Source organism: Phalacrocorax aristotelis, chromosome 4 (assembly GCF_949628215.1).
Source record: "Phalacrocorax aristotelis chromosome 4, bGulAri2.1, whole genome shotgun sequence".
Taxonomy (NCBI): Eukaryota; Metazoa; Chordata; class Aves; order Suliformes; family Phalacrocoracidae; genus Phalacrocorax; species Phalacrocorax aristotelis.
In genome coordinates this window covers 74,954,154-75,201,129 of record NC_134279.1, presented here as the reverse complement: position 1 = coordinate 75,201,129, position 246,976 = coordinate 74,954,154, and the positions used below count along the sequence as shown (strand labels likewise).

At 41.7% G+C, this 246,976-nt stretch overlaps 5 protein-coding genes and 1 non-coding gene across 11 annotated transcripts; 4 read left to right on the top strand and 2 right to left on the bottom strand.

Moving 5' to 3' along the window:
- Positions 1-14,335: 14,335 nt before the first annotated feature.
- Positions 14,336-95,635, top strand: NSD2 (nuclear receptor binding SET domain protein 2). Of its 2 annotated transcripts, XM_075092058.1 has the most exons (23): positions 14,336-14,515; positions 30,166-30,791; positions 48,210-48,375; positions 53,208-53,374; positions 53,742-54,233; positions 59,035-59,179; positions 60,192-60,269; positions 61,747-61,865; positions 64,997-65,078; positions 66,099-66,223; positions 79,196-79,327; positions 80,386-80,509; positions 81,525-81,725; positions 82,387-82,566; positions 83,610-83,766; positions 84,521-84,726; positions 85,187-85,290; positions 85,547-85,816; positions 85,912-86,028; positions 87,965-88,106; positions 88,937-89,043; positions 90,906-91,110; positions 92,021-95,635. In XM_075092058.1, exons 2-23 carry the CDS (start codon positions 30,195-30,197, stop codon positions 92,287-92,289), a joined length of 4,185 nt encoding a protein of 1,394 aa, XP_074948159.1. In that variant the 5' UTR covers positions 14,336-14,515; positions 30,166-30,194; the 3' UTR covers positions 92,290-95,635. The 2 variants fall into 2 exon arrangements, with proteins under 2 accessions (XP_074948159.1, XP_074948160.1); XM_075092059.1 differs by lacking the exons at positions 64,997-65,078; positions 66,099-66,223.
- Positions 87,694-87,824, top strand: LOC142056998 (small Cajal body-specific RNA 23). The gene has a single exon (XR_012660510.1).
- Positions 95,636-98,247: 2,612 nt separating the features above from the next.
- On the bottom strand, positions 98,248-113,432 carry LOC142056722 (uncharacterized). The gene is made up of 9 exons (XM_075092057.1): positions 113,306-113,432; positions 108,968-109,459; positions 107,520-107,655; positions 105,160-105,248; positions 103,308-103,371; positions 102,204-102,292; positions 101,284-101,396; positions 100,670-100,826; positions 98,248-98,539 (listed from the first exon to the last, which is right to left on the bottom strand). The coding sequence occupies exons 1-9, from the start codon at positions 113,358-113,360 to the stop codon at positions 98,388-98,390; spliced, it is 1,347 nt and encodes a 448-aa protein (XP_074948158.1). The 5' UTR covers positions 113,361-113,432; the 3' UTR covers positions 98,248-98,387.
- Positions 113,433-120,370: 6,938 nt separating this feature from the next.
- On the bottom strand, positions 120,371-146,544 carry NELFA (negative elongation factor complex member A). Its single transcript, XM_075092056.1, has 12 exons — positions 146,475-146,544; positions 145,468-145,732; positions 137,881-138,052; positions 136,551-136,712; positions 135,529-135,618; positions 133,535-133,665; positions 133,280-133,349; positions 132,332-132,420; positions 129,907-130,018; positions 127,375-127,631; positions 126,210-126,309; positions 120,371-124,633 (listed from the first exon to the last, which is right to left on the bottom strand). The coding sequence occupies exons 2-12, from the start codon at positions 145,717-145,719 to the stop codon at positions 124,449-124,451; spliced, it is 1,620 nt and encodes a 539-aa protein (XP_074948157.1). The 5' UTR covers positions 145,720-145,732; positions 146,475-146,544; the 3' UTR covers positions 120,371-124,448.
- A 7,159-nt stretch (positions 146,545-153,703) lies between these two features.
- LOC142056719 (NELL2-interacting cell ontogeny regulator 1-like) lies at positions 153,704-182,152 on the top strand. Of its 5 annotated transcripts, none has more exons than XM_075092051.1 (7): positions 153,704-153,807; positions 159,373-159,431; positions 172,100-172,226; positions 172,440-172,490; positions 174,669-174,811; positions 176,626-176,714; positions 181,626-182,152. In XM_075092051.1, exons 5-7 carry the CDS (start codon positions 174,688-174,690, stop codon positions 181,695-181,697), a joined length of 285 nt encoding a protein of 94 aa, XP_074948152.1. In that variant the 5' UTR covers positions 153,704-153,807; positions 159,373-159,431; positions 172,100-172,226; positions 172,440-172,490; positions 174,669-174,687; the 3' UTR covers positions 181,698-182,152. The 5 variants fall into 5 exon arrangements, with proteins under 5 accessions (XP_074948152.1, XP_074948154.1, XP_074948155.1 ...); XM_075092053.1 differs by lacking the exon at positions 153,704-153,807 and adding an exon at positions 154,303-154,365; XM_075092052.1 differs by lacking the exon at positions 153,704-153,807 and adding an exon at positions 154,364-154,380.
- Positions 182,153-194,749: 12,597 nt separating this feature from the next.
- Positions 194,750-208,339, top strand: NICOL1 (NELL2 interacting cell ontogeny regulator 1). Its single transcript, XM_075092049.1, has 4 exons — positions 194,750-195,010; positions 195,188-195,345; positions 202,079-202,167; positions 206,033-208,339. Exons 1-4 carry the CDS (start codon positions 194,763-194,765, stop codon positions 206,096-206,098), a joined length of 561 nt encoding a protein of 186 aa, XP_074948150.1. The 5' UTR covers positions 194,750-194,762; the 3' UTR covers positions 206,099-208,339.
- Positions 208,340-246,976: the final 38,637 nt, after the last annotated feature.

The window sequence follows — 246,976 nt, the reverse complement described above, 5'->3', positions numbered from 1 at the left end:
TACGGAAACTAGAAAAACTGCACTGGGCTAAACCAAAGGCCTGTGAGTCTCTTTATCCGATCTCTGGTCATAGTCAGAAACAAGCGCTTAGGGAAAGAGTATGAGAAATAGGGCAAGCATAGACTGCTGCTGCCATTAGTCGTCTCTGCCTGCAGCAGTGGCTGTTGTATTTCATCGCTGCTGATAAAGAAAATACAGAAGGTAGTCTAGTGGTCTGAGCACAGAGCTGGGAGCTATGAATCTGCGTGTTTCACTCTTGCCTCTGTCACCAAGGTTACTTGTATATTGCTGTGTCCCGGCTCATGTGCATGTGTGCTTGTAGCAAACCTGTCTTCAAGCCTCTGCAGTGCAGAGGCACACACGAGCCACGCTTATGTACCCACGCTCGCATTCACGCTGTAGTTGGCCAGGTCTGGTATTACGGTTTGGAGAGATTTGTTCCTCCCTAATGAGCTGCTTAACATCTGTGATTGTTTCCTGAAAAGCTGCATAAAATCCCAGTGCACTTCTTATTGTGCCCCTTTATCTCTCCCCCATTCCTTCTGGCTTCTCTGATTTTCACATGGCTATCATCACCCATCTTTGTGGTCCTTGTGCTTTCTCTTAAGCTTGTCATCCCTCAGTTCTTACATGCCAGAACAGCAGGCTCACTGCAGTGTAAAAACTCTGCAAATGTTTTCCCTGACTACATAGCCCAAATCAAGGTCAATCTATCAGGTAGCATGGAGAAGCTGACTCTTTCAAATGTCCTAGCCAGAGCTGCTGATAAAAAAGGTGATGCTCTTAGATTTCCAGTACAACCAGAAAGATAATGTTTAAGTCACCTCCTTAAAAATTCCTGTTAAAAATTTTGTTTAAAAACTCTGCTCCACCTTCCTTCAGGACTACCCTGGAGTTCCTAGCACCATGAGATCATTCTTGAATGGACTCTCAGAAAATGAATCCATCAGCTGCAGGCCCACTTCTGGTGAGCTCACAACTTCACCGTCGCTCCTGAAACTCTGCCACCTCCTCCTCAACTGTCTCCTCCAGTGCAACCATTTTTCCCACTCCATTGGTCTACTATCCTTCCAGAAACACGACGTGGAGGACTGCAAGCTCCACACTGAGGGCACTGCTCAGAACATCACGATGCAGGCAGGTAGATGGGGAGTTGCCAGAATTCCTGTTTCCATCTTTAACCATGCAATGGAGAGCTTTTACCAGTTTGATGTATTACTTGCCCTCCACAGCCATTGGGCATGTCCTCATTCCTGCAAGCTGATTCAAGCTGGCTGGATCAAAGGGCAGATTTGAGGTATTTCTCCCCAGATCCTTACACCTCAGGAGCAGAACCCTGGAGAGCTCCTCCTCCTCCTCCTCCTCCTCCTCCTCCTCCTCCTCCTCCTCCTCCTCCCTACAGCCTTCAGCTGCACCTCTGTGCAGGGCCAGGGTGCACAGAAACTGGAGTAAGCCACATGCAAATCAGGGTTGAGTGGTAACAAATATGTCTAACCCAGGGGGAAGCTGGTGGGAAGAGCAGAGTCAGTGAAAGGGAAGTAAGCGAACAAATAGGCTGGAATATACAGGCTCGGGAATATTGGCATGTCAGTGGAGAGCTGTGTATAGTGATTACACATGCTTTAGCTATTTCCCCAGGGCTAAGTGAGTAGGAGTGTGTTCAAAGAGTAATATTTGCTTTATACTGTCCTGCGAGCACAGGTTCAATATATGCATTAGGAAGTATTTATAGCTTGTATGTGTGAACGATCAAGGAATTTAGACAACAACCTGAATAATCAGCAGCATACACCAAATCCCATCAGACTGATCCCAATCCCCATTTCCTTACTTCTCAGTGTTACAATTTCACAAGCAATTAAAATGGCTACTTAGCTACATTACGTTATTATGAGCAACATCACTTGTCAAGTATTTTAAGTATGAAAAGTGCTGTTAATTGTTAGGCATTACTACCCAGGTAAAAATTACACCCCCATGTTAAGAATGAACAACAATATACCATTAACTTGTTTACTATGATGGCTTTGGAAAGAGTGAAATGTTTTTATTTTACATTTCTTCTGTAAGACCTTTGTTATTACTTTGTTCATTAAAATTCTTTCTGTAATAAGGATTATTCAATGATTTTGCAAACCAACCTCATCCCTAGAATGTTATAATCTGACAATTTCAAGGCTTTTCAATGCAGACCCTCACATGTATGTCATACATCGCATTGCAGATTTCATCCAACAGCAGAAAATGTACTCTGAATGCAATATCATCTTATCAGTATTCTAGCACCATAAGCTTTCTCACTGCAAGCAGCGTACCGTTCATTACAACTAAACTGAAATGGAATAACTGAAGGATTGATTTATATGACCTTCACTCAGGAATGTTCTAATTCTGACAATCTCTCTGACTGAAATCCTAAACACTGTATAATTTTGATTTATTAGCCTTAAAAGAAGGAGCTTAGATCTATAGAGCAACAGAATACCTAGTATGAAAAAGAGTGGTGCAACAGCTCAGAAAAACTGCAAGAAAATGCAGATTGATCACGTGACTTTATTCCAAACATTGTCTCAGCCAGCAAATCCAAGAACGGGGCTGAAAGCAAGTGGAAAAACATTATGCGGATGTTTTCACAAATCCACTCCATCACTCAGAAATCTCTCTTAATTATATACATTTTGATAGCAAAGATAAGGCATGTTAATAAGTTAAAGCATGAACTAATCTGTTTAGGAGAAGTTGCAGGAAATGTTTATTAAACCAGCTAATTTATGGCAAAACAGGGCCAGAGCTTGATTCCCAATACACTACACAAAAGGTTGCTTTACCAGGCAGCTCTCTTCCTCCTGCACCAGCTGTGTAACCTATGCTATGCTATTCTGTCCTAACATCCACTTGTCACGGGGGCCTGGGGAAGGCTTATCTATGCTGCGAGGGTATCTTGGACCTGTGTCGGACTGCTAGCAGGTGAAAGCTAGAGCAGCGCTACAGTGTGCCGCTTAAAAATAATAGCTGATGTCCTTAAAGCAAAGTAGCTGGGTCTAAATCAAGTAGAATCTTTTGAACTGAATTGAAAGGTGAATCAAGTTGGTTGTGTTACTACTTGGATTTTTTTGGTGAGGTAGAGAGAGCAATTAGAAGAAAGGACAGATACAAACTACTGACAACAAACTGGTTGATAATTGTACATTAAAAGCGCAATGAACACAGTTTTAGTACCTTCCAGAATTGAAATCAACAGGTCATTTAATTTTAAGTGGACTAAGAAACAGGAATCTGGCCCCCACGTGCACCTTTTTTCTGTTCTTAGTGTTGGGTGAAATGAATGGTTGCCTCCTTCCCTCCCACACACTCAGATCACAGTTCCCACTTAGCCACTTCCCAGTCCTGTTTTGGACAAGTTTTTATCTTATCACCTTTCCCTTGCAAATCCTTCTCTAGAGCACTTAACATCCTCTTTCACAAAATCCACCTCCTACAAGTGGTACCTAATCAATCTTACTTTATCCTAGCTGGAAAATGGCAGGTTTTATTTTAGAAAAAGTTCTTTTTATTCAGTGTGTTTTGTGGCTGTTATGAATACTTTATTTAATTCTAGCAGATGGTAGTCTCCTCTACGCAGGAACGTTTGTCTGCTTTACTGTATTGCACAATGCTAGTCTAAGCACATTATTCTCACCTATGAGTGGGCCTGTTCCTTATTACTCCCAAAGATCAAACATTGCACAATTCCTCCAGTATTTTTCAGTTACAGACAGTCTGAGCCACAGCTACTGCAGCCACTGTAAAAGCACCACAGCCTCAGACAGATTATTCCTTCCTTCCTGAATATGTTAGAGTAGATATACCAGGAACTAAATTTGTGATTAGGGATGGCAGGAAGTGCCTGATTCTTTTTATATATTTGTAAAAAGGAAAAAGAAAAGGGAAAAAAAAAGTACAAACTTGGGTGGAATCAAATTTAGGACATTTACTCCCTCAGCTATATGGACAGTTTTCAAGAGTAATAAAATAATTTATATCAAAAACTGTTTTCTACTAGAATGACATAAAGGCCTGTAAGCAGTGGACAAAAGAGAAAAAAACCAGTGCATATTATTTTTATAATCAATTAGCAGCATATTCGAACACGGTGCATATCACCATACATGAATACAATACAGACAATATTTGATTCTTTGGACTTTAAAACTCAATGTAAAGCCCAGCTCTGCAAACCAATCCTGGCACGCTTGATTTTCAGCATAAGCTATTTATTGAATTCTCAAATGAATGTATTTATCGGTAGGAAAATCAAAACAGCAGAGGAAGTAATATAGTCTTAGATTTCCCAATGGTGAATTCATTAGTGGAGCCAATTCTGGACTCAGCCTGGCATCTTATCCACCAGACAACACTCGCTTTCCAACGTAATGACAGATGATCATAAAAGCTTAACAGTGTTTTGCTGTGCTGGTAAAGCAGTTAGGGATGGGAGTGAAAAGCAGCATGCTATCTTCTTCTCCAACCAATGGGAAACCATTAAGTATGAGAGATTAAGAACTAGGCTTTATTAGGATGATTATCATTACCCTCAACAACAACTATAAAAAGCTCTAAGTCAAATGGTTGTGACTCACTTGTTGAAGGGTACTAGCATCTGTGGAGGAAATTCTGGGTATGGGCTGTCACCGGTGGCTAATCCCCCTGGAACAGGTGCACAGCAGTTTGCCAGTCCCACATCATAGCAGGGCTGGGAGCCAGGGGATCCAGCTCACAGAAGAGATGCCCATTTGGAAAAGAGGTAGAACAAAACAAGAAAGGGCACTGCCTGTTTTGGCATCTCTCCTGAGCGGCTTTCACTGGTAAAGTTTTGGTGCCTAGCACAATTTGGAAGCCTTTCTCCCCTCTGTGCACGTCAGTGGTAATACCCTACCTGTCCTTCCCCAATATCAAGTTCTCCTGGGCCGCAGCAGCAGCCCTTGGGTGGAGTACTTCTGCAGCCAGCGTGTTTGTAATTGTAAATTCAACAGATTCTCTATAAACTGGTGACTGTTAATATTTTTTAAAAATCACTAGAATGCATAAGTAGCAGATCAGTCTAACCTACGGTCAAAGAACATTTACTGAGCCCTTTCAGGACAGAAGGCAGAAATACTGCAAAACTGACTTTCAAATGAATGGAGATGGAAGACAGACTCAAAACCTCAACTCTGACGTATGCTGAGGCCAGGGTCATTTGATCTCCAGTAGCACTTAGGTGTCTGAGTACGTCAGCTGAAGCAGAAGGAAACCTTTCTCAGAAGTTATTGCTATTGTTCAGCAAGTGCAAACTGGTGGCTTCTGAATAAGAGAAAAACATTTTCTTACATTATGAGTAATATAAATAAAATGAAGTCTTTTCACTGTTTCAGGTACACCTATTAAAAATTACATGTTCTAGAGCTAGAGAGGACCCTGTCATCACACCTGCATTAGACAGACCGGAAGATTTCTTGAAGGGATTTATTTTTTTTAATCTGAAATACAACATACCTTTCAACACAGTATTTCTGCCTGATTAAAATAATTCCATTGATGGAAAGTCTATCAGTCATAGTTTGATTATGATTACAATTTATTGTAAACTTATTGTATTCATTATTAACCTGAGCTATAAAAATATTAATACTAGTAATTATTAAACTTGAGAACAATGCAAAAAAAAAAAAAGGAAAGAAAAAAAGAGCGAAATGAAGCTGATTAAATGTCTGGCTCCCATTGATTGCCAATAGCTGCTAGTGTTAAATTAAGAGGTTATTTTATTGCCTCTGCAGCCAAGCTCAGCCATACTCCATTCAATAACCAACAATTTAGGTCTTTGAGTTAATAATAATTACAATAAAAGTATTCCCCACTTTCTGGCATGCTGTGTTTATTTTAGGATATTAACACAGCAATCCAAATACAACACGTAAGACTCCCTCAGGGCTTTCTGTCTCGCATCCCAGACCTTCTGTTTCTTTATAAGCTTTAACAGCCACAGTTATAAGAGATATAAATAGTCCGAAGCAAAAGAGAATCTCTCTTCCCTGACAGAATCTTTATTTACAAGCTGCACAAACCTAAGCAGGTCAAATAGTCCCTTGCTGGCAGGTTAATAAGGCCCACCTGCCAAATAAACCCACCAGTGAACTCCATGGAGCCTACATAAATCCAGAAAGCTTGGACAAGAGAAGGTTTTCTCCCTGGGAATCCTACTGAGACGGGATGCGTGTAGTTCAAAAGGGGTACATCTTTCAAACTCCAGAGCACTTGTCTACCTGGCACATATTCATAAGCATGCAAAAAGCTTGCAAAAACCATGGTTCTTACCTTCAGAAGACACCATTATTTAATGTTTGTAATTTAATATTGCTTACAGGACACCTCCATGCCAGGGGCTCCTGTAATGGTGCCATACAAACATGTAAGGCTTTTAAATCTCTGCCCTTTAGAGTTTTTGAAAGGCAAGTATAGTTGGGTCATAAAACAGATCTTTAAATTTAAGACTTAACATACAATTAATTTGCCTATGATGCCATGAAAGAGAAATGGAAGGATAACTGATTATTTAAGCTGACCTAGAAATTCATTCTCACAAGCCACAGTGCATTTTAAAATTAATATTGACCACTATCAAAGTGGAATTCTGTTCTGAGACTTGAGCTGTTCAAACACTGCTCTTGGGTAAATGTTTCCCACTGAATCAATGACTTCTTTATGTTCTTACCTGAATCAGCTAGACCCAGCAACTGTCCCAGCACGGGCATATCCATAGACCTTTCAAGAGGTCTAGTCACCATGTTTATATTGCATTGTAAAAAGCATCTCCAAAGTGTCCTTCAGACTTCTATTTGCTGTTTGTACAGTCAGCAAACTGGTAAATTCTGAGAGCGTGCCTCCTAATTTATTATACTTTTGGGATGGCATCAGGCCGATGAAGGCAACCCACCGTGCGTGCAGCTGTGGATTGTAGCAGGGCAGCAGAAGCTCCCTAGCCCAAGACTCTGAAGCAGGGACTTGTGATCCATTCATGAAGGGAGTTAGTTTACCTTTGCATGCCAGGCTGAGAACTGCAGCAGTGCCCCAGCTGATTCACAAACAGGTGATACGTCTCAGTCTCAGAGGTGGTAACAGCGATCAGGGAGGGAGATACGTGGCTGCAGAGGCAGTGTGTGTGTGCATGGAGGGTGGGGATCACAGTCCACTTTTAACTAACCAGCAGAAGTCTCATGATGTCTTTAACGTGTTGTGAGGGACATGTCTACAGCAGGCCTACAGGCTGTCTGCTGCCTGCCTGTACAAATCCTTGGGGACAGGACACAGGCAAATCGGGGAACACATTAAAAGACGTGCAGCTATTCCTTCCTGCAGGCCTAAGAGTGGGCTAGACCAGACTCCCCACAGGAGGAGGGATTACAGCTGTATTAAAACATATAGGATTGGGACTGCAAATAGACAACTCATGTACATGACGCTAAGTACATATATTTGCTGGAGTGACTCCAAATATAAGTTGAATGTAACAGTTTTACAAGTGTACACGTAGAATATGCATTTAAGATGGTATGCTGTGGCAAAGCATTGAGTTGAACTTTGAAGGCCTCTATGTCAGATCACCGGAGGGAATGCTGGGTTTTGGGATTCTGGTATTTTAGGTGAGCTGCATGCCTGGACTAGTGTACTTCTAGTCAGATGCAAAAGTACCTCTTATAGCCCCTATAAAGGACTTCTGAGGTGAGACAGAAGTTGGAGCTTTGAATTACAGGTTAGACTCCTGAATTCTGTGTGCCATTTAAGTGCCTATCTCCTCCTTTGGAGAAGTGCAGACAGTTTATTCCTGCCTTGAAGAACCAGCTCAAACCCAGAAGATGCATGTAACATCAGCCCTTCTGCAAATACCACATGCCCAGTTGCTGTAGCAATTGCAAAAGGAAGAATGTCCAACACATGGTGGCTTGTGCCCATGGGAATGATGCTATTATTAGCGCAATGGTACTGCAGCCATGCCCAGCTTCAGGGTGAGACAACGTAGAGTGGGTGAATCTTCACGTAAGCTGCCTCCTACACGCTGGCCAAGCCCAGCACCTCTCCTCTGCTGAGTACATTCTTCATTTGAATCACAGTTTAGTTCGGCTGCTGTAAGTGCAACTGAGACAGTCCAGTGTTTTTCTACAGTACGTAAACTGGATGCAGATTTGGTGCTGGAGCCAGAACTGCCACAGTGCAATCACTCTGGCATATAGGGTCGAGCTGCTGACAGTGAACCGCATCGTAACTCCTGCAGGCAGCTCAGCAGCCACCTTTCACTCCCTGCTAGGGCTTGTTCACCAAGCAAGGGTGTCTCATAAAATGCCTGCACTGATTTGCAAAGTGTAAGCTCTGGCTCATTAACAATAACTGAAGCGAACAAATATAGCTTAGAGGGGCGAGCATATCAAGCTCAAGAAGAGTGTAAGAACACGGTAAAATGTGCAAGAAACACATCCTACTCCTTTCGGTTTTCACAGCAAAAACAGCACAGGTGATAATTTAGCAGTTAGGCCTGCATTTGCAAACCTCCTCATCCTATACCTCAAATCCAGTTGTTTCAGCCCTCATTTGTCAAGTACATTTGCACTTACTCAACACCGATATAAAACAAGTGCTAGGCATCTTATATAAAGTCTCCAAACAATCTCAAAATTAGTGGATCTTTCTGAAAACGTGAAAACGTCTGTCAATGAGCATTTTTCTCAAGGCATACGCACTGAGTAAATGGAATATGATCACAGCTACAGTTTCTCACTACAGGAAATTGCCAGCTACCAACATAATTAGAAACAGTTCATATGATCAAATTAATCATTCAAAAAAGAGCAATTACTGTTAACAGAATAATGGCATGCCTTAAAAAAGAATGAAATTAACCTTTAGGACCGACATAGTTACCCTCACCACTCTGTACTGAGGCAGCAAAGATTAATATATGTGCAAAATAAAACACTGCATTAGCGTCTGCTGAAAACAGAAGTAGCATTATCTATCTGGCCTATTCAACCCTTAACAAACTTTATTCTTTGGCACTGGCATAGAGTGGAAATGTCAATAGTCACTTCTCTGCCAAATGAAAAAAAAACCCCAAATCTTCAAGACTTGCATTGCTGTATAACTTACCACATTGTGTTTATCGCTGAAGAGTAATTACATGAAGATTAAGCATAAGTCAGTAATTTGAAATGCAGCAGAACTAACATTCAAACCTACGTCTCCTCAAAAGCTAAGAGTTCTAGAGTTAAGCTTCAGTCTTAACAAGCTAAGATCTAGAAATGCATACCAAACATATTGCAAAAAAACTGGAGTTTTGCTCTGTAGTGCTAAACATTAATTCTGATTATGAAGGTACTTCAGTATTTATACTTCTAAATGAGATTAAATTCATGTTTATAAACACAATAACATACTATGCTATCAATAGCGAGAAGAGTTAATGTAGTTTGAATCCTCAAGTTGTGTGTTTCTACATAGATGAGATTTACTTTATTCTGAATGTCAGCAATGTTTAAATTAAGTCATACTGATGTTGAAGATGATTAGAGACATATAACTTCTATAGATAAATTTATTAGTGCACTGAAGTTACTTATACCAGGCTGGAGCATGTTAGCTGCTTAGAGCTGGTATACAGCTGCTTTTTATCATCCCAAGACTGGAAAACAGCAGGGACATGCTCCTCGGTTTTCCTTTTTCCTGGCCTCTGCCTTCCCCAGAAGATGTATCCCACTCCCTCATGACTTCAACTTTCCTTTTCCTTTTGCGCCCTAAGTGACATTCCCATTCCTTCTGCTCAGCACAAATGATGCAAACCGAAGTAGGTATTTGCAAGAAAAGTGACATTTACTCCATTTTTTTCCTAACTGAAAATGTATCTGGTAAACAGACTGGTGTATAACTCAGTATGAAGAAGATTCACATTTAACTGTATATTTTCATCAAGGTTATCATTTCTATCTAAGCAGATTTTTTTTCCCCAAAGAATCAACTTTCAATTAAAAAATACTATTACTCCATTTTTGAGATTCACAAAACATATGAAAAGTCTGAAAAGCATGTACCTTCTCATTTTCAAGTTAATTTAAACGTAAAAGCAACTGCAATACACAATGCTGAATTTTTTAAATAACCATTTTCAATGAACTTTCATTCAAAGTAATTAGCAAATGTATGTGTAAGTTCTCAAGAACGCATTTAGTACTATAATTTTAGGATGACTATGCCTCATTTAATATAAAATATTTTTAAATGCCGCTTTAAGTTTTCTACATCATTCTTTCTTAATTCTACATCAGCAGCTTGCTGTCTCCATATTGAACAGCATGCAGTATGTTGCGTGGCCAAAAACATAAATGCATACATGCCGATACAGATTTTTCGTAACAGTCATGATGACACATGGACTGACATGCTGAAGGATCAGTGGCTCTAACTATACCTAATGTAGCTAAGGATAGGTTCAGACAGGGTTCAGGCAGTTTGGAGAACAATGACTACTCGCTGTTAATCCGAGGGAATAACATGGAGTGCTGGCCAAAGTCAGTGCTTAGGTGAAGGGCTGCCAGCTACAGTGCGGGAGAGAGAGAAAGGGTGGTGGGAGGGAAGATACCTCTGCATCAGTGCTACCACAAAACAACAATGGGCAGCATTAACTTCTCCAGTGTATTCACGTTTTTAAGTAGAACTACGATGTCTTCGGTGTTAGCCCCAATAGGTGGGAAAGGCTGTGAAACAAGAAAAACCTACATTTGTAGATTCAGTATGGCCTAGTACAGTCTTTACCTCATGAAACACCTGCAGTGCAATAAACACTGTGGATACGCTGTGCTGCTGTACTAACTCACCTGGGAATATCTGATTTACTCATCAACTGCACTCATGTAACTTCAGTTTAACTCTAGTCCTAGTTATGTTTACTTTGCATTCAGGAAAATATTTACCAAACAGATCACTATATAAAATCCTGAAACAAAAAGAAAAAGGGATACAAGAAAGGAATGCAGAAAGCAATCAATGCTTAGGATCTGTACAGGAGGGAAATGTAAACATGAAGCTCCTGCCACAAAGATCTACAATGAGATTAAATGTGCTCCCTAACTGCACCCTCATTATGAGTGGCCTTTGCCAGGAGCAAGGCAAAGTTTTAGCACAGGGACCACTAATCTCCATGATTTCTAATAGCAAGAAGTACCCCAAAATGTGCCCCATCCCCTTGTTAACAGGGCTGACCAAACTCTCAGGGGAGGGTTCTGCGCTGTTGCATGGAGTAGTGCCACACACAGAGAATTTGTTTCTAACAAATGTGTTAGCTCTGCCTAACACAGTGAAACTACAGCAACTGCAATGGAGGCCTTAGCTTTTCTGGCACTTTCTGTCCCTGTGCTCGCAACAACAACAACATAATAAGCTTCGTTCAGCTTCAGAATTTCAGCATATCCTAACATATGCCTAAGGTCAGGGCGCTGACTACCATTATTGCTGAGTAAACGATCTTGAGAAAGTGTTTAAATTGTGAATTATCTTTCAGTCTGGTAACTAATTGATAATCTGTAAAATATTTAAATATTTCTAGAACAATGAACAAGCACTACAGTTAAACTCCTTTATTGAGTTGAACAGAGGGATATTGATCTTGATACTATGTCTTAACACAATATTTCCTTAAAAGTTGAAAATAAGGAGCAATAAAATTTTAGATAGCAAATGAAACAGGAGTCATTAATAAATGAATACTATTATCTGCTCTAGTCACACATCTTTTGGTTTCAGTGACCTGGCTGGCTATCCAAGAAACATAAAACTGTTAAAAAACTATTTGCTAATTCAAAGTCACAAGAAACTGTAATGAAAGAGAATAAAGTGTCTAAGAGGTTCAGTCTGGAAATTTGCAACTACTAGAAACAGATTAGAGGACATTTACTTCAACTCTTTCGTTACACTTAAGTGTAACGCAGCATGCCTGTTATTTGACAGCACAAGCTCATTCTTCACTGCACATGCATTTACACCATCAGAAATTAAAACTTTAATTCACTTTTCAGAAGTGTAATATAACTATATCCACTTTCAAAGAATCAGCCTCTTTGTGTAGTGCAATAGCAAAATGGAGAAATTCTTATTATCACAGTATGACCTCATGAAAGCAGACAATCGGTTTTGAAATTAAAAAACCCTGCATGCGCAGTTTGTTTAAAAGGGTCATGACATTGGAGAAGTTTGTACCAGTGTCCATGTACAGTATAAACTGGTGCTATTCCAGTTAAAGGTGTTAACTCCCACCATAAGCTTTCCTGGAAATTTGCATGGTGGCTCTATGAGGAAGTGATTACATGGTTGCAAATCTTAATAGCATAGACATGGCCAGTGATCTGTAGGAGTTGAAAGGGCTAAGGAAGATCTGTTGTCACCTTGACCGTGATAACAAAATCCTTCCACTTAAATCTGAAACAACTGACATAGAAGGCAGACGTGAGAATCTTATGCATTAGTAATAAGTACAGAATAAAAATCTGTTTTGCTTTTAAGTCATACATAGAGGTGGATTTATATCATTGATATAACCTCGTTTCTTACACAAGTGGGGCTTTTTGGGGTTGTTTTTTTTTGGGGGGACGACACACAGACAGATGACACACAACATGACAGCAAGCACCCCTGCAAACATGTCACACTTTGTACTTTTAATATGCTAGCATTATTATTCAACTATAGAAAAAAAGCACCCCTGTATATGCCCTTACGCAGCAAATTAGGATTCACATATTTGAACTTTATTTATTTGTATTGATAATGGTGCCACTGTTTTTAAGTAGAAGGCATCTTTTTCTTTTCTGTAAACACATATAACTGAAAGCTGGAAGGTAAAATTGTCATGACTCAATTAAAATTTACTATTTTAAAATATGTGATGGCACTTCATCTTTAACACTAAATACTGATATTAGGAACCTAAATCTTGTTTGTCTAACAGCTTTAAGATAGTATATTTTTTTACAGGAAGGCTGTAAAACAAGTTAAGGTGCCTTTTTCGCTACAGACTTCCTTTAGCCACCTTGAGATTACAGTTTTAATCAGCCGATGATTAAGTTTTTCATTACTAAGTAATTAACACTACGTTTGCACTGTTCAGCTGTTAACTGCCATGCTAAGAAAGATGCACCCACCATTAAACACAGGCACAAAAACATCAACAAAGTTTAACATATAAATTAAGGGTTATGTAAAAAAAAATCTGAGCCTTTCTGTAACAGATGCCGTAATTTCACCATTATCCAGAAAGTATGACGTTGGTGCGTTCCCCTCCTCCATTACTGTTTACCTTTCACAAGAGCTGCGTTAGGCCCTTAGCTACCAGGTTAACAGAGCATCAAGGAACTGTATTCTTGGCCTTGTACAGAAAACACATGTTCCTAGTGCTCCGTATATCCTTTATCAAACCATCGAAAGCTTGAAAAAGCTGGCCATTACCTGCTTTACATTATCTAGTGCAACAGCTCATGGGAATATTTGTTCCTATTGTAACATGACAGATATGTAATGATTTGGCCTAAAAAAATAGCTGTGCTTTCAATTGGCAAATTGCAAGCACATGTACTTATTTTGATGCAAGCTTTAAAAAAAAAATAAACCAGGCCATACTCCCAGAAGAGACAGCCTGTGTAATTCGCAGCCGTGCGCACTTGGGTTCTTAAAACTATCCGACAGCCTCAAAATCGTGTGCAGTTGTACGGAAAGTCAAAACATTTGGCTTAAATCAGAGTTTTCAGAGGGCACACGCGTACCGTCGCCGAGGTCAGCGGGTGAGGAGGACACGTTCACCAGGCGGTGCGGCCCATGGCCGTGCCCAAGGGGAAGATAAATAATGATAGAAAAAAATAATTTTAAAAAGGGGTGTTTTCCACCGACCTCGGCGGGCCCTCGACGCGCTGTCGCCCACCTGGGGACGCCGCCGCGGTGAGGCTGGCCCTCCCCCCCATCCCCGAGCGGGCCGGGCCCCACACAGCTCCCGCCTTCGGCCCCACCTCGCCCCATGGCCTTCCCTCCCCTGGCACCCGTCCCGCTCTCCTCTTTCTCCCCGCCGGCAGCGGCCGCCCCGTCAGGGAAGGCAGGCGGTCGGGCGGTCGGGCGGCCCCGTCAGGGCGGGCGGGCGGGCGGCTCCGCTCCCGCCGCGGCTGGCGCTGCTCACAGCCGCCGCCGCCGGGCCGCTGGGCCGCGCGTGCGGGCGGCTCCGTGCGGGGGGATTTGAAACAGCCGCTCCAGGGGCAGCGCAGCGGCGGCGGCCAATCAGCGGCCGGGATTTTTCGCGCTGGTTCTGGCCGGAGGAGGGGGCGGGGCCGCCGCGCAGGATCGCCGGAGCCGCCGCCGCCGTTGCCGCCGCCGCTGCTGTTGCCGTGTCGCCTGCAGCTCCCGCCGCTCCCCGGCACCGAGCTACCGCTGCCGCCTCCGCCCGGCTCCCGGGGGAGAAGGATGCGCTAGGGCACAGGTCAGTAGGCCGGGAATGCGGCTGGCTGTGTCCCCCCCCGCCTCCCCGGGGAAGGGAGGAGGCACCCGGGGCACGTTCCCGCAGGCCCTGGGCGGGAGGCGGGAGCGGCGGCGGCGAGGTTTCCTCCCTCCCCCGCGGGGATGCTGCCGCCCGGCCCCGCGCCCCGCCGCGGCCACCGGGAGTTCCCTCCCGGGCGGGGGCCGCGGGCCGTGCCGGGCAAAGCGCTGTGGGGGCCGGGGGTCCCGTCGCGGGGCATCCACTCCCCCCCCCGACTCTCCCTGCTCCGGCCCTTCCCCCGGGGACTCCCCCTCCGCCGGGGCTCCGCTCCCCTCAAACTTACCGCCGGCGCCCCGCCGCCTCCATCGCCCGCCCCTGCCCAGGCAGCCCGCAGGTCCCGTTTCCCCCTTCCCCGGAGGAGGGTTTTTTTGTTCGCTCCCTCCCTCCCTCCCTCCCCGCCGCTACCTGGCTCTCTCTGAGGGGCCACGGGTCCCCCCGCCCGCCCCTCGCCCCCTCGGGGGCTGCCGCAGGATTTCTGCCGCTGCCTGGGCCTGACTCTTGGGTGGTGGAGGAGCGGAAAGGAGCGATGCCGAGCCGGAGTCCCGGCTGTTGCAGCTTCATCCTTTACCCCCCCGCCCTCCTCCTCCTCCTTCTCCTCGGCGCTGCGGGAGGTCGGGGGACAGCATAAAGGGGAACGGGAGAGGTGCCCACCCGTCCCACCTCCCTCCCCCGGGGACGGGGATCAATCAGTGCAGATCAGAAAGAAAACCGGGGGGGGGGCGGGGGGAGGGAACAGAGAACCGATGGGAAGGAAAAAAAAAAGCCTCCCCCAGGGTTTAAACCGCCTCCTTATGGGGTGGGTTGGCTGCATATGTACCCCCCGTGGCGGTGAGGGTGTGGAGAGGTGGAGGCTGCTCCTGCCCCTTCCCTCCGGGTAGGACAGGGATTGTACGGCATGTAACTCTGGAAATGTATGGAGGGGGAAGCCATGTTTGATTTATTCCTCCACTAAACACTGGTGTGATGATCCTTCTACTTACACCCTTCTGCAGTCCATCCTGGACCTGTATGGGAGGAGAGCCTTGTTAGGAAAACGGAAAGAAAACATTCCCGCGAAGGCGTACGGGCTCGTTGGCTCAATCTTCATTAAGTATAAGAGGATAGGGCTCTTGTAACTTGAATTGATATTTGTGTGGTAAAAGAGCCTGGGGAACTTGTATTCCCAAGGCCATAGTTACAGCTCATCCGCTGTGGCTTTACCACTCTGGGGGTGGAGAAGGGAATTTGCCACACTTCTTGAACATATTTATACTTGATTTTTGGTTTTGTGTTTTGTTTTTTTTTTTTTTAAATATGTCGGCTGAACGGAGGAGTAAATACTAGTAGAAGTACAGAGACAGTAAACACCGTATTTAAACAGATTTCAGAGAAAATGGGCCTCTTGCTAGCAGGCATTAAACAGGAAAGAGGCTGGTATCAGTCATTGCCCATGTATTTTGTGTGCGTGAATAGTTTCCGTATTGGCATTTGCATTAAAATTGGTTTATAATGATTCTTAAATTTAGGAGCTAGTGCTGCCCACGCTGAGTAAGCTAAACGAGGTCTGATTAAAAAAAAAAAAAAAAAAAAAAAAAGATATGTTTGGTGTTTAGCCTTTTCAGACATCTGAGGAAGGTAACTGTAAACACTGTAGGGTGGCAATGAAGTTTGTAATAGATTTTGCAAAGAGTCCTTGCTGGTGGTTTATCCAGGAATATATGCGTACTAAAATTCCTTAAACATGGAATGTGTGGCTTCAGCTGCAAGAATAAATTGGTTCTTCACTGAAACGTTCGTATGTTAGTAGAACCTGTGTAAATTTATCGCTGAAGCTATTATTTGCTTGTTTTGTTGTGGGAATTTTGCTCAGGAAATGCAGCATATCAGCCTTAATAAACTCCTCAATTTCACAGTGTGGTATTATTTGACTGTTGGATGTAATCATTGAACAAAACCACTGTTTTGCAGGACTACTCAGGGCTCAGTACTTAAACTATATGCAATTTTTGGTTGTTTCAGTAAGCATCTATATCCCATATATTAAAGCATGCTGAGATTTTCATCTAGTATGCAGCCATCAGAAAATATGACCTTTTTTTCTGGTATTTGAATATAAGAGCTCTGAATATTACTGGAAACTATATGGCTAGTTCTTGTCACGGTTATAGGTGTATCCACCCTCATACATACTCAGGAAAATTCAGGTATTAAAAGTACAGTAAAACCTACTCATTTATCAAATATCATTTGAAAATGTCAGAAGAAACTAGGTCATTATACTTTAAGGGTATAGATCTAAAGTAGTTTATAAAATGGAAATGAAATGTAAAATATATATCCTTTTAGTTCAATGTGAATCCAAGAAATGGCTAGTAAGAATAAAACAAAATGTTTTAATCTCTGTAGTGCTGCATGCTTTTTCTGAAGCCAGTGGTTGTTTTGCAGATGAGACTATTTCATTTAAATTATTGCCTGCATGCAGTAGGCTGGATGTTATGACAAAAACAACCCCACTTTGTTTTAGACTGGAAGCAAAAATGATTATTGAGGGCTTGCTTTCTAATATTTCGGCAGTGAAATTGATGCATACAGGTATGCATACATATATATGTATATGTGTGTGTATATATATTTTTATATATCTGAGTTTGTGTCCAAAACATTGCACTAACAAAATGGCAAAGGAATGGAAAGAATGGATTGTTTTTCAGTGTTCTATTGTTTGTGGCCCATTCAACTCTCACTTTTGCACGGAGCCTGCTTTTTGTTCCACCGGTGTCAGTGTGTTTCCCAAGCGAGGTTTTATTTCTACAGACTGATAAATGCGTGTCTTTCCTTGTGTTCGATCAAAGCCTATTGACTGCATTGGGACTCTATGCGTATATAAAGGTTCATCTGCCTTGGTCGGATTACTGGATCAAGGATGTAGTTTATGATGAAGAAAAGATAAAAGCACAATTCTTCCAGCATTTCAGTCACCTCTGGTTACTCCTGCTTACATAACTAGGAGACATCTCTTAGGTTGTAAGCATAGAAGACAGTTGAGTGCGTGAAAATCGCGAGTATTTTCTGTGTAGAACAAGGTAAAGCACCTAGCCTTTTCTAGGAAAAAAATTTCACCTCTCCTCGAGAGCACTGTGCTGCACAATGGGAAGCATCCACTAAGTGGTATTGCTGAGAACAACAGATACCCTAACATTCAGTAATCAAATCTCTGAAGAAATGCTTGGTGGGACTAATAATAATGCAGTAGATGATGATGGCCGCATATTTTAATACTGTGTTTGTGGCTACGCTATTTGACCTCTTTCACTACTTTTCTGCAAAGGGAGTTGAGTAAAAGGATAGATCTGGTATAATTCTCGAACCTAGCCTTTGGATGAAGGAAGAATGGAGATACTGAAATGGATCGAAGTAGATAAGTAAGTCCATGTTTTTAGGAAGCATTGCTTTCCAGTTACATCCTAACTTTGAGAAATGTCTTCACCGATGATGTGCTGGCACTTTGGTGGTGAAAACGAGAAGGCAGAGATGGAATATGGCACTAGGATAAGTGGTCAGGTGGTAAAGTGGAAAGAGAAAATAATTTCCCATCAGAGCTTGGCATTGGAGTCCAAATTTCCTTTGGTGCATAATTAAGGAGGATTTGGGAGAAAGGGGGTGGGTGAGGACAGTCTTGTTGACGTGCCAGTAATCACCCTGCAGTTTGTAAATTCGTGTAGCCAGTTGAACCAGGTCAGCTATTTTATAAAATTAACGGTAACTTGGAAGGTTTTCATTCTGAGAACATTTTTGAAGGAAAAGAGAGAAACTACCTAAATTTACTCTTCACTGCCCCTTCAAATTAGTTTCTCTATGACCTGCAGTCATTGGAGGGTAATAAGGCAGCTGTAGAAATGTATTTACTTTTTTCCTACAGTTTACGCTGACTATTTTTAATGTTTTTATCAAGTTGATGGTGTCCAGTATAGTTATTTTGTATTTTCTAGCATCAGCTGAAAGGGAAGTTTTTGGAACGTGTTATAAGGGAAACTTTGACCATAGTCTATTCTGCCCACCTTCTGGTGAATAGCAAGCTACAGAAATATCTAAGATTTGTGGAGAATAGATCATATATACTAATACCTTACTAATACCTTTTGTACAATGATGATAGGTAAATGCATACTCCATCATGCATTATTTTGCTTGCAAGCAACTCTAAACTTTAACACCAGATAATCTGTTGACTCTCTGCTACATTTGAAAAGCTGTTCTCATCCAAGGTTTATAATAGATTACACCATAAACTGAATTTTTTAAAACACATTTTGTGTGCGATAAATACCTGTTAATCATGGTTGAACCGAAAGCAAGGTTTCTACTATCCTTCTGGCTAATGCTAAGAATTAATACTATTACATGGAAATTGTTCTAATGGTACAATGGGGTGATGAGCTACGTGTGTGAAGTAGACGTTTGAGAATGTTTTTGAACATTTCATAGCAATCAAATTAAATTGACTAAGTATGGAAAAGTGATGTGCTAACCTGTCCATACTTCAGAGTATTCTTACATTGGGCAAAATTCCTTTCCCCTGGGGCACCATTGATGGAGCGTCTCATATTTGACAAAATTTGAAATGAATAAAATATATAAGTGACTTAAAGGGTGTGTTAAATTGCAGGGGCTACTCAACAGGTGATGGCTCAATTTCGAGCTTTGTCCCCATCCTTTTAACTTTTCCTGTTTTTATCTTAGTGCAAGGTAGCAATTTGATCTTGTTTTGAACTTAAGTATTCAGCTCCCCAGCACAAATCAGAGCTATTTTATATTCATCCGTATTTGGGGTAAAGATACATAATGTGCCAAACGACTAGAAAACCATAGCACGATGTGCTGCTGAAGTAGGCTTTCACAGAAGTATTAACGTTTTTCTTCTGCTGTCTGTGAAGGATACTGTCAGTCTTCTGTGTGGCTCTTTGGAGAAGCATGGGGTGGTCTTGTTCTGTTGGCTGACAGAGACGGCCATTTAACTGTCCTTGTGAAACCTCTTCTGGCCTGTGCCTCATATCAAAATACTAAAATACTGACATCTCACATCTGTGCTGAAACAGACATAACAAATTAGAAAATTTGTGTTAAAGTAGTAGTGGTAGTAATATTAAAAGTAACAACAGCATATTTGGCCATGAGGGCTAACATCAGAATTCTACTTTTTCTTTGCCATGGTCAAAAGCATAATAGAGAGTGAATGTTGTCCTGTTCTCTGAGTTCTGCCTTACTAAATAAGAGGTACACCAAGGAGCAGAAAATTAAATATTTTGTGAGAAAAATATTTTTGAGAAAGAAGGCTGAGCTTACGGAAGATTTTGTTAGAAATGTGATCTAAACACCATTTGATAAAATTCTCGAAGCTACTGGTAAAAACAGTTATAGAAGGAGATGCAGGAATGCAGCCTCCTGTCATAATGTTTAGGACCCATTTAATTTATTTATTCATTACAGTAAGTTGAAGTGTAAATCTTCTTGCTGTGGCATGGGGTAATCTGTGGAGCTGAGGTTCCCAAGATTGTGTATCAGATAGATCAATTGTGGAACTTGCCAGCCTTGGTGGGATGCCATCAGAGCAAAGAACCTGACTGCACCGGCGCTCAGAAACATCTAAATGGGGGAGTTATCTCTGTAGTAAAGAATGCCCAGATTCTAGTCTGATAATAAAGCCAGAGGGATTTAATCCAAAGTATGAACCTTGGAGAGCAGTGTAGGATGAAAGACATGAATATGGATCACTTTGCTATATGGTGTAGTTGCCAAGATCTTTCAATCAGATACTTCAGAATGAAATTAATGTTGTGATTTTTTTCTATGGATGCAAAATGCTGACCATCAGAAGCTGTTTTATAGTAGCACTCTTGAACAATCCGGAAACAAATGCTGTGATTAAATGTGGAACATGACTGAAATTCAGCAATAGTGCAAAAAACAAGTAGTAGGCTTAGAATGTGTACTAGAAAGTGCATGTACCGTATCTATTCATTAGGTGAATGCTTGGCTCAAAAGCAGTAGTGATAGGTGAATCTTCAGAAACTCTACAAGTAAGGACAGCAACTATAGCTGCTTAGCACAACTTATTTCTACAGTCAAAACTTTTTAAATTTTCCCATAAGAGGTAGGTACAACAGAATTTGTCTAAAGAACTAAATTTGATCGGTACTCCACAGAACTAATGTTATGCTCAGAGAAAGGACAGCAAAAATGACAAGAGATACCCATTGCAAACCTCTCACTGCAAAATTTTGGAAAGTGGACAAGAACGATTTGGTTTGTTTGGACAGGAAAGTGTTTTATCTTTCTGTCTCCAAGTTAAATGGGTAAGCTACACTATACTGCAGAAACGTAAAACTTGCCTCATATTCCAGACCTTTTACCTGTAACTGTCATTCTGATCTCTGTTCTGGAGAGATTCTTGAGGCAGATGTAGTGAAAGCAATAGAAAGGGAATTAAGAGCACTGTAAGTAGTAGTAATGCATTTTGGCAAGAGCATGTTAAAGTCCCAGCACAGGGAGACACTTCAAATAATATGCAAACCAGAAAGGCCACTGATTAGCAAGTATTTGGATTTGTTTGGAGAATCAAGTGTTCCAAGTCTCTTGCGACCTCGGGCCTTGTTTGAGTGTTCCTGGCATACATCTGCCACTTGTGTGTGTGGTTTTTTTGCTTTGACGTAATACATTGATAGAATAATTAACATAATTGCTTGTATATAGTTGCAGTCTATGCGTATAGTAGACCAGAATTAGTGAAGGGTGGCCAGGATTACATTATAGGCATAGTTACATTGATCTGATCTGGATATATACAGTTCTTGATGAAAGGTGCAAGTCTATAAGTAAAATTCCATAGTGCCATTGAGTCAGTATTAACTGCCTCTGAACTTTACCTGCCAGTTCTTTACCTAATGGTATGGCATGTGAAGTTGAACGTACTGGATGAAAGAAATCATATATATTTTCACGTTACCTGTCCACATCAGGGAGGTGCATTATCAGTACATGTGATGCTGTTTTTATAAACCATAGAAAACATGGCCAAATATTGTTCTGTGACAAAGATAAGGATACATGTAGCTAGGCTTTCGTACTATTGACAAGACCTCATATATCACCAGTGTCACAACCCTGCTTTTTAGAATTATTCCAATGCACCAAGCGTGCTTCTGGCATCTAAATCCACCCACTTGGGTAAACAGGTTTTAATGCTGTGATAGACAAAGATAGCAGAGTTTTAAGGGTCTAGGCAAAATGATTGTATCCTCTGTATTAAAATGAGTTGATATCTGGTCTGATCTGGGCAACATTATTTCTGTAGTGGATAACGTTTTGTTAATACTATTATTTGATTCGTTACTTATATTGATAAATTATTTTGTGGTGTCATCCCAGATTTGATCTTCCCTTCTCAGAATTTTGCACAATCAGAAATTCTCGGGATGCTTGCAGTGAAGCTTCAGGCAGCTGCAATGCTGTCATGCCTGCATATGGGAATAAGGGCAGAATCACTGGCCACAGTGAAGAGGAAACAGATTATAGCATGTTAATCTACTGCAGTGAGTATTATGTAGAACCAGAGGATCCAGGTCCTGAAGATATGGCGCAGGAGCAGAGGTAGGATGCTGCAAAGAAAAAGCAGTGGGATTAAAGAATGGGTGGGAAATTAACATAGGCTTGGACCAGGTAAAAGAGCAGTGTAAATAGGGAAGGAACTGTGCACCTCAGCGCTGAGCTATTTGAGATTGCATTCGGTTCTTCATTCCCAAGCTAAGCAGAAGCCAGATGCACAGCTCAGGCCCACCTGAGAGACAGAGACATAATTTCATTGGTGAGTAAAAACCTAGACTGAATGAGTATTTTGGCTGTATTGAATTGTCGAGTCCTGTTTTGCTAGACGGGTTGTTTCCTTCATCTGAACCATTTGGAACTGTCCAGGAGACAGAAAAGTCTCAAGTTTGCATTTGAAAACATAACTTTTTTTTTCTTTCTATTTTACTTTTAGCCGTTTGTTAACCAACTATTGAGGGCTACCTTTTAGTGTTTACTAAATACTGATGGTAAATCCAGTAGTTCCTAGCATTTTAGGCACCAGTGTTCCTTTCTGTTTATCTGCAGAGGAGAAGCAATTATTTTCTGTTTGATCTGTGGTCCCACCACAGTAGTATCTATGTTCTTTCTTCAGACAGAAAGACAGTGTTTTACAAGAATTTGCATTTACTCAAACCTATCTCCTTCCGTCACCACCCACCTTCAGCAGCAGGAGTGGAACTGACAAAATTAAATTTCTGCAGCAGTGGAAAAAGAATATTTCTTCTGATTTTGGAAAAAAAAAAAACAAAAAACAAACAAATTAATGGGGAGGAGTCCTGTTACAGAATCTTCTAGCCTTATCCTCAGCAGCAAGGGTTGGTTGCAAAAGCTTTTCCTGAGGAGGAACAAAAAGTGAAGTCCATCAGTTTTGTAAGCTTGCTTTCTGCAGCAGCAAGTAACATTTAAAGTGAAGAAATTCTTTCCCTGCCATTCTACAGTTCTTAACTGTACAAGCTGGTATTGCCTATTGCTGTCATGAGAAGGCAATTAATACTTGTTTTGGTTGATGAAAAAAGACTGTAACAATTAAGTTCTGAAATTTTATCCATTAGGAAAAAAAAACAAACCCAAAACAAATTAGAAAATATCAATACTAATTTTTTTTAAATATTTGGTAGCAAATAAGAGTGAGTGCAGCTGTAAGTACACTAACCTTTTTCACAAAGTTTTCAAAATATGCTTGATCTTTTTGTGCAAATTTATCTTACATCCCTATGTAAACATTATTATGTACTACAAGTGTAAGGAAATTTTCATGTTCTCATTTAAAAATACTTTGTAGGTCAGCCTTGCCACCTGACTGGTAAACTGAAATCATTGTATATTTACTACAAGACTAATGATCAGATTAACTCTAATAATCAGGTTAACTAATGATCAGACTAATAATCAGGTGCTTTTAAACTTAAAATTGGCTCCTTTGGACTAAAATTTCTCTTCTTTTTGTATTTCCTTTCCTAAGCCTTTACTAAGACTAGTGGTAAATTCTTAGAAAGTTTTGGTATAATTATTTCAGTTCTCTATCAGCTGCTACAGCAATGGTTTTCTTCATGAGGGATAATGCTTTTGAATTTGGTGGATAGAGCTGGTTTGTAACAATTTTTAGCAAACCCACAATGCAGTTTTAAGTTATGTATTTTCTTCTAAGAGTAAATTCTGTTTAGATCCTGTGGTGATTTTTCATTATTTTAATATAGTGGAGAACAGTCACAATGTACTGCATGACTGCAAATAAGTCTCTACTCCTATTTGATATTTTAGGTTTTTTATACAAGATAATGTGAATAAGCATACTCAGGTTTTCAAATCACAAAATGGTGGGGGTTGGAAGGGACTTCTGGAGATCATCTTGTCCAACCCCTCTGCTTGAGCAGGCACACCCAGAGCAGGGGGCACAGGACCATGTCCAGGTGGGTTTTGAGTATTTCTAGAGAAGGAGACTCCACAACCTCCCTGGGTAGCCTGTTCCACTGCTCTGTTACCCTTAAAATAAATACATTTTTCCTCATGTTCAGGTGGAAATTCCTGATTTCCAACTTGTGCCCATTGCCCCTTGTCCTGTCATTGGGCACCACTGAAAAGAGTTTAGCCCCATCCCCTTGGCACCCACCCTTCAGATATTTATAAGCATTGATAAGATTCCCCCTCAGTCTTTTCTTTTCCAGGCTGAACAAACCCAGGCCTCTCAGCCTTTCCTTGTAAGGGAGATGCTCCAGTCCCCTGATCATCTTTGTAGCTCTCCTTTGGACTCTCTCCAGCAGTTCCCTGTCTTTCTTGAACTGGGGAGCCCAGAACTGGATGCAGAGCTCCAGATGTGGCCTCACTAGGGCAGAGTAGAGGGGGAGGATAACCTCTCTCGATCTGCTGGCTGCACTCCTTTTAATGCAGCCCAGAATATTGTTGGCCTTCTTGGCCACAGGGGCCCATTGCTGGCTCAGGGTCAGCTTGCTGCCCACCAGCACTCCCAGGTCCTTCTCAACAGAGTTGCTTTCCAGTAGTTCAGCCCCCAAACTGTACTGGTGCATGGGGTTGCTCCTCCCCAGGGGCAGGACCTTGCACTTGCTCTTGTTGAATTTCATGAGGTTCCCCTTGGCCCAGCTCTCCAGCCTGTCCAGGTCTCGCTGGATGGCAGCACAGCCTTCTGGTGTATGAGCCACTCCTCCCAGCTTGGTATCATCAGCGAACTTGCTGAGGGTGCCCTCTGTCCCATCGTCCAGGTCATTGATTAATATATTGAACAGGACCAGACCAGGCACAGACCCCTGGGGAACACCACCAGTTACAGGCCCCCATCCAGACTCTGCCCTGTTGATCACGACCCTCTGATCTCTGCTGTTCAGCCAGTTCTCAATCCAATTCAGTGTTCTCTCATCTAACCCACACTTCCTAAGGATAGGGTTAGATGAGGGGTGTTCTGGGAGGCAGTGTCAAAAGTCTTGCTGAAGTAGAGGTAAACATCATCCACTGCTCTCCCTTCATTGACCCAGCCTGTCACAGCATCACAGAAGGCTATCAGTTTGGTCAAGCATGATCTCCCCTTGGTGAATCCATGCTGACTACTTCTGATAGCCTTTTCCTCTGCATGCCTGGAGATGGCCTCCAGGATGAACTGTTCCATGATCTTTCTGGGGATGGAGGTGAGCCTGACTGGCCTATAGTTTCCCGGGTCATCCTCCTTGCCCTTTTTGAAGACTGGAGTGACATTGGCTACCCATTAGCAAGAATGTGTTGTAACTTTGCTAATCTCTTTAAGTATTTTGTCTCATTCTGATCTGAAAATAGGAATAACCTTTGGTCTTAAAATTGGTGAGAGAATGGAGAAGACTATCAGAAAGCTATCTTTAGAGAAAAAAGCAGCAGCTACCTGTTAGCTTTTTCAGTGCCAGCTGAAAGCCTGATTTGTAGGTAATAAAAATAGCTTTTGTGGATAAAGTTCTCTTACTGTGAATTTGTATTTAGGTGTGTCATCTTCCCCTCTTCCCTCCGCCCCGAGTAATTCACCTGAGAAACGGCTTTAAGAAAACCCTTAGACAAAACAAAATGGTATTTAATAGTGACACTTGTTGATTACTTACTCTTTTCACTCCCCTTGGCAGAATTGGACGGAATGGACTACTCCATTATTTCTGACACACAAGAAACACATCTCTGAAATTACAGCAGATGTGGAAGAAATGAATAATAAAGATCCCATAAATGATAGTGGTCTGGATGGTGAAGGAGGAATCTGACATGCAGACTAACTGTATTTGGCTCACGACTCCTGTCAGATGATGGACCTTCAAGTAATTAATAACATTTAAAATGTCAGCAAAATAATTTGCCTTATGTAGAATCTGGTGTTTTAGTATGAAAATGTGTACAAAGCCATTGCAAGGATTGCCCAGTTGTCATTGTCCAATTAAAATGTCTAGAGACCTTTCTCTGATAAGTCAAATCTTCTTTCATTTTCTGAAAGTTATTTGTTCACAAGCCAAAATATCATGTTTATTCAGCAGACTGCTTGGTTGTCATGTTTTTCCCTCTTTGTTAGTGAAAATGGTATTTGTTGGGTCACCAGACAGTCAATATGGGACGATACTAGCTTAAGCTCATTAGCTGCTTCTAGTATGTGGTGCTTTTGACCCTTTCCTTTCCCTACCCTCCCCCCAGGTTCCTTTTCTATAGGTACAGAGTCATCTAGAAAAAGATAAGGATAAGGGATTGCTTTTGCCTGTAGGTGACATGGTGGTCTGGCATGAGTGCACTTAATTTAAGTACCAAATCTAATCATATGCTCAGCTGCTTCAGGACCTTACTCTTGCAACTCTGATCAACCAGATCTTGTCTGTGAACTATCTCTCTTCGTTCTTTCACGTCCTGTCTTCTAGATCGCCTTGCAATAATTCTAAGCTCACAGTATTGCTTGGTTATCCGTTGTTGATCATTTTCTTTCATCACCCATTTTCTTCTTTTCTGCTCTATTGTTCTCTTCCCACAAAAGAGCCTAGTCCTTTTTCTTGCTTATGGTATAGTGCCACCATGAATTTTAGATAGCAAAGGTTGTGCAAGGCTGGTTACCTTACAAGGGGGACTGAGATGTGTATCAGCAGTTTCCCTCCATTGGTGTTCTCAACGAGATGGTGTCTGACCTGCAAGTTGTCCTCTACAAGTCTCATCTCCCCAGTGGGACTGTATCTGCTCACATCTATTATCTTTGCCCATTATTCTGTCTCTTACTTTGAGCCTCTTCTCATTTGGCGCCGTTAAGTCTTTTTACAAGGTCTATTTTCCATATACTATAGCTGTATCTACTGGTTCTGATAATCTTACTGTCTCAAAATACTGCATTTGTCGTTTTATTAGCTATTGCCCTGTATAGTTTGCTTCCTTTTACCAGTTATACTCCTGGATCATTGTCTCTCTAGGCATCAGTGATTTCAGGGGTGTTTTTCAGTGCTTTCAGCTGATTTTAGTGACCTGTGTTAGACTCATTAACTGGACCTTCATTCACTGAAGTTCTAAAATATGCATGCTGTGTATCTTCAGACATGTTAAGCAAATCAAGGTAACCCCTAAAAGTTTAGGGTCGTTCACTGCATGGTCTTACTGGCCTTCATATTTTTGTGATATGGAATTACTACCCTGAGGTTTATTAGCTAAGAGAGTAACTTGATTTCTTTAAGCTATGACTTTTCACTTAGTTGTTTAGTGGTCATTGTCCAGACAAGGCCCTGAGCAGCTTGATCTGTGCTGGCCCTGATTTAAGCAGGGGACTGGAATAGATGATTTCAGGAAGTCCCTTCCAGCCTAAGTTATTCCGTGACTCTGTGATGATTTTTAATCTCAAGAGTTTTGAAAATCTTAAGCTATCACTTTTTTAATGCACCCTGTGTTTTGAGATTGAATACACCAGTAATGTAGTCTAATTCGATTATTTGTCACTTTTTTTTGAGTTGTTCTGGTCTGCCTCAAGCTTGATGGCTTTCTAGCTTAAATAAGCAATGAGTGTAAGAGTTATTATTAAGCAGGACAAAAAACCACTAGTAGAATTATGGATTAAAACAAACAAGTTACAAAATGCGGATGTCTCAATCCAGAAATCTGGACCCTGGTAAGCAGCTAATGGAGACATTTTAAAGAATGTTTTTCAATTTAACCGTGTAGCTGATGGACAGGACAAAGTCACACAAGGCATTTTTGGTGATGGTCTTCTTGTGAGAAGCTGTGATTAGCAGCAGTCTGTCAGGCAGGGAAGTGGGGAGCTGCAGTGTTTGCTGCTCTGGCTGGTTCAGGCAACCACTGGATGGCGTCTGCAGCCGCAGAAAAGCTGCTCACTTGTAGACTTATTTTTTTAGATAGAGGGGAATTTTCATGCCCAAATCAAATCTGTTTTGCATTCTGTTTTACTCTGTTAAGAATCTGTGGGAAGGAAGTACAGATTTTGCAACAATTCAGTGTTTTGGGTTTTTTTTAAGGAATTCTGCTGTCATCTCCGTAACCATCAGCATCACATGTTCCGTAATGGGTTTGCCCTTTGCAAAAGATTTATAGAATTTGTCATCAGTTGTTTCTTAAAATAAATATGATTTCAGTTAAATCTGCTGAATCACAGCTTGAAACATTGTCGTATTACTAATTAGGTTGAGAGTTGGTCTCATGTCCGTGTTTTCAGAGAAGATCTTGTGAAAGTACATGAGTTCTCTTTCGATTTAGTGAGTTCTTTGTTCTGTTGTGGTGGAGTTTTGAGTTTCCTTTTACCTCTGACTCCTCTTCAGAAGCATTAATACAGTGGCTGGTTTGCACTAATTTTATCAGAAATTTTATTGGTAATTCGGACTTCATCTGGCTAAATAAAGATTAGAACCTTTCCTGTTGCGGATTCACTTGACGTTCAGGTATATGTCTTATTTTGTTTAATGCCAGCTTTTCAGGCTGCTGTTTGTCCCTGGAGAATGGTTTTCATCTTGCAAATGAATCTGTATAGCATGTATGGAGAGACAGCCTTTTATCTTGTTAGGTTCCTTAGAGCAGCATGTTAGGGAGATGGGAGCATTTGCTAAGGAGTGATGGAGTTATGATTTTTAGGTTGTGTGTGTGTGTGTTTGTTTTTTTCCTCCTGGATCTTTGTGCATGAAAAGGTTTCATGTTGGCCAATTGCTTTGAGTTCAGGCTTGACACCCTGAAGAAGCTTTGCCAGGCTGGGCTAATGCTCAGTTATGAGCACTTGTATGTTGCTCCTCCTCCTGATGTAGAGGTAGCAAATATGCAAGTTTCAGGAATATGCCAGTTGTAAGTATTATAACTGTACACTAATAAACAAGGTGGTGAGATTCAGAAGATATTTCTTCCATAGCAGCTGACAATTCAATAGTTATTCATCACAGTTTTTACTGCATTTTTTTGGAAGCATGTGAGACTAGATTTGATGAATTTTTGATTCTATGTGACAGTTCTTGGAGTTACTTATATATGAAATTGGTTACGTTGAGCATGGGTATGAAAATTATTGTGCTGAGTGTTCGTAATATTTTATGATGGTGTATTTCTCTATATCATGTATACACTGGACCTGGTAATATGAAGAGTCTATGCATATGAATTTAAAAAATGAAAACTATCATCTTGCCTGGTCTAGGAGCACAAAGGAGTCATTCTACCAGATTCATTTGTTTGCTACAATAGTGTAATGTTGAAATGGGCATGGTTAGCTTTTAGAACCCTTGGAAAACCTGTCTAGGACAGATGATAGTGCAGTTTTAGCTTGTTGGATGTTTTCAATCTTCTGTATAAAAAATGGACATTAGATGATGTTGCTATTAAAAAGCTGAAACTCCAGCAGTTGCTTTGACCATTTAAATTTTGCACAGTGAGGCCACTGGCCTGAAGGATCAGCTGTTTCCCAGTGGGCTGGTGTTCATGATACAAAATATGCTCACTTTTTATTCGTTCTCATAGCCAGAATGCTTTGGGATATGTCTGAAGACTGAGCTGTGTTGTCTCCTCAGGAGGTGTGCTTTGATGGAAGAGAATCTTGTGATGCTGCTGTCCATGGTGTAGGTGCTACAGTGACACAGCCTGTGGGGTTTTTTTATGCTGGCGCAACCTCTTAGAAATAAACTCAATTGTTTTACGTTGCTATTAGTGATACTATCTTAGGTCTAACTCTTACTTGTTTTAAACAGTGCAATAGCTTTGAGTAATTAGTGTGGTTAAGACTCATGCTGCAGATTGTTAACAGATTGTTCAAATGCAAGCTGTGATTTTGCTCTCTGCTTTTGTTTTAATAAAACTGATTCATCAATCTATTTTTCTTGGACTTTTTTGTAATGCATATTAACAGGTATTGAAGTATTTTGGTTATGAAGATTGTAACCAACACTTTTTTTAGTAAAACTTGAATGAAGTACATTGAGTGTTGTATCAGTGCAGACATATCTATCTGAATACTTGTTAGCTTTTGGTATTTATGTATTATTAAAAATATTCTCTGTCTTTTTGTCTTAATATAGCAGTGTAAGACTGGAAACATCTGGGCTGAATGGACTTTAGCATCAAAAGAAGTTCTCAACTGTTAACTCGAAAAATTAATTACATCAAAATGAAGCAGGTACCAGAGATCCTTGGAAATACCAATGGGAAGACTCAGAATTGCGAAGTGAATCGTGAGTGTTCTGTCTACTTGGGCAAAGCACAACTTTCTGCCACTCTACAAGAAGGCGTCATGCAAAAATATAATGGCCATGAGGCTCTTCCATTTATTCCAGCTGATAAATTGAAAGATCTAACCTCTCGTGTGTTTAATGGTGAGTCTGGGGCCCAAGATGCCAAGCTGCGCTTTGAATCCCAGGAAATAAAGGGAGTTGGAACACCACCCAACACTACTCCTATCAAGAATGGCTCTCCAGAAATTAAGCTGAAAATCACTAAAACCTACATGAATGGAAAGCCTCTTTTTGAATCTTCCATTTGTGGAGACAATGGTGCTGATGTGTCTCAGTCAGAGGAAAACGAACAAAAGCCAGCAAACAAGGAGAGGAGAAACAGAAAAAGAAGCATAAAATATGACTCCTTACTTGAGCAGGGTCTTGTTGAAGCAGCATTAGTATCAAAGACTTCAAGCCCCACTGAAAAGAAGGTAGTACTTTTTTTTTGGCTTTCTTTATGTTAATTATAGTGAGATTTCATTTGTTCATATGCTAATCTTCATTTCGGGTATTTCAGTAGGTGCTTCCCACAAACAGGTTGCTTTCTATGATACTTTCTGTTTGTATCACGAAGGACAGGTGCACTCTACTTCTAGCCTAGGCAAGAAACACGGAGCAGGAGTACCCCATAAATTCTGTTTCCATAAAAGTGAAATAAGTCTCTAGAGCAAATCAGGGCATACGGTAGCATGGGGTGTATAAAACAGAAGCTTCATCCAGATGTGCAGCCAAGACCTAGCCAGGACGTGCACCTGGGCAAGGGAGCTGGGGAGGCCTATAAATTTAGAGATGGACTTTAACTGTTGGAACATGAGGTATTCTGGCTTCCTAATAACCAGGTTTTTCAGAAAAAAAACCCACCCTATTTCTATATTCCTGGTTCTGAATTAAAGGAAATTGTACTCAGCTGTCAGGTGGCTGATAAGGTAGGCTTTTTACCTTCAGATTTTGGCACTTGTAATGTAGTCCCTACCCTTATTTGTCATCTGAAAAGAGCTGGTTTTGCTTGCTCTATAACCAAGTTAATTATATTGATTGAAAAGGTCTAGATACTTGTATTAAATGTCATTAACTTTTGTGATCAAGCTCATCTGGTTTTTGCTTCTTTTAAACACGGGCAGAAATAGAAATTTCACTTCTTAAAATTTGTTTTACCAAGCTGAAAATAAAAATGCTGCTGGGAGCCCTTTTGCCCCTTTATTTAGTTTTTGTTGCTAGACTCCATTTAAAGGAATGTGGTTTGCAACCATTTTATCTCGGAGGAAGAAACTTACATAGCAGGGATACTTCTGTGTACATTAAGTTTCTATATATTAAGTTCTGTAACGCTGGTAAATGTTAATGAATGCTTTGGCTAGCGAACAGGTCCTGTTTTTACACACCTTAAACACAAAATGTATGTTACAGCTTTCTGTCAATTGCAGGTTTACTAGTTAATGTTGATTCTTTCTCCCAAGGTCACACGTGCAGAGAAGCAGCACACACATAGCTGCTGTATTACTGATTTTAGTTACCCTTATTTTTCATTAAAACTATTTAATGAGTGAGTTTACAGAACTGTAAACATTCTTCTAAGTATCAGAAATATTTATCATTTATTTATGATTTGAATATATAATTCCTTCTAGAATGATCAATACTGATGTTTTCAGAAATTTTGTGAAAGAGTTTGTTTAATTTTGTCAGGGATAATGTTTTAACACTAATTGGTTCAGACTTTTCTGAATCACTACTCAGAGGTAAAAAGATGGGTACAGTTGGAGTAATTCTTTGTCCTATTCATTGTTAATGAGGATAAATTGACTAAAAGGTCGTATATTTATTAGCATCAACAACTCTAGCATATTTGTGTGCCTTTATTTATTATTTTTTTTTAAGAAAGAGGAGGCAACCTTTAATATGCCCATCCACACAGTTTATTCTGAAGCCTTTCACATTGGTTGTTGATTAAGGGTGGCCTTTGATTTTTTCCTGGTGAGCAGCTCGTTAAGATTAAAAAGAAGGGTTTGTCTGGCTTCTCTGAGTTGTCCTGTGGCCAGAAATGGTCAGGAGAAAACCATGTCAACACTGTGTCCCAGGGTGCTTGAGACTTGATGGCTGGAGAGTGATGGGGTTATTTGTTCCTGTGCCAAATCAGAGAGCTACCAAACTACCAAAACTGGACAACTACCTGATTGATCTCGGACTTTGCAATATTATAACCTGGTTCTTTTCAGAGCACTTGAAACAGAAGGTCATGCTTTTGCCTTTTTTTCTTGCATAGTGCACTTTAAAGCACAAAGGGCAAAAGTAAAAGCATTTGAAGGTCACAAGATGTTGTTTTGTGATGTAACTCCCTTGATTGTAAAAAGCCTCGGGCTTTTCTTTCTCTGACAGGGAGAGTTTGCAACTGTGCAGGTTTAAAATAAAGGGAAAAAACCCATAATATAGGGAACATGCCAAAGGAGTTTTTTCAAATATTTGTCCACTTATAGACTAGTGATAGACATGTTCTATGTCATCATAACTCTGCAATATCTTAATATCAGTGTTCTTTGGTTTCAGGCCCCTGCTCTAGCTGTTATTTCATTGCGGACATCCAAAGCCTTAATGTTACTGCATCATACTGTGGTTTTTGTGGCTGCGAAGTGGAAGTTAGAGAAATACCCTTGGAGTAAAAGCTGATTAATTTTGCACTTGGATACCTGTTTATTGCAGGTTACAAGTGAATGCAGAACCTGTTTGTCTGGTTTTGTTTCTTGGCTGGTTTCTGTCTCAATTTGTCCAAGCTCTTACTCTTTTGATTTAGCAAAAATCACTGGTTCAAATACTGCCTTTTGTGTAAGGTAATTATATCTCTGTTTGATGGACATAGCAGATTACTATCTTGCTGAGGTGAGAGGCATATCATTTAACAAATGTTCCAGTGCTCTGTTGTTGGGTGTTCTTGTTGCTTGGGCATTTTTTGTTAACATAAGGGAAGGCTGCTTAAAACTTCATCTGCAAGTCAGTTTTCAATTGGGAACAACGTGATCTGCCCAGCTCTGACGTGAGTCAGATTCCTGTTGATAACCACCACCTTTTCCAGGCCTCTGGGAATCAGCTGTGCTGCTTTCACTGTCCCAAGGTAAAGGAGAGGAAGTGCCTCTTTCCTTCCTCCCCTCCTGCCTTTTACCCTTCTTCCCCCACCCCTAATATCTCTCCACCTGAGGAGTTTACTTTAAAATCCAGGCCTCTTCTGATATCGCCTGCCTTAGCAACTATTAGGCCAAGACACTACACTGATAGTGGTCTGACACCGCTTCCAAACGTGTTATTGGTGGTAGGTATCACATGTTAGATGTTTGAATTGATGCCAAACCCATGGACTCCGGTAGTTGCCCGCTTGATAGTGCTGCTCATGAGTAGCAGTATGCTTCAGTACTAGATTTTTGCAGTGGCTGTTTTTTGAGCCATTGTTTTTGTCAGTTTTTGCAATGCTACCAGTTAGGAATGAGGACTTTCCTAGATTTTTCTCACTCAATACTTTTGTTAGAAGTGAAACTATACTATTTGGAGGAGAATGGCAGAGGTTTATTTCATATACTAATATGAAGTAATCCAAGTCCGATCCTAGAGCGCTCCAGAGTTTCTGTGTGGGATATAGAGTACGTATATCTACAGCTCTCATGCTGGTGGTCCCAAAGTATGTCTGTGCTAACTCCAGGAACAGCTCAGTATGTGATACTGGCACATATGAGCTTGTTTTACATAAGACGGTTTGGGCCTGCAAGTGACAGTTTGCCCTTTTGGCATGGCTTCCTGGCATGGCTTCCTAGCAGGGGTGCAGTAGCTCAGAAAAGCAGCAATGAATGCTGTGTCCAGAACAAACCTGGAAGTCCACACCCTGCTAGACTTGCTGGTTTAGGGATTCCAGCAACATGTACATGATCCAAAAGCTGTACCTTCCACATAGCTTCCTATCCAGTGTTCTTGTAGCTCTCTTTTAGTATTATACCAGAAACTTGGCAGTTTGTTACTCTTTCTGCTTGGTACAGTTGATAATGACTTCGCAGCAGCTACACGGGGGCAATTTCAAGTTACTGTAGAATTTCCATTAGTCCTTGACATGTGTTTATGTTGCCATTTCATCTTCACAGAGGAAAAACTGTTCTGGCCAACTCCATTCCATTCTATATTTACATAATGTTATAGTGTCTTTCCCAGTGAATGGTAAAGATTCAGAAACCAAGTAAGGGTAGAATAGAAGCAGTCTGAGGATTACCTGCTGCTTTTTATGCTTCTGTGCTAACTAATTACAGGAAGATGAGGAGCACTGAAGGTGGTGATGTTGCTCTGATGCTTGCACCCAATCAGTGGAGATAAGCAGAAACCATCAAGTTCCTTCTGTAAGATTGGACAGCTGTGCTCATCCGATATTTGATTATCCTGTTATAGCTGTTACAGCCAGATCCTGAGGTGAACTTGTTTTGTTTTAATTTCAAAAAATAAAAAGAAAAAATAAAGTCAAATAGATGTGTCTTTTTCAGAAGGAGGCTTGCTTGATTATTTTTCATCATCAGTTATTAGGAACTCCTGGTGTAGTACGATTAGCGAACTTGTCATAAAATGTGCAGCTAAACTACCATGGGAGTCAGGATCTGTAGTTGTAGGGTAAAATGAACTCAGTTAAATTTTCTTTTTTAGTAGGCTGTTCTTGAGGTGTCAGATCCTGTCTTCAGGCGGATGGTAACACAGGCTGCCTGGCTGATGTTATCAAAATCCCAAAGGAGTAGGAGTAACAGTAAAAATCTCTTCCGGGTGATCACTTCAGGAGCAAGAGAAATAACTTATCCTTTTTGGAAGGGTTCCTGAGCTACTGTTTTGCGTTAACCCTTAGTAAAGGATTATGTTATTTATGCCTTGAAAACTTGTTTGTGCTAAGCACCCCGCAATGTGCAGCAGTAATTGTTACTTTGGAACTTTAAATTGTTTGTTCTTAATGCCTCATTGGAAAAGTATCTTAAAGAACTACTTGTAGGTTAAGAAGCACCAAAAAGCATACAGCGTCACGAGTATACTGGTTTGGGGGGAAATTAGAAGCTATGAGTATTCTCAGAGTGGCTACAAAATTAGTTACAGAAAGCTTAAGTATTTGTTCAAGGCTCTCCATACCAGTCTTCCTGTTCTTGTACGTGAAAGTGGCTGAATTAAGTACACTTTCTGCGTAAAACTGTCATCTCAATATATAATATGTAAATACTTTTGTTTCTCTCTTCATAAAGACGTTGGTGGAAGAATCTAAATCAAATATGAAATAATATCTTGAAGTGATGACAAAAATGCTGTATAAGAATAGCTCTACCAAGCTGGATAAAGGAGCCGTAAATGCAGCACCTCACCTCGGGTGACGTTCAGCAGAGGATACCTAATGGAGAGTATAGACATGGCAAATCATGGAGTGATGCTATCTTTAAATACCTTCGGCCTCCAGCAGTTTGTGACTCAGAGGTTTACAGAGCTCGTGGCTTTGTATTTAATAGCTGTAGATGGTTAAATTAGTGGAAGAAGACCTAAGGTTTTCCTGAGCCAGTGTGAAGTTTTTGCATCCATGACATTAAGTAATAGAGCAACAGAGGAGCTCTTTTTCCTTTTCAGTTTGCTACCTACTTGTTTCACTCGATTGTCTTGTATCACTAGAAGTAGGGTTCATGGACAAACCTCTCTATTTCTGATAGTTTTATAGATTTCTTACAAACCTGCTCAATTTTTAATTTCAGCTTGAAGAGGCCTAGTGCATTGTTCCACATGTAGGAGCCATTCCAGAATGTTACTTGCTGTTATCATCCTTTTTCTGAACTGGGATATCCTATGGGTTCTACTGTCTCTTTTTGAGAATGAGGGACCAGAACAGTACAGGACGTTCAAGATAGAGTTGCCTGTGGATTTATACAGTGGCACGTTAATGGTCTTCTATATTGTTCTCAATTTCATTATCTTTCATTATAAATAATACTTAGCATTTGACTGATTCTGAACACTGAGCTGGTTTTCTGTGAAAAAGAGCTGACCAGATGTAATCTGACTCAGATTGGAAGAATGTCAGCAACGGTTGCATTGTTTCATACTCATCTTTGGTTTGTGCATTCCAGGACTACTTCCATGTTGTTTTGGTCTTTTGGGCACTATGGTGGACATGACAGATCAAATAAAGTGGTGAGCAGGCCATCTCCTGGACGAGCTAACTTCCCTTTACGTCTCAACAGCAGATTGTGTGCCATAACACAGTTGAGAGGTTAATGACACTTTTTTTGGTTTAATTGGTTTTTCGAGTTGACCGGACTTACTCTCAGTCGTTGCACTGGTAGTGTCATGATTTAAACGAATACTGTCATCTCAGCATCTCCTCTTCACATTGTATTGACCATTACCAGTTGGTGTGGCAAAGGAATTTGCTTGTGTTCACTGCTTTTCTGTCCAAGATACGGTGAAGTCTTTCTGTTGCTCTGCTCACTGTTCTGCTTAGTCAAAGTAATGCATGTCTAACTTCTGTATTTAGCTGAAAGTTAGATCTGCAGGTCAGGGTTATGTTCCTTGGATGGATTTACAGGCAGATTTTTAGGAAACTTCAGTGATCTGTACCAGGTGTCATTTCTGGCCCCTAAAGCCCACCTTTTGTCAAAAATGAAGGATGCTTTATAGTAACCTTTGAGCAAAGTAGCAAAAGCAAAGTATTTTGATCTGTCTGGGAAGAGTGATATCAGCCTCCTTTACAAGTTTCTTTGTTCTGGAGTGGATTTCACATCGGGCATGCAAATTTTTGGACCTCCGAAAGAGACCTTTGTTCATAGACACCAATTTTATGTTTGTCCACTACCATGTTTCATTATCTTCCTGTTATAAATAAATAGGTCTAATGGAGCTAACATTTATATTTCTGCTTTTTGAAAATACTCAGAATACCTACAAGAGTTGTTCTCTTGTACATCATAAAATGGGCAGTAGCTAAAAGTGTCAGTTGTCAATAACAAGGAATTAATTCCCTTTTGAGAAAGACAGTTCAAAGAAATGCTTTGCTTTGGAAGCCCAGTGCAAGAGGGGAAAGTGGATCTTGCACAGACAGTTGTTAAACAAGCCATGCTGCACTTGTGTGAAGAAGGGAAGTGAAACTGTGGCCTCATAGCAGCAACTAATGCTAGAAAAGCTTGTTTCTTTGTTGTTTTGTTTAGTTTGGTAAATAAACATCAACTCGATTGTATGTTGAGGATGCATGTGGTTGAAGTAAAATAATTTGGGGTTTTAGTTCTTGTGGAATTGGTAGCACTTTGATCACGTGCTTCGTGATGTTTTACTGCAATGACTGCCCTGTTTTAATACTCATATGGGGTTGGAGCTTTTCTCGTTGGGGTTTCCCAGGTTTTCTCTACATCTTCATTGCTGAAAATAAGGAATGTTTCCGGAATCTGCTTTGGCATTGCCAAAGCAAGGTAATGTCTGTCCTTAGGTTTTTTGGGTTCTCCCCCTCCCCACTTGCCCCTAGGCTGATTAACCACTGACACTGTTTCTTGCATTTCATGTCTAGAAGAGGAGAGCCTCCTAGGTATATGTAACGACACAGCCTGGATGGAAACTGCTTGTGCCTGCTTTTAGGTTTGGGGATTCATTTTAAAGGTCTCATCTCAAAGGCAAAGCGGTACTTGGACTATATCAAGTTATTAGTTAACTAACAGAGCCACTTTATGCCAAATCAGCATTTGTTCTGTTTAAGCCTAGACAGCTTCTTTCAAAAGTGTTCTTGTTGCAAAAAAGCATAGAGATAAATATCTGCCTTCACCAGCAAACAAGGGTCTGTAAATCTAGTTGCCTGTTGGCAGTATTATCTGGGCTTGGGTTTCTCTGTTTTCTACCAGGAATATTAGGATTCATAGTATCTACCCATGCTACCTTGGATGTTTGTGAGCTACTAAGAGGAGGATATCTGTTAAGAAAGTGTTTTGGAAAAACTCTTTCCTACTGAACTCTATAGGGGCATAGGAGAGTGCTACGGGTAAGGCCCTAATACAGATTCTGACCTTGAAAGTATGTGAAACCATTGTTCATGGAGATAAAAAAATACATATGGATATGGCATTCTGAAAATCTGTAGGTACGCTGAGATGATATAGCTTTCATTCTGGTACCCTATGTGAAATTCATACGGAAATTATTCAGAAATAACTGTTTCCCATGCCAAACTTCCTCATGGCTCCAGTTATGCTATTCCAGACTTCTGTAGCATCTCATATCCACATTGTCTTATATACCCAGATACTGCATCAAAAGTTTAAACTTTTAAGGGTGGGTGAAGGTTAGAGAGGTTGGATGTAGGCAGAAATCTTTTTCTAATACTTGGTATAAAAGAAGGTTTTATTCATTCTGATCAAGCCTTATCTAATATAAATTTCTGAAACTTGGAACCTTTCAATAATAAGCCAGAAACTTACAATTTAAGAGGTCATCTAAATGTAAATGCGGAAGTTTAGTAAAGCTGCTCAAAGAAACTGCTCTCCAGATTTTTAAGAAAGATCGAGGATTGGGAAGTGTTCCAGAACTTCCATCTTACTGTGGATTTATCTGTGAATGATTGAATCTGTTTCTCTTCAACTCTTTTCTCTGAAAAAAAGGTTGTATCCTAGTTACCGAAATACCGCGTGAAGTTTATTTCTAAAATACTTACTTATACAGTGTTTGTATAAAGGAAGATTGCTGATTTGGATAGACAGATTTGTTTTTACATGTAAAGGCATCTTAAAAAAATTTCTCATCTGCTGGAGACTTGCTAGTGAGGGAACCAAAGCCAGAAAAAAAAATTGAAATGTAACCAGGAGTTTAACAGCTGATTTGAAATACAAATTTGAGCTTTGATCTTGTTTTAAAAATCGTAATCTACATTATGATCCCTGTCTAAACTGAAATGAATTTTTATTGTCTTCTGCTTGCTTTCCCTCTTGGAGGGGAGGGCCTTGCGTGGTGGTGATAATCAACATGCTTTTGCTTTCCACAACTGCTTTAGATGAGTTTGTGGAAAGAAATGGAGGAAACAGACCTATTGCAACGAAATCTACATTTGGTTTCAAAGAGCCTCAGCCAGCACAGAAGAGTTTTCAGGGGATCTGCAAGTAGAACAGTGGTTTTCATCAGCCTGTTCTTGTCCTTTCATTTTATAGCTTTACCATCTAAGCACTTTGAAGAAAAATAAATAAATCCTGGTTGTGGCAGCAAGATTCAGACTTAGAGTCTTCTGCAAATGGAATTCTTCACACTGCCAGATTTCTCCCCTTTTTAGTAATAGAATAAAAGAAGTTGTTAGTAATAGAAGATAACTTTAAGAAATACACTTGACATAATTGCTCCCAGAATTGAATTTGGAAGGTTTTAGTTAGATCTCTGGCTTGGTATACACCAATTAGAAATCTGAAAGACTAACAAACCAACCCCCAGTATGGTTTGTTCAATTTTTTTTGTTTTGATCCGGACTTTTCATGTCCTCTTCCCCCTCATTCTACCTCACTGCACAATATAATGCATGTTTTACGAGGGTGTGGTAGATTTAATTGTGCAGAGTTTGATGCAGTGGCCTTTTGCAGGCTGCAGTTTTTGGATGCTCTACTAAATTGTCCCTTTCTGTTTTACTGAAGATGGAACACAAAACTTTGCCAACTCATTGCCTCTTTCTTCATGTTGCCTCATCCTTCCCCATTTTGTAGTAATAATTCAACATTTTCTCTTAATCTTCTTGCAAGGCTCCAGTTTATTCTGTAGTCTTCTGCCTGAAATATTCTCTCTGTAGGCAGTGTTTTGCTGAATATGTAATTACACAGCATTCTTCCATTAGATAATACACAGAATAGGACAAGACAAAGTGGAAGAAGTTATTTTTATTCTTAATACATTCAGTTACTCATGGCTTACTATCGAAATATACTCCCCCACGTCCCAGAAGGTGGGAGCTATTTGGCTAAACATGGCTAAACAGGGCCTTTAATGACTTGTCCTTCTGGAATAAACAGATTTACTGTAATGTGTGAATTCTAATCGTAAAAAAAAACAGCAAACAAAAACCACAAAACACTAAGGCAGTTATGTTTGTGAGGATACTGTATTTTTATAGATGGAAACATTTAGAATGAGCACTGGCCATTTCTTAACAGGCTTAAGTTGTCACCTTTTTCATTTGAAGCAATAGTGTATATTGAGGGTTTTGCATAGATTTTAATCAGCTGTAGTTGTAATTTTTTGTTTTGAAGTGATTTGACTTTATGAGATTTTTGTCCTCAATCACAGAGTGAGAAGAAGCCATTTCTCTGTCCTGAATGACAGGGAGTCACTCATTGGGAAAGTAGTTGCATCTTTCCATTACTTTGACTGAAGACTGAACAGTGATTTGTCTTTTGTCAAATGAAATCCCTGAATTTTTCAGGAAATAAGCTTTTCTAAGAACATAATTGCAAGGGTGGTTTTTCAAGGAAGAAACATTTGGAATCATTGTCCTATTACATAGTTTGTTTGCTTATTTATAGCATCCTTAATCATTGAACTCAAGTGACAGAACAGCATTACAAAAATAAGCTTTTTTGTTTTGTTTGTCCCCTTTTCTCCAGACAAACCTACCACCTCTCCTGAACCTCTGAAAGCAATGAAGTTTGTTCTACAACCACTTCCATAGTTCACTATCTTTCCTGATAGAGAGGCAAGAGCAGACAACACATTTTTACCTGTTGGTTTTTTTTTTTTTTTTCCACAAGTCCATGATAGAAAATAGGAGTATTAGTGGATGAAGCACTGCACAAGTAGATAACAGGACCAGAATAATATGTGGGTTTTGGTCAGCAAGAAACGTTATCTTTTCCATAGTAAAGAAACATGTTTGACTGTCTAAGTTTGTGTGTTCTAACTTTGATTCAAAGTGCATTTCAATGGCATATATTCTGTTTAGCGACCTGGATTATTTTGTTTTAGTTTCTTTGTAATACTATTAGATTGTTTTTTATTCTGGAGTGCAAGCAGACCTCCAGCAGTCTGTGTTTGTAGCATGGCCTTCTATTATAGTGCAGTCCAGTGGAAGTTCTTTGATACAGGATGGGATTGAATTGAAAATGAAAACAGAATGGGAGATATCAGATACCCGCAAGTTGTTCAATATGTACTTCCCCATTGTGTTACACAAGAGGAAAGCATTTACTGTCTTCACTTGTTTTAACTACTCAAATCCAACAGGGAAGCATACCAGAGGTGGAGAAATGGAGGATTATCCGTCGAGACCTGCAAGGGCATAGCCAGAGTTTGCAGAGATGCAGTTAGAAAAGCAAAAGCCCAATTTGAATTGAAGCTGGCTGTGGACGTGAAAAATAACAAGAAAGGTTTCTTCAGACATGTCAACCACAAGCAGAAAAAGAAGGAAAACATAGGCCCACTGTTAAACGGAAAAGGAGAGTCAATCGCCAATGATGCTGAAAAGGCAGAGGTCCTCAACACCTTCTTCACCTCGGTCTTTACCAGCACTGCAGGGTCCCAGGCTTTGGGAACAAACTTGCCGATTGATCCAATCACTGACCCACCATCAGTGAAGGAAGAGTTAGTACGTGAATTACTACAGGAGCTTGACCCCCACAAATCAATGGGTCCTGACACCAACCACCCGAGGGTGTTGAGAGAGCTGGCTGACATCATCGCAAGGCCGCTCTCCATAATCTTTGAGAAGTCGTGGAGAACCGGGGGTGTCCCAGAGGACTGGAGGAAGGCAAATGTTACCCCTATCTACAAGAAGGGCTCGAGGGAGGATCCAGGTAACTATAGGCCCATCAGCCTTACTTCAATCCCTGGAAAAGTTATGGAATGAATCCTCCTGGGGGCCGTCACAAGTCAATTGAAGCACGTGATTGGGAAAAGCCAACATGGCTTCACTAAAGGCAGATCGTGCTTGACAAACCTGGTGGCCTTCTATGACAAAGTGACTTGCCTGGTTGATATGGGGCAGGCAGTGGCCATTGTTTACCTGGACTTCTCCAAGGCCTTTGATACGGTCCCCCACAGTCTCCTCCTGGAGAAATGAATGCGTTACAGCCTAGACAAGTGGTCTGTGCAGTGGGTGGGGAACTGTCTGACAGGTCACACCCAAAGGGTGGTGGTAAATAGCTCTTTCTCAAACTGGCAACCTGTCACTAGTGGAGTCCCCCAGGGATCAATATTGGGCCCAATGTTATTCAATATCTTTATAAGTGATCTGGATACCGGCATCAAGTATAGTCTGATGAAGTTTGCTGATGACACCAAGCTGAGTGGGGAAGTAGACACTCCAGAAGGGAGAGCTGCTCTGCAGGGAGATCTGGAAAGGCTGGAGGAGCGGGCCAGCAAGAACCTTATGAAGTTCAACAAGAAGTGTAATGACTTACACCTGGGAAAACGTAACCCAGGAGTGCAGCACAGACCGGGATCCACCTGACTGGAGAGCAGCTCTGTGGAAAGGGACCTGGGGGTCCAGGTGGACAGAAAGCTCAACATGAGCGAACACTGTGCTGCTGCGGCCAAGAAGGCCAACAGGGTGCTGGGTTGCATCAAAAAGGGCATCACCAGCAGAGATAAAGAAGTCATTATCCTGCTCTACTCAGTGCCTGTCAGGCCACACCTGGAGTACTCTGTGCAGTTCTGGTTCCCGCTCTGCAAAAAGGATGTGGACAGGCTGGAAGGGGTCCAGAGAAGGGCCACCAAGATGATCAGAGGACTGGGAAGCTGCCATATGAGGATAGGCTGAGAGAACTGGGTTTGTTCAGCCTTGAGAGAAGGAGGCTCAGAGGGGATCTCATCACCATCTACCAGTACTTAAGGGGTAGTTACAAAGAAGATGGAGGCTCCCTTTTTACACGGAGTCCCATGGAGAGGACATGGGGGGATGGACACAAGTTGCTCTTGGGGAGATTCTGACTGGACACCAGAGGAAAATTTTTCACAGTGAGGACAGTCACCCATTGGAATAATCTCCCCAGGGAAGTGGTTGACTCGGCCACGTCGGACGCATTTAAGAGTCGCCTGGACAGGGTGCTGGGCCATCTTGTCTAGACTGTGCTCTTCCTAGAAAGGTTGGACTAGATGATCCCTGAGGTCCCTTCCAACCTGGGATTCCGTGATCTGTTCTCTATGTTTTTTGTCCAGTATTAAATTCTAGTGGTGTGTTCTTCACCAATTCTCAACACTGTTCTTTGTCTAATCCCTTTTTGACAAGTCACCATTAGATGAAGGTTTTTTAATGATTTCTATAGCTTTCCAAGTTTGTATAGCGAAATAGTAGCTTATTGATGCATAAGGTAATTTGCAATAGTTTTGAGGTATTATAATTCCTTGCACATGTATGCACACATACATATATACACAAAATAGATAATGATAATATTAGGATCTCTACTGTACCACTGATTTCTTTAAAAGGGATAAAGTTATCTCAGTCTGACACCATGTATTAAGCCTTCTAGGCGTTTGTTTAAAAATATTACCCTTGTCCCTTGTTTATTAATAACAGGATCTACAAATCTAAAGCTCTCAGACAGTAAAGATGCTGCCCTTAAATGCATTTTTCTTTGGTCATTTTAAGATAGTGTTAAGCTTTGAAATTACCCATCACTCATGGCGTGTTCTTGTCTCGTCATATTCATTAGTCAGACCAGAACTAAATGGAAAGTGATTGGATTCCTTTGATCAGATGTAGGCAACGTTAATTAAACACCAAAGTTTTCTATGGCAAGCCACTTCTTTGGGCTGGTAGAATGCTGACAGCAGTGTCATAAATTCTTGTCAATCTGCCTGTCAGTCATTCCTTACAAAAGTGCTGAAAGAAATGACAAATAAATCTGTGACATGTTAAAGACGGAAGGCATGTTAAATTTTCTTTTCTTTTTTGGTCCTTCTCAGCCTAGTGCAGCTGCTGGCCCAGATGAGTTTTTAAGTACACTGGTACCCTTCAAGGCATAATTTCTCACAGGAAAACTGGTTGCAATAAGGGAATTACTCCATTCCACACTCCACACCTCCCTCAAAAAATAAACTTAAAATCTGTCTAGCTGCCTTTCAGAGTTTCATTAGGATACTAAATCAGAAAGTCAGGAATTTTGATGTCTGCCATACAGTGCAGGGCCTGTCAGATGGCCTGTGTTCAGTGTTAGGACTGGTCTATGTGGGTGTCATCGCCTGCTCACCCAGGCTTTGCCCGTTTATGTAATTTCTCTGCAGTCTAATGTTTGAAAGGGGAAAAAATTTCCCTGGAATTCCTTCCCAAAGTAGAAAAGAAATATGATCAAAAGATGTTTCCTCCTTCTGTTTAGCATAACTAGTTTAAAGTTTGGGGCTAAGGTTACTGAGGTGATAGTTGTGTGAGAGGCTGCAGAGCTTGCCTATAATTAAGGAAGGAGAGGGAGGTGAAATTCTGTGACTAAAAGTGTTTGTGATTACTTTTGTCAAAACTGCAGTAAAAGGTAATGGGACGGGGTTATACGCAGAGCAGTGCAGACTTACTTAGCAGTGGCAGCAAGCAAAGGCTGTTTTGCGCTCCTCGGCAATACAGAAAGCCCAGCAGGCTTTACTTTGTTGACATTTATGGGTAGGAGATCTAATAAGAAATGAGAACAATTTCAAGAAATAAAAAATCGCCAAAAAGATGCAAAGAGCCAAAAGTTGAGGAGAAGGTATTTTAAAATAGTTTGATTTTTGTGTGACCTTCCCTTGCTTTACAGTTGTGCTCTAAACCAGGAATCTCCCATCTTTGTTTAAGTATCATCACAGAAAGAATTCATCAGCTACTGCAGGAGGAGGTATTCCCCGTCTTTTGGTGCATTCACACAGACCACCAAAAGTGTGCTTCTGGTCCTGCCTCTCCATCTTCCACAGGTGCACAGTTAGATACCCTGTTCTGTCTGACTATGTATTGTTAGGAATCAAAATTTGCTTAAATAACAATTCCTGTTTTCTTCTGGAGGAAAAAACCCTGCAAGCCAAATTACTTTTTTCTATACCACTTTGTAACCTGAATGGTGACTTCCTGTTCTTAAAACTTGGAGAGAGTACAAGTATCTCATAAAAAAGCTCCAGCTCTTGTCATATGAGAACATAGATGCCATCAGGGGACTGGGTGGCAAATCTGTTTAGAGATGCTGTCTTCTTCCCATCCCATCAATAATTTAAAAAACCCAACCTGGAACTGAAGTAAACTCTATGCATGTGACTGGTTTCCAGTATCTAGCATTCTTCTGATGTTTTTAAACATTTAAATACTTAGGTATTTAATGCAACGCTGGCAGTTTGCAAAAATGTTTTTGAGAGAAGTATTGAAGAAACTGTTGATGTCCTACAGCTGCTTGTCTCAGAAGTACATGCCAGGAATTCCACCTCACTGTTTACTGTTGAGATACCTATTAAATAGATCAGAGTAATTCCCAGAATGAGAAAATCAAACCAAACCAGAATAATGGGGGAAAGTAAGATGGAAGTGAGTGAATTCATGGTGATATTTTCTATAGATTTTAAAATAACCTCATACGAGAGCTCTTAAAAAAATTATGTATATAGAATTCTGTGCTCTATTTTGCCATTCTTTTAAAGTATGTGCATTTCATCAATAAAAGAAAAACAAATGCAGCAAGCATTGTATAGATAAACCTTGCAGGTTTTATCAGAGCCTGGCATTTTCAAGGTTTTTTTTATCATGATCCAGTATAGTAAAAGAATTCTGGGCATATTTAAAATTCGTGAAGTGCTTGTAGATATATTGAAATGCGATATTCATCCCTGTACTGCCACTCCTTGTAGCTAATGCTACAAGGACTGCTAGAGCCTTTTCATTGTTCCAGCCAGCTCCCTCTCAAATTGTATTCATAAATCTTTGCAGCTTAGTTGAACTTTTTGAAAAATGCAGAGACTCATAAATTAAAAATGAGATTCAGAATCCTGAGTAACTTTTACATTTCTGAAAAGTTAACTCATTCAGAAATATTTTCATCCCATCTATTTAGTTTAAATGCTGAAGTCAGTTTGTGTGTGTTAGGGCTAACGTTTTTCCGGATCTGTTCTCGGCATATGCATCTCTTAATTTTTAGCTTTAAGCATAACTTTTCATGTTATGTTTAACTGCTAGAAGGAGCATTTGATTTTTCACATCTGCTTGGAATCTTTTAGGTCCATTGAGACTGCTGGACTTGAGGCAAGCTCAGTGGGAGGGGTTTTCTGCCGGTCTTACCAGAATCCTTAGAGAGCCAAAAGCCTTGAGACATGGGAACATGGCTGTAGCTGGAGACACATGAACCAAGTCTGAATTCATCAGAAAAGTTGAATCACTGGATGAGTAACTGTCCCTAACAATCAGATGACATAGTATTAGCATGTGTGTTTACCAGGCCTAGCTTTAAAAACTTTGAGGAAAGGAGTTTCTGAGTACATTAAACTTTAGGTGTTTTGATAATCAATGTACTGCTATGTTCAAGTTGCAAAAAAATCTCTGTGCTGTTGCAGCACATCAAAGATTTCTGTTGTTTGGGTTTAGAAAATAATGTGTAATTAGTTATGGTAGTATTCTCTGGATTTAAAAATCTGTGTAAGGTAACCTGATCTACTCTGATTCAATATAATGCTCCAAATGCTTGTTTCCGCATTCTAGATTCCCGGTTTCTTAGCAGCGTTCTTTCCTCTTGCCATTTTAAATTAATTAACGCAGACTTTTACTCCATCTCTAACATTAAATCCACTGAAATCTTGAAGCTCTGGTCTGCCTTCTGAATGTTGAGCTGGTACTACGCAAGACGAACAATATACTGTGTTGCACATAAGTTTAGTACTAGAAAAACAAAAAATCCAATTAAAAAGATGTGATTTTTTTTTTACAGATATCTGTAATGAGACGCTTTCTTACATTCAGAGTTAGTGCTTGCCTAGATAAAGGCGTTCATTATTTATATCAAATAGAACAGGTGAAGCCAAAAAGACAAAATATAATTCATGAAGTGGTTTTAGTTGGTGAATAAATGTCTGTGTGGCTGAACCTTGTTATGATGCAGTAAAAATGTGTGCCTACCATAGGGGAACACAGAACTCCCTTGTAGTAAAATCTATCCCTTGAAGTGGAAATAGTTCCGTAATTGTTTTTCAATAGCTAAAATGGCTTTAAATCACCAGCTGAGCACTCACAAACTCTCATTGTTAGAACTGGAACAGAAAAAAAAAAATCTTGCAAAAGGGTGTGAGGAAGGGTTCATGTCATGAATTCTCAGTATGTAAAAAGGCAGCTGAAAGATACAGAGTTTGGGGTTAACTGGTTATTTTTGTATTTTATATTCAGACATAAAGACAGTATTTCAGTCTGTTCTAGTTTGGGATTTTTAAGGTTTTTTTTTTAAATCTAAGAATACATTTGTGTGCATAGCACTTAACTTGATTAGGGAGGTTGGCTCTTCCGCTCTTCGTCTAGTGCTTAGTTAATGTGTTTGAAATTAAAGCCTTCCTGATGATCTCTCAGCAGTTATTCGAAAAGATGAAGGCAAACCACAGCTTACTTGCCAATATGTCTAACTAAAAACAAAAAGATAAATGGAACTTGGAATTTTTTTGCTGTGAGAGAACAAAAACTATGACTTAAAATTTGTATTACACTTGAAATACAATTATTTTTTGTTAGGGAACATGACAGCTTTTTACTCTGGTGAACTACTTATTTCCCTCTGTCCATTACCACTCTGTTTTTTACATATAATGAGAATGTTTAAACAGAATATGAACTGTAGTTTGTTGTTTATTATTGTGTGCTATCTAGTAATCCTAGCGCATATCTGAAGAAATATGGTGATAGGGTTTTTTTCTTTTTTTTTTTATCTTTTAAGGCTCCTGCTAAGAGAGATCCAGCTCAAAGTACCGTCAAAGAAGACAAAGTCCATCTGTTGAAGTATAATATAGGAGATCTAGTGTGGTCAAAAGTGTCTGGTTTTCCATGGTGGCCATGTATGGTTTCTGCTGATCCTGTTCTCCATTCCTACACTAAACTAAAAGGTATGTCAGCGATGCTACAAACATCCAGATTTCTTCAGGTGTACATTACCATTATTTTGAGAAAATCACGTTCTTCATTTTATCTATTCAGTTGTATCAATAACTGAATCAGCTCCTTGTTGTCAAGAGGAACGTTAAAATTATGTAAACATTCTTGAGCATGTAGCAGATGGAGCTTTCTTCCCCCCCCATGTGTGTTTTTAACTCTGAATATTCTCCAAAAGATACCAAAATTTGACCTATGAAACTGTGTGGAGTCTTATTGAAAAAATGATCTGATGGTACTTTCCATTGTTTTTATGGAGATGCCTGGAGAAGTTGTATGGGCTAAAACTTTTATTACAAGTTAATGGGAATTAAATACTCCCGATGATTGTGCTTTACCAAAAGCAATCCGTAATTCAGGCAGCTACATTTTCTGTGATTCATAGAATCAATACTGGTATCGACGACGTTACCTGATTCTGAATGCAGCAGCTGTCAAGTGTTAATGAAATTTTTTAATAGGAATCTGTCTGATTTCTTAGTCTCATTTGCAGCTTTGTTCTCCATTTTGATACCTGAAATTTTTGAGGCTTCTCTGTGCTGGTTGTGGAATAAAAAGTAATATCGGTTGGAAAGGACCTCTAAAAGTCATATGGTCTCCAGGTTAGAGCTCAGGGCCTTGTCCAGTCAAATATTTGATGTCTTCAAGGATGGAGACTTTACAGCCTTTCTGGGCCACTTCTTCCAGTGAATGGCAGCCATTATGGCAAGCAGACTTTCCCCTTTATCTAGTTGAAATTTCCTTTGTTTCAGCCTATGTCCATTGCCTTTTTTATTAGCACTGTGTGAATCAGATGGATTAGGCACATTTTACCCTTTGTGAGTCTGTGCTGGCTATTCCCAGACACCTTCTTGTCTTTCATGTGCTTGGACATGTCTTTTAGGAGAGCTTGCCTCATAATCTTGTAGGCATTGAGAGTAAGCTAGTCAGCCTAGCTTGTAGTTCCCCAGATTGCTGTGGTTTTTCTTGAAGATAGGTACAATGTTTGCCTTTTTCCAGTCATTGGGTATCTCCCCTGATGGTTGTGACCTTTCAAAAATTATAGAGATCACCACTGCAATCGCATTGGCCAATACCTTCAGCTCCTTTTGAGGCATCCCATAATCTCATAGATGTCCAATTTGATTAAGTGCTCCCTAGCTTTTTCTTAATAGGTTGTGGGTAGTGTCTCAGTCTTGCAGTCTTTATCACTAGGATAGGGGATCTGAAGGCTTGGGAGTGGATGTTACAGTTTAAAAAACAAACAAACCAACCCCTGAGACAGAGGAGGCACAGAGTACTGTACAGAGTACAGCCTTTTCTGTGTCCTTTGTCACTCAGTCTCCTGCCCCAGCGAGCATTCCTCAGCCTTTCTGTCGCTACTGTTGTATTTACAGAAAATCTCCTTGGTGCACATTGCATCCCTCACTAGTTTTAACTCCGGCTGAACACTGTAAACTATCTTTTTACTATGTTTATGGTAAACTGTACTGACAGTTTAGAAAACTTGAAAACAGAATCCAGAAAACTTGCAGATGAAGGAGAAAAGCAAGGAGTTAATAGGAATATCAAACCAAAGTAGGAGCACATAACTTTGTTTTGATATTTATGCTTCTAAATATGTTTGTATTTATTAGATCAAGCAGAAGTATCAGCTTCCATCATTACAAACAGAGTAGGGCATTTACTTATCACTAGCGATTTCGGTAACTTTGAACTATGTATTCCCAGGTCTGGGAAAGGAGCGTTTCTGTAGGGTTTTTTTTAATGGAGGTTTTGAGGGCTGCTTTGAGAACTTGAAAGATGGACTAGAATTACAACTAAAATTTGCATTGGAATTACAAATTTCCAATGTGGAGGGACTGTAAATGTGTAGGATTGGAAATCAGAAAAATGTTGACGCTTTGGAGGTGTGGTCTGAAAAAGAATTTCGTTTCAAACATTCATAAAATTGCTGCAATGGTTATTATAGACTCCTCAGGCAAATTTTTCTTGTAGCAGCCTTTCAGAGTTTTGATCAGGCAGTCCCTGTGATTTTAGTCTTTGGATTATTAGGTCTATTATGAGACAGAGCTGGATTTTGAGAGAAATAAAGCTGGCTGGCTGTTCCTAACAGAATTGCTCTGTTCCTTGAAAGGTTTATGCTTCATTATCAAGAATCATTACTGTAGCTTTTTATAGTAAACTATAGAAAATACATCTAGCAAAAAATGTCATGTCTGAATGCAATCTGTGGAGTACTAACAGAAAGAAGGGCCCGCATACTTTGATGTGTTAACTTCTGTCTCTTTGAAGTAATAAGGATGATGGTCATTTCTGATTCTGATATTTACTGTGGAGTTGGCTTGTGGCCTACCTTTTCCTTCAGGACGTTTGACTAGGTCTGGGCAGCCATCACAACTGATAAATGCACACTGATGTGCTATTTCCATCAGTATGTAATTCCAGTCTTGTATTATCTTCAACCTACCATTTACTATTGAGGCACTATCGGAAGTCTCCTGTTCCAAGCAGAAGAATTCTTTTATCTGGGAGTTGTAGAAGAACTGAACTAGGTCTCTGTATTTCTCATTTCTAGGTTTAGGATCAACGGTGTTTATAAACAATCTGAATATCTGGATACTAATACTTGATTTCATCATTCCAGCTGGTTAGGCTTGAGAAAAGTTTGTAACTTTCAACTTGCAGGATGTACGCTTTCATGTAAGAAGGCCCATACCGACTAAAGCTCCATCTCATTCAATGTCCTGTCTCTGACTGTGGTCAACCAAAGATGCTAGGGTACAGAAAAAAAGAAGTAATGATGGGTGGTCCCTGGAACACTCTCCCAGTCCTTCAATAACTAGTGGTGCCAAGATTCTGTGAGCCAAAAATTAGGTCTTTGTAAAGACAACCCTTAATGAATTTCAGTATTTTATGCAGGAGCATTGATATGAATTCAGCCCACAGAAGATTCACGAATAGGTTCCACTGATTCTAGCGGTAGGCCCTGTTATTTAGACTCCTTTATTAGGCAGTTACAGCTGTCCAGCGTTATATTGTAAAAGTGACAGAATGTCTCTGTCTGCCTGGAAGTGGGCTGTTGGCTGCTCAGAGGCAGATCTTTACAGGTAGATGTGAATGTAGTCCATGGCATCTCTCTGTCTGCAGCTAGGACATCCTGGTAAAATACAAAAATAATGCTTTATTTCATCATAGACAGATTAAGTCACGAGAGTTTAGTAGTCCCTGGTTAAGCAACATTTTCTGACGAGGACAAAACAATTACTGTGCAAGAGAATTGCTCCTGACTCTGCATTACCAGAACATGTGTTAGACTACTGGATTAGTTTTGTGATGTGTACAGTCCCAAGACCTTTCCCTTTGCCATTCCTTTAGATTCTCATATCTGATCTCAAATGAGTCGTTATTGTTCTTGCAGCAGTCATGTATGTTTTTTTTAATATATGTATATGTATGTATGTAATGGTTAACAAATATAAATATGTAATGGTTAATAAAACTTACATGCATGCCATTTATTAGGTTGATTTTGTATTACCATTCCAGATGCCACATCTTGAGACAAGATCAAGCCCCTTTAAAAATAACTACTGGCTGAGTAATTACAGAAAGAGAGTTCTTTCTAAGTGTAGAAACCCCAGAAATAATAGTGCATGAAGCAATCAACTAGATGTATTTGCCAGTTAAGGTAGAAGACATGCAGTGTATGAATAAACTAGCAAAATCCAGACCAGTTTGAGGACATCTGTAACAGAGAACTGTGACTGTTAGTTGCTCTTACTGGGTAGACATCCTTACCTGATTTCCTTGTCCTCCCAGATTACGTTAGACATACTAATGTGGTGACACCTTGAAGAACCATAGATACTGGGGTGGGGCGGGGGTGTTAACTGATTCTTTTTTTCCTAGCAGGATTGAATATACAAACACAGAAGTGTAGGTCATGACACTACAAAGGTTACAACCTTTTCTATGTTTAAATGAGACCCCAGTTTGAACACTTAAGACAACAAATCTGCAAGTTTTAATGAAGGAGGTGCTAGAGGATGTCTTAAGTCTCATTCTCTTACCTCTGCCTTTTAGAAGTTTGTTCTTAACTGTGAACTCCTAGGTGAATTTGGAAGGTGTTGTCTTCCCCCTTCACTATAGAATAGCTGAGATCTTTAGAAGAGGAAGGCTGTATGCCTATATCTTACTACAGTGAGACAGTATTTCTCTTTGCAGTCTTAGAAGAATTAATGTTTCTTGTCTAGATTTTAGAATTGTTCTCTTATCTTGCCACTCTCTCTTCTCTCCCTTCCACCACTCAAATCCTTTTCATTTCTTGCTTTGATTCCTTAAAAAGCTTGGTTAAGATGACATTGTGATTGCAAGTGTTAAAACTAGCTGAAGTCTGTGTTTCTGTTGAAGAATATTAAAAGATGAAGTTTAGGCCAATCAGAGAAGAAGCTGGGAGCATAGGCTATCTAAGCTTTGGAAACTTTTTCAGATGTTGCATTTTCAGAAACATCCAGGCCTACATGTAAGTTAATATACATGGAAAGCACTGAGAGATGATTGTAACCTTAAGTTAATTTAGCAAAGCATATTCTTTTTTTTGGAATTAAACTATTGGGCTTTTGTGTCAAACGTCATAGATTATAGCTCAGAGACTTTCAAGTCACTTAAGTGGGTTTTTGAAAGGTTACCCAGTTGTACTGTTCTTTTGTCATGGTAACTGTAGCAGCTTACAAAAGACTTGAAGTCTGAAAGTGTGGAGAACAACCTAAGTGGTACCTTAAATACATTCGTTTTTAATTTTCAGGACAGAAAAAGAGTTTTCGTCAATATCATGTTCAGTTTTTTGGAGATGCCCCAGAGCGAGCCTGGATATTTGAGAAGAGCCTTGTGCCCTTCAAAGAAAAAGACCAGTTTGAACAATTATGCCAGGAAAGTGCAAAACAAGCCCTCACTAAAGCAGAGAAAATAAAGGTAAGAGGCTACCTAGTCAGGCAAGATTTGCAGCTTTTTATGTTACTGTTACAGGTATGTACAGATATAAATAGATATTTTAGAAAGCTTTAAAGACAGCTTGTTTTACAGAGGCTTGTAGTCTTATTTCACTTACAGATGGAAAGAATGGGATGATTTACCACTGTTTGTTACTTATTAAAAATCAGGACTCTTCTGCTTTGTCATTGATTCATGTGTGGTATCAGTACCATCAAATACAATTCCTTTTAAATGTCTAAATTATAATTGAACATTACACTTAGTCTCTTGGAATGGTTTTGTGTTAATGTTGGCATTTTGAAATCAAAAGCGGGGAAATTTCTCATGCTGTCATCTTACCTTGCAGATGTTAAAGCCTGTTTCAGGGAAGCTGCGGCCACAGTGGGAGATGGGTGTTAAGCAAGCAAGTGAAGCAGTAGGCATGACAGTGGAAGAACGGAAGGCCAAGTACACCTTCATCTATGTTAGGGACAGACCTCATCTTAATCCTCGAGTGGCAAAGGAAGTTGGCATTGCTGTGGAACCGTTAGAGGAGATAGATGAGTCATCATACTCAAACGAAGAAACCACTCAAAATCTGAAATCGATGAAGGAGTCTGGCATTCCTAACAAGAGGAGGAGAAGGACATCAAAATTGTCTGCCACTGATGATATGCAAGAAAGCAGTCAGTCGGGGACTAAGAATACGACTCCTCAAAAGTCATCTGAACAGGCAGAATCCAAAAGAGGGATAGGCTCCCCTCTCAATAGAAAGAAAACTCCAGCATCTACTCCACGAAGCAGAAAGGGCGATGCAGTATCTCAGTTTTTGGTCTTTTGTCAGAAGCACAGAGATGAGGTTAGTCTCTTTTATCTGTTACTGTTGTTGATTGCCCCTTCTCATTTCTGTACTTAAAGGAAATTCTATATTTTAGTTGACAAAAACTAGTGTGTTGTTACTGAGGAATCCATAATGCTCTGGGCTTGACAAGGTATGCCTGCATCAAATCTTAGTCTAGGCAGGAACAGAGAAAGAAGGGAATGTAGATGAGCAGTATAAACAAGGTAGTGATAATGCAATTGTACTTTAAGTGTAAGTCGTGTTAGTATCTTCCTACATAACCTAATAGTCCTTTGTATTAGCCATATGTTTTTTTAACGCCTGTAAAATATAGTAGATATACATATATATGCTCAGGCAAATATAATGTATTTATGCTGTTCGTGGCAATCTGCTTTTAGTTAGCTTGTACATTCTTTCTGAAGATGTGGCTCAGTTTCTTCAGTGTGTTCTCTTGTCTTTGAATTCAAAAACTCCATTTACCTACCTAGAATCTCTTGCTGAGCTTCAAAAGCAGCTACTTACCAAAGCTTGTGAAAATCACTGTCAGTGTGCAATCTGCTGGGACAGAAATGACATCCTCTTGAGAGGATTACACTCCAAGACAATACAGAATAAATAAGTACCTTAACGTCAAGATTTCTCAAGAAGACTGTTAGAAGTATAAAAGCAGTACTGCTGTTCCAGCTCATTACTTTAAAATCATGACCATAATTTTCCTTCGTCACAACCCGCTGCTCCATTTGCAGTACAGTTCCATGCACTGAAAGAAGCATGAGTTCTCATATTTTCTTGTAGTTGTACTATTCCATAATACCCACAGAAGGACCAGAAAGTTAGTGGTGAGTTTGTCGCACTCCTTAGCTACTAAATGGTTGACTTCATTATAGGATATTTGTGTTGGAAAGCATTAATAGATACAAACATCATAAAGAAAAATTGACAAACAGGTTCTGTTGTATGGCAGTCAATTATTGTGGTTCTACTTTAGGATCTTTTTAGATCTTTGAAACTTAAGCTGATACTGAGAGTGAAAATGAGCACAGTGTTACGTACCTTTTAGTGGGTTTGGTTAAATTGAGAAAATATTGGCAGTTCATTTTGCTGGCTCCAGAAAGGAAAGGGGTTTGTAGCCAGATTATTGAATACATTTTTGACATATTCATTATGAAAAGCTGTATGGGTAAATCATCTGTCTCGTATTTGAGAGATTTGAGGTCTGTTTCCAGTTTTTCTATAAGTAATCTTGTGTCTGGTGTAGTAGCAAGGGGGAATTTCCTTGGCCTTCAGTGTAGGTAGCAAGAAGCCTTGTGTGATATTGAGGGATATGAAATTACTTCTCTGGAAGAAATGAGATTATTATGACTGTTTTTATGGACTCATAGCCAAACATATCTTACGACTCTTAGCGAAACGTATCTTACCACAGAGGAGACATGCCGAAACCCTGATGTTATATTTCTATTTTTTGTGCCAGTTATCAAGCTTTATTCCCTACTATGGTTATACTGTAATTCTCAAATTAAGAGACGGAAAATATGAAGACTATTACAATATTTGACATTGAGGAATTGCTTTGTCTTCAGCGTCATTTCGGAAAACTGAAAAACGTGCATAAACTTGAAAATCACACTGATGATAGTGGCTAATGTTGCACAGAATTTTAACTAGAAGGAAGTTTCAAAATATTACATATATTTAGAGAGAGAATATCCTACCTAGATGTTTCTGCCTAGAATACCTTTTAATAAGATCAGTCATGAAAACCCAAATCCACCTGATTGTATCGTCATTTCTAATAGGCGTAGAAGCACTTCTGCGTGTAGAACAGAACTAGGTTACAAAACCAGCAGATACCAGGTAACTACAGATAACAGTCCCTTTAACCTATCAGAGTAGTAGAGCCTGTCTTTCCTTTTTCTTGATTGGAAGTTAACAGGCAAAGTGGAGAAATACCATTTATTCATGCTTCCTGCACAGAACCTGACCTAAGTTACCTGAGTTTAGTTAACACTTCCAGCCTGTCATGTCGCAGTTTTGTGCCTTCAGTAGAAAACGTAGATTGTGTCCAAACCAGTATTTGGAGCTCCCCCTTCCGTTAGGCTTGTCTGGTTCAACTTACATGGTTTGCTTTCCATCCAAGAGTTTGTTTTGTTGCTGTTGTAGATGTTCTGATGCTTTAGGAGGAGTGATAATATTGGATAAAGAACAGACCTGTTTTTGAGCTACTATCTTGGTGGCATGTGAGAGTTAGGTGGATGGCTACTTTAGTATTTGCATGTAGAAACTTAGAAGAAAGGAAAACTATGGATCCAGAAGAGGCTTTCTGGCCCCCAGACTTTGGAAGGGATGGAAGTGAATGGAAAAGAATGGCTGAAGATTTTTATTTTTCTTTTGGGGACTCTAATAATCATGAGCTCTCTTAAAAGGAGAGCTGTTTCGGCTGTGTCTTGCTTGGAGTCTGGCTTTGTGTGGTAGTAGGGTTCATAAATCGGTTTGATTTTATTAATTATTTCTGTGTTACTTTTTCTGGGGTAGGAGGATGAGGAATAGTTGAAATTTTTAGAAATAAATTGATGGCTGCTGGAAGACTGGATGAACTGCTGGAAAATGTTTTTAATGATTTAAGAGGCATGCTTCCCTGAGGGAGGCATTGAAAGCTTGGACCACTTTCGTGGTTGTAGTGACGCATTAAGTGTTTTGTGCTGTTACCAAAGGAGTAAAAATACACTTTGTACTATTTGCATTCTTATGTGCTTCCTCTGTGAAATATAACCATAGTAATCATTAGAAGGGGGTGTCTGACTTGACATAAAGGTATCATTCAGTGAGAGGCAGACAGCTAACTGTTTATATCAATTCATTGATTTGGACTGTGAGACTCTTTTGAGGTAAATGAAGAAATAATTTCACTAGTAGGCTTTACAATTGAAGATTTCTGCATGCATTAAAAGTTGTTGAACATCAAGACAAATAAGAGTGAAGGTAATATGCTTTGCTTGGATGAGCTAGGGCGTGCCTGGTCTAATTACCGTGTTTTCCACACCTATAGTGATATTAATTCCCAGATTCAAGAAAAGATCTTCTATGTGTTCTGTAGCATAGCTAGAATAAGTACCTGGGAAAAGCGCACAATTTTCATGTACATCAAGATACCCAAAACATCATTTCCAGTATGTATGCTGGGACTGAGTATTACAGTATGAAGACTTTGGAGAAGACTGCTGGGCATTTTACTTCGAGGCCTTTGCAAAGATCCCTTAACCATTAGAACGATGAGTATCTTTTGCTTGTCATTTCACAGCACTTTTATTTGTGTTTTGGTGGGACTGGAGGTGATGTTAAACTGTATCTCATTTCTGCGATAAAAACTTATTTCTTAGGGAATTAAATAACTCTGTGCCCTACTTGAGTGCGACGAACTATACACTTAGTGGCAATGGTGCAAATTGATGCTCATTCCTTTTCCTAAAGAAGTGACATTTGTGGGAGGGGTATCTTGTGGGTCTGTCTACGTTCTCCCTTCTCAGTAACGTTTTTGACATTGTTGGATTTTAATCAAACTTTGAGTAGAAGCCTCTGAAAGTAGTTGTATCCTCCAAGCTTTATGCAAACAGATTATGCCAAATAAAAGCAAGAGAACTCTTAGCACTCTACTAGGGGAAAAATTACAGCATGAATTTCCCTACTAGACGCTGAATAATCCCAGTGAAAGGAAGGCACTACAGCTGTTCTGTCCCCTGAAGAAGCTTCAGTCACGCTTGTATCTTGTTTGATGACAGGAAATGCAATGTTAAGACACGAAGTTCTAGGAAATTATGTTTAATCATTTGCACTTCTCACAGAAAATTTGTATTTCTGTTCTGTTGAATGGTGTTTGAATGCTTGACTTCGTTGGCCTAGTTTTTATTTTGCTCTGGGATTTTTGGGGTATTGATTGCATCACTCCAGTAATAGGATTTTGGAGAATGCTGGGTAATGAGATGAGAGGGGTTCTTTTTAAAGCTACTGTTTCATTTCTGTAGATTGTACAATCTTGGAGCTTTCTGATTTACATGATTAATCAAATCTGGTTTTCCTTAAGGATAAGTGGGAATACTGAAGGAGTTTGGGAAGATTTTTTCCTTTGTTTTTAATACTGGACTTTCTGTTTGTGTTGAATAAACTTCTAGAAACTCTTAAATTCCATGTTGATGGCTGTTACCATCAACCATGCTCATATTATTAAGGAAAGATAGAAAGATTTGTGCTCAAAGGCACAGCTTTTTGAGTCCCTAATATTCATATACATAATATAAAATGATGAATTAATACAGGAAAATGTTGCATCAGATGCTAGCTTCTGTAAATCTCTCTGCTAAGATAGGTGTAACAAGTTCTATATTTAGTGAGTTCTCCTATTAATTAATGGATGTATTTGCAGGCAAGCATATAGTCCAGTATTGCTTGTCTGTCTTTTGTGGTATAGATTTAAACTTCATCAAGAAATGATACAAATTTTTTTTTTGAATGACCACAAGATTTACACTTCCTTTTTTGAACGTTAAAAGGCAAAATAGATGCTACCAAAATTATTTTTAATACTTCTCAATATGCTAATAGTTTGGGGTTTTTTGTTTTGTTTTGTGGGTTGTTTTTTTTTTGAGAGAAGTGGTTATTCAAAGAAAAACTGGGTACAGAAGGTTTTAATCTAGTTCTGTCTACAGCAGAAATGTTAGATGACTTGTTTGTATCCAGTTTTCCAAAGCAATAGAAGTATGTACATCATTCTTTTCAATGGTCACCTTTTTTTAATACAACCCTATTTCTGCATGTATAGGTGGTTGCCGAACATCCAGATGCTTCAAGTGAGGAGATTGAAGAATTGCTTGAATCGCAGTGGAACATGCTTAGTGAAAAACAGAAAGCTCGCTATAACACAAAGTTTGCCATAGTGACCTCTCCCAAATCTGAAGAAGACTCTGGTAAACGTAAAACTGTGCTAGTGTACTCTAACTAAATTTGATATACATAGTGGTGTTAAACTAAGCACATATTTGAGACCTGTAGGGAAAACAGCTTTCACTGTTTTCCAGTTTTAATTCTTGGTGTTTGTGCCAATAGCAAAGGAATGCCAATGGTTACAATAAACGCAACCCACGAAGTCTACATTTCTTGCTCCTTGTTCTGAAAAGTTGTTATATGTAAACCTTCTACTGTTTAGAGATTGCTGATTTCTCATTCTTCTTCTGCCCATAAGCAGCTGCCATTGCATCCACTGCCTGTTACGAGTGGATGGTGGGAAGGGAAGACGAAGTGTTGCTACTAGTAAAATTTGAGTTGCTTCTTTTATAATAGTTAGGAAATGGTTTTAAAATTTTAATCAGCGCTACACCTTTTCTTCATATATACCTGAAGTATATTACCTCATATCATCATCAACTCAGGAAGAAGTATTCCAAACTTTATTCTGAAACTTTCATCCGTTTGGCATTTTACTGTGCTACTCAAAGTTTTTAGGATATTGTACAAGATTGCAAATACTTTTTTTTTTCTCCTTTTATTTTTTGTTGATGTTGCCTAGCATTTGGTTTTGATAAACAGTCTCAATTATTTTGCAAAATATTTGAGGGGTTTTGGAGTCACTTATTTGAGAAAGAAGGAGGAAGATAGTTTGGCATTTGCATGAACTTCAAATTTAACTAGCTATCACTTTTTCAAATTTAAATAGCTTTACAGCACTGTAAGAAGACTTACTATGGAAGTATTAGAAGCTAACAGGTGCTGCTTTGGGCAATGACAAGAATGAGAGGGAGTGTTTGAAAGTTTGTGAGACTTGGAAAAACTTGTATAAAAATGGCAGTCAGTTTTGTTAACTCTGTGTGTGTGTGAAATAACATCATTTTGTGGAAAATTGAAAAGTTTTTAACTTTAAATTTTAAGTGTCAAATATTTGGATATCAGTTTAAAAAAAAAACACATTCTGTATCTCTCAAGGTTCATCATTGAAGAATATTGGAGAGGCCAAACGTAAAGTGTTTCAAGACTCACCTAAAAGGAGATCAAGATCCAGAAGTAATTGAAATTTGTGTTGTGTGCAAATAGTTCATCATTATAAGTAGCTATTGAGTGTATTTTTTTATGTAATCGCCCACGTATCATAATCTTTATTTTATCTCAGATGTTGTCTTCCTTGACGTTAGAATTTTAATGGATCCCAAATTAAATATCTAAACACTGTAGTGCTGAATTTTGTTCACCTTCCTCAGTGTCATATTGCAAGAAATGTAATTGAAATTGTACCTGTACCAGGTGTTTCTAGTACATATATTGTGTACATTTATAGTTATCTACAGATGAAAACGTGTCAGTTCAATCGTTCCCCTACTCAAATCCTCTTATTTTAAACTTGGAAGAATATTGTGGGATTTCTTTCGCTGGCTTTTTGTAAGTAGCAGGTTCTCCTGGAGCCATTTCAGTCTGCTTTGTGGATTCAGAGTCTGATAACAGAATATGTCCTAGATTGTTTAGATAAGAACATTAATTTTTAAATTGCCATATATTCAAGTTGCTCTATTTTTAATATTTACAGCTATTTGTTCCCACTGGAATTGAATGCTTGTAGCTGTAGGGCAATTTTCAGTTAACATATTTGTGCCCCTGGAGCTTGCAATCTTCATACTGATAATACTCTGTAGCTTCATAAACTAGAGAGTACTGGAGAGTGTAATAATGTTGTCATTTCATCCTGATGAGACAGACCACTTCCTAAACCTTCATCTATCTTTTTGAGGTAGAGCGGGTGTAAACAATAGCTGAACCTGTGGAAGGGGTATGTAGGTTAGTTACTGACCTTTTGTAGTTTAGCAGCTGCTTGAACTTTACAATGAACGATCATCTAAATACTTGAATAAGTCAGTTGGTTTAAAATGACCAATGTGATTCTGTTCTTAGGATTTTGGTTCACAAAGGAAGGAGATCTTACGGTCTCCTGTAAAATATAAGTAAGCTTGTTAGAGAGGGTCTGAAACTGCCATACCAGAAAGAGAGAATTAATATATATGGTTGGTGATATCTTGTCTTTTCCAGAGGCCCCTTAATAGATGTCGCCAGTCTCTTCATCTGTATCATTTGGAGAAGTTAAAGGAGGTTTAAGGAGGAGACTTAAAAAATGCATTTCAGTGATAAGACATTGTTACAAAGTGGCAGAAGAGTTAAAAGCCATATGGATCAATCATGTGCATTCTGATGATATGAAACAAATGGTGGGCAGTAATATTCAGATATTAAGCTAGTGCTTATTCAGGTAGATTTATCTTTCTAAAATAACTTGAGTATGAAGCAGTTGATTTGGGTGTGTTCTAGCGTTAGTCTTCAGCACCAGAAACCAGACCTTAAGCATTAAGAGGTCATCACACTGTGTAATGTTTAACCATGTTTTAAAATAATGACTGAAAGAAAAGTAACTTAAATAACTAGATCAGTTCAAAATAATTTGAAAGTGGGTTTTAGATTATTTTTCATGTAAGTTTCCCCCATCCCCCATCCCAAGGTAACTTACATGGAAATAAAAGAAACCAAAAAAAGAGGACAAAGGAACCTACAGAAGATTTTGAAGTTCAGGAAGCACCTAGGAAAAGACTCAGGATGGATAAACAGAATAATCGGAAGGTAATTATGTCGTTGGTTTGTTTGGGTTGATTTATAGCAGCACCAATCACATTGCTGTAGTTAAGTTTGTCAGCATTTCCGTTTTCAGGATTTAAAAAGTAATGTCGGTATATCAAACCAAACTGTTGTCAATATTCAGAGATACCTGTGAGGTTATTGCTGTGGGATTTTTTTTTTGTTTGGTTTTGAGGATGGAGGTATGACAAGCTGCACTTGCTACTGAAACTGTCGTGAAAATGTATGCTGAGAAAATCTGTTTCCCAAAGGAATGTGCAGAGGCATGACCTTTCCGTGTTGTCATGCTTTGTAGTTATTTTTCTTTCCTCCTGAATTGGAGTTCAGAGATGTATACAAGAACGTAAAAAAAAATAATATCTTCAGTCAATACTTAATTTAGACAAAGGTCGGGGGGAGAGAGGAAAGCAAGTAAAGCAAAACCGAAAAACTACTTTTCAAGAACTGGAAGCCTATAGAACCTTTTAGGGTGGCATGCTGACCCATTTCTTAAGTTAGGAAACTGCAGGAAATATTACAGTATATTTATTGCACAAATCACAGGCTCCTTTTCAGTTTAGCTTGCTTGTGAGAATAAGAATTTTCCTTACATAGGTCACTAAAAGTATGTATCTGGATACAGCCCAAATCTTGTTGAGACCTTAGCATAGGTTTGTGTAGTCGTGCATGTAGACCAGCGAACTTCATGGGTTTTACTTGTGTGGAAAGCTTAGCTCACAAGTGTTTTCAGATGTGTTATTACGGTATCATACTGTAGTGTGAATATCACAGACCTCATCTCAGGACCTTAGTGGTACAGTGATTAAAGGAAATAATCTAATATAAGGAAAGGTATTGGATTTATTTTTTAAATTAATTATGAAGGTCACATTAGTAGATGTCAGTTTGTTTGGCAGGCTGGTTATTTTAGTACCCCCGTTGATACTGTGAATATTCAGACAACTTGTTCAGAGTTCAGTATTAAAAAAATAAATAGAATTTCAGATAGCCAGGCTTAATGAGCTTATTGGCAAGGGACAAAGATAATTCTTACAGAAATGTTTTTACTTTTGCAGAAAGAAGGGACCAAACTGTTTTTTGCACTTCCTGCTCTAATGGATTAGTCATTGAATATTGATCTTCTATTCTAGGAGAAGGTTTTAGACCCTTTTTAGACTAGTCTAATTGTTTTGAATTCACTATAATACACTAAGTCATGGAATAATTACGTTTACTTATTGTAATTCCTGCTATGAAGTCCTTGTTTTGACTGTCCCTACAGTTAATTCTTTACAGTCCCACTCGCATCCATACACTACAATTAGCCTACATTATCACAAGTAGAATGAAAGGTGGTTGCAGTACAGTAAATGCAGAGAAGGTTCTGGTATCTTTGCTGTGATGCAGATGTGAATATTAACAGGAAAATAAATTAATAAATGAGACGAGTGATTCCCATTAGATATGCACCACTAATAACACTGACTTAGTAATGTGCATTTAGAAAGTGTTGTCTATCTGACCTGTTTATCAGAACTAGTTACAAGGAATCTGGTGTGTGTAACTATTGGGTAACTTGGAAACTCTAAATGCATACAGTAGTGTTTGTGCTTCTGTCCACAGAAGGGCCAGATATCATAGAATGGTTGCTTTGCGGTTTCTTTTATGAAGTATCTCGTAGTCTTTTTCCTGCCTTTACCAGCCCAGGATACTTCTAGCTGTATGTGCTGCTGCTTAGTAAAACATTTAGTGAATGACAGTGAAAATGTCTGTGTAATGATTCAAAAAACAAACACTAACCATACACCTTCCTTCTGCTATTCCCAGTTCACCTGCAGGCTTTTGTTACAAACATTTTGGATAGGAGGAGCTTTAATGACTTTTTTTCATGACATTTGACTTCTTGCATGACAGTTGTGCACTATCCTCTCCTTTTTGTCATTGTTATTTACGAAATCTGAATGTTTTCGCGCAAAGTAACAAAGTCATAAGTACACATATGGAAATTTTGAAAAATTAATTAATTCATTGGTGCTTTAATAATGTATATAAAATGCACATTAACAAAACGGGGGTTCTGTAAAGCATGCTTTATATTTAAGTGAACCATACTGTACATTCTCTTTCATTTTTACACAGAAGTGTAACAGTAACCTTACAAAACTGATACTGGGAGCCTCTGGTGGCATTAGTAGTAGGGCATCTTAGCCTACTTAGAAGTCTGTGAAAGGCACAGTGTAGTACATCTGTAGTACAGTAGCCGCTGATTTTTACAAAGGAAACAAGTTCTCTGGCCTTTGAGGTGTTCACCTGCACATCTTTTGTAAAATGAATGTCATATGAAGAATATGAAAAAGTATGTAAAACCTTCTGTTCGGTAGAATTATTTGTACTGATCAGGTGAGCATTTTTCAGGGTTAAGCATGCTTGGCAACAATTTTAGTGACTTATTACTTGAGTGAATTTGTAACATGGAAAAAGAAAAAAACCTAGTGGCATGTGTAAGGAACAGTGTCTAATTTTGACACAACTTTGTCAGAAACTTCCCCAGTTTTTGGCCTAAACTTTTAATGATAAATTCTCAGTCTGGAGCAAATTTATGTGTTGTTTATGCTCCCTTGAAAATAGTACTTTTATTTTGGAAATGCTGAAACAATCTTAACCATAGTAATTTAAAAAATGGCACTGCTATAAGTTGTGGAGTTGACAGCAAGCCTCTCTGAGGCTTAAAATTCTGCACAGGGTTTATTTTCAAATTTATATACTAATTCTGCAGTTTACCTTTAATAATTAAAGGTGTTAATTTGACCAGTTTAGATGAAGAATAGTAAGGATAATTAACATGTTTCGTGTTCATTTTAGGCTCCCCTTTTTGATATGCTGAGTTTGGGATGGATAAGTGGGATGCTGGAATACTGTGTTCTTTAATTTTTCTCATTTGTTTATGGGGTTGTACCCTGTGCTGTAAATGAGTCTTAAGAATCACTTAAATGGGGCTAGCTTAACTACATTACCAGTCAGATATTTGTAAAGGCACTTTCTTTTTAATAACATAAATCCAGAAGTAATTGCCAGTTTTGTCCAACCACTCATAAATTAGGAGTTTTTTTATTTTTTCATATTTTTTTTTGTGACAGAGGGAGACAAGCAATGACAAAACAGCAAAAACAAACTCTTCTAAGGTCACAGAAACCTCCTCTTCACAAAAGAACCAGTCAGGTAATGTGGTCAGAATAAGTTTTAATGTAACTTTTTCAAGTAAATAATTTTAAAATAAACAGGTTGACTGAGGCAGCCGGCTAAATTTTGCTGACGCAATAATCAGTTACAGCCACTATGCCACAGATGGGGGGGGGAGCGCGCCCTCTTTCTTCACTACCACCATTTTGCAGGATTATACTTGACTGAAATTGTGTATTGCTGATTTAGAGCAGCAGTTCACAAGTTCACCATTTGATGGCACCAAATTAAAGCTATTGCCCTGTGATCTTGGCGAGCAGTGATACAAATCCTACTGCTCCAATTTGTCATTGTGCATTAGCCCAATAAAACAAGTGCAGTGACCATCAACGTAATCAGTTACCGTGTGATTTTAGTCCTTTTAAATGGTGCTTGATGGGAAGCACTGTGGAGCGCGAGAGGGAGTTCTAAATAACCTTGGACCAAAATCCAAAAATCAGACTTGTTAATGATGCTCAAGTTTAAGGTAAGCTCTGTAAGAGCATGCCGCTTTAGGTATAACGATATGCCAAAGACAAGTAAGCTTCAGCAAGTTCTGCACAATGTAGAAGTGGTGACGTGCCACAGATAAATGTCTGGTACCTGGCTGCTGTATATAACCTTTCTCTTAACAAAGCGTTAGCGGTACTCAGATTGTGATGAGATCCCATAGGCCTTCTAATGTTCATCTGAGGAAATAACTGTCACCTCTGCTTTAAAGAGGTCATAAGTCACAAGATATTTTGATTTTTAATATAAATGAGCCGAAAAAAAGTTGGGAAAGCATTTCTTAGCCATTTGTAGTACATATTTGATTGATAGAAACCTCTTTATTTTTAAAATCAAGCCAAAGCACATGGTTTCAGAAACTTACGTCATGTTCTCTCAGCCCTGCGTAGGTGCCCAGAAGACCTACCTAAATCATTCCTTCCTTTATCTGAAGGAATATTTTAAATGGCTTCAGGGAGATAACGTTTTAAAGTTCCAAACTTCACTTTGTAAACCAAAATTATTTTACAGCAACGAAAAATCTGTCTGATGCATGTAAACCTCTGAAGAAGCGAAATCGGGCTTCAGCAGCAGAATCTTCAACTCTTGCTTTTAGCAAGAGTTCATCTCCTTCAGCTTCCTTAACTGAGAATGAGGTAAAAAAAAAGTGGTGTTTGCACACAGCCATTTAATTACAGAAATTTTCAGGTGTGAATCTTGTTTAAAAACAAAAATCAAAGGCGAATTCTCTAACGTTGGTGCTCTAGACAAGTTACAGTTTTGGCCTCTGTGAAACCTGTTAATGTGTGCATTGCAAATTCATTTATTGTAATACGAACGTCTGATTTGGGGACGTTGAGATATTGTGGTTTTTAATGTATTTACCAACAAAGTTTTAGAATTGTAACCTTCTATTAGAGGCAAAGTAAAATGCCAGTGTGTTCTGTATTTTCTTCTACAGACTTTATGTAAGTGTACTACATTAGTTACATTATGTAACTCAATATTGTCATGTTGCCATAGCTTTTATATTGAAGCAAGTTTCCTAATCCTCTGTTTGATCTAGAACTGGACAGTTTTCTGAGCAGAGCCCCTTTAAGCTCAAATTAGTTTTCAGGCTGTTTAAGTGCTATTTCTCTGTGATGCAAATAGCTTCATCCCCAGTAGAGTTAAACAGGCAGTGAAGGATGTATCTTTTTGATACTAATCATAGTCTTAGCTCTCCATATTTGGAACTGTAATTCTTCTCAATTGACATACGACAGATGAAATGTATGTACCAGCAGTGTAGTCATACAATCCATTAAACCATTCCCTGAGTCATCTACACTATTAAAACCAATCAGCCAAAGAGAGGCAGCATGAGGGTGAAGTATGCATGCTGTTTTGCAGGTGGATTCAGAAATGTAGTTGGTAGGATTTAGTAAAATATCCCTAGACAAACAGCTTCAAGCAGTTTGTATTTCAGAAGCTGTAGAGAAAATACTCGCCTGCTAACAAGGGAGTAGGGCTTCCAGCTATCCTAGAGACTTTTCCATCTCCCCTAAGAAACGCATGAGGTGCTTAGACACTATAATGAATGCAGTTATATCTAGACAGTGTTCAGTAAATGGTTTACCTTTGGGTGGGGAAAAAAGATTGCATGTTAATGGCTGTATCTTTTACTGTAACTGGGAAAATATTTTAACAAAAACCCCAACAAATTCTCCCTCCTGTACCCCAATAAAACAAGCAAAGGAAGTCCCAGAAGAAATCATGCCCATGGCAGCAGTCAAGTGAAGTAATACTTGTTCTCATTTTGTTCTCTCAATGGAGAGGCTCCTGTCTGTTGGTTTCCCAGCTTCTGCTGTTTTGGCTTTACTGCTGGGACTTGCTGTGTAATGGCTGTTTGTGTTTGGGACCATCTAGTCAGCCAGACCAGTTTAAGGAACATGCTGTCTTTTTGGCTCTAAATATGCATCTCCAAATATTGTAATCTGAGGAGAAAGATTCTTCTATTTCTAGATAGTGTGTTTATAAAATGAAATCTCCAGAAATCTTTCTTGACAAAAGGCTCATTTTTGTAGGATTTGGGGTTGTGACTTAACGGTTCACGTGTAAAAAAGGATATGGTTATGTAGGCTGAGATGGAAATTTTAAAACTTAGCTCTTAATCTACTCAGCTACTGCTAAGCAGCAAAAGATGTGAGAAAAATTAACATCACACATTGCTCACAAAACACAGATACACAAATTAGAAAGTGAATTCATTGTTTTCAAGGGTTTAAAAGGTTTTAAAATATCAAAACAATCCCAATCAACATAAAAGAAAATACACTCTGTCAAATAATGGAGACTTTGTGGGTCTGGGTGCAGGGGGGAGTAGATCAGTGGGCTGGATCCTTAGATGGTTTAAAGCTACACTGACCTGAACTTGTACCAGCTAAGGATTGGACCCAGTTTGTTTCCTATGATATTTGATATATTTTTGCCTTTAAATAAAACAGAGATGTCAGGCATGTGTTTCTGAACTTACTATTGGTCTGTTCTACAAAACAAGGAAAGATACAGATTTTGGATTGTGTGGGTGGCTTTAAAAACCTTTTTCCCTTTTGTATTGTTATTTAGCACTTGTCTAAATGGCTAAATATGCGTGTGCCCTGAGAGCGTTCATCCAGAGAGAAACCTTCTCCAGAGTGTTAAGGGAAAGAGTTTAGAAAATAAACACAATCATGCAATGATGAAAGCCTTGCTCAGCTAATTGAATAGGATGTAATTCTTCTCAACATTAAATATATTTACTGATGGACTTTTATATTTCTGTGTTCACTATAATACTTCTAAATGTTGGTGTAGATACTCTCGTAACAAAGGTCAAAAAAACCTCTGCATATTTCACAAGAACAAACACCTCCACAAGCACTACTAAGTGGGTTCTGGCCTTTTTTTTTTTTTTCTCCTTTATTTTCCCCCCATGCTGTTTGTGGACAGCTGGTTCCAGAATGGAGTTGTTATTTGTCAAGGACTGTTGCCAGCTGCACACCTTTTAAATGTCAGTTCATTGCAACTAGGTTTTAGGAAAGGTGTGTTCGATAGGAAGGGTGTGCTCAGTTTTTTCTTGCTTGAAAGAAGCATCTTATTTGACGCTCTCGAAAAAGATTTTGATGCTTTTTGTTGTTATTGCAGGTATTTTTGAATGGGATTTACTTGAAATATAAAATTAGTCAAGGCCAAATTTCAATTGATAAGTTACTTTGGGTATCTAATTTACGGGGGAGAGAGATGGGTGGGGGTGTGGACTTCTGCCTTAAGAACAAACAAATGTTTATAGACCTGACCTATCAGAGTTTTAAAGGTAGACTTTGTCAAAAAATCAGGCTTTGAATTTGTTTTAAAATGGATGGACAGAAGCAGTAAGGTGTTATACATGAATGAATAAATTTCATATCTGCATTTAACCTTGAAACAAAATACTTAATTTTACTTCTAGGCACTTGACATCAGTAGTCATTTCCTCCAGTACTTCATGTGAAATATGATTTTGTTTAAAATCTAATTCTTAATGAGCAACTGGTAGGGCCAGATGTGAGAAGGATACTCAACACTTCGGAGTCTGCAAAAGCTCAGAGTAGTTTTTTACTGCCTATGTAAGACTTGGTGTAATCATCCAAAACCTCATGATATTTGTGAGAAGAGATACAGGTGGTGTATTCTTGTTTCTTTTTTTACCTTGGCCCTCCACCCCCCAGTAATGTAGTAGGTGCCATTAGAGTGTAACCAGTATTTTTTTAATAAATAAAAAAGGCTTTACATTACCATTACTGCTGGATTATTGACACACTTCGTGTGTTTGCATGAAACATATCTGCTTTAGCTTTTCAATCAATTTTTGTGGATATTGGCATGCTTCATTAAATTGGATGGATTTGTTGACAGCAGATAAGTGTCATAATATCCTGCAGGGTCTAGATACTACTTCTGAACTTTGTCGAAGAAACTGTAATTTTTTTTAAGAGAGGATAAAATAAAGAACATGTAATACTCTAAATTCTTAGTTAGTCTGTCATTCATCTTATCCTCATGAAGTATGAGCTGACCAGCAGATGGCAGTTTTAAGAAGCCTGTGAAAGATTTTGAAGGTGTTGCTTTTATTGTAATTTCCTTGTATCTTCCCTAGAGGGAATTCTTTCTTCTTTCTGTAACATCCAGTGTCAAAACAAGCTCACTTGCTGATTACAGCTACAACTTCTTGCATTACCAAGGCCTGATAATGCAAGTTATAATAATGCAAGACTTAAATTTTGCTCTTTTTCTGCATATTAATCAGTATGTATTTTCTCATTTCGGATTTGAGGCAGATCTGTTTTATCTGCATTTTTGAATGGGTATTAGTGTGTGTACACAATGGGGAAAACGCGTACAATTCTTAAAAGGTAAGGTATTTGATTGAGAGTGCAGTCTTGAGACATGTACAACTTGCTACTAAAAGAGTACGTCAGCTCCGTTTATTGACCCTGGAGTCTAGTTGTCCTACAGTATACAACTAAAATATTCTAGGCATGCTTACTGAAGGTAAAAATAACTGTCTTTGACATCCTAAGAACAGGAAGGAGAAAGGAATTCATGTTATTTTAAAGAAACTGCTGCCCTAAAGAAAAAATAGTTGAAGCTAACCTTGCCGGTTGTTAAACAAAACCAGTGTGCTTCTAGCGTTTCATTCTAGCTTCCTTCAAAGATAATTTTCTCTTCAAAACAATACTTAAGGATAATTTAATATGTAGTATCACTTTAAACCTGACTTAGCAGGCACTTGTTTCCTGTGTTTGTTTCTGTATGCCTGTAGATTTATTTTTGTCCTGTTTCAAAGCACCAGTAAGCAGTCAGGGGTACATTTTTGTGGAACACTGCAAGTAATTGGACTTGTTTCTTGCTAAAGCCTCTAATAATTGCAATGACCTGCATCGCCCACCAGTTCATACAGTTTTGTTACGATGGTTCCACTTTCACATGGAAAAAAGTTCTAGGCTTGACTTTTGTTCTTTGGCAGCACGTTTTGTGTAGAAAATTAAGTTTCTTATGTAATTATTCTCATCTTGTGTATTACTTAGGCTTCATAGTGCAGAGAATCTGTTTACTGAATGTTTACATAATGTAGGTTTTTATTCCACATCCCGTACCATACCCCTATCATGAGTATCTGTAGGCAATTTTATTATGTTTTAAAATGTTCTCAGAGTTTTAATTAACTTTCCAGGCAAATTCAGAAATGCATAATATCCTTATCTGAAACGTCTAACTCCTGCTAATAATAAAAATGAAACTTGTCCCAGGCCGTCTTTTTTGCTATTACAGTACTGTGTACACTTGTGGCACCGCATACTTAAAGAATTTATCTAGTCTAGCAGTTTGGGCCAAAATATCATTCTTCATTCAGTTCAGGAATTCTTATACTGAAATAAAGGAAATGTTAACTGTAACTCAATTGGCTCTGTCAGTTTTTCTGTCTCCGTGTGGGTGCACGATAGATTGTCTTTTGAATACAGTCTGATCTGTTGTTTGTATGTTGCTTATTGACTTACTCTCATATAAGTTGTGCTTAGATGAAGAAAAAAAAAACCAAACCCAACCCTCTAGCCATTGAGATTTTGTTAATAAGAAAAAAAATGCAGTTGGTGTTTCTCTGTGGAAAGACTGAAGAGTTTGCTTATCAGAACATGCATACTCCAAGCTTTCTAGAGAAAGCTCTTAGCCAGACCAGACCACTTCCTCCTGGATGACTGTGGTGTAGCAATCACTGACTCTGAAGTCATGTCAGGAAGTCTGAGCTTGTAGCAGGGTCCTTAGTTTTAAGCAAGGTGGAACTTAATAGCCAACAGCCTTCAGAAGTCATGGAAACATGCTTCTCAAATGCTTATTAAAAGATGCAGTGTGTCTGCTAAAGATAGCAGATGACCTGAGAGAGGATGCCACTTAAGCCAGTGCGTGTCTTAAGACAACTCTGAAAGAGTGGCCGGTCATTCACTCCTTGTGGGCCCTTTCTTTTATGGATCCTGCTGATCCTGCTGTGGAGGTGACTTGCCTACCAAACAAAAAAAGCAGAAGGAAATCATTTTCTGCCATGCTTTGTTTTCATTTTATATACCCCTAGCTTTAAAATAAGTGTACATAGTGGATTCCATTTCCATTTGATGTTCTACAGCCAGGATTATAAAACAAGAGATGCTGGAGCAAAACAAGGGGAAATGGGAGGGTTAACTTTTTTGGCTCTGGGAAAATTTGCCCTTTAGTTGCTTTTATAACTGCTTAAGCACAACATGACAGAAGAACTCTGTTGTCTTGAATATGACAAAGACCAAAGCCAGTATTCTTAATGCTTAAGAAATGCGGTTAAGCAAGCATATGTGAGTAATATAAGAAGCGTTTTTGTAAGACTGAATGAGTTAATAAAGTGAACTTTCTGAGGAAGAAATTTTTTTAATGAAAACTGTACTTTGGTAGCTAGAAAAGTCTGAAAAGGTGTGCGACTGGTGCAGTAGTAACTGTTGGAGCCCATTCCACTCAAAATTTCCAAATTCATTTTGAACCTTCAAACACTGGGAAGGGAAAGCTTGTCTGTATTGAATCTAGGAGAGGAAACTAATGAAGCTGATAAGCACAGAACTGTGAATGTTGTTCACTTTGCAATTGCTCACACACAGTGAACAGTACTTGAAACTCGCTTCTGCTCCATGAGGCATGAGTTTTTGCCTTAACAAATACTGATGCTCTAGGATCTACTGATGCCTTAGGATGCACTTTAGCCAGGAGGTACCTCCAGGGAAGAAAAAAGACACCACCACCACTCCCTCCCCACCCCCAGGATAACATTGAGCCAGCAGAGATGCTTCTAGAGATCATCATCTAAAAATGAAAACTTAATCCTAAGCCTAAAACAGAAAGCACTTTTAATAGCCAGGTCAACAGCTGACTGAGGGCCAGCCTGGACAAGCGGAACAGTTGCATTTTATGTTCTTACTATGGTAATTTAAATTATTGGGCTGCAGATTGGATGAGTACAGCTGTTTATTTTCAGACCTAGACTTTCTGAACCTCTTTTTCCTTAGAATTACAGTGTAATTGTTTTGCTGGCACGGATATTTACTGTTTGATTTTGGAGCAGTCTGAAAGGAAGTAGAAAATTTTAAATGGAAAAAATTGTTTTCCTCAAGTGGGTGAGTAGATGGAGCAAATGTCCACATCAGTATTTCACTTCATCCTCATCTGTTTCTTTGAAACACAGCATCATTTGAATTTTTTAATTCCAGGCTATCCTTTCTTGTATCGGTATGACTGGATGCCAGCCGAGAATATGTCAGTACCTGTCTTTTTTGGTTGGTTTTCTGGTTGGGGTTTTTTTTTTTTTTTAATTAAGTGAAATTTCAACCCTCCAGATGCGGAACTAGCAATACCATTTGCAAAGTTCACCCACGTGATTCTAGAAATATGCAAGCTGAGTGTACATACTAGCCTGCATCCAACTCTTTTTTTTTTTTTCTTCTTTTTTTCCTTCTTTTTTTTCCTCTTCTTTTTTTTTCTTTAAAGCCAGAGGGAATGAAGAATTGGCTCGCATTTCTGCTGAGGTGTGTGGCTGAGACTGGAATCAGGTATCTGGTTGCAAAAAATGCTTAAAAAGTTGTTGTAGACTCAATCTCAACATTTAAACGTACTGAATGATGCGAGAAATGTTTCCCAGTGTTAATGCTTATCCTTTCACCCTTGAACGCTTAATTGACAGTGCAGTGAAGTGTGCAGTTAACTGAAACTCAGTGTTGCAGCTGAGGAAGGTCTTGCAGTAGGAAAAACATCTGAGAAGTGATTTTGTACACAATGTTTCTGTCAAATCATCTTCCTTCTCTCCCCCCTCCCCCCCCAATCTTTTTAGAGAGCTTCAGTCAAAAGGCAAAATTAAGAATATAAACAAAAACTCACAAAACGCACATGGCTGACTCAGTTTAATTCCTTTTAATACTCTAGTGTCGTAAGTCTTATTTTAAATGAACAGTTGCACTCATTTCCTTCTCTTTTCTCAGCCTGCCCGGGAGCCTCCATCAAAAACAAATTCTTATTTACTCAACGTAATAATGAGAAGGACACTCCATTATTCTGCAGACAGCCCTTGCATCTGTATGCGTGTTGTATATCCCACTTGCAGAAAACGGGGAGTAGTAGTTCAGGAAGCAGTACAAAAAAAGTCGATCTGATATTTAGCAATGAAACGATTACCCAGTATTCAGTGGCGGTTGCTGGTGTAATCTGGCTTTATGCATCGAATATTGCAGTATGCAAAGCATCTTCATTCAGTTAAGAATTAATGCTGAAGATTGCTTTTAGAAGCATTCTTATATAGTATTTCTGAAAATAGGTTGATGTTTGTCTGAAAGAATCCATTAAACGCTTCTTTAGGCTATTGTGAACAGGGAATTTTAGCATATAGATCAAAAGAAAATCAAAAACAATTTCAGGATATGAAGTCTTGATATGCTGATTCCTGTACCGTAGTGGGTCTGAGTAGTAGTCGTATAAGATGTGTGATCAAAATACCTTGCGATGAGTAGGCCCAATTCTTAAGCTAATGACACTACCACAATTTGTATCTTTTCATGGGTAAAAATATAATACTAAACTCAAAGAATTTACAGACATGCCAAAATTTTGTCCCACTTTGACTCAATAACAAGTATTTTTCCAATAACAAAGCTATAGAGAGCTTGGAAAAATGCAGTAATGTGTCCTTACATGTTCCCTTTGAATCTTACGCGTTTGTGTAGTGAGTAATAACTGATACACATGGGAAAGGAGGGATTGCCTTGGGAGCCTGACGGTAAATTTGCCGCTTCCGTGAGCAACCGTGTTCTGAACCTCATTGATCCCTGAAGTAAGTGCTCGCCCAGCCCAAATGAAGAGCAAAGCTCATTATTTGGTTTTTAGGCCAGTTTCTTCCCTTTCTCTCACTCGTGTATGCAGATGCGCAGTTTCCAGTAGAAAGAGCTGCATTTTATTTCTGAAATACCACCTGGTTGCTCAGTGTTCGGCCAGTGCGGTATGAAAGCCTCTGCAGGCAAGCACTCGCAAAATAATGTTGACGTTCAGTAATTGAAGGAAATGGGAAGGAAAGCCTGACTGATATGCAAAGTGTAAAGTTTGATGGTGCTTGCGATGAAACTAACTTCAGCAGAAGCAGCGTATCTTCTGTGTTGCAGCATCAGTAATTGCTAATGAAAAGTGGAGCTGATTACAGAGTTTGGGTAGGATTTCATTGCAGAAACTTGTCACTTGGTATAAATCTGAAGTGAACAGCCTTGCCTTTTTCCCCTAAATTTGCACTCTTAGAAGGAGTACTTTGCCTTTATGAGAAGTAAGAAATTATTCAAAATGTAAAGCAGAATAAAATAGCAAACAGGCAGTTGCTACAAATTTCTAGTTAACAGGTTTTGCCACTAATCTAAATGTTGATTACATTGAACCTTGGCCTGAATATCAGAAGAGTTAATTACATGCAATTTACTTTCCTAAGGAGATTATATTACAAAAGTAAGGACAAGACAAGCTCTGGCATGATCACAAGGGAACAATTTACGTCTGTAAATGAACAATTAAAGAAAAAAGCCCCAAAAAACCTGTGCTGATTTTTATTGAATGCTGTGATTTGGGCACTTGTATGTGAACTATTAGACCTTCCGTTTTGCAAAGTCGCGTTAACAAACCACAAAAGCGTTATGTTTAATTTTAGGGATGGCTGTGTTTCACATCAGCATGGACTGATTTCCAGCAATCATCTTGTAAATCATCTTTACTTAGTGACTGTTTCAATCTAACGGTATTTTTATTGTGAAACTCAGCTGTTAGTGCTGCTGAAGCTGGGGTACAAATATAGTTTTCCCAACCATCTCATGCTGTACCTATCATAAGGTTGTAAGTCCTCTCTGAGAAACAGTAGATGAAGGTTGTCTCAGCCTCTTTTACACAGGCCTGAAGGGACAGGCACACATTTTACTTCCCTGGTATTTCCATTGGCCTTTCTGGGATCACTTCAGGAGCTGAGGGGCTGAATTCTGGCTCTCTTCATAAAGAAAGCTTTCCCAAAAGATGGTTATAAAGAACAGGGGTTATTTGCAAAGGGAGGTGGCTGGTAGAGAGTGTTTCGCCTTCTGCAAGATATAAGTAAGATGAGATTAGGGTCAAACTCTGAATTATCCTGAAGAAATGCTTCCCTCTCTCACAACAGGGAATCTGCTAGCCTCCCCCTTTCTTAGCCCCCTAAAATTAGCCAATATGAAAACTCAGATGATGGCGGTGTGGATGCGAGCTGTGCGTGAGTTACCCGTAATGTGGCTGTTGGATGCGATGGCTGAACCTTTGGTCGTGGTAGCAGGGATCGAGAGATGCATTCTGCAGCAGCAGCCTGCATCAGGCAGTAGAAGTATATTGCTGAGCTTCTTATGAATGTATTGATTCTTAGCAGTTGCAACAGCTGTGAGCAGGTATCTAGGCTTGTCTGTGTAGTGCAAAACTGGTGGTTAACAGAGCATTTGATCTGTAACGTCTGTGAGGCTCCTGACGGCCGTGGAGGAGAGATCTCGAAAGATGCTCTCAGTCTGGTAGCCATACAGTTGATGAACTAAAGCTATTTTGTTCGTGCTATGTGTGTTGGTATTTGTGCTTGAAATCTGGCGTTAATCTATATGTAGGTGCAAAATGCCAAGTTTCATCTTGAATGGGGTGATAGAATTTGGGTTTTGTGGTTGCATTTGTGATGTAGAGTTTGATTCTTGCCAGCGCTGCTCCTTTTTGGCTCAGAAACCGTTTCATTTAAATGAGGGGTTGGTGCATTAATTCTGAGGCAGTATAATCTCAGTTCTGTAGGAAAATGGCTGTCAACCTATAGTTCACAAATGGCTGGCATTTTGTGACCTATATCTAGGGAGATTCTGAAAAACTGTCATCTAACAATAGGGTTACCTTTCCATATAGAGCTCTGCATCTGTCATCTGAACATTTTACAAGTACATAAACAAAGAAAAGCTAGGAAACCATTGCTTTGAAACAAATCTTATTCTCTTGTGACTAAATGTATTTGTCACTCTGGGTATGTTTTGTTTTGCTGCTCTGGCTTCAGAAGTAGGAGCTGGGGGAAGAGGAGTGCCTTCCTCAAGGGCAAGGCCATATAGCTTTTGCTGCTGGGAAGATTATCATCTTAACTCTTACAGTGTGCTGCACAAAATGGTTTTTCTCAGGGTTTTAGGTGTACGTTGTGGTGTGGGGAAAAGATGGGGAACAACTGTAACGTCAAGTTCACATAAGACTGTTTTTTTTGTTTACAACATAAAGAGGGGTTTTTTTAAGTAGAAAAGAAATGCAGATCTAAGACTTTACAGCTTATTTTTTTTCTTTTCTAAACATGACTGATTTTGGCTAGTTGAAACAGGAACATAATGAGGTACTAAAAATGTTAGAGCAGTGCATTGCTTCTAGTAATTAATGTTTCCGTGGGAATAGTTTAAACAGAAATAAGCATGTGTGTAAGTTTACTTAAACCACAAGGGAAAATGTTTTTTGTGTTTTTGCTGAACCCCCATGCTACCTTTATCTGCCCCTTTGCACCAAGAACTGGCTGCTCCTGGCTGTGCACTCAGGTTGCTTTTGCAGTTCACTGTTTCACAGCTCCTTGCGGGGGACAGAGATTTCCTGGTGCCTGAACAAAGCAGTGATTTTACACGCAGATTCTTTTAACCAATTCTAAAAGGATCGGGCAGAATCTCCACTCCAGTTGTAGAAATATTAATAGGTGAAGTGTAGGTACATTTCACTTTGATAGTATGCGTTTGCACGGAGGAAATGCATTTAAACCCTTGCAAGTAATCTGGAAGGAAAAAAACAACCATCAATCTGACCGGATTTGTAAAATATTTTTAAGACATGATCAGGAAAGCAAATGTTAAATGGAGGAATGCAAGTTAGCTGGCAGCAATGGTGCGAAGTAATTGCTCAAAACCAGTGTTCCTAAAGGGATTTTGTAAAGACTAATGCTAGGCCTGGTTTGGCTTTGCATTTTTCTCTCTAATTTCAAAATAAATCACTTCTAATAGATTTGCACATCACATGGAGATTGGCTGGCATGGGAGGTTGCACATAGCTGTCTCCATTACTAACTAAGCTGGGCCATTTTTAATAAAATGTGTTTTACTAGAGATAAATATGAGCTTATATGTCTGAAAACAGAAAGCAAATTCTTCATGTAACGCGGGGTGTCTGTATCCTGACAAACAGCTATTGGCGAAATGATCTCTCTGGTCCTGCGGCAATTTACAGTGACTTTCAGCGCTGCATGGAAAAGACGTAGGGAGATCCTTACACAGCGGAACATAAGCAGTGAAGAACAGCATGTTGGTTTGCTTTGGATATTGTACTTATGAGACTTGTAATGGTCTATTGCCTCCAGTTGTGTCTGATTTTTCAACAACCTTTTTAAAGTACAGATAAGGTTTAGTGAAAAGCCACCAAAATTCTCTTGATGCTGGAAAGAATTCCTTAGGGAGAAAATTAGAGGGCGTTCTGGCTTTCCAAGAAGGATTGAAACAGGCTTAATTGTAGCATACTTCCACAGGAGGAAAATGTCTGGCTCCAAAGGATTTCTAATATAGCTGAAAAAGCATTGTCAACTGTGAGTTGCAGTTAGACAACTCAAAAGGGGCATGAGGCAGTATTTTCTACAGTATGTGTGAAAAACCATTAGGACAAGCTCGAAGAGAAGTGACAGGATTCTTTTTCAATTGCAAGAGGTGATGCTCTCCTGGAGAATGTACTTAGCCGAACGCAACTCCCTGAGTACCGTGGGGGGGCAGCAAGATGAAATTCTGCACCTTCTGGTGTAACATGAGATGAGACAAATGACTCGATTGTCTGTTCCCTCCCTAAATTGTATTGAACTGAAAACTGCCCTGTATTTTAAGTATGTTACTTCGTTGTTGGGTTTTTTTAAAAGTAAATTATGAATATTTTTTAAACCCTCCATCTTTAATACATCTACAACTGTTATAATAGATTTATCCATCACAGGGTTATCTTCTGTAGTATTTTGAATTAATCGTTAGCTATAATGTTCCTTAAACGAATTCAGAGAGCCACTTTTTTCTTTCTTCCTCTCTTCTATATACAGCTCCCACTTTCTCAGAGAATATTTGGGTCAGAGACTTTCATATGCAGCTTGAAGTTTAACAAGTTTCTTTCTAAAATTAGCTGTCATTCATAAAACTCACAGTCAAACTTTAATCAAGGGATTTGAAGATACCCCTGTGTTACTGGCTAGGCACTGCTAACTCACTGTATTACAGAACTGAGTATAAATAAAATGCCGTATTACAAAGTTTTGGTGTTTTGTTTTGGCTGCTGTTGAGTTGGTGAGGGTGCTATATAGTCCTTTTGATGAGACCTCCACAAATGTATACTCTGCTTTTAATCAAGCTTTTTTTGAAGGTGGGGGAAGCAAAACCAAACAAGTGTGCCTAAATCTGCTAGTCCGAGCTGCAGTCTGTTTGCTTCCTTCAGTTGATATTCTGTACAAAATTGATGATACATGACTGCTTTCTCTAACTCGTGTGTTTAATCTTCAGATCTCCGATGGCCAAGGAGATGAGCGGTCAGAATCTCCCTATGAAAGTGCTGATGAAACTCAGACTGAAGTGTCTATATCATCCAAAAAATCTGAGCGAGGAGCAGGAACAAAAAAAGAATATGTGTGTCAGGTGAGAGATGCTAGCTGGGGCAGCGAGCCATGTTTTCTGAGGTTTCCTAGAAAAGGTCTTTTTAAATATGAAAATGACAGTATTAGCCCAGAAACAGGTTTATCCTGTGTGTCTGAGATGTCTGTTAGTGATGAGGGTGCCATGTCAGTAAATGGAATTCTTCGTTCCTAATTATTTTTTTCATGACCTCCAATAAGTGACTTGGCCTTTCTGCTTGAGTTTCCAGATCTGTAAGATAAGCATAATTTGTACCTCAGAATAAGTGCATGAGTGTTGCCAGGTAACTGGTTAAATGACTGAGGAGAGCTGCTTGCTTATCTGTTAATAAAGAGGAGGAAGTAAAACCCAGCGGGTTTTGTGCTTCTGCATGCAGCTGAGATGGCAGTGGTGTGTCGGTAGCAGCGTGCGTGTGGCATGCTAATTGAAAGCAAAAAGCTTTCTCAAACTATTCTAAAAGAGTTCTTAGATAGTGAAATGATAGCGCAATACAAATGGACAGATCAGATTTGTTTCCATGAGACTAGGCAAGCAGATGTATTTCTATTTCTTATACATAGCGATGATGAGGTTGTATCTATCGTCAAGTGTTGGCTAATTCCTTAAATTCTGCCAGCATTATCGTTCGGTTCATTTTTAGTTATGCATGTGTCATTGCTAACCACTCGGACGTAGAAGTATCATTGTGCCACCTAGATTAATTTCCTTTTGCCAAAGAAGAGGAAAATAAGGATGCTTTTTAACCCTGCTCAGTTGCATCAGTGTGCTCAGGGAGAATTTCTTAAAGCTTTTTTTCTTTTCCTTTTTTCTGTCAGGTTGTATTTACTCATGAACTGTGGTTCTGTGAGTGATATTTGTAGTGGGTTAATGACTCTATTATCTATTTCGACTGGAATCCAGGGCATGTGATGATACTTGTAAAATTATCTTTCACTTGTTAAATTTGATTTCAACAACGGGAAAAGAGATTTTGAGGAGCAATATATGAAAAGGAATAAAGAAAACAGTTTTTTCCACATATGAACTTTTCTTTAACATTCAATGCCTTTGTGTTGTAAAAGCTGTGTGAAAAAACAGGTGATCTCCTACTGTGTGAAGGACTTTGCTATCGAGCTTTTCATGTAAGCTGCCTTGGGCTCTCTGGAAGACCAGCAGGAAAATTCATTTGTAGTGAATGTACATCAGGCAAGTTTGTCCCTTTCTATTAATAAAAAAAAAAGTTGTAGTTTTCACATACGTTGTACTAGGAAATGATCCTGGACAGAGTAGGTATCTCTGGAGAAATCATATTTATCCTTTGGTGCCTGACAGGGTGGGAGTTCATGTAGTACCATTAAGTGTGCCATGTTTTAGAAAGCTCACACTGTGTTCAGTGAGAGCTCCTGCAACTTGGCTGATTTAGTCTGAATTCCGTTACCTTAATAAATGCAAAATATTTGCTCTTTGAGCACAATTACAGATTAAAGTCTGTCCCAAAGACTTAAGAAGTCCTAGGAAAAAAAAGCAAGTGAAACTTTTTAAGTCCTTTTTCAGTCCTTTGTATGTCTATATCAATCTTTTGCTTTTTTCTATTAAAAACTACCTTATTGCTATTAATTTCATTTGCTTTTAATCCTATAATAACCGCTTGGAAGTTCTTAATCTTAAAACTTTATGGAAAATATTTGCGTTCTTGCTCATAAGCTCGGTTCAGTACCTGTGGTGAACCTTGGTGGAACAAGGCTGCTTCAAAATCAAGCTTTTCCAAGCAGTCCAGAGAGAAGATTAGAGGATGCACGTCCTTGGTTTGTGGACCTACTTCAAATTTCACGAGATCACAGACAGCCCATTATCCTATTTCATTGCTTTAAAAAACGATAATAATAAATCCACAGTTGTCCTGGCATACTGAGGCTTATAAATAAGAACGTAAAAGCAGATCGGTGAGGCTTTGGGTGTTGTTATGTACACTTTATAACTGCAGCGGGTTTGCCTTGTAACTATTTTGTCTGTATCTGAACAGATTAATATTTAACACTAAAGGGTTAAAGTAAATAGGCTGCTGCATCAAATAATAGATTTTTATTTTAGTTTGTTTTAAAAAAAAAAACAGCATAAACAACCCCCCCGTGCATAACAAAAACGCACAACAGAGGCATTTTAAATACACAGGTTTGGATGAAAAATTAGTTACTTTGTTTTTATTACTTTTTGCCACTAGGTGTGCATACCTGTTTTGTATGTAAAGAGAGAAAGGCAGATGTGAAACGCTGTGTTGTATCCCACTGCGGAAAATTCTACCATGAAGCTTGTGTGAAAAAATTTCATCTTACTGTGTTTGAGAGCAGGGGGTTTCGATGTCCTCTCCACAGCTGCCTAAGCTGTCATGTTAGTAACCCCTCACATCCACGAATTTCAAAAGGTAGTTTCATTTTACGTTTTTATGACTGATGAATTAAGTCTATTTGTGGTATGCTAAGGTAAGAAATCTGTCTGTTTAATAGCTGCTAGCTGCAATTTTTCAGGCACGCATGTACTATTGATTGATTCGGATTTTTTCTAAATAATTGCATCATTTTTAGTCAACATTAGTATTTAACTTGTTTGTTTTTATTTTTTTAACTAACCTCCAATTACCTATAGTTAATGATGTTTTCTTCTCAAGAGAGAATGAAATCTAGAATGCATGTATGATGATGAGAGACAGGCTGAGCAGAGTGAGGGCAAGACCTGTGAATGTGCAAATACTGCAGCAAGGCTCGCCGAACGTGGAGACATTTGATTCTGTGCATATTTTTAGCTTTGGGCAACATCTGTAGACAAAATTGCATGACTGAGGAAAGCTTGTCTACCCTGGTGTGCATAAAGCCTTCACATTTAAATATTATAGTGCTTTAAAATCAGTTCTCTAAAAAACTTTTCTGATTCAGTATTGTTGCTAAATGCAAATACGCAGACTTTGAAAACATAATTGGTGTATTTTTTTGTGTATATAGGCTGCCTCAGGCAGTAATACCGGTTTTTAGCTCAAATAATAAATCAGTTTTGTTCACAAATAATACGGCAGTATTCTGCTTTGCTAGGAAAGATGATGCGTTGTGTTCGCTGTCCTGTTGCATACCATGCTGGAGACGTTTGCATTGCTGCGGGATGTGCAGTCATCGCTTCCAACAGCATTGTTTGTACGAATCATTTCACTGCCATGAAAGGAAAAAGTCATCATGCGCATGTCAATGTCAGCTGGTGCTTTGTGTGTTCAAAAGGTAAACTGATGTAAAACTTTTTTGTAAGTGCGGCATCAAAATGTTCTATTCTTCAGTTTAAATATAATTTTACTAATCTGTTTATAAAAAAAATATTAGAAATATGGTATATTAAGTCAGGCTCCGTTAGGTATTGAAATAACTTCAGGTTGGCTTCTGCTGTTCAAGTTTTTGAGTGTCCTTTTTTTTCAGATATAATTTATTAAAGAATTTGTTTACTTGGACTCTGTCCAGCAACCAGAAGCCTGATTTAATTCTTTGCCAGAGACATGTAATGAGAAGTATTTATCTGTTCTTTCCCCTGTGTTCAATGTACTGAAGCTTTTTGTGTTTCTTTATTGCTAATACGTAATATTAAAACGTAAATATTATAGGAGTTGCTTTAAGAGTAGCAGCAGACAGCGAACTGAATCAGTATTAGTTGTCACTAGAAGTGCCACTAATTAAGGGTGGTTTATTTTGTGTTATATAATAAATGTATTCCTTATTGAGAACCACAAAATGCACAGTGCTGATTAAACCATAGCCGTGAGTTTACCTGATTTGTTAACAAATTAACATGCAGCATAGCAGCTTGTTAAGCTGCAGCTAACTTTCCACTTGATAATTCATGGAACAAACTAACAGCCTCATTCCCTCTCCCCCCAGGAAAAACAACATAAAAGAAATCTGGTGGTGTTAAAATTTTGCATGCAGTGAAATATATTAATATATATTAAACTATGTTAAATATATTGTAGTCCTTGAAGTAAAACAACGTAATTATAATTGGCGGTGCATTATTCTGGCTTTTTTATCACTAGCTTGCTCGTTATTTTGTACGTATTACTAATCAGAGTCTGCCAGGCATTCAAATTAGCACGGACCTTTTGGGTTTTGTACACAACAAAGTTCCATGTATTTGTTGCAGGCCTGCATATTTTAACCGTTTATTTTCTAACTGAACCTACCACATGTGTATCGCACTGCTTTGAACCTGGGTGGAATGCAAAACTTACTTTTGTCTTGATGTTTTTCAACTTTTATTTTTTGTCTCTCTGAAGGGGGAAGCTTGTTGTGCTGCGAGTCATGTCCTGCGGCGTTTCACCCAGACTGTTTAAACATTGAAATGCCAGATGGGAGCTGGTACTGCAATGACTGCAGGGCAGGGAAGAAACTCCATTTCCAGGATATTATTTGGGTTAAACTGGGAAATTACAGGTCTGATGAACAGATTTATTTTGTTTCACAGTACCGGCATGTTTAATTAAGGATCGTACAATTGTTTGATTCTATAGGGCAGCCTTGCTGCACGCAGATTTCTCATTCCTCTGTGAACTAGGGACCCCATCTCCTTGCAAGCTTCAAGTTCAAAGATTTGAAGCTGCATTGTTGCTCTCTGCCAAGGCATTACCCATACAGGACTTCTTCTAGCCTTCTGACATCTGCTTCCAGTGTAGGAGCCTTCAAGCCCTTTTGTTTCAGAGATCTCTTCAAATAATGAAGCTGGTATAACTTGTAATTGGCTAAATTACTACCTTGCAGGCTGGGAGATAAGTCAGTCAGGTTGTCAGTGGTTTACACTTCATTGAGATTTGAGTGAGATAGAGGTGGGTGGGGTTTATTCTAGAAAGCATTAATAGCTATTACCAGCTGTCTCTTGATCTTTGACAATTACAGTGATTGCAGACCTTGTTAAAGATGATGTTTTTACTAACCAGATGCAAGGAGCTTTATGTGTACGCTTATCTTGCAGGCGGGCAAAAGTCCTGCGGATCTGACTGTCGGGCTTTCCTTTTCTAGTCCTGTCTTCTTGCGCTGCCTAGTGAGTGGGGGCAGGAAAGGATTTTAAATCCACTTCAATCTTGGAAATAATAATCAGTTACTGCTGGCTTAGGGTGATTTTGTTAAACTGTCCTTTGGAGAAAGAGCTTGACTAAAATGCTGTAATTTTTTATTTGTACCTCTGTGCTAGATGGTGGCCGGCAGAAGTTTGCCATCCGAAAAACGTTCCCCCAAATATCCAGAAAATGAAGCATGAAATCGGAGAATTTCCTGTGTTTTTCTTTGGTTCTAAGGATTACTATTGGACGCACCAAGCACGGGTGTTCCCTTATATGGAGGGAGACAGAGGGAGTAGGTACCAGGGAATCAAAGGAATTGGAAAAGTCTTCAAAAACGGTACATAACAAAAGTAAACAAATAATAATCTTGTGATATGCACGCTTTATTTTCTTCACACCTAGCCCCGGGACTGTTTTTGTACATTTGTTTTACAACATTGAATTTAAAAAAATCGTTTTGGTGTCCAGGGCGGCAGGCGTTATTAGTACTTTGAATGAAAGTAGTATGTTCGTGGCTTGTAAAAGACTAGCATCTAACTGGAATTATTTCTGATGATTTTTACTTTCTGGAAAGGAAATTATGAGTGTAACTGGGAGACAGAAAGAGCAGAATTGATATATCTGCTAAGAGTATTAACAGTCCAGAAGGATTGTTTGCAAGACAATTGAACGGTGGGACAAGAAGTAGAAGATGATTCTTTGTTTAACACACATGGGAATGAGCAATTCAACTTGGGTGTGCATGGGGGGAGTAATCCCTTTTCTAGCATTTCTGTTGACACAACAATCCTTTCTAGCTTTGCAAGAAGCTGAAGCTCGATTTCGAGAAATAAAGCTACAGCGAGAAGCCAAAGAAACCCAAGAAAGTGAACGTAAACCTCCACCCTACAAGCATATTAAGGTAAAGTTTGAGGAAATTGTACTGGATACTCAAAGGTCTAAGCCAGCCCTGGAGAGGAAGAGCTGAATGGTGAGATGGGAGGAATGGTTGTAACGATGTGCTGGTAATTGTGCTTTTAGAGTCATGAGATGATGAAATATTGCTTCCATTGGAACATCTAGTGTTGCAAAATCCAATTAGTAACCACTGTAATAACTCTTACAATAAACTGAAATGTTTTAAAGTGATGTTTGAACTATTTTAATGTATTATTCAGGTGAATAAACCTTGTGGTAAAGTGCAGATATATACTGCTGACATTTCTGAGATTCCCAAGTGCAACTGCAAACCCACAGATGAAAACCCCTGTGGCTTTGATTCCGAGTGCCTAAATCGGATGCTGATGTACGAATGCCATCCACAAGTTTGTCCAGCGGGAGAACGGTGCCAAAACCAGTGCTTTACAAAACGTCAATACCCTGAGACGAAGATCATCAAAACCGATGGGAAAGGGTGGGGTCTGGTCGCTAAGAGGGACATTAAAAAGGTATGAATCATTCTTGCCTGGCAAAGAATTGGTGGCTTGTGATGCTGTTTGTGGGTTTGGTATATACTTTACTAGTGATACTTGGTATGTTTCAGGGAGAATTTGTGAATGAGTATGTCGGTGAGCTGATTGATGAAGAGGAATGTATGGCAAGAATCAAATATGCACATGAAAATGACATTACCCACTTCTATATGCTTACTATTGATAAGGTAAAGTATTTTACATTTTCTTCTGTTATTTAATAGTAAAATTATTTTGATCTCTTTTCTGTTGATCACCTTAGCAGGGCACTCTGCTACCTGTGATGTACCACAGTTTCGTATATTCACAATGTTGTATCTTCTGTGCCTGCTTGCTCCATTCTATATATATAATGCACCTCAATAGTTTGAACTATGTAATGTAATAAAGTATATATTAAGGTCTATAAATTGTGCTTTTCTGCTTGAAATCAAGTACAGAAAAAGTATTTATCTGCCTAGTCTTAAAAGGAAGCATGAAGTTTCAGGAAATAGAATCACAGGATGGTTTGGGTTGGAAGGGGCCTTTAGGGGTCACCTAGTCCAACCCCCCTGCAGCGAGCAGGGACATCTTCAGCTAGATCAGGTTGCTCAGAGCCCTGTCCACCTGGCCTTGAAATGATAATGGTGTAGTAACCTGACCTTGAAACAGTAATAACACAGTTGAAAGAATTGGTTAGCAATCCTTTGACTAAAATTTCAGCAACAAAAACAAAACTCTGAGCTGAGAGTAGTGTAGAATGTAGTTGTGCGGCTGTGCCCTACATTGGGCATTTAACCTTTTTTGCAACTACCTGTCATTTTCTTTGTTTATAGCAAAACTAGGCTTGTGCTTTTGTAGAAACTTTTCGGAAAGTAGTCTCTGCATTAGTAGCCATCCAGTACTTCACAAATTGATTCTGCAGCAAATTCATCCAGCAGATTAATTAATGCAGCAATTTAATCCAGCATCTGTGGTTCCCTGTGCACAACTCTGAGTATTTTGTTCCTGAGAAGGGGAAGAAAGTGGAGAACCCAGGCAGGAGGGGGTATTCATTATATATATATATTATATTGCTTCAGTGCCCAAACAGCTACTTAGGAGAAAACCAAGAGCTGGCTGTCAGTCCTGCATATTTTTAAAGTCCTAATCACCTTTCTTTAGCTCGAGACGGTCCTGCTCTGAATTTCCACAGCTACTGTTTTCATTAGTCCTGTAACTGAGGAGTTGCTGCACAGGGGCTATCACCTAAGGAGCATGAAACCATGTTTCTCTGAACACTTCCGTTTCTCACCCCTCTGCTAAACTGGCACACAATGTCAGTGTGTTAAATACCTGAACTGAAGATGTATTTGACTCTTGCCATGAAAAATGCCCATGCCATTATGAGGCTGAGCTACTCATGCAGTTAGAGTGGCTGGATGTATGTGCACGTAGTCATGACAATCATACATTTGCATTATAAATATGAGTTTGAAGGAAACTGTAATAATTGTTCATAACTAAGCAAAGCTGTCTTAAGCAGCCCTGCAAAGAATCACAGTTTCAAAATTTTTCTGGCTATTTCAAGACTTTATTATTTTTTGTTAATGTGTGGTATGTTTGGTGGAGATAGAAACTAAAAGGCAATTGTGTGTAGGAGTGGGGTTTTTTTAGTTTACCAAGAGCTTGTTTTTATTTAAATTAGGCTGATTTGGGGAAAGAAAGCTGGTGAGAAACTGGTAATCTCTGCAAGTAATCATGCAGTGACTTGGTAAATACCATAAAGCACAGTACTTGTAAATGCGTCACAGCTTTGTGAATGCAATGTAAAAGGTAAATGGACTGAGTCTGAGGCTTTTTGGAGGGAGGGGAATCATAACATGGCCACCACAGTGCTCACAAGAACACATATCCTGCCACGTGGCTGAGATGAGTTCTGGGAAAATGTGAGCTAGAGCACGAGTATTGCTTTGGGAGTGTCACATTCCAGGCCACATGAGACACTACAGTTTTCAATACGACACGTACCATCGGTCTGCTTGTGTGCTTTTGGGCGGCAACACCATGTCTGTTGTGAATGCAACTACTGAAATAACTTATGGAATTTTTTTTTTTTGAGGGGGGGAGAAAAAACATTCATTCTGTTGCTGGTTTGATCTCCAGGACCGCATTATTGATGCTGGCCCCAAAGGAAACTATTCTCGTTTTATGAATCACAGCTGCCAACCAAATTGTGAAACTCTAAAATGGACAGTAAATGGAGACACTCGTGTCGGCCTGTTTGCTGTGTGCGATATTCCTGCAGGTATATCAGCTTATGTTGGTCTTGGTTTAATTCCCTAAGTTAAACCTTTTGCACAGTTATGAGTGGGATGGTCATGGTTTAACTGATTCAGTGCAAGTATTTTTGTAGAGAACTCGGCACGTGGAAGAGATACTTTGTGATCTGCCTTTCATTTACTGTTTCTTAATAGTGAGTCTCCTGGCTGCTTTTTGTTGCTTGCTTTTAAGGGAACACTGAAGAAGCCCCTGTCAGTATCTGTGCATTCACTTTTTGTTGTAGAGCATAGTTTTTGTTTTCAAGATCTCAAACAATATTTCTGTATCTTTTCTTCGATTGACAATAATAAACTTAAGGAGTGGGGCAAGAAGGATGTTTAAAAAAATATATGTTCTGGTTTGTGTACACACATGCACACAAACACATATCTAAATATATCTATAGCTATATCTAGCTGTCTAGATACATGGATATAGTAACGTGTGTGTATATAGACCAGACAGTTTTGTGAAGTCAAACAAATGTATTTTAAAATGTAATTGCATAAGACATCACAATTTAGGTTGAAAAAGACCTTTAAGATCATCAAGTCCAACCGTAAACCTAACACTGCCAAGTCCACCACTAAACCACGTCTCTAAGTGCCAGCATCTGTAATCATGCTGTACTGGCATCTAGTTAATCACTATCAGTGCTTATGAGCAGTAAAGAGAGGGAAGATCCTATGATAATAGATCAGCAAGCAAGTGCACAACCAGAAGACAGATAATGAAACCTTTGTTTGTTTGTAATAATTTTGATAGACTTCGTTACCTTGTCCTTCATAATGAAAGGGTATGTCTTATCTCACTCAGGGACGGAGCTGACTTTTAATTACAACCTTGACTGTCTCGGCAATGAAAAAACAGTCTGCAAATGTGGTGCCCCAAACTGCAGTGGATTTCTTGGGGACAGACCAAAGGCAAGTAATATGTCAAGAGAATTTGACAGTGTCTTTTGAAACCACTAGCCTTGTTTTTCTTTTGGGGTATGCATTGGGGGACCAGTTTTGTGTTACAATAAGGGTTTACAGAATCACAGAATGGTAGGGGTTGGAAGGGACCTCTGGAGATCATCTCATCCAACCCCCCTGCTTGAGCAGGGACACAGGAACGCATCCAGGTGGGGTTTGAATGTCTCCAGGGAAGGGACTCCACAGCCTCCCTGGGCAGCCCATGCCACTGCTCTGGCACCCTCAAAAGGAAGAAGCTTTTCCTCCTATTGAGGTGGAACTTCCTGTAAAGGAAGGGTTAACGCTGCTTAAACAGATACTAGCTGTCCTCTGAAGAAAAAGCTTACTGTTTCCCTTCCTGGGAAGATGGAAACTTTATTTTGCCAAACATAACCTTCATGCTGAAGAACACGTTTTATGCTGTAATAGTCAGCAGGTGATACTGCTTTTGGGAACACCCTAAAATATTTTCTCCCACTTTCTCCTATGAGAAATGAATTACTTTAGGTCCTGAATAAGAAATATTGCTAGCTACTGGTGCTAGCTTTTGAAATCAAAAGCATATAAAAGAAGAGGTTGCAGAGGGAATAACCTTCCCAGTCCTGTTCAAAGTATGAAGGGGAGGGGGAGGGTTGTAGGAGCTAAGAATTAGCCTAACTTTAGCCAGTGAGATTATTCTGACATTGCAGTTTATATTTCCCCCATCTAAACTTCAAAATGTTATTATTTTATTAAGATTCGTTAAAAATCTTTCAGTTGAACAGAAGAATAAAAACAGAGTTTTGAAATGTCAACATAAAGATGACATGATACCAAAATTATGTCAAGAAATGGCCTGTACAATTCATGTCAGGTTAATTTAAAACCTGTAAACCAGGAGAAGTTGATGGGGCTTCCTGAAAGGCTGGCATAGGAGTGCAAGGGAAGGCACAAGTACATTCCCAAGAAAAAAAATCTCACCTATGGACGTAGAAAGGCTGCACATTCCTGTGGTCCTTTACAGCACTCAGTATCAGGCACTTCGGAGGATGGACTTAAAACCTCCAGAATTCATATAGCTGCTTTTTGTTAAGGGAGAGGCTTAAGTGGGGTTTCTTATAAGCTAGTGATCAATTTATGCAGACAGCCATGACGAAATGAAATGTTACAGTTCAGTTTTGCAAGGCTGTCTGCATCGGTAGATAGACTGGGCTAATTTTAAAGAAAGTAGTTAATGATAGTAGTCGATGATTACTGGGTTGAGGGAAAAGGAACAATGGCAGGGATATTGAAAAACATCCAGAATGAATTTCATATGCTTTGGTGAAGGAGAGCTGAAGTGCACGCAGCAGGACTGTCAGATTGAAACAGGGATACAGCTTCGTATATTCTTTCTAGCATTACGGGCACAGTTACAGTTCCTGAAATTCTGCTGTCCGTTCCTCAAAGAAGGGAAGTGGAGGCTTTTTTTTAATAATTCTAGCATGGCTATACACAACTGGAAGAGAAAAATGGATATTGAAGTGATTAGTGGTGCAAGAACAAAATGGAGGTAAATTAGCTGCAAGTAGATTAGACTGGAAATGGAAAGACCTATTTTCAGTCATAAGTGGAGGAGGTTTCCAATAGAAAGGGGCTGTAGGGACAAGATGTGGTTTCAAGATGACTTTTTACACAGGTCAGCATGGCTTCTTTATCAACACAGATAGGCACTGTGAGGCTCTGGTCAGGTCTGTACCAAGTCACGTTTTTGCCTCTGCACAGTCTGCCAAGCCTGCCAACAGTTTAGCTAGGTTGTGTGATATTTTTCCTTTGCAAAACTGGCATTGACAGATTTGCATCTTATTCTTTAGAATTCTTCCACTAATGCCTCAGAAGAAAAAGGCAAAAAGACCAAAAAGAGAACACGGAGACGCAGAACGAAAAATGAAGGGAAGAAAGAATCTGAAGACGATTGTTTCCGTTGTGGTGATGGAGGCCAGCTGGTATTGTGCGACAGGAAATCCTGTACTAAAGCTTATCATCTCTCCTGTCTTGGTTTGGTGAAACGTCCTTTTGGTGAGTCAGCTTAAACTTACATAAGTAAGTAACTTGTGCAGGTACTTCATTTACTGCACTGAAACCTTGTGAAGAGTGTCTTCACGAAAACATTCTTTTCATATGGTAGGAACTTTTGTTGGTGCATGATGTAGGAGCTTTTCTTGAGTATGGAGACAAAACAATGGCCTTCCTCCTGCCTCTGGCAAAATGAGCCTTTTGTTTTACAGATGTAGGTAATGGAGTACATCACTTGCTAGGAGCACTGCGGCCCTGTCACAGGAAAGTTGATTATATCTAAGAAATGCGTAAAGCCAGTTGAGTTCAAGCCAAAAGAATAGCAGCAGCATCTGGAACAGGGCAAGTAGGAAAACCTTATGGGCAGCAGACATCAGGTTGCCTTTCCAGATACCAGAGGAGTTACCTGGTTCCACAGTCAGCAATGTCAGGTGGGATATGAAGAAGTGAATCAGGCAGAGCCTGTTATCCCGGAAGCAAGTAAAACAATGACTGGTAAAATATGCTGGGGCAAAAGAGCATCTGTAGGTAAAGCGCATCAGCTATCCCTGAACAAAACTTGCAGGAAACAGGTGAGCACTGTGACGGTAGGCAGCAGTTGACTGGATGTTTGGATACTCTACCAGCCTGCAAGTTTTATAAAATGCTCTTGAGTAAAGCCTGGATAATTTCTTCTAGCTGGAGTTCACTGCTGTATTTAAATGAAGGGATGCCAAGTCTGCTACTTACTGCTGTCAGCTGAGCTTTGGAAGTATGGCGTAGTATTTTGGGTTTTTGAGATTAGCCACGGTAGTTGCCACCTCATCTAGCTTTGTCAGGAAAGTCATGCGTGTTCAGCTGCTAAAACACAGAACGTTGAGAGACGATGGCACGTTTTACGTCCTGCTAATGCGCTCTTTGGTTTTGATCGCAGGAAAGTGGGAGTGTCCTTGGCACCACTGTGATGTTTGTGGCAAACCCTCTGTTTCTTTCTGCCACTTCTGCCCAAATTCCTTCTGCAAGGAACACCAAGATGGGACAGTACTAAATTCTACATTGAATGGACAGTTATGCTGCTCTGAACATGTTCTTGGGGTGGATTCTGTTGAAAATCAGAAGACTGAGAAACCCCGCAAAAAACTGAACAAGTTGAAGCCTAAGAGAAAGCAGAGGAACAGATGGATGAGAGCTGAATGCAAATAGTCATGGACTGCAGTTTCTACTGCCAACACTATCTTGTAGATAAGTTGTGAATATGACCAGGGAAGGACACAATTTTACATATATTCTGTAAAGGTTACATGGGGGGGATTTCTTTGTTTTGTTTTGTTTTGTTTTTATAAATCCACTGAGCCAACCACAGCAGTCTTCTGCTGCTTCTGCACTGATAACGAACTGCATAGTTCAGAAAATTTCAGGACAAACCAAACTTATTACTCAGCATTACAGTTACACTTGAATTGTTACGAATGTAAAAGGTTCCCTCCAAAATACTTTCAGATTGGAGGTAGGTTAAAATCAAACCAGGTAGGCGTAAACATAGGTTTTTTGAGATAGTATTTGTCAACCAACAGATGTTAAAAATAGTATATCCTTGAAAGAAGTTATTAGCTCTCAAGTCCTTTTAAGTAAGAAATGGCTTGGTCTGTGGTCCCTATGAGATTTGCTTGCCTTGTGTGTTTTTGAGCAAGTGCTTGAATGCCATTCATGATCCAGGTGCGTATCTCGCTACAACCACACCCATAACAATTTGTTTGTGCTCCTATAGCTCTCCAATGATTCTTAAACAAACGTGTTTTCAAATATCCTTCCACCAAGAAATATAGTGCGTGGTGAGAAAGGCACACCCTGTACCAGCGAGGGGAAATCTTACATTTTAAGAGATTTTTTTCTATACTGTTTTTTCCTGTATTTCATTCCAGTGAAACAGAAGTGACTTGATCTTGCAGAGCTGTACAAGTCTGGATTTAAAGGGATATTGTCTTGCAACCTAGGCCCGATACTCTGGGATATTTTATGTCTTAATAAAAATAACTCTTACAAAACCTATTATTTGAAAAAATTACTTGATTTTTTTTTTTCTTTCATGTCAAGTAGAATGCAGAGGCAAATGTTTCTTTGGAATGCTTGGAGTCCAAGCGTATTCTAACTTTGTGATAATGGAAAAAATGCCCGACAAGCAACAAGAAAACCCCCATGAATTAAACAGAAGGTGAAACTTGACTAAAGTGCAAAAACCTAAATTCAAACCACCTAATTAAAAGTGAAACAGATTTTTGAAGAAGCACGTAAGGAACAATTTTAATGTGAAATTTATCCTGACTCTGTTCCTTTTGATAAAGTTTGTATAAAACTGGCTACTTGACTTGGCAGACTGTTTGAAATCATTCTTTACTTTTTTAGGAGCTCTGCTCTCGACTATCTTATCGCCACTGTGTTGTGTCAGCAAAGCTGTTTTGAATTCTTTGCTCCCATTAGGTTCTCACACTTGCAGTGAGGTAAATATACAAGATTTAGTATTGATGGAAATAATGTTAGAACTAGGAAAAAATGGTAGAGAAAAACGTCTTTACCTGTTTTCTTCCCAGTGCATGTCATTGGTGTGTGATTAGGCAGTGTCCAAGTAAGTTTTGACTTGTGCCATTGTTATCTAGCCTATGTAAACACAATGTGCACCTTCATGTCCATTTAATAATTTGTGTATGTTCTAGCTTAGTTTGACTTTAATAGTGCAGAAATTCTGTGTAGCCCTTTTGAAAATGAAGCCTTGCTATATCATGAAACTGTATGGTTTTTTTTCCAAAGTATTTCTTCAGGATTTGACTGCAGATTTAGTTTTTTGAATTGTCAAAATCCCCCATTTCTTCCCAACACGTGAAAACTGTGGTTTTATTAGACGATATTAATTGAAAGACGTTTTAAATGTAGCATTGCCGTATCCTGAACTCCTTGGTTTCTATTTTGTGACCAAACTGCTTTGTTCTTTTAATCCATTTTTATAAACACTGTTGGAAGTTGTTTTTTTCCAGATAATTTTGAAAAAAACAGCACAGTTTAAAATAGGGGGAAGTGTTACATGTTTGCATTTATTAAAGTGGTATGCCAAGCCTTGCACTCAAGGAAAAAAATCAAGATTTCCTAATTGATTTTGAGGGAAACTTTCCCTCTGCTATAGATACATGTTATACCAGGACTGAAGCACAGGCCTGTGCCTAAAATGAAAACCAGAAAGTGGTATTATGTATGTTTCTCTAATAGTGATTTTCGAGGAGAGGAAAGTGAGATCAAGTAGTAAAGCAGAAAGATTTTTCTCCTTGCTTTTAAACAAAATGAAGGAATTTGATGTCATTGGAACGATTCTTTGAATACTATACCATGTAAGGAAGGCTTTATAAGAATACCTTTAAATAAGTTATTATAAAATTTTACCTTTACATTCCATTGCTTTTATAATTTGTTAATTTTTTTAGTTGTTTCATTGCTTTTTCCACGTCACGTGTAGGTGTAACAGCTCTGGCACCCTGGAACAGTTATGCCCCAGGTCCTAAGAGGCAGATACCCTCTTCCAGAAGCCACCATCTCAAATAGTTACTGATTGACACTGCTGCGGTAACACCATCCACTTGAAGATCAGTCGCAAAGCCTGCAACTCCCTGCCTGCCTCTCAGGTGGGCTCACGAGCACATTTAGTATGGCAGGATGCAGGACAGCCACCCATTTTGTATCTGTCTGTGCATAAATAAAGACTTTGGCGTTCAAAGCAATCCCTCTCGGTGCTCTTTTCATAGTGCTAAATTTATACAAACAGATCTTAGCAAGTGGCCGTTTGACTTTCTGCTTCCCTCTACCTCTTCTCAGCTCTTTCCTGCTCAACTCTTTGGGCCAGTGAAGGCTGGCATCACTGAGACTACAAGCTAGGAATTCATTCCTTCTGCCGAGACTGATCTTTAAAAGAAATGTGGATCGTGTTCTCCCTCAGTACGTACTGACCACGTAACCCTGTGGGGACAGCTAAGTCACTCAGGTGCCTGGCTGGTAGAGTTTTAGTTTCTGATTCAGGAAAGGTGGTTTTAGGTGTCTTTTAATGAAGGCTTCTGTACCTTACTCTGCAGCACTGGGAAAATAGGCTGAAGGTTCCTTAAAAAAAGACGACAAAAGAAAAGCTGTTTCACTATTTTCCTTCTCCCACTGTTCAAATACAAGGGAAAACAATCTTGAAAAATTAAGCTTTCTCATGATGCAACTCAATACTTGATAGCATTCAGAACTTAAAGATTTTCTGGTCTAAATTCACCTAAATAACATCTAAGTATGACATATTATGTGGCATTAAATTATGTACTTAGTGTCTTGCCCTTTGAAGTAGAATGAATGATGTCTTTCCTTTTCCAGCAAACTCTTCAAAGCTGGTACACGATAGCCAAATTCAGAATTTGTTGGTCTTTTATCACATGAACAAGCATGGAAACAATTTTCAGTTGAATATGTTAGATGTATTTGCATACAATCTAGGAAGAATAATCAAATTAAATGTCTGTTTTGTTCAATAGCTTTGTGTTCATGGTCAGTTTTTAGGGGGTTTCGTTTTTCTGGGGGTGGGGTTTTTGTTTGGTTTGGTATTTTTTTCATTTTAATTACTTGGAAAAGCAAAATGTCTTGAAAGCCCTATTAATGGGATTTTTCCACATTGTTGAGTCACATTATTCCATGTCTGACTGCTTGAGAAACTTCAGTGTTTTAGTAAATAGTAAAATTTATTCCTAGTTATTTAAGAAGCTGCTAATTTTTTTGTTTTGTAAAACAACTCTCTATGTTATTTTTGCACCAATTTTTTTTTTCCCCTCCAAAAAAAAAGGTGAAGTGTTACATAGTAGGCGAATGTGGTTTGGCAGCGAGGCAATGGATGTTGTTTGTTCTTTCATAGAGAAAACTTACATTCCAAGACTTCCTAAGAGACTCTGTGGAAGTAATGTTTTAACCTTGTATGGAGGGTTATAAAATTCGTGCTTTGGCTTGTTTTCACAGCATGGCTTATCACAAAAATACTGACTTCTTTTACAGCACACTTTTTCCTGTTGCAGCACTATTTTCTGTTGCTCATAATTTTACAGGCTTTAAAGACTGAGCTGGAGTCATGCAGTCCTTGGGTTCATGTAGCTGTCACTGGTGCTGTTGCTGCTTGGTCCGGTCTGAGTTTGACTGCATTTTGCTTTTTCAGCTGGGTTTTAGTTTGTGTCTGATTTGACTTTATAGGTGGAATCTCCACATCTGACAGCAGCTTTTTTTTTTTTAAGAGTTATTTCAGAAAATTGCTTTGATACTAATAGATTACTGTTCTGCCGAGGTCCTCTGGTGTTGTGCATCAGGGTCGTGTCCTTCTGCTGCTCGTGGGAAAAGCCACTATTTTTTTGCCAGTTGGGAAACTTAATGCCTGTCTACTAAATTGACAGTGTGAGAGATTGTTGGGGAGGACGTGGGGAGCTCTGCCCATGCCGTGCTGTGGAGTTTGGGCAGGGGTAGAGGTGCTATCCATGTTGCTGCTGGTTCATATTAGAATCACAGAATGGCTTGGGTTGGAAAGGACCTTTAAAGGTCATCTAGTTCCAACCCCCCTGCCATGGGCAGGGACACCTTCCACTGGACCAGGTTGCTCAAAGCCTCATCCAGCCTGGCCTTGGACACTTCCAGGGATGGGGCATCCACAGCACCTCTGGGCAGTCTGACCGCAAAGGATCAGGTACCTCATTTATTCATCTGACAGAGCTGAGAGGGATCAGAGAACTGATTTGCTTGGTTGGTTTGTTTATTTTTTTAAACACAGTAACGCCTGCCCTGGGGAGAGGAGAATGAGCAGCTGAGGGCAGTAACCACTTAAACCCCCACCAGCTGGGTTACTTCAGCTGACTCTGGGGCTGCGCGAGCTCAGCGAAGAGACAGACATGAGAAGTAACCCCTGCTGCCACCTCAGTGCACGTTCCTTTAAAAGCTCGGATCTTTTAATAGTAGACCCTATTTTCACTAGCGCTCACAGAGGTGGCGAAGCACAGCGCTGTGACAAAGGGGCACAGCTGGCTGGTCTGTCTGGGGTTACACAGCACACCGACTCTGCATGAGTTCTGCTGTAGGAGGCTGGAGGCAACAGGTGGGAAGGGGAAGAGAGCCCAGGTACTGATTTCACAGAGCAGCTGAAGCTGGCCCCATTACAGTCGAAGGGCACTTCTGAGTGCCTGGTATGCTGGCGAGACCTCAAATGGCCATGAGGAAAAGGTGCAAAGCTGAACACCACCATGAGAAAGAACGTAAGGAAAATATAGCAAACAACAGTTGTAAGAAGAGTTAACCAGCCACAGAAACACCTACCCTGTTTGAAATCATCCCTGTGGAATATGAAATCACGTCAGTTTTACTGGATGGTTGAACTCTGCTGGCTGCACAGGGGAAAGCTTGGCGTGCCACAGCTCAGTGCAGGGAACACAGGTACAAGTCACACGTGCTGCTGTCATGGGTGGGGAATGAATCAAGGGTCAGGGCTCGGGGAAAAATTGCACGGGTATTTAAGCAAAGCGTTTAGTGCAGGCACATCTCCGAGGTGTGCAAAAATGTGCTCCATGGCTGCAGCGTGCTGGTCGGTTTGGCTCTAAAGAATTGCAGCTTCATGGTGTGGCTTGGTGGAGAAAGAAAATTCCTGTGAGATTTGATGAAAGTTTTGCATTACTTGTGTAGCTCTAGTATGAAGCACCATGTTACAGCAGGAAGGGGGACATACTTGTCCAGGAATCAACCATTATTTTAGTTGCATGTGTTTTCCTGCAGCCGAGAGGAAGGGGAAAGCTTTGGGATCCCTTTACTTCAAGCAAGGCTAAGTCAAGGAATGGTAAAGTTTTCAGAATGGCAAAAAAAGTAATTGCATATTCTTAAAAGGAAGCATATTTGTGTTATGTCCTGCTCAGGTGGAAGTCATCATTGTATCCCAGGTCCCTCAATAACTGGAGCAGTCAATCCTCACTGAGTTTGTTCAGCTGACTGTTGAAATGGAGGGAGAGACATTTTTCCTGAGGAAAGGAGAAAAGTACTTGTGAATGAAGCCAGGAACTGAAGCGGGAGACTTTTCCCATCAGTCCGTTTCCGGCAGCTAGGTTGGTTAGCACAAGTAGCCACAACTCAAAAACTGAGTTTTATTTCTCTGCACTTACTTTAGCTATACAGAAATAGGTTGCTTACGGTTAAACATTTTCCCTGTGCACACTCCTCTGTATTGCCCCATGGAAAGAAGAGGGTGCTTGCTGAGAGTATGTCCTACACTACCAGCCGGCATAGACGGGCTCTGTGTGCTCGGTGCCCCCGTAGGTCGTGTGTCGTCTGGAGCCTCGGGGTAGCAGTAGAGACTTCAATGATTTCTTGCTATATTCTTGCTGCCTTTTCAGAATTATCACAAAGATGGTAAGGATTGCACCTGGAAAGCAAGGAATGGTAGTTATTTTCAGGCAGGAAAGTGAAGTGTCAGGTGGCGTTTGCTCTAGGGCTTCCCAACTCAGGAGTTCTCTTCTGGTAAATTAAGGTTTGGTTTTTTTTTCCTCCTATATATTCTGCACTAAAAAGGTTTGACTAGCTATAGTGATAAATACTCAACTTTGACATTTCTGCTTTATTCTGGAAGTTGTGGAGAATAACGGCAGGTTTTAATGAAAGAATTCAGTAACTTGCTTTCCTACTCCCATTTACTCTTGCTCTGCGGACCTGTTATTTTCCACGTGGCAACTTATCCATTGCTCATCCCACCGAAGGATCTTACTGAGAAATGAGTTTGTTCTGTGTGGCGCTTACACTGAAGCACAAGAAGTAACTGACCTAGATTAACTTTGAGTCTAGACGGAGATCAGGACTGTCAGGAAAAATTACTTTTAGGTCGGGCATAGACATGGAAATAATTGGCAAATACCAAGTACTGTGACATTCTGTTTGTTTGTTTCTGGCAGAAGCATAATCAGGGAAAACTGATCTTAACAGAAGAGCACAAATCTGTCACTGTGATGCAAGATGGCCAGACAAATACATCCAAATTTAGGTTGCGTGAGCAGCCAGTCTCATGGTAAACAATTGATCTGTTAGACCAGCCGTGAAATACCTGCGGGTTCCTGTGGGGGATGTTTCCTTTACCCCTCTTCTGAGCAAGCTCTTAGGCAGGACTTCACTGAGGAATGCCGTTCTGTGACCCTCAGACTTGTTTATCAGAAATGCTGGTTAATGGGCCGTTGTCCCTATGTGAACAGGCTTTTCATACACTTCATTTATCTACTTTTTCTAATTAATACTTGCTTCAGATGGCATCTGTTTTGGCAGCTTTTTGGACTACAGCCTGGCACAAGGGGATATGGGGCAGTGGAGGAGCTTTCACAAAGCTCCAAGCCATGGCTTGTGAGAACAACCCTCATCTGCTCCCACCAGGACACTTCAGCCCTCTGGAGAAGAGCAGTCAAGCAGGACTGCTAGAGCTATAGCTCCTCCAGAGCCTGCTGTCCCTTTTCTCCTCCTATACATCAGAGTCCTCTCCTCGGGTGCCAAGAGAGGAGTTTGATGAGAACTAGCCCTGCTTTGTGGTTGGAGAATGAGCTTTTGCTCTTGTTCATTGCAGGGACTAGCACATCTATTTTATCTGCCAACTGCCTTTTAACAACACTGAGCTAGACTGGAGAGTAGGTCTTCAGGAGGCACGTAACTATTGCTCCTAAAACACAGAAACCTATGGTACGAGGCTATAATTCCTTAATCTCTGATGATTTAGCCACCTCTGATTTAGAGATTAGTGGCATAAGTGGCACTTAGGCTGGGGTTTCTGTTCATCTGCCCGAGCACAGGAGATGAGTCCTTCCTCACAGCTTGCTCTTCTGCCCTTTTGTAATCCATAGCAGTAGCGGTTGCTCATTTGCATAACAACTTACCTCTGATCAAAGTTTGGGGGAGGTTTAATCAAAAGCTACAGAACCCTTATTTTTCCCTTTGCTAAAACTCCAAATCCATATTCATTGTTTTGGAATCAGTATTCATGGTGTAGCTTCCAGGTGGAAAAGCTCATCCACCCATTGGCTTGCCCTAATGAGTTAGGTACAGCAGGTGCCATGTGGAATGAGGGATGCGCCACATACTCAGTAGGTGCTGGTTGTCTTTTATTCTGTTGGTTGCAAGGTGCACTACAGCACCAGTACAAGCAACACTGCACCCGTCCTGCTGGATGCTGCGGCAAGAGTTACAGGGGAGGAATGCTTTTAGGAAACTGGACGTCTCGTGCCAAAAGGAAATTGTCCTTTTCCCTACTTTTGGGTAGCAAAGAAATTCCTGTTTCCCAAGGACAAGCAAACTCAACATTATGCTAGCCTTCCTTCAGAGCAAACACAGCATTATCCCTACTTACAAATTGGGAAAGGATTATTGTTTACATTGAAAACAGGCCAAAAGACCGTCATTAGAAATCGAGGTTTCCGGAAATCTAAGATACACCATCCAGAGACCACTGACATGACATGAAGGTACCCAGCTGCAGAGGGGTGTCTAGTTTTTCCAGAGGACAAAGAAGACCGACACATACCTGCTGAGAAGACGGCCAGGAAAATGACCATCAGGGGAGTCAGCTGGCAGGAGTCCCCTGCCTTGTAAAGAAAGACCTCCATGCAGTACGCCGGCTCAGCGCTGCCCGCAGGGCAGAAGGCATCGGGAGGGCACTTGACCGGGTTCACATCTGGGCTCTGCCCAAGAGAAGAAGTAACTCAGCACCAGCAAACAGGGAAGACTGCAGAAGGTAACTAGTGTGAAGGGAAGTGACACTTCAGCATTGAAAAGACAAGAAAAATAACCAAGAAATGAACCTGCCATCATTAAATTCAGCCCGTCTGCCTCGTGGTGTTACTCAGAGTATGGTGAAGAGCAGAAGGTGTCATTATATGGCATGTCCATACATCAAACCCCCTCATTAATGGATATACCATCCTCTGACTTTCCCCTGATGGCCCAGTGAGATGAAACAGCTCCAAGGGTGGCACAAAGCCAGACTCCTGGTGTCATAATTTTAACAAGCTCCCTCCATCAGGTTCTGTCTATTTTTAAGAAAAGGAAGTGGGCTCAGATAAAAATGCTGTTAACTGAAGTGTATTTAGCTTGCCACAGGACAGCTACAGGCTCTCACACCAGCTGATGGAGACTCACAGGGCAGTAGTGATTTTCTGGGCACAGGTCACAGCTCTCCTTGCCCTGCTGTAATTGGTATTCTCCTGTCCTGCAGAGCTTGCACTTGTTGTCACTGGGACCTTTGAACATACCTAAAATAGCAAATAAGCACAAAATTAAGATCTGGGACTAGACGCCAGGGCCTTTGCAATTGCATATGGATGATTCAGCTTTCAAAACCACAAGGAGAAAGATCATTAAATACTTCACATGCATTAACAAAAGCTGAGCCTGGCCTTTGGTCTTTGCTTGGTGGCAAAGAGGCAGGAAGGAGAACAGGGACAGGGGAGCTAAAGGCTATCCGGGGTTAGATCTTGGCACACAGAGTAAGTGTGAGTAGGCGTACAGTGGGAGATTGGTTTAGCAGTGAGCTCTAGCTTTAAAGCAGAGGAAAGGTTGGAGCTGGAGGTCAGCAGTGTTTCATCCTCTCTAATTCTGGATTCAAAAAATCTTTTCCAGCTGCTTGAAACTTGCTGGGCAAAGTTTAAAGCATGGCTCAGTTTCCTAAGCTTTATGGGCATGATGGGTTCTAGAAGTCTTTGGTCTCAAAGCAGTAAATGCTTTTCTGCATGTTTAAAACACATCTTGACTACAAGAAATCCCTGGTGCCGTCTCTGGAGAGGAGGCTCGCTATCGGTGGTTGTGGGGGCAGCTGGAGTTGCTCTGCCCTCCTACTGGCTCACCCGCTCCGGTTTGCTGTTAAGACAGCAATGCAAGGAGCAGAGTCATTTCCTCAGTTCCCCTTCGCCACTGCTGCTTCCCAGCCTCAGGCAACCCCCCGTCCCCAGTGTCCGCTGGGGCAAGGGAGACCAGTCTCAGGAAGAAATCATTCCTTGATGCTGAAGCTGTGTGCTCCCAGCTCGGCTCTCGCAGCCCCCACCCTCCGCTGCAGAAGTTACCTGGCAGGCAAGGCATGCACTCCTCCGACGCCTCCTGAAGAGCCTCTTGCCCACCAGGGCAAGGCAGACACGCCGTGCAGCTGGTGGTGCTGGGGGGGCGGAGAGGAGACAGACAACGCTGTAGGACAAACGCTTCCAAGACCAGACCAGACCACCAAGGCCAGCTCTCTCATGTATGCACAGGCTGAAGTCTCCAGGGTCTACCAGGAACTAAGCTTTTGCTATTTTGTGGGCATTCACAGTGTCCCTCTTCAGCGTGGTTTCTCCCATGTCTAATTAGGGCTGGGCACGTGATGGCATTTCTATCCTCTCTTTGATTTCTTACTGACATGAAACTTGTAGGAACTTGCTATCCCAGAAGTCACTATTCCTTAGGAAACTGGGCTGGAACTGGTCAAGGGCTACCAAAGGGAGTTGGGAGAGAGACTGGCGATACAGCCACGTAAGCCCTGGATCTGGTTGAACCAAATTTCAGCAGAGGTCTGCTGCGTAACATGGACAAGCAAGGTCAGAAGGAAGGTAAGTATTCAGATGCCAATTTGCCTGCTTTGAATATACGCTCTGCTACCTCCGTGCAGGCATCCCGACATGGCAGGGTGTGGACCCCATTGCAAGGTACCCCACCAGCACTAATCCCAGGCCCCCTCTCCCACCCCAAAGGTGACAGCACAGCCAGGGTAGTTTAGCTGCTGCCTTCTACACATCTCAGCTCAGGATTAAAAAAAAAAACCAAACAAACCAAAACAGCTCCTCTTAAACCTATAAAACCCAGAGTAACACTCGGCTTGATCCCTGTGCCAGCATCTGTTTATCAGTGGCGTGCAGTGCCCATGCAACGCAGCGACATTGGCAAGAGTGGATGGTAGAGGTGGGCTGCAAGCTGATGCTCTACCACCTCATCCCAGAGCACCTCCACACCCAGCCAGGGTCCTCCCCTCCGTCATACCATCCATCTCTCACCAGGGCTCAGCACCAACGTCCCTACAGCTGAAGCGGCAGGTGACTTGCCTTTGGCAACTACATTGGGCCTTCTAGCTCTGTGGCGAAAAGAAAACCACCCCTCCCTGTCTGCCTGACAGCCAGCATCACAAGTGGACTTCTTACTTGCAGAATGATCCAGGCAGGCAAGGCAGACAAAATGCTGCATTTTGCTTGGAGCTAAAATAGCCTGAAAGAGAGAAGAATAAGGATTCAGGATCTTTCCTCCACCGTCGCTGCCCCACATCATTGTATATTTGCTCATCTCCATTTCACAAGCAATGAAATGAACTCCCCACAACATATTTCAGGTGGCATTTCATGGGCTAATTCAGGACATTTGGTTTTCTATTTGTCAAAAGCCCTGAAAGAGCAATAGTTTCCTGACGACCTCTGCCGTGCTGAGGGAAGCGGGGCAGGGAGGCTCCGGCAGATTTCCCTGGTGTCAGTCACATCCAAAACCCCAACAAGGAGACAGAGAGAACTGTCAACCTTCCCAGCTTGACAGGTTGGAGTGGAATGAAGCTGAAATAGGTGATCCCAGTGCCAACTCCCAGGTTATGCAGCTGAAGCAGGTCTCCAGCCAGGGGAAACCCCTCCAGTCACCCCAACTCCTCCAGCAGTTCCCCCACCCAGGAAGGCTGGGGTGCATCTCCTCCCCGCAAAGGGAAAGCCGCAAGACTCGCCAATGAGGACGGCTCTGCGCAGTGCAGCAATCTGCTGTTTGTTCTCCTTCCCTGCACCACGAGGACCGTGAAAGGAAGGACACGCACAGGCCCTTCCCCAAAGCACAGCAAGGACTGAAACGCCCTGAAAGCCCACGCCATGGGCAGGGGGGCAGGCAGCACCCGGCTTGTGGGTCCCGCCATGCCAACGAGGACCTCCAAAGGCAGGAGAACAACGCTGGGGAGTTCAGGTGGTTTCGAGAAGGTGCCTGATGATGCACAACACTGGTCACTACCATGGCTCCACACAGGACAGAATTAAGGTGCCTGGGTCATGGAGGAGCTGGCGGTGGTGTGGGTAAGGTCTGCCTTACCGGCCGGTAAGACCAAACCGGCCCAGACTCGCAACACGCAGCATGTGCTGTGGCAAAGCAGGATGAAAACAATACAACCTCCCTCTCCCTGCGAGGAAAAAGGAACTTCTTAAATTTATAATCGCATGATTTAGGGGCCACCCCCACTGACTCCTCTGTGGTCTAACACAGTGTTCAAATTTGCTGAGTAAAGGCAGTGACATACCACAGCGCTGTCCCTAGTTAGACTTTTTTCCTCCCAAACTTAGCAAGCGATAGCCAAGATTTAGGTACCAGCCAAACCGTTTGGTGGGTGGATTTCAAAAGAACAGTTGTGCATGTATGAGGAGCACTTAATTTGTGTACAGAATAGCTGCTGCATTGCATGTGTTAATTAGGTTTTTGCATAAGTAAATGCTAGTCTGTTTTGAACATGTTGTTATACTGTCTGCGAACACATTGTACCAGGCTCACATTGCATTAGCCAGGTGCAGAGTAGCTTGCTGAAAACCCAGTTTTTAATGTCTGGGGAATAGGGAGAATATTAAACTTAAGATTCAGACTGCAGAAGATTGCCTAACTGCAAACAGAGATGCTTTAGACTCACTTTTGCCATTAAAAATAGGGGAATACTTTATTTTCCTGACATCCTCCTCCCCCTTGTGCTATAACTGAATTTCATAAACCTTCTTTCCTGACTTTCTGGAAAAGGCTGTCATTGCAGTGTTAGTATTAGCTTGCTGCAAACAGAAGCGTGATTCTGAGATCTGTTCTTTTAATTTTAATAAAAATGTCAATAAGAGAATGGGAGAGATCTGCTATTCTATTTTTAGCCTGAACAAAATAACCTGTTTACCCTTCGGTGCTTTTAAGTTACCTGGTAATTGCATCTGGCCATGGGAAAAAGCATCACATAGCCTGATGAAAATGCATTTGGGTTGAATACAAATCAAAGCCTACCTTTCTCACATGCTCTGCAGGCTGCAGCCCCAGACTCATTAGCGTAATGGCCGGGCAGGCAGGGAAGGCAGGCGGTGCTCCTTGTGAAGCTAGGAGAGACGGGAGCAGAGGTGAGTGCTATTTTAGGTCACCCGAGCCTCTATCCACTTTAAGAGGAGAAAGCAGAGCACAACTCTTTGTTTCACTAACAAGACTAGAAATAGTGTAATTATAATGAAGGAGTTCAGGCAGAAAAACAGCCATTTGGACTCACCTGAATGTTAAAGGTCCACTGAAAAAGAAAGTTTTCTGTATTATTAACATTAGAGATGCCCTGTGCCTGTGGGCTATATGGAAAGGGTTTCAGATTCGAATTCTAGGTCTTGAAAAATATGTTGTAGCCAGGCTTAAAAACCTTGGTTTAAAGTCAGGCTCTTAAATCCACATTTGGAAATTGAATTGAATTGGGAAGGTGCTGGTGTTCAGCATCCATCAGCAATTTTAAAAGGAGCGGCTCCGTTGTTGAAAGTCAGGTCACTTAAGAGTCAAAAAAAGAAGCTAAACCGCAGGCACTGATGTGTGAGAGTCCTGACCTTAAACAACAGGGATTGTGGGAAAGGGGATGTAATGTGTTAGAGCTCTGGGAGGAGGGGGAGGAAAAGAGGGAAAGGCAGAGAAAGAGGAAAGCTATTGCATTCATCGCCAACAGAGCCAAATCCTCAACTACAAGCATGTGGGTATAAGAATTTGTTAACACACTCAGGGATGCTTTGGAGGAAAACAAGGACACTCTCTTTAATTCCTTCAGAAACTCCAGGGCTGAGCAAGATTTGTGGAAAAATAATTAAAATCAATTGGAAACATAGCAAATGCTATGCAAGGCCTGCGCCAGCCAGAGCCGCTCAAAGCTCAGGGGAGCCTGGATTCCCCAAATACCACAAAAATGTTAAACAATCCCATCGGAGCCCTGAGGCCCGGGCAGCTGACATGGAGATGGCCATGCACACGCTGCACCCGCCGGACCCCCCCCCCTCCAGTTCCCCATGTCTCCCCTTCTTCTGGTCCCACCCCTCCAGCATGCATAAACCCAGCTCCTGTCTGCTGACCCTTTCTGGTCCCCGGCTCTGCATTGCCCTCTCCGACATCCCAGCAGGAGCATTTGTGCAGTGCCCTGGGGACTGTTTTTTAAAGCACTTGGGGGGGAAATAAGGTAAGTCAGGTCCTTGCAGCTCAAACAGCATGGATGGAGCACGGAGGAGCAAGCTGGGGGCTTCAAACTCAGGGGCTGCTGCAAACAAACTGCATGGTCAGGTCGCCCTTCCCCGCAGCCAGGGTTTGTTTCCTCTCCCCAGGGCTGACCTGAACGGAGCCACTCTGCAGGGGATGTGGTCCAGGGAAGCTCTTGCCACCCCTCCTGTCCTTGCAGCTGCCCAAGGGACAAAACCCACCAGCTGCTTGCAGAAGACAGATACACCAAGAGAAAAACCAGTGGGAAGTGGTGGGAGCGGCACTTGCGCGTGTCCCCACAGCTGGAGGACACTTGCACAGTTGTCCCTGAGATGAGGCAGCCTGGCGAAATTGCAAGGCTGGGCTTCTGGCTGGGATGGCTTGTTAGCTTTTCCACACTGTATCAGCTAAGGATGTTGCTTTAGTTGCCAGAGACTTAAATGTAATGAGATCCCTTAGAGGTGACAAAACAGAGACTGAGAAAGTAATCGGGCAAAGGACAGAGATGAAGTCAGTTGGCCAGAGGTATCCCAGGGGAAAGCCAAAGAGATGAACCTACACTTCACTCCCAAGTGTCCCCCCATCACAAAAAGATGTATTCTCTCCTAGTACATACAAAAGACCATGGAAAAAGAAAAGGGCAGCCTGTAGAGAGCTGGAGCTGGCTGCTGGGAAGCCCTCAGCACAAGGTCACCCACACCAGGGTTTCCTGGTGAGGAGAGTTTAGCAGTGCTGAAGAGGTGCACCCTTTCACACCTCCACCTGCCCCACGGGGAGCTCATTTGAAGCACAGCCCAAAGGCAGTCTGGGACTTTCTCCAAGGCTTGGACTGTTTGCAGGCTAGTTTAACAGCCACGTAGCTGTTTTGGCTTTGCTGTGAATGAGCTCCCTGACCCAGTTTGCCACAGAGCCCTGCAAGAAGGTGGGGAGCACACGGCCTCTCACTGCTGCCGCTGAGTGTTTTGCACCATGGGTGGATGCTGGGACAGCAACCTCTGATCTCTTTCTCTGGGGGATGCAAAACCCTGTGCTTCCCACTGAGATACCACCCTTGCAGCACTTTTCCCGTAACCCAAAGGAAGAGATTTTGCCAGCTGGGAAGTGTTCTGGGGGAGAGCATCCACCACCCCATGCCCAGGGGCTCAGTCACTCACTTGGCGTAGTGCCCCGGCGGGCAAGGCAAGCACGACAGTTGCCCACTTGCAGGCTGGTAGTGGCCCAGCGGGCAGGAGGTGCAGGCACTGGGGTCCGTGCACGAGGCCCCCGCACAGCACCAGCAGCTCAAGGTGCCTAAAATCGGAACAAAAAGGTCAGGATGAGGACTGGGAGACTGGACTTAAACTGCTTTGCTTGTCAGGACATGTCACTGCAATGAATGGAGGAGTGTTGCGATGCAACCCCTCCAACAAGACAGTCCTGGAGGTAGGAAACTGTCATATTAGTGCTAATGATGTTGCTGTGCATTGTTAGCAAGCTGAAGAACAGCCACAGGGTGATCTAAGGTCTCAAGTCTATCAACATGGATTTCTGGTAATCAAGGTGACTGCTTTTTTTCCTCTTTTAATCTGAGAGGCCAGGAGGGTTTTCCTGGTTTCCCCACCAACACACAAACTCCCCAAAAAACATACTCCTTTGGCTTTCTGATAATTTAGGCTTGTGGAAAGCAGATGCCCAGAGCAGAGAATCTGCCTTGAGCAGCAACAGCTTTTCTTTGAGCACAGGTACCATGGCATTCCCACCAGACACAAGCTCTAGCCCTCTCTGCTCCACAGAACAAATCCAAGCTATGCAGAGTTATTGTGTGGGACTTGCTGTAGCTGCACACATCAGACCTGCCATCGCACAGCTTGCAGGAGCCAGCCCTTGGTGCTGCAGCAACCAAGCTCGGGCAAGAGAAGATCCCGTGGATGAACATCCTGCACACAAGGGTGGTGGGAATCACCTCCTGTCCTCTGCAGATTTACCCTAAAACATCAGAGCTGCTCAATCCTCTCTAAAAGTGCCCTGCAGTGGAGGAAGTAAGCAAAAAGTACATGGCTTGTATTTTAGGGATTTTTTGGGGGGGTGAGGTGGTGGTGTGTAAAAAAACAAAACAAAAAAACCCAAAAACCAAAACCAAACAACCACATTACAACATAAATAACTTCTGAAAAACATAATACTATGCAATCCTGACCACAACAGAGGTTGGCTGGGCGGTTTCTTAAGCCCAAGTGAAAAGGCTGTTTCTTAGCAGAGATTGTCTTTCAAACATTCAAGAGGGAGAGCTGGAAGCTGTCCTTATATTTTGGCACTGCTACCTCAAAACAACATCCTCCTGCCAATAAATCAGGTTGCACAGTGTTACACTTTGCAGCCACAACCCTACTGCTTCTTCATCCGACTGAGGAAGCTTCGGGAAGACCAATGCACAGCACACTACCAGCAAAGGCCAAATTTTTAACTTCAGAAAGGTGCGATAAATTAACTCCCACTCCTGCTGCCTGTCCAAACCTCCAACATGAGAACGTGTGCTGTTCGCACCTCCCTTGAAAAGTCACTTTTCCACCTAACCTAGTCACTTCCACCTAACACAAGAGCCAGGGCGAGCGTGGGCTCTTACCTTTGTTGGGAAATGTCCCTGGGGAGCAGTGGGCACAGGCGGTTGCGTTCACTCTGCTGCAGTTTGAAGTCTTGGTGGTGGTGAGGAATGGAGCTGCTGATGGGACCCCAGGAGACGTGGTCACGCCTGGAGCGGACACTGGGCTGCTGGTAGATGCGACCATCAGTCCTGTAGATGCTTGAGACATGGCCATGCTGCCAGAGGTGAGGACGGTCACATCTGTGGTGGCAGGCAGAGTCTGAGCAGACGACGCTGCTGTGGATGTGGCAAGGTTTGCAGTAATTGATGCCACTTCAGTCGAGAGCACTGCAGAGGCCTCAGTAGTGGTTGCACTGGGAGGTGCTGGTGTTGATGCAATAGGGACCTGGGTGGTGGTTGCACTGGGAGGCAATGGTGTTGATGCAATAGGGACCTGGGTGGTGGTTGCACTGGGAGGCAATGGTGTTGATGCAATAGGGACCTGGGTGGTGGTTGTCTGGCCTAAAGCAATACCTAAGAAAAAAAACATAATTAGTGGCAGATTTATTGTTCTCCCTTTAATGGAGGCTTCCCATTAGGTCTTTGCCAGCTGCTTAACGTGTGTACCCTTGCTTGATGTCCAGAAACTCCCTTCTGCTATGGTCCACTACAGAGCAATACAGAAGCAAGGAGATGCATTGGCAGCACCTGAGCATCCCTGGCACACAAGAGACTTACCGAGGAAATAAATTAGAGGATACATGAGGCCACAACTCAGTAGATGCCACTGTCCAGGAGGTCTGACTCTCCTAGATAAAAGGGTGTGAGAATTGCCCGAAACACTTGATCTTGTTCACGGCAGCTTGAGACAGTTTACCCTGAGATCCCACAACAATCTGATTTAAGATGCTTGTCAAGTAGCCGGCTCTTTTATCTCATCTCTGTTAAAGGGATCCGCAAAGAAAAGTCATAGGTTTGGGATTTTTTTTTTTTAAAGCTGTTCTGGGGATACATCCAGTAACCAAAAAGGAACCCGTAGGCCAAGACTTGCTTTGATTCTGAAATCCCTTCGTCAGAGTGGGGACAGCTGTAATCTTCAGAGAAAAGGGTATTCCTGCAGTTCAAGTTGCTTTGCTGTGACACGTAGTGGACTAAAACGCTATCTGCTGGTGAAAGCCATCTCTCGGGAGATGTCTTCCAGTCTCTGAATGGAGGAGACACCCATAAAAGTAAACATGAAAAGCAGCAAGTTGCTTTTAATTTAGCAGTATGGTTCTAAGCAGACGAAGCAAAGCAAAAAAAAAACTAGGCAGCTCCTGCCACAGCAAATGTCACATCAGCTTGGGTCACAAACTCAGGGCAGGGATTTACTCTAAAATAACTGCAGCTTCTAAACACATCCAACTTCATACAGCGTCAGTATGCGACTGTGGCTGATAACATGGTGTTTGCCCTCTCACGACCAGCACACATCTGCTAAGCCACCACGGCAAGAGGGCCTGCTGAGATCGAGTGGCCACTGGCAGGGAAAATGAAAGGACTATTTTAAGAAATTGCTTTATGGGTTTCAAGAAGCCCAAAGAGTACAGCCGACACCTGACAGCGAGATGTGGACAAGGAATGACACGAGCAGGGTGAGAAGCTGGAGACTCAGAGGGGCCATGCCTTTGAGTGATGACAGCACAAGCACCAGGTGGTTGCAGACCCACGGGTCCCCACAGGCTTTTTCCCAAGCCACCTTCTCCCCCAGCCTTTGATTTCTCTCTCAGTTTGGGCTACACCACACGAGGCTGGGCACCACACGTACCAGTGCTTAGCACTGCCCTAGCATGAACAGAACAACAACAACTTGCAGACCAAGTTGACTAATAACTCTAGTCAAATTTTCACAGCAAGATCGGGACACTGAATAAAAGAGCCCTTACAAAGTTGTGATCATGTGGAGAGAGCTCACAGGGAATGCTCCCTCCTGTTGCATACTGCCTGCTTTGTACTCCGCTGAGTGCAGAAACCCCACCTTTCTGTAACTATTGAGTAAGGCAGCAGGCGAGCACCCGGCCCTCTGGGACACTGCCCACATTTTCTTGCTGTAGCCCCCAAAAGAGAAATGTTGAATTTAACGGTGATTGTTTTGTGGAATATTTGTTTACCCCAAGCCCAAATTCAAGTGACATGGAATCATAGAGTCATTAAGGTTGGAAAAGACCTCTAAGATCATCAAGTCCACCCAAACCATGTCCTGAAATGGGGGGACTGGACACACCAGCGTTGGTCCTAGGCAGGGAGAGCAGCTCTGCAGTACCCACAGAGAACACTGCTACTTTGGCCATGCCTCAACCCTCTCATCTGACTCACCTGCCTTAAGGGCTGAGGTCAGTCTGCTTCTCTTTCCTTGCATCTGGCAATGAGCTGAGTTAGAGCTGAGTTTTATTGAACTGACCTCAAAGTAAACGAGCAGTAAGTCAAGGGCACCGTCAAGTTCTCCTGGGAAAAGCTCTCAGGAGGACCACTGGGATCAAAGTCTGACCTCCCACAGAGCAGCCTGTCCCCAGCGTTTGCTCAGCTCTGCCAGCCAGAGACGCTGCAGGGGATTTAAATACCTTGGTCTGCACGCAGCTGGATGAATTTCATTGGGTTGGTTTGTTTGTTTTGTTTTTAAAAAACAGGGTTTTTTTTTTAGTTGAAGCTTTTTTTTTGTTGAAGCTTTTGTTTTTTAGTTTGTAAGCTGTCATTTGTTGGTTCATTCTGGTGTTAAATGGTGGTACTATTAAGATGGATTTTTTTAAAATGGAAAATATCTTTTCATAAGGTTACTAAAATAGTCATTAAAGAGTTGCTTGGAAAACCTGGGTAGCCATCAATAGCCTTTGGTAGCCAGTACTTCATAAATTCATTTAAACAACTTCTGGAGAAAAAAAGCAGGCAGGCTGGAAAAAAATGGTTTTGAGCATCTAGTAAAAGTGGGTGCTGTTTTGTTTTACCAGTTATAGTATCACAGGTGTGAGAAAACAATAAACAACCTTAGCTTCATCAGACCATTTTCTCTCCTGCATTTACACTCCCTACACCAGGGAGCAGTGATTTTGCTTTCTAGAGACTTTTTTTAGGGGCACTGTGAATGAACAACAGTATCTCCAGGAACACTTCAAGGGCAGCTCACTTTTTGTGATGCCTTGGCGCAATGTTTCACTCCAAGAGCCTTGAGGATGTGAGGGAAGGTTACTGAACTCTTAACTACAGGGCTAATCCTTCCTGACTTACAAGGCAGGCAGCCCTTTTGACTTGTGAGGCACGTGGACACTGGCCAGAACTCACAAAATGTAGAAATAGGGTGGACGCTCTCGTATTTTTCCTTCCCCTCCATCTTGCACAGTGGTACAGCCTGCCATCCTGAAAAACTAATCCTTCAAGCCAAGCAAAACACAACCAAGTCAACAGTTACAGATCTAGGTGAAGATAATCATCATCTCTGGTGAATTCAACGGGTGAATAACCGGCTCCTGAAATGGAGAGTTTCTCCAAATTGTTTAATTTCAGGAAAGTGCCAGGCTACAGCTCGTACCTTGTTACGTGCTCAGGCTGCCCTGGATGCGTGCAGCTAAGGTGAGGCTCAGCAGGTCGTTGCTCTGAGCAGTTTTACCCCTTGCCAAGGAACTCTGTAAAATGCAAATTGTTCCAACAGGGTGGATGGGTTCATACTCCAAAAAGAGAGGCAGCTGCAGGGCCCCTGGCAGCCTCTGACCCCCAGATGCAGGTGGAGCACAGTGAGAAGGGAGCAGGGCAGCACCTCACCCCAAGGAGCTTCCAGTTGCACATGGCCAGACTTGCCCTGGAAGGTACATGGTCTGAAGTGCAACAAGTTTTGCAGATCCCACACAGCAAAAATATTAACTATAAGAATGCAGATTTTTTGGGCTTTTGATAGGTAAGCAGTACAAAAGATTAAGAATAAGGAGAGGAGCAGATAGAGGCATGATTACAAAAATATTCAGGCATTTTTATATATGCTCTCTTACAATGAGCCAGTTACCAAAATACCCCAAGAAAGTCAACATACTGGGGCATCCTGTTCCTTGGGGTGTAAGATAAAGCCACAAAGAGGCCACTACAAATCCTCAATACACGCAGTAATAGGGTTCTTTTCCTCTTTTTTTTTTGTTTCTTGTAAAAGTAAGTTTTTATATTTACCATATTCAGCCTGCTTCCAACAGTGCCTATCTTTCAACACTTACTTCCTTTCCTGCCTTCCCCCCAACGCCTTGCCCAGCCCTTCTGCAGCACCCCAAGATGCTGAAGCCCAGCGCTTTCACAAGCCCGTTACGGCTCTACCCACCTCTGTGCTAAGCCAGCGAAGAGAAACACCACTTCAGGAGGACTTACCTGTTAAACACGCCGTGGTTAAGCTCCAAAGCAGAGGAGATGGCCAGGCAGTCATTTTTCCCCGAGAAGTAACACAGCTTGTCAAAAGGCAAGATCAGCAGCTGATCTCCTACACCCAGTTGTTTATCCTCCTCTGGTTTTGTGCCCAATATTGTCACCTGACTCTGATCATGCGGCTCAGTCAAGTCAACCTCCCCCCAACAAAGCGGGGTTTTATATTCAGAGACTGCAACAGGTCTTAAGACATTACTGGCTGTCTCAAAGCATAGTGCAAACTAAATACTGAACAGACGAGCAAATCTAAGCCTCTTCTCACAGCGCGCAGAAATACACGCAAGAGAAGCGTCCTAGAGGAAGCGATGGGCTAGTAGAGAGGAACGGGCAGAGCCACGCAGGGGCCCTGTGCCTGGCTGCTGGCCAGCCCCCCGTGACCTCGTCAAGTAAAAGGATTTCATTTTTTCAGACACCTGGGATTTCCTGCAAGAAAAAAAAAACCCAAGAAATAAAATAACCCCAGAAGAGTCCGCAGTTCAAAGCAGCTCCCATTTAACCAAGACCAAGCATGCTTTAACCGAAATTCACCCTCTTGTGAGCATAGAGCTTTTTTAACTCCCCCCTTGTTGCCCCCAAGGGGTCAAATTTTGGTGAATCAAGTTATTGTGATCAGAGCTAACTCACCCATCCTGTTGATGGTGATTTTGACGTGATGACATTAAATTTAGCAAGGCCACATCCACTTTTCCACGTGTTATCCAGCAGCTATCCTGCTTGCTGTTCCTGCCCTGAGGCCAGGTCCTCCTGCCTGTGCCCATGCTGCCCAAGGACACAGGTGAACCCCTGGCTTCCTTACCTTGCAGGCCTGCTTTGAAAGATCCCCCCCATTTTTCTCTGCCCCCATTGGTTAGCAGTCAGCATTGCTGAGCCTCCACTGTGAGAGGGTTTCCTTTTGGATACAGCTGAATGCCACATCTCACATACATCACCTCTTCCCCCAAATTCAGGGAACAGCTGGCTACTCATGTAGGATTGTGGATGCTCTGTATGCAGAGCCGGCCCCAGCTACACATTCAGCAAGCAGATCAGACACCACCCACGTCTTTTGTGCTTTAAGATCCTCTGTAGGGCTTGACATGGTGAGCCAACAGTTTGCATGCTCCAACCCAAACCCTCAAGCTTTCCTCAGTGGCCCAGGTAGGGTCAGCCTGGCATCACACGTAGCGCCCAGACAGCACCACACTGCACATGTGGTTGCTCCTCCACATTGTGCAGTTGCTCCCCCTCATTGCATGGTCACCGAGGTTGCACAAAGGAAGGTTTCTCATGCAATCCCTGTCTGTGCAACCCAGCTGTAGTTCCTGCATGAGCTGCACGGAGAGGCACAGCCCCTTCTACAGGAGATGCAAGCACCCACCAGTCCCTGCCCAAGGACCTTCTCTGGTACCCACCGCTCTGCCAGGGATACTCTCTTGTCCTCCTGTTGCCTCCAGCAACACTCTGTTGGTGCTAACAAGCCTGATGGTACCTGCAGGGAGACCGGGCAGCCTCCTCAGCTCTGGTATCACCAGTGTGGGTGGGTATAGGTCAGTCAGTGGCCAGCTGGCTTCCCACTGTCAAATAGAACCTCACCTTAACCTGGATTGCTTACTGCTAGCAAACAAAATATCAAAATAAAGGGCACAGCCCCTGGCCCAGCACTCAGCCCCTCGCAGAGACACTGCCCACTTGGATTCCCAAGCCACCCAGGCATTACAAACCTGAGGACCATGAATCCATTGGCTGCAAGTCACCTGGGTGTTAGATATAGGTCTAACACCTGAGTATTAGGTAGACTGGTCCTAGCATGGCTGGGAAGCTGCCTGGTGGAAAGGACCTGGGGGTGCTGGTTGACAGCCACCTGAACACAAGCCAGCAGTGTGCCCAGGTGGCCAAGGCGGCCAATGGCATCCTGGCTTGTATCAGGAATAGTGTGGCCAGCAGGAGCAGGGCAGGGATGGTGCCCCTGTACTCGGCACTGGTGAGGCCGCACCTCGAGTACTGTGTTCAGTTTTGCGCCCCTCACTACAAGGACATTGAGGTGCTGGAGCGTGTCCAGAGAAGGGCAACGAAGCTGGTGAAGGGTCTGGAAACCAAGTTTTATAAGGAGCAGCTGAGGGATCTGGGGTGGTTTAGCCTGCAGAAGAGGAGGCTGAGGGGAGACCTTATCACTCTCTACAACTACCTGAAAGGAGGCTGTAGCGAGGTGGGTGTTGGTCTCTTGTCCCAACTCACTAGTAATAGGAAAAGAGGAAACGGCCTCAAGCTGTGTCAGGGGAGGTTTAGATTGTTGTTACTGAAAGAGTGGCCAGGCATTGGAACAGGCTGCCCAGAGAGGTGGTGGAGTTGCCATCCCTGGAGGTGTTCAAAAAAAACATATAGACATGGCACTTCAGGACATGGTTTAAGAGACATGGTAGTGTTGGGTTGGGGGTTGGACTTGATGATCCTAGAGGTCTTTTCCAACCTTGCTGATTCTATGATACCCAAGTGACCTGTCTGTTTTCAGGAAGAGAACAAGAAACACTGAGCAGGTAGTCTCTCAAACACCAGCCCCCTTCACAATGTCGAGCATAAACTGCCACCGTGCCAGCTGTTGTTAACTGGGATGCAGCAGTAGGTGCTGTGGGGGTGAAAATCTCCAGGTGAGATCCCACCTACACTGAGGATGGTGAAAAGGAGAGGATGCATGAGCTGAGAGCAGATGGACAATCAACCTGAAAATGGTAACAGCCACTGGGTGGACCTCTGAGGTCAAAAAGTCCCTGTTACCTGCCAGCAGATGAGAGCAGGAATATCACTTTATTCTGGTATCCTTAAGCTCTTCCCGTAATTATCCACCACTCCACTGTCACTGCTGGCGTCCTAGGCTTACAGACACTTGTTCCAGCTCCAAATGACTGTCATGCTCCAAGCTAAGCAAGCTACCACAGAACTATCTTTTTTCCCCAAAATGCTGGGGGAAATGATGGTCCTTGGCGTACTGCACCCAGCGATTTGACAAGACTACAGTCCTTTGGCAGCATGTTCCTCACTGGCACCCTACTGCTGAGCTAGCACCTGGGGGGCTGGGCTGCAGCTAGGCTACACCTATTGCCCAGGGAAGGGCAAGATAAGAGCAAACTAGCTTCTGACTGGTGCTTGTCTTGGAGAACAACTTTTCTTCAAGCAGTGCAGCTTGCACGTCATACTGCAACATGGCTGCATATAGAGGTGGCACCCACCAGCAGCGACCACTTCCTTCTTCACAGATGAAAAAGTACTGAAGCGTTCTTGACACCCATGGGCTGGGTTGGGAAGCAATGAGAACCCCCCTTCAGATGCAAGGTTCTTCCAAGTCCCTGGTGTATAAATTGACTCTTAAAACACCACAGGAGCTCAGAGCTTAGGAACACAGGTCAACCACCAGTCAACAGCCTGCAAGTCAGCAACGTAAATTCAGTTTATTCTCTGAAGGCTCTTCAGTAGCTTTCCTGCAAAACCATCATAAGTGTATGTGGTGATGGGCCTCCCAATCAGGAGGACCTTTGCTACAGAACTATGACCACATTCCTCAACACTTCTAGGTGGATCCTGAGCTCAATGAGCAGGAGGGAGGCCACAAGGAGTTAACATCACTTCAGGTAATGACAGAAGTTCTGCCATAGTGTGCTGCTCATGAACCACACAAACCAGCTTTGTGCCCAAAAGGAGGGCCAAGGCACTTCTACACAGGTAAGAAAGAAAAAAGCCAGCCAAAGCCATCAGCGCTCCTAAAGGAACGCACACATTTCTGTGCTCTGAAGAGACATTAAAACCTGTACCCGACCAAATGGCCACATGATGGCACCACAGCTTCGGGGAGCAGGGACACATCACTGCTTCCCAGTCAAGGCTAAAACCTTAAGCAAAAAAAGTAGCGTTGCCCTTCTCAAACTGCACCAGCAGAAACCTCCATCATCAGTGCTGTGGAGATGGAATAATAAAACCCACAAAAGGGAGCTGAAAGAATTTAAGTAATAAAGAGTTATTACAGTCACTTTGAAACAAGTAACTCAAAATTCTTTTTAAAAATGCCTTTCTTCTGGGCTTGTATTTAGAACGAAAAATAATAATTAAAAAAAACAGAGGTAGCCAAAGAAAGGTGTGGCACTGCAGCAGAGATCTGACGGGTTATCCAACCAAAAGCATGATAGAATGTGAACTGAGTCCAGAGATTTTCTCCCAAGCAGTACTGAGGATTTAATTCTTAAGTCCCCAGTTAAAAAAGATGATCTAAAACCGTGAAGAACCCTAAAATGAACCAGTATGTCTTGAGTGTAATCAGTGATAAGGATGCAGGTCAAATCTATTTAGTGCTCCAGGCAACAAACCCGAACGATACGAATTGCTCAGCTGCCTTAGAGCAGCATACACAGAAGAAAAGCATGATTTAACAAAATAAAGGAAGAAGGGAGTAAGTGTGGTTATCTGAAACACAACCCTAGGATCACAGCTGAGACACTAGGAGCATCGCCAAGTCAGGAATGTCACTCATGAGCAACTGGAGCCTAACATTGCCTGTATTCTTGTAGGTCCTGTGGGGATTTAAACCCCTGAACATCCAAACTGAAGAGGTCAGGTTTTTGAGCAGCAACTCCCAAGGCATGCCTACAACCTGCTTCCTCCAGGAAAAAACAGCATGTATAAGAGGATAGGGCCTTCCTACAGTGCTCCAGCTCTACTGGATTCAAACCATGATCCAGAACAAAGAACTCTGTAGAAGGGGAGATGCATTTGTCAATACATAGCTCAAAAAATCTCAAAGTAAGGTGCCTTGCATTTTCCTTCAAGTCACTGCTCATAATACATGTTCATTCTGTGGGCAGCTTTCAGCCACCAAAAGAAGGAAAAAAAAAAAAGGCATGAGAACTGCTCTGGCAATGCTTCTTACATCGACAGCTCAGGTATGATGGATCACCTAGCATGTCTATGACTCCAACTATTATCTCTCCTGGCCTCAAACTTTAGGAATGCTGAAAGGGAGCTGGTTGTCTGAAAGAAAGTAAACCAAAGTACTTCACAGGCACTGTTACCATAGAGGACACAAAAAACCCAAAATCTGTTTATAACTCAGTGGGACAGCTTTTAATGGACATCACCAAGCTCTTCACAGAAAAGACTGAAGTGTTTTCCTGAAGAGCTATGTTCGACCCAAAAGAGGAGAAAGACATTTAAAATCCAGTGCAGGTAGTGTTGCTTCTGTGTCAGTGCCTGTAGGAGCTGGGGGCAGGAAGGAGGAAACAAGGGTGATCTTCCATTTAGGTACAACTTTGGTACTGCCTAGCCAACAGCTCTGCATCAATGCAGAGTACACCACAATTTTAGCACAAGCAAGATCAGTCATGAGAGCTTGTGTCTCCAACTCTCCTACATGAAGAAACAGACAATAATAATATCTATTCAAAGACAAGAGGAAAATGAAGGGAGACTATGGCCTCTAATGACATGAAATGATGGATCAGACACTAGAACTTACATGCTAGTGAAGGTTTGAATCAGCCAGAGGAATGGATTGTTTTCTGTTCATGAAATTTTTATCAGGAAAGAGTAAGTATGTTTTAATACCAAATACTACTCAGGAGCCATGTTTTGAGAGCCAGATGAAGGAATCTCCCCAGGTTCCTCAGGAGGTCTGGTACTATGCAAGTGTTTTAAACACAGCAGATTCTGAAAACAACATTACCTCATCTGCTTTAAAACAAACAATCACTTTTTTTTTTTTTGCTTCTTGCCTTATTTTTCCTTTCCTGCTCCCAGGAGAACCTGTACGTGCACACCTGCATGCTCTGGGGCAGGAAAAAGAGTGATGTCTGAGATGTTTTAGATTCTGTCTAAAGGTATTAGGAACACAGTACAGCATGTAACACTAGTTTGTCCAGGTCTTAAAGAAGTCAGTATTTGGTCAATCATCAGTCACAAGAGTTGGTATTAGAGCAGCATCCTACACATTAAAAAGCCTACGTACTTGTACCAGCTAAGCCTGTCCAAAATGTCGTGACACAGATATTGCTAAAAATAGGTGGGTCTGATTCTGCATAGGCCATTCTCAGGAGACAGGCAAACTGGCACATACCTACTCATGTAAAATGCGTCAGTGAGTCACTCATTTGGGCACCAGGGAATCTCTGACAGAGTAAGTGCCCTGCAAAATAACAAAGATGTGCATCTCAACCCGTTCTCAAAGCTTTGTCCCAAGTGTTCTACCAGAGCGGTTCACCTGGAACAGAATTCCCTTCCCAGCTATTTGGTAAGGTTGATCTGACACAAAAAAGAAAAATCTCAGACTATGTCTGGCACCGCACCAGCACAGGCAAGTTTAACAGAGCCATGCCACACAGCTGTACATAACTGGAGCGAGGCCAGCCACTCACATCCATATAACTCAACATTGTAAGATAAGCCTTCAAGGTTATCACAGGATAAACCAGACCATAGAAATGGTATTGCCGAGCACGAAAACAGTTTCTGGGGGAAAAAAAACAAACCAAAACACAAAACAAAACCCCCAAACCACAACACACCCACCTTCCGCAGCTCTCTAAAATTGAGAGAAGCCACTATTGCTGTAATTCAGCTACAGGAGGCACTGGAAACACCAAAACACGCCCCCCAGGGTTTATTCTACACTTTCATACCACATGGGCCGTCCACAGAACCTCTGCATGGCATAGCCTCCTTGTGCCATCAGGTCTAGGCTGCGGCTTGAGTGCTTCAGCATATGCACACCCTCACATTGTGGACGCACCTCACCCAAGGTGAATCAGATTTCAGCGAATTCGCCCAAAAAGCAAAAGCAGGTATTTTGGTAACACCTCCTACTTACAGATATCCTAACTAGCAAAACTATAGCATATGTCAACTTTGAAATGCATCCACAGAAGCAACGTGACATAACGTAAAAGGGATACACATTATCATGCAATTTGGCTGTTTGGTCTCAAGCTAGTGGTATTCATCACCAATTCAACTGTAAGTACAACATGCAACTTGATTATTAAGAGCATCAGTCCGTTTCCTTAGAAAATCTAAATTTTTATTATACATACTGTATTACACTGAAAATACGTACCCAAAGACAGAATATTTTGAATTTACAACTGTACAAAAAAAACCATAGAAAACATACGGGCTATGCTATAGATGTAACATTTTACAAAATGACAGTCCTTGTTAAAGGCACCAGATTCCCAGAGGGCTCTGGCTTAACATTTTTCGTCTTTTATTCCAGTCAGATCTTACAATGAAAATGTGATTCACTCAAACTGTATTATGTAAAAGTCTCAAGCTTCTTCCATCTAGCCAAGTGGTCTGCACTTTGACACAGCTTAGTGAGAGAAGTGACCAATTCCACAGAGGTGTGAAGCAATTACCAAAGGCTCCTCCCCATTGCATCAAGCATCCTATGGTACTGAACTCAAAGATTAAACAGCAAAGCTACCAGTGAAAAAAGTCAAGATAACACACAAAATACTGGCCCAACACTAGAGTGTTAACTGTATGAAGCCTGTATGGAGATAAGTACACAGCACTAGAGGAGGAAAAAATGTTCTGTCTAAAAGGAAGATGGACTCTATGATCAGAACTCTTGCTCAGCATCCTTCTTGGCCTCACCTTCTTCATTACGCTCATTTCACTCCTTCTGGTCCTCACAACACTCATGAAAGAAAATGGAGCCTAAAGAATCCCAGCACTTTGCTGTAGGGCAAGTTGTTAAAGAAGCTGGGGCATGCATGTATGTGTTCTTTCTCCCCTAAGAATAAGAAGTTCAGACAGGACAGGGAAGAAGCACAAGCTACTTTCATTGCTTCTTTCTCCAAGAAAGAAGTTCTCCGCACACTAAAATCAAATAAGCTAATTCATATCACACCTAGGCTTGCACAGACAGGTGCTTCTTTACAAGCAAGGGCAAGAGAAGCTGGGACATCCTGCCTTGCTGAGGTGCAGCAGTGCACTTTGGAAGTTTGGGCTTGCTATTTCTTAAGACTTCATGCTAGGATACAGAGAAAGAGGAAGGACACAAACAAAGCTTTAAGAAAACTATGACTCTGGTCAATTGTCAGTGCATCTGCAAGTCATTCTAGAGTCAAATGTTTTTGTTTAATCTTATGGCACACATTGAGCTTCACTGAGTGGAATCCTGCTAGCATCCAAGTGACTGAATATTCAAGACAAAAAATATTAAGTGCCAAAGCCAGATTTTGTTCTGTATGCAACAATTCCGTTATATTGGAATTTAAACGTTGATGTTGCCCTTTCTGAAAATAGGAATAATGCCAGACAATTCAGGCTACTGGTTCAATGATTTAATTCTCTGAACCAAAGGAGACCATGTAGTTTTACTTCTTACCCTATCATCTTAACATCGCAAAAACTTCCCTTTCTTTAGGCATTTAAAAACTTTATAGATTCACAGATTGAGTTAAAGTAATGCTCTGGTATTGAGGGTCATAAAGCCACTTGAAAAATAAATTACTTTTGCAGTGTTAAATTGTCTCATCTTAATGACTTAACAGAATTAAAAATATACTATGCCTCTATTTAAAATTTCAATTTATTGCATACGACTGACTTTAGACAAACAGGCCTGGAGACCAACTTTGTTATGCAGCAAATACAAATAGGTAGCAGCATGGTTAAGCTTCCTACACACTACCGCACTCAAATGACTCCACTGCATTCTAGAAGGGCTTCTTGAAGAGGAGAGGGACAGCTGTCTCCATCCCAAAAGCACAGGTCTGAACTGCAGACTTCTGCAGACGAAGGAAGTTTAGCGAGGGACCCCTGTTAATCTCAAGTAAGCCAAAGGGGCTATCTATCACACAGCTGCTCCTGATCACTACTGAATTGCAAAGAGCCTTGCATCAACAATTTACAATGACAGTACATGCCCCTCAAGTCAGCCAAATTTCTAAAAGTTTTTCTTAAAAACTGTATTTGGTACTTGCAGCTTATCTAGCAAGCAGGAACAGTTAAGACAGAAGTATCATACATGTTTACAGAAGACTGGTCATCACGAGAAAACTTTAAAAATCTGAATGCAGACAAGAAAAGGAATGTCACTTTTCTTTAAACCTTTCTTTTAAGAGATGAATACTTTCATATTCTGTTGTTAGCCCTTACTGTGTAAGATACTATAATCAAATAAGTTATAACCATGAAAATGCATTTCTACTGAACTCATTCTAAAAACTAAAACCCACTACTCATCCTCACTTGTCAGGCTGGTTTCTAGCTGTTTAAAGAAAAATCGCAATCAATCACTATCTACATTGCTTCTGAAATGGGGTAATTATGTGGAGGAGAGCCCCCAGTGTGAAAGTTACCTGCATAACTGTCACACTAATACATGCACAACACTCCGTAATGGTAGCAGGTACCATCAAATAACTTGCCCACCACAGGAGCTAGAACATTCTGTATATTTGCTAAAATAAAGTTAAGAAATCTATACTTTTGGTCACATCTTAAAACACTGTAGAATACAGATTTTCTTATTTATACTCGCCCTGTCCTGTTAGATAATTTGTTTGAAAAACTAGAAGTAAAATGGAATAAAAATTCCCCAGATTAAAAAAAAAAAAAGACTCTAATCAATCGTCTAAACACCTTTGTTAGTATGTAAGTGTATCTATAGGATTTGGTCTACTTTCCTTTCAGAAAAAAAAAAGCGCCTTATTTCCATCTTAAGAGTTCCACTTTGACATGAACCTCTGGTCAGCCCAAGGTACCTCCTCAGCACCAAACCACCATTTTGCTAGACATCTTTGTATTTCTTCCTTCTAAGCACCATTCCCAACCAAGCACAGCTCCACGTACAAGTACTGGCAGAAACCAGACATTTAATCCAAGTCTCCAAAGGATGAATCCTGAACTATGTATGTAAGCCCTCTCAAACGCTTTACTTGTACTATTAAAGCCAGATATACCAGTGGTGTGAACACAGTTATAAAGATAGAAATGTGCTTCTACTAGAAGGGGACAAGTATAAGGCACATTTATATGCCAGCATAATTGTGGCCACATTAGTGATTATACTGGTATGACTACACTGGTAAAACCAGAGCTACAGTCATTCAAAACTTTTTGGACCAGGGCTTGCAATCAAGGGCCTTATGACTGCCCAAATGAAACATAAATTAACACTGCCTCGAGACTACAAATCTTCCCAACCATCTATATTCAGATTTGTGTCACTCAACCATTTCTAGGGCCGTTTTTAAATTAAGCTGCAATTGGTCTTGAGATGTAATAATCACTTCCTCCCAGGTAAGTTATGGTGTTCAAAGGCCTTGCTATGCAAGGGCCATAGATCAGCTTCTACCCTAAGACTTACATGGCAAAGAGCTATCACTTCCAGGCAGTGACAAGCCACCACTACTTCTTTTTAATTAATTTTGATGGTTTTTTTTCTTCAGAAAACTACAATACTTGGTTTCTCATGCTGGGCACGGACATTGGCAACATAGCAAGTTAACAAAGCTGCTCAATCCCATCCTAGGACCCAAGCCTAAATAAGCTAAACATACAGTGGGTACCATCAGCCACTGGACATCTACGACCTGCAATATTTAGTTTTACTGCAGCTGAATTACAAACTAAATCAAGCACTGACTGGTAGTACTTTAAATGTCCATTCTTACAATAGAACCCAGGTAGCCAAGGAAGTTATTTTCACAATAAAGATCTGTGCCCTCATTAATGGTAAACCGTGAATGACCGTGCAGTAGTCGTCTTTTCTGGTACTCAGAAGTAAACTGCTCCCATATGTAATCTTTCAGTTGTGATCTCTTTTTCCAGCATCTTGAACCATAGGAAAGCAAAAACACCAAAAATTCCCCCTCCTAAGATCACCATTACCTCTTCCAAGATTAAAAAAAAAATACAAAAACCCACCAAACAAACAAACAAAACCGTGAATTTGACACCATTTTCTTCTGCGTTCACTGAGCCGTTAGGTTGGAGAGCCACAACTGTTACTCTGGAGGGTAATAAGAAATGTACACACGAATGCCATTTTGTACAGTTGACATACTCTATGAGCTGGTTGACTCTAAGCTTGATTTGGTCCAGTCTGCTGTTGCTGCATCTCTTAGGAGACATTAGTTATAGGTTTGTACTTCTTGAATCTGGTCCATTCACCAGTAGCATAGTTCATTTCAAAGACCGTATCAACCAACATAGTGGTGCTGCCAGTGCCATCTGCCTTTGGTAAATCTTCTGTATGCTCACTAAGTTTAATTTGGATGATATCACCTTGCTCTTGGCAAGGATTCTCTGTGAAAACAAGAATAGAAAAAGATTATACATTTTAGTACTCTATTAGAAAATATAAAGAACACTTGATGGAGATTGTAAACCTTATCCTAAAAAACCCAAAACCCAACAAACCAATCCCAAACTGAAAACGGAGCAACTAGTGTCACTAATACACATCGTCAGACTAAGATCTTCCTCCCTCTACACATCACAGACTGAGTTTTAAGGATAATAAAACTGGACCCCAAAAGATTAACACCGAGGCTAAAGTAACTGGAAGAACAGCAAGAGGGGGAGTAAAGCATGCTAATATAATTTCTGTCTGCCTCAAGAACCACAAGAGAAGCTTATATTTAAATGGGAGTTAGTAAACTCAAACTACCAGAATTACTTTATTTGGGTTATGTTTGGTAGTTAAAAGCCTCCAGAGTTTTCAGCTGTTTCAGAAGCCCAAAAAGCTTCACTGAAATAATTCGTCCAAGACTCAGTTCCATTCCAGTGCAAGTATTGAATGTTACATTTCAAGGTACTGGAACTGACACTCAGAAAGCTCAAGAATACCATAGCTGGCAGTTATTTACCCAACCTTCAGAAGGTGCTGACTTTATTACTGAAGGAATTAATATTGCTATATACTTATCTATATATGCACATGTGAATATATATAACACACATACTTCCAAAATAATATTTTACCTCACATTATAAAAACCCCATCCATACAGATATTAAAATACATCCTGCTACTGCAATTTGAAGTAGCACCTAGTACTAAGAGCACCATCATTAAAGCAAGACACACAAAGCTTTCTTAAAGCCCAGGGATCATCACAGTAACTCTACCCTGGTCATCTTCAATAATGTGTTGCACTAATCCAAATGCATGAGCTGCATTTAGGCTCCAGCACTGCAGGGATAAGAGCCCTCAAATACCAAATTAGAAACCAGACCTAGTGCAGATGGTAGAGTTCACTTAAGGACTCTTAAGCCCCTTCTCATCTTACATCTGATAATCTTCTGGGTAACACAGCCTTGGTGTATCAAGGCCAATATATGACAGGATCTAGCTATCAGGCAGCTTACCTCACTGTGATTCATAGCACCTGTGGTCACCTAAAGTCTCCAAGACAACAGTTGTTACATTTCTAAAGCTAAGGAATTAGCAAAGAGGCTCTGTACTACCCAGCTTGTACCTCGACTTGCCACAAAAAAAAAAGAGCTTACATTCATGGGTCTTCTAGTCAGACTACTAGGACCTAACCAGTCTGTTCACTATTCTAACTGGCTGCCTTGTTTCTCCTCAACCCTTAAGCCATGATATTACCCGTGTTCAGGTATGTATATATTGTGTTTAGCAGCTGCTCTGACAGACTGTTTTACTTACTGGAAATAGACCCTAAAGACCTGTTTCCACATAGAACTAAAGTAGTTAGAACTGTAATCTACAGAACTACATACAATCCAGAGTAAAGCACGGAGTCCCGTACATAAGGAGTAAAGCTAAGAGTGTTGCACACATATACACATTTAGAAATGCTAGACTGTATTTCAGATTGGGTGTTTGAAAGCAAGCTAAATTAGTCTCAATACATGCCTCTGGATCCTGCCATGAATCCAAGTATAAGAGCCTTTTCTGGCCTTGTAACTTTGTTTGCAGTCTTGAACATTTCCTGTGCCGCATACATTTGCTCCCTCTGCAACAGATACAACAAATATGAATTCCACTGCGAACAGGTACCATATTAATACCCACAGTCAAGAGTAAGGTGGAAGTTTATAGACCTACAAAAAGTAAACAATAAAGCACCTTAACCTCAAGGTTTTTCTTCTTTAATGCTTATACTCAGCACTTAGAACTGTGACAACTGAATTCTGAAACTGGAAAGAAAAAAACACTACCCCACCTTTAAATAGTTACAAAAACATGTGCTAAGAGACTTCATGTTTACATCAGTTTTGTGTTCTTTATGACATCAGGAGTAAAGGAGAAAAAACCCAATGCTTCCTCTATAGTCCAAACCCAGGTTTGCAATAATTTCAGAGGAGTTTTTTTTCCTTGAATAAATGAAGTAGAGGTACTGAGAAAAAGTCATCCCATTTCTTAAAGTTCAGATCTTTCAAAACCAGGCTTACAGATGTGCTTAGCAAAGTCTTCAAAGCAGTTGCACCTTGAGTAGTTACCTCCTTAACTTCAAGCACACACATAATATATACCAACATACCAGCAGTAAGAAGCTTCAGGACATGAGTAATTGCTGTTGAATTTAGTTTCCTCCCCACTCTCAGGCTTTAAAAGATGGGTAAATGGGGTGGTTGGGTAGTGAGGGGAACTAAGAAATTAAGGCTTTCACCTTAGAATAATCTATTGGTATCTTTTCTCCTATCACTGCAATGACAGGATCCTTTTTAGCAGCTTACATTATATGCAATTGGCTGGGCAACAGCTCTGCTGGAAATACACCTTTCTCCAGTTTCTTTGTAACAAGTAACATTATTTTACATGACAAATAGCAATAAATAAAGATCTCTTACTGAAATGTTAACACTTTTAGCTGTCCAGTGTTGTGATTAAGACAGTGATGCCAACAAAGCCAGAAAACATTTAATTGTCTTTGGTTATAAAAAAAAGCAGCCTTGACCACTGCATGATCCAAAGGCCAGGAACTGCCAACATGCTAATGAGATCCATAATAAAAAAAAATCTGCATTCCCCCACTTACATAGAAAGCAGCAGTCAAAAAGAACCTGGTTTTACTTACTGTAAGGGAGAGGCTTTTTTTCGGTGGTGGCTGTTGCTGAGTTTGGGGGGCCACTTGTGGTGCTTGTGCCGCAGGGGAAATGGCAGGAGGTGTGGTAGGTGTTAGGGGTGAGGTAGGTGTAGCTGCAGGTGGATTAGAGTTACTATTGTACATAGGTGTTCTTTGTTTGAATTGTGCAGGAAGAGTTGTGGTAGCATTTGGAGCTGCAGGCTCTTCAGTCTGTCTGTTAGTCTGCAAGGCCTCTCGTGCAGAGCCAGCTGCAAAAACCCATCAGGATAATTAAAAACATAATCCACAAACAGGGATTAGCATCACCAATGGCTGTTAAAACTAAAAATTCTGATTATTCCATTTTAGCACCACAATTCAATAGGTTATCTCATATCTATATGAATAATTGAAGAGCTAATGCCATTTCCACTCAATTATCTTTAGCAGTAGACAACTGAGCGACAAGCTGTCCAATATGGATTACACTATATTTAGCATCAAATTTTATGTTTAACAGATATCAGATTTATTAAATTGAAACTGCTTTTTAGCTTATACTACTGTAACAACTGTACTCTGGCCCTACCAGGATTATTGTTATACTCTTATGATGAAATACTCTTTTGGCTTCTATAGTTTCTACCTAATGTAGCAGCAGCTTCCAAAGGAAATGGTAATTAAGTCTCAGCCAGTAACAAATACTGAAAATATACAAATACTTAAACAGATGACAAAATTAAATGCAATCTTCACAAATCACTCATTGTTTAAACACTAACTGCTAGGAGGGTTGAAACCCCACAGCACTGACAAGTCCTAACTTATTTCCCAAAGTTGATCCATTCACCTGCACTTAAGGGAGTTACTGTTCCAAACCTGGCTGCAGGTAGAGGTTACATATATGATCAAATCACTGTGATTTCATAAATTACGGTCTGTCCAGCAAACAGTAATTAGCCTGTGCACACTCTAGCCAGTTACATTCTTCTGCAGCTCTTAGACACAGGCACAGCTGCGTAAGCACCTTTCACAAATCTCAAAAGGTTTAAGCTAACCTATTCACATTGTGTTCACAGTGGACTAAAAGGCAGATACAGACCAGAGCTGTGCTGATGCCTTTCAGGTCAGGTTTTAGAGAATGAGAGGTCTACCACTCTCCATCTAGGCACAGATACAGCATTGGTTTTAACAATAGGGCTATTATCCAGTAATACATGGAACAGGACAGTAAACACTTCAGAGGGCAAACTATTTGTAACAATCAGTACCCCTTAATTTTGTAAAAATCTCCTAAGTTTTATTACTGTTTCCTCTCATGTCAGAGTAACTGACTTGCATAAGGTAACGTTGTAATTTTGCAACCTCATAATCTGAGACCAAGTCTGTGGATCTTCTGTGTGCATCTTATATCAATGGAACTGGACGGGTTATATGCTTTGTCCATAAGAAAAGCTATATACCCCAGAAGGGGAAAAAAGAAAAGAGAACAAAGACAATAGAGAATTTCAAACTAGGCTTTTCCTGCTGTTGAATACAATGCCAAGGCTCTAGATAATGATACTAGCTGCTGACAACAGTGATGTGCTCTTGGCTTCATTCCTTCTGGAGATGCCAATTTTCTGCCAAAGATTTGCATGGACCTCCAGAGGGATTCTGAACTGTTTCAGGGCCAAATGAAGGAACCAGGTTTTGCATATACATTTTTCTATGACCAACATACCACAGCTCGCATACATAAAGGCAAACATTACAGTACCAAATCTCAACAAGCAAGAGCAAAAATGATGCATTAAACTGAAACGTTGGTTCTGTTAACTGCAAGGTCTAGTAATGCATCCCAGTCAAGCACATCTGTTAGTACAAACTGATACATTCCTTTAAGACTTCACATGCAGCACAGTAGAAAAAGTAAAACCAAGTGCATTAAAATAAAAGGTGTAGAAATAAAGGATTTGTACAAATGTTATTTATTACTATAGTAATTTTCTAGAACTGAAAATACAGCACTTTTCAAAATATGCAGAAGCTCAGCTATTATATATCAGACTGTTATAAAAAGGTAAAAGGAAAATGAATGGCTTGATCCCTGTCTATGTGAAAGCTAATATGTACTTGCCTCTAGAAACATATCTGACTCTTGAAAGCACCTGTTTTATAAGTGCATGTGTACGGATGTATGTATGGAGTACATTCTCTAGACTTAAGTGTATGGCTGGTGCCTTTAGGGTTTAAAAAAATGCTGGATTTTCTATTACAGAGTAAGAAAAAAAACACCCAAACAGTAAATTGCTTTGCTTACTTGACTTAAGTAGCAGTCATTTTAAGACTTAAAGAAACCAAGCATTTTCTTTATTTAGGTTAAATGACATGTCTGGTTACACAAAGCCCAAAGGCTGGGTTCCTACAGTGGATTTTTAGACTGCTAAGGTTAAGTTTCACTAGAGTTGAGGGACAGTACATTTGTAAATAAAAAAGAGCTAGACAGTAAAGCTGTATAGACTTGGCAGTATTGGGCCCCAAAAGCAAAACCACATCTTTTACCTGGCTGTGTTTCAGAGCTTGGGATATACGAGGAAGATGGCACCACACTGGGGGTAGCAGGTAAATAACTTGTAGAAGGTAGTGCTGGCTCATTGTTCAACGAGCCAAGTTTCTGTAAAATAGAAGAGTATCATAGCCATATTGCATATATTTATGTGCTGTTCCTTCATTTTCAATACAATTTCAACATTAGTTCTGCTACATTATTCGTTTTTAGAACTTAATTATGGAGTCCTCTGTAAGGGCAAGTTTGCCCTTTCAACCCTAACTCCCTATACAAACTTCAGACATTAGAATTACCCTAGGAGAGAAAAAGCAGCTTTTATTTCCCCTAATTCAGATCAAAGTTGCTTCTGAAGGCAGAGTCTGAGCCAGGAAAAAAAATAGTATTCCAGAGAATGTACTTCTGCAAAGAGTCAAGCTGCTGTTCCTTTGTCCCATTCCTCAGCTCGTAGTGTGGAGACTAAATGATGAAATTTGTGCAGATGGCACTCTGAAGAATTACACTACAGAAATAAGTGATCTTCTGCCTGAGCAAACATGCTCTTCACCATTAGCAAGCAGAAACCTGGGTTCATTCATGGGCAAAAGGCCTACTAAAATTTCACCCAGGAGAACGCAAAGACCTCTGGGACATAAGCAAACAGAAGGCAGCAGTGAAAGCACAAGTAAAACCCTCTTTCCACTGAAACAGTCAGTCAACACCAACCTGACGGATGTCATCTAGGATCAAGCCAAAGAGAATGACATATTTTGAACTTAACTATACATAATACTGCATACACAGCATGAAGACAACAATATGGTATCCCTATGAAGATTTTCACTGTAGTCCAATCCAGCTAAACATAATGGCTTGACAGAAGAAAGAAGTTTTAGGGGAATAAGTCTAGTACACAAATCATTTAAGGTAGCCTTACTAGACAAAAGTAAGGTAGATATTCTTTAAAACATGGAGCTTGCAAACAAAAATAAAAAAGAGAGATACTATTAGCATTCTGCATAAAGACAGGCAATAATCTTCACTCCTGACCTAGACCTACCAGTATCTGCCTATATGTTGGTTTTGGCATGTGGGCCATACCATGGGACCAATGTTGCATGTGCTCACCATTAGGCTCTAGAGGAAAAAATGCCTGGTTCACCAACTAAACCACATGCCTTTTAAACAGAGTGCTCTCCAAAGCCAAGCACTGCATGCCAACACATGGACTTGAGAGGTAGAGGTGATCATGACCACTTCAAATTTGGAACAAGATGACACTTAGAATCCGACATGGATTTCTAGTACCCCAAAAGGCTTGTAAACACTGGGTGCAGCCACCTCAAATTATCTATCAGTATCTAAAGAACCCAGTTGTCCAAATTAATTCCAGGCCAAGGTTTGCTGGAACAGAACAGACAGTTTCTAACTAGGAAGTGGGGGGAGGACCTAACATTCTTGTAAAACCTATGTGCTGACTGAGAAAACAAAGCTGCATCACAGTTTTTCCAATGCACTGTATCTGCAAGAATAGGAAAAAAACCACCTAACACACAACTTCCTCCACCTCCCACACTACAAATGAACTACCTCCAGCAACAGGTTAGCTTTCCCAGGAGATGCTAAACAACTTTTATATTAAGAAAAAAAAAGGTAAGAGAAGGAGCAGCCACCTCTGAACTTTATGGGTTTTAAGAAGCACATATTTATAAGCCATGGGTAATTTGGACAAAGACAGATTCCACTGTTATTTCTCCTCCCTTTCAGTAGTAATGGGACTCACTAAGCCCAGTTACATACAGGTTTGGAGACCTCAGAAAAAGCTGCCTTCTGGATTAAGCATCAGTTCTCAAAGATCACAAGCTAAAAATGGAGTAAAACTTCAGAAGGGTACTAGTGTGTAGGTTCTTTTCTCAAGCCAGAAGGCCGGTGAGTTGTAAAGACTTCTTTCTTACTTGGCTGCTTATATTCAGCTATCCCTCCTGGGCACAGGCCAATGACAAGCGCTCCTCACTGAGAGGCTTCTGTGGACACTATTCAACTAAGGTCACAAAGGATGCACAGGCAGAGAGTGAAACCTGTAGGAACGCCTGAAAATGATTCTACATCTCCAGGGACACAGAGCCCTCCTATCCCTTTCAACCTTGACAGAAGACTACGATCCTCAGTTACAGAAATGCCATATCCCATCACAAACTTAAAACAGCAACAAGAAAACCATCAAATATATTACCTTCATCCTGCTTTGAATTTACCTAGTTTGGTGAAAACATAACAGGATTTTGAAATAATTATGTAAAGATTTGTATATTATGAGGCATCTCTCAACAAGTTAGTAAAATACTACTTCAGTGTTTAAGTGTTTTAGAATAACACAAATCACTGTTTCCTAATATCTTTTTTTTTTTGCTTGTTTTAGTTTTTAGTTTTCTTTGTTTTTACCTGTGTAGACACGAGACCAGCAGCATAATCTGGGGTAGCATTTTCTACTACTGTTTCTTCTTTGGCTTGCTTTTCCACAACTTCTGTATCTATTGCATAAAAATAGAAGTCAGTTCAAGAAAGTCTCCTGAAATATTGAATTAGACATACTTTTTTAAACAAAGCTATAAAAATGCATTTCTCAAAGTCTGCTAAAACATGCTTAAAAAGGTATATTCAGAAAGGTTGGTAGATACAGTAATCGTCACATGCAATTTTATAATCAACCCAATTATGATCTGAACGACAATATATATCCATCAAGATACAGTAACTGCATAATTAGGCAGAACCGGCTAATCCTGTGATATTAGAAAACATCAAAACCCAAGCAAAGATTTAATTGCAATTATGATTTTGTTCCGAGATGGTACTCATTTTTTTTGGTGACAAATACAAAAAGGTTATTTTGGGGCAAGTATGCTGCCTACTGAATCTTCCTAATATGGTTAAGTAGAGCACTGCACTGTCACTTGACTTAAGAGCAGTGTATCAGATATTATTCACTTGTTAGGATCTCTCAGCCAGAATTTCGGAGGGTGCTATAAAATTTTTTCAACACTACTTTCAATTAATTTACTTGGCTACACAGCCAGTGGAAATAAGCCTTCCAGTACTGAAGCCACTCACACACCTATGTGCAGCCCAAAGTACAACCGATTAGTTCAATCCTTTCATGCAGCTGAGTCAAGTTATTACCTAGTCACATGGGAATATGATTAGAAGCATTGGAAAAAAGTAAAAAACCTCCCTTAAAGTGTTTTTGGTTTGGTTTTTTATTCTTTTTTCCCCGACCACTTTTTAAGGTTTAGCTGAAGATAAGTTTTAACAAATGAAGAATAAAATGGTATTGCAAATCTAGATCCTATCTGCAGGTATATTAATAGCCTTTGTTAATGCTATACCAACCTAATGTCTTTCTTCTTCTCTTTGCTTCACGGCCAGCACCTACCATATCCAGCTCAGAGATATCTAGAAGCTAAAAAGAAAGACCACAGATAACTTAATAACCATTGTTAAATTTAGGTAGTTGATCTCTAAATAGCATCCTTAATTTTTTCTTTAATATATTAATACTTGATTCAAAACAGCATCAGAAATTCACTTTAGATCAGGGAGGAGAATGGAGTGTGAAAGCAAGAGACTAAGAAAGAGTGCACCTACCTTTACTCCTCTTTCTTTGCGCAAAGGTGTTCTTGAAGGAGGAATAGGAGTTCTATTTCCAGAAGGACTAAATACACTAGGTGCTGAAGTACTCCTGAACGGAGCTTGTTTTGGTATTCCTTTGAGTGGTGCTTAGGGAAGAAGAAAAAAGGCAACAACTGTAATATACGTTTTTTTAGGTATGAAAAACAACAATAAGGAGTTCTTCGGCTTTTCCCCTTTTTAACACATACACATCCACCCTCCCCTTAAACTTCAAATGTTTATGATGTGGAATTTATAAGATTACACATCCCTCAAAGGTCAGATTAGGTTTTACCCTTCAAACAAGGAGTAAGAGCCCATCTCTAGGCTAATGCTTGCATCCCCCATTCTACATGAAGTAATCAAATAGGTGCACTGCTATCAAAATATACTTTTCCTACATACACTGATGCTTTCCTTACTTAAAACAAACTTCGAACACATAAAAAAAGGTATTGGGCATGAATGTTCTGATTCCAATTATTGCCAAAGTTGCTCTTTGAACTTTAAGATCTAGTTACTTGGTAAAACTGTATTTCATCAAAGATTCTTAGCCAAGCTTGTAAGCTTACATGAGCCTTAGCCCTGTAATCTACTGGAAAGGTAAATTGTTCCTTCACACAGGGGTCTGAAATCCTGGCACTGCTGTTTGCACAAGGAAAAGGATCAATTTGGGTCTATACTGCAAACAGAAAACCTGCTGTCTCAGTACTCAGTAGAAACTACTACACCTAGAAGAAGCCATTTTCCCCCAACTTTACACTGTTACCCTTCTACCCCACAGTTAATAAAAGAACTGAAGACAGCATTGTTTCATCAACTGCTAAAAACTAGGGACACATACATATTTGTTGGGTCTTTAAGCCTCCTGAAAAACTCATCACACCCTACAATTTGAAGATAAGCACATAATTTTAGTTTGAGGTTAGATACTTTGTATCCATCTGTATGTTGCACTGAAAACCTTTTCAGCATAGGACAATCCTTTCTGACCAATGCGAGTAGGTTTTAGCAGAATAAACCCCAGCTGGACCCGTAACTCATATTTCTAGAGACCACCTAGCTCTATAGGCCAAGTCTAAAAACTAGCTTGATTAGTTCAACAGCTAAAAAGAACACTGAGAAGAACTCATGTTCAGTTTCTACACTGTGACAATTTTTAGTTCAAATTACAACTACACTTTTTGCATTTCCTGCATTAACATATGGCCAAACTTTGGTGGTCAAAAACACATCTTAAATAGCATTGACGCAAAGTTCTTCATAGCTTCTAGCCACCACACCAAGAAATGACTGAAGCTTTATACCCCAGCATGATACTGGTGGTCAGAAAAGTTATACCTGTGCAGTGATTTTAAGTATGTAACTAATTTTGAACCCTCCTCTTGCTCCTAGTCAAAAGCTTATTTGAAAAGTTCAAGCAGTTCAGGAACTTCAGCAAGCACTTGAAATCTACTAATACAAAGGTGAAGAATGATTACACATCTTTGTCATGTCCATTAAATAGAAGCCACTGCACAGCCTTGGCTATGGAGAGCACACTGTCCCCTCTTTCTTCACACAGAATTATGTAGATATACAACAGTTTCAGTTTACTTCACAGCTTTTCAAAGAGCACAGCAGATTACTGTGATCCACTCCACTCCCTTTTGGAGCAACATGGCTTAGTCAGGAGTTATTCCTGGAGTGTTGCAAATTAAATTCCTACCAAAGCCTATAGGCATGATCTAGCTGGGTACATTTTAGAAGCACGGCAGATACGCTTGCCATTTAAGAAAAACCCCACACTCTTGTTCTTTCTGACATGCCTTGTCAGAAACATTAAAATATCAGGAGAGAGGGAGGCAGAAAGGGAGAAATACTTTGCTTCAAAAAGAATTAAGTTTTTATAAAACTACATGGTAATTTTATTCTTCATCAAGGTTATTTTTCAGATTTTCTTTCTGGGAAGCGATGAAAGTGAGCCATACTTGTTGTATCTATCTTTTTGACCAGCCCCCTGCCTTTAGCATGGAAAGGCACTCCTGCAGTCTTCTTGAGCTGTTGTGCAGTTTCTGTTGCTAAAAAGAAGAAGAGCTTTAGTTATTACAAAATCTGTGCTGAAAAAAATACAACATATTGCTTCTTATATAAAATGTTATTAACTAATACATACAAAAGATTGGAATAGCAACAAAAATTATATTTTAATTAAAACCCAGGTTATTTATGTGAGGTAAACACAGTATTTTCAGAAAATGCAAAATCAATATGACTATGCAACTGACAAGGTGGTCTAAACTAAAAGAAATTATCAGAGTAGACAATTTACTTGATAGAGATTGAAATAATTAAAGTTCTGTATAATATTATAAAAAGTTACAAGTCTCTTATTTAACCAGACCAACTACCCAAGTCACATGCAAGAAAGTAGCAAGCTGCTGCAACAGAACAGCAGGTACATTAAACTATTTTAAGATCACTTAGTTCAAGTGGATACCAATACATATATTTACACATATGTTGCCTTTTGTTCACAAAAACCTTCTGGCTTTCACACCCTATATAGCCATACTGAGCAAAAGAAAGTATTAATTAGCAGCTCTTGCTCCCTGTTGCAAAAACATATGGCAAAATAAAACTAGGCTCTCATTTCAGCTTTGTTTCAGGAGCTTTAACCAAAGCTGTCCCTCACAAGTCTTCAAAACTGACTGCTAAATACACCCATGAGAGAATGTATCTGTGCTTTAAAAAGCTACAGCTTTTTGTATGCCTTGAAATCTGAACAGCATTTAAGTCAAAATTAGCATTTTACTGTAATCATGGCCAGAATGACTTGCACCTGCTCTTCCCTACATATCAGTCTACCAAAGAAAAAAATACCAGCCAGCAAAGCTTGTAACAGAAAACTTTAATGTATATACCCATACTGGAGTGTAAGACTGAATATAAATTTTCCTTTCGTCATTTGATTTGTTACTCATTCTTATCAACTAGCTATAATACTACTTACATTTCTGCAAGAGTTCAGCTCTGAGTGTGGCACTTTTAGGTTTCCTTTTCAGCTGGAAGTGTTTCACTGGGGGAGTAAGTGGCCCAGCTAGTGTTGTCAAGGCATTTTTGTTTAAGTATTGGCATTCCAACGGCAACATAGCTGAAGTTTCACATTCACTTACTGCATAAAGAGTTAACACAGTACACATGGATATTAGCACCTCTTTGATAGCTAATGACAAAATATTTTACAACTAGATTGTACCGGTGTTTTTAAATTTTTGACTACTTGTTTAAACACCAAGAGTAATTTAGTTGTAATTATTACACAGCATATAACCAGTTATTAGGGTGTTTGTTTTTTACATTGGCTTGGTAAGAGCTTCCATGTTAATTATACCTAGTCAAATCTTAAATATGCTACCACTGTCAGAGTAAAAGATAAGTGATCAAATTCACAGATTCCTTAAATATTAAACATAAAAAGAAACTACTGAACTAAAGTCCAAACTGAAGTTGTAAACAGACAAACGATCATTTGCTTATAGTAAGAAAACAAAATGCTTCCACCTCGAAGCCATTTCATTATTGGTCTGCTGTGCTGCGATCCTAACCCCAAGACCATGTCTCTCCATTGATGCCTGAGGGCTTTTTCTAGGCAATGTGATAAATCAAACCCACAGAGTTTGGAGTAGCTTTACATCACCATTTACTACGTTGTTTGAAACAGCAACTGTGCAAGTGCCTGAGCCAATGTTTTCAGCTGCCAGGCAATCTGTAGCTAACTGGACATCAGCAGCATAACTCTTCCTGTGATCAGTCTCCCCCACAGCACCTATCATTTGCTGCCTAGAGGACTTCCAGCAGAGAGGCACCTCACCTGCCCAACACAATGCTTACACACACACAAGGCTGTCCACACAGCACTGTGGAAACAGAGCCTTACTGTCATCTTTGGTACTATAACGTGCAAGACAGCAATATATGAAAAACCTCAACTTACTAAGCTGAATTAAGTCAATTATTACCTATCAATACATACACCCTGTCTACAATACTAATGAATCCATATAAACTTGCATGTTGCCCTTTACAAACACTCGGTAATACCTGACATGCAAGTTCTGGCAATGTGTGAAAAGATAATTTAAGAAGTTAGCATTCCTCAAGTATCACAGTTCCCAGTCCAGTAACATGCCAGGTCATGAACCGTGGCAGTTAAGAGACAAAACATACTGCTTGTCCTGACACCAGTATTGTTAAAGTAGCAAGTTTGTCTGGGAAGCAACAGGTTGTTTCTGAAGAAAGGCATTGTATTTCTCTAATTTTCACCGACAGAAAAGGCTTACCTTTTTCTCTAAGCTCTCCTAAAATATCTTGAACATTGGGATTCTGTTCTTCAAGATCAAGGTTAAGGGAGCCAGTATCTGGAAAGGATTTTAAAATATCAGCTACCATTAAGACCCAGGGGTCTGAATCCAAGGTAGCGAGCTGGATAATTTCAGTCAGTGCCCCTTTCATCTACCAAAAAAAGAAAAAGAAAATCAGCCAATTGGAAACAGTTTTAAACAGGTTATAGCTGGATTTTATTTTAAAAAGACACTAGCATAAACATGCACAATGTTTTACTACTGGGGAAGGGAAGAGGGAGACTGCTTCACCACAGTTAATGTTTAACTCTAGAACTAAGTAAAGAATGAACCAAGGTAATTTTTTTTTTTTTTAAGATTTTTTCAGCCAACCTAACCCAGGTTTGTTTTGAGCTTTCCACAGCTCAAAGCTTTGTTTAAACACTGAACATTTTTACTACAAGCAACATGTCAGATCCTTACACTATTGTCTCCTTACATTCTACACTTATAATCCTAGTGTACACACACCTTATATTCAGCAATAAGAATAAGCAAGTAGGATACAATAAGTTATTTAGAACAGCTACCTAAATGAATATATGCCCCTTTCTGCGCTACAGAATATAGCAGACAGACCATTTCTACATCACATGAACATAAACCAAGTCCTCAAAATTTTACTTAAGCTTAGGCTAATGTGTTTGATCCTAATAAAAACTGTATTGTTTGACAAAAACTACATATTACAGAAGTAGACCTAGCCCTCTACTTTGCCACAAGTTACAAGATTTTCCATCTATCCAAAGTTTCTACAGTCAGAAAAAAGTTATTTTTAAGCACCTATCTTGAAAAAAGGAAAATAATGCATAATATTAATAAAAAAATTTCATTTACAGTATTTTTTCTAAATTACTGTTCAACACATCTGTTGGCACTATGAAATGAAATAAAATTCAAGATGACTGCATGCAGGGGTTTACACAGTGAATCTCTTACTTTATTCACAGGTAAGCCTAAGCCCCCAAATAAAGACTGAACACTTGCCTTTTTTTTTCCTAAGTAACCTTTCATATAAGCATTAAAGCATTAGCTTCACAGAACTAAGATGTTTGAGATGTACTGTACATCTATCAAGCCACAAAACATAACAGTAAAATTATATTCTATCTTTATGGTATTAACATTGACAAATTTACAAGTATAAGGAAATACTTAAATTTTGATTTTTCATAACCCATTGTAGCACATAGAGCTTAGTTACAATCTACATGTTTCTGAAGGCAGGGAAGCAAGCAAGAGATTCACCTTCACCTTTATGCTGTATTTCTTTCCCTTTCTTTAGAACCAGCCTTTTCTTATATAAAGAAGTTCAATAAAATAAGCTTACGCTACTCATGCTACTCTAAGAAATGTAAGTTAAATTTCTGCTCTCCATTTTTCCCCCCAGGCAGTTTTAAAGCTCAGAGGCAGACAAACATCGACATTTCTCAATTCCTTTCATCCACACAATGTTATTGCCCTCTCACATTAGAAAGGTTTACAAGTGCACTATAGGGGTAGTTCGTCCTTTACCCTCGCATGTTTTAGCACTCCTAGTAAAGTGCTTGTGAAGTGAACCAGATCAGTTCATCTCACTAAAAACTAGCATCTCTCTATAGCTTTAAGCTTGATCAGCCCCTTGCTGTGGTTGACTACAATCACACAAACACTAGAACCACAAAAAGATCAGACCAGAAGATGCTACAACAGTCAATTACCATCTTCAGCAGCGCTGTTGATTTGCTTTGGATTAAGCTGACCACATAACCACGACCATGCACAGTTTAACATGTCAAATTTAAACAACACTTACACTATGGAGGGGAACAGTTTCTAAGGTTCTAGTCTTTGTTGTCCTCCACCACTCATTTCTTTCTCAGTAAACATAAAAACCCACCTAAACTCCATAAAGACTTGCCAATGTCTCTATTCTAACCCTGAACTGCGCATGAGAAGTCACTTCTACTATGGTAGATGAGGATGAGCATGACTACTATCGAAACAAAGTCCCTTATTCTCCTATCTATCCTATAGGAATTACAGTACTGATTTATGCAAAACACCTGAAAATTTAAAACATGCCACGAGAGCTGATGAATCTATGGTTTATTTATAGCTCTTCTACAAGCTTTTATCTGGACACCACGAATGCAGATAGAATGTAATTTGCTCCATCAAAGCAAACTCAAGCAATAGCTGGAGGAAAACTGTCTGCTGTATCCTTACATTTACCCTTCATGTATGCTCCACAAAACCCCCATCTGTACCAAAAATTCAGAGCTACATGCCTATACTATGCATGTTCCTATGGAGCTTTTGTCTGGGCACATTACATCCACACTACTCTCGGGGTAGCTAAAGTTCAGGCAACCTATTTACACCACAACCCACTGCTTCACATAACTTTGTGTCCTTCAAGAAACGAGCCCAGATAAAACTTGTTTGCATAGCACTAGGCAAAATAACATTATCACAAGGCCTCATTGCAGAAAGAACATGGTGTCACAAGCAGGGAAGCAAAGCACACCAATACATACTCCGAACTAACCAGACACCTTGCCTGAATATGGGTTTGCATTTAACAAGCCTGGATTTGAGTTTTGGCTCAGGTTTTCTTCAAATAGCATTTTAAATATATGCTCCCAGTTCACTGTTGAACTGGCAGCTGAAAAAAAAAAAATTCATTTGTGGCTTGGAATGCATGAAATGCAACTCAAAATAACAGAGGATCCTACATCCTGTTACTTTACAAAGCACAGCTGTAATCCCAAACTATTAATTGTACAAGATTGCAACACCGGGTCAGTAACAGTCCTATCAGCTCCAGCCAGCATCTTGTTAAGCATGAATATCAAGATCTGATGCAACATGTTCTGGCATTTCTCTCATCTAAAACTTAAGGATCTTAAGTATTTTTCTCAGCCTGCTGGCACAAAAAAAAAAAAGCATAGGACACGACTAGAAACCTCTAACAAGAAAGAATCAGGCAGGATGGAAAAAGTCTGGGAACAGAGACAAAGGCAGATTAATAATGGCTGTGCAGGAAGAATACAGAAACAGCACCATGGGAAGGGGTAAAAAAGGAAATGTTGCTAGAAACATGCAAAGTGATAGCTCCAAGCTGACTTCTTGCAAAGAATTCCCATTCGTTTCCTTTGTATTAGGCCTAAATTAATATATGTGACTATGCCTTTAGACAATTGCATCAACAGTTGGCTAATAAACCCAATCAAGTTTTAATCTTTCAGAGGCCACAGAGAAGGTGATATTTATTAGGTATCTGTATTATTATAGAGCATTTTCATTAAGCTAAAAGCATTGGATTGAACGCACAGTATTAATATTTAGATGATACAAGACTAGGATGGATCAAATACCACTATTGTATACACTTTGTATTTGAATCATAAAAAAGTGGAGGTGGCCAAAAGTAATATTGGATGAAAATATACCATGTTACGCCATGGAACAATTAAGAACACTAAATATAGGCCAGAAAGATGCACAGCAGCCTGCCTATTCTGAAGAGAGGGAAAGGCTATCATCATGTGCCCTCTTATTCCTTTGCACTAGTACTCCACAATTCCCGCTTGCATGAGTGGAGGACTCCTGATTCACAGAAGAAAGAAGAAACAGTCTGAACTTTTGCTCTCCTACAGCTACTGTAATAAAAGGGCAGGCCACTGCTGGGATAGGCAGCATCATCCTCTCAAGATAATTCAGAGAGCACAGAAGCATGCAGTCCTCGTGCCAGACTTGGTTGTAACAGACTTGGTTCTAATCCTGAACAAATAAATGAAATGCTGGCACAAAAAGAAAACTTGTGCTTGCCATTGTGAATCGGGTTAAAAGGAACATAATATACAAAATAAACAGAAGTAACTGTTCTGCCAAATTCACAACTGACACTCTGGTCAGCACTACACCGAGCTTTAGACATAATTTCAAATAAGCATGATTATGTGGAAAAGAATTAGCAGATGAAAAGCTGGGGGGCAGGGAGATTCAAGAGTTAGCAAATTCTGCCTAGAGCATTACAGCAGGAAAGGATTTTTTGATAACTGCCTACAAAACACACTTAACTTAAAATGAAAGTGGGAGCCAATTATTCTTATTAGTCAGCAGGAACAAACAAGCAGTAATGAGGTTCACAGCATGATAAAAATTTAGGTTTATTACCTATCCCACAGGAGTATTATGAGGATTAAGTCACTGGTATCTATACAATATTTGGAGAGCTGAACGAAAATATTACGAAAATTGAAGGATATTACATTTGAGGAAAAAACCCACACACTTAAGCAAAGGACTGAGCTTTCAAGAGAGCTCACTGAAGATTCACTTGTCTAGACTGAAGCTTTCACAGAGATTTAGAAAGGGCCAGCAGCAAACTAAAACCCTTCTAAACCAAATACCACCACACTTTTCTTGATCCCCACATAACTTTACTCAGATGACTGCTCCCAAATGGTTTCCATGTTCTTCTATGCCTCAGTGAAAATGCTATTATAGAGAAAACAGAGGGGGGAAAAAAGATTTTGAAAAGGAAATAACTAAGTCCAATCTGTTATCTAGAGAGGGGGATATCATTTAACATGTTACAAAACAAACCAGTAATATATCCTGCATCCACTATTGAGATTCTCAAAGCTTTACGTAGCTGATGCAATATATTTTCCAGTGCTATTAAGTTTCCGAATGCCAGCTCAATGCTTCTCACACATGATCAATACAGACTGGCACATGGCACGGAAGACATACATATGACTTTCCAAAGAGACTAATGAAGCACTTTCAGTTCAGTTTAATCATTTTCAGACATGGGAGTGATTTCCAAATTACAAATTTCACTTCCAGGCAGCTACAAGTATCCTATCCTGGTGTACTTCTGTTAGCAAAGAGACACCATATTCAGCACTCCACAGTACACTGAGCACAGAACACTGTAGAGAAGTACAGAGCACAGTGCACATATACTCAAATATATATGTATGTATGTTCTAGGTATCATATGTTAAGATACCCAATCCCAAATCTTAACAACTACATAACGAATCTTCACAAATACAACCAATTTTAGCACACCACAAATGACGAGTATCTGACAAGACAACACCCCTTTCAGTCAGCAGTTTGGCTACAACAGCTATTTTTACCATTTATAGAAGGAAGTCTATAATGATAATAGCAGACCTACTAGCAATGTCAAGGGTTTCTGCCTCATGTGTTTTTCCTTTTTTAACAATTTTTTAAGCATTTCCTCTCAGTTAAAAAGCTTACATGCCCGTGAAATAATTAAAATGTTCCAGGTACTTTGCAAAGGACTGAAAATATGCCAAATTCCTAGATCTCAATCAAGTGTGCCCTGTTTACAATGAAAGATTTATGTTCAATTCATTAAATCTACCAAAGAAGCGTAAAAAAAATAATCACCCAACATTTTTTGTTACAGGAGTAATAAGAGCTTTATATTTGGAACACAACTGATCAGTTCAGCAATACACCAAAAGGCACAGCAACTGACTTGCTCTTCTTTACATACAATTTATCTCCATGGCTAACAAAAGCACTGATCAAGTAAAGTTGCTGGCTATCATCTTCCTTAGAATCAGTTTTAAAAGTTCTTTTACCCATCTAGTGAACAATCTTGCAGCATTTCAACAAACTATTTCAGTCTGCTTGAATGCTACTCCCTCAAAGAGTTGGCATGAGTGTTATTTATGAAGGTCCCTAAGCTTTTTTTAAGATCTCTCTTCCATCTAAATACATCACTAATTTGTTCGCTTTTCCCAAACATTGCAATATTCATTTTTTCCAAGCTGCTTGGGTCTTCACACTACTTCAGAACAATTTTGCATAGTCAGAGTTCACATGAGCTTATGCATAGCTCCCCATCCCCTTTTCTGGCCTTGGTTATTTTGTTTGTCCAAAACATAACTGCATTTGTCACACACGAGGAAGACAGTTTGTGCACTGGACAGGCACGAAACACAAATATCATGTTTTAAAGATTAAACATGCTGAACAAGCTTTTTTTTTAAAGTTACACCAATTACATTAATACAGCGATCATACAGATGCACGTAGCAAGACAGACACCAACATATACTAAACTACTGTTTAAATGTGATGCTCGTGCATTTTCACCTTAGAAGCACACAGAAGCTGAGTATACAATAATCCAAGTAACATATCGTCTCCCCGCATCCTGCCTAGTATATATGTGTATTAACCCTCAGCAGCAGCTGCATCTTTAGCCAAGAAAGAGACTGGTGCAAGCACATCTGAGGATACTCTACACAAGAAGGTGAGGATTAACTACACACCACCTCCAAGACTGCTACCAGGAACCAATACAATACACTGTGGAAGTAGGAGAGGCATTCCTTGAACATGGCTGAAGAAAGTCTTCCCCAGTCATTCTCCAACTATTGTCCCAAACATCAGTACCTGCGTTCTGGTAAGAATAAGCTGGCTGCAGATGAGGTATAGTCCAGGGCCAAATGAATAAGCTTTTCTGGATCTGTAACTGCTTGCAGAGCCAGCTCAGACTCAAGCCAGCCAGCTTACCAGCTGGGGTAGGACAGTAAAGGAAAGCACCAATTGTTCCCAGAAAGGTAAAAAGAAACAAAAAAAGCTCAGCAATTTTCCTCAAACAAGACCTGACTGCAAGAAGGCAGGGAGAAGCACTGTTCAGTGCAGGCCCCAGATGTTCCATGCCCAAAGTTTCAGCACTTGCTGCTGTCCTTCCTAAAGCTGAGATGTTCAACTTGAGACACCTACACAGCTGCCAGTATTAAGGAAGAGTGCAGCAAGCCTAACACACAACTGTTCCTAAATGATCATGCGTCTCTGCCCTAATCCTAGAACAACTACTGCCTCAGAAAATCCCTCTTCCCAAAGGCACCAAAACTGTATCAAGACACAGCCCTACAAGTCTGTGTGGAGGCATAAGATAGGTTACAGGTCGAAGCTGCTTTCGAAAGACTAGTGCCAACCAGAGATTCCCCGCAGAGCGGGAGGAGCAGCAGCAAAGCTTCCACTCCACTCGCTCCCTTATCACGGGGAATCTGAGCGCTTTTCCTCACAGCAAAGACCGAGCCCTCCGAGCTGGGCCTCAACGGACCGCTCTGCCAGCCGAGACCTTCCTCCTCCCCATCCCCGTCCAAGAAAGGCTGCAAGGGAGAAGCGGGGATGCCTGCGGGGACCAACCTCCCTACATACCCCGCACCGAGTGCGGGCGGGCAGCTGCCCTTGAGGAGCAGCCGCTGCTCGGCTTCCCCGCTGAGGGCTGCTAGGGGCAGCTGCCCGCTCCGACCCACCGCCCCCGCGGGAGAGGGCAGCGTGAGGCGGCAACGGCGCCGCGCCCCGGGGTCTTCCCTCCCCACGGGCTCCCTGCGTGGAGAGAACAGGGCGGGCGGGGGAAGTGGTGCTGGCGCTGCTCCCCCTTCTCCCCTCACGCCACCTCCGACCGACCTCTCCCCCTCACACACACGCACCCCGCTCCGGTTAAGCTTCCCGCGCAAGCTCCTGCCCAACTCTCACCTCATCCACCGCCCGGCGGGGCAGGTGCAGCATCCCCAGGAGTAGCTTGAGCTTGACGGCCGAGGAGAGGCCGTGAAAACAGAGGCGGATGTTGTCGATCACCGAAGCCGTGAGCAGCGAGGCAATGCTCGGCGGCGCCCACAGCTCGTCTGTGGAGCCTAGTTTGTTGTGCAGCCACAGGCCAGTGTCGCTTTCCCGCATCGACGCCATCTTGGGAGCGGGACGAAAAAAGAGGGGATTCTCCACGGGCATTTTATGAAGACACCTAAAGGGAGGGAGGGGGTGAGGACCCCTGCAGGTCGCCGTCTCGTTCGTAAGCCAAAATGGCGGCACCCTATGAGGCTGCGCTAGGGAAGGCGCAGGTTCTGCCGTAACCTAAAATGGCGGCGCCCACGGCGAAAAATAGCGAGGCCCTCCTCGTCTCTCGTTCAGATGCAAAATGGCGCCTGCCATAGCTTTTGTTTCCGTATTGCAAGATGGCGCTGCCTCACCACACAGAAGCTTCTTTGTCAGCCCCAGCTCGTTGTTACTCACGGTCCACTCTAACTCCTCGAGAGCATAAAAGGGCCCAGAACCGGGAGCGGGGTCCCGGGCCACTGCGGGGCCGGGCGGCACAGCTCGGAGGCAGGCCAGAGCCCACCCTCCCCTCCCAGGACGCCGGCCACCCCCAGCCGACAGTCCCGCCTGCCCCGGGAGCCGACTCGGCGCGCCGCGCGGCCGCCGCGGAAGGCGGGCTGAGGACCCCGTTGCCAGCCCGTCATTGTTCCTCGGGGCTGGGCCGGCCCCTGGGCCTCCCGACACAGCGTTTGGCAGAGCACCACGTCTCCTTCTCTCACAGCCCTCATGTCCCCGAGGGGGCAGGCAACCCGCTTCCTCAGCAGCGCCTACTCGGGCCCGCGGGACCCCTTTCCTGCTCCCGCTGCTCGGCCTGCGTTGAAGCGGCAGTCCGTGTTCCCCACCCACCACCGCGGGGAGCTTATTAGCTCTAATAGCACCTTAAAGCGTACCTGGCTCCGTAGCTTCCTCTGCTTCTGTCAGCCTTTGGCCTGCTTCTCGTCCAAACTAGCCAGCGCAGCTTGCCGGTGAGGTGCTAGATGGCGGGCCCCCACGGTGCTGCTACGATTTGACAAAAGTGGAGTTGAGTCTTTTTCATCGTTTTCCCCAAAGATTTTTGTGCTGGGTGCTTCGGAGGTGTAGGAGGTTACAGTGTCTGTAACACTAGTGGTAGGCACTCAGAAATTGGAGGTTGGTATGCATACATTCATATTCCCTTGTGATTCAGCTCACTGTTATTTAAATATGAAAAATTAATCAATTGCCTAAATCCCAGAAGACTTAAAGAGTTTTTCGAGTGTGGCATAAAGAGTTTATTTTAGGCCTTCTAACTGAAATTAAATGAGTAGGAGTGCATAGCAAATTCACCTTTTCTCTGAAAGTTTTTGAATGAAAATGTTTTCTTTACAATATTCTTCATTTAAAGGAGGTTGTTTACAGCCTTATTTCTCTAGGAGAACAGAGCAGTTGTTGCTGAGGTGCTTTATATTTCCTCAGTATGGCACTGTGGAATAAATAACTTCTTTCTTGTTCCCAACTTCTACTAATCCATAATGCAGATGCAGCTCCTGGGTGCTATGAAACACTGACTTTTATCAGGGTGGAATTGTTTTACAGCAAAGACGTTCTATGTGAATAAATTATATGTTAGTACATTGGTAATTTTTTTCCACAGTCATTTAAAATGTGTGTGCAAATGCACACACATGTATTTTGTTGGTCCTATCAATGTATACTCAAAACAAATGAGATTTAACAAAATTTGTGTATATAGTCAGCTGACATTTTAGAACAGCAAAATCGAAGTTGAGACAGTTTGTCTAGCACATAAATTGTTCTGTCCAGAATTTCAGTTGACCTCTATGTCTGTATGTTAGTCCAGTACATAAGCTGTGGGAGAATTATTTATCCATGAGTAACTACTTCTCTGTTAGTTTGATGGAAAAATTGTAAATAAGAGACTGGGATAAATGATTAAATTGAAAACAGAATAAGAACTTAATTAAAGCAAAAGTTTTTAAAAACAACTGTAAAGGAATGGTATTAGTTTAGATGTATAATTAATATGTCGCTATCACTAGTAAATTTTACCTTCCATTAATTATACCCAGCTGTTTAAAGTAGGTACCTGCTTAACTGCAGTGCAAAATCCCATTGAAGGTCACTGGAACTACTTGTTTAATGGCAGCAGAGTGAGGTTTGGTTTGCAGGTTCCCTGGAGTAAAAAGCATGTGTTCCTGTGCCTTATGTAGCCCCTCATAGATTTAGGCCTAATTATACTTAAGTGTATGGACTCTGCTGTGAGAAAGCATTCTTAAAAAAAGTGCAAAGTGGTGCAATTGTGGCAAAATTCCCCAAACAGGCTGGTGAGGCAAAGTTTAATATCTCACCCTTAACTCTGCTTTCTGCTGTCAGCTGCTTTTGAAATGTATAATCCATGAGATAATGTAATTAAAAAAAAAATCCTAGTTAAGCAAGGAAATCTAGTGGTGTTCTCACCTTCAAATATGAGAAGAAAAGTAACCAACTCCTTTTAAAGGTGGGTTGGAGGAAGTGAATCAGAGGACATGCAAGGTTTGTGCAGCTGGTTGTCTCCAAGCAGTAGCTAATACAGAGAGTTAACTCTCTGCTTCCGTGAGATGGCATGACTGGTTTTTAAGCGTTCTGATAAATGCTCTACGACTCCATAGTGCAACGTGTGCAATTATACAGCCTCGCTCTACCAGTCCAGATGGACTGAACAGTTTTCTGAAAGGGTAACTTTGTTTCGGTAAACTTTTTGTGGGATTAGGTACTAGCTGTCTCAGGCAATTGCTCAGGCCATTGCTGCTGCTTCCACTGACGTAGCAGGGCCACTCACTTGCCTTTGCCACCTCTTATGCTGCCTTTCTTTTGCTCTTGATTTTAGGAAGTTTTTAATATATTATTGTAACAAAAGGGGGCATTTAAATAGTTCTTTAAAAAATAAAGCTATGAATGCAGAGCTCAATTACCTTCTAAATTACTTTTTAATAAACAAGAACACAATCACTGTGAGCAGTACAAATATCATTAATCAGGCATAACAATGTGCCAAATTAAAATCCATTAGGGGTTTTTAAAAAAGCCACTAGGACCTAAAATGCAAAGTGTTACACACAAATAAACTTGTTCTTGCAAAGTCATATATTTGTGCATGTGTGGTGCCTCAACTTATGACGATATGACCAAATGTTAGAAAGGCCTTGTTTTGTAAATAAGGAATTCAAGGGAATCATTCGGGATCATATGTTACTTGGCATCCCATGGCACATGCTGTATAATACATGGTACTGCTGTTTTGCTAGAAGCAGTAATGCTTCTAGCAGCCATCACAATGAAATTGTGCTCCAAAGTGAGGGGTATTAAAGGCAGGTGGCATCAGGCCACATTGACAAAACATTGTGATCTCTGACAAGAAAGTCACCGAGTTTTCAAGGAAGATTGCCTCCCTCTTCATTACCACCAGGGACTTTGACACATGTGTTTTTCTCTCCCTCTTCATTATGTTTCAGAAACTATTCTTCATCTTTCATTTTTTTATCAGTCTTTATGCATGCAGAATTCAGGAATGTAGGACTAGATGAGACCTCCTACATCACCACTTGCTGTCATGTGCAATACTATTACATCAGTCTTTTTAGAAACTCCATCTTGCAACTAGCTTGATTGTTTTACCCTGCTACTGAAGGCAGAAGACTATTTGACTATTCCAGAAACTCACTGCTCTGGCAAGGATTGCTACCTTCTAATTTCCCAGCTAGATTATGCCCATTTTTATGAAAAGGTGCTCTTTTTCTGTCTTTGCGTACTGGATAAGCATTTAAAGTAGAATCTGTAAGCCTCTGTGAAAATTTTCGCTCCTAATTTATCTGTTTTAATGACTGTGGAATAATACCTTCCCTGCCACACCTCTCTCAATGGAGTCCAGGGTGCCGTTTGCTTTATTTGCAGTGAGAGCGCACTGTTGGCTTAAATGTCATGCTCAGCCTGATATCACCATGATCCCTTGGTCCTATTCCTGGGCTGATGCTCAGCCCGTTTTGTGCCTCTCCTGATACCTGGGGTTATTCTGCTCTATTGAGGTAGATGTATCTGTTGGCCTAATCCTCAAATTTATCAGGATCTCTCTGGATTAAGTTCTGCCAGTCCTAATGTCAGCCGCTCCTTAATTTGGTGCTCAAGGTGCATTCTATGTCATCATCTGGGCCTCTGATCAAGATGCTGAACACTATGTGCTTCACTAGCTACATGTCAACCATTCATTTTTACTGTCTGAGCCTGGCAGTCCAGCCAATTTTCAAACCATCTGACAGACTGGTGGCTCAGCTGATGCTTTCTCAAAAAAGACCATTTTTGTGTCACTGTGTATATTAAATTAGAAGAGGACTGAAAATTTGTAATTTTTTGGGCATAGTTCCCACCCTGAGCACTTGGAGAAGATTTAAAAGCCCAGGAGGCATAGAAAGGACATGCTAAAATATAAAGACAGGAGTTATGGTATCTAAGTCTTACCATAAAGTCATATTGCACTGTACGTACTTATTCCACTGTTTGAGAGTCTCCATGTGTGATACAGCTGGATGTTCTGGGTGTGATTTAGGAGATGTAGATATCTGGGCCTGAAACTCTCTCCATATTTATGAGTCAATGGAGAACCTGAATTTCACAGTCCATCTCTGCTTGCTCTGTGTCCTGGTCAGTATCAACATTGGTAGTGACACAAGATAGAAGTACTTGAATTTAGAAGTTGATAACTCCCACAGACAAAATTTCCTGTTTTTAATGGTAGCTCCTGACCCAGTGAGCTTTCCAGAGTTACTGCTGGTATATTTCTTACTCTTATAATTAAAAGTGTGATTCCTTATGGCAGTAGTTGCTTATGTTCCAATTGTTACCTTCATTTGTTGACATTTGCTTCTGTATTTGTGCAGCTTGCTGGGCAGAATTCCAGTGGGATGGAATGTACGTTTCCAAAGACAATGAAATCAGGAGCTGAGTACCAGACCGCACTGACGCTTAAGGCTTGGCTGTACAGACACAGGTCTGCTGGTACAGGAATGTGTCAGGAGCTGGAACACCAGTAGTTCAGGCTGTAGAAGCAATTCCTAAGTGTGATAGAAAGGACAGCCTGGGTAGCCAGCAAAATAATGATTTTTAACAGTGGAACCACTTAGCAATTGCAGAACAATGACTTCAGGGTAATGTTTCAGTAAGATGCGCTTGGGCTAAATGAGCATTGTTTGAGTAATACTTTTTCTAAAGAAGTTTTAACGGTAGTGCATATACAGCCAGAGAATTCACACACACACATACACACAATCATTTGATGGAAATCATTACATTATGCAAATTCACCCACAATAAATTTCAAATACATACACACTTTTCAGCTTGTCTGAATAAACTGTAAAAGTCAGCTAGAGCCTGGCAATGAAGATCTTCAGCATTAGTTCAGATACTGCTTTAAGAACTGGAGTGTTTATGAAAAACACAGATAATAGTGGAAAAGAATGCAGAGACCTCCAAGGAGCATGACGAGATACATATAACTGAAGAGTCTGGCTGAAATCAAAACATCTCTCATGGTTTAAGGGACACTGAACCTGAACTATAGTCACTTTAAGATAAAACGAACTAAAAGCTTTTCAAGTGACTTTGTTTTTGTTCTTTTTATTGCTATAAGAAAAATCCAAATAAGCAGGGGAAAATTAGTAGCTTTACACAGTTGTAGAGCTATGTAGTGAACAGTGAAAATTATTATAAGTTTTCTAATCTTTTTCAGTTCTAAATTATCTTAGACTTTATTGATGAAGGAGGGGTTCCCAATGGACATGTTTTATAATGTTATTTCTTATATCCATTTGTTTGTTAATATTTATCATCCATAGTAAAGTGTTTCTTGTAAATGCTTTACTTTTAAAGTAATACTTTTGTAATCTATAAGAAAGGTTAGGCTTGTAGGAAGACATCATATTATTTTATCAGATATAACTGAAAAAAAAAAAGCAAGTTTCATCTTACAATCCTTATATTTGGTCTGATTTCTTCTAATAAAACATATTACCTTTCCTTACAAACTTTCTTTTTCAGTACAGAATTTCTCAGAATGGCTGGATTTCCTCCAGAACTGTAATAATAACTTACAAGGTTGCAGTTTTTGCAGGCAAACTTACAGTATTTAGTATGTGATTGTATATGAGTTATTGAGACATTTCTACTCTCAGTACAAACTGATATTGCATGTCCATTATAGACCCTGTAAATTAACTTTTTAAACAATTTTACTTTTCCATGAATTTTGGATTAGTATTATTCGTTTCACTCTGATGAGTTGAAGTTTTTCTTGCTTTTAAAAAAATTATTATAAACTTAGCAAGACTTTTTTGTATTCTAGTAACTGAGGTAATGTCCTGATGGGCACGTTTATAGGGAGTTTCAGAATGCATAAGTTTGGTTTAGATGTACTGTTTGTATCTGTTGGTATGGTTCTAATTGCCATTGGATTTTACTGACTCAATTCCCAGTAAAAAAGATTCTCACAGTTTTATGGGATTCATACATGTGTTACCTTGTTTTACAAAGAGGCAGCTAAGGACTAGGATAGATTAAATTTTGTATTTATAGACAGGTGAGAAAACTAGATGAGGCAGGTCTTTAACTCAATTCTCCAGCATCTGATCAGTGATTTTTACTCCACATTCTTCCTCTTTGAAATTTAACTGGGCTAAACCAAGAGGGAGAAAGCTGGAGTTAAAAATAATGTTGTACTCTTCCTGGTTTTCAGTTATATTCTCAAGGGGGATGTGTAAATCCATCTTAATCTGTTAATCCCTTTTTTACTGTTGGGAGATGTAAATTAGCTTGAAGGAGGATGTTTTGAAATGGATTGTATTGGCATTTCCATAGACGAGTTTTTGATCCACAGCTTTCAAAGCCCTTTTCAAAGGTGACATTATGGACTTAGGTTTTCAAACTGATGGAGGAGGGGAGTGAGAAGAGCAAAAGAAGAAAGAGAAAAACAAAACCCCAATAATAAAAAATATTTTTGATTTCCCTAAATGTTTTGGAAAAAGTTAATGATAGCAATTTTCACATTATTTCTTAAAAACACTTCAAATCCCAGTTTGTTGTTTTTTTTTTTTTTAATCAACAGGAGACCATTATTGAGTTTAATGGCAAGAAGATCAGGCATAACAGGAAGACACTGAACACAGAGCAATCTGACCATCACATCTAATTGACTCTCTGGTACTGTGGTGTTTCATAGGATAATGATAAGTGTGTAATTTACTATGACTAGATGGAATAGATTGTATACTGACATGTGGAAAGGCCGGTAGCACAATTGTATCTTAATTACATATCAAGTGATGTAGAACAAGGGAAGTGACTCCACCACTGAACTAGGTACTCAGCTTCTTTGCAAACTGCCAAATGCAAAGCTGCCAGATACCTTGTAAAGATCCCTGTTTAATCCTAGCACTGAAAATGCAAGCCCTGAAGCTGAAATCGAAGTATCACACTCCTAACCTGCAGGCCACACAGAACCTTTCCTCAGTAACTGGGGGCATAATGTGGTAAAATGCTGATGCTGGTGGGGCAGGGATAAACCAGTTCTTTGCACATTTGACAACATGGCAGGAAAATACAGAACAGGGAATGAGCAAGCAAAGGGAAAGCTGATCCTAGCCAAGCATGGGGTGGTGATGAACATGAAAACAATAGCGGATTTAAGTTTTTTTTGTTTTACTGTCATCCGCTGTTTGCTTTTTCACTGTTAAAATGTTCACAGATTAAATGCTAAAGGTCCTGATGATTCACATACAAACCTTTACAAAATTGATTCCAGAATCAGCTTTTCAGAAGAGCTTGCAGGAATCCAGGGAGGAACCCTAGAGGAGGGAAATTCAGTTACACATGCAGAGATGACAGAGTCGTTGCATCTTGGAGTAAATTAAGTTAAAAGTCTTTTGAAAATGTATTCCTGGCAGCTATATGGGGTATGAGGACAGATGGAGGTGGGTATAGAGAGATGTCTTCTGTGTAAAACCATAAACATGAAAATCCTTAGTGTACTAATAGCTGATTTGCAAGCGTGATCCTATCTAGCCTCTTGGCTGATGTATTGGGATTTTGTTTTACCTCCTACAGCTTGAATTTAAGGGGCAGGATCTGTTACTGACAGCTCAGACAACCCACATCCTGATGTATACCGAGAAGGAGCTTAAAGAACAACCCACTGCAGTACCACAGACCCAGGACCAAGTATGTCACCTTTATGCACTGAAGCGTGTGACACAGATGCTCGAGTATGTTAGCTACAGGCATAATTTCATCAGTGTAGTGTTCAAAAGGGAATAAGTAGCTAAAATAGCAAAATACTTTATATTAGTTTACACTTTCCTTATCTCTTTAGATGTCTCTCATATTATTATCTTAAGTCTGTTTATACACAGATTTGCACTGCCTCGTTACTGTTTGGCAGTAGCTTAGTTCAACTAGTTCAAAACTCTGTGGACCCTTTTACAATTCTAATATGATAAAGCTTGCTATGATAAAAGTATTGGTTTAAACTAATGTCATGGTTTTAGGTGGGATAGAGTTAATTTTCTTCACTGCAGCTGGCACAGTGCTGTGTTCTGGATTTAGTATGAAAACAATGTTGATAACACACCAATGTTTTAGTTGTTGCTGGGCAGTGCTTGTACTAGTCAAGGACGTTTCCGGCTTCCCAAGCTCTGCCGGGTGCACAAGAAGGCAGGAGGGGAGGGGGCACAGCTAGGAGAGCGGATTCAAACTGGCCAGAGGAATATTCCATATCATGTAATGTCATGCCCAGTATGTTACCTGGGGGGAGCTGGCTGGGGGAGGGAGGCAGCAATCACGGCTCAGGAACCAGCAGTGTCAGTCAGCAGGTGGTGAGCGGTTGTATCATTTGTGGTTTTGGTTTTTTCCTTTTTCCCTTTGTCTTTTTATTATATTATAATTATTGTTATTATAATAATATTATTATCATTATTATTTTATTCTAATTATTGAACTGTTCTTATCTCAACCCACAAGTTTTTTCCTTTTGCTTTCACTCTTCCGATTCTCTCCCCCATCCCAGAAGGGTGGGGGGAGTGAGCGAGCGGCTGCATTGCCAACTGGAGCTGAACCTCGACAGTCCTTTTTGGCGCCCAACATGTGGCTCGAAGGGTTGAGGTAATAACAGTTGCTGGTCACAGCATACACTCTTCTCAATATTAGTTTATCCAATCTGCACCATGCTCTTGTATTTGCTGTGCCTGTTAAAGATTGGTGTTGGTTTTTGTGGTCTGCTGTGCTCTGCAGTGATTAGTGATGTTTTGCCTGGGAGAGCTGTTTTTAAAACATTGACCTTGAGTTTTATTTGGTATTTGAAGTTTATATTGAAGCCGTTACTGTACATCAGGTACCACCTCATGGATACAATTAGCTATTATACCTCCTCCTCTGAGAGTTTTTTTATGGAGGAAATACAGAACGGCACCTTAGCTACGATCTTCTGTAATGCCTTCTCCTTCATTACAACAACTTTTCAGTATCTTGAACATCCTCGGTTAGTTAAGATACATCTGTTGATATTGCTTTGGCAGACCATTTCAGCTCTGTCTAAGGTTAATAAGCAATTTAAGAATATCATCCAGAGATCTGCCCCAAGGCTGGATAGCCATGGGTGCCAGGGTATGTGGGATAGTACAGGCAAATGCCTAAGACGGTGGGCACCCCCAGTGTTTTGGGACTTCAACCCTGAACAAGTGCAGAATCCTGAGAAATTAATAGAACATTTGGAGGAAGTATGTTGTCACCCAGGCGATTCCAGAGAGATACAAATCACTGCAATGTGCTGGGGCCTGGCCCATGCCTATCGAGCCCTGTTTAACACTATTCAGTACCCCCAAGGGAAAGAGAAGTCCTCTGGATCTAAAAAGACAAGGACAAGGAAAGTGAGAAGCACTGCGGCCACTCAAACTCCCACAACAGACCCTGCGGCTACTCCAACCTGGTGACAAGCACTGTGGCCACTCTAACCCTCACGATAGACACTGCGGCTACTCCAACCCCAGTAACAACTGTTGCAGCTGAATCAGAGGATCAGCCTGTGCCAGTATCAGTTGCCCCTATACACAAGAAGAAATCTTGGAAGAGAAAGTCAACTCGTTTGGAAAGAGATGATGAAGAAGCAGGGCCATCACAAGAAGAGGAGGAGGAAGAGGAAGAACTCATACAAGAAATGGAACATACCCACAGTAATTAGGGATAAGGTCTCAGAAATGTCAGTGTTAATGCACTTTTAATCTACAGGGATTCCTTTTATGGTTCTTAATGCTTTGTTTTACATAATGTATCTTTAAATTCCACACAAAAATAATATAAAAACTTTTAAGGCTGCAAAGTCAAGCATTCCAAAGTTAGAAAATGCCAGAATTCGTGTTGATTGCAGAACTTTGATTTGCCTCCCTTTGTGTTTGATTACAAGATAGTCATCAATGACATGAGCACATTCAGTGCACAGAAAGGATGGTAGTCACTTCATGAACAACTATTCAATATTTTGTTGTCTCTTTGATGCTTGATGTGGGACTCCATGCCTTACTACTTACCGTTCAAATCCTGCTCTGAAGACAGAGTTAAGTTTGTTGTGGACTTTTCAGTGGTTTACAACAGTGTAGGAGCTGAGAGTTTCACAAACAGAATTCAAAGTGTTTTGATAACATCCTCATATAGTAAGGAAAAGATAGCATTCCAGCTAATTACATTACATTGCAGCTACATTTTTAGCCATAAAAGCACAAGATTAGAATTTAGGCTTTCAGCAAAACCCTGCACACAGTTCATGGCCACCCAAGAAAAATGGGTTTTTAAGTGGCTAATTTAGTAGTCTGTGCAAAAGACAAAAATAGAATCCAGTCCTTCTGAGCAGCATACAAACGCCTTAGCCAGCAACCACTTTTTTTCTTCCTGCAGTCATTGTGTTCACTTTCTGCAACAAAAGAACCAGGTTCCTCTGGACAAGATCTGATTTATTACACAATCTTGACTCATCTCCATACCAGGGTCCATTCTGTGCACTGAGTAGCTATATACAGATCTGTACCAACATGCTAGATATGCTTCCCTGAAAATGACAAAGAAGTTGCAGAGGGAGAGAAAAGAAAATGAGAAAAAACCCCATCCCTGCGAGACTAGCAGGCCTGATGGTCCAGGTATTTCCCTGCCTCCCTAACCTGATGTGGCTTCAAACACTGCTTTGGGCAACTGCATGTCTGTGCTGGTGCTTAGCGTGTAGGGTAAATGGATTAAAAACCTACCCTTGGAAGATGAGTAACAAGTAGTTCATGAGGTGTGTGGAAGATGAGTGCTGAGATGAGAGAAGGAATTCTCGTTGCCAAGAGGTTTAGGGGGGTTTCCTGGTAGGAAAAGGAGGCCTCATTTACCTCTGGAATGATGTGTCTTCCTGTTTCCCAACCCTGACCCAGATTGCTAATGGAGTGATACTGACCTGTAAAAGATAACAGGATGCCCTCAACCCTGAGAGGTTAAGCCTGGCACTGCACCATAAATCAATGTACCACTTCCCTCCTTAAAAACAGCAAGATAAAATCAGTTCCTCTCTTCCTTTTCCTGATGGGTGATGGAGCTAAACCCCCTGAAGAAGCGATAACACATAGGTGGGGGTTGTTTTGCCTCAAAATTCCTACCAACAGCCTTCTTGTAGGTCTCCTTCGGCTTCTTGACCTTTATATGACAGTGTCTGTGAAGCTGTTGAGTGCCTCTGCTGGGACTGTCAATGAGTGATCAGTGCATAAACAAGATAATTCCTAGTGGTTTTCTCATATCTGTGGTCTTCTGCACACTCTTCCAAATACCAGGAGAGCCTAGAACTCCTCAAGGTACAAGGGTGCATGCTAACTCCCAGCTTTTTGAGTGTCATGCAGCAGACAGTGTAGGGTGGCACCATTAGTATACTAAAGGTCTGCAAGTCTTTCCTAAGACAGGGACATTTTGCATAAGCACCCATGGGTGAAGTGTTAAAACAGCATGATGTAACATAAAGGTCTAGTTCAGGTCTGCTGCACAGCTTTGCTCATGGTTGAGTGACTGGGGCTACTCCAGGTGGGAGATGCACTGCAGTGCAGTCTGTGCAGGTTGCATGAGAATGTCCCTTAAGGTTATGTCAAGACCAGACACCCTTAGGGTATATTGTTCTGGTGTTCCACCTGGGGGACCCTCATAGCACCCTGTCAAGTAATCCCAGAGCTATATCTTGCAGACCATCAAGGGCTTCAGGTCTCAAGGACTAATGTGCCACTGGTACCAAGCAATACAGACCTACCAACACTGCTTCTATGGTGTTTGGAGAGTTCCTGTCCCTTCTGCAGTAGAAGCAGACATGATCCCCCTGTATGTTAATCAAAGCAGAAGAGATTGACAACCCAGTGCCAGCATTGAGAAACAGAAGATCAAGTGTTTGATGGATTTTTTGTGCCCCAGGATAGGGCACACTCAGTGAATCTATATGCACAGTAAATGTAAAGAGCCTCTGGCACATGGAAGCTGAGAGTAACAGAACATTCATGCACTTGAGCTCACAAGCTCCCATGAGTCTTTACAGAACATACTTGAATGGAGATTTTCAAAGGTGTACCACTTGGCCCAAGTTTGTGTATTGGCTCATAGGAGCAGTGAGAAGCACATCCCTGATACAGATAGCTCCTCAGTTAAATTTCAAGGCTCTGCATCAAACTAGAAGGTGCACAACCTTTTTAACAGAACAATCTTGCATTTCTTTTCTTAAGATGGGCATTCTTCCATCTTTTATTCTTATAGACAGCTGAACCAACGTTTTAATAAACAAGGAAACAAAATACCCTTCAGGTCCTCAGCAGTCAGCCAGCACAGAAAATCTCACTTGAACAGTTAAGGTTAAAAGTTGTAACACACTGATCATACTGATAACAAACATAGTGATGAAAACGTCAGGCTGCCTTAACTATATGTCTGTATAAATAGCCAAACAGGACTTAAGACATGGAGTAACTTACTTTTACAAGCTACCAATTAATGAGATCTTGTACCTTCTATTTCTGTAGCTATGTTCCTCAAATCAGTTTAGTGATGTAAAGCATTAGTTTTAGGTGAGTAAACTCAACCCTGTGTGTTTTAAATGAGAGAAATTTTTCATTATTGATTGATAATTATTAATTAGCCCAAACAAAACTGAACAAATGTGAAATATGGGAACTAAGCTCAGAGCACCAGTGTAGAACATGAAGGGATGCATCTCGCAGTATATGGACTTTCAGGTTGTTTCATTACAGAAAACGAGCATAGATGTCTTTTAATTTCCACTAGAGAGATCTTTCCAGATAATACCTGTTCTCATTTCTATAACCAAAAGGTGGCAGCATGTTGTCTACTTTCCCTTTCCATCCATTCTAGCTCTAAGCTCCTAAATAACCTTACTTGCTCAGTTTGTCAGAATGCCAGGAAGTCCAGAACAATCATGCTGATTAAGGAACACTGATGAGATCCTCTGTGAAATCAACTGTTTATCACCTTTAAATAGAAACAGGAATAGATCAAGGACTGGTGATTTTATTCCGTTGTTTCAACGACAGCCTGATTGACTTTTGGAAATGTGAAGAAGGGTTAAATTTCAGCTCAGTGGAGTCACTTCAGAATGGACACCTACCTATAGAGCTTAACACTTTTATTAACAGTAATATTGTTAGGAAGCCTGAGCCAATAGTATCTGTTAGATGCTATTGATCTGTCAGACATTAACTCAGTTTTGTTCCTAATTAGGTACTTCCTGCTTTGGTAACCAGACAAAAGGCCAGTGGGCATCCAAAGGAGCAACAAAGGTAGGGCAAATACTTTATGCAGTACAAATACCAAGGTGAAAAGGATATGAATGTACCAGCTGAGTTTTGCTGCATGAGTGCATCAGTTCGGAGGCTTCTGGAAAGATGCCCAGAGACACCCATTTCCCACCCATTTGGCCTGTAAAGAGATCTGGAGGCGGAGGAAAGCATTCTGAAACATAACCTGCTCTCAGATCTGCAGGGGTACTTGGCACACTGCCACAAGTCCTCAGGATACACAACTGCTACACAACACTGCAGTGTGCGACCTTAACAACTCAAAACACCCACATGCATATCAAACTGATTCCTGCTGTCTACGCTGGCTTCTATACTCAAACTCAGGGTCTCTGTCATGATTTCCCAGCTGCTCCGTGGCCTGGCCTGGGAATTGTAAATTACACTGCTCCGGGACGTTGGCCAGAGTTAACAGTACCTGTTCCTGAGGCACTATGAAGTTTTTTACCACAAGGGTGGTAAAAAACTCAACTTGAGTGAGTTGAGAACTTCAAGTAGCGCCATTTGTCAGCTGGAGAATAGATGCACAAAAAGGATAAGAATAGTGTTTGATGATTACAGAAAACTTTGGGGTCACTTTCAAGCCCCAGCTAGGTAGATGCCTATAAAGAGATGTCCTAAGTACAAGCATCAGCAGCCATCCAGTGTGAGTCCAGAAGCTTTTCTGAAGTTATATGATATACTTAATTCATCTGGCTGCTGCAGCTTGCAAGTATGGGTAGTGGTGAGCAGCACTATACCTCCTGTCTTTGTTGTCCATAACAAGAGATAAGACTTAATGGAGAAAGTCAATTCATAGGCAGGGCTGGCTGAAGGACTAAGGAAAAGATCTGGAAGCTGGTGCTGACAAGCAAGATGCAGATGTAGAGAAGGTTGCTTAGGGGGCTGAGAGCATGTGATACTTCTTCTCAGTCATAAATGCCAGTGTAGATGCATTTCTGGGGAGTAGCTCGCAGACTGAGGTCACAATTCTAGATATTAAGGATAATCTTAAATAATTACTCATCCCTCGAAATGGAAGAGCAAGTTTTTGGCCTGCTGTATCTCACACAGAAGCACGTACATGACATTCTCCCTCATAAGAGTAGAAGAGGAACAACAATGCTTATATGACAATTATATGTGATGTTAAGCACAGCACATGAATGCAAAGTACTAAAATATACAGTGATGAGGCCATGTAAAAGCACATATGGAGGAGGATTTCCAGGCTTTAGTCTGGGTCTGTCATAAGTAGAGATGCCTCTGAGGGAGAATGGAGGATTTTGATGCGGTGGTGGTATCAAGATGCTCCTCAGCTGCGCAGCACTGAGTAGGTGGTTTGCTGTGGAGTATTTCTGTTTTTCTCTATTGTGTGAATGGCTGCTTCTGGCCTGTCAGTGCCCGCAACTTGCCTTTCTATTTTATCTGTCCTCAGTTCAATCACCTTTCCATGATGTCAGTGTTGGCTCCTGAAGGAGATGATAACCAACAAAAGGTGGCACATATGGTGAGCCCCGGCCACTGCAAGTCTGTTACTCAGAATGAAGGATGCCCCTCGCCAGTCACACTTGGTTTAATGTCTAGCATTGGAGAGATGGCAAAAAGGGACTACAATTAATTTTCTTCTATCTACTTACAAATGCACAGGTGGGAAAATCCTCTGTGAGATGTCTTGGATTTTACATGCTGTCAGCCAAGGGATGAGTTAATACAATTCAGCCATGCCAATATGAGTAGATTTCAAAGCTGCTTGTCTGTTGCCCCCTCCATTTCCCACCTCTTGTTGAACAGCTGGTCCCTAGAAACAGAGGAAATATTTCTGTTCAGAGATTTCAAAACCAACTTCAAAGATAAAAGACAGAGAGCACCTCAGTATGTTGCCACCCTCCCTCAGTGTTAGTGCAGCTGGAAATTGTCTGTATAACTAGTAAATAGCAGACCTTTTTAGACCTGGAATAGACATTTAGCACAGGTTCTATTTTGAATGGGAATCTATTTTCCTCAATCACTTATTTTAAAAGCATCTGTAGTTCACAGCTACGCTCAAAACTGACAAGTCTGCGTGTCAAATGGAAATGCCAACATAATATGGTGTGACATGAACAGCGCCCAAAAATTTTCGTATGGCTTTTTTTCTCTGGTGCAACAAAGGTATTTTTTAACATTTGTCTATCTCAGATGAAGATGGGGTCTTAAGACTGTATTTTCGTTATTCTGGAGAGTTACCATTTCCGCTACCTTTATACCCTCCTCTTTTTCTCCAATGACATTTGCAATTTAACACTGGTTAGATAAAAAAGCCAGAATTCACTGATTCAGAAACATCCCACGCCATAATATCCAGTCTCTTTTCCACCTAGATAAAAAGTGCTAGCAAAACAGTGCAACCTGCATCAGATTTAAAGGGCTAATCTCGAGATAAAAGATGACTCATGGCATAATCAATCTTCAAAGCCCATTTTTAGGCAAAATATGATAGTTTAATCTGCTTAATTTTGGTGTTTGGAAAGAGGCAATTTTCAACTCTAGCTTGGAAGGAACTAATTGCCAAGTACAGCATTTATAGAATCGTAGAATCATAGAATGGTTTGGGTTGGAAGGTACCCTTAAAGGCCACCTAGTCCAACCCCCCTGCAGTGAGCAGGGACATCTTCAGCTAGATCAGGTTGCTCAGAGCCCTGTCCAGCCTGGCCTTGAATGTTTCCAGGGATGGGGCATCTACCACCTCTATGGACAACCTGTTCCAGTGCTTCACCACCCTCATTAAGAAAAATTTCTTCCTTGTATCTAGTCTAAATCTACCCTCCTTTAGTTTAAAACCATTACTCCTTGTCCTGTCACAATAGGCCATGCTGAAAAGTCTGTCCCTATCTTTCTTATGCTCCCCCTTTAAGTACTGAAAGGCTGCAATAAGGTCTCCCACAGCCTTCTCTTCTCCAGGCTGAATAACCCCAACTCTCTCAGCCTGTCCTCATAGGAGAGGTGCTCCAGCCCTCGGATCATTTCTGTGCCCTCCTCTGGGCCCGCTCCAACAGGTCCATGTCCTTCTTGTGCTGAGGGCTCCAGAGCTGGACACAGCACTGCAGGCGGCGTCTCACCAGAGCAGAGTAGAGGGGCAGAATCACCTCCCTCGACCTGCTGGCCACATTGCTTTTGATGCAGCCCAAGATACATTTGGCTTTCTGGGCTGTGAGCGCACATTGCCAGCTCATTCTATAGCATGAAAATGGGATTTCTAAGTATAGTGTGTACCTTTGCCTTCCAAGATACTCTTACACTTAGAGCTAAGTCTAGACCATAAAAACCCCCTGTGTTTTAGTACTTGCTATTAGTTAATAGGAAGCAGCAGGCTTGTTGAATAAGCTAATGACCCCTGACTGTGCTTAATTACAGCCTTTAATAAAAAAAACCTGACAGTTTCTCCAATAAATAAAATAGTTGACTAAAGTAAAAACAATCCAACTAATAAAATAATTGATAGTAAAACAGCAAATATTTTCCTCTCTTTAAGAGTTTTTAAATTTCAGAATATGTGTATACTTTAATATATTTTTTTCAACAAGCCTGCAGCAGAAAAGCAGCTTTGCAGGCCTAAGTGATAGTAATGAGGAGAGGCACTCCTGAGGTTCAGGATAAAGAGGGCTTCAATGCTGGTCTGGAAGTGTTTCATTTTGCTCTCCTCAAAAAGAGGGTGTGTATTCCTGCAGAAACCTGGCTGGAATGAGGCAATCCTCCCTCTCAAGGAAACAAGGTCCTGCAGCTGGTTGGTTAATGGGAGGTGCTTTGCCTCTCTGGAAGGCAGCAGCTCTTGCTGGGCTCAGAACTCAATTTGAACTAGGAGGGGACAGCTACCGCCTCTCACAAATGCCTCTCTAAAGAATCTGTGGCTCCTGGCCGTGTACCAGTCCAACAGCATGCTGTCTGCCCACTTGCCATCCTGGGTGTCCTGCATTGCTGATCTGTCTTCTAAATCATGCATGAAGCCCCTCCAGTAACATCAATACAACAGGGCAGTGAATCAAATTGTGCCCATCAAGGGAAAAATGTTAAATACTTCTAGCTTTAAAATTGCCGAACAGATGTTCTTTGGTTTTGACTCAAAACCATTCAAGTTTAAATACAGAAACAGCTGAGCCAAGTGGGAGTGTTTCAGGCTCAAAAAACCCGCTGGAACCAATGAGGAATAGTAGGCTTGTTTTATTCTCACACCAGTGCATTAGTTCTGTTTAAAGCGCTTCTCTAAATTAACTTCTGTGCTGGGACAGTGTATGAAAGAATTAGCAATTGGAGAGGTTAAGTGAGGATCCCAATAAAAGTTGTAACTCAGCTTTAACAACCCAGTACGCTGGAGCCACGTTTCTCTGCCAAGTATAGTGCATGCTTTTTCAAACACTGTAGAGAGCCCTGGTACCTTTTTCTCAAAAGGATACTTCATCTAATGTTACTTGAAAACCTTTCTGTGCCTCAACTATATTATAAAGTTGACATAAATCCACCAGAATGTATTTTTTTAAGTCCTGAAAAATATTTACTTCAAATTGCTTATTAAAAATTCTCCTTATATAACAACTACATGCCCTAGATGTGAACCCATTGCCCCATAGTGATTCAGGGTCATATTAGATTAGACAGTAACTCCTGAGAGGTGGCTGCTCATGTTGGCAAAATTAGCATATCACAAGTGCACCATTAGCGTAGATATTGAAGGAATTTACGCTTTGAAAAATGGGCTCTTTTAACCCTCACATAGTCTCTTTCTTCTCCTTATGCAATTTCCAGAATGTAGTGGGAAACTAAGTTAAAGATACCTGCTCTCTGAGGATAAAAATGCAAAATGCTTGCCCTGAGAAGATTCTATTTATGCAACTGAGAGGTCTGCCTTGTTCTTTTCTTTCCTTTTTTGAGGTGTGGAGATGAGTAGTTTGTGCATTACCAGAGATTCAAACATAGCACTTGAAATAACGCAGGATGGTACTGTGGGCTGCCCACGTTCCTGGGGACAGGGTGTTCATCCCTGTTGCAGACTCCTCATCCAGGAGCAATGAACAGGAATAACCAGGGGGTTACTGCCTTGCCTTTCCCATATCCCTACAAATGAGTAGAAAGTCCTAGAAAAGGCAAAATGGGCCTCAGTGTGGAAAGGGTGGAGAACCATTAGTGAGCGCCTTTTCAGCATCTTAGGGCCTCCTGCTGATGGCTGAGGGTTTGACTTGGAGCCAGCTGTTAATTTTTGGGGGATGGATTGTGCAGATTTTTCTCCCAGCCCTTCCCTGCCTATAACATTCCTTTTTCAAAAAGTGGATGTTTGTGTCTTACTGTCCCCAAATAGCTGATATACATTGATTCAGCACAGTCCTAGTACCCATATTGATTTATCGACTGATCTCAGGGAACCTATGCCACTGACTATCTCCACAGTATTTTGAGAGACTTCCATGTGTGTTTGAAGTTCTCAAGGTGGTTACGTGACTTTTTTTTGTTTTACATTCATCTACATCTTTGTTTACAGTCTGCATTGCTTGGAGCTAGCTGTGTTAGGAGCAGAAAGCCAGCTGAGCTGATGCTAATTCTGGCAGATGGGACAAGCGCGTAGTCATTCAGTGACACTCCATGTGCCCTTTACAAAGCACTCTATGATCCGTTCTGGCATAGTATGCCAGACTATCAACTATGAGGGGATGAAAAGAGACTGTGTTTGCTCCAGCCATCCTTCTAGAGAACAATAACATTTTGGCAGAGTATTAAAGTGGCAGAGAGGTGCACAAACACGTATTTCTTTGAAGGGTCACTAAACTGCACTGGGACAGCTGAGGGCCCAAACCAGGGGTCAGCATTCACGCACCACAGTCAAGCATTGGATTGCAGGAGAATATCAGGGGCTGGGAGAACAAAGGATGTCAAGTGGGGTGTGAAGAACTAAGAAACAGAGAGAATTAATAATTACAGCAGAAGTTGTATACGAGACAAGAGGAATATATGAAAGGAGCAGAGGCAAAGAAAGGGAAGAGCTTAGATGACAGACACCTCTCTCCTTTTCTCTCAGCTGCCATACTGTCCTGTGCACATCTCTAAGCGTGCAGTAAAATAGCTTCTGTGATTTGTCTTCCTCCTCACCTTGAAGTTTTGGCTGCACTGTAAATAACTTGCCCCTGCTTTTAAACATAAGGACTGTTTCAAGCTATTAAAGTTGTATAAGCACCTGTCCAACTCCCACTCAGGCAGTGCTGAGTTTTGGAAGAATTGTTCAGCTGTTTTGGCAGGCAGATTCACCTATCAGACAGACATGCTTATGGCTTTCTGACAGCTCTGGATTCCAGCATAACACTGAAAATCCTGTTTTTCTTCATTTGTTGAGGTTTAAATTTCTAAAAATGGTAATCCACAGAAGTCCTGGTAATGGGACATGTCTGGAGAGTATCCCACACAACAACCCTGCATGACGACATCCCATTCCTTGTGACACCCTGATGTCTGCATCCCTTGAGCAGCACACTTGTGGTTCATGGATCAGTTCTAGACCTTCAAAGTCAGGATATCTGTTTCTTCCTCAGAGTGCAGTTTATCACTATTGACATTTTTGAGAGGGTCTAGAAAAAATTATTTGTTGTTCACCTGCAAATATAAAGCATTTGTGTCCATCACAATTACAACAATCTCATCTGAGGATTTGAAAGGTTTAAGAAAATGGATCTTTCCTCCACTTTTCCAACAAAACTAGCCCTTTTTTCTCTCTCCCTACCCAACCTACTTTCTTACCTCATACCGCTTCTGCTTTGTGGCTGTGTTAACTTAGCTCCCCAGTTTTGTCTGCAACCTGCATAACCGTGCTTGCTCTTTTCTCCACAAAAGGAAATCTCCCTTCAATCTGACCTGTAGGTCCTTCGGTCTACTTGACAAAATTAAATTTATCATTATCTCCTTCTCATATCAGTAAATGAGTTATAGATGAATCTTTGCCCTTCCATGGAGAGGGATGGGAGTACAAAGGGTTTTCTTTGTATAGGTGGGCAGCTTGTTATTTTTTGTCCACAGGAGGAAAATATTCCTTTTCCTGGATTTTCAGTTTTCTAAGATTTTCTGCCATCTATTATTCATAGAGTCATAGGACAGTTTGGGTTGGAAGGGACCTTTAAAGAACATCTAGTCCAGCCCCCCTGCCATGGGCAGGGATATCTGTCTGTAGATCAGGTTGCTCAAAGCCCCATCCAGCCATAAAATGATGTGTATCTGTATATTTTAGAGTTTTTTAATACACCTATCATCATGGCATATTTGTTTCCCTTCTACATCCTCATCCCCTTAGAATACACATTTTTGCCCATAGTAGGTGGTTTTTTTGCATTTCAGGTGGGTAGATGTGAAGATTAGAAAGGGTTCAAGAGAAAAAGAAGCATTTCAGTGGAGGATTTCAGCATTTCAACCTTCTGAGAGGTTGCTGGTTATTGAAAGGCTTTTATTGAGAGGAAGATTTTGCAGCACTTTAATTCTGGTCAGACTCTGGATTCACCATATTACTTCTGAGGCTGCTTGTGCAGACGAATGCCCTCAACAAGACTGATTTGTTCTCAGCTCTCTTAAAGTGCATTCTGCGTAGTCTCAGAGCTGCGGAACTGCCCTTGTGTTTCATAAGATGAGTTTGATATTGCTGGGGCATGAGATACTAAGTGTCTTTTGTATTCTAACTTGTTGGACCTGGACAGCAAATGAACAGTCTTAAAGCAGAGCTGCCATGGATTTGGTTGCCTAAAACTGAATGGAGAGGTTGTACTAGCTAAAGCCTAGATGCTGTCTTTCAGCATATGTTCTGTGATTTACAACAGTGTACAGTGAAAACCAATAACATAACCAGTGCAGAAGAAAGCAAAGATATTTCCCAGAATGCTAGAAATGAAAGAATGCATTGCTTAGGAACCAAGCCTGGATGTCAGAGCATAGGGGGGCAATTGCCTCCACTGTGGGAAGTGCCCCACAGTGCATTTGGACAGAGTGTTTGGCATTGGGGGTGCTAACACAGGTTGACAGGAGCTCTTACTACTAACTGTAACTTAGTAAATGAGAAGACTAACATAGGATTCTTCATGTTTTGCTTTCAGAATAAGAACCTAATCTGTTGTTTTGTGGAGTTTTTGCCAACAGTTCGCAAAAAATTCTCCAAGGAACAAATAACCCATTCTGACCTGGTGGTCACGGTGTCCGCCTCCTAGAATGATAACCAGGTGAGCTCAAGGAATGTGATTGAGTGTGTGTTAGAACTTGATCCCTGCCTAGATCGAGTTCTAGACCTTCTGAGGATGGGAGTCTGGCCCAGCTCTGATCACTGATTCTTGACTCAGTTGCTTATGCTGTAACTACCCATGGTTTTAGCAGGGCTGGATCTAGTCTGTTTTCTAGCATCTCAGCCAAGATTGTGACCAGTATAATGATTCTTAAGAAACATTAATTGCTCATTTGTCACTGGCTAGTGTCTAAAAACATCCCTGGATCACAAATGAGGAATTCATTCATAGGGCATTTTGAAGGCAGACATGAGTAAGCTCTTAGCTGAAAACTGTGCAGTCACAGTTAGTGCAGCATCAGGATAGTACTGCACTAACCAGCTTGCAATTTGTAGCACTGTCATTGTAAAAAGGAGAAAAAAATTGTAAAACAGAGAAGCAATATCTGTTAGCTTGCAAATATCTTGTAAATATGAACTCAGGTCAAAGATGCTGTTTTCAAACATAGATGTATGAAGGTATATCCATCTTTAAGCCATTAAATCATGGAGATATTGATGTCAGAATTATTATCAATGAGATCCAAGTATCTCTGCCATAAAAGTCATCCTGGATCAGTCTTTGGTAAGTGACTTCAAAGCAGTTAATTGCTAGAGCAGGGAGTGGATCTGAAGCCCCCCTGACTATGGCTTTTCTGGATTCTGAAGTTTGAGAGTCTTTATAAGACTTTGGATAATAAACATCTTTTGGGAAGAAAAGGTAATTTATAAGCTTCCAATTTTAGCAGTCTCATTTCCTCTAGTTTCCTCAGTTGCTAGTTTTCAAGGCAGCCTTTACAAGGAAAATGGGTAATGGTGTACTGCTTCTCAGCTAAGAGATCTTATCTTTTCTAGGCCACCCATGGTAGAAGAGGCTGGACTCTGAAGTCTGGTTCTAGAGTGGGAAGCTTGTAAAGATAACAGTCTGTTCCCCTCCTGTTCAAAGCCCATTCATACACATGCGTATTTGTATAGTTGCTGCAAGGTACTCAAGACATCCCTGTGGGCTTAGCAAACTAGTTAAAGGTGCAACTATTATGTACCTAGAAATAGCTCAAGCACAGCATGGAACACAGCTTATTTCCCCAAAGATGTGTGGGCAGAAGGGTGGATAGGGACAGTGCAAACCAAGGATAGCTCAGTGAATGCTAACCCTTCCTGAATATTGCCATGGGATTTTTCACTGATTCTCAGCTCCCAGAGTGAAGCTGAAAGATTTGACCTCAGTTTAGCATCTCATCCAAAAAAGGACTAAGTAGTTCTGGCAGTGCAGGTCTCCCTGAGCGCTGTGTGGAAACTTCAGGCTTGGACAGGAGCCCAGCCTTAGTGTTGCACTGAAACTCAAGACTTTTGGGGCCTAGAATGATTTCAGATGAGCCATACTCTGACAGATAGGGGCTGCAGGAATTGGAGTTACTGACAAGGAAATTATTCCTAAAATTACTGGCAGGGAAAATGGATGGAGGAACAATTTCAATTATTTGTTGCTACCAAGATATGCAAGACCTGTTCAGGGAACAAAGGAAGGCTTTATTTCTTAATCTGGTCACCCTGACACTTCCCAAGAGCTTTAAACTGGAAGGAAAAGAATAAGAGACTTGCTGTATGAATAGCTCATATATCAGAGTGTGGGACAACGTGATCAGCTTTAGGTAGTTTGGCATTATTATTCATCACATCTGCCTGAAGGCCTCAATCAACACTCCAGCCTGGTGGTACAGTGCCAACAAGTGCAAACACAGCCCTGCCCTTGAGCATTCGCAGGCTGGGATTACAGCAGGATGACAAGGGGGGGACTCAGCGAGAGGTGTGAGGCAGCGAGATATTGGTTTAACAAGCACATTTGCATACCATCAGGAGTCACAGCCAGCTTCCTCCCCAGGCTCTGCCAGGCAGTAGTGCTTTGTAGGATTCATGGCAGAGGTAAAGCTTAAAAGAGGATTTGATGGAAGACAAGATGGTACCTTGTGGGGAGATTTTTACCACAATTTAGAAGGCAGGCTGTGAGGAAGCATAAAAATATCTGCAGGAGAAGTGACAGAATCTGTTATCTTTAGTGAGGGAAGAAAGTTTTCTGCTGTGACAGAGTATTAGGTTTAAGAACCAAGGAGAGACCAAGCAGTGAAGAGGCTTAGAGGTAAAGGCTTGAGCTTTTCTCCCAATCCCACAGAAATATTTATAGTATCAAAACATGTGCATTCAAGATGAAAAATTGAAATCTGAGGAACAATGCTTTTATGCTTTTTAGCTGGTGGGGATCTTGGAAAAAAAAAAAATTGTGTTTGACTTCATTATAAAAATAAACTGTAAATTCTCTCTGCTTACCTCATGAATGATCCCCCAGGGCAGCTGGGGAGTCAGGACGTTCCAGCTTTCATTTAAATGTCACTTTTCATGCTGAGCCTGAGGTGCCACATGACTACCACTGCAACTTCGGGCACACCAGTGAAATTGCCACTGAGAGCTGTTGTGCAGGTGCTGTATAATCCCAGTTCTGGTCTGTACTTCCAGTTTTGTGGTGCTCTGGGGCCAACATTTTAACCACCCGTGCTTTGTGCATGAGTGAAATAAGAGAAGGAAAGATTTTATTGGGGTTGTAATGTTCTGGTGGGGATATGCCCCAATACCCTTTATATAAGAGCTGCTCCCACTCTGCAATTCCATCAACTGAGCATGAAATGTATTTTTACTCTGTTAAGCTTATGTTTAAAAAGGAGATAGTTTTGAAGCAGAAAGCCAGAAATTATCAATTTGAAAACTGTCAAAATATTTTTTTTTCAAAACATTTTAAAAATAAAAATATCCTATAATGGGGTCTCTACTTCCTCTGTGGAAAATCTCCTCCTTGGTGAACTGATATTTTCCAGTTGAGAAAATATTAGCTTCATTGGAGAGAAAAGCTGGTGCTTGACATAGTTCAGAGTGGTGAGAAGTGAATAAAGAAGTAACGTGATTAAAGTCTAAAAAGAAAGTTGTTCCTTGCAGGACAATTAGATTTAGGAAAAGGCTAAAGAAGCGAGATCATGGTAGCTGGTATGAGATGCTCAGAGCAAAGAATTTGGCAGCTGAGAATGAGAAACAGATTTTTTTAAATTGTATTTAATGGAGTCAGAAGCCCATTGCATGGGTCTAGAAGAATGAATCAGTGATAACACCTGAGCTACCAGGGCTGGCTTCTTGGTGTTACTGTTGTGATAGATAAAGGACAGGATTTGGGAGAACAGGGTAAGATTTACTGGGAATGATCAAGAGCACAGGTTAAGAAAAGTTATAGATAGATATGTGAATATCTGTATTATTTATCAGGAAGGGAGGCCAAGGTGTGAGATTAGATCATGAATAAAGTTCTGCATTTGTAATTTGTGTATAGATAGGTACTTAATCAGACCAAATCCTGTATGGTTATCTCTGCAGCAACAATGCTAAATCTTGCTTGCCCAAAAGAACAGTCTCTAAAAATTATTTTCCCCTTCTTTCTGTTTTTATGATGTATAGGGATGGCAATACCATAATTAATCCCCTCTTGACTCTGCTTGTGGATGCTGTAACTTCATATAGCATCATAATTACACACTGAACACCTCAAATTTTAGCTTCTTACTTAAAAAGTTGAATTAATGGGAGCAAACAATTCCCCTTGGGCTGTACAGGAGAGACAGGTTACAGAACATGTTGAAAAGAAAAATGTTAGCCAGCAATTCAGTCATAATTCTGAAAAGGAGTTTCTGCTCATAAAAAAAAACAAAACGTTGTGTCCCTGATCTTCCTGGACACTGAGTGCCCCCAGCTCTCACTGTGAAAGCATTTAAGATTAAGCCCCTATTGAACCGGCTAAAGCAAACACAGAGCACAGTCCCTTTGAAGTTCCATGCATGGTTCCCAGTGCTGCACCTGCCCTCAGCTGTGCTCATTCTCTCTGGAACAAGAACTGCTAGTGTCTAATTTGTGATGGGAGATGTGCTTTTGGGGGGAGGTGCGACCCCTGAGTTTAGCTTTGCTTTGACAAAATGATTTTTGTCATCTGCACTCCGTTATTGTATGGCATTCGGCACAAGTTCCATCAGTGTCATTCTGGAGTATAGCTTGTGGGGCATTGAAAGGGGAAGGCTGGAAAAAGGGAGTGAAGTTTATTTGGAGTTGGGACTCAAATTCCCATTCAGAGTTTAAGTGTCTGCACGCTTGCAGCTGTGCCTGGCAGCCCTGAGACTGGGATCACAGAAACGCCCAGGAAAGCAGGCATGACTGGTTATGACCCCTGTAACTCAGAACCATTCAAATGGCAGATTGTGCACTGAACAATGCCTGGCCTTCACTGAAGTCTTACCTGTGACATGTCCTGCAGTTTCTGAGTGCAATCCCATGGTTTTTCCCGGTTTCCTGTAAAGCAGGTTTAAATTCTCATGGTTATTTTCAGGCACTATGGAAGCAAGTTGCATGAATGAGGCACCACATCCAGCTGAGCAGACTTCGGGAAAACCATTCAGCAGACTTCAAGACAGATGAATCAAACAGCCTGGCTTTAAAAACCTTAGACGGAGCAGGTAAGTCACTGTTGGAATTCACATGTCAAAGCAGAAACATCCTTCCCCAGACCTGGGAGACACAGTCTGTTCCTCTTTAAATCTATGCTGTGTGCTGCAGTGCTCTGCATTGTTGCCATGGCAGAAATCTCCCCATAGTAATAACCTCTTTCAGAGAAGGTTAAAAAGAGACAGTGCACATGCTCAGAAATGCTGTACTTGTTCTGTTCGCAGTTTGCAGCGGCCATTTCAAAGAGACCGTCACAAAGACAAGAGAGAGATCAGGTACTGATATTTTTTTCCTTTGTTAGAGGGGATTACTTTTCTCTTTCATAGAAGTCCATGCACAGATCTGTCACCATTCTCAGTTGCACTGCAGAGAGAGACCACCCTTGAAGCCTGTCATGATTATTCCTTGCAGATAGCAAATTCCCACAGAATAACTAAGAGGCACTAGTTAGATGTGGCCTGAGGTGATTGCTGCTCTTGGGGAGCAATTATTTTGCAGCAGGGCTCACATATGAAGCCGAGCTGATGCTGGGGTGGGTGATCTGTAAGGTACCCTGAAAAAGTTTTACAGAGTATCTGATTTGTTTTGTTGGACCGTCCTAGCACTCATAGTCAACTATGAGAATAGCCTCTGCTCCTACTGACCAGGAGGCTTATGTCTTAGGTACTTTCAAAGGAGGCTGGTATTATCTTAATTTACTGTTACTTGGAGACTCTGCTTCATCCTGTTGCAAAGCCTGGTGTCTTTGATTGTACTTGCTTTGGTTGCAGATCACCGTTAATTAAAACAGAAAACCCAAGCCACTTGCTATGATTTTAATCCTTTTATTTTAAGGATTGTGGAAATAAGAAAAAGGATCACATCAGATCACTTCTGAATAGTGGGAGGGATAGGAAGCCCAGTTCTGAGGTTATAGAACTTACATTATCAGATCTATTTTTCTGGTGTGGGCCCAAATATATCTTTGACCCTACATGTGCTTGTGTGTTTCTTGCTTTTGAACCATGCCCTATTCTTACATTTAGGTTGAGGTGCACAGGAAGGGGATGTGTATATTGCTGCTCCTTTCCTAGGTAAATTGGTGGTTTGCATGTGCTGCAAGTGTTCACACACAATTTGCAGCTTCAGATTAGCTGTGTCTGAAACGGGATTGCATATATTGAAGAGCAAGCTTGTTCTATTCTGTGTTTGCGGCAAGATGGGGAAAAACCTCTCCTTTCCTGCCTCCCTCTATTGCCCTTCCAAATGTGAAACACAAGCTGGTTTGGGGAGTGCCGTACTCTTGCATTCAGCACATGCAGATTTGAGGTCCTTACGCAACATCTTTTGCTTAGTATGCACTGACTTAAAAATCAGGAAGAGACAGAATGTTGTCCTGCTTTTCTGGGTTCAGCTAAAGAGAATTTTCATGTGGCTTTTATTGTGTTGCTACAACTTAACCTTATTTGATTCTTTCTTTCTTTCTTCCATTTGAACATACAGGAACAGAAGTTAAACTTGGCTGAACTAATGACCACCCTAGCAGTTTGCCTAGCAGGATTCTTGAGGCTTGGATTGAAATCTGTAATAGAGACTTGCAGTTTGAGCCAGTCCAAGTTTCCCATATTCCCTCTTGATCTGAAAAATCTTACCTGTTGGATCAAGAAAATACTTCATTTTAAACCTGTGTACTTATAAAAAATTTTACCTCTGTATGAAGGGGAGGTGTTACTGGACCAGACTGTACCTATGTTCAGGGCATGGTGTGGCCTGGCTGTAATCTTCAGGAACAAATGGATGGCTGCAAATAAAGGTCTGAAGCCCAGATTAGGAGGGGAAACAGAAGGTCAAACAGTTTTGATGCATTTACCATTAGAAATTCTACCTATGAATTTGTGGAGGTTTAACAAAGTCTTTTCCTTCAGCTACTTTTATAAAGGAGTAAGTTTTTATGATCAGTGTGGTGCGTAGTTAATGATAATGGTTAGCTTTAGTTATTATACGTGTGAAAAGATGGTGCATCAGTAAAGCAAGTGGGTGGGTAAAAACTTAATTTCCAGGTTCAGGTCTGTTTCAGCCAGCTTTATAATGCCTGCAGTTTTTATCTTGAAGTTTAACAGTGAACCAGCTGTCCAGATTCATATGCTGGACTGGGACTGTTCAGTTATAAAAAAGATTGGAGTCACAGAGCAGGTAAAGCTGCTGGCATCCTGGCTTGCAAATGAAACCAAAAACTGTCTAGGGACTTCTGATCTTCTCCTTCATGTCTGGGGACATTCTCTCCCGGTTGGGTTTTATGTGCACTGCTGGAAAAGTACAGAGAACTTCTGTCCGTGCTTTAGATATAATGATTTCTTTTTTCTTTCAAAGGAAGACTGCTAACGTTTTAGCCATCAGGAACATTAAGTTCATTTTAACAAAACCTTTTATCTGTAATGTTCCTCACTGACTTGTTCATGTCTCTTGATAAACAGAGAAGCACCTATTCCCAAGATGCTGGCACCCTGCCTTCTGAGAAGAGTGGTCTTTACAGTTCCTTTAGTTTTTGTGGTTGCACTGCTTCTCACGGAACCTGTTAGATCTGATCAAGAAGCGGGAACAGCCATACCAGCTGAAAGTATGTACACCCTACAGTCCTCTCATACAGCTTGTACTGTAGTTTTAATGTTGCAGGACTTCATATCACTGTAGCTTGTCCAAATAATTCAAACTATTTTGGACATGCCTTGCTTATGACATTTCAAAATCACAACTTCATAGCATACCAGTGCTGCTTTTCTCCTGCATCCAAGACTCTCCACTTTATTACCCTTGTCTCCTGCCTGTTGCTGTCTTGCTTGTCCCTGAAATCTGCCACTGTTCTGTACCTTTTCTTTTGTACAGCCCTTTCATTGGATTAGCTCTTTCTATGCCAGGAGTCACCCTGCTTGCTTTTCAGAGACATTTTTGAGACTTGCTTTTTTCAACTGATATTGACTCTTCATTGCATCTTTCATTCTTGGTAATGTCCACTGTATTAAAGTCAGTAGTTTTTATAAAAAAAATTCACAATCAAGATGCCAAGAAGGCACACTTTGTCAACACTTAGTCTTGCAGCCTTCCACCACCTAATTTTCCTTTGCTGATCTGCGTTGAGTTTAATTTACATCATAAATATAATGGAAGGTCCTTGCATCAAGTTGTTGAAGTGGAAAATGCTGTCCTCTCCTTATGTCTGGTGCACATATAATAACAGCAAGGTTGGGTGGTGGTACAACAATGAAAGAGGAGGTCTGTGATACTGTTCAATGTTTATTTTTAAATCTCTTTGTTTTTCTTTTTTTCCTAGCCAGTTAAAGAATTTGGCAGACTCCTTTCACCATCAGGCAGGACTCCTGTCTGCTGGTTAGTACACAGATCATGAGCTGGAAGCTCATACTCCAGCTTATCAGAGGCATGTAGAAATCAGTCAAATATCAAGTGTTTGCAAAATAGGCTGACAGACATTGCAGGGTTTTCCGATATCAGTCTATGTTTCATCCTTTCTTCCTTACCAGACCTCAAAGAGCAAACTAAACCTGTGCTCAGAATTTCTCACTTGCACAATATTTCCTATGAAGTCAGAGAGCTACAGGAACTGAGAAGCAGATAAGAGCATATGTAGATCCTGATGATTCGAAGACATTTCATCATGTCTATATTTGTTCCATCTCAGTACTGCTATCTGTTAGGGCACAGCTTTGTGTTACATGATTATCAAGGCAAAGCAAGCCTTGTGACCTTCAGTCTGGATATCTAGATATAGGAATGCTACCTTAAACACTGCAATTAGTCCAGAATGCAGCAGTTCTGCTGATCAGCAGTGCCCACTAATGACAGGGCATTGTGTTTATCTGTTGCTTGCTTCACCAGCTTTGGACAAACCTGTATCATATTCAAAGTTAGAGGCTAAGTGATCTGTCTTTGTGATAATGTAGTCAATTTCATTCCATTAGCTTTCTATTTAGAGCTTAAGTTTGTGAGATTAGGAGACAAGATTTTTCAGGGAACGTGTTCATGGTTTCAGAGGTAATTTCTGAAAAATCAGATGATGAGGTTGAAAATGTGCTCAGGGTTGGTGGAGCAAAAGGAAAGATTCAAGTTATAGGTTTCATGTTTCCCCACTATGAACTGTGACAAGAGAATGACAAAGGGAACAGCAATAAAGGAGGAAGAAAATTTTTAATGCAAATTTGTTGAAGTAATTCTTTTGTCATTGAGAGACTGGGTGGACCATCATGATGGACCATTCACAATAACCTGGATTGTTCAGGAGTGCATACATCAATACTCTGTGGACTCTTTTCTGTAGCTCTTCCTCATACTCAAAATCACTGTTTATTCCTTCTACTTAATACTTCATGCCATATAGTCATGATTATCTACTAAATGCTCTACTAAATGCTCTCCTAGGTCGTCCCTGTGTTGATTGCCATGCATTTGAGTTCATGCAGAGGGCTCTGCAGGACTTAAAGAAGACAGCGTATAATCTAGACACACGGGTAAGAAAACATTCAATTTCTTTTTTTTTTTTTTTAATACGGACAAAAATGCTTCAGATAAGACTAGAATGGATTTTGCACAAGACAGTCAACTGTACTGTCCTGTCTTCTAAGGTGAGGCTGGGTAATGACATTTCACCTCTCTATGCAACGATCTGTGGAATTCTTCTGTCTTGGGCTATCAGGGACACTAGGAAGCTTAGGAAAGACTGAACTCACAGTCCTCAGCCCTCTATCCTTCTCTTGCCAAGTTACACCCAGTAGTGCTGCTATTCTCATTCCAAATGCTGAGCGCACATCTTTGTTTTTATGTTAGGGAGAGTAAGGTGAGAGCATAATTTATATTTATTACCCAAAAGGAGAGAGCCAGCTCAAACAAAAAGCCTACTAAAACAAAATTCTCCCCTGCACATGCTTTTACCCTTGGGGAGAGGCTAAGGGAGGAAACATCATCTTGTAGACACTTTTCACATTGCTTTGATTCCATAATGGTAAAAAATGCCACAAAGTAGAACAGCATAGGGAATGAAACCGGTTTGGCTTGCAGTCAGTGTGGAGAATTTGCCAAGGTTGGTATCTTCCTTCTGTGAGGGAAGTTGAATCTGTCTCTAGCTACTGCAACCTGCCATCTGTGACTAGCTGTATCCCAGCTGCTGTCAGATAGCCGTGTCTCAGGAGGGCAGCTTTTTCCCCACCTCCTGTGTACCCTTTAGCTGAAGTGTTATATCTACACTCTCGCACAGGTTTTTCAACAGAAGGCGCTCAAAACTTTTTTGCTATTCTAATCTGTGGTCAAGGTTGTTCTCAGTTCAAAGCCTGCAAACCAGCATCTTTGAAGAATGGGTTGAGGTAACTCCAAGCAGGGTCCATGACGTTTAGGTGAAAATGCAGGTGCAAGAATGAAGATGCCTTGAATTGTGGCAAAAAACCAAACAAACATTCCAACAGAACCAGATTGGTATGTAGCACATTTACAGTTAAACAAAATCTGTTGAATAATTATGGGTCAAATGTATTTTGGGCTCCTTCATGAAGAAACCTCATTAACGAATGCATCTCCTGAGCACTGTATACAGCCCAAACAAGATGTTCAGATTGTGCTGTAAAGTAGTTCTAGCACACCTTTTCCTTCTTTTACAAACCTTTGAACTTTTAACCAGAATTTCTACAACTTTATTAAAAAAATATCTCAACTACTAAAATCTTCTCTGGTTGTCTGGCTGTGGCAGTGACCTTTATGACACCTACAGCTTGCAGACCAAGAGAGAAGCTTTATAAAATACAGATATCCAAAGCAGGAGTAGCAAAAAGTGCCCCAAAGATAGCAACTGTATTTTAATACATTTTAAAAAATAAAAATAAAAGACAGCCAAGGAGAAGAAATGAGGATACAAAAAAGGTTTGGTTGAGAGGAATGTCCTGTTATTGACTTTCACATCTGTAGATTTGACAGCAAGCCTGAAACTGTGGCTCCATGATATAGTCTCACCAAAACAAGCCTATTGCTTCCTTATAAATTTAAAATCTAAATAATTTAATCCCTATTGAGATCCTTCAATGCCTCTGGACTAGGACAGGCCTATTCCAGTCATTAAGCTGGGAATTCTGCCTACATCTTCAAAAGACACGGAAATATTTAATAGTTGAGGACTTCTTGGAAGCGCCTTCTACAGTGTTTCAATTCTTAGTTTTATTATTCAGCTGTGACCTAATTTGATGCAAACTGGGAGTTTTAAGACAATTGCTTTCAGCCACGTATGTAGTTTACATTTGACTATTTTAGTCTGTTTTGGGGCAAATGTTTCTGTCCCCGAAAATACAATTCCTTTTGTTAATATTCCCACTGGAGACACTAATTTCCCTGAAAAACTCGCTTTTGTTTGCAGGCAAGATTTTTAGATGATGACTAAGCAGCTCCTAACTGTGTTGGAGGGGGAGGGATTCCCAAAAGCTTAGAGAAGAAATTCCCATTTAATGTCTCCTGCAAATCTCACCCCGCAGTTCTGTACAGGGGAAACCATATAGTTTTATTGCACAACTCACGAATTTTCACACTTAATTTGGCTCTCTGTTGACCTGCATGGTGTCTCACAAAGCAAACTGACTCTATCATAGGTCACATAACCTTTTATGGGGGCCATAGGCTATATCTCCTTCCTTTTACAAGACTAGACATGCCTGTAACCTACACTGTTACGATGATCACTTACTGATTGACAGGCTGGCTGCATTTTACTCCTGCAGTAAGAGAAGGATCACAGATCACCTCTGAGAGGCTGGCTACTACCCTTGCACATTCCAGATCTGTTCACCCCCCTACATACCATTTTCCACCCTTTCGTTACTGCTGGCCCCTTGGAGCAGGCTGCAGGTTGGATTAGTTGTTTTAACAGCAGTGACCAACTTTTCTGGCGATATCTGTGATTCACCACTCAGTGAAAGTGCAGCATGTGGCAGGTGCAGCTCTGATCATGAACTAGGGAGAGGGTTCTTGTACTGCTGAAAGGGAGCTGCTACCATCAAAACCATTCGGCCAGTTCACAGCCAGCTCCCTACTGCATCTAAAAGCTGCTCAAGACAGAGGCCAGCAGGGAGCAGGCCATAAAACAAATCCTGTAAAACAAACCCAGTCCATGGGCTACACAGGTCACTGTAAATCTGCGCTATAGACACCTATTTTCAAAATTCCAACACATTTTTTCAGAGTTAACCAGTGGACACTGCATTACAACTTTAAGGAGCTCAGGAACTACATTTTTAGCTGAAATTTATCAGCTTTTTGGTAGGTTCAGAATCTGGACCCTGCCCTGCTTTTTTTTTTTTTTTGGCGGGGGGGAAGGCAGTTTTGGGTTTTTTTGTTTGTTTTTTTTTCCCCAAAACATGCCTTAAACCACTAGGGAATAATAACAAATCTCGCTGCAAATAATTTTGTGGTCATGCTCAAAAAACAGTCTGTAAAGCTGTATTTAGTGCCATTCATTTTGTTCTTTATACATTTCTAAACTGTCAATGGTTATTTGGAATGTTCAAAGCACATTAAGTTAGATGTGCCCATGAAAGTAAAAACAAAGGCTTGAAAATGTTATTAAAGATATATAAGATGGTAAGCAGCCTTGCGGGGCTTATCTCCAAAGCTCTTGGCATGCTGTCAAGGTCCCTTATTCAAACCATTGCAAATGGTGTCAAGGAGATGGTGAGAAGGTGGTGACTGAGTGTTTTTTAGGTGATTAGCAAAGTCTGATCAGGTCTTTTGAGTTTTGCAGGTTAGCTGAAACAATCAAAAGTGATACTTGATTTAATATAGAACCATAGAACCACAGGGCCGTGTCTAGTGATTTATCATCTGGGAAAAACACCTGATCAATAGATAGCTTTTCCTGTACTAAGAAGGCAGGTGGTAAGCAGGTTGCTTCAGCCCAGCTCTGCTCTAAGTGCCTTTAGCTGATGTGGGTCAATGGATAACACAGGTTTTAAAATACAGCCTTTAATCACATGGCAATTCCATCTCATGAAAATCATAAGACAGGCAGATTAAGGATGAATTTTGCTGGCATTTAGAGCTGATAGTCTTCATAATGCTGTTTTTTTGTGTAGCTGGTTACACCAGTGGGGATTAATTTGGTGAGTGGACTTCCCACAGCTAGTGTGTCCCATGACAATAAGGAGGAATTCCTTTCTCTGATTAGACTGATTCTCAGGTACATGATAGACAAACTGAGATGAAGATATGATGTTGATGTCAAAAGCTCTGTGCTCCATCATGCACCTACTGAAGCCACAAGTGCTCCAAAGAGCCAGGAAAACCAAAGTGTGTGTGTGCTAGTGAAGAAGGACTCCCAGATTACCCTTATGCAACCCTGGTGTCCCTTCCCTGGTCCTCAGTCCCTTCTCACACAGGTGGGCTGAGGGGGTGCAGGCCTTTCTGATCATACCCAGCTCCAGCTCTGAGAAGTTCCCAATCCGCCCTCATTGCACCAGAAAATCCCTGTGGGCAGCAATGATCTCTTGATATTGATGAACCCCAGTTCAACTGGGGGACCTCTGCTTTCACCAGTTTGAGACCTCTTTCCATGAGAAGACAGCAATCTCATCGCATGTTTGAACAGTGATGGCTGTATGCCAGCTCAGCATCTATTGTGAATTTTAGGCTCCAACAGCTTATTAACAATAACAACAGTGAAGCAGGATAAGTTAAAACAGAAGTAAATTCTTCACTGAGAGGGTGGTTGGTCACTGGAAGAGGGTTGCCAGGGAAGTGGTCGTGGCACCAAGCCTGTCAGAGTTCAAGGAGTGTCTGGGGAGTGCTCTTAGTCATATGGTTAATTTTAGGTAGTCTTGTGAGGAGCAGGGAGTTGGACTTGATCCTTATGGGTCGCTTCCAACTTGAGATATTCTGTGATTCTATGATGAAATTATGCCTTACTTTCTCTGTATAACTTTCATCAATGAGTCCAGGCTGTAATACTCTGTTTTTTTTAGTCTGTTTTTAAGTAAAAAGAAAATTTCTGACAGGTTTTTGGGGGTTTTTTAAACCTCTCATGAACTTGAGAGCTTATGCTCCAGTTTGTGCAGTTGAAGTAAGATTGTAGGAAAGACAAATAACTTTAAACAAAAGTAACAGCACCCAGACACATGCTGAATGTACTAACGTGAAAAACATGAACATGTACCAGACTGAATTTCTCCATGTCACATGAAATATTACCATGTTGGTATGGCAATTAATCACACAAAAGATAAATTATTTTGCAGAGCAGTAAGCAATAATTCTGATTTCTACTTCAGGCCTCATCTCATACAAACAATTCCAAATCTTAGAACAAAAGTAAAATGAACTTTTCCTTGGGAGCTAATTAGTTTTACAGCGCTGACGCTTGTTTTCTGATGTTGCGTTTTTTCCCCCTCTTATAGACAGAAACTCTGCTTCTTCAGGTGGAAAAAAGAAATCTGTGCGACTGTGTAACTGCAAATCTGCTGAACTGAATCCTGGAGTCCAGCTAAGGAGTATCACCGGTTCAGCATTTTTTAAAATGCAGCTGTATGAAGTACAGCTTTATGGAGTTAATGTTGCAAGCATGTATGCCCCGGTGTAATGAGGAAATTGGTGGGCTGTGTCTTATGTATTTGTCTGTTCTGTTTTGTTTTTTTAAAAAGTACCTTCTTTTCACATCCACTGGGTTGCCAGTAAGGGCTTGATTCAGTAAATCCGTTACTTGGTATTAGAGCAGGGGGAAAATGTACCTGCTTTGATTTTTAAATCAGAGTTGGCCAAGTGTAACCCACAAGATAAATATGGCTGGCAGTGCTCTAGAGACACTTGCAGCTGGTTTTTGTCTCTAATATGAACGTACCTCTGTGGCAACTTGCCCAGTTATATTGAGACAGGGAATTGTGGTCTCTGTAGGCCTTTGCCTGTGTATTAAAGATGATGGAAGTCCTTTCTGTTTGTTGTCTGCACTGTGACCACATTCAGACATGTTGTAGTTCTGTCAGCTGTAATGAGGTATGTGTCATGAGGAGGTATGTGTGTGCTGTACTTGGACCAAAACAGTTTATATCTTAGTGCTGACTTTTCTGGTATCCTGCATAAAAATATTGTCTTCTTTAATTAAAACCTTTAGTTTCTTCCCCTCCTTCCCTGAACACTCTGTTCTTAACCCACCTGTATGTCTGAATAGCTTCATCTTAGCAGGTCAAATGGATATAGAAGAAGGAGAATAAGGGTATGACTAGGCAGCCTTGCCAGTCCCAGCTGTACCAAATGCTGTCACCAGCAACTGCACATCATCTCACTAAAGGAAAGCTCTGTGCAGTGCCAAGAAGTTTCTTCATGAGAGTGCTCCTTATTTTACTTTAGGTGAAACACAGTGGTTAGGTCACACGTATTCTGTCCGTTCTGTGGTGGATTGAACTCTGAACATTTTGCTCTTTCCTTGTAGTTGCCTTTAAAAGTTGCTCTTTTTGTTTCAGGCATGAAGAAAGACTTGTGTACCTGAAAGCTGAGATGACTTTTGTCCTCAACTCTACCACTTTGTTCTAAGATACATGTCCACCCACAAGTTTGAATTAGGCTGAGCAGTCTGAGCAGATGCTCTGAGTTTGTTTGACGTTATTTAGAGCTGTCTCAAACCACTGCAACAGTGGGGCTGTGGAGTGCTAACCTGGCTTGGGGCATGGATGGGAGGTGGACATATGAAGGCTAAAATCTCTTCAGCTGAATTGGGAAGAAAGTGTCTGCCTGCAGCCTTACTTCTCTAAATAAACTGGTGGGGCTTTGCTGGAAGCGGATGAGAGAGGAAACACAACTACTGCTCTGCCAGTGCAGCTGTAGGTATGGTAAGAAAGAGTTGGGAGAGTAGGGGAACATGATAGACAGCCTCAGTGCCTGACAAAACCTGTGCAGGGCTTGGAAAACCAATTCCTGCACACTGAGAAGAGCAGCATGCCCTTTGTCATTGGACCAGGACATAGGCCAGCACAGAAGCTCAGTGTGAACTGGAAAAGGGATTCTGATGTTGTTTTTCCAAATTCCTTCAAGGAGCACTAGTGCTGCGTGTTTTTCACTAAGCCCATTCACACAGCATGGGAGCACTGGCACTGCTCATATCTGGCTGCTGAGCAAAATAAGAGTAACTGCAAGCCTCACCTGCAGCTCCACTCCCAGAGAGTGGGAACGGGTAGCAGCCCTTACTCATGCATGGCAGAGCATTTTCTGGACTTCTTGGAGCAAAGCCTCTGTTGGAGGGCTTCAGCTGATCCTGACTGTAGCAGAATGGCTTCTCAGAGGTTCTTGGCTTTTATTGTACTTGGGTCATCTCCATCTTGTTCTAGCTTGGCTTTGTTGCTCTGCTTTGCTCTGGACCTTCCTTGGCTCTCCTCTCCAGTGCAACCTCCATTCCCCATTCCAGTCTGGCACTTCCCTCTCTCTAGGCCCAGGCATTTTTTGATGAACCTCTGGCACCCTGTCCTGATGACTCTGTGTGTAGTCACTGCAAGTGTGGGTGGTGGGGCTGGTACTCCTCAGGTCAACAGTCCCTTTAGATCCAACTGGCAGCACTGCAGGAGCAACAAGTGGCACTCCAATTTACCATGGAGTGAGTGAACATGGTGCCAGACAACACTGATATCTCACTCCCTGTCCAGTGAACATATCGTGGGGAAGGGCCTCTTTTTACCTGGGAAGCCAACATTCCTATTGCAGAACTTGGAGAAAGTCCCCGAACTGTTCACGTGATGAAAACTCTGCACCCAAGGCTGTTAATCCTTGGAGGTGGACAGGACAGCAGCCTGTCCACCGGGATGCTGTAAGCTCACCAGCTTGCTATAGGTGTGGACAGGAATCCAGCCATGGTCAGCTGCTGGTTTTGCCAGGCATTGAGTAATAGATGTTCTGGCACAACTGGAAACACCTGTAGATCTTGATGAATTTTCCCCTTGGTGTCTGCACAGACACCAGCTTGAATAAAAGAAAATCTGACCATGTGGAAATATTTTCCTTTAGTCATTTTGCTGCACCTCTGCCTTCTGATTCACATCACCATTGGTATCGAGACACAAGACGTAAGACATAATAGCTGTTGCCCCAAGAGAGAGCAACCAGGAGGGGTCTAGATGGGAAAAGGCGAGTAACTTTCTCATTCTCTTCCTCAGAATCTGAAAAATTAAAGATTCCTTTCAGTCTGCAGAAGATCCATTAGAATCAGGAATTTCCTAGCAGAAATTGCTGTATGATACTTTAAGGCCCACCTTACCTATTTTCCTTTAGTCAAATAGCTATTCTCTATTACCTCTTGTTCAAAACCACCAAAATAGCAGGAGAACAGAAGACAGATAATATGCCACCAGTTTTAAAAAAGGATGGGCAGGGAGGTCTGGGAATTGCACCCAGCAATCAGAATATCTGTTCTGGACAAGTGAACAGAAACTGTTGAAGGATTTGAATATGTAAATTCAGGTTCAATATGACACAGTGACAAGAGTCAAGACTGTCTTTATAGAGCAAAATAATACAGCAGAACAAGATAAACTGCTGACAAAATCAGCTAGGATAATCCGAAGTAATGTACAGACTAAGAGTCTTCAGTCTGGACAAGAGATGACTGAAGAAGGAGGTGATAGAAGCTTATAAAACCATGCATGACCAGAGAATGACTGGTGTATTTTCCCAAACAAGAAGCGGGGTGCATTGAACTAAACCAGCTGGAGGCAAGGTCAGAGCAAATAGGAGGATGATGCTCTTGACCTGCTGTGTGTTTCAGTTGTGGAAGTCTTTATTGCAGGATGTGGCTAATGCTAAAAATTTACATGGGTTTAAAAACCAGCTGTTCAGATTCATGCTTGAACTGTTAAAGAGAAAAACACCAATTCAGGAGGTCCCTGAACCACAAGCTGTTGCAGGTTAACAGTGTTGTTGGAAGACATTGTAGTTGACCTGGTTTTATATTTTTCCCTACATGTTCCTTACTGCTGAGTGCCAAGGACAAGGCACTGGCCTCTGAAGGATCTTTGGTATGATCTGGTGCAGTTGTTCCTATGTGTAGAAATGAGCCTCTTCCCAAACTCATCATACAAACCTCCCTGTGCTCCAGAGAGTGACTTTTTTCTCCCTCAGAAACAAACATTTTTAGAAAGTCTTGATGTTCTGGGTTTCCCTATTGCCTGAGGACAGGGCACCATTAAGTAGGCCAGTGGTCCTGCTTCTGCAGCCCAGTATGTTTCAGAGACTGCTCCAAAGGGAGGAGTAAAAGCTCCTTTTCTAAGGGAAAGGAATGGTACTGCAAAACATTTGCCTACTGCCAGGAAGTAGCTATAGAATTACTTGGATATCAGGGTCTTCTACATAGCGTACAAGCCCAGTCCTGTCTAGCTTTCACTCCTTGCCCTATGGCCTTTCCTCTGCTTCTGTCTTGCTTTTTGCTCAAGCCATTGTCCTAGCTTCCCTTTGTGCTGACCATTGGATAGGCATATCCTCTCTCCTGTGCCATAACGAAATCTTGCAGCAATGCACTCACGAGTAGCAAACACTTGTGCATGTGAAAAATGTCTGAAAGTGATTGTATGTTGCTGTGGTCATGCTGCTGAGCTGGGAAATCCCTTCCAGACTTATGGTCCTATGTCTTTGATGGCTCTGGCACTGTTTTGCCTTTTGTCCCTCTTCCCCTACACTTCCCTTCTCTGCCCTCTGAAAGCCTGACATTTTAAACATGAAAAATGGAAAGCATTAGTACACACAGCCGTTCTCTTCCCATCATACTTAAAATTGCTGCTGTGCCTCCTACAAGAAGTGCATTTTTTCTCCTCAAAATCCCAAGGTCCCTGTTAAATCCAAACTGTTGTTTCACACATATTTAATAGGGCCATCAGAACATGCATGCATCCTTCTCACTGTACAGCTTGTCCTGTTTTATTCCCTGTACAGCATTATGTGGTTGTCTCGTGCTTTGCGACTGCACTGAAAGCTGTCTGGGGCAAAGAAGTTGTTGTTTCAATAGCACTGAAACGTGGCCATCATACATTCAAGTGTAGTGAACTTATTAAATAAAAATCAAAATGTAAAATATGCTGGCCTGTTGCTCTAGTTTTCAAGCACAGTATTTGTTTTTATGCGTAGGTTTGCGGTTCAGTCTCCATGTAGATATTCTTTAACCTTCTAACTCCAGCTTGCTGTTCTGACTGTAACTTTGTAGAGATGGGGAGTGGCAGAGATGACATTTTCAAGGCCTCTAAGCTCCTGAATTTTAAAAAGTGGCTTAAAACATAAGAAAAAGAGTTCCAGGAATGATGCTATGAGAAAGGAAGTGCAAATATCTGCATATGTTCTATTTCTTACATTGGTCTGCCTACGCTTTTCTTTCCTGATAGTCAAAGCTGTTGTAATTTGATTTCTGCTCTGAACCATGCACTTGCTGAAAACCTACTAACCTATCAGCTTATCTTCATTAGCCTTGAGCACCTTTTGCTGTTTAAATCAAAGTAAGTGGTACTGCACTTTTCTGGTCATTTAAGTGACAAAACTATAGCTTGTGCTCTTTGTCAATAGAGTCTGAAAATGGAACAGGACTGGCAACTCTCTCATTATTCTTTATATAGCTTCATTCTTCTTTGAGAGTCCAAATCAACCAGAAAGACTGCTGCCTGGTGATGCAAGCTAGACGGTTCCATAGGGTAAGCAGGACACAGGATTCAAGGGAGGCCAGAATTCATGCTCTTGTTTTGGGGTGGGGGAACCTGAATTTTCTGAGTGTGTGCATTAATAGCTGTACTTAATGTTCATGTTCAGGCAAACGTAATGGCAGCCTCAGCCCTGAGCTACATGTAATTGTTAGATGTTTTCTAAGCATTGATGCTCTTTTTATTTTTTTATTAACATTAGATCTTTATTTTTACCCTAATCCTTTATTTTATCCCTAAACTCCATAAAATATTTGGCTGTGCAAAAGCCAGTAGGTACCACTGACAGAGAATTAAAGAATCACATCGCTGGGGAAGTGTAAATACAACAGATTTTTTTCTCTGTGAAGCATCAGTTGTTGCATTACAGAGGTTAGGGTCTTGTGTTAATTGTTAGAGAATGTAGAGGAAAAACACAGCTTCTATTTAGTTTTAAGTGCAAAGAACATTTAACGTATGCCAATTTGATGTGCATAAGGTTATTTATCTAAGGGGCTCTTCTACAAACTGAGCAGAAAGTGTAGGAGCTTGTCTGTATAAGAGAATTGTGTCTAGTCCAAATTAATGGGAAGATCAGCTAATGTAAACTACATTTTTATGTCAAATCTGGACTAACTTTTGAGCAAACCAATGCTCGCTTAGGCAAACAATATTGACAAAAGTTATCAGATTGTGTAGCTTCTGCACTGAGCTTGGTGAAACGTAGCATTTTCCTTTGCATAAATCCCAACAGACTTTAAAGTGGCTGGTGATACGAGGTTTAATGAGGTGGTATCTATTCAGCTCTCGACCACAACCCAAAAGAATGACTGCAGTTTACCCTGAAACTCTTCAGTTTAATATAGCAGCTGGGGAGAGACACAAACTTTTGGACCAAAATCAAAATTGCCAGCATTTGTGAATGTTTATAGTCAAGGCTTTCATTGGAGGCCATCTTCAGTGCTGTAAGGTCTTTCAAAGCTCTGGCATTGTGGGTTATTTCTTTTCCCCAGTTAAAGGGCAGAACTTCATCCATGCAGTAAATTTGATACACATGGTTTCTTGCCAAAGCAGCTCTTGCATTCACCCTGGACTATATCTACACTGTAATAAAGCATCCAGCTTGTGAAAAGTATCTGGTTTCAGCCAACAGCACTGAATATAACTAATGTGCAATTCAGTCTTGCATTGAAGTGGGAACTGAACAATGTTTAAATGCCTTTTGACAGCTGGTATATTGCACATTTAAAGTATGGTGGTTTGTTTTATATGCAATGTAAAACTAAACAGCATTTTACCCATGGAGGGTTGAACCATGTCCTAGCAGTCTCCCCACCTCCCCTTTCTGTATGCACGTGCAGGCTGTGCAGAGGAAAACTGCCTGTGCCTTCTGTTACTCTGGTTTTGGTAGCCACAGAATAACATGCCCAAACCCCAGCACTTAAAAAAACAACCAACAGGTTCTTCCTCAACATCAGCTGCTCTCAGGACACATGAATTCAGTAGGGATTTTTACAGACAATTTTCTAGCAAGTAAAAAAATGACATGCTTATATTGTCCTAGACAGGGATAGGACTGGCAGAAGCAAGGCAAATAGCTCAGCTTTGCTGCCAGAGCTATTCAGACTGAGTGTAGGCAAAACGGTACACAACCCTTGCCTATGCTGTATATTTACCCCATGTCCAGCACAGTCACCAGTTGCTGGATTTCCAACAGTCCAATGCAAACCTCAAATACAAATTAGTAAAACTGGTATTTTGCTAGTGGTTCTTACTTTTTCTTGCAACCAAAAGTCTGAACTGACCTTCATTTCACAATAGCTTGACAGTGGCCCCTCCCATGTAGCAGAAAGCATTCTAGGCTTTAGAAAGTGTTTAAAGATGCTTGTCATAATTCAGTTGATTTTTGGAGAACTGATCAAGCCTGGAAGCTTTCTCACATCTTACACTGTGGTGAAAGAGTTCCCACTTTAAAGGATCTTGGTGCTAAAATTCTATCATACTCCCTATTTTCAGCCACATCCCTGTTTTGCAGTGTCACATGGACTTAGTTGGACAGCTACAGTGTCTTGAAGCCTCGTAGTCTGACCAAGGTTCAGCTTGTGGTTGGATTCTTGAAGGGTTTTCCAGGAAGCTCTAAGATGGGGAACTTGTCAAGCAACGATGCTAAGAACAAATCTGTCATTCCATGAAGAACACTTTTTTCCCCACCAAACCTCTGACTTAGCGTTTAAAGAAGGTACTGAGCCATCAAGCAAAGGTGAATCATTATCTCATGGCATGAGGGACAAGATAAGTATAGGGTGCTCTAATTTTCAGTCCTTCTCAGAGCTTGAGATGGCTGTCAGAAAAAAGGACAACACATTTTATTCTGTTTATGGGCTGAAACATCTACAGTGCACCAGCACAATTAATCTGCAAGATTGGAATAATTATTTAAAGGAGGATTAAGAAGCTGTGGTCCCTGGCAGCTGCCTTGCAGCCAAATGTCTCTGAATTCCTTTATCAGTGGCCCATCCCAAAATGGGAATGTTCTCTAGCCCTCATACTTGCCTAAGCTAGAAAAGCGTTGCCTTTGCCCTGATAACCGAGGAAGGAGAAATAGTTACTCTGAATTCCAGATGCTGCACAAGGGCAGTGCATTTCTCCCAGGGGTGTCTGTGTTTATGCTGGAATTCCAACACAGAGACCTGGGAAGTGACTGCCTGGGAAGCAGAATGATTCTCATAATCATAGAATCATGAAAAACAGAAAGGGAAAGGTATCCATAAGAAATCACCTGGTCCATCTCTGGGCCAGCTATCCCAATGCCACTCCCAAATGATGTCTAATTCATACCTACAGGCTTAAATATCCCCTGTCTTTCACAGGCAATCCATCCCAGTGCCATCCCTATTATTAAGAAGTTTCCCAAGGGCTTTGGTGGTGCCTCCTTGATGCAATATAAACCTCTGATTATTTCTGCAGCTGTTAGTGTCTCTGCTAGTTCCTAGTATTGCGGTGACAAAACCACATGCAGTACTAGAGCTCAGACCTGCTGAAGGCAGTCTAAGCTCTTGCGCTTTTTTTTAATATCCCAGTATAATTGCATTTTTCGGCAATGACAGAATATTGTAGATTGATTTCAGCTTGTGACTCCCTAGCTCCACACTAGAAGTGCCACTTAACCTGCTGTTCCCTATTCTAAATATGAGCTGTTGATTATTGCTGATGAAGTGTGGCACCTTGTTCTCATCCTTATCAGATTTTATTCTGTTTTTAGACCCTTTTTTCAACTTGTCTGTATGATTTAGAATTCTAGTCCTCTCCCCCAACATCGCTTATAACTCCCAGACTGATGATACATCTTAAATAACTATTTTGCATATCCATTATTCAGTTGGCTAATGAAATGCTGAATGACCTAAGTCTCCACAGACTCCATGCGATATGTCTTTCCATGATGACAGTGACCCATTGCTAACTCTCAGCAGTGACCCAGCCAGTTTTGCTGGCCTCACAGCAGTTTCCTTCATTTGCTTATGACAATGCTGTGTGAAACAGCATCAGAAATCTTCCTGAAGTTGATTAAATTGGCTTTTCCCTACCTGCAACGCCTATTGCCATGTCACAGAAGGAAACTAAACTGGTTTGACTTGTTTCTTGACAAATACCTCTTATTTGCAACTCCACTTCTTGTTTTCCAAATGCTTACGAACTCTTGGTGGGATTTTTGCTTCTAAAGCATTCCCAGGGATTGACAGTAAACTGGTTTGTGTGTCATTTTCCAGTTTCTCTTCCCCCATTTAAAGATAGTCACTGCATTTGCTCTTTTCCATGGCTGTTATAACTCATATCTCCCTGAGCTCTCAGCAATTAATGCTCATGGTGGTTGCTTTACTTTCTTCTTTAAATACCCTGAGGTAGGTCTAGTGAAAGCCCTGAGTAAAAAGAGAGCTCTAGGCAGATTGAAACCTAGAAAAGTGACCTGGCACAAGCCTACAAGCACGTGTAAAAAGCAAATTTCTGCTAAATGTTCTTACCTAAAACATGTTCACTGGTATTAGTTGTGTTAGCCTCCTGCTCACTAGTTCACCTTATTTTGGTTGGTAGATAAAACAGATGCTAAGCGCTGTATCACTTTCTAGGCATCATCTTGATTAACTTCCCCCTTCTGCTGAACAGAGAACAAACTCTTCACCTGGTTTTTGTCTTCCTTACTCCCCATGTGTTTAAAGAATGCTTTCTCGTTATTCTTCATGTTTCTCACTATTTGCATCTGGTTTTGCTTTTTGGCCTTTCTGGGGTTGTGCATGTATTCTCTTTCCACTCTATTATTCAAGTAATGGTAACCAGACACAGATTCTTCTGTCTCTGTGCTTTCTTCTTCTGTTCCAGTTCAACAAAGGCCTTGTGGCCATGTTTGCAGGCAATGATTTAGCACTTCGTATTAATCTGGGATTAATGACCCTATTTGCCATGTGTACCCATGACTATAATAATGGAGTTCTAAAATTAGAACCTTTGCCTGCACCTTCCTTTTATGCACACATATTTAACTCAGGCCTTTAATGTTAGTGCTTTTGACTAGGCATATACATTTTCTTCCTCTACCATAAAGATGTAACTTTCAATACCTATAATGCTTAGGCATCAATAAGAGATTTTCTGAGGGAGCTACCAGATGTCTATACTCACTAATCATCTTCCCAATAGATGTCTGGATGTTTCTGATTATTTTGGAAGACACTCTTCTTGTGTTAGCAAATGATAATAAGGTATGGATTCTCTGCAGTAAAAGAAAACAAAGTATAAATATTTCCGACAGCCCTCTGGAATTCACTGACAATTTTGAGACATCAAATGGTCTTCTATGTATCTCTTGGAATTTTCTCATCCTTCAAAGTAAATTTAGTACTGGTATCCCTTAGTCATAGTGGTAGGCAATAGCGACTGTAATAGCAAAGCAAGTCATGCAAGTGCTTTCATGCTTCTCTCTTCTTCAGCTTTGCTGGAGGTGACAGAACAACACAGATTTCTGGAAGTTTTCCATGCAGACAGTCTCCCATTCCCTGTGAACTGAGAACTGCATCTTGGATGACACAGTTCTGTTAGCAAGAGGAGCTGGGAATTTTTTTCTTGCTTCTTAAAGACACTGGCATTTGACGCAAAAACTGGCCTGACTCTGCAAGTGCAATGTCCCATTGTTTTATGTTGGCACCAAACAATTAAAAAAAAGATGACATTATTTTAAGATTAGCAGTGAGCTGTAACACAGAAATAACACCTTCCACCCTGTTAGATGGTGGATAGAGAGGGCCCTACTGCAGATTCCCCTCACTGTCACAAGTGAGAGCATGTTCAATGGTGCTGTACTGTCTGGATGGCCGCAGTCCAATTCAGCCAGGACTCCTTCTGTGGTGCTATCACAGTGTTAAGTCTGGATAGTGGGTGGTTGAGCAGTCAGAAACCAAGACAAAGGCAGTCTATCCTCTCACAGAGAAGCTTTATTGGATGAATATAAAACCATGCAAAATTTTGCTGTAGCACCTCTCCTATGAGGACAGGCTGAAAGAGTTGGGATTGTTCAGCCTGGAGAAGAGAGGGCTTCAGGGAGACCTTATTGCAGCCTTTCAATACTTAAAGGGGGACCATAAGAAAGATGGGGACAGACTTTTTAGCAGGGCCTATTGTGATAGGACAAGGGGTAATGGTTTTAAACTAAAAGGGGGTAGATTCAGACTAGATATAAGGAAGAAATTTTTCTTACTGAGGGTGGTGAAACACTGCAACAGGTTGCCCAGAGAGGTGGTAGATGCCCCATCCCTGGAAACATTCAAGGTCAGGCTGGACAGGGCTCTGAGCAACCTGATCTAGCTGAAGATGTCCCTGCTCGCTGCAGGGGGGTTGGACTAGGTGACCTTTAAAGGTCCCTTCCAGCCCAAACCATTCTGTGACTCTATGATTCGATAATATATAGACCCTAATAACAAGATATCACCAAACCATGTGTAGGCATCTTTGGAGTCTTGGCATCCTGGGAGTGACATATTTCAGGACATTTGGCTTCTTTTTATTAAAAATTTTCCCAAGGTCTCTGTTCTGATCCCCTTTAATACTTTCTGCAGTTGTTTAAGATGGATAACGTCTCTGCTTACTACTGTGGTTGCCCTTCCTTCTGAGACATCAAATTCCTTTCCTTTCGTAACTGTGGGTTGTACAGCTTGTTCTACCTACCTACTGAAAAGACCAAGCAATGATGAAAAAGGTTTTACAAAATAGTTACAATTTTAGAAAAGACTCTACTGATACCTTTAAAAATTATTAGAACAAACAACGCTTTCCACCTTACCAAAGGTGGTTGCATCTTTAGGCAATTCCTTTCTGTCCTTGTCTTCAAGCTCACGTGTGAAAAGTGTGATGTGGCCGTGGGACTGTAATGAGTGTATGCACATGAAACACATATGCCAGGGAGAATGGAAGTGTAAGGCTTGGATTTTGTGCCAGAATTTCCATTTGGTGTTATTTAAAACTGCAGATCAGGGCTAGACTATGTGACCAGCCCTAGATGAGTGTATATTCAAACTGTATAATGTTGTTGCATTACATCCTGGCTCTTACAGAGCTGCTCCTTTAACAGGCATCTGAGGCCTGTGAAGAGACAAACAATGTTAAACTGGGCCTTCTCGCACAACCTCACTTCAGGCATCCAACTTCAGAGCTTGGGTTAGGAGTCTCAGCTTCTCATAAAGTCAGTGGAGCCATTTTGGTGCACACGTGTGCACCTTATGAAGACTCCATTGACTGAGACCTTCATTTGGACCTTCCACGCAAGGGGAGTTGAGTCTCAGTTGTACTTTGGGCTAAAAGTTTGCTCAGTGTGTCATTCTTGTAGGAGTTGCTTCCGCTACTCCGGGCTGCCCCCTTGCAAACTCCTCTCTTGCATGCATAAGGCAATTCCACTTTGCCAGAAAGTGGTCAAGAACCTGGAGTCCTTTGAGACGGCTTTTAAACTAACCTGGTCCAAAAGCATAAGCATTGAAATGAGGGATGTGAGAGGTAATTCTGAGGAAGCCAGAGGAACAAGTAAAATAGAAGCACAGTACATTGCTAGTGACAGTCCTTAGGGCTGAAGAAAGCCAGGGATAAATTGTGTCTCAGCCCGGGAAGGCTGATTCCTTCACAGCCTGGCAGGTTATTTATTCTGTACAGATCAGGAAGGCTGGAGCCTGCTTCCCGGTGAGAGCAGGTGGAGTGTCCTCCCCTGAGAGAAGGACAAAGCCATGAATTGAACAGATACGTTGCAAGATAGGTCTTTAACCACCCTCTGGGGCAAAGAGGTATTGAGAGCCTCTCTCTCTTTTCCAGAAGGTATCACCTTCACTTTCTGAATGCTTGAGTTCAGCCAGGTCCTTATGGATGTCTCCTATCCAGGAGGGCTCATGCTTGAGCTTTGTCAGGACACAGCCTATTAGCAAAATCCCAGATCAAGAGCTGAGCTTGAAGTGAGGAACCTTAAACTTCTGTGGTGCACAGGTTTTGGCTGGGCTGTGTTCATGGTTACCTAGTGTGATGCTGTGCAGGATCCGTATTCCTGGTTGGTCCATGTGCCAATGTTGCTGTTCTCCACAAGGCTTCATTTTCAGTGTAGTTAAACAAAGCCCATAATGGAGTCTGCCCCCGAGCCCAGGGTGCCATCAGTAGGCCCTGCATCTTTATTTTACCAAGGAAACTTCTGAGTTTTCATCTCGTTTGAACCTCCCGGAACAAAATCTCACTTTATGTGAGTTGCAGCTAAATCAAGTGATGGGAGCTGCATATTTCAGCACAGTCCCTCTGGGAATAAACGCAACAAACACAAAACTTGCCTAAGACCCTCTTATGTGGGTGGCAGCAGCCAGTGTTTGCCAAGGAGACGACATGGCCTTCAAGGAGCGGAGGCAGAGGAGGAGTACAGCAGCGACCGTCCACCACATTGTGGTCCCTTTAAATCTTCTCCCCTTGGCAGCTCCAATTTTCAGTGTTGCTATAGCAAATCTCCATGGCAATGACCCTAATCGGGGAAGGGGGGATGCAGGGGGAGCGCATGCTCAGAGTGGCTGCTGGAGCCTCGCAAGCTTGCTACAGCTGATCCGAGGGTCTGGCACACAGGCGAAGAGAAAGATCAGGTACTTGGCAAACTGGTCCTTGGGGTGCATCGCAAGCCCATGGCGTGTCACTGCAGCGATGTGTGCATGTGGGTTTGCATGTACATGCGGGTCTGTGCTTACCATGTCTCGTCCACTCCTTTGTGGGAAGCATGCTGGGAGCAAACTTCTGATTTTCACTATTTCTCCTTGTTTCAGGCAGGGAAGAAAGCTTGAATTATTGATGAGAGTAATGGCGTTGCCGTCTGTCTGGAGCGTGATGCGTGTGGCGATCCCATTCATCTCGGTGGTTGGCCTGCTAAGTGTGAGGCTTGTAGGGGCCAGTCAGGACTCTGGGAGTGTCATTCCTGCAGAAAGTACGTACCTGCTGTGCACACTCATGCCCTCCTGCTGCACCACGTCCTGCTTTGTTTCCTCCGCTTAACCCATAGCAGCCGCACAGACATTAAGCTCCAGGGGAACATTGCATTGCCTGATTAGCGAGGGAGTAACAATGAATTTGTAATGTGCCAGGAAAGCACATGAAAACAGCAAGCAAGCAAAGGATTGGTAGTTGTTTAGGAAAACTACTAACTGCATACTATAATATTGATTGGAGCTTGTTTTAAAGCTCTGTGGTTGTAGGTCTTTTAGATCTGCTTCTCGAGAGTTTCTTTTCCAGATTTGCCACAATACATGTGACATCCTTGCTAGTCTGGATATTGTTAGAAGAAAATTTGTGTTTATTTCTACTAGGGTGTTACATTTTGCTTGTTTTAGTATTTGGTTGGAACAATAGGACCAGTTCAATTTTCTTGTAACTACTATAGGTTGGCACAGGGGAAGTTGACCCAAAGAGTGCATTTGTAAATCACATATAGATTCCTGAAATCATGCTGCTATTCTGCAAACCTGAAAAATAAATAAATATGACAGACTTGCTTGAGCACACCGTGGAGTTGGGAGCTCTTGAATTTGGATCATAGCTTTATATTAGCTTCCTCTGTCGTTTTGAGCAAGTCTCTAGTTAAGCTTTCTCAGCTCCAAAATGAGGCAATAGTTCAAAGATATTAGGAGGTGGAGTCAATGTTCTTAGGGTGTTTTGGTGACAGCAAGTGGGACGTATCCACTCATTAGAGAACTAAAATATCCTCTGGGGGAAAAGGAAAAATGGAATGTTATTGCATACAAACCAATCTCTAGTTCTTAGTCATGCTTACTTTGTATCACAGCTATCTTTTTACATGACTACCAAAATATTTAACACAAGACCTGATTTAGTCCCTGCTTTTATTCTTCTATAATTCCATTACCGGTTTTCAAATACACCTATGTGTATTTGTATCTACAGGACTTAAATGCTGAATTATCTTCTTTTTTAATTGTCTCTTTTTTAATTAGTGCTAAGTTTTGGTCTGTTTTAAAACAAACCTCATCTCTACTTTGTGTGTCTGTTTTCTAGGCATTAATTAACTTTAATAAGTTTTGTGGCAAGTAGTCCATTTTATGTCCTCAAGGAGAAAATCATGTTTGAAAAATAAATTATATGTGCCCTTTCTGTGCTAGCGGGGCAAGTCAACACATTTCTGGGAAAAGTATATGGTGATTCCTTGTTCTGCTGGTGTAGTGGAAACTCCCATTTTATCTGTAGAACAAAACTTTTGGCCAGGGTCTCTGACCCCAATCTCAAAGAGTTATCTCATTGTTTTGATATTCTGTGGCCAACCTACTAAGTCCCCTGAAGAGCCCTTGAGAATGATTCCTTGTCTTGCCTTACTCTCCTGCATGTGAGAGTGAGGAATGAAGGCCAGGTCAGAGTGTTTCTGTGGCCAGTATTTCTGCAGAGACATGCTGCTCTGTCCTGAGTTATGGAGGCTGGTAGCATTGCTACAAATGCCTAACAGTATTTATGTCTGAAGCCAGGCCAAGGGGAAGACTCTCAGCTGATCATGAACTGTAAATTGTTTTGTGCTGCTGCAGAGACAGAGTTTTAAAGCAACAAGGAACTCGGCATGCTCTGAATGAGCCATTTGTTGAGTGCTGCATAGCTGCTAAGTGCTCCAGGTACTTTCCTTTGCCCACCACGGCTCTTCCTGATAGTTAACCTGTGGAACTCCTCCCTTAGGACACTGTGGCTGGCAAAAGTTGGCATGGGGTTTCAAAACTGATTGGGTAAAGTTAAGGAAAAACATCTAGAAAGGCCTGTTAGATACAGCAGGAGTTATTCTGGCTCAGGAGCTGCCTCCGCATACTACTGAGGCCTGAGGGGGTCTTCGGGGCCACTTCCCTCTGTACTTGCCCTGTCCTTGTGCTCTTTCACAGACATTCATTGTTGGCCATGAAGGTCACATCTATAATCAGTGCGGATGGACGTTCCCTGACATGGGGACATGACTGCACTAGTAACCTGCGAGAATGGTCCCTGGCACAATTTTGTCCATGACAAGATGCCATTTGCCTATCTGGAACAGAGTTTACTGTTCCAGAGATGAGCTCTCCCATGCCAGCTGCTGTCAAAGCTTGGGAATGCTCCTAGACACATTAACATACTACAAGAGATGTAGTCTATAGAAGACAAAACACGGGGCCAGGCTGACCTTTGATGTGATCTAGTACAGACATTCCTGGATCTTCTCCTGCTTGATGTCAGCTTGGCTGGCTATTTCTCATCTAGGAGTTGATCCTCCTGGGCGCTGACCCATTTTGGTGGCAGTAGTACTGCAGCACATGTGCACACCTTTCCTGTTGCTGGTGCTTAAGTCCATACTGTCAGCCCAGGTAAAATGGTGGCTGTGTGATCCTGGGTGACCCAGGGAGCAAAAGGGGCCCTAGTATATGTTCTTGACTGGGATATATGATGCACATGGATCATACTAAGTGTCCTCCTGCAGGGCAGACCAGTGTGGTGCTCAATGCTTTTCTCTGTTCCCAGGTGTATGACATGGGACTGGGAACATGCCTTTAGCAGGAACAGTCCCTCACAGACCACGCAGCACTACAGCCTCTCTCTCCCATTCGGTGGGAGAAATGTGTCCCTCCTGCAGCACCACGAGCAGGAGAGGGGCAGCAATGCTCTCGTGCAAGTGTGGGAGGTGCAGGAGTCACAGAAGAGAAGTGTGAGAGTGAGTCAGTTCTTAGCGTTGCAGACAGATCCTGCCCTGTGTATGGCACTGATATCTGGCTTGGGGTACCATCACCTGTTCTCCACTTGGCATACTTTCTGCCAGCCAAAGAGCCAGGCCCAGCTTTTTATGAATAATGCTAATTAGCAGTGATTAATCATATCCTTATACTTTACACATAGCACTTTGCATAAGCAAAAGACTGTTCAAGTGTGAAGTGGTGTTACTAATATTTGCAGATTTTTTCTTTAAAGTTCTGTGCAATCCACTAAAAAGAACCAAATAATTTCCCCAACTTCCCATTGCATTTATAGCCCAGATCACCCACTGTGAAAGCTGAAATGTGGAATTTGAAGAACAGAAGCTGGTCAGTCTGTTTTCGTTAGCCAAGGTGCATGAAATACAAAGAGTAAACGCCATCTGCATGCAAGGGAAAGTAAATTGGACTTCCACAGTGGTTTCAGTTCCAGTTTTTTACCAAGAAGAAGCCAAGAAGCATATTTTAAGCTCTGCTCCCCCAGTTCTCCCCAAACACACAAAGACACATACAGTCTTCTTGCTGACAGGACCCATTTAAAGAATTATAGCTGGCTCTTGATAATTCTCATTATGTTAATCCACAAACCTGTAAAGTCTCCCGATGAATGATACTCTGTTCCCAGCTGTCAGCAAGGAATTAATAGCACTCTGCTATGATGTGACTTCAGGTTTGGTTTCATGATTGCTTTAGGCTGATGTAAGCCTATGCTGCCTCTGCCCTTCTGCTCCCCATAACTTGGCCTCCTGTCCTTGCCCTATTTCTTGTCTGGCCTCAGAACTTGAGCATTCAGGACCTGATATGGAGAAAAAAAGATCAGTGATTCAGCTGACCAAGCAACTACATGGTCATTCCTTCTGTGAGCAAGCAAAGGTAGGGGAACATGTAGCCAGGGATAGAAAGCAGGGTGGCATTGCTCCTATTGGCAACAGCACCTATTTAGATTTGTTTAAAACCTTTGTGAAAACAGACCCTTAGACATCATTACCTTGGGGAAATGTCCATGGGCATCCTACTGAAAATATTGTGAGCATGAGGAGAGATTAAGTCCAGCTAGATAGGTCAGTTTACCAGCCCAGCTCTTTGGTCTGAAAAGGAGACACAGAAGCAGGGAATGATGGAGAGCAGCAAAGTCATAAGTGGGATAAAGATGGTGAGTATTTGATAACTGTCTCTTCCAATGCAAAAATCAGAGGCAGGAAATGAAAGCAGCAGATGTTAACTTTGGAGCAGACAGGAATGGTGTTTTGTCCATGCAGTGAATAGCTGAGCTGTGGAACTCATTGCCACAGGATGCTGTAGATGCCAAAAGTTTACACTGATTCAGGAAGCAACAGGGCAAATTAATGTGAGAAAAAGTCATAGAAGGCTTATCAGATGTAAAAACACCAGCCAGACTCAGGATATCCTCCAGTCTCTCTGTAGGCTAGAAGAGCATTGCTAGTGGCTTGTTCTAATATCTTCCTTAAGTATCTACTATTGGCTACTGTGAGAGTCTGGCTAGTATAATTGATTAAAAGCCTGGCTAGAGTCAGGACTTGGCCAGCTCTGCTGGTAAAAATCTGACTGTAGCTATAGGCTTTCCAGGTAGTGGGATATTGCCCTTATTTTATTTGGGGAACTGCATTCAAGTTGCTCTGTGCTAGTACAAGATGGTTGATGGAGAGATCAGCACTGCCCTAGTTCAGTCCCCAAAGTGCTGAACAGACGCATGCTCTGCAGGGCTGCATGGGTGGAAGAGTTTATAGCCAGCCACCTCTCCAGCTGCTTGTCACCTCCTCCCAGGTACAGCTGTCCTCTCATCCGCCAGTGGTGCTGCTTTAGTGAGTCCTCTCTGTGCTGCTGGAAATCAAAATGATGTGTCCCATCCTGGGATATAGCTGGTTGGAGGAATCACACAAGCTCTACCACTGCCAGCGCTGCAGGGCTGCTAGCTCCCAGCAGGCAGGGGCGCTAACCTGACCCAGAGACAGCTGTGCCTGGAGAAAGACCCTCCATCGAGGAGGGCAGCTCGGGAAACCATGTTAGAGAGTGAATATCCCACTATGTGGTGGAACTGGCTGCATCTGCACTGTGGCTTTGAGGAGCTCTGCCATGTTAGAAGCTTTGCTTGTGCTGATCCTGTACGGGCAGGTATCCCCTGTGCAACCACCACTTTCCTGCAGAAGCTGTTTTGATGTCAGGGCAGCTGCTTCATGGGGGGTGGCAGAAATAACCACTTGGCATGGCTGTGCCATTCCACTAGTACCTCCCTGTCCACTCAGGAGCAGTTGCTGCTCAGTGATCAGTGAATGATCCTGCACAGCCATGCCTTCGTGAAGGCCTGGGAAGACTTCCTGGGTGGCAAGCAGTGACTGACTGTGGAATTCATGGCTCTCCTGAAAGATGCTTTCTCCACACTGGCAGAGCAGAATGCATTAATTTATGACACATAGTTTATTTTTCTCCAAGTTCTGATTTTGAGGACACTTTAGTGACAAGCACTTCAGGGTATGCAGCATTTCACTGAGGTGGAGCCAGGACAGGGTGCTTTCTGAGAAGAGCACAGCAAGGGGAGGAGCAGGCCATGGCCCCAAGTGAATGGTGGATTTGCTGACAGCAGACTGAGTATGCAGGTTCTTTCTAAGCTCTCTGCTTCATGATCTGAAGTGAGAACTACTAAACTGCTCAAATACTGAAAACAAGATGGGGTTGAGTATCTTTAAAATGTGCTCAAAACCATCCTGTTGCTACTCCTCTCAGGCCTGGAAAGAATCTTTGTGAGTGATGCTGTTCTTATAGAGGTGGGGACTTCGTATCCCCCTTTATCCCTGGAATTAAATTCGTGGCTTGATCCCTGGGTCTCCCTGAGAAGTGAGCTTCATGGAGGGGCGATGGAGGAGGATGGGTGGGAGCAAAACACCTCCTCAACAGGTCAAATCCCCTAAGAGACTTGCTGGGGACCGAGAAGCACTCTGGCTGCTCTCTTTCATCAGGATCAACTCTGAAGTGCATGTTGGCAGCAGGGTGCCAGGTGTGGGGTGCTGCAGCACTGCATGGCAGCTCTCTGGCTCTGGGCAGCTCCCCAGCTATCTCAGCAACAGCTTTGCACACCCTTTGCTTTGTCAGAGCAGCACAAGTGGCTGCCTATGGACAAGGATTTCAGCACTCCCCCCAACACGGGGGCTCTGTGATCAATGTAAAATGCTCTCTCTCCCTGTTCCCCCCGCATCTCCTCCAGTATCTGCAATTTCTTCTTCTGAAAACCCACACTTCATTAACTTGGTGACTGAATGAAAGGGCCTGATATTAGTGCAGGGGGACTCCTGACAGAGCAGAAATGTCCAGGTCCAGAAGTGAACCGTTTTAGTTGTTGTCAGGTCCCTTCCCCCTCCTCTTCTCTGCCTTTTTGCTGCCCTGCCCCTGTGTGCGCACACACTGGCACCAGCTGCAGAGCCAGTGGGATGCTTTGCATTCCTGGCAGAGAAAAAATACAGCAGCAGGTGAAAGGAAGCAAATACAGATCTGGCACTGTCCCTTGCCAAGCTGCTCTGTAAGAGCTCCTGTAAAAACAGACCTGCCTGTCTGATTTCTGAACCACTGCAAACTGCTATTTTCAGTGTATCTGTTGAGAATTAACCCCTGTCTGAGAAGTTTTGAGGTTTTCCATTTTAAAGGGAGAGGCGGGGGGCTGAAGGCACACAGCACCAGGCAGAATCAAGTGTGGGCTGTGTTCAGAAAAGCACGCACAGCAAAATGCTCTTGTGTTTTTGCTGGTCCTTACACATTTGTACAAGTATAGACGCAGCCCTGTCCACAGGCAGCCCTAACTTCGTACACGTGCAGGTGCAGATGCCTGGTAAAATGAGGTTTCTCCTGGCATTGCAAGGTCTCTGAGTATTCCCTCTCTGAACCACCACACTCCAAATTTCATGCTGTGACAGTGATGTCTTATTCTCTACTGTTTTCCAGGTCGTCCCTGTGTTGACTGCCATGCATTTGAGTTCATGCAGAGGGCGTTGCAGGATTTAAAGAAGACGGCGTATAATCTAGACACGCGGGTATGTGTTTCTATAGAAATGCTTTTACTTAGCCTTTATCTCCAAGCGGCCAGGTCTGCCTGTCTGTGTACGGCAGACGTGACATCTCTGCTGACTCACGTCCATTTCAGCAAATGGGATTGTACCAAGTACAGATTATTTTTACCAGGCTGGACAGGTCCATTAGAGATCATCTCGTCAGACTTCTTGCATAACAGGCTAAGGAATTTCCCCAGACAGTCCCCGCAACAAACAGAGAAGGAAATAAGATGTGTGAAGGAGAGAAGAACAAGAAAGATGATTTACTCTTTTCCCACAACATTGCTTCTGAGCTGAGGACTGTTCACTGGGCAGGAGCAGAAAGAGAATGAGAGAGCATGAAGGTAGCAGGCAGAGCTGGCAGAGAGGAAAGGGAAGCACATATATTCCTTGGTCATAGATCAATACTCCGTGAAAAAGGGGGAAGCACAATTGCTCAGGTATCACAGCGCACATGGCGTTTTGCAACTTCACATGCTGGTCTTGTGCTGCAAAGGTCCCAATGAACAACAAATGAGGGAGTGTTAAATGCCCTGATTTTAGCAATGCATACATAGGTGGGTTCATATATATGCACAAACACTGGCTGGGGTAGAACTTACCACAGTGGTTCCCATGCTGTCTGAAGTTTGCAAGAAGCAGAAGGTCCCTCACTTCTAATAAAGTCCCTCCATGTATGTCTTGTCCTACCTCTCCTTCCCTAACAGCTCCATTAACACTGGCAATATGACAGTAAAGCAACTTGTGGTAAGTGAAACCAGTCCGCAGCCACATCTCCCTGTTCCTTTAAGTGTTCACGCAGTGCCTTTGACCAGTGCCATCTCTGTTGGTAGGTGAGAAGGGCTCCTTGTTCCTCTAAAGTCATGCTCCACTCAAATTGTCATTCACAGCAGAGTCAACCAAAGAGATGTAAATCAATTATGTGTCTCAAACTATAACACAGAAGGGCAATTATGTTGCTTTGCCTTTGGTTTCTTGTGACCTTGGGCAATCATGTAGAGCCCCACACAATAAAGGTTGGAGTGACTTTAGCTTTTTTGAGCTATCAATAGCAAATTGATTAGGGCAGAACTCTGAGTGCAGTATGGGTTACGTTGCACTAGTGTAATACTAAATAACTGTTAAGTGGTAGACTGTGAACAGAGAGGCTTTACCTCCAGCAGCTGCGCTGGGCTGTACTGGTGTATAGCAGGGTCTCACCTGTTTGGACTAGGTTCAGCTGAAATGTTTTGTATCCACACATGGCACGGTAAGACCATGTGCAGTCACAGCTGTGTTGGTTCTTATACTGTCACCAGGCTTTACATGGGAAGTTAAAGGAGGTACTAAATTTCTGTCTAAGCTGCACTCGGAAGATTTCTTTAATGCAGTAGAGGCAGCAAAATTCCTTACTCCCACTTACAGAGATATTTGGACATATCTGTATTGGCTCTTCTATTTGGAGGGTGGTGTGAGAACACAACCCATCAGAGAGCAACGCTGTCTTGTAAGAGGTAAGGCAGAGTATGAAGGGAGAGGCTGCTCCCAGAGCACCACAAGATAAAGTTCTGTTTCTGTGAGGACCTGGACAGGCCTGAGATGCCAAGGCACTGATTCAGACAGCTCTCAGTATTACAGAACAAGGGGCATAGGAACAATGCATCACGAAAACAAGCATAACCAGTTATCTGGAACATCACCCACTCTTTGACAACTGTGAGAGTTTAATACTACTAGTAAATAAAGGGTGTATTAAGGGTATTAAAATGTCCATCTTTTCCAGCCTTTGGACTGAGACTCCCAACGGCATTTCTGGAAGAGATGCTTTAGTTAAATACAAATTATTGAATGATGCAGAGATACTAGAGTGAAATGCAGTGGCCAGGGCCCTACAAATGGCACACTGTGGCCTTCTATTCTCTGAAAAGTCCAGCCTCCATATCCTTACTTAATCACTGGTGCTTGGCTCATGCTGACCAACTATAATTTCCTGAGTTTTACACACAAATAACTTCATTCAACAAAAAGTCTTGAAAGTTGTTGTTACAAGCCCCATGCAGGACTGTTCCTATCAGGGGCTTCCCAAGCCAATGCCAATAGGGCCACAATTAGTTTTTGTAATTGATGTTTCTTTTTCATAGTCTTTCAGTTCACAACTGAGTGCTCCCAGAGCTGCTCTTCCTGCCTGTAAATAGTCACGAGTGATGCCTAGGCAGGGTTTGTGGCAACAGTGACAGCTTGTTGGCATTACGGTGAAATCCAATAAGCCTGTGTGATGTTAAGATGATTCTATGATTTCTACTGGGCTCCCAACAATGAGATCATTCACTCATCCAGGATTGCACTGTACAAGTGAGGTGCAGTGTTTAATAACGCCTGCCATTGCACTAAGCTGATAAGTGAAAGCAGACAAGGGAAGTGAACAAGTCCTCTTTAATGCAAAGGTGGATGTTGGAAGTTTGAGTTGAAAAGGATAGAGGGCTGTGGAGGGGAGGGAAAGGCAGTTCTGAAACAGCCTCTCCCTGCAGAAGCTTGCAGTCTGAGAACAAGAAATGAGCAGTAGAGCGTGGGAACTGCTGGGGTACAGAGGTACTGCTGGCCAAGCAAGGTAGAGGTGCCCAGCTACTCCTTTGGAAACTGTGTGTCCTTGTTAATTAGCCTGTTGCTGTTTCTAAGTTGTCAGGAGACATCATGTCAGAGGAACACCAGCAGGCTGAAGACCTTGTTGTTTCACACAGATTTTAGTAAAATTTTAGTAATTCTTTAACAAGTGGTTTTCAACCTTTGAAGGTTTTTTCCAGTGCAGATGGGAAACCCATTCATGGTGAATATAAGCCTGGTAACTTTTTTCCCTTCAAGAAACTCTTCAAAGTCAGTCTACAGACTACTTCAGGGACCACAGGCCACAGGGTAAAAACCACAAGATATGCTCAGGAAGAGTTTCTCTTCAGTCACAAGTGCACTTGCTAATGTGAGTTGCTTGAACCAACAGTTTTACTTTGAGTCTTGCAAGAGACTCAGCTTTTGAAATGATGGTGCCGTTTGAGAAATTCAGCCTTTGTTTCTCAAAGAATGAGACCAGGACCCACAAAAGATTTAAGTTATTTGATCACAATTAAATAAATGATACTTAAATATCTTTGAGGATCTGAAGTTAATTTTTTTCCTGGATACAGAGAAAAAGAAGCTTGTAAATGCTTTTCCACTAAGACGCTCCAAAAACAAGAACAAGTAATTTTAAATTATAGACAACGGTTTTTCAGCTTTCGATGGAGTTCTGGGGGCATGGCTCCAAATGGAGTTGATAATAAGGCAACTGTCAGTACATTATCTGAGGTTAAAATAGGAGCCATAAACTCAAGTCTAGATCTGCCCTGAAAGATTATGAGTTTCAGAAAACAAGGTTAGACTGACAGCTGGGTTGAACTCAGAGTTATTCTAGAGAAACAGCAGTGTAACTGAGAGCACAACTGGCTCCTCAGCACTATCTGGTGCAACTAAATTATACAGTACTGAAGACATCATCAACAGGAAGCCATCAATCACTGTGAAGAAATTAAGAGCAGTGCAGTTGAAACTGGAACATTTCCCATCATTTATAAAGGACACTTTAATAATTTTGACAGCCTACTCCCTAGGAGTTAACTGTGAAAATGAAAACATTTAAACTATAAAATACTCTCCATGCATCTCAATTCTGAATATACTTATTTCACCACTTTTTCTGGATGAAAACCAGCAGTAATAATGATGATTTTTCACTCAGAAAAGCACCTTGACTACAGCGGTGTGGAGGGATTAAGTCTAATCAATTATATACTCTTCTAAAGCGATATATTCAGTTCTTTCATTCCATGTTTTTTTGCAGACAGAAGCCCTCTTCATGAGAGCAGAAAAGAGAGGCCTGTGTGATTGCTTTCGTGCCATACACTGAAAAGAGCACTGGGATTTGGCCAATGGACATTTATTCTTTTTTAAAATGCTGTTCAATAAATTACAGGAAGATGCAGAGTGCAAGTTGTACGACACTGCAAGGAAAACAATTTTTATCCAAACAGGTACAGCTCGGCTAGATCATTTTTGCTTTGATGTGTTTTATCATTACTGTATGCGATAGTGCATCTGCTGAAATGTCAACAGAAGAAACTGTGCCAAAGTCTCACTCATGGGTTTCATGTAAGGATAGCATCTCACTTTTCTGGTATTTCAAGCCAGAAATTGTCCTTGGACTCTTAGGTAAACCCCTCAGCCCATGTGAATTGCCATAGATCTGTGAAAGTCAGTGAAGTAAAATTCCTTAATATCTTTATGGTAGAATGTGTCCCTAACATGAAAAGGAAGCTACTTTGCAATGATGCATATCTAAACATTTACAAACAAGTAGTCATGACTTTATATAGAAATTAATAGTTGTCACTGACTGCTTGGCAGTCCAAGGCAGGTATTTGTTCCCAATTGTATCAGTAGTCCACTGCACTGCAAACACAGTAATCTGTATCACAATTTTAATTTCTTCAGAGCCACACAGTAGCTGTGATCTTTTTGGAGAGATTTATTAAGTATCTAATGTGATCAGTAACATTTGTAATCGCATGAATACTGCCTGGCAATTGAACTGATTGTGTCTGCCAAAATCGTCTGGAGAAGTGTCTTTCATTAAGCAAATCACATACTGGATTGAACCACTCAAACTGGCCTCTACAGAGAGTTTTGGCAGAGAGCCTACAAAACGCCTGCCTGCCCAGGAGTCTCCTGCAAACTGTAGTTTGAGAAATATTAAAGTCCTACCAAAATGGTCCATAGCTCTTACATGGACTTTACACTCCATAGCAGTGGGTTACAGGGCTGATACTATTAATAGTCCTGGTGCAGTCAGTGAGAGACAAGAGAGAACAAAACAATTTAGGCAGTGTAGTAGTAGTAGATGATGAGATTGCACCTTGTTACTCTTCGAAAAAGAATAGCAAATCCTTTCTTATTGTTTTCCTTTGTTTTGGGGAGGAGAGCAGAAAATGGCCCCAATGGAAAGTTCTTGTGGATAATAATAGATTTTTCATAGCACTTAAAATATCATCCCCAAAGTATAATTAATAGAGCTTTGTATATCAGCTAGAGCATCTATGTACAGGCTAGAAACTTTTACACAAACAAGAATATGGGAGCAGTATCAACAACAGTGGTTTTCAAAGTCATTTTACCAACTCTTATTAATATGGCTGTCTTCCCATAAGTGGCTGTTATTTTGCTGTCAGGCTGCTCAGCGAGTTGCGATGGTAGCTATCTGCATGTTTCCAAACCGCTTCTCTCCCATTTAGTCTACCACATTAGGCACAGGGAAGTAGGGAACTGTGACCCACTGCCAACTTATTAGTTTGTGTGCGTTCGCACTCAATAACCCAAAGGGGTGTATTGCCATATACTCTGCCAAAGTTGTTTGAAAGGCATGTGGTTCTCGGCAAGGAAAAGCTTCCTTGCACCTGCATTCCAAGTAAGAAATTTGCTTTGTCCCTTGTAGTATTCTAGAAAAACCCTTCATAGGTCATCAGGACCTAGTTTGTATGAAAGAGAGGCAGCATGACACAGCAAGATAGTGCTTCTAGCAGCATTACACTCCACTGTACCACTGGTAGCTGACTGATGGGAGCAATAGAGGTTCTTATCATAGACCATATTTTATTTTACAGATAAAATAATAGGTTTAACACAACTCCTTTGCAAAATACCAACCTGAGGTTACTTTACTCCCACTTAGATTTGAACCAAAGTAATGCATAATTTTGAGTTGTTTTTTTCAGGAGGTAGAGTTCTAGCACTGAACGTGTGACTTTTCCAGCACAGCTCACCTGTCAGGGGGCAGCATGTCTAGGGTTTGTGTTGCAATTGTGCATGTTTATTCTGCTGGTACCTTAAAGAATCTTGCAAAGTCCTGTTAGCAAGCACTGGTTCACTGGTTTTTTGGCTGTGTTTTTATTTAGAAAAATGGTTGCTCACAGCTGAGTTTTGATATATGCAGCTTGTTATGATAAAAAGGTGGAATGAATGACAAGTGGATGTTCTCTGACTCCCAAAGGGATCAGAGTGACACTGCAACATTTATGGTTGTGATAGCAGTGATGATTCTGTATGTAGTCCTCTGTTTATAAAACAATACAATAAAAGGGCAAGATGCATTATAGTGTTTGGTGTGCTTTGTTACTCATTTGAAAAATGATAGTGCCTATACGTTAATAAATATCTGGACTTTAATTAGGTGGAAAATCCACAGAGAATAATTGCTATTTTGAATACAAAATTAAATAAATCTTGTATTTAGGCTAAATTTATGAATGTATCCTTATTTGCTGAAGTATAAAATCAAACTCACTCTTATTTGAAATGAAAAGTACTCCGCACTTGGTGATTGTGATAAAGCTCCTTATAATTGCTGGATGGCATGAAGAAAAAAAAATGAGGTAGATGGTTTTAATTTAGTATTGCTCATGAAGCTAATTTGAATTCAGAACCCCCTTGAGTCTCCACTTACTAGAAGAAACCATGTATTTTACAAAAGGATTTAATTGCAGAAGGCCTTAAAGCAGGAAATCTGTTTTCCCAAACAACACTTCCAGCAGTGTTTTGCTGCAGAACCAAGGCAGTTCTCATGACCTTTTGAAACCAAGACGTGTCTTCTTTTCTTTTGGTGCAGTGCTGCTGCAGGTAGCCCTGGGCACGTGGCATCTGTACACAAGGCGGCGTGCAAGCGGTAGGCTGTAAAGATGCACAGCCAAGTCGCCCCTATGAGATAAATGGTGTAATCATGTTAGCGTGGTGCTTTCTCTGGGTAGGCAAGGTGATGAATAAATCTTGGTGGTGATCTCCACATATCCAGAGCTTCTCATACCTGAGCTAATGCATTCTTTGGGTGTAATTCTGTATTTATGGAAAGTTAGTAAATTTTGAGCTGAGTCTCAGGACAACTCTCTGAAGACATGTCTCTGGATTTCGTTCTGAAAAATGGGAACACAATTTGTCTTGCTTGTAATGAAGATTCCTGTTAGGTAACATCAAAGCTAAGTAGTATTATTGCTAGCTGAACCTGGCTAGTGTATGGGCTGGTGTTCTTTCCCCATATTTTTATGTGGAATACTCTGAAAGCCCCATGGAATACCTTCTCCAGATGGAAATCTCATATTTAGAAATCAGTTATATCTTTGTACCCAGAACTAGTCTGTAGGTAACTCCTGGGTGATCTGAGCATTCAATATACATTCCCCATTTTCTAAGCAATAGTTATAAAGTGTGTAGGTAGTTCCCTTAAGCGGAGCCATGTGGTTTCTGCACCCCATCCTTCACCTGCCCCAGGCTGGTACCAAGAGACAAAACCTCCTGCTGTAGCAATGGGACTGTGGAGGGGGCACTTTGTTTCCTACCAGCAGACAGATCTCACTCTGCTGACAGAAAGCACTTGCTGTGCTGAAGGAGGCTAACAGGAATTCCAGTTTAGTTCAAAGGTAATTTAAAAGAAAGGCTCTGAGGCTGTTGTGCCTTTCCCAAGGCAGAGAAACACAAAGGAAGTTTTTTTCTTTGGAACTGGGCCAAGGCAGAAAGTTTGCCTTTGCCTCTCTCTCGGCAGACAGAGAAGAAGACCCCCTTGCCTAAAACAATGTTCTGCTTAGTCCTTCCCTGGCCAGGACTCAGTGAGTGAGAGAAAAGGGGAGCAAGCCTGGAGGGGAAAAGAGATACCTGCCTTCTGCAGCCTGGCTGAGCTCCTGGAAAATCAGTGCTCCTGACTGAGAAACCAGAGCTGCAGCCTCCTAAGGCTTTATATGCTGTGCGTGCTAAGCAGAGGCTGCAATCATTTTGAATGAGGGCAGCGCTGCAGACAAAGCCAGCACAGTGGTATCAGGAGCAGGATTTGAAATTGGGAGCGCAGAGACGTTGTGCGCACTGATGCAAAAGACGGGATTATTTTCCCCATTCTCATCAAGCACGGCATGTGAATTTACCAAGCTTTCCAGAACCTGCATGTGAGAGCTGTGAAATGAAATGTAGATAGAAGAGGTAGTTGTGAATAATCCCTGTGCTCCTCAGCTGGAGCTGTGCAGAACATGGAATGTCTCAGGGAGGCTTTGTGCTCTGCTTGTTCCCAAAGAATATACGGAAGAGCTGGAAGCATTTTTTGCAAACTGGTACTTGCTGATTTGAAAATTAAGGGAAAACTAATTTTCAGGTACTTTTACTAGCTAAGGAGAAAGGCAGCACTCACTTAAAGAGTGGTCTTGGCAGCAAAAGTTAAATAGAGGTGGAAAACTCATATCAACTGCAAATATATATGTGTATGTATAATATGTATATATGTATAAAATATTAGGCTCATTTTTGCTCCAGTAAATATTTTAAATAAATAATTTCTGGCAGCGATGGATGAAGCAGGATGGGTTTGTCTGCTAAACTTCTGAAAAGACACCATGATTTTCCAATTTCTGATTCTGGCTCTGCCTTGAACAGACCTCAGGGGTCTGTTCAGAACATGAGCTCAGCATCTCTGCATCTCCACATGGGCAAAGGAAGGAAAGACTTTCCCCCCCATATGCTCTTGATAATTTGTTGACTGCTGGAAAAGGATCCCACAGTAGAACGGCCTTTGGTCTAAGCCAAAGTAGACAAGCTTATCTGCTTATGTTACGTTCTCTGTATATGGCTAGAAAAGAAGTTGAATTTATTAACTTCCTTCCCTGAACTGCAGAGGGGAGGAATGAGAAACACAAAGAGGCTGTTAGAAAACCACTTCATCATTCTTATAATTCTTGAGGAGACTGAAGCACATGGTAAAATTTACCAGAGCCCACTTTCCTCAAAACTGTCTCACCCGCTCCATCCCTGAGCTGCATGGCAAAGGCGAAACAACTGGATCACTGAAACATGTAGTTCCAGGTGGCCATTGAGCTCAAAGATGATGGAGAGGAAAAGCAAAAATAAAAGGACCAGCTGCAGTGCAGAGCAGCCACCCATGACGGAGCTTTATACAGCGAGGAACCCCAAGTATCCACTTGCTCTGTCTGTGTGTGAACACAGCCCTGTCCCTAGCAGATAAAAAAGAATTAACATTGATGATGTTCATTAATGTCCATTATTAAAGCTTCAGTTCACTACATCCATCATTATGTTTTCCAGGCAATAGCTCTTTGCAGAAAAGTCTCCAGTAAATGATGGACCTTTTGTTCAGCCTGGCTTGTTTGAATGCATTCTTTGAACTCCATATGTTTCTGTTCATGCTGAAATCATTATCAGAGCTGTTTTCTCAACACTGTGGCTCAAATTCTACCCTTATATGCCCACATGGGATTCTTCATGAACTCACTGTAAACCACAAGAGGTGATTCAAGCCTGTTTTGCGCTAACACAGTGCTTTGTTTACTCTGTGTATGTCTAAAATAACTGCCTTTTGGATTTCCTACAGTTCCCTTACTCTATTGTAAAAGGTTTTCCTGTAGAGAGGAAAGCCCCTGTGCCCTATCCCTAGAAATACAGAACAGTGGACAGAGGGCTAAAGAAATTTGATCCTATAAATTGTGTTTCTCAAGCTGATCACAAGCTGGCTTCAAGATTAAATGTTATCCATAGTTTAAGTACTGACCATGTGAAATAACAAACAGAAGCCTAGCCTTTTTTTAGTGGTGCAGAAGGTATTTCATCATCTTAAAAGCATTAAGGTACTAAAGATAGGTGGTGTCTGCAGCACCGATTACTGAATATACCTGGTTTTTCTAACTGTTGATACACCAACCTACTTTTGCTAGTCTGTACGTTATAGAGGGGGACAGAATGACACTTTTCAAGAGGATGTATTCTCTTTACATCAGATTTCATTCCATGTAAATAAATGAAAAAGGTGAGGTAAAACTATGGATCTTGGTTTTTTTTTTTCAAAGAGACAATAATATTGTTATAACAAGTTTATCTTTTCTGAAGTTTAATTTATTTTCTTTTTAATTGCCTAAGAAACTGTGCCTGTATCTCACTGCTCAGGTATGTGTGGGAGTTGAATGTATAGTGGACTGTGAAGCATGTGAAGCTCATCAGTAGCAGTTAAACACAGTGTAAGCCTGAAGAAAAATTTGGAAACCAGGAATTCTTGAGCTGTGATACAGCTTTGCCACTCAGGTGCTTTGGGGTACAGGCCATGTTTCCTTTGCCATCTCTGGCCTCCAAATTCATCGATGGAGTAATACTCTTTTCATAAGAAGAATGTAGACCACTGTGTTTCGCTTGTGGATGTATTAAAAACAAATAATGACATTTTTATATGAAAATAGCAAAATCCTCAAGATACAATTGTTTTAAGGTGAAATCTGCAGGCATCGTAGCTCTGTATGACTTCTACTGTGAAAGACACAAATAATTAGCTTCTGTCTAACTATTGCCTGTTTAGCTAACATTTGGATGATTTATACAGGAGATAAAGAGCTGAGTGTTATACATTTAAGCCATTTTATAAAATCACTGATTTTATTGGTTAGAATAGGATGGTTATTCTATGAACAGAGAAGGACTATGGAGAAGGTTGTAAATTTCTGTTCAGAGGCTAGATTTGACTTGTAAGACCCATCATAACATGACCTTCTGTATCTAAATAGACTGCTGTATATTGCCTGCAACAGAAGACTACTCCATGCCCAATAATGCATTGAGTAACTGTGATTTTGAATTTGTAAAACAATTCTGAAAAACAGATTGTAAAGACTCCAGAATGCTTCATTGTTGTGCAAAAAAAAACACACCAAAAAAACCCAACACCCAAAAACCCAAGGAGAAGTTGCAAAATTTAAACCTTCTTCATTACAAATAATTACCTGTGTCCCATACATACAGTTATATAACAGAAACAAACAATTTTATTGTGATGGAGTTTGAGTTAGTCTCATTTAAACATTTGTTGTGAGGGTCTGGACCTGGGAATAAATGAAGGCCCTCAATGGATTTAATGACTATTGAACCTTGGCCAGCTCTCTAAAGATCAACTGCAAAAGCGCACTTGTTTGCATGGTTTGCAAGAGTCCCTTGGGAGGCAGTCCTGAAGGGCAAAGGAGTCCAGGAAGGCTGGACATTCTTCAAGAAGGAAACCTTAAAGGTGAAGGAGCAGGCCGTCCCCATGTGCCAGAAGATGAGCCAGCAGGGAAGAAGATTGGCCTGGCTGAAGAGAGAGCTTTGGCATGAACTCAGGCAAAAAAGGAAAGTTTATGAAGTTTATGAAAGTACAGAAGAAGGGGCAGACAACTCAGGAGGACTACGAGGATGTCTTGAGGTTATGCACAGAGAAAATTAGAAGGGCCAAAGCCCAACTAGAACTTAATCTGGCTACTCCAGTAAAAGACAATTAAAAAGTGTTCCTATAAATCCATTATCAACAAAAAGAGGGCTGAGGAGAATCTCCATCCTTTACAGAATGCAGGGGTGACAAAGTGTCACATAGTGACAAAGAGTAAGGAAAAGTCTGAGGTACCTAATGCCTTCTTTGCCTCAGTCTTTAATAGTCAGGCCAGTTGTTGTCTGGGCACCCAACCCCCTGAGCTACAAGGCAGGGATGGGGAGCAGAATGAAGCCCCCATAATCCAAGGAGAAATGGTTAGCGAGCTGCTACAGTGCTTAGGTGCACACAAGTGTATGGGGCCAGATGGGCTCCACGCAAGGGTATTGAGGGAGCTGGCAGCAGTGCTCACCAAGCCACTTTCAATGCTTGATCAGCAGTCCTGGCTAACTGGGGATGTCCAGTTGACTGGAGGTTAGGAAGTGTGACACCCATCTCCAAGAATGGCCAGAAGGAGAATCTTGGTGCCAGAGAAGGCTATGGAGCAGATCATCTTGAGTGCCATCACGCAGCACGTACAGGACAACCGGGTGATCAGGCCCAGTCAGCATGGGTTTATGAAAGGTAGGTCCCACTTGTCTAACCTGATCTCCTTCTATGACAAGATGTCCCACTTAGTGGATGATGGAAAGGCTGTGGATATTGTCTACCTAGGCTTTAGTAAAGCCTTTGACACCATTTCTCACAGCATTCTTCTGGAGAAACTGGCTGCTCATGGCTTCGACAGCCAAACTCTTTGCTGGGGAAAAAACTGGATGGACGAGTCCAAATAGTTGTGGTGAATGGAGTTAAATCCAGTTGGTGGCTGGTCACAAGCGGTATTCCCCAGGGCTCAGTGTTGGGGCCAGTTTTGTTTAATATCTTTATCAGTGATGTGGATGAGGGTATCAAGTGCACCTTCAGTGAGTTTGCAGAGGACACAAAGTTGGGCAGGAGCGTCGATCTGCTCGAGAGCCGGAAGACTCTGCAGAGGGACCTGGACAGGCTGGATCGATGGGCTGAGGCCGATTGTATGAGGTTCAACACGGCCAAGTGCCAGGTCCTGCACCTCAGTCACAACAACCCCATGCAACGCTACAGGCTTGGGGAGGAGTGGCTGGAGAGCTGCCTGGAGGAGAAGGCCCTGGGGGTGTTGGTTGACAGCCGGCTGAACATGAGCCAGCGGTGTGCCCAGGTGGCCAAGGAGGTCAACAGCATCCGGGCTTGTATCAGGAATAGTGTGGCCAGCAGGAGCAGGGCAGTGATGGTGCCCCTGTACTCGGCACTGGTGAGCCAGCGCCTCGAATACTGTGTTCAGTTTTGGGCCCCTCACTACAAGAAGGACATTGAGGTGCTGGAGCGTGTCCAGAGAAGGGCAACGATGCTGGTGAAGGGTCTAGAGAACAAGCCTCTGAGGACCAGCTGAAGGAACTGTGGTTGTTTAGCCTGGAGAAGAGGAGGCTGAGGGGAGACCTTATCGGTCTCTACAACTACCTGAAAGGAGGTTGTAGTGAGGTGGGTGTTGGTCTCTTCTCCCAAGTAACAGGTGGCCTCAAGTTGCATCAGGGGAGGTTTAGATTGGATATTAAGAAAAAATATCTTTACTGAAAGAGTGGTCAGGCATTGGAACAGGCTGCCCAGGGAAGTGGTGGAGTCACCACACCTGGTGGTATTTAAAAGATGTATAGATGTGGTGCTTAGAGACACAGTTTAGTGGTGGACTTGGCAGTGTGTCATGGTTTAGCCCAGACAACAACTAAACACCACACAGCTGCTCGCTCACTCCCCCCACCCCAGTGGGATAGGGAGAGAATTGGAAGAGTAAAAGTAAGAAAACTTGTGGATTGAGAGAAGAACAATTTAGTAATTAAAATTAAACAGTAATAGTTATAATAATAACAAAAATAATAATATAATGAAAATGAAAATAACAAGAGAGAGAGAGAGGTGAAACCCAGGGAGGGGGGGCAGAGTAAAAAACCAACCAAACAACAAGTGATGCAACCTCTCAACACCTGCCAACCAACACCACCAGTCCCTGAGCCGTGATCACTGCTTCCCCCGGCCAGCTCCCCCCAGTTAATATACCAGGCATGACATCATATGGCACGGAATATTCCCCTGGCCAGCCCGGATCAGCTGTCCCAGCCATGTCCCCCTCCTCTCCCAGCCTCCTGCACCCCTGTCAGAGCACGGGAAGCTGGAAAAGTCCTTGACCAGTATAAGCACCACCTAGCAACACTTAACACCTACTTAGCAATTACTTAGCAACAACTAAAACATCAGTGTGCCATCAACACCATTCCCACACTAAATCCAAAACACACCACACCAGCTACAGTGAAGAAACTAACTCCATCTCAGCCAAAACCACGATGCAGGGTTAGGTTAACAGTTGGACTTGATGATCTTCAAAGTCTTTTCCAACCTAAATGATTCAATGATTCTATTCTAAAATTCTATGCAACACTCAAGAAAAAAAAATCAAACTAGTAGCTAAAGGCTGGGAAGACAAATAGGGTAAACTTGGTTAAAAATGCATTTAGCTGCTTTCCATTTGACGTGAGGACTGATTTGTACCATGTCCATGTAAATTTTTCATTGTACGTGACATGTGAGCAAGATTTTGTATTGCCTCCTCAAGGTTAGTTGCCATTTAGACCTGCAGTTCATTTATGGAAGGCCACCAGATACCTAATGTACAGCAGGCCAGGAACTTTATCATCAAATTCATAGCCTGGAATTAGCAAGCGTGAGGTTTTCTGGCTGAGGCTGGCATACAGATGGCAAACATATACTCCTCCCAGTCACTAGCAACCTGGAGAAAGCATCCAGCCACTTCTGCCTGAGTGACTGACTGTGGAGAACACCCCTGCTGACAAAGTGTTTTTGTATGCAAGGGCTGGGAGGATGAGCCACCAGCACCTCACTCAAGGAACCCGATGGCATGGATGCTTGGTCACCCTTGCCATGGAGAAGTATTGCAGGCTGACTAGCATGGCTTGGCTGAGCACTGAGCATGGAGAGCAGAACACTGTACACTGTGAGGTGTGCTGCAGCCACTGTAGTGCACAGAGACATGTCAAAGTACACTCGAATCAGCTAAGAAAAGCTTAGAACCAAAATCTCGGTTTTGTGTTTGACACCAACTGTATTCTGCACATCTTTGATACACATAAACATGCCTGAGATGTGGCATGCCCCAGAAGTTTCCTAAAGCACAGATGAAAAGGGATACCCAGTGAAAGAACCAGCCTTCCAAGGTGCTGTATTCAGATGTCCAGAACTTACAGTGCCATTTTGTGTGCCCTAGACCAGGCGCTATTTTGTATGCCCTTAGAATGGCACCTGTGAGGGGGGTGGACAAAATGGCCACCAGTGGGCAGAGTCTCAGGGCAGAGGTCAGCCCTGCTGTCACCACTCTGAAGACCTGGCCTTCTACCCCAGAGAATAAGGTTGCTGGCACTGATGAGAGCCTTTATTTCTTTCTCTGGCCATAAAACCACTCATGCTGGAGCGCTGACCTGAAGGACATCTGGAAGCAGGGGGACAAAGTGGCAGATGTTTATCACCAGCTGCTTTCCTGGACATGTCACTTCCCCAAGTGTTCAGCAGGCTGTGCCTCGGGTCTAGAACTGACCTTGGGCCCATCCCTCATAAAGCAAATGCAAAACCCGAGCAGAAGGGCAGAGTTGTGTACAGCTTAAGAGACAGAAAGAAACCAACAACTCTTCCTATCTCTCTTGGCTCTGTGAGCCAACTGCACTGTGTTAATGGGAGGAACGCATACTCAGGCTTCATATTCTGTGGGAATGGAGACTCCCAGTCACTTTTTTCCTGAGGCACTTGGGTTTGTCCCCTTAGGAAGGGCATTCCCCTGACCTGAGCTGGCTTCCAGCAGCTTTTGATAAAACCCCAGCCTTGTAGTATTTGACAGTCATTGCTGAAAGCCGCTCCTTCATCTTGAGACAGCCAGATTGCAGATTTTGGTATGATTCCAGCATAATGCTGGTGTATTTTTTGTTTGCAGGGAAAGAGCAGACCTAAAATGCTATATTATCTTAATAGCGTGACCGTGATTCAGTTACATGGGAACCACCATTTACAACCTCACTGTCAGTCACAGAAACTTCCAGGTTATTTGTACTGCCAAATCCAGGAGTCCAGAATCACAAACACTGCAGGAGAAATCATGGGATTTTTATAAAAAGCATAAGTTGAATTTAATACATCCGTTTTGGTTCCCTTAATTTTGTGCCAGTTTTCAAACTTCAAGTCACGCCAGCTGGAAATTACAGCAGGAAATAGTGCAGAAATTGTATTGAATCTGAAAAGCTGATAACTCCAGAGAGTTGAGATTTGTAATGCCTTGCCTTTGGTTGTTACAGTAGGTAGAGTCCTATGCTACTGCAAACACCCCTGCAGCCTGTAGTCAAACTCCTTTGAATTTCTCAGAGTTCAGCTACTGATCAATTTAGTCTGGTAAATCAGGCAAAGGTTGCTTCCACATCACATCATTCATTACATTTTGATGTAGACTTGGACACAGTTTGTTGAATTGCCTTTAGCTGTGCCTCACAAAGCAAAAGCAGATACTGGGTTTGCGCACACAGATGGCTTCTCAAATGTTTCCTGAGGAAATGATTGTGGAGCTCAAGAGACCTAGGTGTGATCTTAGAATCAATTCATTTTTGAGATGCTTTAGGAAGTTTTGGTTAAAAAGAAACACAGGATAGTATGGGATACTGATGAACAAAGGTAGAGAGATTGGATAGATGAACTGGATGGAACAGTGAGCCAAGATGCAGTGCTCCAGATCTAATACTCTAGATATACTTTCTGTAACAACTGTTTCAGTTCTGCACATCCCAGGAATCAATATGTGCCTTTGGAGTATGAACAATAAATCTTGCAAGGTGCTACAATAGCAGATTGCTTAAAACAACATACATCCATGCTTAACAGCTTTGCAAAATTGGACCTCAAGGGTTCAGTACTCTCTGAGATTCATCGCTTAGTGACATTTGCTCTCTGTTCCACGGTGCCATTATTCAAGGCATGACAGTTTTTTTCCATTATGTATCCATGTGTTTGGAACCGCTGAAAAAAAGATCCACTCCAGATGGAAATGTAGCATGCAAACTATCCAAATGCTATTTTTGCAAACAGCATTTCAAGAACAATTGCTTGGGACTTCATACTATGGACACCAATAAAAACAAAGCATAGGTATATGTAACTGCCCCAAACTAAAGCACGTGTAAGATCATTCAAGAATTTGAACTATGTGATAAGGGCTTGAGGCTGTGAATGTATAAATTAGGTTGTCAGTCATAGACTGATTTAATTTTGGTTTGCAATGGTGTGGTTTGTCAACATCTTGAGTACACTTGGACCTCCAGGTCTTTCTGGTACCTGCTGGCTCTTTGTCTACCACATAAGTGCAGATATTCAGGCTGAAATTTCGCATTTGCTGACAATTATTTTGTTTTTGTGCATCTGATAACTCTATGCAGTTCCACATTTCCCTGTGAGTTTTTATGGCAATAAAGTTAGAATTCACATCTCTCTTAGGGAGTTTAAAAACCCAGTTCTTACTCATTTCTGACAGAAAACAGGCAACCAAGTCTTTCACCTTTCTTTCCTTTTCCCATCCATCTAACTGATTTAGAAGCTCACCGCTGTGTGAAGCCTGTGAATTGTTGTCTTTCATTGATTTCAGCTTCTTGATCTGTTCCCCGCACCAGATTTCAACAGAAATGTAAGCACTGATGTTGGAAGTCTGTCACAGTTGTTCAAGGCTAGCTAGTTTTTCTCTTTGGGTATTTTCTAGAATATGTTCTTATACATAATGTATCTCTCTCCATAGGCTTCTGTTTCATAGTCCTCCAAAGCCTTGGTGCTTCCTTGTCAATAAAGCTTGGCACACTTTCAGTCACAGTGCTTTGGAGCTTTATTCTTTCGTGACTGAAAGAACCACTGCTAGAAAATGCCTGAGGAAAGAACAGCTATATGTGATAATGAAGGTTTATGCCATTAGAAAGGGAAGCCTATCTTAAATAGGTTTTTTCCACAATTCTAATAATTAGGTTTTATTATGTTTTGATGTTTCTTCCTAAGAGGAGTCTAACAGTTGTGGTAAGGACTGAGCTGGAGAGCACAAATGGAAGTGCAGCGAGGAAGTGACATGGGTCTGCTCAGCTTACTGGCAGGTGCATCAAGAACTTGAAAAACTTGGTCAATGTTTTCAGCTTTAGCAACAATTTATGTTTTCATCTAGGAACACAATTTTTCAAGTTGACAATGTTCTATTAAGTTTCTGCTCAACTAGTTATTAACTTTTATTAACTAACATTCTATTCCTGGGATGTCTAGGGAGAACCCAGTGTTCAGGGGACAAAATACTGGGAAGTAGTGAAAAATGCTAGAAATTACTAAGAACGCATGCTGTTGCTGGGGAACAGAACAGCAGGAACAAGGCTAGTGAAGTACAGTCCTTTAAGACATTAAACAGGCATGATTTATCAGCCATCAATCAATCATTTGTATAAGTAGCCATAGTATCTTAGAGGCCTCAGCTAAAGCAGGATACCCGCTGGACAGGAGGCAGTGCCAGCCTGGGGCACATAAAAATTCAGGGGCAGGGAGGTGGAAAAGAAAAGATACAGAGACCACCAGCACAGTGTCCCCATGCTGCCAGTGCTCCCAGGCCTGGGAGGCTGAGAAGGCAGAAGGCCACTCCAAGAGCCGTGGGGCTGCCACCAGTGTACAGCAGCCAGCCAGTGCTACTCAGGGTTCTCCATGCTGCTGCCTCCATGGCCAACACTGTCCCTACAGAAGCAGAAGAAAGGAAAAGGAAGAACTCAGCAATCTGGAGCATCTCTGCCCCAAGGTGTTGCTTTGCAACCATCTGAGAAAGAGAGGAGACCAGCTTCTACAGTTCCAGGAGAGGGAGGTGTCCCTACTGCTGGCGGGGAGGGACTGCATCTTATGTGCTAGTACATCTTAGCTATTGGGAAACACGATGCTTATTTAGTCAATTGTTAGAGTTGTTGCTAGAGTGCTTCCCTACTGTTTATTACTATTGTGGAAAATGCACATCAGTTAAGAATTGCTCCATCTGTTGCTGTCTGAAAAATGAACCACTTTTATGACACTGGCATCCAAAAATATGGGGCCTTATGGACCCGTAAGGCACAACTGCAGGGCTCAGTTCAGATCTTGGCATCTCAGTTCCTCTGAGGCAAGAGTGGCCAGCAATCAGGCTCAGCCTCTCAAGGCAGAACAGGGGATGGGAAGAGCAAAAAGTGGATCCCTTTCATCAGCAGTGACCTCTGTGGGCTTTTGAGAAGCTAAGCACATTGGACTGCCTCTGTGCTCAGCCTCAGAGAGCCAGAAAGACCAAACCGGTGGATAGGAGGAGGTGACAGTAAGTACTCCTCTGGGTGCTTTTGGATCTGGCAAGCATATTTATATAAATAACATTCAGCTGGTGGAGATTTGCACGACATTATTTTTAAACCTATTATCTTCTTTGCTTTTAGTATCTGTTTATATTTTGCTGCAGAAGGCATGGGTGCTTTCTCATGCACTTAGCCTCTGCTTCAGGGCCATTAGCACACATGATACAATTATAAATGCGCTGAGCCACAATTCAGACTTTATGATGAGCTGTTTATTTCTTTCACTCTGGGGACCTTTCAGATATGGAATTGCAATATTCAGCCCCACATTTGAACTCCTGAAGTAATCACTTTTTTTTTTTCCAGCTAGAATGACACTTTCAGCAGGCGCTCTGTCTCCATGAGCAAAGCAAACAAATTAATGGGCCAATAGCTCTTAAATTTACAAATCTTACACTTTTGTGTTTGTTTTAAGGAAGAGAACTGCATAAACATGTGCCTCAGCCCATTATTCACACCCCACTGTACTGGTATAGCGTGCTATCTCTAAGTCAGCAATCAGAGGTAATTAGATTTTGGCTTACAGGAAAATGTCTGATTTGATCTTTGAATTTCTACTTCTACTTACCAATATTTGAAGCCTTTTGTTTTCCCCCCTCTTGAAGTGGGAAAATGGATGGTCAAGGTCAGGCTTTTCTTGGATGAAGTCCTGTTCATTTACAAAAACTGTATTTAATGTCCTTTCTCACTGAGCACTGCAGCACTGTTATAATTCAAGGCCCCTTCTCTACTGCTGTCTTTAAGCACCAGTTCCACAGCTGCCTGTTCCCTGGAAAAGACCTGCTCATCTGTGAAGTCAGTAGGAGCCATTCGGTGGGCTGCTGAACCCATAGGAAAAAACGCACTTCAAATCTGCTGTTTACATAACTTTAATTCTAGGAGGGTTACAGGAAGGCTGCAGCAGAAGGCAGGAATGGGAAAGATAACACTGTTGATGATTCAGAAGCAAAATTCACCACTACAAAAGATCTCTATGCATTATTTATAGGGCAGGCTGGCACTACTGCTTTGAAATCACTCTGCTCTTCATGTTTTGGCTGCTGTTCTGTGAGTCTGCAGAGACGTGGGAGAGAAGATGATGCAGCAGAAGGAACACGTGAGGGCTGAGGCAGAAGGCCATTTAGATAAGTTACGTGAATCAAAAGAAATAAACCTTGAATGTTTCTTTTGCACTTAACGGAGAGGTGTTTCTCGAGGTTTAGATGAGGTTCGGTAGAAACCTTCTGGTCCCTGCAAATGGGAATACAGCAGAGCTGGAAACCTGCTTTCCTCTTTTGAGCAGTAAGGAGCTATGCCTGCCCTCACAGGCCTAGGTGTGTCTCATAAATTCTTTACACAAGAAGGCAAATGCTTCTCACTTCCTAACCTCATTATGTAAAGCTTCCTTTCCATTCCATAAGTTAAATACATGCTGAACTCCCTGCTCATCAGTATTTTCACTGAGGTCAGTACATTTGCATGCTGGAGGTTAAGCGCATGTGTTAGGAACTTGTTTTATAGTTCACTTGCTGAGAGATGCATAGCCTTTGGCTCTCTTGCTAGAGGCCCGTACCTGCTATGTACAGCCATTTAATTTGCCCCCCTGTTTGATTTCTGTGTTGAACTCTTGGTGTTGTTGTCTTGTAGCAATTACAGAGTTCTTTGCCAATTAGACAGTGGAGATGAGCAGCAATGGGTCCCCAAACTGGCACTCTGGCTGCTCGGTGCACTGCTGAGCTGCCACAGGCTATCAGGGAGCTGTTGGCACTAGCATTTTTCTTCTGCTTGCTGAGGGCTTTTGGGTCAGCCTACAGCCTCACAAAATCTATTCAAGGAAAAATTAGAGTTGAAGCTAAGTTCTTTCATAAGAGTAACAGAGAGAAAGGGGCAAAACCCCCCATTCTCTCTGTAGCAATTGTTAGGAAACAAAAATTTTCTCTCTGTATTAAAACGACTATGATAGTTCACTGCAGAATATCACCTGAGGTTCTTCACTAAGGTAAGCCTAACAGATACAGCTTCAAGGCTCATCAGAAGCCAACTCAGCTTCCAAAGCAGCTTTGGGAACACCTGTAACCTCTTTGTGCCCCACTTTCCAGTTGAATGAAACTCTCATTCTCTTTTTCTAGCTCCTGCTCTGATTTACTTGGAAGCAATTGAGGTTAATAGCTGTCCTGTCATCTGCAGCAGTCTGCAGGAGGAGGACACCTGATTTCAGCTGGTGCTCAAGATTCATGTTTTTCAATAACAATACAAAAATCCCTCTAGTGCAAAACGCAGTAGAGACCAGTTGCCCCCGCTTAAATGCTTGCAGCAGCATTCAGCACACAGCCAGGTACAGTACAGGGGCTTAATAGCAGCTCTCGCTGTTACTGTCAGTATGTCGTGCAGTGCCGTGCGCCATCCTGCCTGCTCTAGAAAGTGGATGTTAATGGTGCACATTTATGCTGCCTGCTTGTGATTTGTAGTTCCGTAGAGTTGTCTCCTCTCTTTAACCTGACTTCTTGGCCATGCTTTTTTTTTTTTTTTCTTTTCTTCTTGCTTCATCTTCCTTTTGAGTAGCTGTTGGCAGTTCTTCTGGTAGGATAAAGGAGATGTTGCACTATTCTTCATATTGTTCTGCCATTTCCTGCTGGAGGTCCTAGATATTAACTGGGTTTTGTGTCACAATAAAATACTCATTTACCCATGCTTGCTTAACTGCAAAGAAATCTGTAGAGAATCCTTTTATCTACTGATAACTTCTGTCTTGAGACTTCCCTGCAGGATCCCTGTGAACCATAGCTACAAATGAGGGCCGTATTTGCTAGAAAACAGCTCCTGTCATGTAGATGGCCTTATATTTCACTACAATTATGCCCATGATGTCTCTTATCAATATGTGCCAAAATAAACAGATGTGTCAGTCACCACATATAAAAACTGCTAACTTCCCAACAGTGCAAATAAAACAGAAATTCTCCCCAGTATCAGGATGTGGGGAGAGGAATAGAAGCTATAGAGCAAAAAAAGGTATGATGGGCATTGCAAACCTTGTCATGTATAACCAAAGTTGACAAATGTTACTGAACAAGCCAACAGCTAAACTTTTTCTGGAGAAGCTAGGCAAAGACTAGATAGCCCTGCAGTATCTGACCTCACCATTGCACATCCTTCATGCAGAGCAGGGGCTCAGGCTTCCTGCTCGCATCATCTGGGCTGCTGAACTGTGCCCTCTTGAAATCATCCCAAATGCCTCTTCTGGATGTTTTCCCCAACCAGTCGGCATCACTCCAGTCTTACCAGGTGATCCTTACCACTGATCAGTCTCCGCAGTCCCAAGTAAGCTAGGGAGGCCAGAGAAAATGGAGTGATAAAACTTCTCCGGGGCACTGTGAGAAAGGCCTCCTCACAAATGAGTTTGCCTTAGGTGTGTGCTTAGCATGGTGACAACCTTCTAAAACTGTTAGAACCACTAATGTGAGGGCTTAAGGAAAAATAACCTGTAACTGTCATCATCCTTCAGGAGATCAGTGATATAAAAATGAGAAGAAATAAAAATAATGTCTGTGTCACTTCATGGCCTCCTCTAGTTTCATTTCTTTGAAACTGGGAAGGAGAATGTCGCTCCTAAAGTTTCCCTTCAACCCATAGGCCATTTGCTTATTGATCCTGAACAAGAAGTAAATGGAAAGACTGTCTTGATTTCAGTGCTCCCTTGTGGTTTTTTATCACAGACATGAATGCCAGTGGCATTGCACCTTCTGAAGACATATGCTCCATGATACAGGATGTATCTGCTAGATCTCCTGGAGCAGACCTGCTCTGATCAAGGCTGGTCCTTCATTTCATTTATCTCCATACAAACTCACACCGCCTTTGCTCAGGTAAGGCCAAAGTCAGGAAAGTTGGTCCAGATGATCCACGTCTAATGAAATTTCTATGATTTTTTTTTGGTACTTCTGCCAAAGGATCAGTACACTGTACAGGAAAGCTTTTCTCATGTGGACACATTTAAATTTAGCACAGGTTTCTTTGCTAGAAGCGTTTGTACCTTTTTCCATGCTTAAACGATGACTGAGCTCTCCTGGACCCAAACAGGGCCAATTATCAAGGATAAAGCACATTCAGTAAATGTAAACACTCCATGCAAATAAATGTTCCTGTTTACAAGAGCTCTTGGCTTTCTCCTCTACATAGATAGTTTAATTTCACTCCTTAAGAGACAACAGTGAAACATGATACCATGTTTTTAAGCTTTTATTCATTTTAATTTTCCAGAAATGGTTTTCACTGTAACAATCTCAACAGGAACCAATAACACACATAGTCACAAGGCCCTTGATAATGATGAAAGTAGACCTGCTGCCAGCATGCTCGTCCTGGGACTGTGAAAAACATTACACATGCTTTTGTTTGGGTGAGATAAAGGGCAGTTTTACCCTGAAAAAGGGCTGTCAGGATGGCATTTTCTTATTCAGTGCTTTGCTCCCTGCTCATACCAGATCTGCTGATGTTAGGGGAGACAAGTAAAATTGTACTACCTCAGGGCTTTAACCACTCACTACCTAACAGTGTCAGATATGCTCAGTGGTTCATTACCACCCAAACTGATTCATTACCATTCTCTGCATGGCTCCTCAGGCATCTCAGCCCCCCAGGAGAAGTACAATGGATCAGAGGAGCCGTGAAACTACTTGAAGCAACTTGGCGTCCAGTCAGGCAGCTTTCCCGTGCAGCCAGCAGCCTGCAGGACTAGTACAGCTTGCAAGGGTTAGCTGGGTTGTCCCATCTCTGCACTGTCACCAGAATGAGTGACTGTCCCCATGCATGGGAGAGGTGAAGACGTGGCAGCCAGGACAAGGCAGAGCCGCACTGCTCCCGTGGCAGGCCATAAATGTGACCTGCTCCACCCTCACATGCCATTTGGACAAAGTGACTTCTCAGAGGCAGATTAAGTTGCTCAGTTGATGGTTCTCACTATTTATCTAAGTACCAACATGGCCCTTGTCATCTCCACCATTAAGCAGCTTTCTGAGCATAAAGTCTGCAGCATCCCAAAGTGACAGGGGTGAACAACTATGCCCTCACATAGGTGCTGTCTGGCTCAGGGAACTGAAGGACAACATGTGAAATGCACTGTGATTTCCAGCTCCAGGTGAGAGATGTGTGGAATGAGTCAGGTATACAAGACTACAGAAGACCTGAGTGTCAATGCTGGGGTTTACTATGACTCCTAACCCAGCCAGTGTGCCTGTGCCAGGGATGTATCCTAACTCTCTCAGCACTCACCTGGATTTGGAGGCTTTTCCCATGGCTGCCATATAGGACCCTAGTGAAACTGTAATTCAGTCTGAAACCTTTCCCTAAGCTGTGCTGAGTTTCAGAGCCACCTGTTGTTTTTCCTCCTAAAACATGGACAGTGGTGGAAGTGCTGGTACTTATGTAAGGAGATTCATCAAAGATAGTCAACAGAAGAACTGGAAAATTATCATAGTCCCAACTTTCTGTCTTCATCACAAAGTCTACCCTTGTAGACCTCTAACATTCATCTGGAATGTAAATATAACCATACCATATTTATTTGTCTGTAGTTCTCACAGGGCAAAGACATAAGGAATAGGATGTAAATGGGATGTCAAAACATTAGAGAAACACATCTTTTCAAGTAAGGTTTTAATAACATCATGAGTATATCCAAACAACATTAATTTTATCATCAGCCACAAGCAAATGTATTTATTAGCCACAAACTCATCCCTAGTCATTCATGATCTGATTTTTACACTTTCCATTTCCATTGAATTCACTGGGAGTTTAGAAAACTCAGGCTTTAGAAACTCAGAATATCAAAAGCTAAACATCTTCATGTGTATTTATTTTAGCTTTCATTATATAAGAAGCTGAGCCTATTAATTCAGAATCCTTTCAAGACTGGAACATCAGATGTACAGTAAGGACAAAATTACATCTAAACCCATGTCATTTTAAAAAACTGTTCATTTGAAAATTAAAACTTAAGTAAATACATGGTTCTTAACATTGTAGAATTTCAGCCAAGAAGGCAGACAAAAAATCACTGTATATTTGATGTGGAGAAATTCCCCAGAACTAAGAAAGAGAAAAAGAAACAAAGAACATTGTATAAAACTATAAAACCTTTCCCCTTCATCCACGTATTCAATACAATCCTGAAAATCAATTTGCCTTAGTGACATAAAGGATCACAGTCAGATAAAATTGGCAAAGGCAGTTACTTAATAACAGTGTAATATAAAAGCAGACATTTGAAGAAAATCATCAGCATACAAATGCTGTATATGTATTTGCTTCTTCCTGCTACCTCACATATGATGACCTAGAAGCAGTGCCCACTCCCATATATGTCTGCCAAGCCTTATGTTCAGGGGAGCCTTAAAATGATCCTCACTTGTAAAGACATGAGAGTGCTAAAAAACATGCCAGCTCACAGTATTTTAGAGTCTGAGCTGAGGGTCACTAACTTTCCTTTTTGAATTCTGGAACGGAAAACAGGCATTTGCTAGAAATATATAATCTTGAATGGTACCGCTGCCAGAGAGGCCCAGCTTGTCAAACAGCTTTGGATCAGGAAGACCCAAAAAAAGGTCTGAGTTTTCCAGAGTGCTTGAAATCCTGTGGCTCCTGATATGACAACATTTTGTCTGAGCTCCTGGAAATGTGGCTGTTCACTCTGGTGTCTAAAGGAGCGCTAAGAGCATGTTCAAGAGAATGTGACCCCAGGCTGTAGGTCTGGAGCATGTCTCGGCATTCTGGGTGGAGGGTGGATTTATGATAAGCTTGGGAGCAGGACCTGAACAGGCTGTGAAATGCTTTCCAACACGTAGGCGGCAGCAGAGATATGGCTAAGCAAGCCTAGAGCAAACTCCTGGGTTTTAGGAGTCAGTGTGACCTGCTAGGATAGGGTACAAGCAGAGAAGCAGGCAGGAGTCCCTGTAAGAGGCAAAGCATTCTACTCCTCTGCAAAGATAAGAAGCCCCTGGAGGTCATGTTTGGAGATACGTGCCCAACTAAGGGCAGGGAGAGATGAAAAACTAGGTCCCTTTACCCCAGGTTCTCCTCACCACGGTACAGACTGTCCAAGCCAGGGCAAAAGACCCAGAGTGTTGGGTCTGGAACTTGTCCTACACTATACATGCTGTTTAGCAGCAACTGCAAATCATTATTGACAGCTGTGGTACATAAATAAAACAGCTTGGTAGTTTATCCAAGTTTTTTCCTTGATCCAGGAAATCTGTCTGTACAACTTACAATGATACCAAGGACTTTCTATATGTGTATCTTGAATTACAAGCTCCGTTCTGAACGTAGGGCTGATTTTACTCTTCTGACTCTTTACATCTATTTTTGGGACAAAATAAGGTCCAGAGGGCAAGACATAGTGCCAGAGGTTGATAGTCACTGAACTTTGGCAATCTTCCGTTTGTACGGCAGTATCCTTTGGTCAGAGAAGAGGCCAGGCCAAGCAAGGCAGCCAGTGCAGACAGGATGGTAACTAAGCAGTCCTGAGTTCTTGTTGGCTCATGGGGCCTGTTAGTGAGTTTGCTGACAAAGGAGCAGTGGAGGTGCAAGATGAAAGGAGATGTGGAATCACCCAACCCCAGCCCAAGGAGTAATTCAGTCTGTCAGGGAAGCATTGCAAGGAAGGATGTTTAGATGATCACTGTTCTGCCCCTTTGGCTCCTTGTTCTTCCTGCAATAATGAGTGATCTTTGAGCAATTTGAGTGTTATGTGTGTTTATGTGCCATCCTCCTTGAAAGTATAATATCTTCACCAGGATGCCAACAGGGGAGCTTGTAAGCATTTGCAGGAGCTGGGCAAGCTGGCTGTAATCTCAGGGCCTGAGGTAACAAAGACAGAGGTTAGACATTCGCTGTGGAGAGCGCAGGTAGGAGCACAGCGATGTGCTAAATACTTCGGCTTTGCTCAGGTCTGAGGCCAAACACACAGGTCCAGCATAGAAGCCTGATGCCTGTGTGGCAGCAAGAGCTTTAGCACAGCACTGACAGGCAGCTACAAAATAAATGAGGCACCAGAATCATCACTCCAGACACAGCTGGCCCATGTTTTTGAGACATCTCAGCTTTGTGCTTTTGTTTCAGCTAACAGCACCAGGCTGATGTGTAGCTGGAGGCACAGACCACTCAAGGCAAGGTCACCAGGACCCCTCCGAGCTCTAATGCCCTTACAATATTAGGTAGCATTTTCCGCTGATGGCTGAAAATTGCCATGAATCCCAAGCTGGTGCACCCGTGCACAGGGCGCAGTGCAACATGGAGCCTCTCTCTTCTTCCTGTAATCCAAAGCAACAACAAAAAGCAGCTGCTTTGCTTCAGAGGTGGCTCCAAGGATCCAGCTTCAGAGAGTTCCAGAAATGCAAGATGATTTGGGATCAGCCTCCTAGTGTGAACATCCCTTGCTCAGTGATGCCAAGAACCAAACCAGCACGTCTGCAATAAAACAGATCTAACAAAGACCGCTCCTGGCAATGCTCTTCTGTCACACCAACACCAAATTTCTCTTTCATTATGTTCAAATCAGTCTCATTAGTTCAGTCAGACTTCATTTTTTCAATGCTTGTGGCCTTCTTGAAGTAAGACACATTAACTTCATCTTGATTTATAGACCATGGGTTAGTTTCAATGGTTTGTAAACTGAACTCCTACACATTTTTCCTTCCTTATGGCTGTATTTTCTGTCCTCTTCCCTCCCAGAGCTGCCTGTCTGATCAGCCCATGTGCTGTGTACGCTAGTTAAAAATTAACACAGCCAAATTGTGGCAGTGCAAATCTTGAACATGCACGGAAACATAGAAAACAATTCTGCAAAACAAGTTACACAAGCACTTCATGAAAAAGATTTGCTCATAATATTTCTTTTTTGCTTTGTTTTATTATCAGTGAGTGCACAAAACTGAGGGCTGTTTGCAGTTCTACCTTCCTGTAATGAGTGTTAAACCCAAAACTCATGTTGAGAGACAAGAATTCAGTAATTTTGCAGAAGATTACAGGTCTGGAAGCTTGTGTTACTGCCCAGGCTCCCAGATGACCTTGGTAGTTCACTTAACTTTGTTCTCTTTCAGAAGTGATGGAGATTCTTGGGGTTTTCAGGTTTTGTGATAGCAGCTTGGGAGTTCCCAGGTGCAGCCACCTCATTAAATGAAGATACGGCCAGACTCTGGGGGAGAGAGGTCCGTGGACAGTCTCATGGGTCAAGTTCCCTGTGGCCCGTGCTCCTTGTGGCCACACTGCTGCCCTCAAGGGTTTCTCCCTTGCGTGTGTGGATCCAGCACCACCCTCAGGGCTGGCCAAACTCCAGAAGACTACCTAGCCCATAATCCCTTGCTGCAGCTGACTGGGGACTTGGAAGGATGCTGTGGCCTCGTGATGTAACAGCAATGATGCTTCAGGATGAGATTAGAGACAGAGTGCATACATAAAGGTGTTTTGAAATATGGATTCAGGCTGAAGAAGTAAAAACAAAATAGAGTTTAATAACTCAGAGCCTAACAGAGTGGTCAGACAGCTGACTGGCCCCGCTTTCTCCAGTCATGCTCTATAAGGGAGGGTAATAGTTGAATATCCATAGGAACTTGCTTTCGCTCTTTGCCTTCTTAGAGCCAAGCCCCAGCACTCATCATTTAATAGCCCCAGTTCTCAGCACAGTTTTTGCATCCCATAGGAGAAGGGTCAGCATTTGGCATTGGAGAATCAATCCCAGGTGCTTAGAGTGAAATTCCCCTGGAACGGCCTGTGCTAAGACAAGGTACTTGATGAGGCTCCTACATTTGCTGGTGCAATGCAAGCCTGTAATGATTGTTAACCACAGCACTAGGGCAGCACTTTTGCACAGCCTGGGAAGAATCTGTGCCTTCTCTGTGTTAAACTTGTACAGCAGAAGATACTTGCATCTGCCTCAGCAGGGAACCCTGTTTTATACAGACATTAGAAAGCTTGGCTGGAAATGTCAAAGATGTTTAAAATCCTATTTTTGTATATGTTCTGAATTTTATCATCCTGCCATGATAACATGCATCAGTTGTTTCCTCTGTCATTTTATTTTCCAATTATAAATACTTTTCATAGGCATCCCTAGACTAAAATGATATTATTGGGATAATGACTTTGTGCTACTAACCTCAGAGCAAACGTGGCCTGACAGGATATCAAGTTGAGTCATAGGAGCCTTTTTCAAGACAGCCTCACAAGTATTCAGTCTGTATTTGTTTTACTGCTGTCTGCCTGCTCGAATATCTGTGTCAAGAATTCCCACTGATACCAGCTTCCAAATCCACATTTTTTCTCCACACTAGTGATCTGTCTAAAAAGCAGCTGTACTTCTGTGGGGCTGGGCTTTCTGCTCATAACAACTATGCTAAAACCCTTTCTTCCTTCCCACAGAGACTGGAGCACTTGGGGACAAGACAAGTCCTATGGCTTTATGTCCTACGATGGCACTGCCAAAGCTGGGAGGAGCACCTCTGGGAGGGGAGCTGGTATCCTACTGCCTTTCACAGTCAGAGTTGGGAGGGTGGAGGGATCTAGTGGTACAACACGCTGGTCAAGGGAAGTGAGGGGAAAAATGACTGCCCAACATGAAGGGCATCTGCTACAGTGATGGGCATGGTTTGGACCATTTGGACTGGGTTTGCCCTGTGCTCTTAGTTAGCTTCAACTACTCCAATAAATTAGGAAAACTGCATAACTACAGATCCTACATAAGCGTCGCTGCAGTTTTTACCTTTCACCCAGAGATGCCTCATGCTGGGCAGGACACTGAACCGCAGCGTCTCCAACAGTGCTTCAGCTTCCTTGGCAGAGGTTGTGGTGGGCACAAATCAAAAGAGAAGGCAGAAAAAAGGAGTGAACCAACTCTTTCCCCTCCCAGATCTGGGGCTGCTTACCCTGGGTGCACTTGCCCTTCTGGCCTCTTGCCCCGCCATGAAATCTTCACCATAGTCTATCGGGACCCTACATGGATATCTGCTGCAAAGCTGGGCAGTTTTACTGGTGATGTATGTTCAAATCAGGAATCTTCTGGAAATTCCCTATCTGTTATACCATATGGGAGGATGCCAGAAAATCTCATCTTTGTTGCAGTGGGGATGGTCAGTGCACTACCATACACTGCAGAAAAGGAGGGAGGGACCAGGCAGGGATTTCAAATCCCAAGGGCATGGACCGCCATGAGACAAGGGTAAAATAGCAATGTACAGAGATGCCAACTCTCTTCAGCATCCAGTGGGGGACCAGGTGAATTGATTTTTCATCATTTCGGGCACTGTCAGCTACAAACAAAAAGGCACAAATGTCAAAATGTTAGTGGAGACCTGCAGCTTTCAAAAAAAAAGAACCCCACATCCATTTCTCTGACAGTGGCAGCACAAATACAAGTAGTTTTACTGCATGCCAATTTCTTCTTAAATCTCTTCCCTCAGGGAGCCGAGTGCTTAGAAAATATTTAGGGGGACTGGAAGCTTGCCGGCTGCTCAGCTAATGTAGGTCTCAAAATCTCTGATGATGCTCCAAAGAATGTCGGGCTGCATTGATGGGCCAAGTTCCTTTAGATCAGGCAGGAGATGATGTTTTGGCAAGAAAAACAGTAACCCAACCAGGTGCCTCTAGAGAAGGAGGGTTTTATATTTATACTGCATGTCACACGACTCTGGATAGGGCCATCTCCATGACTGTGTAAATATTAAATTCAGCCTAAAAGCTGAGACAAGCAGTAAGTGCCTGCAGAGTGGGCGACTCTCCAGGAGGAGACAATGGCTGGCTTTTAGCACATCCCGCTTCTTTATTTCCTTAAACAACTCAACTTGTGTAACCCTGCAGTGTGCTGCCAATTGCTCATACTCAGCTCCCTGCTTATATCCATGCATCCTCTGAGACTTTCCATTCCCATGGGTGGGATGTTGCTGCCAGGGTTTTCCTGTCTCTCCTGCTCGGCTGCATATGTGTATAAATGGAGACAGTTAACGATGTTGAATCTTCTCAGTTGATGCTGAGGGTCTTGCCCTTCACAAAGTTACTCTGTTGCTTTTCAGTGCAAACTTTAAGCAGGATTGGTTTGATTTTTACTTTGCAGCTTGTTAAGGCATAGGAAGGAGTGAGCTTTACCAAGGGCATGACACCCTGGTGTGGGAGAAAAGTTTATTTCCAGTGTTTCATACTTGATAAGACATGCTGTCCCCATCATATGGCAAAGGTTTGTACCCTTTGACCCCAGATGGCTTTTAACATGGGAATTTTGCTCCTGGCTTGTAAATATGAGAGATTGTTTCATGGTTATTCCCAACAGTTCTGTCCAAAATATTCTCTGGTTGCTTTGCAGAAGCAATAGAGTTGGTGGTGAGAGATGGTACAACTGCCACTGTCCTGAGACAAAGAGCTGCTCTGACTACAGGAACAAATAGATACATGGGTTCAGGTGTGTTTCCATCTTTGTGTCAGGGTATTTGTCATTCTTATTGCTGAGAGCGCTGTGGCGGACGGGCCAGGTAGTAGGTGACAAGCAGCTTTTAGAGTGTGAAATTTAGTCTTTTCAGTCATGAAAACATGAGATTTCGGTGCCATCCAAGAAAACTAAAGAGCTGCCTGTCTGTTAGTGCTCACCCTCTGCACAAGGTGGATTTTGTCAGAGTGAGAACACTTTTACTTATCTGTCTGGTGACAGACAAATCAACCCCCTGGTGATAAACCTACTTTGTGGACTGTCCTTTGCAGGTATCTGTATGGCCCCTGTCCCTGTGTTATCAGTCAACATTTTCCTGCTTCCAGCGGGCAAGGTATGGTGTTTTTCTCTTTCTGCAGTTAGAAAACCAAAGCAAAAGACCTCAGAGTCTAAATCCACACAGTCACTGAGATGTCTGATTTTTTTGTTGTTGTTGTTTGGCTGGAGCTGAGTGCCTTACACGGCGTTAGGAAAGACATGCTCTGTACATGGAGCAACAGCAAGTGCAGAACTTTCTCCTGTGAGCATCCCTCTTCCCAAGCCATGAGGGTTCCCATTCCCTGCCCATCCCAGAGAAAGTATCACAGGGTCTGTGCAGCTCCCAGCATAAGTACAATACCAGTACAAACAAAATTAAATCCAAGCATTTTCTGAGCCGGATTTTGCTCTTTCCACTGCCTCCTATAGCTCCGAGGTTCAACGACACCTTTAAACTATCTACTCTTTTGACATACTTTGCACTTTACCCCCTTAGCACAGTCAGCCTGCAGTCACTACACATGGCTTCCCTCTCCTCGTTGCCACCTTTGATAAGAGAAACTATTTTCAGTGTTTCAGCACTGCTGCTTACCCCTAAAAGGGTTCTGTGTGCTGGTTTTGGCTGGAATAGAGTTAATTTTCTTCACAGTAGCTAGTATGGGGCTATGTTTTGGATTTGTGCAGGAAACAGTGTTGATAGTACAGGGATGTTTTCGTTCCTGCTGAGCAGGGCTCACACAGAGTCAAGGCCTCTTCTGCTCCTCTCCCCACCCCACCAGCGAGGGGCTGGGGGGGCACAAGGAGCTGGGAGGGGGCACAGCCAGGACAGCTGACCCCAACTGACCCAAGGCATATTCCACACCATGTGACGTCATGCTCAGCACATAGAGCTGTGGGAAGAAGAAGGAAGGGGGGGATGTTTGGAGTGATGGAGTTTGTCTTCCCAAGTAACCGTTACGCGTGATGGAGCCCTGCTTTCCTGGGGAGGGCTGAGCCCCTGCCTGCCCATGGGAAGGACTGAATTAATTCCTTGGTTTGCTTTACTTGCATGTGCATGTGCAGCTTTTGCTTTACTATTAAACTGTCTTTATCTCAACCCATGAGACTTCTAATTTTTACTCTTCTGATTTTCTCGCCTACCCCCCCCGGGGGGAAGTGAACGAGCAGCTGTGTGAGACCTAGTTGCCGGCTGGGGTTAAACCACGACAGCGTCACCTTAGATTTAAAGCAATTGCATAACCACGAATGATTTCCACAGTTAACAGCAAAAATGGAGATAGCTGTTTTCAGATAAACATCCTGCTGCTCCATTGTGGTGTTGGGGATGTGAAAGTGAGATGAGCTAGAATCAGAAATGAACGTGACTCATTGATTTTTATTCTCTAAATGAAAAGAAACTCAAAACCTGGTCTAGAATGTAAACATCTGCCGTCACTATTGTATCTGGAAATCTAAACGGGACTGTGGAAAATCTGGGCTGGGGAGTGCTTTCAGTGGTGCACGGTGTGCCTAAGTCTGGGGTTTAGGGATAAGCATGTTTTCGCCAGGGTCCTTTCAATGGCGGGGTGGCTCTCTACCTCTCATGCAATCTCATAAATCACTGCTCGGGATAGCTAAATAAAGGGCAGCCGCTGCGCCAGAGCACTGCTTTGAAGCACCGCCACCTGGTGGCACTCGGCGGCAGCGTCGCAGTGCCGCCTGCCCGCGCCGCGCCCCCGCCCGCCGGGGCAGAGCCGGGGCCGGCCACGGGCGGGGCCGCTCGGGCCCGCAGCTCTGCCGGGGGGACCCAGCACCGCCCGCTGAGCTCAGGGGCGGTTTATTCACTCCCCATTCGCTGCTTCTAAGGGGATTTTCTTCCGCTCCTACACGGCGTTTTGCCTTCAGTTCCATCCCTTTGCAAAGGCATCCCTTCCGCAAAGACCTGCTGGCCTTCAATTGTCAGCCTCACAGTGAATTTTTAATCTCAATGCCATTTTACAGCGACTCAGCTTAATTAGTCCTTACAGTCAGTCTCGTCCCTAGACTGTGGTTGTCGTATTAGTGAGAGTCCCGGGGACTGGATCACTTAGTCAGCGCTTCCTGATGTCATCCAAAGTCTTTGCTTCATACATTTCTGATGAGGCTTGAAGCCTGCTGGCTCCTCTCTGTTCTGATCTATTTTTAATTAGCAGTTTGGGGCCTTTGCTGTTACAGTCATGGAAGGCGATCTCTGCGGCACAGTCTCATTTGTCTATACGTATGGGTGTTGACGCCTGTGCAGAGAGCTGTAACATGTTGTCCAGGCAACAGTACACTTGAGAGCAAGGAGCGGGAAGCATACGGGCAGCTCTTGCGAAGAGGTTTGCTGGATGCTGCAGGACAAGATGCCAGGATACCTAACTAGAATGGCAGCATGCCTACAGAAAAAGGACAGGGAGCCAGTGATGGAAAACTTGCCACTTTTTGATGAATTAGCTCCAGATTATGCCAGAAGAGCAGTTGTTTTCACTGTCCACAAAATCTGTGCAAAGCAGTCACAAGAACTGCAAGCTATCAGAATAAGGCCTCTCAGAATGAACTGCTTCATGGCATGGTATGTATAATTTCCCATTTTTCTTACTACAGGGACAATTCAGCATCCATGACTTGGTAACTGACTTATCCTTCCTGATCATGACACAGTTGCAACCCATCAGGGCCAGAACCTGCAAGGGACTGAGTATCTTTTGAAACCTGCTGAGTGCCCTTGGCTATGCCCTTGTCATTAAGAGGAGACAGGCAGACTCAGCACTTCCCACCAGCATTTTAGCAAGTGCTGGGACAAAGTCATGGAGTCCTTTGGCACTGTGCAGCCCAGAAGGGCACAGAAGAGGACTACGTGGACTGTTCAATCAGCCAAAATCTGTGCAAAGTCTGGCACTTTTGCTTACAGTGTTTACAAGGGATATTGTGATTATTTATGTTGCAGTAACATTTTGGCCGGGAACTCTTGGGCCACATACATCAGGGGCTGTACAAAAAGAGAACAGAAAGACAGTCCTTGCTCCTAAGGAGCTCACAGTCAGAAAGTGAGACAAAAGACAACAAATAAGTACTACAAACAGTGGCATGGGAAGGGAACAAGAGGCCAATATTATTAAATATGAAAAAGAATCATACACACTCAGTTATTGTTGTTAAAATATTACAAAAATTGTCGACTTTCCTGCCTGTTTTCCCTTCCTAGCTGGTTTTTCTGCAAAGCCAAAAATGTGTCTGTTGCTTTCGATGTGCTAGATTTGTTATACATCTTCCTCAGAAAGTTCCTGACCTAAAACACATGGAAAAAGATGGAAGTGTTTTTGCTGGCTTCAGTGGACCTTGGATGAGCCAAAAGTCTTAAACGCAGAATACTTTAGTGGAAATGAGATATTATGTTTTCAGTCGAACTTTTATCAGCTAAAGCCCTGTGCCTCAAAAGATTTATTCAGGGACTTCCTTGTTCAATAGTACTACTAGTTTACTAGTTCCTTTCATTTTTTTCCCCTTTAATTAAATGTACTCCAAAACCAACCCCTACATCCTAATATTGGGATTGTTTTCTGCTTGAATCAAAATATTTTGGTCTCAGATCCAGCTCGTGCATTTTCACAAATCTTAGTTAAAATGCAAATCATTTCCTCTTAATAATGCCACCAGTCTGACAGATATTTCACGAGGAGCTTTTAAGAATCTTCTTCTCCAACAGTTGTACAGTCTGAGCAAGTGTCTGGATGCTTTCTTAGATGATGTGGGTTTGTGCAACAGCTGTAGCTGAGGATACAGTAGGTATTTGGATACCAGTACCTTATTTCTGTTTATGGTCATAAGGGTAGAAATAGAAATGTTTGTGGACCTTTCGTCTTTTTTTTTTTTTTTCCAAAATCTGCCCCAAATATTGTGCTGCAGAACTACTCCGTGCTTTGAGATTAAAGATAGTCAGAGCTGCTTTACAGAGGTTCTTCCCCTTCTTTGCTCTTGCTGACCCTAAAGTTTGAAAGAACAGTGATTTTAATTGAAAGAGTCAGTATCCCACCAGTAACTATCTTTGTTTGCCTGTCCCCTCCATTTCTTACTCAAGTTCAGGCTCATTACAGTTAGAAAAGCAGCTTTGATGGTGATAAGAAGTAGCAGCGATCCTGCTCACTACTGCCATTGCTCATGCAGGGAGTCTGAACAGGCCAGGCACCTAGGAGCAAAGCTGCCATTGTGCCATCAAAAGGAAAAAACCCCAGCAGCCAAACCCCCACTCATTTAGAGAAAAAGGCCCATCTTCAAATATCCTGTAAGAGAAAGGGATGAATCTAACAGCTACCTTCAACGAGGATCAGACTAGTTGAGGGCAAGAAGATAAATAAGCAAAGCGAGAAAAGTGAAACTCAGAGCAGTATAAGCCTTTAGGAAGTGCTGCATCTCCTTGGAAGCAGAAAAGAATCATAGAATCGTTAAGGTTGGAAAAGTCCCTTAAGATCATCGAGTCCAACCGCTAACCTATCACTGCCAAAGATCTCTCTTCTTGTTACAACGAAGAGGCAGAATGTCACTCTGCCAGTACTTTGGTACTGATAAGCCCAGCAGATGACTGTAATCACTGAACATGTCTTAAGTAACAGGGCAAATCAACTGGGAGTTTTTGTTTAATACTTTACTGGCTCCGACTAAAGGTCTGATTTACCGTGCTCATAGAGTCATTGCTAGAAAAAGCATCTTCCCAGGCACCTGGCATTCAATTAACTCTGCAAAGAAGAGCTAAAAGTAACCCCAAAGCCAGAGATTGTGACGCATGGCAGGAGAGGCTGTTTAAGTAATTGATATGAGTATCTGGAAAAAGAGAACAGATGGGAGATGGAAGCTCATGATCTAGAGAGAGGGACAACACCTTCCCGTACATGTAGGAGTTACACCCATTTCTTTTGAAGATGGAGCTCTGGCCATGCCAATGAGAGGGCAGTGGGCACAGATCTGTCCCAGCAGGATTGTTTTTATACTCCTCACACTACGGATCAGACCCTCAGCTGGAGGGACACTCATCTATGAAGTAAGATAACTTGATTTAAGCTTCCAGGGGTACATTAGTGGAGCTCTACTCCATACAGTGAGTGGAGTTCAAAGCACCATTCAGCTACCTGTCAGCATTGATTACATCTCTGTGGAGTGAAATGGAAGCTTCAATGCACACCTGCAGATGCCTAAATGTAGGTGTGTCATTCTGTGAGCTGAATGTCAACTGCACAGCTGAAGCAAAGCCATCAGAGCTACACCAGTTGGCAGTAGCTATAAATCTGATCCTATTATTTTCCTGCCTTCAGGCATATATATGTCCTTATTTACATTAACCAGAGTTAATGGACGCAATTTGCTAACAAATTCACTGCTGGCAGCAGGACAGAAGTGAAGGTGTTACAGATCTTTGTAAAAGAGATTGCTAACTATTCATGAAATATTAAATTCAGGGGCTTATGTCTGGAATATTTGATGTAGTTAACGATGCATCTTTGACCTCCTTTGTGCTTTTGTGGTTTGGCCAAAGCGTTTGTACATCTGGAATTTGGCTTTTTCATAAAACGTTAAATAAAGGCAAAGTTGTCATCACATATATGTGAAAACACAGAGCTTTGTATGTTACCTTTGAAAATTCACCTTCACTGGGTCTGTTCTTTTGGGTAAAATGCCACATTTTAAATATCTGGTTGGATGTAACAGAACTTTTGCCAGTTTCAAAGAATGTAATGCTTTACTTGCTGCTGGTTGGGGCAAGGATTTTCCTCTCACTCTGTCGTGCAAAGCACATGCGCGCGCCACCTTAAATGAGCTTGGTTTGCCTGCAAAGATTTCCTGCAGGGCTGTGCAATAGCATGGCAAGTAATAGCTTAAACCTGCTTATAGCAGCATCTTTTGAAAAAAATTTTGCAGCCAGTGTCACATTTAGTCAGCACAGGAGATGCTGTCAGTGCTCTAGCTGAGACTGCCAAATTTTAGCCTGGAAAGATGATAACACGGCCTTCCTCTTGTGTCCTGCTCTCCCAACTTCTTGGGGTGAACAGGTGGGCTGTGGATTCACGCACAACCTATGTGTACCATAGCACACTGTGAAACAGTGAACTGCAGGCAGTGCTTTGAGGAAGAGGAGCTCTGGTGGGGAAGCATATGCTAAAAAATGTGCTAAAACCTGCCTTTTGAAGAAGATACCTCAGAGTCTGAAGAAATAAATAAAAATTGCAATTATCTCTCACAACTTTTTCTCTTTCCACCACAAAACAAACAGACTGTTTTAAGTAATCTCCTGAGATAACGGATTGATCTGGTTTTCTAAAAGGGCTTTTATAGTCCTTTCCCTGTGTTTTCTGGAGCATGGTTATATGACTTGAAAATGTGTTCACCTGGGCTTTTACACAAGTCATTTTAGAGTTCACCTCCATTATTTCTTTCCTTGCATGTATTGTGGATTTTTCTCCTTCCCTGATCCATTATATAGTATGGTTTTGATGTGCTTATACAAAAGATTTGCTAGTGTCCATTTTCTCTGTCCACTTCTTATTTCCATCAGAGATTTTGCTCAGTGACTCAGGATTTATATCAACTATAACAGTTCATTTCAGTTCTTGGAGGAATTTGGGGGGAATTGTGCTTGGCACTTTATAGGTTAGTTGCTTAGCTACCTAGCTTGGTCTAGGAACATCTCATCTTTTCTTCCCTCTATATTTAGCATGTCCACTGTAGTCTGAACTTTCTTCTGTGTCTCCTTTCATCCAATACATTAGCAGGCTTTCATAAGTTTTTTCTAGCTAGCTCTATGGGAGTCTGTGACAGCACATTTTCTTAGTTAGTGCTTTATTGTTCCAGTTGCCACTTTTCAGCGGTCATCCCTTTCGAATGGACTTCTGTGATTTCATAGTACCATTGTGTCGTTATATTTCCTTAAGGAGCTGTCAAGATTTCTAGTTGTACTGGCCAATTTAGACTTGGTAGGTCAATTCAAATCTGGCCTGACTATAAACAACTCCATTGGCTTCACACATAAACACAGAGCAAGTTTTAACAGTTTCTGAAATAGCTGATCTTCTGTATTTGTCACTAAATGCTACTTTGTTTTAGAAAACAAATATCATCATTCAAAAGGGACAAGCTTGTAAATACTTTCAACAGGTCACAGCATCCTGGGTCCGCCATGTAATGTCTCACCAAAATAGGAGGTAATCAATAACAAAAGTCTCATTGAAAATGACAAAACAGATCCAAAATACCTGGGCTGCCTTCAGCCCACACATTCCCTACTCCAGCTCCCAGGCTGCCTCACAGAGGCAAAGATTTAGAAATAGGCATTGTGGCTTCAGAGATGTCCTCAGTGTGGAAGTGTGACCCTGCCCTGGGCTGCGGCTGTGCTGGCTCCCTCCTGTAGGGCTCCATGCTCAACCCCATGTAGACCTGGCCACAGCCCTGTGGGAAGGGAAGTGGGACAGGGAATGAGCCAGCTCATCTTCCCTCCTCACAACTGAACAAACGGGCCTGCCAAAGCACTGTTTTATTGGGGTGGCAAAGTGGGGGTAGGAGAGAGAAGGAGGTACAGCTACTACAGCTAGCCCCTCTTTATGAGCAGCTCCAACACAGCAGCCCCTCACTGGGGAGGATGAGCGGTGAACTGACTTTGTTGAGTCAAGAAGGCCGAGGCTTTCCAGGCTTTACCACCCATCCCAGCGTAGGCTGTGGGACAGAGATGCCCTACCCATCCTGCTGGCCTTTCCCAGAGCCACTCACACAGGGGCCACTCCTTCCCCAGCCAAGTCTGCCGGACGTTTTCTTCTTGCTGCTCCCTCTGGCTTTCCCTTTCCACTGCTGGCTGCTCCTACTTGTCATCATTTCAGTGATTTCAACTCCACCCTCCACCACAGAGGGCCTACATCTTCTCTGCTGTGCTTGCCTGCGCTGGCAGCTCCAGCAGTGCTCCTTCCAGTCCTCCCCATTCAAGATCTCCCTCATGTTCTCAGCTATTTATTCCAAGCATATTCAGACCTGGTCTTCTGGTCTGCTCTGGTTTCACACAGCCCAGCTCTCTGAAAGGTCACCAGAGGAAAACTCATTTTTCTCATCACAAAAAATCACAAATATAGTTGATGTCCAGTAAATTAAAAATACTGTTTCTTGCCTCATTCTTTCACACTGACGAGGTTTCAGAGCAAAACAGTGGCAGCCAATGTGGACGCTGCAGATTCTCAAAAAGGAAATGGGAAGGAGAGGGAATGGATCCAAACTGATGGGTGTAACAACTGTCAGTGACGAAAAACACCACAATCTCACCAACTGCAGTTGGCCAACTTCATTCCCAGCAGCAGAGGGTCTAGCCCTCAGCTAGGTTTATTCCAACCAGATCTCTGTCTTTTGTAGTGCTGGATCCAAATTTGGGTGCGCTGGGAAAACTGGAGTGGGTGGAAGAACACTATGATGTGCCTTGAGGCTGTGCCCAACATTAGATTTTGCTCAGAGGCAGTTTCTGGTATTAGCTCATGAATAAAAAAAGTGCCATGCATAGTCAACTGCCAGGCACTAGGAGCTGTGGGGACAAGACAAACCAATTTTAATGAAAAAAATATTCCTCTCATATAATTCCTAGCTGATATATAATGTGAAATACTTGCGTTTCTCAGGTCCCCATGCACAGTTCTGAAGCTGCTGAGATTCTTCTCTGGGACTCAGACTTTCATTAAACAAAGGGAAAAAAAAGATAAAATGTCTGGCCTTTATAGCTGTGAATAAAACCTTCCAAGCATGAAAAGAATGTAAAGTCTTGCCTATGCACAGAAGTCTATTGCTTTAACTACTTTAAAAGGCAGAATGGAGGAAATTAGCCTAGTATAAAGCTGTTTTATACCAGTGTAGCTAATGCCATATGGCAGGGAAACATACAGGCACAGCTCTCAGACGCTTTTATCCTAACAGAGGACTAAGCACACAAGGGGAGGCATTTGGGCCCAGGGTGGTAATCAGGGGCAGCCTAGTTTAGCACAAGTGATGCAGTTTGTGTCCCTGATGCATGGATGTTGCGGCCGCTCACCCCTTGGCTCATACGGAGCCTTCTCTTGCACAGCAATTACACCGACCCAAAACCCGGCTGTAACCTTGCTCAGAGCAAGGCTGCTGTGCCCATATCAGAACAGATCAACTTCAGAAATGTCTGGCAGTATCACAGCATTGCTAGGGCTTTGCTTTTCCTTTTTAATAACAGAAGCCTTCATGCAGACATACCTAGGATGGCAGACAAGTCATTTTGCTGGCAGAGCTTACTGTGCTTGGGAACCGTTCTAACCTTTCAGCAAAAAAAGGATCATTATCTCTGTAGAAGCTGAGTTTCCCCTAAAAGGATGGTTGGTGGAGCAGGAGCAAAGTACATCTCTGCAAGACAGCCCAAGTCTGAACCTGCAGGTGCCCTGAAATGTTTGTTGTGAGACAAGTGCATGCTGTGGTCCTTTTTCTAGAGGGCACTGACCCTAATGAAGGCATCATTCCCCGATGAGCTGTTTCTCAGGAGTGTAACTCCAACAGGCCTGTTCCAATGCTGTCTCCTGTTCCTCCTGTCACCCTCAAAGATGCTCTGTCTCCTTTTCAGACATCCCAGAAACAAAATGAACTTCAGATGGTTTCTGCAGCTTAGGTGAGCAGTGAGCTCCCCAGGGCTTGCAGAAGAAGATCCTTCTGGTCTCTTCCTCCCTTGTCCTCCAGCTCAGCTCTGCAGCTCTCTGTGGCAGATGGCAGAGCCTGATTTGTCCCAGGTAACCGCTCTGTGCCAGCACCTGGAGCTCTGCCTGAAGGCCCTGGGCCCCCAGGACTCTGTTCTTGGATCTGTGTTTCCTTTGCGTACTCATCTTCTCAAATGGTCTCAAGCTGCAGGCACAGATAGCTTGTGTTAGTGCTCTAACAGCCAACCAGTGCACATGGCTTATGGTACAGATTGTGTATACAGTTTCTATATCTAATTCCACAAAGAGGTATCGTTACAAAGAACCCAGGTTTGCTTCCAGATTTCTTGCTCAAGTTTTGAGGTTCCACATTTGCCTTTTGTCTGCCACCAATGTGACACCAAGATTATTAAGGGAGCTGGAAGGCAGAAGTATATTTACAAGGACACTCAAAAAGTTCCTTACCACTTGGTTGTGAATAACTTTCCAAAATGGGGATGTTCATTTTACAAGGGGCCTTTTCAAGTGAAATAGCTCTGGCATGCCTCATTCCAGCAAAGTGGCTCCTCTTGTAGCATCCTGCAAAGAGTTTCAAAAACAGAAAACCTCCAGGTTGCCTGATGGGGAACTCCCAACAGCTTTTCATTACCTGAGAGGGAACTTCCAAAAACCTGTGCTCAGTTACTTAGTGGTGTTTCCCCTCCATCTCCATTCCTGTGGGGTTTTTGTGTGTTTATTTGCACATACATAGCTCATGTTTGCATGTGCCAATCTCTGGAGATCCAATTTTTCTACACTATTGTAAGGTAAACATGCAGCAAGAGTCCTGACTCTCTAACAAGGTCCTAGTGTGCTGTTGATTGTACCGATGCAGCTGGAGGTAACCCTCAACCTCCAGATTTACTGAATTTAAAGACAGCTGGAAAAGCTGAGATGACAAAGTAATATGTGTCAGCGGCAGAGCCAGGAGGGAACGCACATCACCTACCACATCACCCAAATCTTGGTCCTGCTCCTCCCTTGCTGTATCTTACAGACTTTGTGCAGCTGCATGCTGAGTCCCAGAGTGGCAGCTCTGAAAAAAGCAATGTTGAGACCTGCTGCTGCCCAAGCCACACTGTCCTCAAGAAGTGGAGGGAACTTGTTCAGACAGTGCTGGAAGATGACTCTGGCTTTGCCTCTGATAAGAACAGGTCTAAAGATAATTGTGAAAAGCCACTTTTTGAGGGTAGGAGGCATTTATAGCCCTGAAGAGCATCCAAGGGGCTTCTCAGCCCTGAGGAAGCAGGCAGAGGTAGTCGGTGGGAGAGTGAAAGACAAGAAGGCAGGGAACAAGTGCTTTCCTCAGAGATTTCCTCGCTACCTGAATGCAAGCACACCAGTGTTTCCTGGCTCCTGACAGGTTTACCATTAGCTTCGGCTTTTTTCCCTGCTATATGCCAAGGAGAGTCTGCAGACTTTGCCATGAGGCTCTTGGCACACTGCTCAGGAGAGCAACCTTCCCAGTTAATACCAAGGTACTCAGGCACATTTCCCAGGTGTCACACCTGGCGCTGCTGGGACAGATGGGCCTTTCCCAATTACTCACCCCATCCGGGGCCAGCCGGGACCAGCCTCTCCTCCCACAGCCCCTCCACCTCCTGCAAAACCTCGTACAACCAGGGCTGAAACCCAACAGTGGTCCCAACCCTGTGGCTGTGGCAAACCCCAAGGAAGAGCACAGGCCAGTAGTGAGGGATTCTCCTTGCTGCAGCAAACCTCAGCAGGCTGAGCAGCCAATTTCATGCTTCCTTCTAGTATTACCACCTCAAGCCCAGGGAATTCAGCAGCACAGCTGGGGACATGGACAATCCTTCCTTTCTCAGGGCTTTGCTGCTCTTAAACCTGCAGCATGTGTGTCCGCTCGGCAGTGGGTGAGAAACACAGAGGCAAGTGCCAACAAAAACAGGCCTGAAGGGACCAATTTCTATAGGAAATGCCAAATGACTGAAATGTATGTACTACAGTTCATGAACTTTGGTGGGGAGGGCTAGCAATACACTGCCAGGCCTAGGAATTGGAGAGGTTTGGCAGTCAGAGCGGACTGTGGAAGTATGCAGAGCAGCATCAGGAGAATTATAGGTAGGCGTAGACTGTACAATATGGAGGTGATCTTTGAGCACAGCACTAGGCAGCTGGAGGACCAGCCTCTCCAGGTGAGATAGAGGTGCTGAGAGTGCTTGAGGTCTCCAAAGCCAGCCCGGCAGTGCCCTGGAGAGAGGCCTGGCAACTTGGCAGCCACGCAGCTCTGCTTTGGGCTCCAGGAAGAGTGAGACGTTTAATTCAGTGCTGGTATTTGCTGTGGGGTGCTGCCCCTAGAAGGACTTTTTTCCTTGCCTGATTCATTTGGCTGATTCGTTGTTTTTCCCTGTTTCCTTTCTAACCTCTGCAGTGGTGGCTCTGCTTTCTTCTCACTTCCAGGACTGTACGCTAGGCAGGAGAGCTGTCAGGTACATACAGATGAGGTGTGAGCCAAGAGCAGGACCCAGATTTGGGAAAGCCAGTTTCCAGTCTGTTCTAGGTATAAAGGTCTTTCTGTGTGGGATCCCTGGTATATCTCTCGTTGGTGCTTTCAAATTAATCCAGGTTTTATGCTGTACTGTGGAAAATAACACTGAATACAAGGAAGGAAACCCCTACAGACTCCAAAAAGATGGGAATGTAAGTGATACATTGTGTGCAGGCAGTGGGAAGCATTAGAAACCATTGGGTAAGCTGCACAGCACCGGTATTACTTTGCAAATCCTTTTTCAAAGCAAAATCAGTAGGACACAGCCACATCAGACACATATACTTTTTCTGTTCACAAATGCTTTTAGACACTTAATCACAGCCTGTGGCATGCTCATAAGAGGATGTGCATCGGAGCGCACACTTGGGCCATATGCTCTGGAGCAATCCCCAGTTCCTCCTCAGTTACAGCCAAAAGCGGCATGAATTTTGGGAAAATTGCCTGTCTTGTTATCGTTAAGAGGATGGATGTATTCCCTCCATATATTGTAACCAATGCTTTCTTCGTTATTAATTTCTTAAATGAGAGTTATTCCCAAATGCACCTTTAATAGTATAAGATCTTCAAAGCTTCTGATCTCTGCTCCCAGACAGCTTTTTGTTTCAGTCTGTCCTGATCTGCAGAATGAAATTTGTTTTCTATTTCTTTTGCTTGGTAAATCACAATTTTTCACATGCTGCCACAAATGCTCTGCATGGCCAGACTTCATTCTATTAATGTTCACCTTCAGCCAAACATTGCCTGAGTGAGGATTTTGGCTTTTATTTTTGATGGGAACTCAGCAAGGAGAGGCATATGCCTGTCACCAGTTCATGCCATTTCTCTCAGGGCTTTCGTTTTTCTTCTGTGCACTTGTAATGCTCCATTGAGTAAGAGCCTGGCAAGATGGCAATGTGCTCGAGGATGTCTGGGAGCACAGGCACAATTTCTCCCACACAAATGATCCCATCAGAATCCAGCCCTGCTGCCCCATGACAGGGGAGGAGAAAAAACAAAGGGTCAGAGGAAAAGAGTAATTTATTAAGAGATAGATCATTGAGATCAAGAGAGAAGTTATTAAGAGATAGATCACTAAACAAAAAACTTTTAAGTCCA

Excerpts from the sequence above, each read along its gene's own strand:
- NSD2 (XM_075092058.1), top strand. The coding sequence starts at position 30,195 with ATGGACTTTAGCATCAAAAGAAGTTCTCAACTGTTAACTCGAAAAATT. Across the intron at positions 82,567-83,609 it reads GTGCTTTGTGTGTTCAAAAG|GGGGAAGCTTGTTGTGCTGC; the intron begins GTAAACTGATGT and ends GTCTCTCTGAAG. Across the intron at positions 85,291-85,546 it reads CACCCTACAAGCATATTAAG|GTGAATAAACCTTGTGGTAA; the intron begins GTAAAGTTTGAG and ends TGTATTATTCAG.
- NICOL1 (XM_075092049.1), top strand. The coding sequence starts at position 194,763 with ATGGCCTTCAAGGAGCGGAGGCAGAGGAGGAGTACAGCAGCGACCGTC. Across the intron at positions 195,011-195,187 it reads CAGGCGAAGAGAAAGATCAG|GCAGGGAAGAAAGCTTGAAT; the intron begins GTACTTGGCAAA and ends TCCTTGTTTCAG. Across the intron at positions 202,168-206,032 it reads CGTATAATCTAGACACGCGG|ACAGAAGCCCTCTTCATGAG; the intron begins GTATGTGTTTCT and ends GTTTTTTTGCAG.
- NELFA (XM_075092056.1), bottom strand. The coding sequence starts at position 145,719 with ATGCCCGTGGAGAATCCCCTCTTTTTTCGTCCCGCTCCCAAGATGGCG. Across the intron at positions 132,421-133,279 it reads GAGAAGAAGAAAGACATTAG|ATACAGAAGTTGTGGAAAAG; the intron begins GTTGGTATAGCA and ends TTTATGCAATAG. Across the intron at positions 127,632-129,906 it reads AAGCTCTGAAACACAGCCAG|CTGGCTCTGCACGAGAGGCC; the intron begins GTAAAAGATGTG and ends GGGTTTTTGCAG.
- LOC142056719 (XM_075092051.1), top strand. The coding sequence starts at position 174,688 with ATGCTGGCACCCTGCCTTCTGAGAAGAGTGGTCTTTACAGTTCCTTTA. Across the intron at positions 174,812-176,625 it reads AACAGCCATACCAGCTGAAA|GTCGTCCCTGTGTTGATTGC; the intron begins GTATGTACACCC and ends ATGCTCTCCTAG. Across the intron at positions 176,715-181,625 it reads CGTATAATCTAGACACACGG|ACAGAAACTCTGCTTCTTCA; the intron begins GTAAGAAAACAT and ends CCCCTCTTATAG.
- LOC142056722 (XM_075092057.1), bottom strand. The coding sequence starts at position 113,360 with ATGACTGCCTGGCCATCTCCTCTGCTTTGGAGCTTAACCACGGCGTGT. Across the intron at positions 105,249-107,519 it reads CCGCCGGGGCACTACGCCAA|CTTCACAAGGAGCACCGCCT; the intron begins GTGAGTGACTGA and ends CGTCTCTCCTAG. Across the intron at positions 103,372-105,159 it reads CTGCAGAGCATGTGAGAAAG|GCTATTTTAGCTCCAAGCAA; the intron begins GTAGGCTTTGAT and ends TCTCTCTTTCAG.